Raw genomic sequence first — 268,601 nt, 5'->3', positions numbered from 1 at the left:
CAGAAAGCCAGAATCAGGGGATGAGACAGGGGCAGGCTTTCATGCCTGGTGTAAGCATCAGCCTGCCCCCTGTCTACAGGCCAACCACCTGCCTCTCATCTGCCACACCTTGATGTAATAATATTGATGTAATAAGTTAGGCAGGAGGCTGCCTATTATACACCCCAATATGGGGGGGGGGGGGGGCATCCATGGCTCCATTCCACCCCTACAGTGTGGCCCAAGCCTGACAGATGGCATCTCAGGCAGCTAACTCAGCCAGGTCCCTCACGTTAGGTTAGGTCTTAGCCTCCTGGCTGCATTCACAGATTGGGGTCCCTCATTCCCAGCTCAGGTGCTTCACAAAGCACACTTGACCATGCAGTGTCACTCATCCCAGCAGGCTCAGGCACAAGAAGCTTACCTGGCCTTACCTGAAATAGATGAAACATCTAACCCACCCAAAGGAGAGGGCTGGGGTTAAGGCACCCCTACTCACTTTTCACCAGGGTGGTAACTGCCCTGGCATTTCCTGGGGGCTCCTATGCCACTGGGAGTCCCACCAGGCCACGCACTCCTAACAGGGTGCAGTTTTAGGCCATGCCCAGGACCAGATCCTCCTGCTCCTACCTGAAAGCTGTTCCCATGCAGCAACTCAGCCAAACAACATTTCTTGTCAGACACTTAGCAGTAAGCTGCTCTTGTTTATATAGGCAGACAGAGTTCTAAAATGGCCACTGTAATCAAACACCTGCTGAGTGTTTGATCAAGCCCTTAAAGTGGCAGGCACCACTGGTGCCCTGCCACAGAGGACACCAAGAATTTTACCAGAACTAGAAGGGACAGTTAGACCCTAAAGTAAAAACCAGAGAACCAGCAAAGAAAGGCACACAATGCCAGGAACAAGAACTTTCAGCTTAGCTTAGACAAGGAAACTGCAAATTGGATCTGGCTTTTAAGGTCTCAAGTTGGTGGGGCCTGCTGCCTGTGGCATGAGGAGACTGGCTGCTCTGATTGTCTCATTCAGCCCAGCTGGGACCAGTGCACTGCTCTGGCTTTGCTACAGGTGGCTCCTGTTCAGGGGCTGAATTCCCCTGTTCTATTGATTGAGCCCAACTGGGTCTAGGATTCTGCTTTGGCTTTATTACACAGGGCAGTATGATGGGAGGGGGCTTGGTGAATTCATTGCCCACACAGCAAGGTGTTCTCTGCTCATGCAGTGGAGATCTTAGGAGTCCGCACAGTGTGTAATGGCTTGCGATATGTTGTCTGCATGGTGTGCTGGTAAACAGCCCTTGACTAGTATAGTGTGTCCTCCCAACCACTCGGAAGTTAGACAGTCCTGCTTTAGAGGACAGTTCTCTTCTGCTTTTCATGTTGTGGCTTCCTGCTGAAGTTCACTTCAGTTTCTGATGGTTTAGTTTCAGTAGGGCATCCTGCTTGATTATGTTTGGTAAGCATAAGTGAGCATGTGCACTGGGTGGGCCAGTCACAATATTCTACCCAGGCCATGGAGGAGGGAAGCAGGGTGGAGCTGGATGCTTCCTGCTGCCCTGTTTCCCTTCAGGGAAGCTGCACATGGAGGTGCAGAGCCCAGTCCAGGAGATACCGTGTTGCTCTGGGTCTATAAGCTACCAGCCAGCCAGGTACTCCTCCAAGGAGCTGGCTGGTGACTGAGGGAGCAAGGAGGTGTTGGTGAAAGACATGGAGTGCCCAGCTGGCAGCACATGGACTGTGAGTGGCATGCTATTGGCCCAACCAGGCTCCGCACCTCCATGTGCAGCTTCCCTGAAGAGCCAACACCACCTTTCCTGGTCCATGCGCCATCAGTCAGGCAGGCATTCCATGTGGGCCTCTCCCCAACACTTCCCAGCTCCCTCAGCCCCAGCCAGCTCCCCGCAGAAGTGCCTGCCCTCCAGCAACACGTGGACCCAAAGCAGCGCTATCGGCCCTTCAGGGAAGCCACAGATGGAGCCTGGTTGGGCTGGTAGACCTTGGTTTTTTCATGGGAAATGGAAAACCCGGATCCCTGCTTATAAGTCCCCTTCTGTGCTAATCTACAAAGGATCTAAGCTGTGCTGCCATCTGTTCTGAGCTCTACATATCCCCTGTTAAAGTCTATGTGTGCTTATCAAGAGGTGGGTATCAAACTGCACAGAAATGGCTTCTGTTTCCTTTCCTTTTCTGTTTATAATTATTTAACCTTCAGCACTTCCTTCCTAGCTGATGGTAAACACATGCACATCATGGAGGTAAATGCGATTTTAGATTATGTGACCAAATGGCACATACAGTCACATAACTTCCATTTTTGACACTTGCTCATAGGTTGTGATTCAGGGTTGGATGTGCAAGTATGTACACACCCACTGAGCATGCTCAGTAGGACTGCACTCTGACTGGGTAGGCACACAGAGACAGACAATTGTCCTGGTATACGACTGGGTAAATCCCAAAATTTTAGTCACAGAAAAAAACACAATTAGTAGGTGCTGGATGGAGAAGAGGCTTTCTATGCTGCAACCCAGTAGTCTAGTGGCTGGAACACTTGCCAGGGACATGAAGGACTTGGGTTCTAGGGCCCTTCTCCTAGAGGGGTTTGAACCGTCATCCAATTTCCTAGTACCATGTTATAGCTACCACACCACAGGTTGGATATTAGCCAGGTTTTTGCTTGGAAACTCATTGTACTTTGCACTTCGTACTCATTGGATAAAATGGACAAACAGCCCATGGAAACTTTCTGTCCCTTTGAAAACAGGCACCCAAAGCAGTATATACCCAAGGAATAATAATGTGCCCTGAGCAGCAGTAGCAGCACCTGTTATTTTTTTTGCATGCACACACCCAAGCTGGATTCCAGGGTTGCTGTCTTGGTCACCCCACTTCAGTTATGTTACTGGTATCCACCACACATCTTCTCTGGCTTGCTCTCTTCTTCCCACACTTTCCTATGCATGCACTTCAATGCACATTAACCTATTTTAATGTGCATTAAATCATCACCAAAAAAAGCCATGCTAATGCATGTTACAATGCATATTAAAATAGGCTAATGCACATTTTTCTAGTACCTTATAATGGAAGTACTAGATTTAATGTGCATTACCTAAAGCGCATTAATGAACATGTAGATGTGCCTATTGTGAGGTACTAGAAAAAGACGTATAAGCCTATTTTAATGCATGTTATTGAAAGTGCATGGTTTTTTGTGACACTTTAATGTGCATTAAAATAGGCTAATGCACATTAAAGCACATGTGTAGATGTGCCCCTAAACAACTACATAAGGTCACTGCCTGCAAAACTATACCTCAGGTCCCCGTGACAAATCTTAAACACTTTGCCTTATAAACAGATAGGTCAAATTATGTGTTTGAGGATGTCAGCTCTTTGCTCATTTAGCCACTGCATCACACTTTATTCATGTAGTCATGAATAGAAACCAGGAAACCTGATATTCACTATCCAGAGCCTAATGACTGTTTCATTAGGTGTGGCAGAGGTATATGTTGTGGATTTCTAGTTCCTAGATCATCTGACAGAGAAAAACCTTGTGAAGTCATGTAATGAATGTAATCCATATGCACAGTCAGGGCTGAATTGTAATTCTGTGGATAAACTTCATTCAGGTATTTTGAAACCTTTGAGGGCTTAGCCTTGTACGCTGGTATTCTTTTAACAAATGGTTTTAGTTTTACAGTATGTTTCTTTCTAGAGGACCCACTCCAAATTTAGCAGCTGTTGGGGGTCTGGATGCCTGAAGACACTGCTAACGGCTCACAGAGCCTTTCACTTCTAGGTGCCTAGCTTGAATCCAGCACAGCTAATGCTCAAAGTTATTCCTATCTAATGGATGATTTGGCACTTATGTACAGGTTGTGATTCTGTTACACTTCCACAGTGAATGCACAAGCACACATATATACAGACTGAGCACGCACAGTAGGCTATGAACTGGCTGGGCACATATATAAGCTGATTGTGAAAGGATGGTTGTGCCCAAGTCACAAAGAGGTAGAAGCCCAGGACCAACAGGTGTTAGATGCTGGAGGGGGACCCACACCACCCATATTTTAGCCAAGTGATACGTGCACATGTACAGGAAGGAGACCCAGGTTCTAAGCTCACCAGAAGGATTTGAACATGTATTTCTCTGACTTCCTGGCACTGTGCCCAAAACACCAAGCTACAGCTTAGGCATCATCTAAGCTTCTCCAGTGCTCCTTCTGAAGCTGGAAGCCTTTCAGCCTCTCAGGATGGAATCACCCAAGTCTCCTGCTCTCAGGCCCAGAACCAGGAGTGCTGCCTCATGCATACCTCCTGCAGGACTGCCTCATTTTATTTGAGCAGGCTTCATCTCACCAGTCATTCCCTATAAGCTGTGACATGGGCTTTATCTTCCATGACAGAACAGAAGGGACTCAACTGCTTTCCTCAGAAAGCGAATATTCTCCTGTGACCTACCCTGGTCCCCACTGCCCTTTAGTCCCCAAGTGAGCCTGTGTCTGAGGCCTGTTCTCTCCCACTAGAAGGAGTTTGGTTTTACCTCTGGGTAACTGATGGTAAAGACATGGAACTTCGGCACTTCAGTTTTACATTGTCGTTAACCCTAGGTAGGGGCATAGGGCTGGCCTTGCCTTGTTTCACCACATGGTACCTTATTTTCACAGTGTTTTATTCCAAGAGAGTTCACGTATCTTAGTTAACTTGATGTAAACAGGCTACTGTTAACAGTGGAGACAAGACCTAAATTTCTCAAGTGGAAGAGAGGTTCTGCAGCCCTGAGGAAATCCACTCCTATAGGGCTTAATCACTTTTGTAGCAGGCTTACCTTTTTGGAGTTGGATTGAGTCCCAGAATCGAGGGTCTGCTGTTTGATTGGTGGAGCCCGCCCACCAATCCGAAGGCAGCACAAGGAAAACAATGTCCCACCATTTTCTGAAGGGCAGGGGCAAGGAGCAGCTGGACCTGAATCAAAACTGCACCAGCCAGGTCTGGAGAACTTCAGGGGTGGGGCCCTGAAGAGTATAGAAGAGGAGCGTGCTCAGCAGGCTGGAGAGACAATGAGGGATGGCAAAGAGAGAGGAGCTCCAGAGATGGCCATCATCAGGACCCTGCTTGAGCTTCAGCAGTGCGTAAATCAGTACACGGGGATCAGGCGCTAGGAGCCGCTTGAGGTGGCTTAAGCCTGCAAACCCAGCAAGCAGCTGGGCAGTTGGTATGGAGGTGGACACATGGAGAGCTGGCCCTGGGAGCAGCTCGTGGCTACTTGGGCTCACCCACTGCGCAGGTTGGCGCACAGAGAACCACCTTGGAAGGATGGCGCATGGAGGAACCAGCTCATGACCCCTCACATCAGCCCTGGCCCTAGATCGAGTGACCAGAGCCCCACAGTGCGGCTCCACTTTTAACTAAAAGAGCCCCGGTGCCCAGAGCTGGGCCTGGAAAAGGGGAGAACCCTAGTGTGAGACCGGGTAGTCGGAGCTTGCAAGGGCTTGGGTCCCGCAAGAGAGAGAGAGCCCTGGGTGCCCAGTGCAGGGTGCCGGGCCATCGAGACGAGCCAAAGGTGCCACTGGGGAGAGGCTTGTGCAGAATCGGCCGCCAGGAAACAAGCCTTAACTTCTCCAGAGAGAAAGCGTGAGTTACCGGGGAAGCGCGCCCTGCAGAGGAGGCTGACATGGGCAAGGACGGTCTGCTACCTCCACCCTCCATTGTGGGAGGGGCATGTCCACATCCCAGGGCCCTAAAGGGGAGGGGCTTCAGGGAAACCCTTTGGGTAAGTGCTGAGTGCACTCCCTATTTTGAAGTTGTCGTATTAAGAGCTATATAGTTAGGGGTATTCTTTAAGGGGGCTTATACGGTTTATGTGTTTTAATATCTCAATGCGTATATTGGTATTGTTATTTGTAAAGGTTTAAAGAAATTTTATGGTTAAGTTACTATCCTTATGTGTTAATTGTGTTGTGTGGTTGTAAGTTATTTGGTTAATATTTGGTATTATATGTAAATTGTGGAATATTATATATAGTTTTATATGTTAAGCCTTGTATATATTCTATGTTTTATATTAAGAGTCTGTATTTGTTCTTGTAATAAATTGTACATAGTTAAGTATTTGGTTTTGGTCTAGCTCTATAGAGAGGGGAGGAAGCCCTCTAGTAGCTCACCTCTTCCTCAGCACCCTGCCTCACCACCACCACTGTCATTGGAGAACAGGGCACACACCCCCGGGTGTACCAACGCTATGCTTTGTTTTGTTCACTTCATCTGTGAATGTGGCAGGGCACTTGGAATGCCTGCCACTTTAAGAGGTCAGGCAGCCTGCAAAGCTACTAGCAGGTGTGACTCAGGGCTAATTGTGGGATCAGCTGACCCTGGGAGGTGGCAGTTATAATCTCAGGCCCTGAGAGAAGCTGATAGTAACGTCTGGGAGCCTGCTGAGAGAGTACCACCTAAGCAGGATGGCTGCAGCTCCAGAAAACCAGCTTGGAGATAATTCCTCCCCAAACCTCCAGACTGCTTTAGGTGCTAAGGGGAGAAGAAGGAGGTTCCTATGGACCCAGAGGCTGAGTGTGGGACCATCAAAGGTCCAGAGCCTAACAAGAGGCTGAGAGTGTGGCAACAGCGAGGGTCCAAGAACCCCAGAAGGAGACTTAAGTGAAATAAAACATCAATGAGAATGCCATCTGCAAGGCATGTGGCACGGTGGGGGGGAGGGAATTGAGCCATGCAATTAGCCCATAAACCAGAGATCGCATGCATCTGGTTGTCATTTGGAAGAACAACTTAAGTAGCCCTTGCACAACCTCCCTCATTAAAATAACAAACATCAAGTCATGGCAGGTGACTAGAAGGGGCAATTGCCCACAATGTGAGGGCTGCAGAGACTCCAAGGGCTCCACGGCCACCCGAGGCACAGTGAAGTCTCTTGGTACCTCAGATATATCTTCTCCATGGACAAGAGCTTCCAGATAGGTCTATCCAAGTGAATGATCTGCTGTAACAGCCTCTCCATTGACTGGGTGGTTGGATGAATTCTGTCTCATGGGCTGCAATAACTGGCCTGATGCCTGTATGTCCTTGGGGAAAAGACTGTTTCAGTTCTACAAGCACATAGGGTCCACATGTTTCTTTGTGACTACCATGAAAGCTTTCTCTATGTACAAACCCACACTTAAATCTAAGACTATAATCAGAACTTCAGTACATTTTCTTCTTAATAGAATTTGTCTTATCCTTTGCACAATTGAACACTGCTGTAGGTGCTTCAGCTGGAGGCTGTGCCCAGCAGATGGCAGACTATGCTCATCCTGTCAAAGAGCCTTTCCCATACAGAAATACAGCATTTGTAAACTGGATGAGCCAGAGGCTATCCTCCCATGTAGTCACTGCATTCAAAGACCCATTTGCAGGAATTCAGAGAGCAACAAATGAAGAAGTGAACTAAATAGCCTTGCCCCAGCCATAGTTATACAGTGTTGCCTTGTTCTATCCCTGGGACTACAGGAACAGGTCTGAGGAAAGGACAAGTATTGCCAGCCCCTAAAACCACTAAATCAGTGATTCTTAACAGTGCCAGGCCCAGGGTGCCACACCTTGATGGTATTTATAATTAATAGGGACAGTTGCAATGCGTAGGACATGCATGGGGGTGCAGAGTGCTGGGGCACCCCTGATAACCAGCAGTCCCTGATAGCCAGCATTCCTGGGCAGGGGGGGCAGGCAAGAATGCTGGTGCCTTCCCCCCCACCACCCGAGAGCGCCAGCCAAGGTGTGGGGTGCCAGGAGAAGTGATCCCTGTGGCCCCCCTGCAGCTGATCATGCTCACTCGGAAGTGCCAGTGGCATGCCCAGAAGTACCAGCAGCACACCGCTGCCACTTGTGGGTTGGCAGGATCGGCCGTGGGGGGACCCACCCCCCGGTCAGTGTGATTGGCCATAGGGGAGACACACTCCACGGTCCACAGTATCAGCCATGGGGGGGACCATACCAGTGACTGGCTACTGGGGGGGCAAGTGTCTCTCCTGACTCAGGAGGCACCAGTCACCCACAGACCTTTGCTAGGCCTCAGTCCCACTGATCCCAGGCCCCTGACTGGGTCTCTGTACTGTCAGGCCCCTGGCTGAGCCTCTGTACTCAGCTGTGTCCGGCACCCAAAGCCCCCTTCCACCCCACAAGGCACAAGGCATCTGGATCCTAAATTCAGAGCCAACAAGCAGTGCAGAGGACTTTCAGCTGGTTGTATCCTCTAGAGCAAGAACCAGAACAGCCAAAGGCTCCTTGAGGAGAACAGAGTTGCATTTATTCTAAAAGATCTGTTCTTCCCTGGTGCAGACTGTCCTAGGCAGTACTGAACCCCAACTGACCTGATGGAAATAGAGTGTATACAGCAGTGACAGGCCTTCCATGTACTAGGTGTGGATACACACTGCACATACAAATTTGCACCAAACCTTTCTATGTGCTGCATTTTAATTAAACCCTTTTGTCACCAACAAGGGGCGCTCACCATGAAGGTGTATTCTTGTCCCCCACTATGTTATTAGCACAGAAAATGATCCTATGAACACTTACAACTGAGATTAGTGCCAACTCCTATGTGGGCTCCTACTCACTCTGTCTGCACTGTGTTTATTTCTCCACTGGACAAGCAGTTTGCTGGCATGGTACTTGCTGCTCTCTAGAAATTGGCCAAAGCCCAAGGCCACTTCTCCCCAAGGTGGCTCTAAGAGACAGAATAGCCCAAAACCTCCCACCGCTCCAGCTTGCCCCCCAGGGAACATGCCCCAAGCCCACCTTCCTCCCTCCTTCTCTCCCTCTGGGACTGCCAGCTCAGGCGCTGGGCTGCTGGGGTGGGGGCTGCATGCCATGCCACTTACCATTGGCCACGCTTCCCACAGGAAAAGCACAGGGGGGTGTCACCTCCACTCTGGGTTGCTCAGCACTCGCCACTCTTGCTCTCCGGCTCTTGAACTTCGGTGGAGGATTGGATACGGCTCCCAGGGTGAGTAACTCTGGCCACCCCTGGCATAGGTCCTTGTCTACAACAGCTCTTGCCATTGCCATTGCTGTGGATCTCAGCTGATCAGAGCAGAAATTGTGGGGAAAAAAATGCCTATAAAAATACTAGGCACTATGTCAATGGAAGATAGGGGGAGGCCTGTGAAAGGAAGGGTGTAATTTATACCATTGTAGCTATCCACTACTTCCATATTTGCTGCTGCTCAGTGGCAATATATAGGGGGTGCACAGGGGTGCATGTGCACCCCCAGAGAGTGATGGTGCACCCCCTGACATGCCGCACTCCCCACTTAGGTGATGGGCAGTGGGGGCAGGTGGGAGCACCAGTGCCCCCTCTGCAAGTGCTGGCCAGGGAGTAGAAGCACTAGATGTAGTGGCCACTTCTGGGAGCACCGTGGCTGCTTCCCAGTCACTGACTTTTGCCACAGGGGGATTCCCCACCCCAGCCCCAGTCGGCGAAATTGAGCACAGGGGGACCACCTCCCCCCAGTTACTAACTGGTTGCTGAGGGGGGCATGTGCTCCCCCTGACTAAGGTGGCACCAGTTGCCCATGCTGCTGCTGTTTCTCATAAGCCAGAGCCCAGCTTGTCATTGGCCATTCTTATGACTCAAGGAGATGCATGCATCTGCCCCAATGTTTTAGAACCCAGTGTCATGTGGTACATAAAACTGCACAGGAAAAGGGCACACAAAGAAGGGATGAAGGCATCTTTTGAAGGAATCCCCAAGGAACCCATCCAAGGAAGTGGAAAAGAAAAGTCATCTTGTTCCAACAAATCAGTCATTCTTTAGCTAGATATTTTCCCAGCATTTCTACAGTTTTATACAGTTTCGAGGCCCAGTGTCTGCTGATTCTTCCCTGACATATCTCTAGTATGTTTCTGTTTGAGTCCCTCAGAGGCCTGAATAAATTAAACCTGCAAAAAGAAAAACAGTGGGTTTGCGCCATTTTATGTCTTTTGAAGATTAAGGAAGGCCTCAGAGGGCATGTCCACACATGCAAGCATGTGCACTTGCAGCAGCTCAAATAGAAGCGGTGCAAATTTAAGCTGGGGCTTTTTGCAAAGTGTGCCACTTGGGACAAAATAACCCTGCCTGGCTCCTCTCAGACCGGCAGCCAGGGGGAGCTAGAGCCCAGGGCCAGCACCTGTCCTGTCCTCAGCAGTATAAAAAGCTGCCCTGTCCTGGCCCCATCTGTACAAAAAGCTGCCATGGCAAGCTACTCGCTCTCAGGAGCTTCTGGGGCCCGGCCACTTGATACCTGGGGACACTACCCTGTGTGCCAGCTGGACTGCTGCAGCAGCATCCCAAATCCATTTTTAAAAATACCCCAAAATCCATGTTTTTCCACAATTAAAACAAAAGACCACTCTACACACACACACATTTATATATCTATAGAGAGACAGCGATCAGTTGGGCAATGCTTTATTGGTATATTTACACTGTTAAAGCAATGTGGAAGCCTACCAGAATCTCTATCATCATAATAAAATAAATTCCACACAGCACATGGAATGCCCCCCCACGCACACGGCCCCAGCTCCCCCCCGGAGGGCCACAACCCCTATCCCCCACAGGCCCCCAGGCCCCCCCACCCAGGGCCCCAGCTCCCCGCTAGAGGACCACAGTCCCCCCACCCAGGGTCCCAGCTTCTCTATAAGGATGGTTCTTCATGAAGATTCAACAGCTGACACACAAATAAGGGATTAAGGAAGTGCCCTCTTTTTTCTTCATCCAAGAAGTCTTCCAACAAAAGCAGGGATCAGACTTGCTCTGTTAAAGCGGGGGGGAGGAAAAAAAATTTTTTTTAATGAAAAACGCTGTGCTTCATTTATACATGAAAAAAGATGTACCAAATGACATTAATCCAGCTTTGTCCCTTTGGTAGGCCGCCTTTCAGAAATCATGGTCTGTACATTGTGTGTTGAATGCCCTATACTGTGCTTTACTGCACCAGAATTCTCTCAGTTTAGTGATGCTCTTCAGTTCTGTTTTGGCCCATCTTTACCATGGGTGTCTGGTGTCTGAGGGGGGCACATGCCCCCCCGACACCAGTCAGCGACTGAGGGGGGAGGGTCCCCCAGCGGCCGATCCTGCTGGCTGGGGAGGATGATCCTCCAGTGGTTGATCTCACTGAACATAAAAGCAGCCACACTGCTTCCAGAACTCCCACAGCCACTTCCACAAGCAACACAGCCACTTTGGCTGGAGGCCCCGCTCCCTGGCTGGTGCTCACAGGGGGGCACTGGCACTCCCACCTGACCCCCTGTCTGCCAGCTAAACAGGGAGTGTGGCCTAACAGGGGGTGCACTGGCACTCTCAAGGGGTGCACATGCACTCCTGTGCACCCCCTGTGCATCACCCCTGATCTTTACTATGGTTCTAATAATCAATATTGTTCTTTAAACAGGAGCAACTGATATAGGCCCTGGACACAACACATTAACACTGGTGCAACCTATTTTGAAAAATAAATGGACCCACAACTTACAGTTAATGGACCCACAACTTAGAGCTCTCCACCAGTGACTCATCTAAATATAGTGGAGATTATCCCCTCCCCCCCAAAAAACAGAGGTAAAACTCCAGTGGGATAAATTAAGCTGGTGGTGGTAGTGTCTGCCTTAGTTCAAATGTCCACTCTAGATTCTGGTGCAATTTAAAGGCAAGTACAGAGCTGATATAAATTTGTTTTGTAATGCTGTGTCCAGGCCTCTAGCGATCTCTGACACATTTGGTCTAAACCTTCCATTCCACAATGAAAAAAGGAACAGAACACACCAGTGCTATATTTTTAGGAAATGGTGAAAATTTGTATTAGGCAATTGGTCTTGAGTTGCTGGAAAGATTTAAATAAGAGTGATTCAAACAAATAACATAAGCATTGAAAATCTGACCCTTTTCTCTCTTTGGATTCTGTGCAACCATAACAAATTACCTTAAAGCATTACCTCAGCAGGAGTTTTGGAAACTGTGCTCCATTAAGGCCAAGGCTAAAGTTTACAGAATTGTGTGCATAAGTCTCTTTAAATCTGTACTCTGCATCATAGACAGCAGAAGGCGGAGTGTGCTAACCAGGCTCAACCCCCCCGAAATACAGGTAGATCCAGAAGGCAGCCTGGCCGCAGGATGCTGCAGCAGGGGGGCAGGGCACACACACTTGGATATCCTGCAGCACACAGCCAGGATCCCAGCTAGCCCAGCAAGCAGGTAAGGTTCTTTCTTTACCTGGGCTTGGGGTGGGGAGGAGGGGGCAGATCAAGATCCCAAGAAGTGCAGGAGGCAGTGGGGTGGTGGCAGGGGTGCATGATTCACCCCTGCCCCGCTCCCTGCTGCATGTGGAGATTGTCCCACAACCTGGCCCAGCTAGGGCTCCATTCACAGTGAATGGGGCCCCAGCCATAGCGGGTCGTGGGACAATCAGAGTCTAGTGGCTCCTCCAGAGGCATGGCGTGGCTCTGGGGAGGCACGGATGGGCATATGGCCCCCTGATCTTTGCACAGGGCAAGGCCATGCTGCGCCTACAAGCTGGGCTCTGCATGCTCTCTGCCTCCATGTCTCACTGCCGCTGCTTCGAGAGTGGCATGGCACAGCGCCACATGAGTCCCACCGCTGCAATGAGGCACATGGCACTACGCCATGCCGCTTTCTAAGCAGTAGCAGAAAGGTGCGGAGGCTGGGAGCAGCCAGATCCCATCTCACAGCTGCGGCCCGTCCTTACCCCATGCAAAGATTGGGGTGGGGGCACATGACCCCGCTTGGCTCCCTGTCACCGTGGTGCACCTCTGGAGGAGCCGCTGGGCTCTGACTCCCACAACCTGGCCCAGTCAGGGCCCCATTCACTGTGAATAGACACTGATTGGACACTCAGGGGCATGGCGTGGGGGAGCCAAGGGGGGCAGCATGCCCCCTCCCCAGCTCCCCTGTGGTGCATACAGTGGTGAGAGCTGCCTGCCCTTACCCCTGGAGGAGCCACTGGGATCCAATTGCCCCATGACCTGGGCCGGCCTCAGTGCAGCCCGGCACAGCCCCGGCTCCACTCCCCACAAAAGGTCCTTCCCCCTCCCCCTACAGACTTTCCCATGGGGAGGGGACATATGTGCATACATATGCACCCTCGGCCCCCCCCAAAAAATATTTTCTCCCTCACCTATGCTCTGCATCTACCTGCCCCTGCCTTTGGCTCCACTCCATTTCTCCAGAGCTTGTCAACCAAATGGATTTCTTTTGCAGGTTCTAAGAGCCACGTAGGAGGGACAGAGTGTCTGCTGGTCTGAGGAGAGTGAGGAAAGTCTTTGCAACAACACTATGCTGCTGATTACCCTTAGTTGCATCTGCCCCTCTGCCTCCTACCCAAACCCATGTCTCCCTGTCTCTTGGAAATAAAGCCAACTGCTGGTTGCAACCTTTGGAGACTGCAAATATTGTTCTCTTTGCATTCTCCTGAACCCAGTACACCTTGCTGCCATGCAGGGTTCCCATGCTGTGCCCAGTTCAGACTTCCACTTCACAAGAGACATCATAATTGGATATCACTGGTCATTGCACTGGCAATTACAACATCCCTGGAGTAACTATCCTAACCCATGCTATTGAACAGCAATAGCAGGGAAGGGCTAGAGCATGTTATTTAGTCATCTCTATTGCAACAATACTACCAGTTTAGCAATGTCTAGTTGCACAAAACAGTGTCCCTTGCAAATCATTTTTTTCTCACTGTTTCCTTTTCCTCTTCATTTCATCTTGCCTCCCTTTGTTCTGCTTCTCTCAGCTGAAATCAAAAAGGGGCCACAATCATGTGAGCAGTCAGCTGTTTGCACAAACCTTGGCTAGTGCCCTGCAAGCTCCAGCCTAAGAGCCACTGGTCTAATACTTCCTCCACCGCCTGATCCCAGAACTCTTGTGTAGCAATCTCCAGAGGACAGCTGCAAGAGATGTGTGCCACTGACGCATTGAGAGCATGAAGTGCCAGGAGAGAGAAGGGGCTCACAGGAAAAGCAGACAGGCAGCACCTACTAACCACCTTCCCTCCTCTCCCCGTGCTACACCACTCTTTCCAGTCTGTCAGAGCCCTGTCACTTCTAAATCAGCCACAGGAGTCAACACTGACCTCAGGGTTTTGTCACAGCTCCTTGATAATGCTCCTCCCAGGTCAGGAGGAGGAAGAGATCAGGAGAAGTCAGTCTCTACTGCACCATCTGGTTCCAATCAGTGTTTATGGCTTTAGCTAAGCCCCTTCCCGGCCAGTAGCCAAGTCACATGTTTCCCGCAGGATTCTAAACCCCTTGTTTTGCACACTCAAGCTATAAGGAGCTGCATCCATTAAATGGCCCTAAGCCCTCAGCTCTGTACATTTGTCCAGGTCTGGACATACACAGGTTTTATTTCCTAGTGACTCCAATACCACGGCTGCCCTGAGAACAGAGTTAAGAGCTTCACAGACATGTGCAACGGTGGGGTTCACACCCATCTACAGTGGAGCTTTGCAATGCTATAGTGCAATACTCGTTGAGTTCTCAGCAAAGTAAGCCTGCTACCAGCACAACTATGCAGTGTTCAATATTTTTACATATTTTCAGAAGGAAACTACTCACACCAGCTTTCCTTTTCTACTGTCCTCACTCAACTTCTACATATGGTCCGCTCAAGTTCCTGCAATTCATGTGTTCCTTATACGCTGAGTTTTGCAATTATCTGCTCCTGTAACTTTCCATTGTTGTTCAATGGCACCATGCTGATGCATAAAGCGGTTTGTTTCTCTGGAGGCCACCAAAATCACAGACACACACTCATTAGATGGCACAAAAGGTATATTTGCAAATAGGGTCAGAGCAGAGTCAAAAACTCAGATTACTCTGAACCCACCAAGGAATTTTGCAGGCTGTATTTATCTTTTTCCTCCTGGGCACGTGTGCAGAAACAGGAACTCTTACAACTCACTTCCGTTTCATATAAGCATACATGTGGTTACATCACTACATGCATCGCATGTATAGTATAATTAACTACTTAAGTATGCAGGGCGGAGAGGTAAATATGCATCAGCTAATTAAGCATGCTCAGACACTACTATAGGTCACCAAGAGTTCAACCCCCCCCCCTTTCAAGGACACAGTCAGTTGAATTCCAGCTTCTGTAATCTGTATGAGAAAGGCTAGGGAGAAGCTGGGGGAGAGTCTGCGATTTAGTATAAGAAAAGCTGTGGCAAGGCTAGGAAAGGAACAAAGTCCTTGGCAGTGTTTCTTTCTTATCAGGTGCAAGATGCAAGCTGTGCATTTCTGACAATACACCATTTCTAACAATATTCCATTTCTAACAATATTCCCCCCTCAAGATGCTTTCTGCTCCCCATTTTCATTTAGGCAGATCAAGATAATTACAAGGAATTTTTCTGAGTACCATGACTTTTGCTACAGTCTGCGCTTTGAGGGGGACTGCTGCAACTTGCATCCCTTCAACTGTGGTGGTTATCAATCTTTTTGAAGCAGGTGTCTTCATCATACGGGGATGATTGTGGAGTGGATAGGTTACATTTCATCCATGTGGAGTTTGGGAGCTTAACAGCAGTAGAATTCCATTGACCTGCATACTTACTGCAATTAACGGCATAACAGGTAGTGCATGTTCGGACCCATTTCAATGTCCATGTACACTGGCTATGTCCCAAACTCCTCCCTGTACCATTATTGCTAATACAGTACTCTCCTAATGCTACTTGGGAAAGATCCCAGCTGCGGTTCTCATCCCATTCTTGGCCAGTACTCTTAACATCCGCCTTATCACTTACCACCCATTTTGGGGCCAAAGGAAAAGCCCTCCAAGGCCACTGTTCTCCGGCCTCTTGGAGTCCCCCACAGGCCCAGCAGTTGGTGAGATTGAAGGTACCTGCAATTCTTTCCATCATGTCAACATACAAATTTGTCCCTGGGGGAGCAATTGGGGGAAGCGGGGATATAGGCTGGCGGCTAGGGCTGCTCAATCCTGTTTCTCTTACTACATAGATAACAACAAGGCATATTAAGATTCCCACCATATTCTCCCTTTCTTGAGATCAAATACAGCCTAAACTTTTTCTTTTTACTTTCTTGTCTAATTTTCTGAACTTTGATTAAGCCGTCTCAGGCGCACTTGGAGATCACCAGTAGGTTCACAGCTCCATTTGCTGGCTTTTTGTTCCGAGGACGACTCAGCTTCTGGAGTGAGTTCGTCCTGGGAGTTGGTGTCCTCTGACGCTCGTGGATGTCATTTCACACGGGTATGGTGTACCCAACAGTCATGGCCAGCAATCTTTACAACGGTGTGGGTTGTTAGAAGTACCTGGAAAGGGCCACTCCACCTCTCAGTCAAAGGTTCTTTTTTCCACCGCTGCACCAAGACCCAGTCTCCCGGGCAGAAGTCATGTACCGGTACGTCTAAAGGCAGACGCTGAAAGGAGGCTGCATACCTGTGAAGAGAAGACAAGACAGACTGCAAAGCAATAACGTACATATGAAGCTCGCTATTACCTAATTCAAAAGTTACATTTTCTCGCATCCCAGGGGGTAAGACTCGAGGGGGCTTGCCAAACATAATTTCATATGGGGTTAATTTAATGCCCCATCAGGGAGTGTTTCGAATGCAAGTAAGAGCTAGCGGCAATGCTTGAGGCCACTTAAGGCGTGCTTCAATACAGATTTTGGTGAGTAGAGTCTTTAAGGTCCTATTCATGCGTTCATCTTGTCCTGAACTCTGTGGTCTCCATGGTGTGTGTAGTTTCCAAGTGATCTTGAGAGCTTGTGCGACTTCTTGAACTACCTTTCCCACAAAGTGTTGTCCTTGATCCAACTCGATGGATTCAGGCAGAGAATACCGGGGAATGATCTCCTGCAACAAATACTTCACTACTGTAGCTGCAGTGGCAGTCCTGGTGGGCCATGCCTCGACCCAACCAGAGAGCTGGTCTACCATGACAAGTAAAAACCCATGATGTCCGGACCGTGGGAGCTCGGCAAAATCAATCTGCCATGCTTGTCCAGGGTATGCTGCCCAGGGTCTACCTCCCATTGGCACAGGGGGTTTCCTTCAAGGGTTTACTTTCTGGCATGTGATGCCCCTGGTAGCAATACGCTGAGCTTCTACATATAGCCCTGGAGCTACTGCTTGGCGGATCACTAGATCACCCATGGCCAAGCCTCCCATATGGGTTCTTGCATGAAGCTGATGCAGCACTTCCCGAAGCAATGGCCTGGGTATCATGACCTTTCCTCCCGGTACTATCCACCACCCCTGGGAGTTCTTTTTTGCACAAGCTTTCTGTGCAAATTTATCTTCTTCAGGGGAATACTGCGGGACTAAATCCCGGACGTATGGCCATATGGCATGGGACAAGGCCTGCCTGGATACCTCCTCCGCTTCTCCACCAATAAATGCGGCTTCTTTTGCTGCCGCATCAGCCTTCGCGTTTCCAAGCTTATGCTTTTCCTCAGCAGCCTTCCCATGGGCCCACACATGAATGACTGCTACCTCTTTAGGCTGGCGGAGTGCCTCTAGTAGCTTGATAATCTGAGGGCCGTTAGTAATTTTATTCCCAGAAGCCGTAATGAAACCCCTTTCTTTCCACAATAGTCCGTGCGCATGGACCATAGAAAAAGCATAGTGAGAATCAGTGTATACATTAACCTGCCGGCCTGTCCCCGGCTGTAATGCTCGGGTGAGCGCAATGAGTTCCACGGCCTGTGCCGACCATGAGCTCGGCAATGACTCCCTCCATACTACCTTATCCAAGGTTACCACTGCACATCCTGTTCGTCTTTTTCCATCGATGACAGAGCTGGAGCCGTCTACGAAGTATTCAGCATCTTGGTCTTCAATTGGGTCCTCAGCAAGATCAGGCCGCACCTGTGTGGTTTGATTCAGGACCTCAAGGCAGTCATGCGTCGGTTTCCCTGGCTCTGGCAGCAAGGTTGCAGGGTTCAAGGCTGTAGTATGTTTGAAAGTAAGTCCTGGATTAGAGAGCAAAAATATCTCATACCGTGATTGTCTGGAGGGGTTGAGAAACTTTCCTCCCTCAGTCCCTAGAATCTGGGGAACTCCATGAGGAGTGAGTATTTCCATATCTGCACCCATGACTATCTTCTGGGCTTCTTCAACAACCACCGCTGTGGCTGCCACAGCCCGAAGACAGGCTGGCCACCCGAGTGCAACTGGATCTAGAACCTTTGAGTAATATCCCACGGGTCTCCAGGTTGGGCCTGATGGCTGTGTCAGCACCCCTGATGCGACCCCTCGATTCTCATGAACATACAGTCGATATGGCTTTTTACTATTTGGGATGGCCAGGGCAGGGGGCTGGGTTAATGCTGCCTTAAGCAGATCAAAGGCATGCTGCATTTCTTTATTCCATTTCCATTTAGTGAGACTCTCCTTAGTCAGTGAGTCATACAGTGGTCTAGCCTTCCCACCATAAACTGGTATCCATAGTCGACAGAACCCAGTTAGCCCTAGGAATGCCCGCAGCTCCTTGGGTGACTTAGGTGAGGCTAGACCTTGGATTGCCTGTATGCAATCTGCACTCAGGGCTCTGACTCCTTTTGAGAGCTTATATCCCAAAAATGTAACTTGAGGCTGACATATTTGGGCTTTCTCTCTAGAGACTTTATATCCTTTTTCCCCCAGAGTGTTTAGCAGTGATCTGGTGGCTTCCTCGCAGAGTTGCAAGTTTGGGCTTGCAACTAGCAGGTCATCCACATACTGGAGGAGAGTCACTGCAGGGTGTGATCCCTTCCACTCCTCCAAGTCCTTCTGAAGGGCAAGTCCGAAAATATGGGGGGCTGCTATGAATCCTTGTGGAAGAACTGTCCACATGAGCTGGGCATTATGGAAAGTATCTGGATCCTCCCATTCAAAAGCAAACAATTTTTGACTCTCTCGGTGAAGGGGAATGGAGAAGAAAGCATCTTTCAAATCTAGCACTGAAAATATTTCAGCTTCCCCTGGTACTTGTGTCAAAATCATGTGTGGGTTCGGGACTACAGGATGGTCTGAAAGGACCTTCTTATTTACTGTTCGCAGGTCTTGGACCAGTCTGTATGAGACCCCATCTGCCTTCGGCACTCCAAGAAGGGGGGTATTATATGGTGAGGACCCTTCCACTAGCCATCCGCACCTCTTGTATTTCTCTATTAACGGCTTGAGTCCAGCTCTGGCCGCTCGGCTGAGTGGATACTGCTTTACCCGAACGGGCCCCTCCCCATCCTTGAGTATAATCCTTACCAGGGAGACCAACTTACCTCGTGCAGGGGTTCCATCAGCCCATACCGAAGGGTCTACTCCAGTCATGTGATCTTCAGAACTTACTACAGGGCGTCGGTCCTCCAGGAGAGCCATCTGATAGTTCGAGCTTTGCTTGACAGGTAGCTAGACCACCATCTGGTCGTCTCTGAAAAATATCTCAGCTTGCAATTTTGTGAGTAGGTCCCGCCCAAGTAGTGCAACCGGGCAACTTGGAGAATATACAAAGGAGTGCTCAAGCAAATGGTCCCCCACTTTGGTGAGAAGTGGCTTACAAATGGGGAGTCGGGATTGCGTTCCCTCAAGTCCTTCCACAAGTACATGCTGTTCACTAGTTGCTGCACAGGGGGCGTATTCTGGAATCATTGAAAATGTAGCCCCAGTATCCACCAAGGCTTCAAAGTTTTTGCCACTAACCCTAATGGTTACCATGGGATCTTCTCGGGCTCCAACCCGAAGGGTAGTGGTCTTAGATCCCCGTCCCCTTCATTCTGTGTCCTCACCCTTTTCCTCTGCCCGCATGAGGTGACCTCTTGGTTCACCCTCTCTCTTCTCCTTTAACTTTTTGCATCCCAGCCTTTCCAGGGTTACCTCCAGTTATAGCAGCTGCCAGCGCTGCCATCTGTCGCTGAGCCTTTTTATCCTCCTTGCACTCCTGCATATGCTTATGATTCCCATATACGTTATATGCAATTTCCACCAGCTCTGAAATCAGTTTCCCAGCACCTCCCTCAGTTTTCTGTAACTTCTTATGAATATCAGCAGCGGATTGACCAATAAACATAAGATTTACCATGCGTTGATTATCTGGGGCTTCTGGATCTAGGTCCGAAAACCTGCGGGACACCTCATACAGCCTCCCGAGGAAAGCTGAGGGATCCTCTTCTCTTCCCTGTCTCACTTCATACAATTTAGACAGATTAGTAACCCAAGGCACTGCCTTCCCCATTGCTTCCACTATAATCCCCAGATACCGTGCACTCAGCTCTCTTCCTTCTGCAGTATGATTATCCCATCTCAGTTCCTCAACAAGGCAGGTATGACACAAGGTACGACCAGCAGCTCCCTCCGCTTCTACCCTGGCTGCTGCAATGCGCTCTGCCATCCCCAACACTAATCTTCTCTCCTCCGGGGTCAGGAGGGTTTGAAGCATTATCTGGACATCAGCTCAAGTGGGTCGATGGGTTTGCCCAATAGATCGAAACAGGTCCCTCATCTTTTCAGGGTCTTCACGAAAAGAGGGGCTCTGATTCTTCCAGTTAAATAAATCTGAAGTACTAAATGGGGTGTAGACAAAAGTTGCATTGCCCCCCTCTCCGATAACCTCTCGCGTCGGGCAATTCAGCACCGGCTGTGATTCTACAGTCTTGCGCAAATAATAGCTCTTATTCCCTGATTCAGATGGGGCACTTGGCTGAGGCTCACGCTCTGAATCATTAGGTATGCTTTGATACGCCGGTGGTGGTTTCCCTGAGGGAGGGAGCGGTGGTGCAGAGGGACTGGATCCCGAGGAGGTGTCTGATTCATCCTTGCTAGCTGACAGGGTGACCGGAGAGCAGGTCCAATACTCAGCCAATTCAGAATTCCCCCCTCATTAGACTCAAGGAGTACAGGCGGTCCTCCTCGAGTCTTTCCTTTAACAACCATCACATGAGACTTTACTAAGCATTTCTTAATCCAAGGTGGCTGATTTTGAACTACCCACAACCAACAATCGATATAAGGAAATTGATTCTAATATCCGTTCTGCATAACTATTTCATGGATAGCTATCACTTCTTTTACTACAAAGGATCCTTTCGGGGTCCAGTGGAACCCAAATGTTGGCCACTCGAGTTGACAAAACTTAATTAAATCACCCTTTTTCATCTTCACTCCATAATCTGCCTGCTTTGCAAATTTACTGAAGTTTTGTAATATATAACTTAAAGGCATGTCCGAGTTTTCTACACGGGAGCGACCCGCACCCATATGCCCACAAAAGTGCGACCAACGCACACCAAATACCAAAAGATCCTAGTTACAAACGGTTCTCATATACCAGGCCGAAAATTTCCCAGTATTAAACCAAATCGAACGCGTCTTTGTTCCCGGATCCAGACCAAATTGGGCAAGGGAATTTGTATACTCACTCAGATACCCCAGAGATCTCAATCAGAATGCTGGAATGTGTGTCTGGCGTCCTCAGAAACCAAAAATTTTGCACAGGAGCCTTTAATCTCTCAGGTATCCCAACTCACGTCTCAAACCCCCTGGGCGAGCCCAAAAAGGCGGCTCGGTGCGCACTCCCCGTGGTGGCAGAGACGATCTTGTCACTGAGCCCCGAGGTGATCCAGAGACGTCCCATCTGCCGGTGCCAGATTGATGCATAAAGCGGTTCGTTTCTCTGGAGGCCACCAAAATCACAGACACACACTCATTAGATGGCACAAAAGGTGTATTTGCAAATAGGGTCAGAGCAGAGTCAATAACTCAGATTACTCTGAACCCACCAAGGAATTTTGCAGGCTGTATTTATCTTTTTCCTCCTGGGCATGTGTGCAGAAACAGGAACTCTTACAGCTCACTTCCGTTTCATACAAGCTTACATGTGGTTACATCACTACATACATCGCATGTATAGTATAATTAACTACTTAAGTATGCAGGGCGGAGAGGTAAATATGCATCAGCTAATTAAGCATGCTCAGCGACTACTATAAGTCACCAAGAGTTCAACCCCCCCCCTTTCAAGGACACAGTTAGTTGAATTCCAGCTTCTGTAATCTGTATGAGAAAGGCTAGGGAGAAGCTGGGGGAGAGTCTGCGATTTAGTATAAGAAAAGCTGTGGCAAGGCTAGGAAAGGAACAAAGTCCTTGGCAGTGTTTCTTTCTTATCGGGTGCAAGATGCAAGCTGTGCATTTCTAACAATACTCCATTTCTAACAATATTCCATTTCTAACAATGCAGTGATATAGTCATATTATGGCCACTAGCCCCTCCCTGCTAGATGCTGAAGAAAGTTATTTGCAGCCTTCACAGGCCCCATTGTGTGGGGTGCAGAATTAAGACAAAAGACAAACCCTGTGCCTCCGTTTACAGTCTAAGGAGCTTGGACACATTAATTTTAGGCAGCTTCTGGAGGTCTTAACCCCTGGATTGTCTGCACATTAACACCTGAAACTAGTTTTAGGGGTGTAGGTTGTAACTGTGTTGGTCTAACTTGAGGCAACTTGAAGTTATGCCACTCCAGGATAGGTTTATTTCTGATCCATATTACCCAGCTTATGTTCCATGAATGTCTGGTCACTCCCCAAAAATAAGCCTCTAAAGTTGCAGTCCTTTAGCATCCTAGGATGCAGCATCTTCACCCTCACTATCCTGTTCTATGTGGACTAGCTATCCATCCCCTGAACTCTGCTATCCAGTGGGCAGTTCTGGCACCAAGACAACTCCTCTTCCTGCCCCTGGGGGTGTGACCTTCCCACCCCCCAGGGTGCAACTTCATGCAAACAGACTGCAGAACACAAACGAGCTAGCCAGGTTGCAGGGCACAGATGAGTCCAAGAGTGGGGTCTAGGAGGGTGGGGGGGAACAGGGTAGAGGCCGGATTGGGTCCCCATGAGCTGGGACTTTATTCCTGGGGCAGAGCAGTAGCTCCCCCAAAAGTACCTTCCCTCACCACTTCTGCCTCCCAGCCTAGGAAACACAACCAGCACCCCCACACCCCAATCCCAAATCCCACATTATTAAAATGTGAGACTTTTTTCAATTTATTTCTTCATTATTTCTTTTTAAATTCTGTTTTTACTTCTTGGCAGACAAGGTGCTTTGAGTGAATATGATATCTTTTATTAGAGCAGCTTAAATAGTTGAAAAAAGATTTTATAGCAAGCTTTCAGGTTTCAAACCCCTTTGTCAGGCTGAGGAAGCCTCTGCAGTTGGTGTGCGCTCTTCCTGGGTGGAATGAATAGTGAAGAAGCCAGAGGCTGGGCTGGTCTGCATGCAAGACAGGCAGTCAGTGAAGATGTAAACTGAGGAGTCAGTGAGTGAGGGAGAGGCTGGGGTGGGGCAGGGGAAAGGGGGATGAATGTAGCAGTTAGATAGTGGAGAGATACCTGGGGAGTCAGATGTCAGGCAGGTTATAACGTGTCATAAATCCATTGTCTATATCTAGTCCATGATTTTTTGTATGGAGGTTGACCAAGTGAAGTCCATAGGTTCGTCTCTGGGAAATGTTTTATAAGTTTCCTTTGAGGATCAGGACTGAGAGATTGGAGAGAGAGTGGTTTTCTTGTGAGAAATGTGCCCCCACAGGTCATTGGCTATTACTGCCTTTGACAGATTTCCAGCATGCGTTCATGCTGGTGTGCAGATGTTGTCTGGTTTCTCTTACGTATTTTCCATGGGGGCATTTGATGCACTTTCTAGTATACTGAAAGAGATCTTCCCAGAACCACCCACCCTAGCCTTCAAACAAGCACCAAACCTCGCTAACTCATCACCAGAAGAAAACTTCCTCAGGCCGAGAACACACCGAATGGATCCAGACCATGCCATAACAAGAAATGCAAAACCTGCCAACACATTTCCACCACCCCCACGATTGTTACACCCCACAACAGAGCCATCAGCATTCCTGAATCTTACAGGTGCACCTCAGAAATGTAATATATCTCATCCAATACACCAAATGCCCCAATGAAAAATACTTAGGAGAGAGCAAACAACAACTGTGCACCAGAATGAACACACACAGGAAATCCATCAAAGACAGGAATACCTGTGGGGGCACATTTCTCACAAGAAAACCACTCTCTCTCCAATCTCTCAGTCCTGATCCTCAAAGGAAACTTACAAAACACTTCCCAGAGACGAGCCTATGAACTGCACTGCATCAATCTCCTGGATACAAAAAATCATGCACTAAATATAGACATTGGATTTATGACACATAACCTGCCCGACATGTGACTCCCCAGGTACCTCTCCACTATCTAACTGCTACATTCGTCCCCCTTCTCTCTCCCCCACCCCCAGCCTGTCTCTCACCCACTGACTCCTCAGTTTACATCTTCACTGACTGCCTGTCTTGCATACAAACCAGCCCAGCCTCTGGCTTCTTCACTATTCATTTCATCCAGGAAGAGCACACACCAACTGCTGAGACTTCCTCAGCCTGACAAAGGGGTTTTAAACCCGAAATCTTGCTATACATTTTTTTCCAAACTATTTAAGTTGTTCTAATAAAAGATATCATATTCACCCATAGATCCTTGTCTGCCTATGTCCTGCAACCAACAGGGCTACAGCCTACACCCCTCTTTTTACTTCTTTTTACTTTATCCTTCAGTAGCTGATGTCCTTCATTTCATGACCCTTCCCCCCACCCACCATTTCCTTTCCACCTCCCATTTTTTCATTACCCCCCAATCCCATTAACTCTTCTCCAACCAGCTTCATTTTCACACTGCCCCCACCCCGCAATCCATCTCTCACACCCCCACCTACAGCAGGGAAAGAAGCTTGTCCTGACTCACCAGCCCTATAGTGACAACTCATAGGTGTAGCTCCTGGTCAGGCCCCCACTTGCCAGCCCTCTAGTGGGAAGTCATAGCTGTGCAAGTGGGGGGCAGTCAGAGAAGGTTTTTAGCTTTAAGATGTGACTACTCTTGCTCTCATGTGCTGTGCACTCTGACATTTATGGCCCTGGATGAGTTATTATAAGTTTATCAGGGGTGACCACCAGGATCTGGGGGAACGTTTGTTCATCAGAGCGCCCCAAGGGATGACTAGGTCGAATGGTCATAAACTCCTGCAAGACCGTTTCAGGCTGGACATAAGGAAGAATTTCTTTACTGTCCGAGCCCCCAAGGTCTGGAACAGTCTGCCAGCGGAGGTGATTCAAGCACCTACATTGAACACCTTCAAGAGCAAACTGGATGCTTATCTTGCTGGGATCCTATGACCCCAGCTGACTTCCTGCCCTTTGAGCGGGGGGCTGGACTCGATGATCTCCCAAGGTCCCTTCCAGCCCTGATGTCTATGAAATCTATGATGTCTATGAAATTATCACTTGAGTGCAGCGCATATTCATGTGTACCTTATGTGGCAGAATACCATCTCTGTCTCTTGCCAAACTCTGCTATCTGACAATTTGGTTACCATGGTCACTGCAGAGGGCAGACTTCTCTGGTCCCATCTGCTTCAGGTAACCCTGAGTTGTAACCTGAGCTGGATACATTCCTGAAGGAGGGGGGAAACCTGCTCCCTCTCCCTACATGACTGGCATCACATACCTGGGTGGGGGGCTTAAGATCCTTATTGTTCTAAACAATGCCAACCTGACTAGGAGGGGGCTAAGAACCCTGCCAGTATACCCAGCAACCAGTGATGCATTTCAAATTGGTTGGCTGGCAGCCAACAGTTTTTGGCCTTCATTGAATCAGGTAAATGAGGTCATACAGGCTATATAAGTAAAGGACTGTCCAGGAGGAGGGGCAGTAGCCATGATGAAAATGCAGAGAGAGAAGCTGGACCATCTGAAACTCTATCTCTCTCTTGAAACTAATAGTCAATGAACTGCCTGCCTCCAGAGGGAATCTCCACCTGCCTCTGGATGATACTGGTGAGCAAGCTACCTGAGATCTAACTAGATATATAGCTTGCAGTAATTCAGTTGTGTGATCAAAGGCTACCATGCCACTGTTTTCTCTACACTATTTCTCTGATATTGCTCTACCCTGTACCTTATTCCAAACCTACTCCTTGTAACCAATTAAGTTCTCCTTTGCACCTAGCATGGGAAACTTATTGGGAGAGGGTCTCAATTATGCCTTGGGGTCCCCCTGGTTTGGCTGACTAAGGGAGACCACTATTTGTGCTTCAGACTGAGGGAAGCACCCCAAGTTCTTGAAGTGGGTCAAGTACCCTCAAGGACTTCTAGGCCTGTGTTTCCCAGAGGGCGCAGGTCCCAGATCAGTACAGACTCTGGGTGGTGGCATCATTACCCCCATGCTTGTGGGTGTCCTCCAGGAAGGGGGTCAGCTGGACATGAGGTGCCCCCAGGGAGGCACTCGGAACCTGGAAGGTGGTCCGGCACAGTAAGGTAAGTGGCTCAATGCAGGAGCACCCCCTACTGGCCTGCCACACCTTGTACACTTTTTCCCTGGCATGTTTTTTTGTCCACAGCTATTTCAAAGTTATATAGGGAATACGGATGCTGTCTTCTATATCCATATGAGCCTGGCCAGCTTCATTCACACTTTAATGGGCTCACCAGATTATTACATTACACTATTTATTTCACCTTGTAAAATTTTCCTGCACAAGACAAAATGAAAGCTGTATGGAGAACCCCCTGCATTTAAAAAATATTTAAAGCTACTAAGCAATGAGAACGTCACTGCAACATGTGATGGCTTTAATAGTCATCAAGCTGCAGAAGTTAGGTAATTTCCTGAACAATGCAGCTTTCATTAGACACAAATATTAGGGGTGCACCAATATATTGGTTGGTTATCGGATCAGCACCAATTAAAGTGGTAGTGACATTATCGCCTGTCAGCTTCTTTTGGTTGTTGTAGCCAATAATTATGGCTTTGTGCCTGAAGCACCCTGGTGAGTGTGATCCACTGCTAGCCCAAGCTCATGGCAGATTACAGGTCCTGGTGAGCAGTAGGACAGAGGGGGCACTCGGAAGCAGTCACAGGGTGCCACGCTCAGCAACAAAAGTACTGTTACTGGTTCCAGATGTTGCTGCTGCTGCCATGGCAATGCTGGACACACAGTAGAGGCTGAAGCACCAGAGCTGTCACAGAGACATTGGGCTGCATGTGAGCAGAGTAAGACACCACACAAGGGACATTCTGCTCTGCCAGGTACCAGGGACCTTTGCAAAAGTGGCTTCTCTCCAGCAGCCACAGGAGATCTGCTGCACAGGGCTCACCAGCACTGAGACAGTGGCATGCTCTGGGGATCCAAATGCACCCAGCACTGCTGTCCATGTGAGGGTTCACTCCACCCACCTGGGACAGCAGCACGGGCTGCACAGGGGGTGGAGCTGTGGGTAAGGGAGCAATGTATATGAGAATAAGGCTGTCACCGCCTTCCTCATTGAGGGCAGGAATAGGCAGGAGATGCATGTGTGCCTGTGTGTTATAAATGCAAAACAAACAAACAAATAAAAAAGGTTTATTTATATCAGTAGTTCAAAATGCTTTGCACTATTACTAAATACTGGTTATCAGATAGACATCGGCCTATATGGTTGGTTAATCATCATCTATTGATATTGGCCAAGAAAATCTTTATTGGTATACCCCTAATAAATATGCTTCAAGTGCTCCTAGACAGTAATGTAACTAAGGGAGGTGACGTATGTGACTGAGATACTAGGCGTAGGCACTGACTTAAAAGTGGGGCATGAAAAAAGGAGTTGCTGTCCTATGTATTGCCACTGTCCAGAGGGTGCAGAGCTGCCCACTTATGCCTCCATTCCTGGATGCAGAGAAAAGCTTGAAAATGGCACCAGGATGGAACCTGAAAACGTAGAAACCAGAAGGCAATGAACCCCAAAGTCAGTAGTGTAACTGGAATGGCGGGGTGGGGGGGCAGGCACTGTCTTTGGTAGGAGGGTACAAAAGTAGCCACCACCATGGCTACACCATCATTAAAAGTGCAGCAGCTAGCATTTATTGCCCAGTGTACCATTGCTCCCCAGGAGATGGAGCTGTCCTGCTATAACTCTGCACAAAGTTATCACAATTCTTTATGAAGACTCTGGCAGCCTGGGGAAGCACATAGCATGATCAGTGAAGAGTTGGAGTTGAATTCCTTTACAAACACAGGCACACCAAAGTAAGGAAATAAGTAAAAAAGAGCAATCTAAATCCTACTCTGCTAGTATAGGAAGCATAGTTACATCCTTCTCTAGTACAAAGAAATAGATATTTAACCACAGCACAACCTGAACTCTGACCCAGACTCTTACTGAGAGGGGCCTTTACATTTGGGGTGGGACCTTTAGCACAATTCCTGGTTCTCACTGTGCTCTCCAGCACCATCCCACTTCTTCACACAATCTAAGAACTCTGCAGACAACGAGGCAACTTTGTGGGACGCACCTCTACTACACCCATCCTTTTTTACACGGTGTTTCTGTGTGTGTGTCTACATATGTTGGTGAGTGTGTGCATCTATATGTGAGCATAATTTAGTTTAGATTTCTTACATTTCCCATATATATTTGTTTATTTATTTGGGATCTTTCTTACCTAAGAGGTACTAAAAGCCAGATCCTATTCCACCTATTTGGTAGCTAAGTGCTCTCCACTCTGCTCCGTTCTCTACAAAACAGATAATACAAAAGATGACTGCGTCCTCCTCCTCTCTGCTTGCTGTGATTTATTCTAAAAGCTAAAACAGAGGTGAGTTATAAAGGTAAAAGCATTAACATTTTTTTAAGGAATAGGCAGGGTAGAATAGTCAGTCAAGCCCCTAATCAGGTGTAAGTCCATAATAGGTATAATAATGTCTGCTCTCTAGCTGTTTCATTAAAAAATTGCCATCGTTTATAACTAACATTTCCTAGCTATTAAAGCAGATTTAAAACCAAAGAATCTTCCCAGTCCTGGCCTATGCTGGGGAACTGGGAGAAGAGCCTGGCTTAACACAGAAGGGGAAAGAAACCTTTTGCAAGACCATGAGAAAAATGTAAATTGGAAAAAACAACGCTAACCTGCCATCTTCCAGCTTGGATTCTATTGCAATAATTAGACCTGGGGACAATTTCAATCCTCAGTGGAGGGTTTGTGCTTTTTTAAGAAAAGAATGAATCATATCTCTGGTTCAAATAAAACTCCCACATGCATAAATAGGCATATTATACTTCTTTTTTTTTTTTTTTGGCAGAACCAGAAGTTAATACTGAGACCATGATGTTAGTTACGGAAGGAAGTGAACTTGAAATTTCTCCAAGGGTCAGTACAGTTTGTTCCTTTTAGCTAAACCTATAGACTCATTCTGATTACATCCAGATGGTCCCTAAGAGAAATACTGTTCACAAGCAGAGGATTACATACAGTCATAGAATTTTGCTGTGATGTCATGCAGAAAGTTAGTTTATATCAAAGCATAGCCTGGCAATCTCTCTCACATTTAAAGATGAAACGGGAAGCCAAATGCTTGGGTTCCCTTCTTAGCCCTGGCATTTATTTCCTGCATGATATTGGGCATTACTCTCTCCATGCCTCAGTGTTATCATCTGTAAAATGGAGATAATGCTACCTACCCCTCAAGGGACTTGTTCATTCATTAATGGTAAAAAGCGCTAGAAGACTTCTGGATGGGAAATTCTGGAAAAGTGCCCTATGATGTTTTATCCATTAGCTAACTTTTCTTATAAGGATATAACAGTGTGTTGTGGTAATGTGGCTAAGTCATATTTCTCCACTGACATGTTAAGTTTGCTCTCTCCATCTTAGAACTGAGAATTACACAGACAAGTGGAGACAACAGATTTGAAATCCTAATAGCTACCCGCAGATAGAAGATACAGGGATACAGCTATATGAAAACAATCATCGGGATAACTGTGGTGCTGAGACCAGCATTAACAGCCTCAGCATTGCAGAAATACCTCCTTCCAACTTGGAGCAGGTGGTGCAGGTCACAGATCTGCTACTGAGGCTGAGAACTAACTCACAGAGCAACTGCAGTGCCATCTGCATGGCACATGCATTGCTACATTGCGAAGCACCTTCATGTGCTGAGGGCAGGACACAGTGGCATCCTTGAGAGGCAGCAGTTCGTTGCAGAGAAAGCACCCATCCTGTATGCACTGAGGAGATGAACCTGTTGTTCTTATTTTTCATCATCTATGATGTCATCCTATACCAAGAATGTACATTTCTTTTTCTCAGTTGCATGGTGACACTCAAATCAAGCGTTAATCAGTGCAGCTGGACAGGAGAAGCTGAGCAATGCAATTTGCAATCTAAATAGCCTTCTGTGGTGGGTTGCACAGTGGGTCATGAATGGCCCGATTTCAGTACTTGGGGCCCCTCCAATGAGCAGCAGAGAGGACAACAACTATGCCAGAGCCTCGCAGTAGTGTCATGGGAAGACCAGGGCCCAAGCATATGGGTAACAAAGGGTACACTTTACCAGGGCTCAGAGATCCAGGGGGGACCGGCCCAGGCTGCAACCCTATTACCATGAGGAAAAAAATAAAGGCTAAATGGTAGGTCATTGTGAAGAAGTACTAACAAAAAACCAAATTGAAAAAACAGGAAAGGAGATCGAGCGGGGAGAACAGCGCTTCAGAAGCAGTTGTTCCCTGCAGATAAAATAGCCCAGGACAGGACGGCGAGGCATGGAGGAGGACACAGGAGTGAAAGAAGACTCTGAGAGTAAGAGCTGGGAGAAAACTATTGGGTCGGGGAGATCCCAGGGGTTGGTCCAGCATGCAGGAGAAGGCACGACTGGGGAAGGAAGCTGGGAGTCTTGGGAGTATGTAAATTGACCCTCCGATCGCTTGGGGGAAAGAGAGGTACAGGGTGGAGAGAAGCTGCGAGAAACAAAAGGACCCATGGATGCTCCTCAAAGGAAAAAAAAACAAAGCAAGTTGAGGTTACTTTGGTTTGCTTTTGTTTTTGTTTTACGTTGACGGGGACTAACTGTTCCTCAAAGTTGTTTGAAGGGAGAACGAGGAGAGAGCCGGAGTTGTGGCTACTTCCCCGCCCTAGAAGAAAGAATGTGGGAGTTGCCCAAAGGGATTAACAAGATAATATATTGCATAAGAAGAAAGAAAGGAAGAAACAGAAAGTAAAATTTTCTGTATAGTTAAAGAAACTGTTCCATAGTCAATGTTATATTGTTGTGTATTACTAAAGAAGAAATTTCATAAAAGGTGTTTACAAAAGACAATTAGAAAGAAAAAAAGCAACAGTTGGAAATAGCCACGATGCATATGTTTCTGAACTAGCTGTGAATGTAAAAGAAAAAGAAAAAGAAAGAAAATTGTTCAACTCAAATAAGACTGGGATTCGACTGATGATGTAAATCTGGGGCATCAGTCAAGAGAGCCATCAAATAGGTTGTACCACTGATAAGAACCTCGATAGATTGCCAGTGTCCTACTGCAGCAATAATACCTCCTGACATATAACATCAAAATTAATAAAGACATGGCAGGTGAGAGTTGGACTAGCCCACAAGAGGCCATAGACAAGGCAATCAGTGGGAACATCACAGTCATGCGTGAAGATATGTATGGAAAGTTATGTACTACCTATATGGGGTCTCCACTGTGAGATTTGCTGGAGCCAATCGGAAGCAGAACAAGCAACATCTGAACAGTGAGTTTCTGGCCAGCCCAGGGCCCTTCTGTAGAACAGAGAGAGTATGCTTGTGCAGTTAATTCTAGGACTTGTAGTCTGAGAGATTGAGGGATTTATGCTTCCCTGTGTGACTTGCTCTCTCAATAACTACAAGTCCCAGAGTCCCTTGTGCATATAGATGGAGAGGGGAGGGACAAAGCGCTGTATAACCAGGGACATTGATCCTGGGGGCAGTGGAAGCCACAGTGTTACTGGTAGAATTTACAGGCCCAAAGGTAAGTAATGAGTTAGGCCTGTTTGTCTAAACATTGCACAGAGAACTGAAACAGGGATAGGGTTAGTGTCTGGAAGCTATAAATGCAAATCAGGCAGCCAGAAACTTAAGGAGGTAAAACAAAGGGAACTAAAAGAAGCTAAAGGACACCAATCAATCCTCCAGTTTTTCAAAACAGACAATGTCTTTCTGCAGTCTGGCTCAGGCAATACACTAACTAGGGAAGTAGATGAACAAGAGCAAGATGGAAATTATTTTAATGTAGAGACTGCATCTGTGGCAACCAATGATGAAGAAAAGCTGCCAAATGCATCATGTGAGTCCAGTCTAATGCTTTCAAAAGATAGTTAGGTAATATCACTATTAGCATCACTATGTTCAGATGAAGGCTTACAACAAACAGGAGAGAGTAGTACTACACTATCTAATTCATGCTTTTTCAAAGACCCAGGCTTGTGGCCTAAACTGATAAAAGATTCTTTCCAGCAAAAAAATTGTTCTATCTGGTGTCCTGACTTTTGAAGAAATGTGGAAGCTAGCAGAGTCAGTTCCAAAAGATGTTGGTGGGCATTTGTTTCCTGAATTTCTTCTTATATGTAAGACTTCCGATGGAGAACAGCTACCAAGAGACAGGCTTACTTGGAGTTCAACCAATCAAGCTCTGTATTGTTTTCTATGTCACTTACTTTCTGAAGGGAGACAAAAACAACGCAGTACTCTGGCAAAAAGTGAAGGGTATTCACCAAATGTGAAAAAGTGGCAAAAGCTATATAATGGACTTCCTGAACATGACAAGAGCATAGAACATAAAACTAGCTACTGCCAGTGGAAGGAGTTACAGCAGTCACTGCCAGGTGGACATGGAGTGGGCAGTGAGGTTCAAAAACAAATAACAAATCAGAAGCAACAAGATGGAAAGAAATATTAGAAAGATTGTTGGTTGTTACCTCATATCTTGCTTTGAGAGGTTTAACATTCCAAGGAGATAATAATCTGATAGGTGACCCACACAATAGCAACTTTCTTGGAACTCCTGAGTTAATAGCTCATTATGACAACATCACTCATGACCATTGGGCCAAAGTCAAACATAAGCAAAGGGCAAAACGATACAAGGACAGGCTCATTATCACTCATGGGAGAGTCAGACTGAGTTTATTGAATTATGTGGTAAGAGTGTGCAAAAGACCATCCTTCCAGAGAGGGATAAGGCCACTTATTATTCTATCATATGTGATGCTACTCCTGATGTCTCTCACCAAGAACAACACATGTTGATTTTCCAATTTGTGTTTCACAGCAAAGATACTGATACATTTAATATTAAAAGAAGGTTTTTTGAGTTTATCAACTTTGATTTAAAAATGGATGTCCCAGGACGTGGGAATACTCACCGGCAACTAGGGAAACAGGGTGGAACACAGAACCCGCGCGGCTCGTCAGCCACTTGTTTATACAGCTGCAGCCGGCCAGTGACATCAGCGCCAAATGCCAGCCAGCTCAGCTAAAAATGGGGGCGCACGCCACAGAGCAGAGAGAAGGAGAGAGGGTGCTGCTGCTGGGGTCCCTGCAGCAGAGACAAGCAGGAGTACCGGACCTGAAGACCAGGAACGACCGGGACAGAAGCCAGGGGAAAGAAGAGAAGCAGCCCGATGATGCTGCGGATAAGGCGGCAGGAGGATGCCTGAATCACCATGGAGGGACGGCAGAAGGCACGCTGGAGAAGACCCAATCCAAGGGAGAAAGACAGTGAGGGAGAAGCATCGCTGGAGGAAACTTCGCCGCTGGACCAGGAGGTGCCTTAGAGTAGACAGGGAGCGGGATACCTATGGCGATAAGGCAGCCAGTGCCCCGGTGAAGTGCGGGGGGGGGGCAGTTAAAGGGGCAGTACGCCCGGTTTTTGTGTTTGGGTTTCCTTTTTCTTCTCTGTGATTTTTGGTTCTACCCCAGGCTCTGAGGGGTCTGGAGAGTAGCCAACTCCCATTGTAGGTCAGGTGGTGTCGGGAGGGACCCAAGCAGGACCTGGTTGAAGGTCGCAGGAACGAGACGCCAACCAACTTATGGCCGCTACACAGGAGGCATGAGGCCAGGGTGTAGGGGTGGTGGAGCCCCAAGAGTAACCACCAGGACGAACCTTGGGGCCAACGAGCATGCCCGATGACTGGTCCCAGACACTGAGGTCATCAAGTCATGGCAGGAGAGCACGGGGTCAAGGATTCAGGCGGAAGTCATCAGCTCAGGCAGAAGCGTGAACCCAAGAGGTGCACAACATCAGTCACCTGAGCAAGAGCAGCACGAGAGCGACTAGTCGAGTCCTGGTGGCACCAATGGAGAACAGTCAGAAATGCTAATTGCCAGCTTGAAGCATCATAACATTCCGCTTGATGACTGTAGAAGTCAAGGTTTTGATAATGGCTGTAATATGTCAGGGAAAATAAAAGGTATTCAGGCCTGCATTATGTCCAAAAATGAACTTGCTATGTATTCTCCTTGTGCTTCCCATTCACTAAATCTTGTATCAGTTTTTTGGTTGTGTGCAGCAACTTTTTGTGTGAGGTGGAAAATTGTAACAGATAAGATACACTGCTCACTCCACTCTGTCAGACCCACACTGGAGTGCACATGCTGATGCTATCCATCCACTCACAAAGCATCTTTCAGGTATTTTGGAAGCACTGGAATGTGCTCTTGAATTAAATTTGACACACAAAGCCCAATCACAACTAGAAGCACTGAAAAGGTACGTCAGCTCATTTTCATACCTTTTGTTGGCTAGACTCTGGTACAAGATTCTTTCAAGTATTGATGACAGAAACAAGATTTTACAAGCCAGGGGAATCGCTCTTGAATCAGAGGCAGCTCTCATTGCTGATATTATTGAAGAAGTAAAGCAACTTAGGGATCAGTGGCCCAAAATTCTAAAGGAAGCATATCTTGTAGCAGAAGGCATGGGGATTTTTTTGCACAATTACCAAAAAAGAGAGGCAAGAAGCAGAAAAGATTTTATGATGGCACAGCTGAGGAATCATGTTCTTTCATCTCTGAAAATGATCCAGAATCTTTATTCAGAAGGGAAGTTTTTGATGCAACTTTGGACAATGTTATCTATGGATTAGAGTTCAGATTCAAAGCAACCAATAACATTTGTTTTCCATTCCATGCAGTCCTAAAATATGTGCCACTAGAGCCTGAGGAACTGGACAAAGCTTCTAAATGTCTACTTCACAAGTATCTTACAGATCTTTCTGAGAATTTCCCTTGTGAAATGTTGCCTCTGAAAAAATGTTCAAATCTACTTTTGGAAAAGAGTATGAACTACCCCCCTTATCTTACTAAATGAAACAAGAAACAACTGCAACTAATTTTCAGTTAAGTGTGCATAGCTATACAGATCCTTTGCACACTGCCAGTGACTGTAGTAGAAGCTAAAAGAAGTTTCAGCAAGCTAGCACTCATCAAAAATGACAGCAAGCGCTTCAGCTGGTAGAGGGGCACAGAGAAAGTTGCCTGGAGAATATCAAGTCTAGCTCATCATTCTGGTGGTCTGTAATAAACCACCACTACCAAGTTCTTTTCCCCCGGACTGCCCTGTATCCTGACCCACAATGCCTCAGTATTTCCCTCCTCTACCCCCATCTTGATGATGGAAGATGTATCAATGCTCCCTGTTGTGTTGCCCTTGCCACTTCTGCAAAGCAGTGTTGGAACCCGGCTCGGCAGGGCACAGAAGGGGGCACAGAAAGCTGCCTGCTCCAGCTCCCCATTGCCCCAGCCACATTTCCCCTGCAGGTGGGGGCAGCAGCAGCAAGGGGCACAACCCTGTGCTGCTGCCCATGCTGCTCCCATGCACACAGGGGAAGTATGGCAGGGCAGCAGGGAGCTCAGAGCAGGCAGATTCCAGTGCTGCTTTGCAGAAGCAGTGAGGGCAGCACAGCAGGGAGCATTGCTGGTATGTGCTGCCTCCCTGGAGCCCGGGGCCGGGGCTGGGGCTGGGAGGCAGCTGGGGCTGGGGCTGGGGTGGAGAGGCAGCAGATGTTTGCCGCTGGCCCAGGTTCTGGGTAGCTGCTGACAGCCACAGAGCCCGGGCTGAGGGGCAGGGGTATTGGGTGGGAGGCAAGGGTCATGAGCAGGGCTGGGAGGCAGGGGCTTTGGGTGGGGGGCAAGGGGCACAAGCAGGGCATCCTGCCATGTACCCCCTGCCCTCATTTTGTTTTTCTGGTATGCCGGCACTCTGGCACCTTCCAAGCTAGGCATTGTGGGGGTTTTCGGCACTCTGGCCAAAAAACGTTGCCTACCCTGCTGTAGCCAGTTGCCTAGCCATCGCGCCATATGATGAGGCCAGATGAAGCCACAGTTCCCCAGCTTAACCATGAGGACATCATGGGGAACTGGTCAGAGTCTTTCTTGAAATCCAGATATATGACATCTACGTCATCTCCCTTGTCTAGGGCACGTGTTACCTGGTCATAGGAGATGAGGTTGTTCAGTCAAGACCTGCCAGTTACAAAGTCATGTTGGCTGGCATTCAGATGTTTGCCTTCTGTTAGTCTGGTGTTGATGGATCCCTTGACAATTTTCTCCAGGATTTTTCCAGGGATGGACATCAGACTGATTGGTCTATAGTTCCCTGGGTCATCCCTCCTCCCTTTCTCGAAGATAGGGACCACATTGGCTCTTTTCCAGTCATCCAGGACCTTGCCCAAGAGCCATGAATTTTCAAATATCTCTGCCAAAAGGGATGCAATGATATTGCCAGCTCCTTCAAGATTCTCAGGTGCATTCTGTCTGGGCTCGTGGGCTTATGAATGTCCAGTACTCAAGGTGTTCCCTCACCTGGTCCACATCGATTTGGGGCCTGTCGCCCGCTCCCGGAATGGTTTATGCCATTCCTGACAGTGTGATCATCCTGGGAGTTTGAAAGACCAATGAAAACAAGTCATTTAGGAGATTGGCCATTTCTTGGGCATCAGATGTCAGTTGCCCTGTTAGATCTTGAAGGGGCCCAATGATATCTTTTTCCAACTTCCCACGTATCTGAAGAAGGACTATATAGTGGGCCAGAGGACAAACCTCCCCAGCACCAGCATCATGACAGACCCCAAGGACCTCTCTGACTCTCTCTTTTCTACCCACTATGACATTTCCTCCCCTTGATGACATTTCCTCCTTGTATAGTTCTTTATAAAAGGATACCAATAGGTATAGCACGCATGATATTCTTGGGCATAACAGATAACAAGCTATCAGCATTATCCAGAAGATTTTTTATAAAGTAACTTTTACCACAGTTGCTAGGCCCTGCAAGATTTACAGAAAAGCAGTGCTTCCAGCACATATTCATATTCAAAAGCCGTGGTGGAGGGACTTAAAGTTTTCTGTGAGGACTCTTTTGTCATAAACAACTTTCTCCATTTTCTTAGTAGTCTTGTTTTCAATTGTCTACTGCCATTTGTTCCTGACAGTAGAGCTCTGCTGTACTGCAATGGTTTTAGGGGTGTCCCTGATGGGGATGGTTCCATAATCAAGAACAAAATCTCTCAAGCTCTCAAAATTGACTTTTTCCCAATTGGCCACATTCAGGGTAATTCCTCTGAATTCTAAGCAGATCTTTCCTCCCAACAGTTTGTACCCATAGGTTTTCTCATTTGTGAGCTCACCTAAATAATCACCTAGCAGGGGATTCCAGTCTCCCCTGGAGTTCACAAATATCACCGAGTATGTGTCATGGTATATAGGCACTGATTTTGCAAGCTGTCTAACAGCTCATACAGATCTAAGCATGCATACGCTGTGGTAAAACAGACTATAAAGATATTAGTGTTGCCTGAGAGCATGTAACGTTCTTTGGTGTGCTTCCGAGACATGCAGGCCATCTCATCATCGATAAAGTCACAGGAGGAAATGTCATGGGGGGAGAAAAGAGATAGACAAAGAGGTCCTCAGGTTCTCTCGTGATGGTAGTGTTGGGGAGGTTTGTCCTCTGGCCCACAAAGATTTGTCCTTCTTTGTGGGTTCGCTTTGGCTGGTTTGTTTCATAGATCCATAGTTTCATAGATGTTTGGGTCAGAAGGGACCTTAGCAGTAGGGCTGTGTGAAATTATGGCAGGTGTTTCACTTTGTTTCAGATTTGGGTGTTTTGGTGGCCGAAACACCGAATCTGAAATTAAATTCAAAGCTCTGAAGCAGCTCTGAAATGAAACAGGCCAAACTTTTTTGGAAATGTTTCAAAATGATTTGGATGTTTCAGAAATGTTTCAGATGTTTTGAGCTGATAAACTAAGAGAGGGAGGAGAGGTGGGATGGACTGCTCTGATATTGACGTCTGTAGCTGGCCAGTGACAATGATTTGTCCCTGAGGTCCCTTCCAATCCCAGTGCTCTGGGGGAGGGACAGAGAAGCAGCATAAAAGGCTGTTTGTGAACTGCTCTCTGCCATTTTGCAGCTGCATCTGTCTGTGTCTACAGCAGAAGCAGCAGAGACTGAGAGCAGCATCTGTAAGCTTGCAGCTTGGTAGCGCCTTGCTACCATGTTATAGCCATTGCCAATCCTTTCCTATTTATTTACCCTTGCCTACCCTTCCCCAAAAATCTTGTTATTTGTTCTTCTTATTTTTTTCCCAAAACAAAAAGAAAGCAGTGCTTTGTCTGGCAGAGACCCACCACAGTACACTGCAGGAAAGCAGTCGATACACATACATTTATTAAGCACACACTCACACAGACGCACATTTTTTCCCAGCACACAAAATATGAAGCGTGCTGAAAAGGTATTACTTTAAATTTCAATTGCCAAATCACAAGTGAGACCTTATAAAGGGGGATAAGGCACAATGCCGCGTTTATTGATTACGTTAATTAGACATAGCGTTTTGGACATACCACTTACATAGACACACACAAATCATCATGCACAAAACTTACATAGGCACACACAAACACAAAACAACCATTTCATTTAGACATTATAGCTACCAGCAGCAGTTGTTTGATAATAGCACTGGGTGGCTGGCCCAGGCCTTATTGAGAGAAGATACAGACATCAGGTAGGGTGGTTATTATGAGAGAAAGAACCTGTAGATAACAGCTTGAAGTGGAGTGAGACAGACGCGTTTGTGCTCCAAGGAAACAGCAGTTGAAAGAAAGGCTCACCCAATTTGACATTCTTAAAGTTCTCCTTTGTTTTAGTGCTTTGGGGTTTTTTTATACACAGCTTTTGTTTTTGTTGTTGTTTTTTCTGCCTTCAGCTTATCTTAGCCCAAGGTCAGTTTGGTTGTTAAAGTTGGTATCTCAGGCTTGGAGTATCCTTGCTGCCCATCTGGCAGGATGGGTGCATTCCTTCTCCTCGTTATCTTCGTTGTGCCCTAGGCCTGAAAGGGATTCTTTAGTCATTTATTTATTAGTTTACTGACTGGTAACTTACATTTGGTGCCTTGTTGCTTACATGAACAGTTTAATCTTTTTATCCCATTTCTATGTCATTCTCCCGCTATTCACCCTTTTACACACACTCATACATAAAGGCTATGCAGAGTTAATTTACTTATGTCAAGCAGAAAGAAACAAAATGGGGTTTTCAAGTTGCTTACAAAACAAGACTAACATGGTTACATTTTACTATTATTACACTACTCTATGTTATTATTACTCTATGTTAATATTATCTTCATTAGTTTAGTTTCTGCTACAAAGGCAGATGCCAGGTCTTCTGGCCATGAAGGGAAAGGATGCAGAGGGAGAGCTGTAAGTCCTCCCAACTCCTCAAATTTAGATGCAGCCTCTTCCCTAGCACTAGCAAGCAAGAGGCTTCTGGTGATAGTGGCAGCAAGGAGGTGACACCACTGCCTGCATCTGCACCCCCTCCAATAACACCAGCCATAATAATAACCCCCAGCACCACTAGCATGACAAGCAGCACCAGCATGACAGGCTCCTCCACCCCCATTTCAGTTCCCAGTCTGAGCCTTCCAGTGCCAAAGAAGGAGCTGGATCTGGAAGTAGGGGACCTCAGCACCCTAGCAAAAGAAATTCTGGGGACCGAGGAGGAATCTGAGTTTGTGCTCACTCCTCTCCAAGTTCCCCTAGAGCCAGGTCTCCTTCCCCAGAAGGCAGTTCAGCAGTGGTTGACATTGATCAATGATGGCATAGCCATCTAAAAAATATCCCCCACCTGAAATTCCTTACCCTGTAAGGCATGATGAATTTGAATACTTACTTTCTCAAATATGTACATCAGCCACTGGATAGACAGGGTCGAAAATCCCTTTGTCTGTCTCTGGGGGAAGTAGTGTTATGGTCTGATCTGTCAAAAACATGGCCATACAGACAGAAGCCAGTGTGATATATTGGAAAGGGTCTATGCAGAGATTTACCCATTTGAGTAGACCTTCCTTTTTCACCATCTCTATCCGCCATGTCATTTTCATAATTTCATTCCTGTAGAGGCAACAGACCTCCTTCAAAATTTTTACATCCAGCTGGCAATAATAGGCCAATTCCTTTTGCATGTCAAAGGTTTTATCAAAGGTTGTCCTGATGCCATTCTAGAAATTACTGTCTCTCACCAGGCACCATGCTTTCAACCCCATCGTACTCTGCTTCCAGGAGAGGTCCCACATAATTCTGGTTTTCCCACATGTTAAAAAAATGTGGTCAATGTCCTTTGTATTCTTCAAATCCCATCACCTGGGGGAGTTTGCTAAGTTTCACAGGTAACAAGTTTAAAGAATCTATGAAATGGATACCTAGGCTGATGATTTCTATGCATATGCATTTACTACCCTGGGTAATCAGTTTCACATCCATTTTTTTCCTTTAATCACTGGCTAACAATAAAGTATCTGTCACAGCCTTTGGTACTGTGAGCTACGAAGGTGTATCCCTGGTACTTTTTATCAATAAAGACCTTAATAATGTCAGGCAGACATTCTTCACCCTTAAATTCCCAAGTCTATTCCATCATTTGTGTCTTAGCCTCCCAAGGGGTTTCTAGGGCTAACTCCACTGTGAAAATGTAATTGGGTATGTGCATTCCTGCCTCCTGCATAGATTCAAAATCATAAAAAATGTAAGCCTCCCCTATTTCAGGTTTAGTAATCCATGGCATAAAGCACTGGTGCTTGTCTACATGCAAGATCTGCCCATAGCACTCTTTTGCATTGTCACCCTTTGCATTCGTGGTTTTTTGTCCACGTAAGATTTACACTTATAACACAAAGTTACAGACAGACAGTCAATCTTTTTTTCAGAAGCCAGAGCTGTGTGTCTGTCTAAGCACTCTATGGATTGACAGACCAGTTTACACTTAGGACACCTCTGTGCCTCACCCACATTATCTGCACAGTCTGGGCTCAGACAGAGCTGCACGTGTGGCTATGGCTGTACAATGCCTGATCACAATAATTTCTCAGGCCAAAAACCTTTTTCACGTCCAGAACACCATAATAATGTTCATCATGCAACAGAAAGAAACAGGTATTTGGGTACTGGGGTATGTTGTGTATTTTAAAGAAATCACACCCTGTTTTCCTCTTATGCATTACTATATGAATGTTAACCTTTACAAGGTCTTCAAACAAAGCTACATCCTTCAGCATAACCTGTTTTGAGCTGACTACCCCAACTTCTTGTGCAGCTGGTTTGTACCATATAGCAGTTCTGCATCTGTGGCTCCTCTAAGATTGGTCAGAACAAGCAGACTACTGGCAAAACAGAGCATATTATCAAAGGTGTTCAGATAGATTAAATGCCCTTTTTGGCAATGATTTGGGAATAGGGGATAGAACTTATCACTCTACAGCAGGGGTATCCAACCTATTTGAATGTGGGGCCGGATCACAAACTTTTTATCACCCAGTGGGCCAGCGAGCCATATTCAAAGACAACACAGGAAATGCTATCACATCAGGAAGTGATGTCACGTGACCTTTGACACCAATGAAGGAAATGACAATGAAACGGGTCTGGAAATGTGCCTAGGGAAGTTATGGTTTTCAGAAAGTATGTATGTTTGGTATGGCTTAGGACCAAGACATCATTTTTCTGTGCAGGGGGTTGGACTAAATTAGGGCTGCCCAGCTGACTACCTGCAGGCCACATGTGGCCCACAAAGGAGCCAGGATGTCACCCAGTCTACATGGGGTCTGCAAGCAGTTAAGTATATAGGTCATGGGCCTGGGCAGCCACCTCTCCCACTGCTGTGCAAGGGGGAAAGGCCTGTGGGGGTAGGGAAGAGTGGTCCATGTCCTGCAAATGTAGTCTGCATGGCTGAGGATGGGGTCTGCATGCTGCTGGAGCAGCCCGTGCAGTGAGGGAGTCCTAGGGGCCCACCCCCACAGCGTGCAGCCTGTGCAACACATGCTGGTGTCATCTGGGGCCCACAGCCTCCCCAGTTCTGAACAGCCCTGGACTAGCTTATCCTTGAAATCCTTTATTAACTTGATCATGGTCATTGAGGTTAATTAAATAGAAATTGTAAGCATATACTGCAGAGACGTGGAAGAGATCTCAAGGATAAGCTAGTCCAGGGCTGTTCAGAACTGGTGAGGCTGTGGGCCCCAGATGACACCAGCATGTGTTGCACAGGCTGCATGCTGTGGGGGTGGGCCCCTAGGACCTCCTCACTGCACGGGCTGCTCCAGCAGCATGCAGACCCCATCCTCAGCCATGCAGGCTACATTAGCAAAACCTGAACCGCCAAGGAGATAGCTAGACGTAGAGTGCCTCTGGGCCGGGCTCCTCCTGCCTCCCACCCAGCCCAGCTCCAGCAACCACGCACCCTGCAGCCCTGGCCCAGCCCTGGGGCGCCCCCAGCCCTGCGCGGGAACTTACCTTGTGCCTCCGTCCACCACGCTAGCAGGCAGGGCACAGGCCATGCTGCAGCTCCCCCAGCCACGTTCCAGGGGCAAGGGGCAAAGCCAGAGAAGAAGCTGCATGCGCTGTCCCCAGCTAGTCCAATCAGGTGCGGCTGGGGCATCCCCACGCCGCAAAGCCCTCAGGGCAGCAGCGGTGGGACCCGGCTCACTGATGAGCCCAGCCCTGCAGGGGTAAGCAGCTCCCCTCCCCTCACTGCCAGCTGGGGCCTGCAGGCCGGCCCTGCCCGCCTCGCCTGGCCGCCGCAAAGGCTCCACGCTTTGTGACAGCGGCTCCACCGCAGCAGCAGCTCCACTTGGCCACAGCGCCACGCTCCATGGCAGCTTTGCAGCAGCAGCTCCACAGTCCATGGCAGCGGCTCTGCGGTCCGCGGCAGCTTCATGGCAGTGGCTCCACACTCTGCAGCAGTGGCTCCATGCTCCACGGTGGCAGTGCTGCTGTGGGCCGCATAAAATGGTTTGGCAGGCCGAATGGCGGCCTGCAGGCTGTATGTTGGACAAGCCTGCTCTACAGGCACCACCAACCACAATCAGTCAGAATGGTGAATCAGACAGTATTTCTCTCTGACTTTGTAATAGCTTAGTGATACACTCTAAAAACAGGTCAGTGGACATGTCATTTAAATTAACAGTCGGTGAATATAAGCAGTTGTTCATACCATTTGCCTCAATATGGAGCTGGGCATAATCAGCAGGCGTGAATCTATTTGCTGCAATTTGTTCTACCCCTCTGCTTATGGCTTCAAAAGCCATGTGTACCAGCACAGGTTCCAGATTCCTAAAACAAAACTTCTGTATATACCACTGGGGTCCAAACCTAGCTATAGGCCACTCCCACCATCTCACCCATACCATTTCTACATCAGACAGGACATCCTCCGCAGGCTCAGGAGGGACTACATTTGTGGGACTCTCTGAGAAGTCTTCTAAATCACTTTTGCCACCCCTACTGTCTGATTCCACAGACCCAGGAGGAGAGGGGGACTTTGAGAAACCCTCTAGAGGGTCTTCTAATTCATTTTCACCAACACGGCTCTCTGACTCCACAGGCTGAGGAGACGAGGGAGATTTCAAGGGACCCTCTAGAGGGTCTTTAAATTCACATTCACCAGATCTGCCCTTTGGCTCCACAGGCTCAGGAAGGTTTGGGGTATTTGGGGCCCCCCTCACTAGGGGGTCCCTTATTCTTTCTCAATAGCCTTTTCCACTTTCAACTTTAAACAGGTCTTTACTTTTTGCCCCACAATCCACTTGTTTTCAGGTTTATCAGCGCCTCCCCTCTTATGATGCATACAGACCCCACCTCCCCGTACATCTGTCCTTTCGTTTGAATAACAATCATGATCTTTCAAGGCACTATGGACACCAACACCCCACAAAAATCTCTTTTTGTTTGAGCAATAATCATGATCTTTCAAATACAGAGAAGGAAACTCAGGTTTCTCTAAGGTGTGTGAGTAATCAGTCTTGTGTTTCTTATTCACAGACCCCAAAACAGCAGCTTTGGAACTGTGAATGTTTGTGTTTTCACACATGGCTCTCTCGGGGTTTGGTGGTGTGTTTTCCTCTGAGGAACCAGGAGGTCTTTTACTTTTTTTTTTACTGTGTTCTTCTGCTCTGGCTTTTGGGTATTCTGATCTATGGGCTTTCTAATCCTCAGGGTAAGTGTTTCTGTGGTTTTTAGTGCATGCTGCTAGAGACCTTCAAACTGGATCCTGTCCCTCTGGTGTTTCTGGAACATCATCAAAAAGCTTGATTTCAGAATATGTACCTTTCACCACAGGGTAAAGACATGAAAGGATATAATTTTCTGATTTTCCATTCGTGAAGAAGGGTTTTTGTTTGGGGACAAACTGTTACAAATGGTATAATGACTTAAGACTTACACAGTATTAACACACCCACTGATGACGCCTCCATTGTTAAATTAATTTTTACCTTTCTGGAGTCAAAGTACCTGTAGTATTTGTGGTTTTCCCACTAGATAGCTCCTCTGTAATGAAAACCAAAAGACACCAGTCAGCGAAGATAATGTGTGATCAACAACAAAAAGTTTGTATATATACGTATATAGTGAAAATAATGAATATATACCTGACTGTGTTCTGAAACAGATTGACCAGCAGAAGGAAATTATTTTCTTGAGAAAAATCAGTTATTTGCTGTTTTCCTAATAAACAGCCCCCCTCTATAATGAAGACCAAAAGAAGCAGTATGTAAAAGATAGTGTAATGAAACAGAAAGAGTGTCTATATGCACAGAGAGTAAAAATAATGGTTACTGTGCCAGGGTGGCTTACATACCTTGCCATCAGTACATGGGAAACAGTGAAGAAAGAAAAGACTTACCAGGGCAAACCCAGACAAAGCCGAAAAACGTAGTGAGCCTAGATAGGAGGAATGCCGCACCCAAGACAATCAAGAGAATCAGCTGGGGAAGCCAGAGCAGCCAGAAACAGTAAGGGAGATCAGCTGGGAGAGCTGGAGAGGCACAACGAACCCAGCTGCCCAGTGCAGGAAATTTAAGGGATGCCGACAAAACCATCAGCATTGATCCAAAAGAAAGAAGACTGAGGAAGAGTTGTGGAAAGTGCAAAGAGATGTCAGAGAAAGGGGATCAACCCTGGGACTCAAGGAAGAGTCCTAGCAGCACACTTACCTGAATATCGGAGGTGAAGCGACAATGTCATCCCAGCTGGTGAGTTCAGTCCGAGATGGTGCAGTAAACCACTCTGGGGACCTAGAAGAGGAGTAAGGTGAAGAAGGGATTAGAGGGAGATGAAACAATAACCCCAGACCCAGCCCTGAATAGCAAGGGAAGGATTTGAACCGGGAAGCAGCTGGTGCAGAGTAGCATGGGGCAAGTAGCCAGGGGAAGAGGCATCCCAAGGAATCTGGTGCCAGGTAACTGGGAAGCCAAAACTCTCAGAGATGAAGACTAGGAATAGCAAGTATATAAACACCTGGTGTGAACAGGACATGGGACAGGGATGGTGGAGTCCTCTGAAGAGGAGCCAGCATCCTGAGTCATTAACAGGTCTCTGTCTTTTAGGATTATTTCTATCCTTTCCTCCTTTTCATCAATGGTGTGGCAAACAAGTTCTAAAGGGAATACTCAATCCTAGTGAGAACAGACAACTCGACTCCAGGAAGACTTGGCATTGACTCTCAACATTGGTGCATTAGCTGGAAACTCTGAGGAGCCCAGATAGACAAAGAGCATTTGGTCAGAAGACTGGTCTAAGGAATGGAGGGTCCTTCCACCAGCTCTGGGGTACTGGCCCCGAGGGGCTGGCAGCATGCCCATTAAGTGGTGGCACAGATAATGCAGGCCCAGCAGGTACAACTAGAAGAATTAAGCTGGGTGAGGACTCACAAGGCTGAGGCCAGCGTGGCCATGCTCAGTCGGCAGCAAGAACACAGCGAAAAAATAGAAGCCCAACAAGCAGCCATGTTAGTCTTCATGACTGCAGAGAAGGTTGATTTGAAGGGGAAGAACGTCAGGCCAATGGGGACAGCGAGGAAGCCAGAGAGCAATAAGAACCCGCTCTGACCAGGGTAACCGCCTGTGGAATGCAGTGTGATATGTTTCAGGTGCAGGGGCTCCAGACACATAGCCCGACAGTGTCCCAAGCAGCTTGCTGAGCAACAACCCTGGGAACCGGAACCTGAGATGGAGAAGGGCAAGAACAGGGAGCCAGAACATTAGGAGCAGATGGACTGCAGTTTCAGTTATCTAAGCTGAGGAAGTTGAGTCCCAAAACCCATGGTTCAGGTCAGGATTGGCTCAGTGCTCATCCGTGCTCTCTTAGACTCAGGGTGTGCACAAACCATGATTTGTGAAGATGTAATTGATTCACAGGAATGCAAACCCGACACCAATATCAGTATGGTCTGTATACGTGGGGAAGCTTACACCTACCCCAGAAGGAGGTTAGTGCTAACGGTAATGAACAGATTGGAGGAGATACCAGTTGGCTTCACCCAGACCCTGCTATGTCTCATGCTCCTGGGGTGGGACTGGCCCTACTTCTAGGAGACACTGAACCAAGCCTGGGGACAGAGAGATAGAATGACCCAAGACCAGGGAGGGAAATGACCTGGAAGATGGCTTCCAAGGGGAAGAGGCCACAGACTCTGGGCAAGAGGACAGGTCCCAGCAGGAAGGGGTGATAGAAATAACAGACCTATTAACAACTTACCCCCACTTTGAGGTAAGAGCCTGTATCCTCTACTGAATCAACAAAGGGAAGGTGGCGGGGGAAGAGGTAATCCAGACATTAGTGCCCTGTTGATATCAGAGGGCCCTGACACAAATAGCACATGCATTACCATTGGGGGAACATTTGGGATATGACAAGACGGTTGTGTGGCTTACACTACAGACTTACTGACTGGGATTGCACAAGCAAGTGGAACAATTCTGCCGCTCCTGTCTGGATTGCCAATGGTACTCAGTCGGCCTACTCCCTCAGGCCCTGATGCGACTCCCCAGAAATAGTGACCTGGCCATTCGATAAAATAGCACTAGATTTAAGTGGCCCGCTCCCCAAGAGCATGGGAGGATATCAATTCATCCTCATCATAGTGAATTACGCTACCTGCTATCCAGACGTGGTACCCATTAAGGTAACGACAGCCTCCAAAGTGGCAGAGGAACTGATACAGTGGATCATGTGAGTAGGGATCCCTAGGGAGATACTCTCTGAGCAGGACACCAATTTTATGATGAGAATACTCAAGGGGGTGTGTATGACTTTTAAGATCTGACACCTGAGGATGTTGATGTATCATCCACAAACCAATGGTCTCATCAAGCATTTTAATCAGATCCTGAAGGCCATGATCAGGAAGTGTATCCAGGGGAATACTCTGTTCACCATCAGGGAGGTGTCCTAAGCCTCCCTAGGCTGTTCCGCCTTTGAGTTGACCTTTGGGCACAAACCATGAGGCCTGCTTGATATTGTCTGTGAGGGCTGGGAGGAGAATGAATCTGGAGGCAACAAGAACTCGCATCAGGTCTGAGAGCTTCAGGAACAATTGGAAAGGGTAAGATCGTATGGGATAACTTGAAAGAGAACCAAGCTAGCCAGAAGCAGAGATATGACCAGAGCACCTGAACAAGGGAATTAAGGGAGGGCGATATGGTTCTAGTTATTTTACCAGACCACACAAGCAAATTAGTATCCAGATGGCAAGGCCTCTTTAGGATAAGGAGGAAAGTGGTCCCCAAAAACTATGAAGTAGACCACCCAGGATCGCACAGGTACAAGAAAATCTATCACGTAAACCTGTTAAAGACAAGAGAAACATGTGAAAACTACTTGATGTGCCCCTGGGAGGTAGAAGAAGAGTGGGCCCCAGAGACTAGAAAGGGCCAGGATGAAGCCAGACCAACCCCAGTGATCGGGGAGCAAATACCCCGAGGGAGACAGGAACAGCTAAAACGATTGGCAAGCAGGTTTAAGGATGTATTTACCAAAGTGCTGGGCAGAGCCGAAGGGATATATCACTGGATCAGGAGCAAGCCCGGCCAGGTAGTAAGGGAACATTGGAGGAGGCTACCCCAAGCCCTATACATCCCAGTGCATAAGGAATTAGAGCAAACGTTAGCCCAAGGCATCGTCCAGGAGTCACAGAGTCCTCGGAGGAGCCCCTTGGTGGTGGTACTGAAACCCAGTGGGGCCATTTGGCTCTGCATCAACTTCAGAAAGGTGAATACTATTTCCTCCTTTGATGCCTTTCTGATACCCAATATTGAAGAGATGTTGGAAAAGATATGGTAGGCCAAGTATATTTTGACCTTAGATTTAACAAAGGGGTACTGGCAGATCCCCATGGCACCCAAGGACAAGGTGAAATCTGCCTTCGGTACACCCTGGGGCCTGTACCAGTTTATACATCTGCCCTTCGGGCTACATGGGACGGTCTCCTCTTTTCAAAGATAGGTGGTCAGGATCCTAGCAACCCACTGAGAATACGCTGTGGCATATATTGATGATATTGTTATCTTTCCAGGGACATGGGACCAGTATGTGTACCACATAGAGAATATCTTAGAAGAGTTAAGACACAACGGGCTGATAGCCAACCCAAAAAATGTGCCCTGGGGCAAACAGAAATTAAATACCTAGGGTTCAAGTTACGGCGGGGAGAATAGCCCCAGTAGCCAACAAAGTAGAGGCAATATAATCATACCAACAACCACAGATCAAGAAGCAGCTGAGAGCCTTCTTAGTGTTAGTAAACTACTACCGGAGGTTTATACTTTGGTTCTCAGAGTTAGCTGCCTCCTTAACCAGCATACTATAGAGGAAGGAAAGGGACTAAGTAGAATGGACCCAAGATACCCAGGAGGCATTTACAAAGGTAAAGACAGTGCAGTATAACACCCTGGCGCTGTATACGCCCAATTTTAAACAAACATTCTGGCTACACACAGATTCTCAGCTATCACCTTAGGGGCCATCCTATCACAAATCCAGGGAGACAAAAGGGCGATGGCCTTGGATAGTTTCTGGCTCATGAAGGCTAAGACCCAATATTCAACAATAGAATAGCAATAACAGAGTGCTTGGCAATAAAGAGGGGAGTCAAATTATTTCGGCACTATCTGTATGGGAGAAAATTCATTTTAATTATGGACCATGCACCACTTTGTCAAAAACAGATGTCAAAAACCCCAGTGTGACGAAGCAGCTTTAATGCTCTGTCACTTTAAGGGCCAAAGCAGACAATCACCAGGTGGCTGATGAGGGCAGCCATTTTAGAGCCCAGCTCTCCTGGCAAAGGGAGCAGTTTGTGATCAGCAGCCCTGGCAGTAACATTGCCCAGTGGAGCTCCTGCAAGCAAGCAGCTCAGAAGTAAGGGTGAGGCTTTGGGGAAGAAGGAGGCCTCATTGGCCCTGGGCATGACCTGAAACTGCATCCTGCCGGGGATAGGTGGTCTGGTGGGGCTGTTCATGGTGGGACAGTCCCCAAGGAATACCAAGACAGTAACCACCCCGGTGAAAGGCAGGTAGGGGCACTTGAACCCCATCCTCCACCTTAGGGTGGGTGAGTTATCTAGAGTGGAGGGCCAGGCATACCAAGTAGAGTGACACCTGAGCCTATGGGGATGTTTAACCCCATGCCTGAATAAGAGGGCAAAGTAGTGTGACCCTAGAGACAGGGCAGAGTTGAGAGGCCCTGAGAGAGAATGGTGTTGAGAGGCCCAGAGAGAAGGGAGAGGGTGGAACCCCAGAGTGGTAGGGGTGGAGTAGTGACCTGGTAAGGGGTGTGGGGGAAGTCAGCCCACAGTTCTGCGAATCACCCAGTGCCCATTCAAACGAGGGCCATGGGAGAGGTCCAGAAAGCTGCATGCCTGCTGGCCGAGGAGAGATAAGCCTGATGGCCCTCCAGGTACTCGAAGGGAGTAAGGGCAGAGTGCATGTGGCCCAACGGGGCAGTATAAGAGAGGCCCATGACAGGCAGTATGAGAGGCCTGGTGAGAGCAGGCCTCAGTAAGAGGAGGGTGGTATCCATGTGGCCCAGAATGGGGCAGGATGTAAGAGGCCTAAATGTATGTTGAGTTTGGTCTGGCCTCAAGACAAAGTAAATACTAATCGGAGTGTGTTATCTGCGAAGCATGGGACATGTAAAGGGATGGTCAAAACACATACATTTGGCCCTTGTCATCAGAGTGGTTGAAGGGCAGCCTCCCATTTATTTAACAACTGAAACAATCTACCAGGTCTGGCAGATGAACAAGGTGGATGGTTTGCCCAAGGACAAAGGAGCAGGCTGGTCCTGGGACTGGGCCTGGGAGTTGGCTCCTTTTGTCACACCCAGATTGATGAGAAGGGCCTTGGCCCTACAATCTTTTTGTTTTTCCATAGAACACCAGCCAGGCTGGCTAAACATCACGGCAAACTATCTCTCAAGACTGACAGGTGGCAAACAGCCAATGATGATGGAAATGAAGAAAGGGAACGACAACAGAGGAAAGACAGTGACTAGTATCTCACAGGTGAGACTTCCACTAAGAGGGGAGGTATGTGGCAGGGTAGCTTATATGCCCTGCCACAAGAAGTAGTAAACAAAGAAAAGACTAACTGAGGTGAACGTGAATGAAGCTGAAAGATACGGCAAGCCTGGCGGGAGGAATGCTGCACCTGGGATAATGAAGAGAATCAGCTGGAGAAGCCAGGGCAGTGAAAGATCAAAAACTGCCATGAGAAACACAGCTGAGCTGGGACAAACTCAGAGGGAGGAGAGATGCACGGCCAGCCTGGAGGAGAGAAAAGCCACACCAGAGACAGTAAGGGAGATCAGCTGGGAGAGCTGGGGAGGCAGTGAATCACAGGATGCCCAGCACAGGAACGAACCCAGCTGCCCAGCACAGGAAATTTAAGGGATGCCGACAAGGTCAGTGTCAATCCTGAAGAAAGAGGACCAAGCATGGGAAACTGGTGCCTCCTGAGTTGGGGGGACATTTGTCCCCCAGCAGCCAGTCAGCGACCAGGGGGTGGGGGAGTCCCCCCATGGCTGATCACACCGACTGGAGCAGGGGAATCCCCCTGTGGCTGATTACATCGACCCGGAGTACCACCGGCATGCCTGGAAGGTCCAGGGGTGTGCCCAGAAGTGCCAATGGCACTTCTCCTGGTTCCCCTACTCCCCAGCCAGTGCTCTCAGGGGGGGCACCAGCACTCCCGCCTACCCCCCCATCCATCGCCTAAGTGGGGAATGCTGGTTGTCAGGGGGTACACATGCACTCCCACGCACCCCCTACATGTCGCCACTGAGACTGAGGAAGAGTCAGGGATACCACAAAGAGATGCCAGAGAAAGGGGATTGAACCTGGGACTCGAGGAAGAATCCTGGCAACATGCTGACCTGAATACTAGAGGCAAAATGACTGTTGCACAAACTGCGGTTCGTTCCCTGGAGGCGCGCAGAGATCACAGACACACAGACATCAGTCGGCACTTAAGGGTTTATTTGCTTGCAAGCAAGGTCGGAGCGGAGACAAGTGCTCAAATCAGCTTCCGACGACTGATTGTGTTTGCAAGCGGCTTTTATGCTTCTCAAATCTCTTTGACGCGTGCGTAGATACAGAAGTTCTTGCAACTTACTTCTGTTTCATACAAACATACATGTAGTTGCATCATCACATACATTGCATGTATAGTATAATTAGTTATTTGAGTGGGGGGGGCGGAGACGTAAATATGTAACAGCTAATTAAGCATGCTCAGTACTATAAGAGTTCATTAAGAGTTCATTCTTTTAGGCTATGCAGTTAAATTCCAGTTTGAACTAGTTTCTGTAATCAGCATGTGAAAGTGTGAGGAGGAGAGAGATAGTCTCGGGCAGCGGCTTCCCTTATCAAGGACAAGATTCCAGCTGTGCAATTCTAACAGTGACAATGTGGTCTCAGCCAGTGAGTCCAGCCCAAGACGATGCACTAAACCACTCTGGGGACCTAGAAGAGGAGGAAGGTGAAGGAGGGTTTAGAGGGAAATGGCACAATAATCCCGGACCCATCCCTGAGTGTCAAGGGGTGGGATTTCAACAAGGAAGCAGCTGGTGCAGAGTAGAATGGGGCATGCAGCCAGGGAAAGAGGAGTCCCAAGGAATCTGGTGCCAGATACCCAGGAAGCCAAAACTTTCAGAGATGAAGACTAAGAATAGCAAGTATAGAACACCTGGTGTGAATAAGGCAGGGTGTGGAGAAGGTGGAGCCCTGTGAAGAGACACCAGCATCCTGAGTCATTAATGGCTATTTTATCTCCTGGGATTATTTCTGTCCTTTCCTCCTTTCATCAAAGTTGGGGCAGGCATGTTCTAAAGAGAATACTTGATCCTAGTGAGAACAGACAACTCGACTCCAGGAAGACTTGGCATCGACTCTCACAGTTACATACATAACTCCTGCCTTGCTCTGACTCTTCTGAGGTTTTTCTTATCTAAAGTTTGGCATCTTCTGGTGCCTGGATCTTTAATTCAGTAGATAGACTCTATATAATGAAGACCTGAAAGAAAAAAGTAAGTAAAGCATAAAAAGCATATAAAGATATATACAACATGGCACGGATCTTTGAGGGTTCTTGGCGCTCTGGTGCAGTACCTGATGATTGGAAGAAGGCCAATGTGGTGCCTATCTTCAAGAAAGGGAGGAAAGTAGATCTGGCAAACTACAGGCCCATCAGCCTGACCTCTATTCTGAGGAAGGTCTTGGAAAAGATTATCAAGGAGGCCAACCTTAACAGACTAGCTGAAGGCATATCCTGAGGGATACCCAGCATGGGTTTGTTGTGGGTAGGTCTTGCTTGACCAATCTCATTTCCTTTTATGACCAGGTGACTTATCACCTGGACAAAGGAGAAGAGATTGACGTCATATACCTCGACCTTAAAAAAGCCTTCGATCTGGTATCTCACGATCACCTCTTGGCTAAACTGGCTAACTGTGGCCTTGATGTCACCACGATCCGCTGGCTGGGGAACTGGCTCTGTGGTAGGACCCAGAGGGTGGTGGTCGATGGGAGTCAATCATCTTGGTGCGCTGTGACCAGTGGGGTCCCACAAGACTCTGTCCTAGGGCCTATATTGTTTAACATCTTCATCAGTGATGTGGACATTGGTGTCAGAAGTGGACTGGTCAAGTTCGCCAACGACATCAAACTCTGGGGTGAAGCATCCACACCTGAGGACAGAAGGGCGATCCAGGCACATCTTGACAGGCTCAGGAAATGGGCGGACAAGAACCTGATGGTGTTCAGCACTGAAAAATGCAAGGTTCTCCACCTTGGGAGGAAAAACCTCTAGCATCCTTATAGGCTTGGTAGTGTTACGCTGGTTAGCACTACAGATGAAAGGGACTTGGGGGGGTTATGGTTGACCACAAGATGAACATGAGCCTTCAGTGTGATGCTGTGGCTAGTAAAGCAAGCAAAACACTGGCTTGCATCCATAGATGCTTCTCAAGCAGATCCCGGGACGTCGTTCTCCCTCTGTACTCGGACTTGGTGAGGCCACAGCTGGAGTACTGCGTCCAGTTTTGGGCTCTGCAATTCAAAAAGGATGTGGAGAAGCTTGAGAGGGTGTAGAGGAGAGCCACGTGCATGATCAGAGGTCAGGAAAACAGACCTTATGATGAAAGGCTGAGAGCAATGGGGCTATTCAGTCTGGAAAAGCACAGGCTCAGGGGTGATCTGGTGGCCACCTATAAGTTTATCAGGGGTGGTCATCAGGATCTAGGGGAACGACTGTTCACCAGAGCCCCCCAAGGGATGACAAGATCGAACGGTCACAAACTCCACTGTGACTGGTTCAGGCTGGACATAAGAAAGAACTTCTTCACTGTCCAGGCCCCCAAGGTTTGGAACAGACTGCCACCTGAGGCAGTTCAAGCACCCACTTTGAACACCTTCAAAACACATCTGGATGTTTATCTTGCTGGGATCCTATGATCCCTGCTGACTTCCTGCCCCTGGGGCAAGGGGCTGGACTCGCTGATCCTCCGAGGCCCAAATGTCTGTGAAATCTATGAAACATATGACTACAGAGCTAGATCCTGTCTTGGAACAGTTCCAAGATCCTGAGAAAAGGGTTGCTTTCTGACCTTCTGAGGGGTTATATCTTGATGACTTCTGATTTTAATATTTCCTTGCTCTCTGCAACCTGCAGTGAACTGACGCCCCTCTGCCCCTCTCCAGGGCTGGAAATACCTTTGAGCAGCCTCTGTCCACCAATCCTGAGGGAGATGCTGCTCCGGAAATTGGGTGGGTATTTTCCTTCCTTTCCGGGCTGCAGCTGCAGCCCTGCCAGCCCTCCATGCTGTACGTTTGGTCTCACTCCTTCACAGGCAGGCCAGGGACTTCCAGCCTAGGTCCCACCCTCTATACTTGCCCTGAATGATTCAGCACTGTTCTCAGGGGAGGCGTTTCCCAGTCAAGGAGCAGAACTTCTGATGTCACAGGGGCATGTGATGGAAACAGAGTGTTCTGGGATGTAACATGATGGTCAAGATGGCCACAAACATGGTGGTTAGTAGAGAAGTATAAAGCAGGCCTGTGATGGGGCACCAAGTCCGCCCTGTCCCAGAACTCTGGGGGAGTGAAGGAAAACAGAAAACTTACCTTATCAATGTAAGGTCTGAGGAGAGAAAGGAGTGGGGATTACCCTTATGGAGGACAGAGGGACCCGGATGAAAACATAAGCAAAGGCATCGTGTGCTGAGGGAGAGAGGGGAGGATGCTGGCTGTGAGACAGGTAGCAGACAGCCAGAAGGATTTAAAGGGGAACGGAACCCAGAATTAGCTCTTGAAAAGAGAAGAAAGAAGCCCAGAAGAAATAGGGAGAGACTTCAAGAGACAGACAACAGACAGAAGGGAACGGAAGAAGGGTCCTGGAGAGAGACTTAACTGGGAAGTTGAAGTGAGGTAATGAAGGAGACCTCTGAGTTGGTGAGTCTGATACCTGAGGACATCAGGTAATGTCCCAGAGACTTAAAAAAGAGAAAGGAATGAGAGTGCATGAAGATTAACAAAGAGAAGAGAACGCTACATTTTGATATCCATAGAAAATACAAGGTGACATAGAATTGCCATTTGCTTGGGACCCATGTAGAGGAGAATGGGGCAAACAACCAAGAAATGGAGAGCTCTCAAAGAGAGAGAGAACTAAATATATCTAAGATGTTGGTTATCTAAGAAAGACATAATAACTGTGCAGAAGAGTTATTTTTGCTGAACCACAGACATGATATCTTCTTCATCTCTCAGGACTGTGTCTATTTCCTTACCTTATTACATCAAAATCACGGCAGGTGAGAAATAAAGGAAATTAACCAGTTCATATTAAAACAAGAGATTGTGATTTATTTTGCGGACGTAGCTTAACTCTCACAGGGCCCTAATCAATTTGGGTTTGCATTCAGCCCGAATCAGGGACAGTGATCCGATTTGTTGATTCAGATCACTGTCCGTGATTTGATTCGGCCAAACCCAAATCTGAATATTCGATGCTGATTCAGAGAATCAGTGATTCGGTCATAGACACAGCTTTAAAAGTTTTTCTACATACCTCAAGGTACAAGCACAGCTTGTGAAAGCTACAATGCTGGGGCACATAGCATCCCACAGGAGCATGGGGGGGGCCCTCCATGTACTCGGCAAGTAATTTGGGTCCACTTCTGGGTCCACCAGGGAGCATGCAGGGATCCTGCACACTCCCCAACTCGGTGATCGGTTGTGGGGAGACCCTGGGTGCCCCCCAGACCCAGAAGGCACCAGTTGCCAAGCCAAGAAGGCATAGGGAGACCCCCCAGCGCACTCCCCGGTGGGCTCAGAAGTGCTTCTGATCCACCTCTGGGTCTGCTCCCAAGGACACTGGGGAGCCTCCAGACACTCCATGCGCCCTAGCATTGCAGTGTTTACGAGCCACCTGCTACCTAGAGGTATGTAGGAAAAATGTTTAAAGCTGTGTCTATGTTCGAATCGCCAAATCTTTCTGAATTGATTCGAAGAGATTAAAGGATTTTCCAATTCAATTCGGATTGGGAGATTCAGCCACTGAATTGAGCCGAATCTCCGCCAGATTGAATCAGGAACTGAAGCTTCACACAGCCCTACTGACCATGGGTTTGGGCCTTATGAGGTCACAGACTATGTGATGGGAACAGGGTGTTCTGGGATGTAACATGGAGGTCCAAATGGCTGCCAACATGGTGACCAGGTGTTGGGCCTTCTGAGGTCACAGACCATGTGATGGGCATATGGTGGGCCAGCAGGGGGTGCTCCTGTGCTGAGCCACCCACCTCACTGCACCCAACCACCTCACAGGTTCCGAGTGCCTCCCTGGGGGTGCCTCATGTCGGGCCGACCCTCTTCCTGGAGCACACCCACTAGCCTGGGGGTAGAGCTGCCACTACCCAGGGATTAGCTTGATTCTGGCTCTGTGTCCCCTCGGAAACACAGGCCTAGTAGCCCTCGAGGGTACTTGACTCACTTCAAGAACTTGGGACACTTCCCGCAGTTAGAAGCACAAGTAGTGATCTCCCTTAGTCAGCCAAACCAAGGGGACCCCAAGGCATAATCTAGACCCACTTCAAATAAGTCTCCCATGCTAGGTACAAAGGAGAACTTTATTGGTAACAAGGAGTAGGGCTGGAATAGGGTACAGAGTTGAGTAGTATCAGAAAAATCCCATAAAGCAAATAGGGTGGCTGGAGTAGCCTTTGATCACGCATCTGAGTTACTGCAGGCTATATATCTAGTTAGATCTCAGGTAGCTTACTCATTCACAGCTGCCTCATCCAGAGGCAGGTGGAAATTTCCTCTGGAGGCAGGCAGTTCCTTGATCCTGAGTTTTGAGAGAGCAAGTTTCAGATGGTCCACCTCCTCTCTCTCTCTGAATTTTCCTCATGGCTGCTTCTCCCTCCTTGTGGGCAGTCCTTAACTTATATAGCCCTTATGACCTCATGTACCTGGTCCAATGGAGGCTAGCACCTGTTAGCTGTCAGCCAACCAATTTGAAATGCATCACTGGTTGCTGGGCAGACTGGCAGTCTCTAGCCTACCAGGGTGCCCAAGCCCCTCACCCAGGTATGTGATGTCAGTCACGTAGACAGAGGGAGCAGGTGTCCCCCCTCCCTCAGGAATGTATCCAGCTCAGGTTACCTAAAGAGATAGGGTAAGATGCGTATCCTCTGCTGGGCCCATCCTAACCAAATTGTCACAGAGCAGAGTTTTTGGGTAGAAACAGAGGTGGCCTTCTGCCACAGGGAACAGGGTGTTCTGGGAAATAATATGCCAGTCAGAATGGTCACCAACATGAACAGTGTTCTGTTTTGAATTTTGTTTCGATTTAAAACAGCTGTTCTGCTCTGTTCTATTCTGTCAAAACGGCAAAACCGTTTCGACATTTCACCCATAAGCTAAAATGGGGAAGGTCAAAACACCCTATAACTTTGTCATTTCTGGCCTGATTTGGATGAAACTTGCAGGAATGGTAGCCTCTTCTGAAGCCACACAGCCTGCTAAGTTTCAAGGAGATAGGTGCAGGGGATTCAGGGAAACTGTCACAGTCTGGACACCCTAGTTGTGAAGTAGTTTTTCCTAATGTTGAGCCTGAAACAAGCCTGAAACTATCTTCCAGGAGTTTGTGACCATTACTCCTAGTTTTCCCCAAGGGTGCCCTGGTGAACAGTTGTTCACTGAGCCCTAGATATACACTTCAGATGTAGCGGTAAGCTGCTACCAAGTCCCCTCTCAGCCTTCTTTTTCTGGCTGAAGAGTCCCAGGTCCCTCATCCTTTCTTCATATGGCTTGCTGTGCAAGTCTCTGATCATATGGATAGCCCTTCCCTGGACTCTCTCAAGCTTTACCATGTCCTTGTTAAAGTGCAGAGCCCAGAACTGGATGCAGTACTCCAGCTGCAGTCTCACCAATGCCAAGCAGATCAGGAGAATCACTTCTTTGTAATGGCTTTGCTGATTTTGCTGGAGATGTATCAATTGATGCATGCCAGGGTATTGTTGGTCCTGCTGGCTACAGCATCACACTGCTGGCTTATGTTCATACTGTGGTCAATTATTGCCCCCAGGTCTGTGGTGGCAAGTGATGGGGGATCTTCAGTCCTGCTGCCTGATGAGAGGCAGCAGTTGCACAAGCACCCATATCCCAAGTTTTGACTGTCAGCAGCCAGAGGTGCAGGGCCCCAGAGCACCCATCTCCTTAACAGCTGGCAGGCTTTGTGGCCTCAGCAGGGGCTAGCAGGCCTGCAGCTTTCACCCTGCTGTGCCTTAACACACACAGTGTCACCCATGTCACAAATTTTGCTTGTCTGCATCTTGAGGTAGTCTCCCCCAAACCCCTGCACCTATCTCCTTGAACCTTGGCAGGCTTTGTGGTCTCAGCAGGGACTAGCATGCCTGCAGTTTTGACCCCACTGTGGCTTAACACATACACATTACATGAGTTTTGCTTTCAAGACTTTGGGGTGCAGTTTCCCTGAACCCCCTGTACCTATCTCTGTGAAGCTTGGCACATTTTGTGCCCTCAGAAGGGACTACCATTTGTGAAAGTTTCATCCAAATCAGGCCATAAATTACAAAGTTATAGGCTGTTTCATCCTTCCCCATTATAGCCTATGGGTAAAACAGGGAAACAGCAAAACATTTCGACTAGCCTCATTTTGTTTCAAGGCTGTTTTGACTATACCTGTTTCATTTCAATTTTGCTGTTGCAACCTTGAAACAAGTTGAAACAAAACTGGTGGTGAAATTTCACACAGCCCTAGTGATAAACACTGTTTTCAACTGCCTCTGCTGCTGCTGGGGAAGGGAAAAACCCCTCCCTAATCAGAGCATCCTCCTGGGACCTGAGGCCTTCCCACACGCAGCTCAGTACTGTTAAAGGGAGGAAGGGCTACTCTAGCACCCCCAGCTTCTAACCTGAGCCTGCATTTCTGGAATGAAAAGGGATGTCTATCCATTTCCAAATCGGTTGAAGCTTTGCAGGTTAAACTAACCTGCAAAAGATTGAATCAATTCAGGCTTAGGCTTTTTGAATGTCTGTCTCTAGCCGTCGTGTCCACACTGCTCCTGCACATGTTCAGTAGCCTTTGCGTTGGCTGGGCAGGAACACAGCAATGTATGCACAGTCTGTGTATATACATATGTCTCAAAATTGTAGCCAGGCAAAAACCCACAGCTACCAGGCATTAGACACCAATGGAGAAGAGAAGGATCCCATGTATTAGTCCCAATAGCTGAGTGGTTAAAATGCTTGCCTATCTCTTGCTTCCTGGATCAGTGTCCTAATCACAGAGCTACTGGTGCTAAAAACATGGAACATGTCTCCAGGACTTATATTTAGGTATTCACATATGTAGATCATGTAGCTGCCTGGCCAGTACCTAACATATGGAACTGTGACAGGAGAGGGGCTCCTGCCCTGCTCTGGCTCCTCAGGTACCCTCCCTTTCTTTTCCTACCATGCCTTGATGGAGTTATTTGATTGTAAAAAGGATGCTCCAGGGACCCACAGCAAGCCCTCATCTGTTCTTCAGCCAGCAGGTCCCTCCTGGACCCAGCTGATCACAATCCTACCTCTCAAGCACTAAGTGGAGCCCTCCTGGCCCATCCATGCCCCAGGACATCCACTGCCTTAAAGGTTATTCATGGCCACCTCTTCCACTCTGGCCATGCTTATGCCTCGCAGAGTCTATATTCATACACCAGTTTGTACAGGCTTCATACCCCTTGGTTTTAGTCTGCTGGTTACTCTTTGCTGTAGACTGATAGCCATGTGTAAGGGCCAAAAATGCCACTTACAAAACTGGGGAACTACCATATACGGCACAAAGAGTAATAGAATCCTGCCCATGGTGACTTCATGGTAGCCTTGCCCCACTGGTGAAGGGCCCCAAACTGAGGAGAGAGGTTCCACCCCCAATTCTGTCACTGACCTGATACGTGACCTCACATACTTCCCGCCCTCTAAATATCTGGTTTCCATCTGCACCATGGAACTGAAAGAACTTTTTGAAGCAACTTAAGGAGTATGGATGGCACAGCCCTTTGCAAGTGCAAAGCATGCTTCCTTTTGGGCCGTCCTCTGGGGTCCATGATGCTGCCCTGAGTGGGAGCAGCATGCAGGTCACAAGGAGGTGGTTGTACTAATTCAGAACACATCAGAGAACTCCCGCCTGCTTTCATTCATGCTTATGCAGCAGCCTGGACAGCACATGAGGTATGAGCCCTCCTACCACTAACCTCTTTCCATGTGCTTCTTTCCAGCACTGAAGCACAGTAAAGGGCCTTGCTGCACACCTTTTCCCGCACTGCTCTGACTTAGGGAGAGGTTCATGGGACATCAGCAGGGAAAATCCCTTTCTCACAGAGCTGGCAGTGTTAATTCACCACCCTCCTGCTAAGTTTCATGTCAAGCACCAGGAACCTGGTACATTTGAGCCCATTGCAACTGCTATATTCTGATTTATGGCTTTCTCTCATGTTTTCCCCTCCTTTCCTTTTCCTCACCAGTGGAGATGCTGAAGGCTGCATGCTTTCCTTAGGAAAGAACAATTGCTTGTCTACTCCAAAAGCTAGGCCTAAAATCTGATTTTTTTTTTCTGTACCACATTTTGGATCTCAGAGTTTAAAGAATACAGAAGGTCTCTCATACTTTTTGGATAGTAAGCGCTCTTTGGCTTCCTGTGGGATTCCCAGCACAGCTTTCAGGGAACTGGGAGGAGGCAGAGGGAAGTCCAAGCAGACATTAGCATTTGCTGCCAATGGTCTTTAAAAAAAAAAAAAATGGCAAGAACAAAAGATCAAATAAAATTATGTTAAATTTAGCCCCTCTGAGGCAGGGACAAAGTTTCTCAAAATGCTTGCAGGGACACTGTCCACAAAACAGCACAGACCCAGAAACCAAACCATCTGCTCTCAAATGAAGCCTTACTAGAAGCTCCCTGCTAGGCCTGTGCAAAGTGGCTAGTATTCACTTCGGATTTGGCCGATTCAGGGGACAGTGATACGATTTTATTCGAATTACTGTCCCGAATCAATTCGGCTAAATCTGATTCAGAGATTTGGCTGCTGCTGAATCTCCAAATCTGCCAGGCCCATCCCCCCCAGCCCGGCTATGGCTGCCCCACCCACCCCAGCATTTTGGGAAAAAAAGCCAGAACTCACCAGATGCTGCCTGGCAGGGAGGTGATCCCCACTGCCTCACGCTGCATGAGGGGCTCTGCACATGCCCCCCTCCCCGTTGTCCCAGCCACCCCCTCCATGGCTGCCCTGCCCACTGCAGCTCAGATTCAATTCGGATTTGAAGATTCAGCCACCGAATTGGGCTGAATCTCCTCCAAATCGAATCACCACCCGAAGCTTTGCACAGCCTTACTCCCTGCTGCACAGATACAGCAAGAGTGAAAGGCAACCAAGGTACTAGCTGATCATCTTGGCCACTGCAAGCTGAATAAAGCCATGGGAGAAGTTCTAGGATCTGAGTCCAAACCTTGCCAGATCATAAATTTCAGTTTCACTTCAGCTTTAGCAATGCATTTGTTTGTTTCAATTTAAGATGCTATGTGCTACAACCTACTGCGCCTTCCAAAGCTAAGTGGTGTTGGGTAGGAATGGGAGATTCTTACAGGACTTAGTTCTTCAGAGCCATGTTACTGACTCAAGGCTCAAAGCCCTGTCTTCAGATGAGAAACTTGTGCATGATAATGGTAATGATAATACTCCTTTCTTAGAGACAAAGGGTTTTTTTAACTCCCAAATCTGAACTGGTTTCCAACTCTTGGGTCAAGCATTTTTCGGGTACATAATTCCTTTGCTTCCTGCATTATTCTGTGCTAGTAAAACGTTGCCCTGTTTCACCCAGAAAGTGGCTACATTTTCATAAAGCTTAAATAGATAAATGCATAAATAAATAAATGAGGGGGGTTTTGTACAGTTTGCAAAAGTTTGGGGATCCTTTGGGGGTGAAAACAACTTTAGAAATACAAGCTAATAGTTATTAATAAGCAAGACACATTTGCTTTGACCAATCAGACCTCTCAGCAACACACAGGAGGTCCCAAACATAAAATGAGATAGGCAGCATGGTTACTTTTGACAAGATAAAAAAAGTACTTTATATATTTTTAAATGAGCAGGGAAGGAAAACAGCTGAAAGGTCCATGGAGAGTTGTCTGTGGTGTAATCTGTAAATCCAGTTATTCAGGAAGCCTTTTTCCCTGTTTTCAGTTTGGGAAGCAGCCATCTTGTCCCTGGTGCTCATGGTTCAGTGCTGCTCAAAACTGCTTCCTCTATTATCAAAGGAACCTCCTTGTCAGGACAGGTGGGAAGGGTCTGGTGGGACCCTGATACCTTATGTGCAGCCGATGGTGAAGTCAGCACGGCACTCATCCAGGCTCAGGAAAGCCAAGGTTTTATGTCTCCACTTCAATGCTTTATAATCCCACGGTGGCAGCAGGTCAGGGAGGGTTTCAAACAGGGACATTTTTGCCACTGATCCAGTATAAATGTTTTCTTTAGCGTATGCCGGGGGGGGGGTTGGGCAGAGGACTGCAGCTGCTGAGGGCCAGGAGTACTCACACAAGAGGAATGCCAGAAGAATGCAAGCAAAACAGCTCAACATGTTTTCCCTGTCAAAGTCCCTGGAAATGAGCAGCCAGCCCCCTCAAAACTCCATGGCTTCCTGTCCCACTCTGCTCCCAGCCTCCACAGGGAAGAGGGCCAGGGATTCATAGGAAAGCAAGGCCTGTTCCACATAGACCATGCTAGATAAGGACAAGGAGGCAGGGCCCTCTCTATCGCAGCACGGCCAATACAGGGATTGCTACTGCTGTAGACTGCTGGTCAAGACTTCCTGTCACATTCACAACCCCTCTTCACTCCTGCTGATCACTGTCAGAAAAGAGAAAGGACTGAAGAACATCAGTAAAAACTTCCAGTTCATAGTCAGTCCCTAACACTGCCTGGATCCTGCATTGCAGTGAAATTACTAAACTATGGGCTACCTCTTGCTATTCCACACACTAAGACCCAGCTGTGCACCTCAATGCCTAGGCTATTGCAGGCAGGTTGTACATGGTCCTTGTTGTGCCTTTTTTCCAGAGGAAAGCAAATCCCATCTGCCTCAAAAGCAGAAAGTGAGATATGGGAAAGAACCACAAATTTCAGTTGCTGCTGCCAGCCTTGTTAAGGAAATGTGTGCTCAGTAGAGCTGCAGAGAATATGCTGTATACCACCCTGCTGGAGAGCTCTGTGGCCTCTACTTTGTGTTGGTTGTGTTACCACAGCCACAAACACTTCAACAGCTAGAGAAGAGCTTTCATTTAGAGCCTGACACATCCAGCCCAGTGCAAAAGGAAAAATGTTTCCCACTGACCCCTGGCAGGGGAGAATCATGTCACAAAGGCCCCCTCACCTTTACTTACTCAGTGCTTTGCATTTTCCAAGAGGCAGCACATTGTGAACTATGTGCACATAGAGATGAGGCGCAGAATCCTATTTTATTTACATGCCCAAAGAGGAATTTCACAGTGATAATAGCTGCCATTTTTGGCACTTAGCTTGCTGGGAACTCGTGATACAGGTTCAACTCCCCTTTGGTTGAGGGGGGCCACGGCCCTGGGTCTCCTCCTTGGGCAACTGCCAGTGGGTTAAAACACAAACCCCTCCTCTAGGTTTTTTCCAGAATTTTGAGACTTATGACCAGCTATGTGCGTGAAGCTGCATGCCCGCCCAGCCAGAGCATGGACAACTGTGCATGTTTAGCCACTGTGTGGACACCTTGCATGTCCACACTGCACACAGCTGTAGGACCACAAGGTGTGCAAAAGCACCGAAAGTGACAGTTATGCCGGGCATATGAAGTGAAATAGGATTCTGCCTGGGAACTGAGTCACAGCTCTAAAACCCTTCATCACGAAGATTCACACTTAAGCCTGCCAGCAACCCGCTGCTGCAGTCCTTGGAGCAGCCGTTAGAGGGAGGTATGATCATAGGCAACTAGGCAAGTGACTGACACTGGCACCGGCTGGGGTGGGTGCTTGACGCCTCACCCGTGGTCCACATCCCCCAGCCTGTTACTACTGCACACTGACTAAGCGCCCTGGAGCCCAGGCATTAGCTCACAACACCCCAGGCCCCCACTGTGTCTTTAAGTATGACGCGTGGCTGCCACATCCCAGCTTCCCAAAGGTGGACAGCAAGGCCGGGCTCAGCTCAGGACTCTTGAGGCCTTTTGCCGTCTCTCTTCTTCCCAGAGCGTCAGAGAGGGTGCAAGCAGGGAACCGGGCTGAACTCGTAATCACCTCATGGGATCTGATAAGACACTCTTAAGGGGAAGGGAAGAGTGGTCCCAGGAGGGAGCAGGGGGACCTGGCTCTGCCTAGTCGCAGAAAGCACGGGAGTCACCGCCGGGCGGATCCAGGGGAGTGCGCTGGGGCACTTGCCTCCAGCCTTTGGTTTCTGCTCCAGCCACAGTTGACAGCGCTCTGCATTTGCATTTGCAGCCAGGAGGCGCCGAGGGGGTCACTTGGTCTCACGGCTCCTCAGCCTGTACCGGGGCCTCCTCGGCTGCTGCCTCCGGGCGGGAGCCACCCCCGCCTTGCCCCGGCCCCGCGGCCGCCCCCGGGCAGCAGCACGGCGCTCCCAGCCCGCTCCTGGCTCCGCCGCCGCGCCCCCGGGGCTCGCTGCCGTCCCGAGCCAGGGCCGGCCGGGCTTGGCGCCCCCGCACAGCGCCCAGGCTCCGCCGCCGGGGGGGCGCCGGCCCCGCGCCGCCTGTTCCAGGCCCAGCCCCGGCCGCCGGGCAGGGGGCAGAGCGGGGCCGCGAGCCGCGCCGCGCCGCGCCCACGTCCCCGCCCCAGGTCCCGGCCGCGCGGCGGAGCCCAGCCGCAACAGGGGCGACTGCCGCCGCGAGGAAGTGAGGCCGCGCCCCGGCCCGGCCCGCACAACCTCGACGGCTGCGCCCCACCGCCCCTGCACCCCGGGCCCTCCGCCTTGTGGCCGAGCGCCCGGGCCGGAGCGCGCGTGGGGCGGGGCCCAGCCCGGCCCGGCCGCGGAAGCCACCCCCCACGGTCCCTAGCCCCGCGCCGCGGGCGGACCGGGACCGGGAGCGGGGCCGGGGCGGCGCGGCGATGCCGTTCTACAAGCGCACGGTGCTGCCCCGCCGCCTGCGCCCGGGCGCCGCCGCGCTGCCGCTGGCCGAGCTGCGCGATGTGTGTAGCCTGGCCGCGCTCACGCTGCTGCGCCAGCTCGCCGACCTGTGCGGCCACTCCCTGGCGCTGCTGGGCGACATCGAGGGGCACCTGCTGGCGCTGGGGCGCCGCGCCGGGAGCCTGCACCGCCGCCTCGGCCGCCTGCGGGCGCTGCTGCGCCGTCGCCCGCCGCCCCCCGCCCGCCCAGGTAAGGCGCCCCCGGCAAGCGCTGCGTGAGGGACTCGGGCACCTGCTGGCGCGGCCGGGCCCTCGGGTGGAGGCTGGTGGGGCTCAGGCCGCTTTCCAGCGCAAGAAGAGGCAGTGAGCCTGTGAGGGCGCTCAGGGCGGTCCCCCGCGCCTGGCTGGATGACGGCAGCGGCCAGACCCGGCCCAGCCCGAGCTGAGGGGCAGTTGCTGGCACCGCGCCGCCGGCCAGTCTGTCTGTCCGTGGGTGGAGGGTTCTGTCTAGTTGCCCGTGGCTGTGGTTTCTGGTGTTCACTGAAGAGCAGGAGGATGGTCCCTGGTGGGCTGCCAGGAATCCTTGGCACTTCTTTTTCCTAGCAAAACCCCTGTTGTGCCAGGAGCTCCTGCCTGGAGGAAGGAGAGGGGCTAGCTGCAAGGTGTCAGGGAACTGGGGTGGTTGTGGCTGGTAAAATTCCCCCTGGGTTAAATGGAAACCAGATGGGACTCTGTCTTCTCCCCTCCCTGTGAGGGAGATTGTGTGTTAAGCCTGAGTTCACCCCAAGCAGCTCCACAGAGGCCTTGACATGCAGCCTGGTGTTGCCTCCCTCGGGCACCTTGTGCCGGCAAAGCTGGGAGTGCCAGGGTTAGGTGCAGTCTTAGGCACAGAGCAGCGTTTATGCTCCTGCTGCTTGTGCTTGTGTGGCTCTCCTGGGCACTCAGCTGCCTGGAACACATCCCATTGCACATGCACTTGCCACTCTGTGGTTGACAAGAGACTCCTGGTGGTCTCTAGGACGTGCAGGTGTTGCAGAGTCATCATGGGTGGCACAGGCAGAAGGAGAAAATATTTGGGGAGGCTGAGTGCACACACATGTGTGCACATGCACTCCCCCCCCCACAGGTAAGTCTCTGGAGGGGAAGAGGCGGCGGGGGCAGACAGGCTGCCACAGCGAGGGAGGTAGTGTGGGGCAGGAGCAGGGGTGAATGGGCCTCCAGGCAGCTCATCCAGGGGCTCTCCTGCCTCTGCATGCACCCTGGCAGAGACCTGGGGGCACTTGCCCCCCCAGATCTGTGCACAAGGCAGGGGCAGGCTGCTGCTGAGGGCTGGGGCTCTGCACCCTGCTGCTGCTGCTGCCTCGAGAGCCACATGATGTCATGTGCATCCCGCTGCTGGGAAGGCAGGGGACATAGCGCAGCCCAGTGGTGGGACATGTATGGCATCACATGCAGCTCTGGAGGCAACAGCAGTGGGGTGCAGAGCCCAGCCCACAGCAGCAGCCCGCCTCCACCCTGCACACAGATCCGGGAGGCATGTGTCCCCCTTTCCTCCCAGGATGCACTCCGCGGCAGAGCGCCCCTGGATGAGCCGCTCAGGTTCCGAGCGTCTGAGAACCCGCCCGGGGTCCCATTCACCCCAGCCCCTGCCCCACTCCACTCCCTCACTGTGGGAGCCTCAATCTGCACCCCCCTACCCCTTCCTCACAGAGTAGACTGCGACTTGCCTGCCGCGCTGGGCACTGATCCATATGCCAGGCTGCGCCAGAGCAGCAATAGTTTTAGCTATGCCTTTCCTTTATTTTTGTCAGGACATTGGGCCTTTTCCAGGCTAGTGGCCAAGTGAATGTTTCACACTGCAACCCAGGTTACTGGGAGCTTCTTAAGTCAAGACTCTGTCACTAACAGTGAGGTGTAAATACTAGCCAGAAGATTTAACACTTGTGTCTGTGCAGCAATCCATGCAGCCCTGATTCAGTACCCAAAGCCCTGCACTGGACTTACTATAAAGCTTAACGTGAATCCAGTGGGACTGATTGTTCCAAAATGCTAGTGGCTAGTATGAAAGGGTCTCCAACAGGCAAAGCCCAGTTGGAAACATTTACTTCAAAGACTTCAAACTTTCCAGTGCAATCTTATTCTCTGTGGCTAGTGCTTTTTTTGCAGGTACATAGGTTGCTGCTTAAGATACTAAAATTGTATTCTGTTTTCCTCATCTAACTCTCTGGTTTCCACTGGGTCTGAACTGTACCAATGTGCTTTTAGGGAGCAGGGTTGTTTTTGTAGTGCTTTCATTTCCAGTATCAAACATGGCTTTGGCACAAACTTCTATCAGGTCAGAATTTGAAGCTGTGTTTTGAAGGAGTTTAAATACGCTAATTTAAGATTAAGCATTTCATTCAAGTACATTTCCTCTAAACTCTGAACTTTTGGCAGGCTGGGTCCCTTGCATTTTCCACAAACTCTCTTGTGTGTGCCATCTCTTGCTCAGTTTGAGCGCTCTGCATGGAGCCAGGGGAAATTGCTGCCAGGCTCCCACAGTTTGTTTCCTGTATTCTGGGAGCAAACCAAAGTTTTCAGACTTAGCCTTTCAGATGCATTTCTATTGCAGGCCGTGGTGCAACAACTGAAACCTAAACAGCATAAGCAGCATGAAAGGACAAGGTTTCCACATCTCAAGGCAATCACAGAAGCAAAGCCTGGCTAAAGTAATAGTTTTTTGAAGCAAGAAAGGACTGTTCTGGTCCTCTTGTCTGAGCACTTGCAGGACATGGGTCAAAGAATTTCACCGAGTAATTATTGTGTCAAAACTTGTGATAAATTGTATTGAATCTCCACATAATGTTGACTGGTATGACAGGTGTTTAGGGATGGCTATCCCAGGAGGTTGACATTTTACACTTCTTGGGCAACAAGGTTTTGTCTGACAAATTGCATACTCTTAGGATCATCTAATTTGTAGGTTTTCAGGCAAAGAGATTTTTTCTTTCTCTGTAAAAAGGGAACAAAAATAGAAAATAGACCCTTGCCTGGGAAGGGCCTTGCATATATCATCTCTGCCCTCAGCACACTGGTCTTCTAAGGCTGGTCACTTCCCACTGTGAAGAGGCAGTGTGCCAGGGGCACTGGGCAGGGAAGGAGGGCAGCTTTGCTGTTTCTAGAAACTGGGACTGGGTCAAGGTTCATTGGCAGAGCTGGTCCACATCCTGTCTTTGCTGCCAGGCACCTATTTCACCTTCCAGGCATAGACAGCTTTGAGAAGCCTTAGCGGCTGGGAGCATGGAGCTTGCTGCTCTAGTCGGGAAGTGAGAAAACTAGGCTTATTTATTGGGATTCAGGTAGGACTGGGGACAGCAAGGAAGAGAGAGAGAAGATGATAGCTATGTTTATGGGGCTCTTCCCCTGGCTGATTTTAAGGTTGAGTCCTGCCAGGGCTGGGGGTGGTGGAGCCATGGCCATATTGGGTTTGTTCTAGTCACCATCCTTGGCTTGTAAGTGTCTCTTCAGCTCTGGATAGCACAGTGCATCCATCCTAGTGCAAATCTTGTAAGCTTTCTTCTTGGCATTGTACTTGTGTGTATTGTGATGGGTCCACATCTGCTGGCAATTGCTCCCATGGTAGCAATGGGCAGGTCAGCTCAAGCCACTTACGTCTGGCCAAGAGGTTGTAGCCATTTCTCTTGGATGTGGGGGCCTAGTGGCTTGATTAGTGCCATGCATTTTGCATGCAGATAGACATTTATCCAGAAAACGTAGCACAGATGCAACTTCTGCTTGCAATGGCTGCAATGTTGTCGGTGCTCTGAAATTTGCACTTCCTGTCATTTTCTGGATGCTACAGGTTCTGCCCCATAAACAGCTTCAGGATAAAATAAGGCAGTGGCTCTCCACTGAGGGTCTGTGGCCCCCTGGGAAGCCACGAGCAGGTTTCAGGGCATCTACCCAGCCTGATATGGGGAGAAGCTGCCTTGCCCCACCAGTTCTGAGGCGAGTTCTGAGGAGGGAGTGGGCCTGCCCCACCCAGCCCCATAGCCTCCATCTTGCAGACAGATGGGCAAAGCTCCACACTGCTGCCGCTCAGGTGAGTGGGGCCCTGGGGCTCCCCACTGCTGAGCCTTGCCCACTGCACCCACAACTGTGTGGGTGAGGCTGGGAAGCTGGGCACTTGTTGTGGCACAGGTGGGCCATGGAGTTTTTATAACATGCTAGGGGAGGGGCCTCAGGAAGAAAAAGGTTGCAAACACCTGAACTAAAGCACTGTATAAAAAGTGTTACTGCCCTCCATTTGCTTGGATTACAAACATGCCCAGGTATCAGGGTTCTGATCACAGTGTAAGATCTTCCAACTTTAAAATGTACCTCTTGGTTTTTATGTTCCCTACTAGGAAATTGATGGGAAATAAAAGAGTCTTCTCAAAACAGTAAAAAGAAGATGCATCACCTACAGGGAGCACAGGAGAATTTTCCTGGGCCGGTTATAACTTGAGTAGCCACGTGGATTTCAATAGACTTTTTCGAGCAGCATCATGTGAATACTCCTTATCCAATTATTGTGAAGCATTTTGCAGCATCCATTATTGAGCAGCCCTTTGAGTGTACCCACTTTGAAGGCATGGAAGTCAGGGCACTGGTAACTTACTAGGTTTGCCCAATATCACAACAGTTAGTTAGTTGTGAATGACACCCAGGAGTCCTGGCTCCCAATCCTGTCCTTCAAAGCACTGGACATGTCTCAATAGGCACAACACAAGAAGTCAGGATTCATGACACTACATCCCAGCTCCAACCATCAGACAATAGAGGCTATTTGTTGGCTGGAGGAAGTTGTAAGGCAGAGACCACTGTTCACTGTACCATGCTGAAAAGCTGCTTTTTGACTGCTAAAAGATCAGTGTTGCAGCCAGAGCCTAGCCTTATCAGAGAAGCCCATGTCCTTAAACACTGAATAATTGCATTGACAGTTCCTGATTGGCTAAAGTTTTGGTTTTGTGCTGCCTGAAACATAGTCCTTTGGCACTGGCTGTGTAATATGAATCCTGCTGCAGAGCTTGCCACCCCTATCCTTCTTCAGCCCCAGCTCTCAGAGACACCAGAAATAAAAACCCCACCTCTTTGGTGCAGGCAGCAAAACAAACAGTAGGGGATGACTGCTGACTGCCCCAGACAGCTGATTTCAGCCTAAAGGCACCCCTCAAAGAGATATGAGGAGAGGCTCTTGGAAGCTGAGCCTAGTTTGCTCTGGCAGGGTTCAGCTGTTTACTGTTTTTGCTGAAAAATATGTGATGCAGCTGCCCCCTGGCCTCCCAGCCTGGGCCTGGAACCAGCCAGTTGGACACGGAGAGCAAAAATAAGGGGCCAGCTCCAGTGTCCAAAAAGGACCGGGGCATCTTCCTGCAGCTGTACTAGACAGCCTGTCTCTGGTGTTCAGGTCCTGGCTCCCCATGGGCATGGATAGCCAGGGGGCAGGAGGGGTTAGCACAGAAGTGGGCTCCTCTGGCTGCAATTGCTCTTTCATGTGCCTGCTTGGAAATGGGTTGCCACAGGTGTTCTCCCCCAAGCCTCGCCCCCCAGATATGGTCACTAGTTTTTCTCTGAAAAAGATATTAGGGTTATTGTAGCAAATAGACTGAATGATGTGCAATAATGACGGAGTCCAGTGTGCACAGCAAATACTGCATGAACTTCAACACACTACACCATGCCAGTCCACATCTTTCCCTGCTCTTTCAATCCTGGATCCCTCCCTCTCTAGCTCTGCTAGTGTCCCTTCAACCTGACTTTCAGCTTATCCATCTCATTTCATATTGTCCCTTCCATTTCCAGCTCTGCTGATACCCCTCAAATCCAAACCACAGCTTGCTCAGGCCATCCCCTGCCACCCAGTTCATTAGGTATGTGTCAGTCCTGACCTTACACTCTGCTGGAGTGACACCAGGACTCCTGGCTCACAGGCAGTGGCAGAGGTGCAGTGTTGATTAAATCCAGGCAGATTTTTTTTTCATTTTTCATTTCCTGGCTTCTACTAACCTTGAGAAATGCAAAACCCAACTACCTAATATCCTTGACACTGGGATATTGGCACTTGGGTGAGACTCTGGTAGGCCTGCAGTGTGCCATATGGGCAGGTGCTGGAGGGAAAAGCTCTGACTAGGGAAGGCTGTTGGCTCCTGCCCCGCCATGGAGAAATTGCTGCTTGTGTGTGCAGTCATGCTTTACGCCTAGAAAGTCATTAGTGAGGCTGCTCCAGGTTTACCCCTCTGCTCTTGCTTTCAAGCCCTTGGTCTCTGAGATACCTAAGAACACCTGTTGGGGACAAACCCAGAGCAGTTTTATTGGTGAAGTTCTGGGTCTGCAGCTCTGCTTGGCAGGATGGGCTTGAGCCTGAGCTCAGCTGGCTGTAGCAGCACTGTGGAGGGGTAAAGCCAGTGGTCCTGAGGTGGGAAGCTGAGCTCATACACCCACACACTGTAGCCAGGCAGCTTCCCTGTCTACAGGTTACCACCTCCTAGAAAGGGAGGGCACCATGGGGCATTGCCATATGGGGACCATTGCCTTCAGCACAGCCTCCACAGCTGTGGAAATGCTGCATGTGAGGTACACCCTGTAATAACTGTCCTGTGAGGTGGCTCCTATGGAAAGGAACGTATTTTCCTGGGGGACCGGTCAGGCAGGGCCCATGGAGCTGCCTGCAGCAATGAACTGCTCTTCTAGTTGCTTGTAAAGTTCTCCATGATATGGACTACTCAGGACTTTCTGTGGACTGTTAGGAACTCTCTGCACCCTGGCTAATCAGTCTTCCCTACCCTAATCAGTTCCCAGGAGCATCTTTTACTGCCTGAACTGGTTGGCTGCAGTCGGCAAAGCTGATACTCTGTTGCCCTGTAATGACTGGCTGCTTATTTCTGGAGGCCCTAGCAGGACAGTGGGGAAGGGGAACAATGGCTGATGGGGAGGGCTGGTCATGGGCACCGAGCACCCCTGGGGGACATATCGCTCAGGCTGGAATGTGAAGTACCTGCCTCTGCTAGGTGGGGAGAGAAGGGCAGAGCAGCCATTGAGTGACTGCAAAGGAGTCATGAAGCCAGGAGAGCCCTCGCTCCCTGCCTGGCACCAGCATTGACACGGATTCTCCCAGCCGTGCCAGCCCACCTCCCCTCTGATCCTGACACACTGGAGCAGCCTCCTTCCTGCTTGAACCTGGTCTGGACTCTGTCATCCCCTACCTCTGAAATGCAATGTGAATTAGACCTAGGTCTGGAGTGACAAACCCTTCTCTCCAATGACAGTTCCAGGGAAACCCTGGCTAGGTAGGGTGCAGATCCTGACTGGGAACACGGTTCAGTGCTTCTCCTGCACAACTCTGTTGGTCAGGCAGCCTCAAAAAATGTGAATGGGTGAAACCAAGCAGCCAGGAGAGTAGCGACAGCAACAGTAAGCTCCCTTCAGCACCAGGCACAAAGTAGCAAGGCTTGACTTGGGGCCAGCCACTCAGAAACATCCTGGCAAGCAGGAGACCAAAGAAAGGCCCTGCAGGTGGAGGCCCAAGGCTTCTCTGTGCAGGGGGCAGAGGAATGTTTGGCTGTTGCAGGGAGGAAGCTAGTCATGAATATGAGAAACAAAGTGTTTTTGTATTCTGGTCTTTGCAGGAAAGCGTGGCTTGTCTAATGGCTTGATAGACAGGTGGCAATATAGCTGAGAGTGGACAGGTTGCACCCATGGCACTGCTCACGCACTCACAGCTGCCCCAGGATTTTCGTTCCTGGCCTCCACTATGCTCTGCTGAGGTCCCTCAATAGCTCCCTCTCCCTTACTGTCCTCACACACAGCTCAACCCCTGTGATCCAAATTGTAGGCTTCATACTACAGCTCTGCAAAAGTCCTTCAGTCCCAACCCACAGCTTCCTTGCCATTCCAGCCAGACTCCTTGGCCCACAGCACTGCTGATGTCACCAATCCACAGGACAGACTAACGCTGATCCCATGTGGCCATTTTGTGACAGACAAATAAGGGCTGGGGAGTAGAATGAGATGCTCTCTAACTGAAATGTCCAGGTGACTTTGGAGTCATTGCACAGATCACTTTGCCCTGCAGTTCTCCATCTGTGTGCCTCCCTTTTTCCCATCTTTTGACTGTCTATGTTGCGAGCCATATGTGCTGACTTTGGCTTTTGCTGGAGGGTGCTTGCAGACATAAAAAAACCCCCAAAAACCCAAAATGGCACTTTACTTTAAACCTGGCATGTTCCCATGCCGAGCCCCACGTAAGCCCAGAAGAGGCAGCACATAACTTCAGCCCTGCTCTGCAGCGTCTGTAAAGATTGAGTCCTGTAGCGGGGCTTTTTTGGCACTTTTATCTTATAGCTGATTGAATCAGCTTTAGCTAAAAGCACCAAAGAGCCCTGCTGAACCTCCAGATCTATACAGACCCAGCGGAGCCAAGTTAAAGTAACATACTTCTCCTGGTAAAGCGCAGTTTTGTGTGGGGAGGGGGGTCATTTCTGAGGTTTCTGTAATGTCTGCAAACAGCCAAAATGGTCATGGCTTGTGAGTGCTGATCACCTGCTAATTTTTTGATGGGTGCTTGAGCCTCAGAGCACCCATAGAGGTGGCACCTATGTTGCGAGCACTTTGGGAGAAGGACTCTCCATACATGTCTATGTAGTACCCAGCTCAGCTGGGCCCCAACCTCATTATGCACATGGGGACAGGGTGACTGGTGCCTCCTGAGTCTGAGGGGACACAATTTGTGGGTGGGGCTGGGCAGGCCAAAAGACCTGCATCCACTCCTATACTTCTGTGCCACGGTTTAGTGCCCATTTCTTCCCGCAACACACTGCCGGCCCGTGCAGCAAAAAAACTGCCCCATCCTGAGCGGTGCCAAGTCAGGGGTCAATCTCAGTAGGGGGCATATGCCTCCCCACTCCATGCCGCTCCTACCAGCCACTTGTGCATGGGGAGCATAAGGGAAGGAGTCATAGTTTTATGGATCAGAGAAATGTATGATGTAGAGAAACAGGAAATGGTTTTGGCCATGGCTACAGTTGTGATTTCCACAATTCTAGTCATGCGAGTCCTTGCTAGGCCTTAAAAGATACAGTGATTAAAGACAATCATGATGATTAACTCCAACTTTTATTATTGAAGAAAGGAAGGGAAGGCAGACCAAAAAGAACAAACCACAAGCAGCAAGCAGTGGCTACTTTCTAGACAGCCTTTTCTGTAGCTCTTAGCTCTCTGCAGACATAATACCTTTTGGAGAGTGGGTTTGCTCTGACACAGGTGTATTTTTCTAGGGAAGAAAAGTGCAAAGTACATTGTTCTGCACATCAGCGGTATGTCCCATCTGTGTGTTCCTGAAGCAGTAGGTAGATGGGCAAAAGGGTCCTGTTTAAGGTTTGGTGAACCTGGTGTTATCTAAACTGTTTACAAATCACAAAGAAAGCTGTAGTAGCCAAGTATTATGAAATCAACAAAAATGTTTAACTGTTACTTTAAAGCCATTCATGGAGCCATCTTGAAACAGGCAAATGAGCAAATACTTACAGCCTGTCATTTGTAGAACATATTCAGTTTATAGTTCAAGACTTCCTATTGACAGCTCTGCACAATAAAAGAAAATGGCAAACACAGTTAAAGCAAAATAGAGGTCACAGCGGGTGCTTATACACGTGCTCTGGGAGGTGTGTGGGGAGGGGCACTTTAATTAGCGCAGCTCTGAGAGCCTTGCTAATTAAAAGCACCTGGAATGTCACCTGTATCCGGGCACTTTGAACTTAAGCTCTTTGAAGAAGCTTTAGTTTAAAGTGCCCCACCACCATTTTTCATTGCAGGGATGCCAATACGTGTGACGCATGTTAATTTCCATGCTCCAGCAGACTCAATTAATCAAGTCTGCTCCAACATGCTGGATTTCCAGCACACTGCAGAAGGCTCTCTGCACATGCATATGAGCCCAATGGTGCATCTCAGGGCCTGGGCAAATGTACTTGAGAGTAATGGACATGGCTTCGTGACTTAGGAGGTGTCATTCTCTTTGACACTTTAGATGGGCAGAAAGCAGAGACTTCCTAGAAATGTCCTTAATCACTCTGAATTTCATTTCAATTGAATTTCATTTCAATCACTTTCATTAAATAGGCAGTTGAAACCACAAGCATCATGGGGATAACAACGAGGACATAATTCTATTATTCTGCATACCAAAATGTCAGCTTTCCATGTTGTGTAAGAGTCTTTTGAAGCCTGACAGCCGTGAGAGAGTTGAAGGCCAAGTGAGCCTGTGAGAGATTAGCAGCTCTATGGGATTGGGTACTCCCTGGAAAGGAGCAAGTCTTGTGTTCTAGCTTGGCTTCTTGCTCCCAGTGCTGTGGAAACTTCACCACTGCTCTTCACCCATTTTATCTAATAACTAGTGAATGCACGGTGCAATGGCTTAGTTTCAAAAGGAGTGCTGGCAAACAGGCTAGAAAGTACCTAGCCTGTGGTGTGGTGGTTAGAGCAATGTGCTAGGAAATCTAAAGCAATGCAGGTTTAAACCCCTGGTGGGTGAGTGGGGCCTAGATCTGGTCTACTGCTTCCTGGCCAAGTGTCCTAAGCAAGTGCAATTGTGGGATCCTTCATCACATCCCATCATGTCATATTGTTGATGTAGGGCAATATGACCCCAATCCTGGGTTCCCCCTGCACTGGTAAGTAGTAGGCTTGTTTCTCTGTGCTCCCCCAGCTGGGAGCCCTGGTCAACTAATTGGAGCTCCCAGCTACAGGAGGAGTGCATCATGTGTTCCCCCAGCAGAGAACCCAGTCAGCTGTGGGGCTTCACCCTTGGAGAGTGCATGGTGCACTCCTTCAGTTGGGAGCTCTGAGCTGCTGACGGGCTCTGGAGCATACAGGAGTCTTGAAAGGCTCCTCTGCGTTCCAGAGGTTGGATACTAGCCACACATTCTATGAAATGAGTGATATGAACCAGCCACAAAGTTATTATACATATTTTGTGCAATAACTTTATGGTTTATTCCTGATTTTCACACCACTTACTGATTGAGCATGTGGGGTGTAACTGATTAAATCAGTTAATCACTTCCTAAGTGTAACATCTGTCAGGGGCCTCAGCTATTAGGACTAGAATGTGGGAGGGTTCCTCTGCCATTCATTTTCAGTGACTTGCTCTCAGATCTGTTTGTATGTAGCCACATAGCTGCCTGGTCAGTGTGTAGCTTACTGAACATGCACAATATAAACACACATGTTTATATGTCCATGCTACACAAGTAACAGAATCAACTGCATGAGCACCAGAAGTGCTGCTGACACAGCTAGGTAAGTGTCATTTAGGCACATGACAGGCAACAGAATTCTGCCATAACTGTATGGGATGGAATTGAGTGCATGCTTCATAAATTTATGGATTACACTAAGTTGGGTGAATTTGCAGACACTTTGGAGAGTACAGCCAGGTTTCAGAATGACCTGGATAGACTGGAGAAGTGGTCCAAAATAAATCAGATTAAATTCAACATGGATAAGTACAAAGCCTTGCACTTGCAATTATTCCATCCCATGCACAAATACAGACTGGGGAATTATTGGCAGGGCTGCAGTAATGCAGAGAAGGACCTGGAGGTTGTAATGAACCATAAGCTGTGTGGCAAAAAGCCACCTTGGTTTCTCCCCAAAATCAATGTGATTAGATGGGCCAGCACAAAGGATTCACACCTCAGCCTGTCTCTTTAGGTAACTTGAGCTGGCTGCATTCCTGAGGGAGGGGGGAAACCTGCTCCCTCTGCCTACGTGACTGGCATCAGCCACCTGGGTGAGGGGCATCTACCTGGTGGACTGGAATCTGCCCGGTAACTGGTGATGCATTTCAAATTGGTTGGCAGACAGCCAGCTGGAGCTGGCCTCCACTGGACCAGGTGAATGAGGTCACGGGGGCTATATAAGTTAGGATAGGCTAGGAGGCAGTCTCTTGGGCCATGAGGTGAAGCAGCAGCCATGTGGGTGACACAGAGAAGCCTTCCCATCTGAAACTAGCTCTCTCTCGCCCCAAAACTCATGAGCAAGGAACTGCCTGCCTCCAAAAGGAAACTTCACCTGCCTTTAAAAGATGCTTGTGAGTAAGCTACTCAATCTGATTAGATATTTAGCTGGCAGTAACACAGATGCGTAATCAAAAGGCTACCTCAGCCACACTGTTTGCTCTTTAGGATTTCTAAGATATTGCTCAATCCTGTACCCTAGTTTACCCTACCCCTTGTAATCAATAAAGTCCTCCTTTTTGACTGGTGTGGGAGACTTATTGAGGGGTGGGTCTAAATTATGCCTAAGAGACCCCCTAGGTCTGCGGACTAAGGGAGACTTTCCTTTTTGCCCCCTGGCTTGGGGAAGTGCCCCAAGTGCCTGTACTGGGTCGAGTACCAGTCGGACTATTAGGCCTATGTTTCCCTGAGGACACAGGGCCGAGACAGTCTGTTCTCAGGGTGGTGGTGGCGACGTTACCCCCAGACTAGCAAGTGTGCTCTGGGAGAGGGGTCGGCCGAGCATAAGGCGCCCTTAGGGAGGCATTCGGAGGCTGGAAGGTGGTGGGGCGCAGGGAGGTGGGTGGCTCAATGCAGCAGCACCCCCTACTGGCCCGCCACAAGCTGAATATGAGCTAATAGTGTGCTCTTGTTGCCCAAAAAAAGCCAAGAAGCATCCTGAGTTGTATTAACAGGCATATCTCTTTCAAATCAAGGAAAATGATTCTTCTACTGTATTCAGCATTGGTGAAGCCTCACCTGGAGTACTGTGTCCAGTTTTGGGCCCCGCCCTTCAAGACAGATGTGGACAGATTGGAAAGAGTCCAGCAGAGAGTGACTAAAATAATTAAAGGCCTGGCATGATTTATAAGGAAAGGCTGAAAGAGCTAGGATTATTTAGTCTGGGCTGAAGAAGACTGAGGAGGGATGTGGAAACAGTTTTCAAATACCTGAAGGGCAATTAGAGAGAGGATGGAGATGGGCTTTTTCTCTGGCTGTAGGAGACAGGACTAGAAGCAATGGCCTCAAACTTCAGCAGAAGAAATTTAAACTGAAGATTAGGAAGAATTTCCTGGCTATGAGGGCAGTCAAGCTTTGGGATAGGCTACCTAGAGAAACTGTGGAATCTCTAGCCCTGGAAGTTTCCAAAAGCAGATTAGACAGGCACTTGCCTCATGTGGTATAGGCAGGGTTGATCCTGACCTGAGCAGGAGACTGGACTAGATGAATTTATGAGGGCCCTTCTAGCCCTACTTTTCTGTGATCCAATGATCTCATAAAATTCAGTAACAGTGATTGATGTCAAGATTGTAATCATCTCTAGTTAGAATCACTGTATTTTATTAATAGTTATTTTTCCTGAATATTGAGATCTAATCACTACAAATAATAATACTTATCCCTCCACTTGGGCCCCAGCTGGCAGTATCATGTGGTATATTAGCAGTCTGAGATGAGAAACACTTGCCAAGTCCTCTCCAGGCTCTCTCTTTGCTAGTGCATAGTTCTGACTTTGAAAGACTGATGTGATGCCCTCTGCTAAGTTGGTAGGTAGGAAGACACACAGGAACTAGGATAGATATTTTTTTCATTCTGTGCTAGGAGTCATACCTTTTACTAGATTATTTTATATTAAATCCTTTATCAGAATTATCCATTTATGGAAGAGGAAGCAGATTAGGGAAATAGGGCATGTTTGGAGGGTTTTGGATAAAACTGTTGATGTGAAGCATCAGAAAATTCTGCAGAAGCTGAATTATTTTGGAAACTGTTTTACACACTGACATTTATTTTTGTCAAGATCTCCATTTTCAAATGGAAAGTGCTTCCCATTCCTTTGCCAGAGGATTGTTTGCCATTCCCTCAAACTACCAAGCCATGTCAGGGTTATTTTCCCTGCATTTCTAGTATGGAAGCACCAAAGCTTCTCCACCCCAGCGCTGTAATCACAAAGATTCATAGACTGGAGGGTGGGGCTGCTGCCTGGCTGGAGCTGCTCTGTATCCAGCCCAGTCCCTGATGAGATGAGTCACTGGAGGGCTGTGTGAGTTCAGAGTGTTGGGAGGAGAGGAGGAAACCTTGAGCGGAGCCCCTGTTGGCACCAGGCAGTGCAGCTGCGCTGCTGCCAAGCTACAGACAGAGGCCTGTGGAAGCAGATGGTACTGGGCCTGACCCTAAAAGGCTTTCTCTGTTAATAACTATCAATGAGTGTCCTTATGCAGTCCATCATGAGGGGACAGATCAGTGTCTGGCCCTGGGAAATCTCTCCCATGTGGGATCTTGCTCCTTCCATTGACAGCAGCACAAAGCAGTTCCCAAGCTGTATCTCTTCAATGACCACTGGCAGCCATGACATTCATGCGGAGTAAGTAACTCCTCAGCTGAACAGCAGCCATGCGAAGGGAGGTACCTGATTTCCCCCCCCCCCCCCATCCTTGGGAGGAGGAAGGTCTAAGTTAATTCTGTAGCACTTCAGACGCAGTGAGCCAGTCCCTAACCAGCCTGGAGAAGCTGCATGGATCCCCACAGGAGTTGTGCTCTCTGCGTGGCTCAGCTCATCCGTGCAGAGCAAAGGGCTCTGGAAAAGTATCAGCACTCTTGTTAAACAGAGCTTACCCAGACAAAGGCCAGGCCCTAATTGCAGCCCTTTGAGGTTCACAGGATGAAATCATTCCAGTCAGTGCTAAGGCCTGGTCCTCAAATCAGGGATTCATGCCAGTGTTGGGTGCCTTTGTGTGAGCCTCAAGTCCCAGGGCCACTCATGCCTCTGGGGAAACTAATGTAGCCAAGAGCAATGGTTGGTACTTGGGCAATGAGAGACAGGAAAAGTGAGTGCCCTTGTCCACCTCTCAATAGGGGATGCCATTAGTGTTGGTCTGACTTCAAGGCTGGCAAGGTGTTCATGCAGTCTGGCTGCCATTAACAACAGAGATTTGTGAAAGCTCAAACAGTGGAAGGAAAATCCAGTGCCCAACACCTGGCTGCATCACAGTACTCCCAGAGCTAGGGCTCCAGCTCACAGGGAGAAGGAAGGGCTCTGGACAGAAGAACATAGGGGTGTACTGAAGAGGCTAGAGGTGCAGTGTCAAGCCTGTGTAACATCTGGAGCTGCTTGAGTGCAGAAAAGCCATCCATCATGGATTGCGGGCAGAGGGCCCATGGCCAACTGCTGGAGAGGAAAAGAAACATGGAGAGAGCAGAGACCTTGAGTCCATGTCTGGGAAAGGCAGAGATGAGGGCAGGGAAAGGGGACTGCACATTGAGGAGACACTCTCTGTAAAGGAAGCAGACAAACTATGTGCTCTGAGTACACACTAGTTCTGTGCGAAATGGCTATGTTTTGTTTTGGATTCAGCCATTTTTGAGGACAGTGATTCATTTCAGTGTTTCAGATCACTGTTCTGTTTCATTTTGGCCAAATCTGCTTCAGAGTTTTGACACTGTTTTGGTGCTGATTTGGAGATTCGGATCAACCAGGGAGAGGCAAGGACAGTTGGGTGTCTGCAGCTTCTCCTGTGGCTCCTCCGGCTGTGCCTGCCTCTGCCCCAGCAGGGGGAGCTGCGGGAGAAGCCCCCACAGCTGCCCTCCCAGCCCCAGCCTCCGCACTTTAAAAAAAAAAAGCAAAAAAAAAAAGCCCTGCACTCATTGGATGTAGCAGCAGTGATCAGGGCCTTTGAGGGCTTGTGGCCCCCCATGCAGCGTGGGACAGTAAGGGGCAGTGGGAATTGCCCCTCCCCACCTGGCACCCACACAGCAGCTGCCCTGTGGCGCAGGTGCAGCACTGCGTGCTGTCTGGGAGCTGGCACCACTGGGGCTGAGTGTTGTGGGTGCCAAGTTGGGGGAAGGAAGGGGGTGGTGATCCCTGCTGCCTCCCACTGCCCCTGTGCGGGGAGGCTCTGCCATGAGCCCTCAGAGGCCCCAATTGCCGCTGCTACAGCTGGTGAGTGTGGGGCCTTTTTTTTTTTTTTTTTTTTTTTAAAGTGCCAGGAGGATGGGGCCAGATAGGCCAGCCATGGGGGCTTCTCCCATGGCTCCTCTGGCTGTGCCTGCCTCTGCCCAGTTGGGGCAGCCATGGGAGAAGCCCCTAGGGCTGCCCTACCGTGCCCTGCCCAGCCCCATCCCCCGCCCAGCCCCAGCCTCCCAACGCTTAAAAGGAGTGCTGTGCTGGACTATTCCTGGAGGGCACATCCAAAACATTTCTGAAACGTTTCGGATTATTTCATTTAGTTTCGGAGATGTTTTGGATTCGGTATTTTGGGTGCCAAAACAGCCAAAACACCTCCAAAATGAAACGGCTGCCAAAATTTCACACAGGTGAAGAACTCAGTAAAAAGCTCAGACCATGTGCTTACATCCCTGGTGAACACAGATCCCTGGGCTGCACCTAACCCATGGGCCTCAGCTCAGAGGAACAGAATGAGATGGCAGCCCAGCTGAGGGACGTCTTGGACGCCTCCTTGAGGTTCCAGAGCAGGCTGTGGTGCCCATTCTTGAGCTGTTTCCATTGAACATTCATGCTTGGATTCCAGAGCAGCACGTCTTGCTGTACAGGGACCCACAATGAGTTCCTTCCTGAGGTTTCTTGGCAAGTGTCAGCCCCTCCCCTCACTGTTTAGATTGTAAATAACTGTCCAAGATGGGGCAGGGAGCCAGGCATCTGTACAAGAGGCTGAGCCAGGCATTTTCCCTGATCCTCAGAACAGTTTGTGCAGGGTCAGGTTTTTCCAGCTTCACAGCAGCCCATTGCATAAAACTGATAATGGGGCGGAAGGAGTTTGGCCTGAAGACTTGCTGGCTTCTCACCATCTTGCTGGATGAGTCAGGGGCCTTGGTTGTCCCAGGTGCCTCCCATAATCAGGACAGTGAGGACCAGCCTGTCTGGGTCAGGTAGACAGCAAGGACTTCCTGATGCAATTCCTTTAAGGGGGACCTCCCTTCCTGGGAGTGTTGCCCCTGCAGCTACTTCAGTAGACAGGAAGCTTCTGGCTTACTGTGTGTGCAGGTCCACATGCACCTAGTAGACAACCCTGGACCTGTTTGATCTCAGATACACTGGTCTAAAACCTGGGTAACTGCATGGGATGGTCTTGGTGAGAGCTGATTCTGGCTGTGAGGCACTCTCACATCCGGACAGGCTCCAGCATAGTCTCCGACCCAGCTGCAGTGGATCTTGGTAATCCCCTTTCATGTACCTCTCATGTTCCAAAGAATTCTGCCAACATCAGTTAGTGTGGCCTACTGATGTGGCTCGGTGCCACTGTACCCACTATGCAGATTCATAGATGCTAGGGTCAGATGGGACCTCAACAGATCATCGAGTCTGACCCCCTGCTCTGGGCAGGAAAGAGTGCTGGGGTCAGATGACCCCAACCAGATGCCTATCCAGCCTTCTCTTAAAGACCCCCAAGGTAGGGGAGAGCACCACCTCCCTTGGAAGCCCATTCCAAATTCTAGCCACCCTTACTGTGAAGAAGTTCTTCCTGATGTCCAGCCTAAATCTGCTCTCAGTTTGTGATCATTGTTCCTTGTTACCCCAAGAGGCGCCCTGGTGAACAGAGTATCTCCAGTTCCTTGCTGCACCCAACTAATGAATTTGTAGGCAGCCACAATATCATCTCTCAGCCTTCTCTTGCACAGGCTGAAGAGATCCAGGTCCCTTCGTCTCTCCTCATAGGGCTTGGCCTGCAAACCCTTAACCATATGAGTGGCCCTCCTCTGGACCCTCTCAAGGTTATCCACAAAACTGGACACAGTACTCCAACCGCGGTCTGACCAACGCCACATAGATGGGAAGTATCACTTCCTTGGTTCTATTTGGTCCCCATTTCAGATGGGAAATCTGAGCCACAGAGAAAATAGGCTTTGTACCCAGGGCTGCAAAGCTGGGAAGAGATATTGGGGGTGCTTGTACATGTGATAGGATGATAGGAGTTTAGTCCTCAGAGTTTTATTCTATGCCTCCTAAATTGAAATGGTGAGTTTTTAATTGAAACGCCGCATTTCAAGTTTCTGTCACATTACAACAAGGGACCTGATCCTTTTTTTTTAATTTTCTTTTTGGTCGGAGCCAGAGCCTGCCTGCATCTGGGGGGCAAGCTACTGGCATGCCAAGTGGCCCCTGAACTGCAGGGGGAGCCCAGTCATTTCCTCCACAGCAGTGGTGTCCCGCAGAGCTGCCCCGGGTGGGCTCCTAGTGGACCGGGTGCTGCCCTAGCTCGGAGGCTGCACCTGGCCCAACCCAACTCTTCCCTAAGCCTGCCTGGGGAGCAGCACCTGGCAGGCTTCCAGCAGGCAGGCTCCAGGAAGAGTTGGATCAGGTTGAGTGCTGCCTCTAAGCTGGAACAACACCTGGCCTGCTAGCAGCCTGCCATGTGGCTCTGGGGGGCATTACCACTGTGGAGGGAAGGACCCGAGCCCCCCTCAGCTCAGGGGCCACTTGGCCCACTGGCAGCTCGCCCCCTGCCTGCAGAAGACACAGAAAGACTCTGCCAGAAAAAAAAAGGATTGGGTCCATCATGGCTTCCGCCTGCAGGCACCTGCTGAAGACAGAAGCAGGGGTTTTCAGCTTTTTTTAATAAGTGTATGTCCGGTGGCCCCCTTTTTGAATATGTGTACTCCCAGGGGTGGAGGGTGGCGAGCAGTCAGACATGGGGTGGGAGGGAGGCCAAATGCAGAGCAGGAGTGTGGTAGGTGGAGAAGCAGCGGCAGCACAGCATCTATACAACCTTGCTCTCACCCCACCCTGGCCTTGCTTCTGTGAGGCAACAGCGTGGGGTGGTAGCACTGTGTCCCCGCATACTCCTGGGACTTTTTGAAGTACCTCCAGGAGTATGCATACTCATGGTTGACAACCCTTGCTTTAGAACAAAAGGCTCAGCTAGTGCTGTTTTTTTTTTTTTTTTGCTATTGCAAAAGCATCAAAAACACCTACCATGGATCACATTTCCATTCTACCTTGTGTTGTAATTCCTACAGAAATATAGCCATTATTTTTAGTTACCAACAGTGATGGTCATTTTGGACAGAAGCTCTCTTCTGACTGCAGCGATAGGCAGGACATGTACACAAACATAATGTTACTCTTAAAAGGACACAGGCCAAAAAAAAAATCAGAGGATAATGTTTCCCCTTACAACCACGGAAAGAGACAAAAATTGGGGCTTTGGGGGATTGTCTCCTTTAAGAGGAAAAATGGATGCTAGCTATTTCTTTGATACAATCCTGTTTAGTTGCAAATAATGTACAAGGTCCTATTTCCGTGAATGCAGGAGGAATGGAACAAGACGTAGCTTCTTTGTTCTCAGTTCCAGGTCCCTCTTGGTCAGCGCTTAGCCCAAACATTAAGTTCTCTTCAAGGTCACACTGGTAGTGTTTCTCTCTCTCTCTCTCTCTCTGGTGCTCCCTTGCGGCTGCCTGTGTCTCCTGGAACATTTCTCCTCAGGGGTGACGTGTAGAGGGTGCACATGGGTGCGGTCCCACCACCACCATACCCCCCGCCACTGGGGGCACATGCCATTCATGTTTCTCCTGTTTCTCTCTCTCTCTCTCTCTCTCTCTCTCCCTGACTCTCTCTCGGTAAAACAATCCCCAGGAAAACCCTTCCACTCGTGGATAACATTTCTGAACAACCTCCCATGTGTCTGTTTGGTTGGAGGCCTCTGTTTCAGCTACTTGGTTCCGCCCATAAAGCAGCTTAACAGTTTCTTGCTGTGACCTCAAATGAAGCATAAGGGCCACGACCCCCAGCCTCAATGGATTCAATTTTGTTTGACAAAAAATGGTCTCCCTGTGGCACTGCAAGTAATGCTCAAGAGGATTAGCCTCATCAAGTACTTAAACAGCTCTTTTTCTTTTATTTAAATATATTTATATTGGGTTTTAAATTATTCAGAACTGTAATCTTACCAAGCATATAAACACTCAGCAAAACTGACAGTATGTTATCATTGCAGATCTGAAATCCATCTGTTACTATATCTGTGGCCCTGTCTCTTCAGTGCCTGAGTATGTTGCACATCCTCTGCAGTGGGGCTGTGTTGTTTTTTTCCATTGTAGTAATGGGAAAACTGAGGCTTGGAGAAAGTGCCCTGAATGGAGTCTGTGAGAGAGCCAGATACTGAACTTGAGTGGTTTGACTCAGGCTAGTCAGTCTTCCAGATTGTCCAAAGAGAACAAACCACAGTTCAGTCCAAAGGAGGAAGATTCAGTTTTGCTTCAGTAGGGGTCCCCTACCCTCTCACTATCCTCCATCTGGGACAGAGCCAGGCCAATGCCTTTGCTGAGACTGAGGCAAGATGCTTCACAGTGTACATAAGAGGGAGAAGCTGCAGTAGGGCTGCTTCAGGGTAAGCTGTACAGAAGCATCTATATTCCACCTGGAATCAGTTGCCCACTCGCTACCCACCAGATTCCTTTGTATCAGACAGCGTCACCTGTATAGCTACTGTCCTGTACCACTGCTTGGCAGAGAGGGAGAGCCCTACGAGGCAGACATGAGGCATAGCCCACAGACTTCTAAAGTTATGTTAGTGACCAATGGTCATTGCTGATAGAGAGCTTGCTTCAGGTGGCAAGACCTGCAGAGGACAGTGCTTTTGTATCAACCACACAGTGGAAGGATATGATGGAGCAGGTGAAGTGTCTCTGTGCATGTGATAGAGTCCAGATGGGCCAGGGGCCAATATTAATAACTACCCAGAATAGGGCAGCACCTGGGGCATCATTTGAGCTCAGTCCCCTGGTGCTGGTGCTGTTTGTGTCTATAGTGACTGACGGTATATGCAGGTGCGTGCACCACTCAGGCTGTGAGTATGGATGACAATGACTGCATGTGTGGAGGTTATAGCAGCAGTTTAGAGCATAGGCCCTAGGTCATGGGGTGACAAGGCAGGGAAGTGTCAGCCACAGGGAAGGGGCAGAACAAGGCAACCATGAGGGAGGTAGCAGGGAGGGTCCACTTTGTATGTCGGACCCTCCCAATAGGAGAATTGTGGGTGTCAGAGTGCACCTGGCTGCCATCTACAAGAGCTTGTACTAGGGCCAGAGGGAGAGGACCCAGCCTTCAATCTTACCCCTGTGGTCTCAGATTGAAGCTGAACCTCTGGGCTTGGGCATAGCATTCTGTCCTGTCACTGCTGGGTAAAGACAGGATGCTACAGCTCAGCAATATCTGATTGCATTGACCTCACTATGAACCCTCACAGCTGTGGCAAGCAAACAGAGCCCAGAAGGATTTGCCCACACAGGTGAGCTGTGGCTCCCAGGGAGGCCTTCCCTTCTCCTGTAGAGGCAGTTGCCCATTCTGCAGGGCTGTGTGGCACCTGGGTGAGAACCTCTGCAGCCTCTTGTAGCCAGGCACAGAGATGTTGTCAGGATGCAGCTGATCTGAAGTGGTGGGGAACCCTGATGCCAGCTTGCATTGTCTGAGGTGCATGGACATGCAGCAGGGGCACTTTGAGTTGCACAAAAAGGTGCAACTAGACAGAAGAGGGAGAAACAGCAGGAAGAGATGCAGGCTGCAGCCAGCACAAGCACCCTGCTAATGTAATCTGCCCATCTGCAGAGAGTGCTCCCTGCAGACAAAAGCCTGGCAATGAACCTAGGGACCCTTCCTGCCCTCACAAAGGTAATGATGCCCTGGGAGGTCCTTCTTCTCTGTAGCAGCCTGTAGAGGACATTCCCTTCCCTGTGCGGCATGAGTCTGGGCCCGTGGCACTGAGCACTATGCTGGATGGAAACAGTGAGCATCTGTCCCAGCAGGAGTGTGCACATGAGCCCAGAGCTGTCCAAGGTTGTCAGTTCTATTACTGATTTTAAAATAAAGCATTTGGTCATTCAGGGACAGGACTGTAACCTGGAGGGTACATCTACAGTACAGCAGGCTGCAGCACATTATTATAATTCTTTTTTTTTGCAAATTCTGATATTATAAAAGCCTAAGTCTGTCTGTCAGTCTGTCTGTAATGCTTTATTTGTGCTCTGATTGGCTGCCCTACACAGACAGGGACAGACAGCGGAGCATGGCCATGACAGTGGGGAGTGAGGGGCTGGAGGGGAGGGGAGGGGGGCCCCTACTCCTTGGAGGCAGAGGGGGATGAGGGGATGGAGTGGGGGTCTGCTCATTGGAGCCAGGGGCCAGCACCCCCGCAGCAACAGCAGGCAGGGAAGGGAGGCGGTAGGGAACAGGGGAGGGAGGGGAGCAGAAAGGGGAGGGGAGGTTACTGGTGGCTGTGCCCTGATGCGACCGCCAGTACAGTCGCAGGCCCCAGTCCCAGCCCAAAGTAGCAGGGGAACCAGGGGAATGGCCCATGCCCTGGCCTGAAGCGGGAGGGGAGATGCAGGCCTCTGTCCCTGCCTGCCCCTCCCTGCCCCCCCAAGTCATTCTTGATGGGCAGTTTTCTAGTATATATATAAAACTGTACCTCTAGCAAACCATCAAGTGGACACTGGTTCACTTGACAGGCCAAAACACACGTTGGCAGTTAAACTATTTCAGTACTGTTACAAAGTTCAGACTATGCCCTGTGCACCCATCACCATTCCAGTGTTTTCACTTCTTGTTGTCATCCTCACTGTTGTCTTCATTGTTCTCTTTGCAGAGTTTGCCTCTGAGAAGTCAATGCCAGTCCCCTCTCCACCCTCTGAGGTCCACCATCCCTTTCCTGTCTTCCATCTTCCTGTAGTACCACCAGTACACTTCACTCAGCCCCATTTTAATACAGTCCTCGACTGTGGGGTCTGAGTGCCTGTTTGTGAACGGGTTCCTGGCCTTCCATAGGGCATACCTGAAGCAGGTGAGGAAATGGTTGAAGGAGGCTGTCAGGGCCCCTTGCTGTTTGGTCAGGTGCCCATAGAGGACCACCTCACTGTTCTGAAACCTGTCACCACCAGGAGGAGTGCACGTACTTTCTTCCAAACCTCTCTGGCATATGAGCAGACCCAGAAGAAGTAGTCAGTTGTTTCTTAGCCTCCAGGCAGTTTGTTGGACCTCTTTGCCCTGCACTGTTTCTCCATGCCTGTACAGGGAGTGCCCAGTGGGCTGCTTGCCAGTTCAGGTTTTTTTGCTCTTTCTGCAGGTCCTTGTGGAAGATTTGCTCCCACACGGCCTGGCAACTGTCACCAGGTAGCAAGTCCATGGGTGGTATGGTGTCTCTTGCCCTTACAACCTCCCATATCTTGTGGTGGTTCACCAGGGTCACTAGGGTTGCATTGTGCAGCTTGTAGTTCTCCTGGAAGTGTTTAAGCCATGGGGACACCATGGCCCACAGGCTTCCATTGGTTGTTGTGTACACCTGCCACTGTCACAGCAGCTGCCTTGCAAAATACTTGATAGATTGGGCTGCTTTTGGATTCTGCCCCTGTTGCTGCAGCACATGAGGGCATGTCCCCAAGATTGGCCTTATAAGGCATGGAGCAGAGCTCAAGGATGGAGCAGGTACATCTGGAGGGAAAACAGGGTAGGACTTTGGAAGGAAGTTGAAGAAGTGGGCAGGAGGGCACTTGTGGGATGTGGGGATGGACACTTTGCCTGAGATGGGATGGCAATGCAAGCATCTGTTTTGGTGGACCTGAGCAGTGAGCGTGTGGGCAGACTAGAGCTGGAAGTGTCAGGAGCTGGACATGAGTCTGAGCACATGAACACACTGCTGCTATGTAATAAAAGGTGTGAACTTGCCCTAGGTGGGCTGCTCTGTGGTAGTGGCTAGTGTGCATGCTTTGAGCTTGAGGTGAATGCAGAGGTGCTCAGCTCTTGATAGAAATGGGGTTTGTGCCCAGAAACATCCCAAGAAATGGGGCCTTTCCTTACTGATCTGTGAAGGTCCACACAGGGCAGCTTAGCCAGGCTTCCATGCTCCCCACAGGGGCCAGCTCCTGTGCCTAGCCTAGCAGACTGCAGTGCCACCTCCCCTGGCTCCAAGCAGCTTCCTTGCAGGGAGTACTGGCAGCAGCAGGTTGCCATGGCACCAGCCTCCAAGCAACACGTGCCAGCACTGGGAGAGTAAACAAGGGAGAGGGGCTAGAATTTCTCCAGCACTGGAAGGGTGGGAAGGGGGCAGCTCCGGTGGGCAGGGATTCAGCAGTTCTGGGTCACTTGCCACATGCAACCCCTTACCAGATGGCACCACGAGGGTGGCAGTGCAGGGGAGAGTCACCACAGCCTGTTCAGTGGCTTTGTACAGGAAGCCAGAGGCGGTGGTGGTATTGACATCATCCCAGGGTGGGTAAGGACAGAGGTCAGGATCATAGGAATGGGAGGCAGGTAATGCTGAGTCTGGCAGGTGCAACATAACCAGCCCCACAGCTCTGCAGTACCCTTCAGACCCAGCCCCACAGCCTTGCAGTCCCCCTACAGCTCTGCTGGTGCTTCTCAGTATTGACCTGCTTTTCTCTGGTGTCCCAGCCCTTGGCTCCTTACTTCATAGTTTCATAGCTGGTAGGGTCGGATGAGACCTGAGCAGATCATCAAGTCCGACCCCTTGCCATGGGCAGGAACAAGTGCTGGGGTCAGATGATCCTGGCTAGGTGATCGTCTAGCCTCCTTTTGAAGACCCCCAGGGTAGGAGCGAGCACCACTTCCCTTGGAAGTTGGTTTCAGCTCCTAGCCACCCTGGCTGTGAAGTAGCGCCTCCTGATATCTATCCCGAATTTACTCTCAATTTGTGGCCAAAGCTGTGCAGGTGCTCCTCAGTCCCAAAATACAGCTCCCTTCTCTGTTCCAGTGCAAACACAGTTCTGCTAATATCCTTGGATCCTGACTTGCAGTGCCTTCACTGCCACAGCCCTCCAAAGCAGTCACATTTGATGGGTGTGTTTTGGTTTGGGGACACGGAGAACAGTCTCCAAGTCACAGTGAGCTCCCCAGATACATATCATTGGTGATGTCAGGTTTTGAGCTCAGCCACATTTGCCCTTCTTGGGCAAATCTGGGCATACAGGTACAGCCCCACACAGCCACTTCTGTCTGGGCTACAGTCACCAGCTGGGCTGGGCTGAACCCAAGCTGCACAGAGTAGTGCTTGTGGTCCAGCTCTCTGCAGTCACTGGCTGGATCTCCCCAGTTCAGAGAGACACCTCCCTGCCTACCACAATTCCCTCCCTCCCGGTCATGCAGCCAGTCCTGGCCAGAGGCAAATGTCCCTGGGCTGCTCAACTCCCTTACAGTACAGCTGAAATGCCTTGGTCCCTGAGCAATCTGTTTCTTTACCTACCGCTGCTTCCTACATCTCCTGTGGGTGTCTGCAGTTCCCATTGTGGAGTGCTGGGGAAACACAGCATGTATTTGTAAAGGGCTCCAGCAGCAGCATCCACCCCCACACCGCCCCTGGCCCTCCTGTCTCACCACCCCCTCGTCTCCTCTCGGCATACAGAGCTGGGCTGGCTTGTCTGTACTGTGAATAGAGACACAGAGCTGAGCCAGGCTGTTTCTTCTCCCTGCTGAGTTTAAGCAGCAACACAGAACAGGGGACTGGATCCATGCACTGCATCAAAGGTAATTCTGTGAGCGTGGGGATGGCCTCCAGGCTGGGGAGTCAGACTGGGAAGAACATGTGCCTTCTCTGGGCACTGCTGCTGCCTTCCCAGGCAGAGAGCTTCCTTGGAGCACTGTTTCTTGGCCAGTGTGTTTGTCAAGCAGTTATTGCCTCAGGCTCCCTCTATGCTGTTCTGTGTCTCATTTAGTGAGGTTCAGCAGTGAGCACTGGTGGAGGCAGAGCAGAGGCACATGTACTCTCGAAACAGGGTCCCAGTAAAGTTTTGGTGGAGCTGTAAGCACCAAGTGGTTCATCATTTGCCTGCCTCATGACAACACCCATCAGTGTCTTGCCTGCCTCTCAGTACCACTTGTGCCATGACTACCCAATGTGGGCCAGCCTCTTGCAGTAGAGCTGTGCACAGAGAGTCCAAGAGAGCCCCCATGCTCTTCCCTGCTGGGTGCAGGCCAAGCCCAGAGGGGCATCTCCAATGACTGTCACAGTGGTTGACTTGGGGCACTTGGTGTGCATTGTTTTTTAGTGAAGCAGGCTTTCTTTGACCCTAAGGCATGCATGTGGAACCAGCTGCTTACAGCTCTCCATAAACAGAGGTTTCTAATTGGCCGTGTAAATCAGGAAGTGCTAGAGTGACACTCAGTTACACCTAGGAAGGTGGAATTACAGTCAGCTCATGAACAGGTCCAGCTTTCTAAGGGAGAATCATGAACTATGGGGATCAAAGCATTACCTGGAAAACAGGTCGAATCATTTGCCTGTTGAGGTTTCCCAAGGTAATGAAGCAGCTTTGGCAGGTAAGCCTCTTTTGGCCTGGGAACTGGCTGGCAGGGAGCTTCTATTGTTCAGAGTCTGGGATGGCTCCATCCCTTCCTATAATGGGCACTGGAGCGTGGTGCCACATGCAAGTTCGCCTTGGAGCCAGTTGGACAGGAAATGGGAGGAAGTGACCACACTTCTCTGGCAGGGAAGGATAAATGCCTCCTAGGAAGGAGCATCTCCATCTTGGGGGAGAGAAGGGGAGGACTGGTCTCATTTGCAGGGGGACTAGATTGTGCTTGCCAGCAATCCTAGCAGTAAGGTGGGGGTCTCGCTGTCGTGAGACCAGCATATCTGTGTTAATAATTGGGGGCAGTACATGGTTCTTGTTCAGTTACCCCAGAGCATGCTTTCCCTGTGCCATTCACATAGCTCTAATGCCCAACAGCCTGTCTGTGTTGTATGTGCATTTGTATTTGCATGTATACTGCATGTGTGCATTGTACTCTCCCTTGAAGAGATCACCCCCACGTTGTTGATTTAACCAGGGGCAGCACCTAAAGGTCTTTCTCTGTGACAAGACCTCAGCTGGTGGCTGTGAAAGCAGGCAGTTTGTGGGAGCTGGGGGAGAATGTTGCCCTGGCCAGGCTGGTGAGCTGGGTATGGTCTCTGCAGTAGTGGATCCCCCAGTGGGCAGGGCTGCACCTTGTACCCTCCTTGCTGCTGGTGCCAAGTAACTCCAAAGTGCTGCCATGCCAGCACTCTTCACTTTCACACTGGAGTGCTTCGTGCCTGCTTCGCACAGGGCTCACAGTGATGCAGGATGCCAGCCAGTAAAGACCAGCCCCCAGGGCAGGGACAGTCAGGCCCATCCTGACCATCCTACTCCCCATGGGATAGGATCAGCTGGATGTTATGTTTTGGCCTTAGTTGCTTGGTGCAGGTTTTCCTTCAGTGACTAGCTGCTGCCAATGGGAACATGGGGGAAGGCTCCTGGCAGCAGCTGCATCCCCTGGTCGAATCTATGTCATCACCCGCCCACCAGAGCCTGCCTTTCACTTTGACATTTATAGAAAAAAAGAAGCCTGCTTGTTCCCTGCTCTCCAGACAGCCTTTGCTCCCTGGCCCCATCTTCTCTACCCCACCCCACCCCCTCCCCCCTACCACCACCCAGTGCTCACTGAAGCTAACAAAGGCAAAGAGGTCCTGTTTGCTCCAATCCCACTATTGTGAACTTTAGGGTTACCATATTTCCAACAGCAAAAAAAAGGACACCTGGGATGGGGGAAGGGTGGGGTGGGGTGGGGAGGAGAGGAGGGAGGGGCATATGATTGTGGGGAGGGCAGTGATATGTCTGCTCTGCCTCTGCTCCTCACTCCTAAGCCCCTGCTCCCCCAACCCTGCCAGCCCCCACTTACTCCTGACCCACAGCCCCTGTCCCCCACCCCCAGCTCTGCTGCCCAAGCAGCGCGCGCGCACACACTCACTCACTCACTCACTCACTCACTCAGACGTTTGCTGTTATTTTAAAAACCTGCCTGGATGCAGCACAAGGGGCCAAAAAAGAGGACATGTCCAGGAAAACCCACAGGTATGGTAATCCTAACAACTGTTGCTATACAATCAGTTGCTGCTTCTAACCCTGAAGGTGACTACATATCAGTCATACAGTGCAGAAGTTCAAGGCAAGCCCTTCCCCATGTAAAACTGTCTCCTTGAGGCATGGCCTGTTCTTTATCAAACCCTTGGGACAGACAGATAGTAACCAAGGGCACGATCTTTGTTTTACCTGAGCTTCACTACAGTGCTTAAAACATCCATGGTCCAAGTCACAAACCTCTTTGACTGTTCTGATGAGATACTGCCCTACAAACCTGTCACATTTGATACCGAGGGGGTGACACACCACTGTCAATATGCACTTAGAATCAAAGGACCAGAAGGGACTTGCAAGATCATCAAGTCTGGTCTCCTGTCATGGGCAGGAAGTTATTGGGCTCAAACGAGCTCAACAAGGTGCTTATCAAGGCTCATCTTGAATACCTCCAAGGATGGCGACTGCACCACCTCTGCTGGGAGTGTGTTCCAGATTCTGGTCAACCTTATGGAAGAAAAAGGTTTTTTTCTTATGTCCAGCCTAAATTTTCCCTCTATTAGCTCGTGCCCATTGGCCTCATCCTCCCTTGAGGTGCCTTCCTGAAGAGTTTCTTCCCTAGATCTTGATGCTCACCCCTAATGTATGCGGCTTGTAGGCAACTATTAAGTCACCTTTCAGTCTTCTGTTACTCAGACTGAACAGTTCCTGGAGTCACTCCTCATAGGGCCTATCCTCCAGGCCCCTAATCAGACGGGTGACCCTTCTTTGGACCCTCTTGAACTTATCCACATCCTTCCTGAAGTCTGGTGCCCAGAACTGAAAACAGTACTCCAGCTGTGGCCTCACCAACACTGAATAGAAAGGGAGAAGCACCTCCCTGGGTCTATTCGCAACACATCAGCTGATGCACGCCAGAGTTCTGTTTGCCTTGCTGGCAACCTCATCGCACTGTTGACTCATGATCATGTTTTGGTTGATTGTGACCCCCACGTCCCATTCAGCTGCTGTGCCAGCCAGTGTACCACCACCCATCATGTAGTTATGGTGAGGGTTCTTCCTACCCAGATGAAGAACCCTGCACTTCTCCCTGTTAAACCTCATCTGATTCCATTCTGCCCATAAAACCAGTCTGTCAAAGTCATCCTGGATCCTTACCCTAGCCTCTGATGTGCCTGCGTTTCTCCAGAGCTTAGTATCATCCACAAACTTAATCAATGAGCTTTCCACCCTCTCATCAAAGTCATTAATATGTTAAAGAACATGGGTCCAAGCACAGATCCCTGGGGGACACCACTGGAGACAGCTGTCCAGAATGAGACTATCCAATTGATTATAGCTCTCTGGGATCGGCCTCTAAGCCAGTTGTCCACCCACCTCCTTGTAGATTGGTCCAGCGCAGTACCCTCCAATTTCATAGTTTCATAGTTGGTAGGGTTGGAAGGGACCTGAGCAGATCATCAAGGACGACCCCCTGCCATGGCAGGAAAGAGTACTGGGGTCAAATGACCCTGGCAAGGTGTTCATTCAGCCTCCTCTTAAAGACCCCCAGGGTAGGAGCCACCACCACTTCGCTGGAAGTTGGTTCTAGATCCTAGCCGCCCTGACGGTGAAGTAGCGCTTCCTGATATCCAGTCTGAATCTACCCTCTGCCAGCTGGTGACTGTTATTTCTAGTCACTCCTGGTAGTGCTCAGGGGAGCTGCCTGCAGGGGGATCTCCTAGGTTCCCGCGTCACTCCCTGGAGGGGGAAAGGGTTAATCCCTCATCCTCTTTACCTGAGGTCCAGCACCTGGAGTCTATCCTTTGAGGGTAGGGTTCAGCTGCCCAGGGCACAACAGGCATGGGGTGTGCTGTGCGTCACCACCAGGGGCAGCTCAGAAGTGGCTGGATTTCAGTGCACTGGGCTCCATCTGGGTCCTGTGATTCTGTGCTGTGGGTTTTTGGTGTGAGCCAGCAAGGTATCTCCCCAGATGGCTGTGGAAATTCAACAGTGCCAGAGAAACAGGACAGATACAGGAAAGTCCTGGCTCAGCTAGGGGTTCTTTTCCTTGCCCCCCAGGCGGTCTCAAGATGCTATCTGTGCTTGGAGAAAGCAGACTGATATGGCTGTATGTGGAAAATTGGGGATTAGAGCTGTGAACTCCATGCATCATGTTCTGTAGTTGCAGCTGGGGAGCTTTTCCCAGCCCCCAACAGCCCCCACACAGACACCCTGTTAGAAGGTCACTGACTGACCCTTCCATGACAGCCCTGTCTTTTCTCAAATCCAGTGCACTGGCAGAGAGCTTGGTGCAGATTGAGGTGGGAGCCATGTGTCCTGTAGTGGGCAGCTCTAGCTAGATTAACTGTGAATGAGACACCCCTCCCCAGCATAATACAAATCAGAGCATTGGCGATGCGTAGGTAGTGCACACAGGTGCACATAGACCCCCTGCAAAAAGTGCCACTGACACAGTGGGAGGCATCTGCGGGTGGTATCCTATCGCCACTGGCCGCCACTGCCAACAGCAACTGCGGGTGGTCACTGACAACCAATCAGTGCTCGCCCTGTCCCTCCCCCCCCCCCCCCGACAGTGTTGTGGCTGCCTGCGGGAGCTTACCGCTCATCACCACCTGTGGGAGCTCACCGTGCCCTGCCTTCCACCCACTGCCCCCCCGCCAGCCTTTGGGGACACACGGCGTTCATGAATCAAAGGGATCTTCTGGTATCTCTGGCTGCAAATTTTCTCAGCTCTGGCTGGAGTTGGTGGCAGTTATTTGGGGTTTCCTCTAGCCTGTTGGGTGGTGCACTCTGGGACACGGACCAGGCACTACAGAGTGGCCAGGCTGGGATTGTTCAGTTCCAGGGCACAGTACCTCAGCCAATGTACATGCATGCATCAGACAGCTGGCCATGCCCTTCCTGCCCATCCCAGCAACCCTCTGCACACAGGAACCTGTACCACACAACCCAAGGTCAGCAACATGAGGAAGGGGAGAGAGCCTTGGGAGTAGGGCGTCTATATACCCAGCCTGTAGTGCTGAAGAAACCTTAGGGCAGGGGAAACAAAAGCAGGACTCCTCTTTGTGTTTGTCTGGTAGAAGGGTTTTGCCGACTGAATCCTAATTGTGCTCTAAACAACAGCCAGTGCTGCTGACTGCTCACTGTGTGCTGGGACCACTCTGGCAGGGTGGTCTCTCACACATGCATGCCCAATCTCTCTCTCTCATGCACACATACATACACATCCACCATTTATCTCTCCCTCCTCCTACCCCCCTTCCATTTAGCTCCTGGAGCAGAGTGGGGGGTGAAGAGGAGTCATTTGTCTGGATGTCAGTCCATAGAGCTGCAGCTTCACAGTCAGCTGTGCCAAAGGCTCAGTATCATAGAGAAGCAGGCAGCTGCCAAGGGCACAGAGGCAGCAGCAACTTATGGTTGTTGCATGATCACAATCATGAGCTCCATCAGCAGACGCTTTTTTCTGCACCTCTCCCCCAAGGCAGTGCCCCATTTGCCCCACTCTAGTCATGACACACCAAAAGCCTCATAGCATCTCCTGCTGAAACAGGGAGCAGGGGCTGGCTGGTGTCTGGGATGCTGAGGTATGGAGGAGAGGAGGTCTCCAACTAAGCAGAGGCTGTTCTGTGTCTGGGGAGTAGGGGAGAGGTGGTTTCCAGCAGAGCATGTGGTGCCGTGTTTATGGAACCATCTTATCTCTGCCTCTCAAGAAAGATCAGTAAGTCTGTGATGTCCATGCAAACTCTGCATGCGATTTCAGGGAAGGGGATAAGTGAAACGCCCTTCCCTACACCCCACTGAAATGCCTTGGTGGACCTGTGGGTGGTGGAGATCACCATGGGGACCTTCCGAGCCTGAGAAAGTGGTCACTAGGCACCTTACCTCTACTGGCCTGCACACTCACTGCAGTCTCTGAGGGGTGGCAAATCCTCTCACCATGTACAAGCTGGCTGGAGCCAGCCTATTCCCGCCTGCACTCCCAGGCAGGCAAGACAAAGACCAGGACAGCAAAACAGTCTGGTTTCCAGCAGTGCAACAGTGGAGGGCTCCATTTCTGTCAAGGCATGGCTGGGGAGAAGGGACCAATGGTTAGTAGCAAGAGAAGAGTGGTTGAGAGTTGGGCAGCACAAGGCTCCAGCCTGGGGGAGGGGTGGGGCAAGACTGTATAGCTGAGCTCTCCTGCCTACTTCACAGTGGCGCCAGGGGCTCCCTGTGGATAGTTGAAGCCAAATCCTATTCCACTGACTGGGTGTCTAGGCAGACTTATGCACCTGGCTGCTTATTCGGCCCTAATACAACCCTTGGGATGGATCCGGTCTGCCAGGCCATTCTATCCAGCCTGTGGGGCCCCTGAAAAATTTAGTAAATTAATATTTATTTGCTTCTGGCTGCCTGTCAAAGATGACAGGAGCCAGGGGCAGTAGGACACAGGGGGAGCTGTCAGGACTGAGCAGCCCAGCCACACTGCACCCCCAGACTGCATCACTGGACTGGGGAGCATGGGCTGCTCTGGTACCAAGGCCAGGAGCAGGAGGGGTGTGTGTGTAGGCAGGGGAAAGGGTTTGTATGTTCATAGGGTGAGTCCCACATGCACACCCCATCATACACATGTACCCACAGCCCCCCTCACACTGCCATACACACAAACCCCCACACCCCCTCACACTCCTCAGCCACTCTCCCCCACACACAAACCCCATACCCACCCACACCCCACACACCCACGTGCTCCCTTACCCCACACCCACACACCTATCCACCCCCACACACCCACAGCCCCCCACAAACCTATACTCACCCCCAAAACATACAAAAGTAAGACTTCATTTTAGCTATTGTACAATCACCTCTGTGCACACTACACAAATGCATGTAAATTGGGACAAAATATTTTTTAAATTAAATTAATGAATGTTGTAGATGTTTTCTTTTAGAATATAATTTGGTATTTTTCTGGTTCTAAGGTAGCAAAATCCCTTGCTGAAAGGAGTACTTCCAGGGTAAGGGAGGGGACTTCTAGTGGCAAAGGTCAGGGGTACAGGACTTTAAGTCGCAAGATGGTGACCAGGAGGTGGGCATCTGTTAAGGGGCAGAGCTACCCTTGCACCCCTCGACAGCTTGCCCAAACTCAGTAAGCGGCCCTCTGCCTGAAATTATTGCCCGCCCCTGCATTAACGCATCTGCTTTTGTAACATACTGTTGCAGGGCACTAGGGTGCCTGCTACTGGTAATGGTAACATGGGCTTAGCTGCCACTCAATAGGGCAGCACAGCTAAAGCAATTGATTGTGTCAGCTGACCGCTAGGGGGCAGGGCCTGGCCTTCATAAACAGAGAAGGGTGAGGCCAGAGGTAGTTACCCTCTGGCAGCCTAAGGAGCAAGAGCTCTGCTAGAGGGAGTAGGGCAATGTTGTGCACCAGCGTGTGGATACAGGGTGGGGAGGACCCTGATAGGGGTGAGAGAAGGTTAGCCAGGTTGGCTTAAGATTTACGTTGTAGCCAAGGGGCTTTGAGTTTCTGTTTCAGATTGTTGTGATTATTAGACCGGAGGACCAGGCGAGGCTGTAGGGGTGGAGGAGGCCTCATTAGGAGCTCCCCAGTAAAGTGGGGGTGTTCCTGGCACCACAGGAGGTGCCGTGTTTTGGGGGTGTCCCGACCCCAGCCCAGTGGGGGCAGCTTCGGGAAGAGCTCGGTAGGCAGAAGCCCCAGTGGGGCATAGGCCCGAAGAGGCGGGTTTGGGGGGCCAGGTGAGGCTAAGGCCACCTGAGCCCCAATCCTGAGAAGCCCGAGTCGGGCACAGGATCTGAAGAGGGATCTGGGGGCCAGGTAAGGCTAAGGCTGCCTGAGCCCCAATCCAGGGAAGCCCGAGTTGGGCATAGAGGGCCCCAGCGCGAGCAAGGGCCCCGGTGGGGGCAGGGGAGCATGTGAGGCATGAGTATATTGAGCAGGCCCCGGGAGAGGGCGTGTATATTGGACATTGGGCAGGCCCAGTGGGGCACTGCCTGTGAGGGGGAAGCCCCAGAAGGGGGCAAGCCCAGTGGAAGGCCCCAGAGAGAAGGGCGAGTCTACTAGGAAGCCCGAAGAGAGAGCGGGCTACTTAGAACAGTCGCAGAGACAGGCCGGCGAGGGCCGGCACAAGGAGTAGCCCCGGAATCGTGGTACAGCAAGACCGGCCCCATGCCAAGGGGGGCAAGAAGGCAGCCTCCCATTGATAATATAAGATCAAAGACGTGGCGGGTGAGATAGAGGGTACGTTCAGGACCCAGACTTGGCACTGTGGGCAAGGGCGCTAGGGGAGGTCACGGCACCCCTAGGGACTGTCCTGCCACACATACCACTCTCATCTGACCCTTACCAATAAGTCACCTAGCAGTAGAGAGCAGGAGAACCCACCCAGGTTTTGTATTTAGAGTTTTTCAGGGGCTCAAGCAGAATGAGGTAAGGTCATGCTTGGGCCTCAGAGGGCATTTACCTAGGTGGAATAGAAGCCGACTTCTAAACTAAAATCTTAACTCTGGTACCTGGCCTGCTCTCTCTCATCTTCTCCAGTGTCCCTGCTCTCAAGGAATCATCCAGGTGACAAATGGAGGAATCTGATAGGCTGGAGAAGACTCTGTCTATGCAGGTGTACTGTGTTGCTGCCTGACTCAGGCTTCCTTCTGATTGTAGCAGACACCATCCCTTGGGGTGCTGCCACCTGAGCTGAAAGCAGGCTGTGAGGGTGCAGCATCCCCAAGCACATGAGGCCCTTGCCCTGACTGCTCCTGTCCTCCCCACTTACCTTAAAGAACTTATATCCTTTGGGATTGTTAACCTTAGGGGGAGGTCCCTCTTAGCTTTGCTGGTGAAGCACTGTGCCTCCCTCCGCTGCTATGCATCCTGCTTTGATCACTGCAACACCACTGGGAACATGAAGTGACTCAGTTGACTTTAAGTGGCAGTAGGGTGCAGATCCTTTGGGAATAATCTGTGCTCATCACAGCTGGAGTAGAGTAACTCCCTCTCCCTGGTGAACTCCATGCTGGCTGAACCCCATGCAGCCAGGCCTGCTGCAGGAGACAGGCACTACAGGGACTATTTTCAGTAATGAAACCTCACCATTGTCTTAAATAATTGCGCTTTATCAACTTCCCACCCCTTAGCATTATTCCCAGCAGCCCCAGTCTCAAGGGGACCAACTTCATAATGACTCAATTCAAACTTTATTAATTCACTGTCCCTATTCTCTTTGCTGGTGTCCTGGAGCACAGACAGCCTCTCTGCAAAGTACCAAGTACAGCATGCCCGTTGGCACCAAGCCAGGTAGCAGACATGGCCTGTGTGAGCCCAGAGAGTGCTGGTGGCACAAAGTGTGAATTTAGTAGGAGCTGGCTGGCAGGCTTCCCCAGTAATAAGAAGCTGAATGGGCTGAGTATGCTCTCCAAAAGAATTAGCTCTTCTCCTGCATACAAGTGTGAGGCCATGTGTGTGAGTACATGCAGCAGTAGTATGCCAGGTCTGTGTCCCCTCCTCCAGTGCATCTCTGTGGGGGTTGAAGAAATGCTTGTCAAATGAACAGTCTAGCTGCTGGATACCTTGGTGCACCGAGGCACCACAGAGGGGGTGATGGAGAGGATGCCAGCCTGCACAGATCTGCCCGGCCTGCTCGAGAGCCACCAGGGCTGGGATGTCTTTGTCAGGAGAGCAGGTGGGCTGTTAGCACTCAGGCAGATCCTATACTGAAGGTACTTGTGTCAGTGCATGGTCTCCATGTGTTTGTGTAGGTCTGATTGGGTGCGTGCATGTGTGTCTGGGGCTCAGTGTGGGTAAATGAATGCTGAATGCATGCATGTATGGGTTCTTCACCAAGTGCATGCATGAGTTTATGCATGCATGTATGGGTTGAGTGTTCATGTGACAGTATGTATGTACATACATACAAGAGGGGTTCTGTGTGTGGGTGCATGCATGTGGTAGGGGTCTCTGCATACATTGATCTGTGTGTGCATGCACATATGTGCCCATGTGTATTTTTCAGAGGCTTTAACCTGAGAACCTGGTGCTAAAGACCAGTGTGATGTGTCACAGTGCTGATCTGCTGCTCTCAATGCTAGGTAGGTGCTTTAATGCTAGGTAGAAATGTGACCAGAGTTATGCTGAGGTCCAGTAACTCTTAGTGACTTCAGCAGAAGCAGGATATGTGGGGTTTCATAGATTCATAGATGTTTGGGTTGGAAGGGACCTCAGTAGATCATCAAGTCTGACCACCTGCCCTGGTCAGGAAAGAGCGCTAGGGTTAGATGACCCCAGCCAGGGGTGTGTCTAGTCTCCTCTTAAAGACCCCTAAGGTAGGGAAGAGCACCACCCTCCTTGAAAGCCCATTCCAGATTCTGGCAACCATTACCGTAAAGAAGTTCTTCCTGATGTGTAATCTGAATTTGCTCTCAGTCAGTTTGTGGCTGTTGTTCCTAGTTACTGCAAGGGGTGCCCTGGTAAACAGAGGATGTGACAAGCTAGGTGGTGGTGGTTTGGCCCAGGGGTTTTGAAAGGGTCAAAATGATTGGTAGAGGGGATTTCCTTTTCCTCACCAATCAGGCCCCTGGAGAGGGGAAAGGCTTGCCCCCCTCACCAGGGGCCAGGTAGAGAAACCGGACCTCAGTGAAGACTCACCCCTCGTGTCCCCTGATTGGCCCCACCGGCCACCTGGAGGGGGATAAAAGGGGTAGCGCAGCTGACTCAGGGAGTCCAGCAAGGGACGACAAAGAAGGGGCTTCAAAGAGCTGGCAGGAGTTGGGCCAGCGAGGCGGGAGCTGTTGCCCCAGAAGATCCCGAAGAAGCGGGATCACCGGTGATGGTTTGAACTCCAGCAGCGCAGCATGCAGCTGACACAGGGAGGCTCCCAGCTTGGTTCCCGGCTCCCTCCCTTCGCCCCCCACCCCTCCCCATGAGAGGCTGGGCAGCGCAGCGTGCAGCTGACAGGGGGGCTCTCAGCTCGGCTCCCGGATCCCTCAGCAGGAGGCTGGGCAGCATGGTGTGCAGCTGGCATGGGAGGCTCCCTGAAGGACAAAAGCCCGAACAGCAGTAATCGGTACAGGAGCTGATGTCTTAGTGGTAGATCTCTTGCCACAAATTCGACCCACCCCTTCCTTTAGTGCCACTCTGATCCCTTGCCCTTACCTAATCTCTGCTGAGCTTTGTGCACCCTGTCCTGTGCTCCCTAACCAAACTGCTGCTCTGCTTTCTGCCCTGTGCTCTCTTCCTGATCTACTCTGTTTTCTGTTCCCTCTCCAATCTCTCACATGTCACACCTGGAGGCTGGCTTTGCCACTTGTGGCATCCATGCTGCAAGTTGGCCACCCTGATCCAGTGGGTGCTTGAACACAGAGACCGGAGTATGTGATCTGCTGGGACTTAGCCACAGGCAGGTAGTGGCAACTCTTAAGGGGGACTGAAGGCTAGGAAATGACTTGTGTAAATTTTAATCCCCACTCCCACTTCCAAAAACATCTACAAAGGAAGGGATTTGTGAGCCATGGCTGTCCCTGGGGATTCTCCTCCTCTCCCTGCATCCAGGGTCACCATTCACACCTGGGCTGAACAAACACAAGGTATGACTGACAATAGGAGGGGAGCATTCAGCTTTGTCTAGTGCATGCAAGTGGAATGACTTGAGGAATAGCTGGGCTGATGCATGCAACTTATCTGTGCAGATTCTCAATTAAGTGTACATGTCTGCACATGCGCATAAGCCGTGTAGTACCTTGTGGGTGGGCTAGTAGCCATTCAGAAGATATAGCCCCCCCACCTAGCGCTTGGTGCCCCACAGCTTCCCCAAGATGCTTTACATACGCATTGCAGCAGGGTAGTGTGATGGCCATCCTGCATTTATCCATCTCTTCCCATTGTTGTGATTCAGTGACAGTGGGAAATAACATAGAGGGAGCTTGAAATATAACCTTAGAGTACAGTGAGCCCTAACAAAGGATTCCAGTATCATCTGATAAAGCAGTTGCTACATTGGCAGGATCCTGTGGCAATAGTAGGGTAGCAAATTGTGTGAAGGTGACATTACAGCATAGGAACTAATGTACAGTCCTGAACAGCAGCTCTTCCTCTCCTTTCAAGCAACTAACGTGTGTGTAGCCACATAGCATGGCACAGCCAGCATGACAAGGTGGAGGAGCTCTTCCCAGTGCATTGTCCTGTTCTGCCTCCCATTGCCATATTCCAGTAAAAGCCAGGGACAACACTTATGGCCCCCATTTTCCCTTGTGTGCTTCTCCACTGAGTGTTTGGAGCTGCATGCATCTCTGTCTCTAGATATGCTCTTCATATGTGAATGGGGGAGCAGGTTCCTTACAGTTACTTGAGAAGAAACAAGTCTTTGCATTGGTGCCTGTGCTCCTGGATGAAGGTGGGTTGGTGGGGTAGGACTGGAGAAAGGAGCAGCATGTATGGGGTTATGATCTGTATGGGCTGAGGGCAGTGGTGTGGTTTATATATGTGCATCCCCATGTACTCACGGGGCCCTGGGTACTGGGTTGTGGGGCACTGGGTGTGGTGGGGGCCACATGTTTCATAGTTGTGGTACACTGTGTTAGTGCTGTGTATGCAGCCTTTGTTCCCCTGCTGCCTTGCAAGCTCCCTTCATTCAAGCTGCCCAGCTGGGAAGCATGGCAGCGTGTGTGCAGCTGGCTGGCTATGCTCCAGCTCTGGTGAGGAGTGCTGAGCTGTGTTGCACCAGGTCACTCCATCAGTGCTTGTCCTGTTGTGGATGCAGCACATTCCACTGTGTACCACATCCTGAGCGGCCACCCCCTCTGCAGCTGTCTGGACGGAGCCTGGTTCCTTTCTGTGCCCAGCCCCTTCATTTCCCCTTTCTCATTCCCCATGGTATAGGCCAGGGACCCTCCCTTCAAGAGGGTGGTGGATGGACCAATGTGCATGTATGGAGGAGATTGTGCCTCAGCTCAGCTTCACCCCTGTGGACTGTGGGAGTCAATGTGTTTGTACCCCCTGGCTTGTGGGGAGCGTGGCTGGTATTTGGCCTGGTAGGAGAATTACTTCTCTAGGAAGTGGCATCTGTTCCATGGAGCCAGGGGAATGAGAGTCTTTTCCAGGCCATACCAGGTCTCTCCAGAGCTTCACAGATCTTGCCTCTTGGGGCAGACCTCATACGTTCCATGTGGCTTGGCCTTGGAGGGGGCAGTTTGTAGGGAGAAGCATTGCTTTGAGTTGTTGTTGCCTCACCTCGTGCAGGGAGTGCAGGCCTGCCAGACATCCCATCCTTTTAGGGGCTGGGAGTCCAGGAATCCTTAATGATCCTGTCAGCAAAGGATCCTTGGGCACCTGGCACTAGGGTGGGGCCTATGCACCTTGATGGTCAGTAGACCCTGGATCTCATCATTCTGTCTCTCCCAGTCTGTGGCAGGCTGTTTATTCAGTGCTAGCCCTAGGCTGGTGCATGATGACTGTGACTGTTAAAAGGGGGTTGTGTCAGGCCTAAGGTAGCCACAACATTTCAGTGATATCTAAAGTGATCATAGTGCTTTCCTAGCTGCCCAGGGTTCTTGTGGAGTAACAGGTCAGAGACAAAAAGTAGACAAAGGGGCAGGACCCACTGGGGATGGGCAGCTAAATGGGGAGAAGGTAGCTCATGCTGGCTAATGACCGCATCCCTAGACCAGCGCTCTAGGGCTGTGTCTGCAGTGATCAGCAGTCCCCTGCATGGCTGCACCCAATATATTCCCCCACCTGAGTCCCAGGGGCACTGAGACTGCAAGCATGGCACCAGGAGGGAGAGGCAGTCAGCAGGGTTAGTCTGAAGTCAGGCAGAAGACAGGGCAAGGTGGCTTCTTAGAGAATAACTGGCTCCATGCTGTCATAGGTAACAACTTTCTTCATCAGATGAGGAAGGAGAGTGTGCACACTTCCTGGTTGGGCTGGAGGGCCCCTCTCACTCAGGGAAGGATGTTGGGACCACCCGGCAGGGGTCACAAAACATGGAGAATGAATCAGTTTTTCCTTGCCAGCAAGGGAGTCGAGCCAAAGCTGGAGAAAACTCTGGAGGATGCCCAGGTGCACTGCAGGCCCACCCCCTTCCTAGTGAAAGGGAGCATGGCATAGGGCCATGCTTTTTCGCCCTCTCCAAAGGCCCCCATCTTTACTCAGGCCAAGGCTGTGCACTGACTATGATGAGGAATCACAAGAGGAATCAGCCAAATTCGCTGATGACACCAAATCTGGGGGCAAAGCATCCACACCAAAAGACAGGAGGGCGATCCAGGCTGACCTGGACAGGCTCAGCAAATGGACAGACAAGAACCTGATGGTATTTAACACTGAAAAATGCAAGTTTCTCCACCTTGGGAGGAAAAACCTGCAGCATCCTTATAGGCTCAATAGTGCTACGCTGGCTAGCACTACGGAAGAAAGAGACTGGGTGTCATCATTGACCACAAGATGAACATGATCCTACAATGTGATGCTGCGGCTAGTAAAGCAGCCAAAATGCTGGCTTGCATCCATAGATGCTTCTCAAGCAAATCCCAGGACATCATTCTCCCCTTGTACTCAGCCTTGGTAAGGTCACAGCTGGAGTACTGCGTCCAGTTTTGGGCTCCACAATTCAAAAAGGATGTGGAGAAGCTTGAGAGAGTCCAGAGAAGAGCCACATGCAGGATCAGAGGTCAGGAAAGCAGACCTTATGATGACAGGCTGAGAGCCATGGGGCTCTTTAGCCTGGAAAAATAAGATTTTTGCAAAAGAAAGACATTTTTTTGCAAAAATCTTGTTGGTCTAATAAAAGATATCATCTCTATCACGAGTCCTGATTGCTTTCACATTTCATGTCATTCAGGGCCACGTGCAATAAATTATCTTTCTCACATGGAGGAGGACAGGACACTGTGAAGTGAGGGCTACCATGGCACACTGTAGGGATACAGGGAAATGTCTGTGGCTACATGTACTGGGGCAGAAGGGAGAGGGAAGAAGAGCAGGGGAAATAACAGCTTCCAGTGTGTAAAGTCAGCCCTCCAATCCTACTGAATATTTATGCTGTGCAACTAGATTAGGCCCACAGCTGTTTCCCAGATGTACCTTGCTCCCACAAAGGTTAAGGAGGAGCTCTCGTGCCAAGGCTGGAGGTGGGCAGATTTTTCATACTCAAAGTCCCATCCAGGGATCTGTCAGTGGTCTTGCCATGATCACAACGCTCCCTCTGCCCTTCAGCTGACCCTGTACACAAACCAGCATCTTTAAGATCAAGGGGTATTCCAGGCCCATAATAACCCATAACCATTCCTAAGAAAAGCTTCTGCCTTGCCAGGCTGTCAAGATCCATGTTGAGCCCCAAGCAGGGTCTGGCTGAAGGAATGAGCCTGCCCCTGCCTGGCTCTCCACAGCAGGCTCCCAGTGCCAGGGATGATGGGGTGGCACAGCTCCTTATGCTCCCAGACCAGGAGGGGCCTGATTGCAGTTGTGCCGCAGTCAGGAGGGCCAACTTCTGTAAGCTAAGAAGGTTAGTAAGAGAGGCATTGGGGTCTCTGAGGTTCAATGAGATGGGAGTCCAAAACAGGTGGTTGTTCCTCAAGGAGACGATCCTCTGAGCTCAAAGGAAGTCACTCCCATTGTGCATCAAGGGGGGCAGGAGTGCTAGGAAGCCGCCATGGCTTACCAAAGGCATCCAGGGATGCCTGAGGACAAAAAAGGAGGCGTACAAACAGTGGAAGCAAGGGGCTGTCACCAAGGAGGATTACACCTCCGTTGCTCGTGACTGCAGGGAGGCTGTTAGGAAGACCATGGCAGAGATGGAGCTAGAATTAAGGATAACAAAAGTCCTTTTTCAAATACATAGGAAGTAAGAAGACGGGACCGGCTAATGTGGGGCCCCTATAGGATGGACTTGGCAATTCTGGTGATTGCGGCAAACGAAAAAGTTGACCTCTAACGAATTCTTTGCCTCCATATTCCTGAACAGGGACCAGGACAGCTCCCCTGCTAGAACTGTGGATGGACCCAGGGGAGGCACCTCCATGCCTAGGGTCAGGGACGACCTAGTTAGGGAACTTTTGGAGGGTCTGGACGTGTTTAAATCAGCTGGTCCAGATGCTATTCACCCGAGAGTACTGAGGGAATTGGTGGGGATCATAGCGGGGCCCCTGGCATGGCTCTGCGTGCTCGTGGGGCACTGGTCAGGTACCAGGGAATTGGAAAAGGGCCGGTGTGGTCCCCATTTACAAGAAGGGAGAAAGGAGGACCCCCTCAAGTATAGGCCAGTCAGTCATACCTCCGTCCTTGAGAAGACCTTTAAGAAAATTATCAAGGAGCACATCTGCTAGGGCCCAGCAGGGGAGGTAATGCACAGGGGCAACCAACATGGGTTCATTAAGGGCAGGTCCTGCCTGACTAACCTGGTTTCCTTTTATGACCAGGTCACGAAGTCCCTAAATGAGGGTCGGGGTGGATGTCATCTTCCTGGACTTTAAGAAGGCTTTTGACATGGTTTCCCACCACATTCTCTTAAAAAAACTAGGTGACTGCAGCATTGATGCCTATACAGTCATGTGGGTGGCAAATTGGCTAAATGGTCGTACCCAGAGAGTGGTGGTGGACAGGTCGTTTTTGACCTGGAGGGATGTGAGCAATAGAGTCCCCAGGGCTCGGTTCTGGGGTCTGTACTGTTCAACATCTTTATCAGTGATCTGGATGTGGGTGTGGAAAGCACGCTGCACAAATTCACTGATGACACCAAGTTGTGGGCATACTGGAGGGGAGGGACAAAATCCAGCTAGATCTAGACAAATTACAGAGGTCGGCACATGAGAATAGGATGGAATTCAATCCAGACAAGTGCAAGGTGCTGCATCTAGGGAGAAGGAACCAGCAACACTCCTATAGGTTGGGGAACGCCCTTCTTGTCAACACGGTGGCAGAAAGGGATCTAGGAGTCATTGTTGAGTATGAACATGGGCCACAGATGTGAGGAAGCGGTCAGTAAGGCTAACCGCACCTTGTCATATATCCACAGATGCATCACAGGCAGGTCCAGGGAGGTGATCCTTCCCCTCTATGTGGCACTGGTCAGGCCACAGTTGGAGTACTGTGTCCAATTCTGGGTGCCGCACTTCAAGAGGGATGTGGCTACAATTGAGAGGGTCCAGAGGAGAGCCACTTGCATGGTCAAGGGGCAGTGGGGCAGGCCCTACAAAGAACCTGAACCTATTCAGCCTCCACAAGAAAAGGCTGAGAGGGGATCTGGTGGCCATTTACAAACTCACCAGGGGCAACCGGTGGGAATTGGGGAAAGCACTGTTCCCCTGGGCACCACTCAGGGTTACTAGGAATAACAGCCACAAATTGTTAGAGAGAAGGTTCAGGCTGGACATCAGGACACATTGCTTTGCAGTTAGGGCTGCCAGGCTCTGAAATGGGCTCCCAAGGGAGTTGGTGCTCTCTCCTACCTTGGGGTCTTCAAGAGGAGGCTGGACAGGTATTTGGCTGTGGTGATATGATCCCAGCACCCATTCCTGCCTGGGGCAGGAGGTCGGACCTGATGATCTGTTTAGGTCCCTTCCGACCCTAAGCACTATGATACTATGACATGCAGGAAAGACACAGGGTAGGATGTGTTCTCATATGGAGTGCCTTGCTGATGGCCGCACTCCCCCAGTGTCAAGGCTGGGGCAGGTACCTCAGTCTTCAGCGCACAAAGGAACCAGAGGGCAGATGTTAGCCCCTTCTTCCTGTCCAGCAGGACTATCTACAGCCCAGACATCCCTCTGTGCCTCCCCTTCCACCTGCCAAAGGCCTTCAGAGAAGGCAGAAGCAGAGATCTGCCTTGGGCCTTCATACCTTCAGCAAACCCTGCTGGTCATTGCAGCACAGGTTTAGGTGAGGGCCAACCCCAGGCTGCAGCTTTTTAGCTCCTTCAGGGAGACATCCTTAGTAATACAGTTTATAGGAGCACCAGCTGAGAGAGAAAAGAGGTCTGCCAGGAGTGGGCCAAGCACATGTGGGACAATTTCACACACTGCAGTCAGGCCTGCCCCTTGGTGTTTGCTGTCTCACATGTGCCTACCTGCTGCTGCACAGCTCTCCTGACTGCCATGGCATGGAGTGTCGCTAGCAGGTATTGCTAGTTTGGGAAATCTCATGCCTGCTCCCTTGTCCCAGTGTCTGGGCTCTTGTAATGAACAGACCCTGCTGTGTCCTGCTGGCTTGACAGCTGCTTCTCTCTGGGCTGCACCTGGGCTTCAAGTCTCCTGCATTTGGGGAGAATCTGGCCCCTGATTGTGTGGGGAGAATCTGCTTTAGCCCTGCATGTGTGTCTGTGGTGAGGTGAGCAATGTGACAGTTCAGTGCCAGAATGTGGACCATTCTGAAGGAGGCATCTGTTCAAGAACAATCCACTTGAATTTTTGTCTAGGCTTGCCAAGGAGCCTCCAGGAAATGAGGAGGCTCCAGGAACCTGACTCATGCCTTCTACACACAGGCAAGCCAGGAGCATGAGGGCAGCTCCTGGGCTCAGCTGCAGGAGGTAAATTGTCTCCTTGCCATGCCCCTCTGAGTGGGAACAGTACTGGCAGGGGGAGTGTCAGGATGGAAGCCCAGCCCAGCTCACACCCTGAGGCACTGTGAGTGTCACAAAGCCACAGCCAGCTCCTGCGTTCACTGAGGCAGTGAATACTAGCAGGGAAAGGTGAGCTGCACGTGTCTATACAACATGCAGAGCAAGAATGCTGCTAGTTGCAAGGTAAAGTGAGAGTCCTGACAGGATGCAAAGGGCTTAAGGGGGTGTCATGGAGCTGACTGCCCCAGGGAAGGAAACCTGACTCCTACGGTAGTGAGAATCTGCTGCAGAACCAGAATGGGCTGAAGAAGCCCAGTGAGATTTGAGGAGTTAGCTAAAAAGGCCTGGAAAAGCTTAAAGAACCTGTCAGTTAGCACAAGAAGGGGTGGCTTGCATGTTGATATCAACATGGTATTCACAGGATGATGGCCTGGTGCTGACATCTCCATCACACAGCAATGGGCTCAGACTGGGCCAAGCCACTCAGTGAGGGGAAGTAAATGCTCTGGGACAGCTACAGAGCTGGTGTCCCAGTTCTTGACAGAGAGATGCAGCCATGTCCCTCAGTACTCCTTCAGCTGTGGCCTCACACTTTGTACCTGCTTTCCTGCTGCACACAGGATGGATCAAAACATACAGTCTGTTGGTTGTCCACACTCAGACCATGTGCTGTCCTGCTATGCTGAGAGCCAAGCCTGCGCTCAGGACAGCATCTCTGCAGGCAAAGATAGAGGAGATGGCAGTGAGAGCTGGGCAGGCCTTCTGTGGGTCTGAGTGTCCCTTCCACTAGAAGCCTCTTGTCTGAAGCCAGCTCCCTGCTCCCCAGCCTGTTGCAAAAGCAGTCCCCAGGGCCATGCCAGCAGGGAAAGTTCAGTTATGTGCCTAGGCATGGTGGACTTGGGGACATGGAAGGTAGAGCAGCTGATGCGACCTGGACTTCCAGGCCCCACTTAAGCCCCTGCGCTCCCTCTGGAGGCAGAAACTCAGGTGGGGGGCTGATCCATCAAACTGTTTGGGCTTGACTGGCCAGGAGCAGGAAGGCATTGGAGGCCTTTCTGGAAGAAAAGCTGTAGAGGGTAGTGCAAGCTAAGGCAGAGATGGACTCTGCTAATGAACTTGAGGGATGAGGGCGACTGGCTGACCCAGATGGAAAAGGACACAGGAGCCTACAGATTGCCCCATCAGCTGACGTTGTGGGAGAGGCTGCATAACTCCCTTTCCCCATGATGCTCTGACTCTGGCACCAGGTGCCTCAGACACTGGCAGCCTTTGTACTCTACCCTAGGCAGTGCTTTCTGTGCCTGCCTGCCTTGCTGCTGCAATGGCTTGGGAAGCTGGACCCCAGGTCAGGTCAGGTGCAGCACAGGAAATCTGTGCTGAAGGGAGAATAAGACCCCAAAGGAAACAGGATTCCTTCTCATGTATGTGTGGTGTTTTTGAGGGCTGCTGTGGCAACCTAAACAAGGCTTTGGGTGGGAAAACAAGCCAAAGACCAGCAGCAGGTCATGGCAGCTGGCAGCCAGAGCCACAAGCTGTGTGAATGCTGAGAGGACATGGCTAGGTATGGAAGTTATTGAACTTAGATTTGTGCATGCACCTAGTGAAAGCAAGGCTCTGCTCCCCCAGAACCACCACCCAGAGGGAGGGAGAATCAAGCAGGTATGGCCAGGTGAGCTGCCTGCACAATGCATCAATTATGCCAGAAGCCTCTAGCCCAGGGGTGGACAAAATAAGGCCTACAGGGCAGATCCAACCCACCTAGAGTTTGACCTACGGCAGGTCCCTCCGTCCTGCCCGGCCCAGGCATGGGGTGCAGCTCAGGCTATGGCACATGTGGCTGGTCCTGCTGCCCCTGGATGTAGAGGTCCCACCTAGTGCAAAGCGCAGCCCACCCTATCCCTGCATGCAGTTCTCAGGCACACCGGGAGCTGTAGCTGACAAGACCAGGTGCCTGGTGTAGAGTCAGAGGCACACTGGCCAGACTCAGCTTCCAGGTAGCTCGCATGGTAGCAGATCATTCTTGCCCTCACACTCTGGCTGTCACAGCCAGTGGGTCTGCCACAGGCACCGGGCCCTGGCCTACTGCCCAAGCATCCCAGCCTATCCACCCAACACCCACCAGTGGGGGCACCAACGGAACGAGTGGGAGGGCAGGCAGGGTGTCCATGGAGACTGACCCAGCATCCCCCTGGATGGGGCACACTCATCTAGGTGGATGGGATGGTGACATGGGTGGGCATGGCCTCATTCTATCCACCCAGCCAAGCATGCTCTGCTTGCAAGGGTCTTGGGCCAATCTCCATGAAGACCCCACCTTCTTACTCCCTCAGGCGCCCCCGGCAATAGGTGCAGGACGGACGGAGCCAGATAGAATCAATTGGCATCTTCCTGCCCCGCCATGGATTCATAGATGTTAGGGTTGGAAGGGACCTCAGTAGGTCATTGAGTCCGACCCCCTGTCCTGTGCAGGAAAGAGCTCTGGGGTCAGACGACCCCAGATCAGTGCTTGTCCAGCCTCCTCTTGAAGACCCTCAAGGTAGGGGAGAGCACCACCTCCCCTGGAAGCCCATTTTAGATTCTGGCAACCCTTACTGTGAAGAAGTTCCCCTACCCCACTGCACCAGGCCATGTAAACAGTCATGACTTAGGGCTGGGGCCAGGTCAGCACTCCCCTGCTCTGCCCTCAGCTCACCAGAAATTAAGTGACCCTGTAGCCCAAATAATTGCCCACCCCTGCTCTAGTCCACACCAGGCCTGACAAGACAGCTAAACCTGATGAAGGGCCTTGGGGACCAAGTAGCCTGTGCCTAAGACTACCAGGTGGCAAGCCAGCAGAGAGACTCAGAGTGTGAGTTTGGATCAGAGCAGCAGGCTGAGTAGGCAGGTTTTCTCTGTAGCCCTGAGAGCCAGCAGCCATCCTTCAGGCTGCTGGGCTGGATGACCTTACTGCTGTCCTGGCCCATGTGGCCAAGACATCATGGTCAGCTACTGCCACCTTCAGGAGAGGCTGGGAAGTGCAACAGTGGACACCAGCCCTTGTGTGCCTGGCACAGCTCTGCCCCTGGAGTCATGGTGGGGGCGGTGGGTGATGCTGCTAGAGCTGAACAGGCAGGGAAGCATGCTGGCTGCAGAGTATTAGATGCACACTCATGCCTGGACAGTGCCTGCTCCAACAGGGAGACTAAGCCCAGGCAGCCTCTGAGCCCAGAGGCCTGGAGGCATAAGGTGCCACCTCTGGGCCTCAGGAATCAGTGCTGCCAGTCTGGGCTGGCCAGGGATCTCCACATCAGCATGGATGTGCTTCAGGATACTAGGAGCTGCCTAATTTCTGGGAGGTGGGGTATAGAGATGCCAATCTCTGTGTCTACCCTGCCTGGGAAGTCAGAAGGGAGTTGGCAGCACCATTCTCCAGTGGAAGGGTCGGGGGTAGGGGGCATACTGTGCCTTGGAACAGTAAAGCTGCCCCTGTTGTCAGTTTGCACAGCCTGGGGCTCTCCCTGTCCATAGATGACTGGTACATGCTGGCCTGTTGCTTGACTTCTATTTATAAGTGCAGGGAGGGGGTCAGATACTTGGCTTGCACAGAGGCCCATAGGCACTCAATGCAATGGAAACAGGCCTGGTTTCTTCCCTGCTCATGGCAGGGTTTATTTAGCATCTTTTAAATGAAAGGCTTTACAGCATCCCCAGACAGCTGGCAGGCAAAAGACACCTATGCCAGAGTGCTGGGCGGTTGTCTGCAACCCACAGAAATCAGTAGGGTCTTCTCATCTCTGTACTGGGCTTGGGATCAAGCCCTTGGCTTAGCTAGAACCCAATTTCCCATTTAGCTGTGATAAGGTGGTAATCCCCACAAGGGGAGGGGGGTGCTTTGCTCCCAAGCTGAGTAGCAGCTTGTCCTGCACCGATCCTGCTCAGCCCAGATGGGCGAGCACAGGGCATGTGGGGTCAGGGCTGCGTGCACTCATCCCCACCTGTACAGTGGGGCTGGGGAGTGGGGACTGGGACTGAGCGGGCACATGGAAGCCAGTGACAGCAGGATGGGAGCACAGGGCCCGTGCCAGTGTCCCGGGTCCACCGTCAGCCCAGACGGGGCCCAGAGCAGGGTGGCAGGGGCTCTATGTCCCCTCTCTCCCTGCTGGCTCAGCCCAGCCTGGCTCCAGAGCCCTGCCAGCCCATGCCTCGCACTCCTGTCCCCTGCTCCAGGTCCCACTGGCACTGGCCCCAGGATACCAGTGCAGGCCCCATTCTCCCACACACCCACTCATTTCCACTCCTACCCCCGCTTCCCCATTTTCCTGCACACCTGCTGGCCACTTTGCACCATGTGGCTCCCATACCCACATCCATACCCACAATACCATACACACACATTCCACAAAAACACCTACATCTCGCCACAAACCCCACAGTTACCCATACCCCCGACACCCCTGCACACCCCACACAATATACAAAAGTAATACTGCATTTTGAGCTATGCAATCACTTCTCCATATACAGCACAAACACACACAAATCAGGACAAAAATATTTTTGTAATTAAATTAAAATATATTAGTATGGGTGTTTGATTTTTAGTATATAATTTGTTTTTTTCCCCTAAAATGGCAAACCCTCTTTCCCAAAGGAGTACTTCCGGGGGCAAGGGGAGGGATGTCCTATGGCAAAGGTGAGGGGTGGGACTTCCTGTCCAAAGATGGCAATCTGGGGGTGGGGCTATGGCCCTCTACAGCTTGCTAAAACTCAGTAAGCGGCCCTCCGCACAAAATAATTGCCTGCCCCTGTCCTAAACAGACAGTAAGCTCAGGCTGCAGCTGGGGTGGGAATGCAGATACCCAGATCTCCACCTCCTCATGCACCTAGCTTATGCTGCCTCCTCAGCTGGTGTCTCAGCACAGGATCTGGGCCTGACCGGCTGCTGCTGAGCTCTCCCATGGCTAAGGAAGACCACAAGGGGGCACTTGGCTGACACATTCTGGTGCTGGAAGCCAGGACTGATGTTATCGGGAGGCAGAGCCCCTTAGGGACTGGCAAACCCTGCTCTCTGCTCCAGAGGGGCCCTTGTGCTGTCTTTCCTTTCCTGGAACAGGACGCTTCCAAGCTATATGTGAACACAGGCGACATCCCTGAGGGATGAGCTGCCCTCACTGCCTCTCCAGCCCAGTGTGAGCAGGGAGGTTGGAGAGGCACACTGGAAGGTCCTTGCTTTGCCACAGGACTCTTGGGTACACAAGCAGCTGCACTCCTGCCTGGGGCCCTGAATTCTCCCCGAGTGCTCCCCTCCTCCCACCTTCCCCTGCCCAGACCAGTGCCTGACAGTCTCTTCTGCTTTCAAGAGGAGCCTTTTGCCAAGGCCTGGCCCAGCCTCATGAACATTTGGTGACAGGGAGATTTATGGGGATTATCCATTAGGACATATGTGGGGCAGCATGTCCCCTTCCCTCTGTGGCCCTACTATGTCCAGTAACCTCCAAGGAGGGTGGAGGCCCCCGTCAATTGCTTTTTCTAGGTGGTGAATGACCAGCTCAGTCCTGACCGGGGCAGATTGCCACAGTCCTTGGATCTGAACTACTGGACAGCAACCGAAGCCTTACTCCAGTGGGCAGAGGTGCAGCAAGTGCTGGCAGAAAGGTGGGCTCCATTGCCCTGGGGACCTTGAAGCGTGAGCTGGATTTCTGCCAGCAAAATGTTGTAGTGTAGACTAGGGCTGGCACAGGCAGATGCTGTGGATGGTTGATGCCAGTGCTGCTTTGAGAAGCCGTCGCTTGGCTTCCCCCATGCATACCCAGCTTTCCCTGGCCAGGCATGAGGGGAGAAGACCTACAAAGTCCCAGGCACTCAGGGTGAAAGTTGGTAACAGACCAACGTGTGCAGGAAGTGCCTTTTACACGGGAACCACAAGGTGCTTTTACTCTCAGGAAATGCACTTGTACTGTTGCTAGGCAGAGGAGGCAGACACATAATATCTGAGACCACTCTGGGCACTCCATGGGGTGCCAGCAGTTGGGGACTTTGGGCATCATTGGGCAACGAGGGTTCCTGACCAGGGGCAGACTGGGTACTGCCTGCAGGTCTGAGCTTTGTATCTCCATCTTCCTCTAATAACGACTTCTACCATGAGGGTTCCTGAGAGGTTTAGAGCTCACTGTACCACTGAAGTGCACCTACCTCTGGGCTGGCCACTTCTGTTTAAAAATACATGGCAGCAGTCTGCAATGGCTCTGGCCTGAGAGTGCAGGGGCACAACACTGAGTCTTGAGCTTGGCCAGGATGCTGGAGCCACTGCCCAGGTTTTGGGGAAAGTGCTGTGACTGGTCTGACCTTGGATTTAGGCTTTGAAGGCTGGTATTGGGGTCTGGTAGAACGGGGCAAGTGGTTCCATCTCCCTCCCCCCCCCCCCCGGTCTACCTCCACAGTGTGAGGGGACTAGCCTGAGGTTGGCAAGGGAGGTGCGGGCACTGCTCTCGGAGAGAGCCTTGAATGTTCAGAGCAAGTGAGCAGCCTTTGCCTGGAGACTGTGTGGGGAACACAGGGGCTCACGTGAAAGGCCACGGCAGGGGCTGCTGAACAGCCTGGGGGTGTGCTCTGAGGAAACTACTTTGAAGCCGGGTTGACTGAAGTTGGTGGAGGCTAGATGCAGGGGGAAGCAGCATGGCTCAAAATGAGCTTCTACTCTTCTCTGGGTCCAAGGCTGCCTGTCTCTGTGGGAGAACTGATGCCTTCAAGTTTGTGGGTCATGCTGACAGCGTGAAACAGCTGTGACTCAGGAAGGCAGAGGATGAGGGATCTCAATAACCATGGCCCTCTGGGCCTCCTTCATCTCCCATGATGCCCTGCTTCTCCATATGCCACCATCGTGTTGGTTTCTTTTTCTTGTTCTGTACCCTGGGTTCCTCTTACTCTTCCACTGACATGTCCCATACTCAGCACCAGGATCTCGCTTCATTGTCAAGGCTCTAGTCCAGTCACCATATTAGGGGGCACAAGGGTCGGCCCCTAGGAACATAATCTTCCCTTGGAAGGCTGGTTTCCTGGGACCACCAGGGCAAGTGTATGGAGCACAGGACTGCAGCCATCTGGAGAGCCCTGAACATCCTGGCTAGGCCTAGTACTAAGCCCAGCTGGATTCTTCTGTATTTGACAGTGGAAGGAGAGGCTGAAGCCCCCTGGCCTTTCCATTCACTTGGCTTAGTTCGAACAGCATTTCCTCTTTCTGGTAGAGAACAGTCTGCCAGGATCTCTGTGCGGGCCCTCCTGTCAAAGAGGCTGTAGATGGGCCAACGTGTCCACCTGTGAGGGGCTGTTTATATGGGACCAGTTATAGCTCTGTGTGCATTGGGAGGCCAGCCAAACTTGTGAATACATCTGGCACTGCGTGATGTAAATGGCTCAGCCTTGTGATATGATGTGGTTACGCTGTAAAGTTTTGGAGAAGAGAGTGCAGCGGGCTAGAGGAGCCAGGGGAACACTATAGCTGGTGCAGGAGGCCCCTGTCAGTTCTGCCAGGCCAAGTTGCTGTACTAGTGACCTTGCAAAAGCACTGAGGGCTCCGTGCCTGTGAACATCCCCCTGCAAGCAGAATGTAGCCATTCGTCCCTGGATAAGACAGAACCTTTGAGGCCTCAGCAGTCAGCCACATGCTGTAAACCCCTCTGCTGAACCAGGCTTTCCCAGCGTTATTGGAAGGAGAGACAGACTACTTCTAATGGTTTTTTCCTGGCTAGTGGGGTGGGGCAGGGACATTCTAGCCAAACAAGTAGTGGCAGGGAGGCATCAGAGGGTCACCCTCTGCCCAGCTGCATCTTCATACAGCCTCTGAACCCAGAGATGCATTGGTAGCCAAGGCATCCCTCTGTGCCTGATCTTGAGCCCCCAGTACCTGGCAGTCATGGTTGAAAGTAGCTGCTGGGGACGCCCCCTGAGCACCTTCATTTGCCTACTTCTGGTTCAGAGCAGCTAGGAGGAGGTGGGGTGCACTCAGGGCTGGCTTTGGCAGGGCATGCTGCTGCCACAGTGTAGATGTGCCCATAGATCCCCTGGCCCATAGATGCATTGGTAGCCAAGGCATCCCTCTGTGCCTGATCTTGAGCCCCCAGTACCTGGCAGTCATGGTTGAAAGTAGCTAATGGGGACGCCCCCTGAGCACCTTCATTTGCCTACTTCTGGTTCAGAGCAGCTAGGAGGAGGTGGGGTGCACTCAGGGCTGGCTTTGGCAGGGCATGCTGCTGCCACAGTGTAGATGTGCCCATAGATCCCCTGGCCCATAGATCTGGACCAACTCTGCTCCTACCACTTTGAGTGGAGGAAGCAAGGCATTGTGCTCTCTGTATCCCATAGTCAGAGCATATCTCAGTTTTCACAGCATAGGATCATATCTGGAGAACAAAACGTTTAGAGTCAAAGGCTCAGGACCTTGTGCAAACAATGTGAGTGCAAAGCCTCCTTGTAAAATGTTTCTATTGCTCAGACATCAAGACAGTTGTCCATGCAAGAAGGGTGCAGTTTCTGCTGCCCTTTTTATGTACAACCTACCCTTGTACTTCTAAAAATAACATTACTAGCCACATCTTGCACCAGCATCCCACTGACTTCCAGTCAGGTCTACCTTCCATTGCATTTTCGTTGGGCTCTTCTATCTAGTACATAAACATGTCCTGTCTTAATTGTATTATGGTTTTCCATAGCTAGCAATGGAAATGTCTAGTGAAATCTGCCCAATGTGGTCCAACAGAATTTGTATTTGATGTGGACAGTTTGGACTGGATTAAAAGGATAAGTCAAGCAATGACTGAATTAAAAAGAAACCACAGCAAAGTGATGGGTAAGGAATAAAATGCAGCTTAGGTGCAAGGCAGGCAGGATCTGGAGGCTGTTAATGAAACCACCAGCATATTGTAATTCAAAAATGTCCACGGCCCAGTTTAGCATGTGTGCATCTGGGACTTTATTTAGTCCCATTGGGACTTTTCATGCTCACTCATAAATTACAAATACAGAGGTGTTCTCTCTGCCAACCTTCCCCCCCCTCCAATGCTGGGAGTTTGTCAGCCAGTCGTATTTGAGGGTTGGGGTAAAACGTCCTTCGGGCTGGAGTTGTCATGAGGAAACCCATTGCAGACTGGAGAGGAGGCTCTTCCCTCACAGAGGTCAGGGAAGTTTAATACGTGCATTAAAAATAACTGAAAAGACAAAACATTTATTTAGAATCTCCCCATCTGTTCCCTCTCTTCTTTCTCACTGAAAGACTGCTTTTGTGTCAGAGCCAAATTCATGTGTTTGGGAAATAACTTGCAAACACTGCTGTCACTGGCCTTTACTGAGTGGTCTTTCTAGAGGAAAGGGGACAGGCAGTTAGTCACAGATTGACAAACAGGGCTGCACAGTGAAAATGGGGGCATCTCAGAAACCCCCTGCCTACACTAAGAAATTCTATGTTGCTTGCTAAAGCAAACAGCTAACGGGATGAGCTTCTGTCTGAACCTGGCCACCCAGGTTCTTGTGCTACCTTTCTTCTCACCACACGATAAACATAGGACTGCAGACATCAGCCTCAGGCCCCCTAAATTCAACTCAGCTAGTGCAACTGCAGGAGACAGACTCACAGCCCACTTCAGCCAGTGCTGCCAGCTCTTGCAGCAGGGACATCCTAGCTGTGGCCATCCTAGCTGTGGCCTGTGAGCTGCCCCCAAGGCTAACACTGAAGAGCAGCCTTCCTCACTGCAAGGCCCAGCAGTGCTTCATCTCATGACAAGACGCCACCAGCTGTGAATGTGTGCATTGCATGCTAGGGTCTGTAGTTTCCACAGATTGTGCATGTGTATTAAAGAGGGGCATCAAATATCCAGCCTGCGATGTCCGGTGGGCATTTAGGGGAAAAGTAAGCATGGTGGGATCTGCTGCCGAAGTCCAGGGTACAGATCTCTGTTGGGGCCATGTTTTGGGGGTGGCAGGGTGAGTGATGATGGCGTTAATCCCTGCAGCTTCCCAACCACTGGAAGTGGGACTGGATCCAGTTTACAAGGAGCTCATGGTCTGAATCTACTCCAAGAGGACCAAGTGAGTTTGACAGCCCAGTATTTAGGAGCAGAGATGGATGTGGCATGTTCCATTCTGTGCAACTGAAGGTGGTTTTCATGTTGCAGCCAGAGAATAACCTTTGAGCTATTCTGCACAGAGCAGGCACAGCCTGGTTATCAGTATCTGTGTGAAGTGAGTGTCTTATCTCCTGATGGGAAGAGATGTATGTTTTACTTCATGGAAATAAGGGATAATAACAGGTGCCCACCTGAAAGAGCAGTCTTGATCATTTGTTTTAAAGGGAGAGAGATGAGGAGCAGGCTGTGGTCTGACTACTCAAGTGTTAGCTTCCCTTCTCCCCTGCCCTGGCAATAGCTGTGTGCCACATGAAACTGAGATCTCTCCTGATAGGGCCAGCCTGGAGCCATTCTGACTGTGTGAACACTCGTGGCAGTGGACTCTGTAGCTCTCTGTTACCCAGTTCATTACTGTTTTGATGGGTTGGGAAGCAAATACAACACTTCTGTGCCTGGAAATTGCTTGTTTCCTGTTTACATGGGGCCCTTGGATCCCAGCACAGCTGCTGGGGCTGTTCTGAAAGTCTTGAACATGTTGGAATGGGGAGCATTCCTTCTGAAGTGTGTTCAGTGTTAATGAAAAGTGCCTCATGGCTGGTGACCTCTATCCCCAGACCAGGCAAAGCACATCCTTCCAGCCCAGACCCCGAGGGGCCTTTTGGAGTGAGAAGGCAGGACATTCTGTAGGAGCCGTGTAGTCCTTTGTGTTCCTGGAGACACTGCCAGCAAGGGAGTACACCCTGAAACAGAATCACCCACTGTGCAGCCATCTCCCAAGGCCTCATCTCTGCCAACAAGGCAAGCCTGTTCAAGCCCGATGCCTGGTGCTGTTTGAATTCAGTGGGGGCTACCATGTGCCAGAGTTTGTTAGGAGGCTGTTAGGGAAACTCAGTGGTCTATGTCTCCACTCAGCCTCAGGAATGGCTGTTCTGAAGCAATTTGGTCTCTTCTCCACTGACCTGCTTTTCTAAGTTAGAGCCTTCCTAAGCAGTGTGGAGCAGAAAGCTGTGTTTAAGGCTGATTTGCACTGGACAGGGAGCCATCCATGGGTACTACAGGTAAGCTAACTGTTAGTGAATGTAATGTATCCCATAGCTGTTCCTGAGAGCTGTTGCCCACTTCCTTTGTGCTCACCTGCCATGCTTTGATGTAAAACAAATAGAGGGGAATCTGAGTGCTGAAAAAAAAGGGAGACGGAGCTCTCTCACCAGGGAGTGTGTCGTCTTCACAGGGCTCCACCTCCTCTACGCTCTGTCCTCACCACACCTGCCAGGATAATACTATGGTCTTTTCAGTGTAGCCGAGTCTCTTGACTGGTAGCTCACCCTGTTGCCAACACTTCCTACACCCTTCCAAGTCAGGAGTTCATTGCAGCTCAGGTAATCCTTAATTAAGCCCCTTTTATTGATGCTCATGCTTTGTGAGTCCAGCACCAGTCCCTGGGTCCTTACATACTGTTGATGGATGGATTTTCCCACCAATCAATTACTTCTTTACTCAGGCCTCATTGGTTTCATATTCAACATTGTTAACCTTATCAAAACTGCAAGTCTTCCAGGACCTAGTTTTGTTGCACTCCCAGACTCTTCCTCTGTGCCTTCACACAGAACTCCACTACTCTCCTCCAGGAGACCATGCATTCCCCTCTCCAGGGGTAAAGTGCCTGTCTTTTTTGGGGGGGCCTGCTGGGCCTCTCAGGGGCCAATCACACCTGGCTCCCCAGACACATAATTGCCAGCAGCTGGGACTTGCTGGCACTTCCAGGGTTATTCCTGGACAGACTCACTGTCAACAGTGGAACCCTTGCACAACTTCCAGGTAAGTCAAGCAGTGACCCCAGTTGCACTCAGGGTCCCATTTGTAACAGGAGCCAGGGGATGGCTTCCTGTTACATTAACCTTCCCACAGCACAGTTGTGCTGTCACATGTGTTGCTGGGTGCAGAGCTGGCTGGGATCTTCTCAGAATAACCACTGTAGCAGAATTGCTGGTAGAAACAAAAGTGAAGTTTGGATGCCTGATTTAGATTCTAGGCTTGTGTTTCCTCTGGGAGGTGAGGGGCTCAGCATCTTTGGAAATCACGTCACTTCTTTAAGTGTCTAACTATGGATACAGGGCCTAATGGCCTGCTGAAGTTATGTGCACAGTGTCCATGCCTGTGTGCTTACGACTGTGCACGTACAGATTATGTTTCAGATGCGTTCAGAATCACAACCCTGTTACAATCCACATGTGAATGGGCCTGTGGTTACATTGGTGATAAGGAATAGAGTGAGACAATGAATAAACATGCATCCCTTGGGCTTACAACTAAGAGATAAAGGCTATCAGTTACCACGGTACTAGCTGAGGTTCACTCTGATAACCCAGGTTTGATCCTCCTCCCCAGCCTACACCCTGTGTTACTGCTTTCAGCTGTGTAAACTGGTTGGCACATGCAGCCTCCAGGTGAGTGGGAGACACTGCTATGATGGGATTTTCCCTTCACTACATGCTGATGCAGGGATAGCCCTTGGGCCAGCCACTATCACCAGCAGTGAACTGGCTGATAAAAGGAAGCAAAGGATTTCCTCTCCCCGTTCCAACTGCCTGCTGCAGGCAGGTCTGGATCCTGTCAGCCACTTTCCCTTGCTCTGGGCTGCAACTGACTCTGACCAAGCAACATGTGCCCACTGAGTGCAGGCACTTGCTCTCAGTATTGGGAGAAGCAGGTGTTGGGAACTGTATAGAGGGCTAAGATTCGCTGGCTTCTGCTACCCTGACTTTTAGTATCATCTCCAGGCAGAACATGGGGGTGAGAGAAGCAGGCCTGGCCGGGGAAAGGGGATGCTCTGTGAGCTAGGCAGTGTGGGATAGCTGGAGGCGCTAGCTGGGAGAGTTTCTTCCTGTTGTGCAAATCTCCTCTCTGGTCCCATTTACATTACCTGGTGTGGGGCTTGTGGCCTGTTAGTTCTCTCCCCACCATGCAGGGCAGAGCTGAAGAGCAGACAGTTTTCACCAAGATGCCCCCGCCACTGGTTGTAGTAACAAGCACCAGACAGAGGCCCAAGCAAATACTTGGATCCTGCTGCCTGATCCAAGTTTATTAAAAGAAATGGGGGAGGGCAGCCCAGCTTTGCCTAGGGCATGTATTCAGGAAGGCACCACTCAGGCTGGCATGGCACAGCCAGACTCCTTGTGCCCTTCTGTTCACATCGCCTTGGACTGGCCAGTATGCTCACAGCCAGCGGCCATCTGCAAGCAGCCCTACCCATCTGTCCTCTGCTCACCAGCAATTCAAGCTTATAGGAAGGGATATAATGTTAAATCATTTACCACTTTTGCCAATAGCCCTCAGCTCTCCAGATGGGTTGTATCCCCTGCACCCAGCCATGCCTAGAGTTTCTGTAATTGATTGTGATTGCTGCAGCTCATGTATACATACCTGAGCTAGCATCTTACTAGCAGCTTGGGTACTGGTAATAGCAAAGCTGGCATGACACAAGCTTTGGCTGCTGAGCACATATGGAGAAGCCCAGGCAGGCTTCACAGGGAGGGGAGGCCCTACCTGTGCTGTACTGCTTCTTCCCCTGCTCTCCAGGGTTGGTGAACCTTGCCCCCCTCCTCCTGGAAGCTCCTTTCATCACCTCCAGCCCTCTTCTCTGGAGCACTGGGCAAGTGGAGGTCACAAGCTCAGCTGGTGCAGAAAGAGGAGGTCATTCACACAGGCAGACACTGTGATGGTTGTTTATGCCTTGAAAACAGATTTCCCTTGGACTGAGCCAGCTCACGGCATAGGTGAGGCTCACCCTCACAAAGGGCAAAAGCAGGGCTGAGGCTGGCTGAGCCCAGGTTTGCTGGTGGGCTTGCAGAAATGGTATACAGAGCTGTGTCCAAGGAAGTCCTTCCTCACCTCATTCCGTGTACCTTAGCCACAGGGGCTTTTACCTGGGGATTGCCTTGACTCTTGTTTTCCTGCAGACCAAACAAACCCTAGTTCTAAGGTCTGTGCATCCCTCCTTGCTGGGACACAGGAGTACTGGGCACAAATATTTACAGATTTGGACTGTGGCTGTCTAGGGTGCTGTCCGTAAGGGGTGCCACAGGGCCCTGCAAGAGGAAATGGGCAAATTCTGCCTGCAGCCCTGCCAGCGGAGCCAGCCCCAAATCTAGTTGTCTCGGAAAACTGCCTGTCGGGCTCTGGATGTGCCTTTCCCAGGGCTGCCTGTATGTACTCATTCAGAAAGCATGGGAGAAGCCCAGGCCTGTTGCCATGGTGTGTGGAGGGGACAGTCTTGGCACAGCAGTCCCTTAGCACTGCCTCTGTTGGCTTTTCTGGGGCTTGCCTTGTTAAGGGAAATGCAGAAGCTATGTCTTTAAGAAGGGCCTGGGTGAGGGTGAGGAGGAGGGAATCAATTTCATGCAGCTTTCCTCAAAGCAAATCTGGATTGAGTTTAGGAAGTTAGGAGCAAAGGGGTTAGCAGAGCTCCAGCCCACCCCACACCCAGTGTGCTTAGCAGACAGCTCTGGTTGTTTAAGGGCCTGCACATGGCTCAAATGGTAGGTTACATGAAGCAGTGAGTGCTGGATAGCCTATGCCCCTGCTGTTCCTCACTGCCTGAGTTGTGTCTCCAGAAGGGAAGGAGCTGCGACTCTTGGGTACGTACAAGTTTTCTCTCCCTCCCCCCCAATCCACCCCATTAGATTTAATCATCCATATCTGGGAAGGCATATTACAGTCTGGACAGTTGCCAGATCTGTGGTGCTAATGCAGGCATGGGGTGGGATTGCTGTGCTCACACAGGGGGAGATGAGTGGGAGCTAGCAGCCTGAGCCTCCTAAGAAAGGAGCACTGAGCCCTGGCTTTCTGGCTGCCCTGGTGCTTTCTCTGCAGGGGATAGGAGCTGTCAGACCCTCTTCCTTGGGTTTCTTGTGTGTTTCCTGTGTGCTAACCATAGTGCTTGGGAGGAAGTGGTGAGTGTGTGTGCGCACACATGAGAGAGAGAGCTGAGCAACCTGGACAATGTAACTCCCGGGGGGTAAGGAAGCTTGCTCGGGACACAGGCTCTTGCTTCTTGGAGGTATGGGAGGGGGAGGTTTGTGCAGGATTCAGGCAGTCTCAGGGGCCATCTGGGCACTGCAGGGATTCCCCAGGGCAGAGGATAGCCCTTCCCTACAGGTTTTGGTCTCAGGAGGGGCAGGGGTTTCACATGGTTCTGTGCAGCATTGACTGGCATCTTAGTAGCACGGAGGCTCGGAGGCTAGTGACTATGTGAGGCTGTGTTTGAGGGTGAGGCAATAACCAGTAAACAGTTGGATAAACAAACCCTGGTACCTGTCTCAGAGGAGTCAGATCCAGTTTCATAGATGTCATAGATTTCATAGACATTAGAGCTGGAAGGGACCTTATAAGATCATCAGGTCCTGCCCAAGGGGCAGGAAGTCAACTAAGGTCAAAGGATCCCAGCAACATAAATGACCAAATGTTTCTTGAAAGAGTGCAGAGTAGGTGCTCTGTGGAGAGTTTGTTCCAGGCCTTGGGGGCTTGGACAGTAAAGAAATTGTTCCTTATGTCTAGTCTAAAACAGTGTTGCAGGAGTTTGTGACTGTTGGACCTCGTCATCCCCTGGGGTGCTGTGGTGAACAGATGTTCCTCCTGATCCTGATAAACTCCCCTTATGTACGTATAGGCTGCCACCAAGTCACCCCTGAGCCTGCGCTTCTCCAGGCTGAAGAGTCCCATAGCTCACTTCATAAGGCCTGTTCTCATGCCCTCTGATCATGCATGTGGCTCTCCTTTGGACTCTTTCAAGCTTTTCCACATCCTTCCTAAATTCTGGAGCCCAGAATTGGATACAGCCTCACCAAGGCCAAGTACATCAGGAGGATGACATCCGGGGTCTTACTCGAGATGCATCAGTAGATGCAAGCCAGAGTTTTGTTCGCTTTGCCAGCTGTGGTATTACATTAGTGGCTCATTCATCCTGTGGTCAGTCATGACCCCCAAGTTTCTTTCAGTCATGGTGTTAGCAAGAGTAGCATTGCTAAGCCTATAAGTGTGATGTGGGTTTTTATTCCTGAGGTGGAGCACATTGCATCTTGTCCATTCTGTGGCTGTGTTGGGCAAGGCAGGTGGTGGCACATGCAGGTTGTGTGTGAGAGCGGCCCCCAAGGCCACATGCCTCCCTGGGGACAGCCTCATGCCAGTGCCCAGTATGTACTCCACTGATTCCACTGCAGGGGCTCAGTGCCAACATTCCCATTCTACAGAGGTGACTCCTAAGTACTTGCCCAAGATCAAGGAAAAGTCCTCAGCAGTGCTGGGAATGGAAACTAGGTCCTGAGTTGCAGGCCCCCAGTCCAGCCAGTAGGCTGCACTTCCAAGCCAGGATGTGGAGGGGGTCTCTGTTCCAATGGACTTTTCGGTATAATAAATTCTTCTGGCAACTCCTGGCAGCCTTCAGCCAGTAAAAAAGTAGTGCTGTGGCTTGCACACACAGCTCTGCAAGAAAGAACTCAGGAACTCTGTGGGACTGTAGGGCCAACTGTGTCCTGGGTGCACTCTCCACTCCCCCCCACACATTCTTTTTCTGGATGGTGGGGTGGGTAGGGACCTCTTTCTCTATCATCTCCCAAGAGGGGACACTCCTCAGTGACATGGAGATCCTGCTCCTCTTCCCCTGCAGTCCTGGAGTGCAACGCTAACTTCTGGCAAGTGTCCCCCATGTTTCCAAATGCTCATCATTTGGGCCTTTGAGTTGAATTGAGTTTCCACCAAGCATTCAGTATGTTCCTATATTTATTTCATTGCTGCAAGGAAATTTTCAGGGGGCCTGTGCATGCTCTGATCTTTGTGTTAAATTAATTTTGGGGGCTCAGGCACTAACACCACATCCAGAAGTGACATGCTCTGGCCTTATCTTGACACTCATGTCACAGTATCTAACTTCTGCCCTCTAGTCAGGGCAGACACCCATTGGCATCATGGGGGAGCTTGTCCTGACTGTGCCTCTTTCTCTGTGCTCTCATCACAGTTGCAAAAAAAGTCCTGATTTCTTCACCTTGCCTGGGATTTCAGTGCTGGAAGAGGGTCACCTGAGGAAAAAAGCACCATCAAATGCAGTAGGTAGAAATCTTTGGGGAGTACCCTGCGTGACTGTTTATTGTGTGGCCCATAGAAACGTGAGTTCCTTGTGATTCACATTGCCATTCCCAGTGCCAGCCTTTATCACCATGCTGCAAATCCTGTGGGTGAAACAACCTGGAGCAGCTGTCACTGCCATCAAAATGAGCTGAGATTCCAATTAGCTTTGTTCCTTGCAACAGCTGGCTGTGGTCTATCCCACGCCCACACCCCTGACAAATCTGTAAATACAACACAGTTCTGTGGCTGCCAGTGATGCTTATCCCATGACAAGCCCATAAATCACAGCCTAACTAGTGATTATGTTCCGGTAAGTGGTGGTCATCTGGCTTCATAATTATTTTATTGTGTGTCTGATTTCACAGTATATTCATTTTTCCCAGGCAAGAGGCAGATTCAGCTGAATGGTTATGTCAGACACAGAATTATTAGCAACTTGAGATAACAGAAAGTAACAGCTCAGCTTGCACCTAGTCTTACCTATCCCTCACTGGCACAGATAAGGATGGCATCTTCAGGGACATTAGCTAACGTACAGATGACAAGAGCTCAATTACCTTACACTCCAAGGTGTTCATGATCCCTAGCCACTAGGATGATGACATCAGCCTTCTTTAGACACAGGTGTGAGTAACTTCTTTTTGAAATGTAGAGAGCATCAATAAAGTCTACACAAGAAAGCACAGCATGTGCATTTCCTCTGGCACAGTGGGGAGAACAGGAAACTGAGTGGCAGTGGCTGGCTGCATGTTGGCACAGATAGCAGAGGCTCTGCCATTTCAAAAGTTCTGGGAAAACACCAGTTCCAGAATTAGTCTTCGTGGTATGGGGAGCTGATAGCATGCTGTGAGCTGATAGTACAGACAGGACAAGAAGGACCTGAGGTCTGGGCTGAGCTGTTGTAAGCTCTTTTCATTCCCTTCACACCAGAGAAGCAGTGGGATAACTGCAAGGTGGGCCTGCAAAGAACTGAATCACCTGGAAAACAAGCTTTCAGGAAGCTCCAGTCATGGCTCAGAAACAAACCAGACATGCACATGATCAGCACGGTCATTTGGTCCCAGTCAGAGGTACAAAGGGTGGAAGCTCCAACCCCAGCTCCTCCTGGCATGAAGTCCAGAGGGCAAAACCACAAGCAAGTTGAGCCAGGGCCAGTCCCTGCACAGGGACTCTGCACAGTGATTCTGACTGGGACCTTTGGGCACTGCCATAATGTAAATCCTGTAATAGTGGAATCCCAGTACCCATGTCAGCTGGGTCAGGAGCTCCATAGGCAAGAAATGGGCTTGGGGCCGTGCCATCACTCCCACACTGTTGCCAGACATTTCCCATATCATGAACTCATTGTTGGGTGATGATGAGTTAGTTACTCTGGTGCTGGGATGACCCCAGCCTGTAGCCATGCTTCTCTCCTCTTGCTTGGATCTTGTTGTGTAGTAAAAACTAAAACAAATCAGTAAGAGCTGCAGTTTGCCAGTTCCTCCAGAGATGCTTGAAACAGGAGTGGTGCTGGGGTGAGAGGCAAAGCCAGTGGAGAAGGGGTCTCCCACAAGTAAGCTCAAGCCCTGTCTCAGATCACACAAAAAATGAGTTGGCAGTCTGGGGGGAGTGGCATCCCTGTTGCTTACCCAAAGTGCCATATGGCATATTTAGAGTTCTCCACTCAATTGAGACCTCACGCTGCTCATAGATGTAGTCAGGATTGTGGGGTGTCAGCAGAGCTGTGATGAGGGGAACCCAGAGTGGAATGGGGCTATGAACTGGCCTGGCAGCACTTCTGCACACATTGTGGGGCAGAGTAGGGAGTGCGCTGCCCATGCTGGCCCATGCAGTGCTTTCACGTACACCAGGTTCCTAAGCTTTCTCTTGCCGTACTCTGATCAGCATGAGCCAGGGCCATTCCTGAGGCACACTGATTAGGCCACTTAGGGGCAGCTGCAGCTCCCTGGAAGGAATCTGCTTAAGTTGCAGACCCCACACTCCCATGACTGTTCAGCGTGCTTTGTAGCTTGCTTATTGCTAACTCTGGTGGCCTGGGGTCCCTTAGGTTCTCCTTGGAGGTGGGTGATGTCCCAGAATGCAGGGAACACAAGGTGGCATCACAGCCTCTGCATTGGCATGTAGCATTGAGTCAGCTCTAAGCCTGCTCCCTGATGTAAAGGGTGGGTGGACATCTTTGTCTGGAGTGCATTCTTGCTGCACATGGAGGTCCCTGTCAAGAAATAGGGAGTGGGAGGCCAGGGTGGGGCTACACCGGAGCAGAAGGAACCCTGAGTTCATGTGAAAGTTCTGCGGTGGATTCATGTTCTGATCCTGGGCAAGACCCTTCCCTTCCTTCTGCTTCCTTTTCCTCCTCCATGACAGAGCATGAAGGCTGAGGTGGGCAGAGCCTGGCTTAGCCCTGAAGGAGGTGGGAAGAGTCAAACACAGCCCTGGGGAAGGCCTGCTCTGTGGGTAGTGTGGCAGAATGCAGCCAGTGGGATGGCGGGGTGGATTCACGGGTGCAGTGCTGTAAAGATGGGATCTGATTGAGGATGGGCCCACAACACTGGGAGGGAGGGCTCTGAGCAGGAAGCAGAGAACAGCTATCAAGAAGAGGGGCACTGGCAGGCATGGGACATGGTCTTGTTCCCATACAGCTCCCCAGATATTTTGTCGGGCTTGCGGCTCTGAATCTGTCTGGTAGCAGGAGCAGATACTTTGTGGTGACCCCAATAGACTGAACACAGTGTCCTGTTACACTGCACACAGTGTGTCCCCCCGGGGGGATGCACATCTCGGCCATCACTCAACAGTCTACATTACCGTGTCTGTATTCCTATGTGAACCTTGGCCCCAAGGGTCCTGGGAGCTCTCTGGAAGCAGCCCTTTCCCTTTCAGGAACATGTGTTGAATGTTGCTCTCCAGGTTCCTTTCTCTCCAGTACTTGGCTCACACCCCAGCCCATTGTTCTTGGAATGAGCTCATTTTAATCACTACTTATTATTTTTTTAACTTAAGCAGATTTTTTTGTCCAAGCAGTTATCCACTGTATTTATGACTTCTTCAAAGATGCTGCTTCCCCCATTGCCAAGGCAGGGTAGATGTTAGGTAGTTGAAGAAATTCTGTGCATAGTGACATGCAGAGTTTGACACCTTCCCTCTCTCAACTGCTCTTGGCTTATCATTCTCCCTACTGGTCTTGTAGAGCCACTGCCTCCAGGAGAGAGGGGCATTAAGCATTGGCGTGAGCTAGCATTTGGGTGTGGCTGAGGAAATTATACCTGTGTTAATCACAGCAGGGGGGATGCATAGGGGGTGCACACAGATAGAAGATAGAAGAAGGTATATTATACACACACAACCATTTTCCAGCACAGCAAACATTATGAAGTGTGCTGGGAAGGCAGATGCCAGGTTTTCAGGCAGGGGAGCGAGAGGGGCCAGAGGGGGTAGGGGAAGAGCTGCAAGTTTCCCCCTGCCCCCCTACAAAGTTAGATGCATCCTCTTCCCTAGCAGCCATGAGACTTCTGCTGCTAGTGGCAGCAAGGAGGTGGGAGCAGCATCTGCACCTGCCCCACCTCTACTAACACCAGCAATAATAATAACCCCCAGCACCAACAGCACAACAGTCTCCTTCACCCCAATTTCAGTTCCCAGCATAAGCCTTTCAGTGCTAGAGGAGGAGCTGAATCTGGAACCAGGCGCGCTCAGTGCCATAGCCAGGGAAATTCTGGGGAAGGAGGGAGAATCTGAGTATGTGGCTCCACACCCCTCAAAGTTCCCCTAGAACCAGGTCTTCTTCTCTGGAAGGCACTTCAGAGGAGATTGAGATTGTGGAGGCAAGTGGCTCAGCTGAGTCAGCTCCCCCTGTTGTTGTGCATCTGCCTGTGAGGAGGGGGATAAGGCAGGATCCCCAACCACACCCCAGAAGCGAGGGGGTAGTGTGGTGTGGGATCATTTTGAGGTGGAAAATGATCCAAAGTATGCTATCTGCCTGCACTGCTGATGCAAGACCAGCCAGGGCAAGAACGAGAAACATCTCAGCACCACGGGGATGCTGATGCATACCAGGAGGCACCACCCCCTTACCCTTGCTCTTCCTCAGCCTAGCACCAGTGGGAGCATGCCCAAAGGGAAGTCCCCCATCCCACAGAAGCAGAGGCAGGCCACCCTGGACCAGTGGGGGAAAGGTGGGGACAAAGTGGGGGGGTGTTCCCAAAGCAAGCGAAGCCAGAACATTGGGGATATATCTGCTCTAGATGGCCAGCCCTTCTCCTTAGTTGAGCGGCCGATCCTCAGGCGGCTCATAGTGCTCATGGCCCCATCATACCACGTGCCTGCACGCACCACCTTCAGTAGGATAGTGGTGCCCTCCCTGTATAAGGCATGCAGGGAGTACTTGAGGAAGGAGCTGCCCAAGGCAGGTCCGCAGGTGGCCTTACACTTCACCTCAGACATCTGGAGCAGCCAGGGTGGAGATCATGCATACCTCTCCCTCACAGGGCACTGGTGTCATCAGTCAGGCCATCGGTGGGCTCTCCTTCAAGCAGAGGTGATGGATGAGTCCCACATGGTAATAGAGATCATGGGGGGGGCATGAACTGCGTGGTGTAGGGGTGGCTCGTTGGGCAGAATGAGCTCACTTGTGGATTCATGGTCACCAACAATGGGGCCAATATGGTCAAAGTGGTGCATGATGCCAACTTTGTTGGCATCCGCTGTGTGGCACACAAATTCCACCTCATAGTCAGGGATGCCTTGGAGGGGGACAGGGCTCCTGGTAAGGGTGCCATCACAACCAGCCAGCTCCTTTCAAAATGCAGGAAGATGGCAGGCTACTTCCACGACAGCATCAATTGGGCAAGATGCTGTGGGACAAACAAGCAGAGCTAACATCCCGCAGAACAAAATCATGCAGGACATGGAGACTTGGTGGAACTCCACATATCTGATGCCCAAAAGGCTGGTTGAGCAACAGAAAGACCATCCATGAGATGGCCTTGCTCGAGGAGATTGGGATCAGCAACCCCCTTAAAACAGAGTGGGATACCATCTCCCAGATCTTGGTGGTCCTCAAGCCATTCCTTGAGGCCAAGAGCCTCAGCACTAGCAATGCCCTCCTTAGCCAGGCAATCAGCACAGTGAGGGAGCTTCCGAAACAAATGGAGAAGTTCTAGGGGATCGATATTTCTGGCTGGGGCAAGCCGCTGTCACCAGAGGTACAGGCACTGGTGAAGCAGGTAAAGGAGGGCATCAAGAAACAGTTAGATCTGTTGCGGTCTAATAGGGTCCACATGCTGGTGGCCATGTGTGATACAAGGGTGAAGGGGAGCGTGTGTGCCAGCAAAACCCTGGATCATTGGACGGAGGTGCTGATGAGCAGAGTCAGGGAGGCAGAAGCAGGGGGATGTGGAAGAGGGGGAACCACTGTCCCATGCCAGCACTCCATCCACCAGCCAGTCTCCTCCACCACAGGCACTGCCAATGTGGTCCAAGGACATAGCTTCCATGTTAGGGTCCAGAGGCACCAGACGCCAGCATCTGACAGGTAGCGTTGAGGCCTTGGTGATTACCTATCTTAATGAGGACATGGACCCGCTGCTCTGTGACCCCTTGACCTACTGGGCAAGCCACAGCCAGATGAAGTGAAGTTCGAAGGCTTGTCTGTGAAAAATGATTTGTAAATTCGCTTTGAGGATCAGGCTAGAGAGTGGAGACAGAGAGGCTTTCTAGTGGGAAATGTGCCAGGGAGTCGGGTATTTTTGTTTGTAATAGATTTCCAGTGTGCATTCATTTTGGTGTTCAGTTGTTTCATAGATTTCATAGACATTAGGGCTGGAAGGGACTTCGGAAGATCATCGAGTTCAGCCCCCCGCCCAAAAGACAGGAAGTCAGCTGCGGTCATAGGATCCCAACAAGATAAGCATCCAATTTGCTCTTGAAGGTGTTCAACGTAGGTGCTTGAACCACTACCGATGGCAGGCTGTTCCAGACCTTGGGGGCTCGGACAGTAAAGAAATTTTTCCTTATGTCCAAACTGAAACAATCTTGCAGGAGTTTATAACCGTTCGACCTCATCATCCTTTGGGGCACTCTGGTGAACAAGCTTTCCCCAAGGTCCTGGTGGTCACCCCAGTAAACTTATAGGTGGCCATTAGGTCACCCCTGAGCCTGCTATTTTCCAGGCTAAAGAGCCCCATGGCTCTGAGCCTGTCATCATAAGGTCTGTTTTCCTGACCTCTGATCATGTGCGTGGCTCTTCTCTGGACTCTCTCAAGCTTCTCCACTTCCTTTTTGAATTGCGGAGCCCAAAACTGGATGCAACGCTCCAGCTGCGGCCTCACCAAGGCCGAGTACAAGGGGAGAATGACGTCCCGGGATTTGTTTAAGAAGCATCTATGAATGCAAGCCAACATTTTGGTCACTTTACTAGCCGCAGCATCACACTGTAGGCTCATGTTCATCTTGTGGTCAATGATGACCCCCAAGTCTTGTTCTTCCATAGCGCTAGCCAGCGCAGCACTGCTGAGCCTATAATGATGCTGCAGGTTTTTCCTCCCAAGGTGGAAAACCTTGCATTTTTCAGTGCTAAACACCATCAGGTTCTCATCCGTCCATTTGCTGAGCCTGTCCAGGTCAGCCTGGATTGCCCGCCTGTCTTCAGGTGTTGATGCTTTGCCCCAGAGTTTGGTGTCTTTGGCGAACTTGGCCAGTCTGCTTCTGACTCCAGCGTCCACATCATTAATGAAGATGTTGAACAATATGGGTCCAAGGACAGAGCCTTGGGGGACTCCACTGGTCACAGGGCACCATGACAATTGACTTCTGTCAATTACTACCCTCTGGGTTCAGCCATGGAGCCAATTTCCCAGCCAGTGGATCATGGTGGACCCAAGGACACAATTGGCCAGTTTTGCCAAGAAGTGATCATGGGATACCAGATCAAAGGCTTTTTTGAAGTCAAGATAGATCAATCTCTTCTCCCTTGTCCAGATGATAGGTCACCTGGTCGTAGAAGGAAATGAGATTGGTCAAGCAAGACCTACCCGCAACAAACCCGTGCTGGCTATCCCTCAGGATGTTGGTATTGGCCAGTCCATTAAGGATGGCCTCTTTAATAAACTTTTCTAAGATCTTCCCCGGGATAGAAGTCAGGCTGACAGGCCTATAGTTAGCTGGATCCACTTTCCTTCCTGTCTTGAAGATAGGTACCACGTTGGCCTTCTTCCAGTCTTCGGGCACTTCACCAGAGCACCAGGAGTTTTCAAAGGTCTGTGCCAGGGGCTGGGCTATGATGCTCGCCAGCTCCTTGAGTACCCTGGGGTGTAGATTGTCAGGGCCGGCTGACTTGAAGATATCCAGCCTCTCAAGGTGTTCCTTCACGAGGTCAGCATTGATGGAGGGTAGGGGATCTCCTTCAGCCGGACTACCCTGTCCCGTGGCGGGCATGGGCGTCCCACGGGACTGAGGAAAGACCAATGGAAAGTACCCATTTAATAGGTTTGCTTTTTCCTGGGCGTCAGTTGTCAGCTGTCCCATCTGGTTCAGCAGGTGTCTAATGTTGCCCTTGCTTTTCCTCCGGCTCCCCACATATCTGAAAAGGGACTTTTTATTGTCCTTGATGCTTGAAGCTAGTTGGAGTTCAGTTGCAGCCTTGGCTTTCCTGGTTTGCTCCCTGCAGGACAAACCCAGTGCAGAATAATCCTCCTTGGATCATCCTTCATCCTTTGTAGGCCTTTCTTTTTAGTCTTAGGAGGTCTGCTAGATCCCTGAAGGGCTGCTGTGCCCTCTTGCTGCCTTTCCTCCAAGACGGAATAGACTTAGCTTGTGCATTGAGGATCGCTCCCTTGAGGAGCAACCACTCTTCTTGGACTCCCCTCTCCCTGGGGTCATGGTCTCTTAGGACCTGACTGATAAGCCTCCTGAGCTTGTCAAAGTCGGGTTTCCTAAAGTCAGTGACTTCCGTGTTGCTGACTGACTTGCCAGCTTTACGGTGGATGGTGAAGGTGATCAGCTCATGGTCACTGTCACCCAGCTTCCCATTGATCACTAAGTCGTCGATTAGGTCATCCCCAGTAGCCAGTACCAGGTCGAGCAGCACTTTGCCTCTCGTTGGCCGGTAGACTTCTTGAGTCAGGTAGAAGTCATCCACACACAATAGGAAGCTTTGCGACTGCTCAGATTTTGCTGAGTGATCCTCCCACGAGATGTCTGGGTAATTGAAGTCACCCATGACAACCGTGGTCCTGGAGCACGTGGGCTCAGCCAGTCCCTGGGCGAACTCCTGGTCAAGCTCTTGACTTTGCATGGGAGATGTGTAGTAGACTCCCACCGTTGTGTCCCCTGTGCCGTGTTCCCCACAGATTTTAACCCAGAGGGTCTCCAGTCATCCACCCCAGTTGTCAACATCAGCGTGCAGGGACGCTGTAGCTCTCCTTAACATAGAGAACTACACTCCCGCCCCTTTTATCTACACAGTCCCTCCCGCACAGGGTATAGCCATCTACACCCGTGGTCCAGTCATGGGTGGAGTCCCACCAGGTCTCTGTTATTCCTATGACATCATAATTATTTGCATTAAGCAGGAGGACGAGCTCTTCCTGCTTATTCCCCAAGCTCCTGGCATTTGTGTATAGACACGCAAGTGTCCCCTTGGGGGCTCTTGCTTTGCCCACAGATTGTACCAGGGCTGGGGCAGGGGAGGGCTCCCTTAAGTGCCTTGGCCTGCTGGCTTTGCAAGGGTTGCTCAGCAGGCCAACAGTGGCGGTAGTTCCCCCATGCCCCAGTGGGCTTAATTGTTGCTTGGTGTCTCCTATGTATTTTCCGTCAGGGGATGTGGTGCTGGATGAGATCTAGAAAGTTTCTGGAGGTGCAGCTGCAAGATCCATGAGTGGTGATGGTTCTGTTGTGGGGTGTAATAATTGTGGGGGAACTGGAGATATGTTGACAGGTTTTGCATTTCTTGTTATCACATGGTCTGGATCCATTCAGTGTGTTTTGGGCTGTAGGAAGTTTGCTTCTGGTGATGAGGTTAGTGAGGTTCTGTGCTTGTTTGAATTTATGACCCACTTTTCACAGACAAGCCTATGAACTTCACTTCATCAGCTTCCTGGATACAAAAACTCATGGACTCGATATAGACATTGAATTTATGATACACTATAACCTGCCTGACATCTGACTCCCCTGGTACCTCTCCACTTTTACCTTCAACACCCCCTCCCTCCCAGTCTGTCCGCCACCCCTTACACTGCAATTTACATTTTCACTGACTGGCTTTCTTGCATGCATACCAGCCTCTGGCTTCTTCACTATTCATTCCATCCAGCAAGAGCGCACACACACCAACTGCAGATGCTTCCTCAGCCTGACAAAGGGTTTTTAAACCCGAAAGCTTGCTAAGATACATTTCTCCAACTATTTGGTTTGTCTGACAAAAGATATCAGAGGAACCCTCGACTGGTCCATGCTGGGGCCAGGACCCAAAGCAGGGTCAAAGGGCCAGGGGCCCACCGCGAGGAATGCCCAGAGCAAGAGGCTTGGGATTCTGATTGGCCTGAAAGCAGGGCCAGGGCCTAAGATCCCAGAGAGTAGACCACAGCTGGAGTGGGTGAAGGATGCAATCTGCGTGGCATGGGCCACAGTGTAGGGTAGGTATGGAGCTGCGGAATGGATGTCACCCCAAGACACCTAACTGGGCAGCCTCCTGCCTGGGAAGCATCTAAATCAGTTTTCCATCAAGGCATGGCAAGTAAAAGAGGGGCAGGCGGTTGGCCCAGAAACAGGTGGGTGGGCAGAGATCTAACCTGTTACAGGCTACCATCCCTGCTGGTTTCATCCCACTGCGCCTTAACATACACACAAGGTCACACATCACGAGTTTTGCTTTGAACAGTTTGAGGTGCAGTTTCACAGAAACCCCTGCACCTATCTCTTTAAAACTTGGCAGGCTTCATACCCTCAGAAGGAGCTACTATCTCTGCTGTTTTCATCTGAATCAGGCAAGAAATGACAAAATTATAGGCCCATTATAGCCTATGGCCAAATCACCAAAACAGTGTCGAAATTCCAAAATAGATTCAGCCAAATCAAAATGGAACAGTGATCCAAAACATCAAAATGAATCACTGTCCTCCAAAACAGCCAAATCCAAAACCAAACCAAAACATAGCTGTTTCTCACAGCCTTAGCAAATACTGATGACAGTCCTAGTAAATACTGATGTATTATTAGGTCTAGCTACACTCTGGAGCTCAGCATGAAAGTGGTGGTGAAGTGGACTTCCTCTGCCAAACACAAACCCATGTTCTCCCTGCTGCTTCTAGGACCCAGGTATATATGGAGTTAACCTTACCTCCCTACTAGGGACCACTTTCCAAGCACCAACAAAGCCACAGTCCCAAGGAACCATTCTGTGTAATCCTCTTGCAGAAATAGGAAGCAGGTCCAAAAAGGTGGAGTGATGCAGCTATGGCTAAGAGTCCCTGGAAAAACTGAGATTGGAGCACATCTCCTGTCTCCCAAAGAGCATCTAGAATGTGGTTCCAGGCTCCTGTCTTGTAACAGAGGACACTATGTAGGAGCTTTGCTGCCAGTCCCTAGGCTGGTTGCCTGGAATTGGCTATGGAACCTTTAGAGAATCCTTCTCCTCTTGCTCCATAAAAAAATGGATTGTGTGGTTTAGGTCATAGGGTGAGGAGCATCTGTTTATCAAGGCTTGTAGCCAAAGTGTGACATAGGTAAACACCTTCCTGGGCTTGTGTTTTGCCCATGCATTTTGTCACTTGAATTCTCACACAGGTGCAATGCATCTCACCATTTGGAGGCACCCCAGGCACAGGGAGTAGTGAGGAAGACTGGGCTGAGATCCATTTCCACTCTCTGATCTCTGAGTTACATGGTCTGAGGGGCCTAGGAGCTTGTCTAGGATGAGCAATAGCATGTGGCTGAAATGCCCTGAAGGGCTGTATCTACCAGGTTCAGGCAGCAGTGAGGACAAGGAGGCTCAGTGCTATACAAGACAGAGTCTGGATTAAATAATGTTTTTATTGCTAGGGATGGTGTTTGAGATTCAGTTAGCCAGCTCAGCTGTCTGCCCGGGAAGGACTTGCCATTGTAATTTGAGCACATCTGATCAAAAGTCACTGAGAGACAATAAAATAGGAAGCCACAGCAATGCCATCTAGAGAGGTTTTTTTCAGCAGGAAAAGAGCCTCCCCAGGCTGCTGCCAGCTGGTCCAGAGTTGCCTGCCTCCTGTCTTATTATGGAGAGAAATAGGAGGAAGTATTTTCCAGGTTGCTGTTAAAAGTGAGCTATTCCAGACTCATCTCAACTACATGTCCTCCTGAAGACATTGCAGAAATCAGGAGCAAGCCCTCAGTTCTAATGAGGAATCAATTTTTAGTCCTCAGGGCACAAATGGACCCTGCTGTGCCCACAGAGACTCAGCATCTCCAGCCCAGAAATTAAAACATGCAGCCAGCAAGGATTGTGCTGTTCTGTGCAGAGTGCTGCTATTAAGATCCTGTGTGGTAGAAGCAAAGGCACCCTTCCTCTCCATCTAGTCATGGCCAGGTAAAGTCCTCCAAGGAAATGCTTCTTTCACCAAGGTCTGATCATTCACAAACCCTGAAGGATTAGGAGAGATGGGCTGGGAGCTTAGGCCTGGTGCTGGGCTTCTTCCCCAAAGTGTGGAATTTCCCCCAGACTTCTAATTCTCTTTAAATCTAGCTGTGAGTCAATGCACTGAAGTGTTTCATATGTACAGTGGACTGGTGCAGCACTTCTGTGGCAGGGACAGTTCTGCCCACAGCTGGGCACCAAGTTCCTATGCACAGCTGCAGCAGGCGCACCCACCTGCATCCACATCAGTCAGAGAAGACATTTCTTTTTCCAAGTGCTGCTAAGTACTGATCCAATTTGTGCCTGTTTCCATAACAACCTCCTAGTGCTTTCTGGTTCTTTCTGTCATTACACAGATGCTGAGATTTGGTGCCTAAGTGATGCACAAAATGCTTCACCATTTGGAATGGTCAGCAGAGTTCAATTTGGAAAACTAAGCCCCAAGCACTATGGGCTATAAAGAGCCTTGTCCTCCTGCTTAGCTGCCTGGGAGGCCATAACATGTTCAGATCACTCACTCTTACCTCCTGCTCTACCACCTACCTGAAAAGAATTATGCTTTTTTTTCTTCCCTTTAAATATCTAAGCAGATCCAGTGAGTTTTAGCATATGTGAAAAGGGGGAACAGGATCTTAATGAATATATTCCAGGAAGGTTTAAGTCCACAGAAGTTTGTGTGGGCCTCATCATTTAACCAGCATGGGTGTGTGTCTAGCCATGAAGCCAGGCTGTGGAGACTACCCTCAAATACCAGCATCAGGCAAACTGTATTCCCCAAGAGAGGCAAGACCATTTTGGGGTCTCAGGGTGGAAGGACTGACTGCTCCACATACCTCCTCTGTGTACTGATCTGCACAGGCTGCCATCTCCTCACCAGGAACATGCTAAATGTTTAGTTTTGATGTGATGTCCTGACCTATTGGGATATGTGTCTGTCTGACTACCCTGTGGCACAAACAACTGATGCCATTGGCTGGGCATCCTCAGTGCCTTTGGGCAGGCTGAATGGGAGCTGCTTGGCCCAGCTGGCCCGCATCCTTTGACTGTGTTCCACATGTTCCATGGATCTGTTGCCAGGGCTCTGACCCCAGCACTGGAAGCCCATGGGGCACGTTGCTTTGAGTTCTGGCAGTCATAGGTACTTGCTTCTACAGGGACATCCTGGATATTTCCTGGTGGGGATAATATTGAAGGAAGTTTCACCTGAAATGAATTGCTGCCTCCCCACACCACATAGCACTCCTCATGCACATACCATTGGGCACCAAGAGTCTTGAAATTATAATGATCCAGCTACAATGCCCTTATTAAATCCAAAGGTCAGTAGCAATTGTACACTTCAAACCATGTTCTAAAATACTGTTAACAGAATACTAACCATACATTAGATAACAGTGTTACAATACTTATTAATGACCACACCCACGCAGTGATAACAGTTACAAGCAGGTGATCAGAACACTTAAAACTGGGCGATCCTAGCTGCCCATTGCTGCCTGGCTCCAGCAGATCACCTCACGCTGGCAAAGAATCTGTCTTTTCTGCCTCTCTCATCCCTGAGATTTCTCATTCCATCATATTTTTCTGAGTTCTAGAAACTGGTCAGAACTGGTCCAAACTTCCATGCAGATTTATCACGTAATCCCCAATACACAACACCTTCTTACTTTCTTTGTTCATTCTTGGTGGGTCTCCCTCCTGGAGACATCCTCCTTGACACTTTGGCTACCAATCCCCTTCCACTTTTTCTCCTACATTAGCACATCTGTGGGTCATCATCACACTTCATCCTCCTACCATTAGCATTTTGGCTATCTCTGAGTCTTTCAGATCATGGATTTCTGGCATTGTCATGCTTGCACCCAGCATACTGAAACATCCCAAGACCTACTGCACAGTTACAATAGAACCAGGTCCCCTACAGACACCCCCCGCACTGAGAGGAACTTTCACAGCCTGGGAGTAGGAGGAGAAGGGCTTTGATTTTTCACTCACAGGAGGAGGAAAGCTGCCCTTTATCACCCACAGAATGGCAGACCACAGCTTGTCCCTTAATGAGATGTTTTTAAACCTAGTGTTTCTCACCCCTGACTTTTCCCTAACAGAGAAGTACCCAAGCAGGGCTTCCTCAGAGAGAAGCCGGTGCTCGTCCAGAAAGAGAAGATCCCAGGAGGCTGGAGGGTGGCTGCTCTATGGCTTCTACCTTTGCCTCACCCCCTCTATAGCAGTTCTCATTGTGCTTTCCAGGCATGTGTGTTAAAGCCTCCAACACTGAATCGGGATAGAAAGTGAGGCACAGGCTAGCAAGCAACTGGGCCAAGATCATTACATGTCTGTGGCAGAACTCAGGTGTCCAGCTCTCAGCTTGCCCAGGCTGGACTAACACCACCTCACAGGGTTGGAGATTAGCATGGGGGCGGGGGTGCAGTCCAGCATGGGGCCCAAGGGAGCACTCCTCCTCCGGCTGAGCAGTCACAAGGCGCTGGGCCGAGAGATCCAGCCCCTCGGCTGGGCTGCACCGGCTACAGGGAGGAGCCGGCAGTGGATGCAGACTCGGCAGGTAGCGAAGCTCCAACCTCCCCCCTACTCCCAAGAAGAGAATTAAGGCAGTGGGGACTGAGCCGGGCCTCAGCCCAACCCTGGCGGCCTAGCACGGGGCTTGACAGCTCCCAGGTGGAAGACTGGGGCCCTTGCGGTCCCACTGCCCTTCCCGGGAGGCCCTTGACGTGGGCTCAGGGGCTGGGCTGGGCCTGCCTCTAGCTGGCCAAGCCCCTTCCCCCTGGCAGCCGCTTCTCCCCGTAGCGCGGCTCCCTCGCGCCGCGAGCGGCCCCCAGGACCAGGGCCGGAGCACCCCCGGGGCGCGGGGCGGGCTGCAGTGCGGCCGCGGCTCCCGCCGCCAGGTCCGGTCCCGTCCCGCGAGGTAGAGGCGGCGGCTGGGCGCGCAGGGGCCGCGCTCCCCCGGGCCGGGCAGGACGGCATGCGGGCCGGCCGCGCCGCTCCTCCTCCTCCTCCTCTTCCTCCCCTCCCCGCGCCCCGCCGCGCAGCGCGCCCCGCGCCCCCCGCCGCCGCCGCCGCCTCCAGCGCTAGCCCCGGCGGAGCCGCCAGCAGCAGCAGCCGCCGCCGCAGGCCGGGCCGGGCTGGCGCCGGGGCGATGCGGCGCGGCGGGGCGGCGGCGCGGTGAGCAGCGGGCAGCGGTCGGCGGCGCGGAGGATGGGCAACTCCCAGCGCAAGGCGCCCCGGGGCCCGCGGCGCCGCAGGATGCGCGAGGCAACAGGTACCGGCGGGGGGCGGCCCCGGCCCCGGGGTGGCCAGCGCCGGCTCCGTGTGTCCGCCCCGCCCTGGCGCACGCTCGGCCGCGGTGCCCCGATGCTCCCCTCCCCGTGTGTGTGCGTGCGTGTGGCGGGGGCAGTTCCGGGCTGCAGCCCCCCAGCCGGGCCCCCTGGGCAGTGGGTTGGAGCTGCCTGGCGTCTCCGTGGCGTGCCCTCCTGTCCCCAGCTCGGCATGACCCCAAGCTCCTGCCTGCGGCTCCCGGTCACACTCGCACCCTTTCCCCAGGCCAAGCAGCCCAGAAGTTGTCCCTGCCCAGCGGGACAGGTGGGGGCGCTGCCTGCCCGAGCTGCAAGGAGTAACTGCAGGTGCTCAGGGCTCTCTATAGCAACAGGAATTAAGCGTGGCTGAGCTCACCCCAGCATTTACCAGCTCCCCCAGGGACCTTCCGTTCTCACGGACTGTCCAGCCACCTCTGGGCTGGGATTGTGCCTTCCCAACACAGTCTGTTGCTGTAGCCACATCATGTTGGCATGGTGTGGAGAAAGGCGAGTTGGTGGCAGGCCCACAGGTCTTCGCTTTGACTAGAATGTGTTACCTTGGATCCAGGTTGCTAGGGTACGTGTGCAGGCGTTTGTGTGTCCCCAGCTGTGTGAATGCTACCGCTGCGGTGTGTTCAACCTCTGTTGTTCCTCTTAACTAGCCCTACTTTGCTGGTCAGGAAAATGGAGGGAGGCCTGTGTTTTTGCATCTGGAAGCCAAGCTTCTCTTGGTGTCTCACTATAATGTAATGACTGTGTCTGTATGAGTGAGTGACTGACTTCTCGTGCCCTCTGGTGTCTCAGCAGTACTAACGATAAGGGCTCTGCTACTGGCCAGGAGGCATTCCTGTATGTTTTGGAGCCAACTGAACAGGACCTTCTCTCCCAGTTTGTCAGGAAAGAGATTTGTTGCATGTACAGTGTGATTTTTGGGGTCTATATCTCTACATCTACCGGTCTGAGCACAGAAGTATGAGTGTGAACCCCAGCAGAAAGGGTAGGGTCCATTCTCTCCACTGAGCATTGGGTATAATTCTTGTAGGGGCTTGTGAGGTTGAATCTAGCACCCTGTAGCATGCGTAACAGGCAGCTGTGTAATTGAGGGGGTGGGGGGAACATGTGGGCATGTTAGGTTCCTCTGCTTTACCTGTGTCAGGTTAGGATGTTAGGTCTGTGTTGCATCAGGGTTGATGGTAATATCATGGAAAGTTTAGATTATGGATTGTATAGGATGGTTTGGATTGGGATGTTCCTGCCTCAGGCAGGGGGTTGGACTAGATGACCTCTGGAGGTCCCTTCCAGCCCTACTTCATCCAGCCCCAGCAGTGACAGAACAGTGCATTTTATTAGAGGAGTGCTCCATCTTCAGTTTACATGGTCTAGCCCAGACCTTCATGCTCCGTACAGAATCACAGACACGAGGAAGGTCTGTCCATTCAGTTATCTGAGGTGGCCTTTGCAGTTTAGTAGCTTCTCTTGACACTTGGGAATCCTGAATCCTGACTCTGGGGGACAGAAGGACCAGCTCTGCGCACATGCAAATCATGCAGGTTCCTCAGTTCTTGGGCTAATGTTACAAGGTTTCTTCCTAGCACCCCAGAATGCTTACCGTTCAGTTCAGCCAGGCTACCACTCTCCAAATGCTGTCCTTTCTCTTACAGACATCTTAAGAATGGCAACTGTACGCCATGCCTAGGAAGTCATGTCCTCAGTGCAGCAGCTTTTCCTTCCCTGCTGCTGCACAGCAAGGTCACAAGAGGTCTTTTAAGAAGGCCTGCAAGGAAGACTAATTAGAAGCTATGTTAAAACTGAGAAGCAATTGCCATACAGCCTCGGTAGCTGTTACAGCTTAATAATTAGTGGGCAGAGTGAGTGGTGACAAAGAAAGAGCTCTGGGTGATTAATGGCTCTGGTGATAGCAACTGCCACAGTGAACCAGAATAAGTAAATAAAACCTCATGCTCCAAGGTCTTTCCTTGTAACTCATGGGGTCACAAAGTAACTCCCCTCCCAAACAAAACTGTTTGATAAATCAGGGATGGGGTGTATTCTTGTTGCTGTCTTCTGAACCATTGGCCAGGAGCCAGTGCTGGACTGGGTGAGCCAGTGGTCTGATCAAGCCCAGCAGGCAGAAGGGCTAAGGTGGCCATGTCCTCTGGCAGGCCTGTAAGGGGACCTTTTGTAGGGAACCTTTTCCACCCAGCACTGTGCTTGGTTCTTCTCACTGCATGTGCATCAATAGTTTTACCTCAGCAGCTGTAACAGTACATTTGCTGGAGAACTTTCAAACTTATCTCATACAGGAAGTGGAGAAAACCTCAGCTCTCCCCATCCTGTTGGTGCTAAGAGGGTCTTGAGAGTCTTATGACTCAGAAATTCCTGAGGAGCTAGACAGATTTAGTACCTTATAACCCAAGTTGGAGCCTTATCTGCTGAGCAAAAGCCACTTTTGGGGGATCCCGGACAGGTCAGAACTTGAGAAGGCAGAAGATGGATGATGGCAACACCCCAGGTCTGAGGGGAGGGTGGGGGGGGGCAGCTGCTACAGGACACCTCCAATAGGCTGGAAGAGCACATGAGGCTGCAGTTGTGGGGGGGTGGAAAGTGGCTCCCCCCTCTGTCTCCTCCTACCAGGAGGGGTTTCTCCACCAGTGTGGGCAAAGCTGTAACCCAGCTCCCTGGGAGCAGAGGATCCATGTTGGAGCAGCAGGGGAGGATGCATTGCTGGTGAGTCAGACCTGCAGCTGATCACTACCCAGGGTAACTCCTGAGGGAGGCTGTTAGGAAATGCTTTCCCTGATCTCAGACAGGGCTGGCATCCTCCATGAGAAGAGGAGAGCTCATACAGGCAGCCTGTGCTGTGTCCTGTGTTCTCTCCTCAGTGCTTTAATTAAATGCCTCTTTGTTCTTATCCAATATGGATTGGTTCTGACTATTTTGTCTAAGACTCTGCACAGCTCCCAAGGAGCCTGTCATTTACCTGCCTCCCTTCCAATGGAGAAGGGGAGAGAGTGCCAGGGCCAGCTGGCAAAGTGGGCCTCAGAGCACTGCCTGCAAGGTACTGTGCTAGTCTGGGTTCTGACCCCAGGGGCAACAGCAAACACTTGGCCTGACCCAGTGTGGACTGAGCTAGCTACAGGTCTGGCTGAGCTTGGGGTCTGACTCCGTGTGGAATTTCTTTGTCCCTGTGAGGAAAGAACAACTGGCAACCAACCGCAGATTTCCAAGGGCTCCAGTAAGCAGGTCTGTTGCTATGTAACTACTCATAACAATGTTACAGTGGGAGTCACTCTCAAAGTCTTTGGAAGTCTGGCAAAATGCAGCCCCTGTTGCTAAGGAGTGACCTCCCATTATGCACCCCGTCATAAAGTACTGGGAATTATTGGTTGTGCTTGCTTTCTCATGTGTTGTTTTAGTGGTTAATTAACTTTGGTGACATCCAGTGGTGTAGATCTGCCCTCAGTCACTGATGAGGTCACAAAAAGGACAGCAACAACTAGTATTGTACTGTGGTGCCTGTACTCTCAGCATCACAATGTTCACTGGGATAGTAGTGTGCTTCAGGTGCACTGGCAGCAGGTTCTGGCACCCATGCCCCATCACAGTTTTCCCATTCCAGGGATACTGGCATCAGATTTCAGCATCCAAACACTGGGTTGCCCCATACCAGAATGTTTATCTGGAAGTGTTTCGCTGTCTTGATGTCCCCGAAATGAAAGAGACTTACGGAGACTGGGGCTCTCCCACAGATTTTAGTACAGGCCTTAAGGCCAGGGGCCCTCCACTTATTTTGGGTGGAGGGCCACTTGCTGAGTTTTGGCAAGCCATCGAGGGTCACATGACAGGCAGTTGGGGCAGATAAATATTAATTTCTATATTTTTTAGGGGCCCCGCAAGCTGGATAGAATTGCCCGCAGGCTGCATTTTGCCCACCCCTGCCTTAGGATCTGGTCCTGGGTAGGTGAGTCAAATAGAGCCTTTGGTTGTGATGATGCCATTTAATGGAGGCTGGATCACTGCTTTGAGGAGTCTTGAGCAGGCTAGAGGGTACTGAACTGGAAGCAAATGGGGCTGGCTGTTTGACTGGAAAACAGGCCCTGAATCAAAACTGCACTTCTGTAGTCACTGGGGTTCTGCTAGCAGAGCTGAGCATAGAATCCAGCCGTTTTGGGACCTAGCAGCAGCCTAACCCCTAAGCCATAAATTTGGAATCTATTAACTGAGTGGAGATGCACAAGAGTGTCCTCAAAGAGCTTGCTGGGCTTGGTGCATGTGCTTCTGCCTAGGAGGAAGGGCCGCACAGGAAGGAGTCTTTGCTATTGCTGCATTTGTTTAAAATACCAGTAGCTTCTTCCCCAGTGTAATGGCTGGTTGCAGCCCAGGATATGCTGTCAGGTGAAAACCTCATCAAAGTGGAGTTGATATAAATGCAGATCAGAGATAAAGCAAAGGCTTTAAGGGAATGATGAGATGTTTAAAAACATAAATAGGAAAGATGGTGCTTTCCAAGTTAGGGCAACACTTTAAAGGTTCTGGAAAGCCACTGTGGAAAACAGTGTCCTTTTCCTCTTCATTCTCTACTTCCTGGTGCACCCTCAGTGTCTAAGAAGCATCGCAAGGTGATTCTTAGTCATTAGTTTCTAAAGCAAGGGGACCCCCTACATTTCTGAAATGTGAATGATGAAGAAGTGTCCTTAGAAAGAGTTTGCTATGAATGGGTGCAGTGAGTGAAGTGTGTAGGTGGTACGTGACCTGTCAGAAGACCCCTTATAGCAGGGGTGGGCAATTATTTTGGGCGGAGGGCTGCTTACCGAGTTTTGACAAGCTGTCGAGGGCCACATGGGTAGCTCTGCCCCCTGGTTGCCATCTTGGGACCAGAAGTCCCACCCCTAACCTCTGACCTTTGCAACCATATGTCCCGCCCCCGGGAGTACTCCCTTGGGGAAGAGCATTTGCCATCTTAGGGGGGGGGAAAACCAAATTATATACTAAAAATCAAACACCCATAATAATATATTTTAATTTAATTTTTTTTAATTGCCCTGATTTGTGTAGAAGTGATTGCATAATGGCACGAAATGCAGTCTTACTCTTGTATATTGTGTGGGGTGTGCAGGGGTGTAGGGGGTATGGGTGGGTAGGTGGGTGAGTGTGGGGTTTGTGGGGAGCTGTGTGTGTGTGGGTATGGTATTGCCTGACCGTATGCACTCTGTGCTCACCCATTTGGGCTGAGCAGCAGCACAGGACAAACTGGTGCTCTTTTTTTTTTTCTGTTTTTTTGCACCGGTTCTGGAAGCACGTAATACCAGGTCAATGCATGGAGTGGATGGACTCCAGTTCCACCACCCAACACCAAAAAGAATCTGCTCAATATAGACCTCCGATGGAGGACATATCAGAGACAATCACCTGCCCTGGGGAGCCCACCTACATGGTCACGTGTCTCATGTAGATGCGTCCAGTGTTGCTCAGCATGAGAGAAAAGCACCCCCCTCCCCCGGGGCAGTGTTTGCTGCTGCCGCCTGGAGCTCATGCTGCGCTAGGTTGTGATGCAGCTCCTTCGCCGCCGCTTGTGAGCTGCCCAGTGCAGCTGCTCTACGTGGTCACTGCTGCCATGTTGGGCAGCTCACAAGTGGTGGTGAAGGAGCCTCACCGCAGCCTGGCATGGCACAGGCTCTGGGGGGCTGCAGCAAACACTGCCCAGCAATGGCAAAGGGAGAGGCGGGGTGCATTTTTCTTTCTCCTGTGCTGAGCAACAGTTTGTCCTGCGCTACTGCTGCTCAGCCCAGGCAGACAAACATAGGGCATATGGAGTCAGGGCTGCACGTGCTTGTCCCTGCCTGTATTGCGGAGCTGGGTCAGGAGGGACTGGGAGCAACAGCCAGATGGGAGTGCAGGGTCTGTGCCTGTGTCCCGGGTCCAGCACTGGCGGGTCCCAGAGCAGGGTGGCAGGAGTGCGGGGTCCCGGTCTGCAGGGGCTCTATAGAACTGAGCCAGCTCCCCAGTCTGCCGGCTGGTGCAGCCCAGCCTGGCTCCACAGCCTCCTGCCAGCCTGCGTTCCTGCTGCCCCACTCTGGGCCCCACCAGCGCTAGGCCTGGGACACCAGCACAAGCCCCACGCTCCTGTATGCCTGCTTGCTTCCACTCCTCCCACCCCCACTTTCTCCACTTCAGTGCTTGCCCGCTGGCCGCTCTGTACCACGTGGCTCCTGGCTGCATGGCCAGACCATGGGACTCAGCAGGAGTCGGCCTGGCTCTGAGGACTGGGGTGATGGCCCATGGCCCTCCCCTGACTCCCTGCCCTCCCCCTCCACCCTCATTCCTCATTCTTACCTGAATTTCCCTCTTCTGCGCAGGGAGGCATAAACAGCCCCAAGTTCCCAGGCCAGAAACCCCTGCTAGGCAGGGGCTTCCGGTGGGGTGGGCCGGGGCCCTGCCCTTGCTGTAGCAGGAGACTGTCGTGGTTTCCCATGGGTCCTACTGCCATTTTCTCCTTTCATCTTTGACAGGCAGCCAGGGGCTGATAAATATTTTCTAAATTTTTAGGGGCCCCATGGGCCAGATAGTATAGCCCGGCAGGCCGAATCCAGCCCACAGGCTGTATTTTGCCCGCCCCTGTCTTATAGGGCTCATCTGCTCTACAGGAACCTCCCATCTGAGCTCCTCACACCAACCTCTTGTCATGTGACAAATGCTCTCTTCCCACTCCACACTTCCCACCCTGGATGCCCTGTCCAGTGCCAGCATACGCAGGCAGAGTGCTTGCAGATGAGAATGGGGGGTGCACTGTGCCCATGAGGCATTATAGAGCTCTTGGAGCTTTTCCCAAGCCAAATCAAACCATGTTAGTGCACCATAGTGCTCTTCTGAGCTCTGTGGAATCGCCTTTGCTCAGAGTCCAGATTGAATCTGGCATCCTGGTTCTGTTGCTAATGTGTGTGCATATTATCTATGAACATAGCAGTGCTCGGAGAGGCTGATTACGGAAAGTTTGCCAGAATGACAGCCATTTGCAGTGAGCACATTAATGAGCAAAAAGCTTTTCGTTCGCTGATTACATAGGACTGGAAGGGACTTCCTGGGTCACTGAGTCCCGTGCCCTGCTCTTGCAGGGAACCATGTGACATAATCCCCAGACAAGCTTGGATTGTTTGGAGGAATCTGTACATTGATGAACGGCATGTGCAAAGCTGTTTCAGCCTATAGAATGTTTCCGAACTGTTCCCAGTCACCAGTGCTGCGAGTGTCTGTGCAGTGAGATTGGGAGAATCAGAAGACGTTGTTTCCATTTCCTAAATTGAGGATTGCCAGGCCCTCAAAGAGTTTTTGAGCTAGTGGTCTGAACACTCCCACTTGCAAACACACTCCTATGCAAGTGTTCACAATGCTTTCCTTTTCCCCAGACATTCTGGAGAACAAAATGTTAGCAGCACAGTAAGTGAGCAAGGAGGGTGCTGAGTCGGGGGCGGTGTTCTGTGGGCTGTCTGAGTTTGTGCAGATCCTCTGCAGCATTTGCCTACTGCCTTCGCATAGGACACTCCATTCTGGGAGTATGATTGCAAAGGTAAACAATGCAGCTGCTGAGAGGAGATCTCAGGTATTAGTGGTGCAGTTCTGCTGTTGAGATCTACAACCCTGTTCAGAAATCACATCTGGGAAGCTCTGTCCCTTCTGCTCCCCATTTAATTCATTTTCACATTTTGCCTGCTAAATTAGTTGGTCCAGAGAAGACCAGTAACAAAGCATCAACCTTCCTGATTCCCCTCTGTTCTTGCTCTGTAGCTGCTTGGAGAGCTGGGCCTGCTTAACCAGTGCAGGGAAGCTGGGGAAGGAGCTGACATGGAGTAGAGGGTTTGGTGTGACACCAAGTCAGCAGCAAGCAGGGGACTGCACTGAGAGTCTGTTAAAGGTGAGCAAAGGAAGCCAATTCCATATCTTAGTCTAATTCCAGCTCCCTGGCCTTTCCATGCCACAGTGTTCTACACCAGTGCAGATCCTGCTAGCTGAACCATTTGATCTGTGATCGTCACATGGCCACCATTAGCTGCTGGATTACCTGTGCCCATGTAACATGGGTTCTGCAGGCATTTCCCCACCCCACAGCCACCACATGTTGTTGTTGTGTTGACTGGGGCCCTGTGCAAGGCACTGTACAATAACAGAACAAAAAATACTCCCTGCCTCACAGAGTTTATAGTTGAAGAACTGTATGACAGGGCAACAATAGGATACAAACAGACAGATGTATGACAGAAGTATGACAAGATAATATTGGTCTGCATGATAGAGATTCTAGTGCACCAGCAGCCTCCACATTGTCATGTTTATGGTAGACTTCATTGCAGAAAGATAACAAGGTAGCTTTGTGAATATTTACAGGGAGTTCTTCCCAGGTCAGAGGAGTAGCATAAGAGAAAGATATTGGCAAATAAAATCACTGGGCAATAGGAGCTGACACCATGGCCTGCTCAGATGCAGGAGTTGAAGTCTCAGTACTGAAAGAAAGCCCTGGGTAGAAGATGACACCCAAGATATGGGCCTTGATGACAAGCAGTATAGTAGAGGTCTTCTTGACACCTAGACATCCATGAAATGACAGAGAGAGAAAGGCTGAGATTTTAGCTTGACCAGGAGGAGACGGGTCTGGAGTCAAGAGATGGATCTACTAGAGATCACTGTACAAATGGTGCTTTTTCCTTTAAATTCCAACTGTATCTGGGTGACAGTAATGCTGCAACTTCTCCTCTGTTCTTCATTGTAAGGAAATGCTTGTTCATGTTTAGGGTTACAGCTGACTTTCCTTTAGAGAAATAATTCTGGTTCCCTTCTGAAGTCCACAGATTAAGGAGTTTTGGGGACAATTTTCAGAAGTGCCAACGAAACTTAGAATCCTAAATCCCATTTCCAAAATGGATTTTCACTTAAAAAACAACATCTCATTGATTTTAATAGAATTTAGGTTCTAACGACAATGAGATTTGGGATTCTAAGTTAGGTACTTTACATATAAATTTTACCCATTGGCCCCACAGTTAGTAAGGTAAGGCTATGGCTAATGTAGGTTCTTTCTAAACTGAGCTGGATGAAGGGTTTATGGATTATGATACCCAAAAGTAGAGTTATTAGCCAAAGTGCAAAGCTGCTTCTTGTGAATTTTTTGCCACTTTGTAACAAAAAACCTTCAAAAAGTAGAACAAGGAAGTGGTTCAACAGAGTGGAACCTAGTTCCTGGTTCAGGGCTTGGTGGATTTAGCACTTGTCTACAAAGTAGTATTGTATTGACCTAGGTGAGAGGAGCAGATGTGTCAGGGTTGGCAGCCCCAGAGTCCTTGGTGGGAAGCAGAGGCTGGCCGGGGAGATTGGTGGACTGCATTGGTATAATGTTTAGTAGTTAACAAAGGGAAAGGCCTGTTCAGTTCCTGTCCCTGCAGATTCAGGAGCCTTCCCTCCTATGCAGAGGGTTGCAGTGTCCCTCTCAGTATCTCCTCCAATGGGGATCCTGCATTTCCCTTTGTGCAGTTTCACACTATGCCCCTCATTTTACCCTCCTCACCCACCTAAAATAATTGTGCACCAGTCCCTCTGCTGACCGCCCCCATCTGAGCTGTCAGTCAGCCAGGTGTGGCATTTACGTGCACACATGGAGCTCAGTAAAGGCTGCTAGCTTCACAGGATCAGCTAAAAAAAGAACAAATACTAAGTGTCCTTGGGGATAGCGGAGTGGGCAACTGAAGCCCTCTGGGCAGGCTATCACACTGACTTCCTCAGCACTGGGACAGTGTACAAAGACAGAGTCAGAGGTCAGTGTGCAGCTTTGCTCAAAGTTCCTTGGATTGCCCTTATAAGACCTTCAGGCTGGTTCTTTCTTCTCAGCTATGAAAGTGGTCAGTGCACATATCAATGGGAGAATGCAGGCCTCTTACTGCCTACTGTCCAGAATAGCCCAGGAGAAAGAATGCCCCAAATGGTGGGGAGAGGGAGGGAGTCTTGTTTATTTGATCCCAAACTGAGACCTGAGTTTTGTCTTTCTGTAAAGGGCTGAAATGAAAACTTCAGTGGGAGGCCCTGAGGCATAGGTTTGAGTTTGTATCCTCCTGCAGTGAAGGGGCATGGCTGGAGTTCACTGGTTCAGGTCCAGTCCTAGCTGTCATTAAAGGTAGCTGTTAAACTTGCTGGGGGTGGGACAGGGATTCCCCAGCCAGAGGGTTACCAAGCCTGTCCCAGACACAGTGTAGAGGTTGTAGAAGAAAGAGATGCACAGTATGGCTTCCAGACATAGAGGTAAGGGATGGGCATGGGCTTAGGAGCCTCTAACTCGCAGTCCTGGACATTCCTGCTCTGAAGTCTACTCTGTGTCAAATGAGCAGGAGGAGCCTAGGCCAGCTGCTTGTCCACACCACAGACCCTTCATATTTGGCATTATTTAGCCTCTTCAGGAGCTACATCAGTAGAGAGAGACCACAAATAAAATGGGCCCTTGTGACAGCTCCCTCCCCAGCTGGGTGCTGAGATGGTGGGGGGAATGTGTTCCTGCACATGTGTATGTGTGGTACATGTGCATATAGGTGTGTGCAGGAAGCTGCCGTGAGCTCTCCTGTCCTATCTCTTCTTTGGGATACAGAAGCCTATATAGCCGAGGGCTCTCTCTGTGGCCTTCTCACGTAGGCTAATCGTACATTGGCCTCTAGCCATTCTCTGAGGAAGGTGCCTGCTGGAGGTGTACCTTGAGGGGAGTGCTTGCAGGGAGGCAGGAGCCAGACTGCTCAAAGTGGTGGATGGGCAATCCACTGTAAGGTTAATGGGGTGTCTGGGCTGATCCTCACTCTGCAAAGCTCTGAGTACTCACCTTTGGGAACTGTACAGTGCATCACCCCCTGCTGTACTAGACTTGGGGCAAGGTAATGTCATCCCTTCCTGCTGTCTGTGCTTCGTGTTTTTCTGTTTGCAGCTGCCTGGATGACAGGACAGGGTGCTAGGGCTGCCTCCTGTGGTGCAGGAGAGGATGGCCTTCAGAGGCCGTGGATGTCGGACCAGTCATTGGCAGCCGGAGTGCTGGGGTCACAGCCTCCCCAGCCGCTCCTCTTCTAGACAGGTGCTTCAGATGAGGGCAGAGAGCCTCACCAGGGAAGTGCTCCACACTTGTACAGAAAAGCCCCCTTGCTGTCAGCGGTGGTGCCTGTCCTTGCCTCTGAGCCTTTGCAGTGCATCTTTCTCACCCTCTAGGGGCTAAGAAACACAGTCCAAAGGAGCAGAGCCCAGAGACAGCTTTGTCTTATGAGGATGCTGTGTAGCCTGTGGTCCATCAAGTGCCATACGCAGCCAGGATAGAGGTCAGACACACCAGGGGATGGCAGTGCCTGGGCAGTACAGGACAGGCAGTGTTCCCTTGGGAGCTGAAGGATTGGAAAGGAAAGGGGGAGTTTGGGCTGAGGCTGGGATGTGGGGCCCAGATGCAGCACAGAGAGACTCCCCATCTTACTGTGCTGCTAAGAGGAGCCCCAGAAACCTCTGTATTTCTTATACTAGGCCTTGATCAGGCAACATGCACCTTGCACACACATGCCCACATGTCCACTCAGATGCATGTAAACATGCATGTTCATGGAGCTGGGGGTCCTTTGCTCTCACTGGCTTCTGTGCCTAAGGGAGCATATTGCCTAGCAGCATCCAGCCCCTCCTAAGGCACTGGTCACAGGAATGGAGAAGGAGTCCTGGGAGTGTGTGAATAGGTGCCAGTTCTGAATGCTGGCACTGACCTGGTGTGGCACAGAGTAGAGGTTGCGAGCTGGCTTGTAACTGATGATGGGCTCCTCGGGAGGATGAAACATGCTGGTTGGGAAGCATTGTCAAGATGACCAGTTTTTGGCAGGGAAGTTACTCTGTGGGACTGTGGCTAGACCATGTGTCTTAAAAATATCTAATTCCCTGTGTTCTTATTCCCCTAACCTGAGCTACACAGTAACACAGGCCAGCAGCCAGAGCCTACCCTGTGAGCCAGAGAGGTGCAGAGTGTTTGCCCTTCATCCCAGGACACCTCCTCCAGGTTCTTAGAGATTCCCAGAGTTACAAAGACTCAGACTTGCTTGAAGTCAAAGGGCAGAGGAAGACGGGGCAGTTTCCTGGGTGTGAGGAGACCTGGGTCCAAGCCCAGTTCTGCTTTTGTGGCCTTGGGAATGTCCCTTTCCCCCCAGTAAATGGAGAGAACAATAGTGGCCTCATCCTAGGCACCGTGCTGCTAGAGTTAGGGCTGCTGGTGATACAGGTAAGACCCTGTGCTGAAGCAGCACCTCAGCCTGGAGCACTGCAGAGAAGATGTGACATGTCCTGGTTTATTGCATAGCCATCCTGGGAGTGACAACGCCCTTGTAGCTGCTCTGAAAGAAGTGGCTTGGTTTGTTTATAGAAGTATTTCAAGGAGCAGATGAAGGCATCAATACTGAGAAATGGGTCCTCAGCTGGTGCCCAGCAGGGCAGCTTCACTGGCTTTGGTGGAGCTTTGCCAGTTTATATTGGCTGAGCATGAGGCCCTTGCCACCAGAGGACAGCCCCAGCCTCCCATAGGGTTTCATTGCAACTCTAGGAATGCTGGGTACAGAAATGTTGCCCAGGAAGGAAGAGCCCAAACCACATTCCTGCCATGCCAAAAGGAATGGCTGTGTGGGACAGAGAAAAAGAGACTGGAAAAACAAGCCTCCTCTCCATCCGCCTCCCCCCTCCACAAGCCAGTGCACAAGGGAAGGAAGAGGGAATGGACCATGACAATGGGCTGTAGGGAGCTGACTCAAACAGCCAGTTCCTGGTCATTTCCTCTCCCTGTCGGGCTGGAGAAGGCTTGGGGGTGGGGTAGCCAGGAGCTGTTCACCCTTTGGTGTGTTTACAAGACAGGATCCACTGGGCAGCAAAAAGCAAGCTCTCCACAGCCTGCAACAGAGCAGAGCCCTTGGACAGCAGGGTTAACCTCCAGCAAAGGTGCCATTGCTGCTCCAGAATGGTCTGTGAACATCCTCCTCCTGGCTGCTGCTGGCTGGGGTGAGCCGTACCGCATGGAAGCAGGGTTGACTCTGCAGGGCGTTCCACTGCACAGTGGGCACAGCCTGGGGCGATCTTCAGAACAGACTTTTCTGTCACACAGGCAGATATTCCAGTAGCCCCTCTTTGCCACTCTCGCTGGCCGCAGCACTTCGTCTGGAGCCGTGGGCTTCTGCCGGGTAGCCATGGACAGGTCGGAGTCTCTGCTCCTTTCCCGGCGCAGGGGAGGTAAGGCAGACGGGAGTGTGTGCAGGCTCTGTTTTGAGGGGTGGAGGCAGCTGGCTGCTTTGTGGAATGCTAGAGATTTCCTAGGGCTGGGAGCAAGGTGATGATGGTGATATATCTTGGCAGTAGCCATGAGCTCAGCATTATATGTGGCAAACAAGGGCATCTTGCTCCCCAGTGGATAATTGTGGCATTGGACCCTCCCCAAAGATTCTGGGCTAAACCCTGAAGCCTAAAGTGGGGCTTGCAGGGGAAACGTGAGTATTACCTCTCTGTTGGGCACAGAGGCAGAGAGCCCCCCCCTCCCCCTCCCACCAGGAGGTTTTTGTATGGGGACCAGTTTCAAAGACCCCAGCTTCGTGCTGAGAGGAAGGGAAGAGGGCATCCAGGAGCAGGTATCCCTTGTCTCCCTTCCAGGGACCCTTTGCATTATGTGACACTGGTTCTAATGGGGAATATCCATGTGTTTGTTCAGCAGCCCTTCAGGTGAGGGGGGTATTGGCACATGAAACCAGTCCCTTTCCACAAGAAGACTATTTATCAGTGTGCTAAGGACAGCAGCCACTTCAGCAACCACTATAGGCCTGCTGGGCAGGCAGTGCAGTAAGGTCTTTTGTCTTTGACATTGCTTCATCTGAGCTTGTTAGAGGAGGCAGGCAAGGCTTAGGGCTGAGGTGTGGAGAGTGAGTGCCCTCTAGTTCTGTCTCTTACCATGGATCTTGCCTAGCAGTTCTGCCAAAATGCCTGACTGCTTCTGAAAGCCACTCTTCACTACTGCTGCAGCCAGGGCCAGCATGCCCGGCTGCTCTAAGCCTTGCTTGCCTTCCTCTCCCTGCAGGGTCCACGTCCAGATTGGCCTTTATGCCAGAAGCATTCCAGAGTGCTAGGTGCCAACTGTTCTGGATATTGTGGTTGATCGTCCAGTCTCCAGTGTAGGTCACTGCAGGATGCAGATGGGTCTGGGGTCTAGTCGACTGACACAGGAAGCATGTTTCACCTGTGGTCTGATTTGAGATATGGTGGGATTTGACTCCCATGCTGTGGGTGGGGATGCCCATGCAGTGCAGGATCATGTGTAAGTAGTAATCTGTTCACCTAGTGCAGCTGCTGTGCTGTGGCTTTCGGATCATCACATGGATTGCCTGTTTATGCCCTGTACTGCATTGGCATGGGTGAATGGAGTTGGGCCCTCCAGATGTATTGTAACTCTTGTGCTGGTGGAGCTGTCGTGGAGCCAGTACCTGTGCTCATGCTGGCTGTGCTTTGTCACCGTGGCACTCCAGGTCCATGTCACATTCCCCTGCTTCAGGCCAGGTTGAGAGAGGCAGGATTTTCCTTCTCCAAGTGCGTGCTGTTGTTTCCCAGCCATGTGGGATGTAATTCCTCTGTTGGCATCTGAGACAGTGCCATGGAGCCTTGCAGGGAGATGACCTGGGGGAGCAAACTATTCCCTGACCCTGACCATTGGTTTTGGCAGCCTCCTATGACAAACTAACGTTTATGGGCTGGAACAGGAGTGCAGCCTGCCACCGTCATCATTTCCATTGTCATCTATCAGGGAGATACTGCAGTGCTTTAGTTGAGCTGTAAACAGAGAGCCAGAGCTCTGAGCACCTCTGTAGATTTGTGGGCACATTTCACTGAAACAGTGCTGCCTCTGCCCCATATCACATCGTACCTCCCTGTGTTTTCCTTCCCAAGCGTGGGCAATAAAGTGTCTTCTTCCTTTCCTGTGCTGCTGTGGAAAATGGCTGTGCACTGAGGATGGCTGCTGCCCTTCCTCCTGGGGTAGCTGCATATCAGTGGTTGGGGTCATGCTTTGTTTCACATCCCTTTTGCAATACAAGGTGTCTTAAAAATCAGTGGATGACATTATTACAGCCACTGTGTGAGAAGCTAGGCATCCGCTGTCCTGGGTATGGAGGTACCTTTGTTGTGTCTGAGCTCATGTTGCAGGTCCTTTGTCCCCATGCATGGCCTCATTGCACTAGCTGGCAGCTTTCTTACATTGTACTGGGGGCTGACAGGCACAAATGGCAAAAAGGTGCAAGGGGAAGCACCATTTTCCTGGGGGCTTCTGTTCCCAGGAAATGCATTAGCATCCAGGGGCTGATGCTCCCTCAGATGGCACCAGCCTGCATCTGCTGGGGTGAAAGTCAGGTGCTCTTACTGCCATAGCCCCTCTCTGGGGGGAGAACTCTGGCAGGAAGACACTGCATGGATTGGGTCCCCTGATGGCCCCAGGGGAGCAGCTCCCACTTGATGTGGGGAGACTCTGGTGCCTACACTGTGCCAGCATGCCTCGGGTGACTGAGCACCTTTTAGGCAGAAGGAAAAGGAATTTAGCCTCTGCCAAGATGAGCAAAGCAGATGCTGGTGTGTTTGTGTTATGGAGGTCTAGGAACTTGTCTTGAGATCTCTCAAGACTGGGAACTGATGGGTTAAGTAGCTAAAAAGATCCTGGGTGTTACAGTGGACAGTAAGCTACATATGAACCAACAGTGTGCCCTTGTTGTGAAAAAAGCTAACAGCATACTAGGCTGTATTAGTAGGAGCATTGCCAGCAAATTGAGGGAAGTGATTATTCCCCTCTGTTCAGCCATATCCGGAATACAGTGTCCACTTTTGAGCCCTCCACTACAGAAAGGATGTGGACAAATTAAAGCAAATCTAGCAGAGGGCAGTGAAAATGGTTAGAGGGCTGGGGAGCATGGCATAAAGAGAGGCTGAGAGAACTGGACTTATTTAGTCTGGAGAAGAGAAGACTGAGGGGGGATTAAATAACAGCCTTCAACTACCTGAAGGGTGGTTGTGAAGAGGATGGAGCTAGGCTGTTCTCAGTGGTGACAGATACCAGAACAAGGAGTAGTGGTCTCAAGTTGCAGCAAGGGAAGTTTAGATTGGATATTAAGAAAAACTTTCTTGTGAGGAGGTTAGTAAAGTACTGAAACGGGCTACCCAGAGAAGTTGTAGAGTCTCCATCCCTGGAGGTTTTTAAGACCCAGCTAGACAAAGCCTTGGCTGGGATGATCTAGTTGGGGATGGTCCTGCTTTGAGCAGGGGGTTGGACTAGATGACCTCCTGAGGTCCCTGCCAACCTTAATTTTCTGTGATTGTAACCCACATAATGCAGACCACTGAGCCGCTAACCCATTTGGGCTGCAAGCCCATGACTGTCTCTGTGTCCCAGGCCAAGTCTTGTACTAGCAAAGGCTCTAAGATGATCTTGTTTTAATAATGGGGAATATGCATCCCTTATTGAATCCTCTGGGGAATGAGCCTTGGTCTCCAGCATGGTCAGCTCTCTGGCCAGTTTGAAACAGACATGATGGTTCATGCTTCATTTAGTAAGTGGGAAAACTGGCCTGCTGGTAGCACACAAAACACATCCTCCCTCTACCCTGGCTGTCCTTCCCATCTGTCTCCCACAGAAGATCTAACAATGGGGCTGTCTGCTGCTCCCTCCTCACCATTGTGGCTGCAGTTTCCTGTGCACAAACAAGCTTTAAAGCGCTCCTGCTGCCATTTTTCAGTGCAGGGATGCTGATACACGACACTGGAATCTGATGGAGCAGTTTTTACCACGCTCCAGCACACTTGATTAATTGAGTCTGCTCTGACAAGCTGTAATTACAGTGCATTGGAGCAGCCTCGCTGCAGATGTATAAATGCGTGTAATGGCTGTCTTTGCACCAGTTTCACTATAAATTGGTTTCTAAAGGAAGGAATCAAGTTGAGTAAAAGCTGCATGCTCCAGCTTTGAATTGCAAAGACCTTCAGTGGACTGTACAGTCAGGCTGCAGTCACACCAAGGGTAGCAATGATCTGCCTTAGCACATGCTTCGGATCTCCCTAGAGGCTGGGCCCTAGAGGGCTTTAGCAGCCTGACCCATCTAACAAGGTCTCATTGAAGTAATGATCAAAGCCAAAGGGGCAGCTGCTGCTATGTCAGGCTCTGTCCCGGCGCTGATGGCCACAGAATTGTTATGTTTGGGCCTCAAGTTTTGGTTGTGGTCCATTTTAAGAAATTCCCTGGGGGTGGGGGAAGTTGCTGTGAAATCCACTGTCATTAGTTAATGTATCTGCTTTGGCAGCACACATGGAACCATTTAAGATTAGGGTCCTGCTATATGGGGTTCTGTAAGTACTTTTGCAGGTGTAGGTAGTCCCTGCGTTGAAGCTCTTAGACTAACATGACACTGACAGCTCTTCTCAATGACAGAGTCAGGGGTTGGAGCAGCTTGGTGAGGACCCAGAAAAGGAAGAGGCGGTGGTCTGGTTGATTTCCGGAAAAAATGACATCCCCAAAGATACAGCTGGGATGTGATGTGACAACACCAGTGAGCACATGAACTAGACCCATTCCATGATCAGAACAGACTGTTACATGTCAAGTGTTGGTCTTGATGGCAGGTTACAGTTGTCCAGCAACTTGGAGGAGCTTACCCTTTCAGAGAGAGTTTTGTTTAGGGATGTTGTATGGTCCCTAGTATAGCTGCCCACTTAGTGAAGATCTGGTTGGCTAACATTGTAAGTCCTCTCATGCAATTGGTGTGGATGTGTGACCCTGCTTTGTTGCTCCCTCTGTACCCCATGGGCTTACTAGGTCTTGCTTGCTCTGACTTGCAGGCAGTGCTGACACTGATTTTCCCTGAGCTGTAGGCCTCAGGAAAAATTGAGCTGGACACATTGGAGCTCAGCATCTTTACTGGCAGGTGGGCCACCTGTGCCTCTGCCTCACTTGGCATGAAGCGTTTGGCAGAGAGCTCTGTCAGTCATGCCAGGAGCTGCAGAGAGGTGTAAAGAGCAGAACCATTCCTGCAGATAGGCATTAGTCCAGATCAGAATCCCTCTCCCTCAGAAAATCTGGGTTTTGTCAGCAGATTGCAGGCCTCCCACCTCAACTCTGAGTTGAGGCTGTATCCCATATAGCTGTAGAAAAACTCTGAGTTCTACTGCCCATGGCCCTGGGAAGACATTTCCCTTTCACTTCCCCTGCTAGATTGCATTCCAAGAGCTGCAAAGCAGCAAGCTATTTGTTGATAGCAACTTAATTTTCCAAACCATCCCTCAAGGAGTCCAACTGCAGGAGAACAATGGGATGTGCCTTTTTATTGTGTGTGTAAAAGCCTGACAAAGTGGGTTTTCAGAAGGAGAAATATTGGATGTGTCCAGCCTTGTCTTCCCTGTTTTTGCTTGGGGAAAACTATGGGATGAGTTGTCTCAGCCCTTCGCAGGATAGGGGTGTTAGAATCTTTTCAGCTTGTCTCCCTCAGTAGTCAGTGCTCACTCCTCTATGGTTTTCTTTCCCTGCCTATTCAGTCATACACTGTCTTCACAGCAAGGACCTAAGTTCTTTAATGTAAGAGTCAACTTCAAAGAAATGCTGAAATCTTGAAAGAAAAGGGAAGGGCACAGATCTGTTACTTTTAAACACATCTGTGTCTGGAGAGGATCGAGGGGATCTGTGGCTTGTTTTGGCTTTCCTTTCCAGTGTGTGGCAGCAATTGATAGTTGACTAGGGTGCAGGATTTTATAACAATCTTAAGGACAATGCAGTGGGAGTTTCCTGTCTATGCAGCCCTCCGTCATGGTCTGTGATGAGCTCATTCAGAACTACTGTAGGCAGGGCCTGTTAATATGCTGTGTACAGCTCTGTCCTGTCCTGTCCAGTGGCGCCCTCTGAGCTTTGTACCTGGCCGGGCTGCGGCTGGGCTTGTGACAGAACCAGGCCACATTCTTGTAGCTCTTGGACGTTACACTGCTGCAGAGCTGGCAGGTTAAATTGATTGATGACTGTGGTATTAGTTGGGGCCATGCTGAGGGCACAGCCACAGTCAGCATGCTGCTTCTACTCTGTACAGCAACAGTATAAGATATGCTGGGCCTGAGTCTAGGCTCACTCAGATACAGGTTTACAGGCTGACACCCCAGCTAAGGCAAATCGGAGTCAGTGCACTGGCTTTGAGGGACCTGGACTGATGTGCCTCAGTTCAGGATCTAACTTTCTCATCTCCACACCTAAATAAGTCAGCTGTGTCATTTTAATGAACTAAACTTGTTCTGCATACAAACAGCATCAACAAGAATAAAACAAGAAACTACAAAAGGCTAGTACAGGATGGTGTTCCCAAACTGCATCCAGCCCACTCTGTGCCTCGCTCAGCCTTCCCACCAGCTCCAACTGCCATTGTTTCCAGCTGCTAAGTGCCTTGTACTTGGCACCCACAATGTTCCTTTTTAAAGGTGCAGTAAGCAGATGCATAGCCCAGAATGGTCTAAACAGCACAGTCCAGGGGCACAGTGCTGCCCTATCCTTGCAGCAGGCCGGAGGCTGCATCCCTTTCACCATGTATAAATGTACACTATGTGCCCACGGGGTGGTTTGCTCATAATGTAGGAGGGCAACAGTAAGCTCCTACCTGCAAGCATCAGGGTTATGGTTTGGGGTGGTTTGACTCTTACAAAGATCGATAGACATGCGGAAGAGACCTTCCAGGCCAGCCCTTCCTGCTCTGAGGCAGGGTCAAGTAAACTGAGATTATCTATGACATCAGGACAGAAGACATCTGCCCCTAAAACCCACCAGTGAAGGAGATGCCATGACTTCACTAGGCATCGCATTCCAGTATTCCGTTTGCTTGGAAAGATTTTGTAATACTGAGAAGTTTAAATCTGTTTTGCTGAAAATTAAGCCAGTTTCTTCTTGCCATATCCCCAGTGCTTATGGTGGATTGATCACTGTCATCTTATAACAGCCTTTTACAAATTGGAAGACTGTCATGACCTCCTTGTTAGACTTCTCCTGTGTAGACTAAACAAACCAAATTCCTTCAATCTTTCCTCCCAGGTCATGTTCTTATCATTCTTGTTGCTCTTTTCTGGACTTTCTCCAATTTTATCCTCATCTTTTGTGAAGTATGATGCTTAGAACTGGACATAGTACTCCATCAGAGGCTTCACCAATGCTGAAGAAAGTAAAATAATTACCTCCTGCATTTTACATGCAGCCTCCTGTTCTATCCCAGAATTAGATTTCAAGTGTTTTACAGTAGCATCGCAGGGCCTCTTATTGAGTTAGTGCTCCATTATAAGCCCCAGATACTTTTCTGACTTGCTGCTATCTAATAGTATTCCCTGTTTTGTATTTGTGCATTTAACTTGTTCCAAAGAGTAGCATCTTGCTTTTGTCTTAATTGAACTTCATCTCCCTGGTTGCAAACCCTCTAGTTCTCCAAAGTGCATGCAATCTCTGCCACATTGGAGTTACGCTTAGATTTTACAAGTGTATTCTATATTCCATTGTCCAAGTCATTAATGAAAATATTGACTAGAACTGGGCCCTTGTATGATCCAACCTGAAATGCCATCCCCTGGTAAAATGGTTATTAGTAGGGGCTGAGCCTCAACTTAAAATTTTGTGGGTTTTAAAGCTGGTGTTTTGCTTTGAACTGGTCTGTTAGCGTGAGGGAAATGCCCAATATGGACAGAACCTCCAGTTCCTAAAACAAGTAGGAACCAAGGTGCTTATCTGCATACCAGCCTCAAGAGCACCAGTTGAGCTCATGAACTGTTTTCTGCCATCATGGTGCATTATCTCTTGGAGTTGGTTGGGATGTAAGGGTGCATACTGAGAAGGCAGGCTGGGGTGCACTAAATTGTTTCCTACCCTGCACTTTTAGTAGGCAAACATTAGAGAATTGCTTTTGAAGTTAAGATACAGGAGTTTATACTCCTGGTTTCCTGACTCTGATCTTGATCTGCTGCACAGCCTTGGGAAGGCATTTCCCCTCTCTGCCTCAGTTTCTCAACAAGTGAAATGTAGAATTTGCTGAACAATGTCTCTGGTGTGGTTAGAGGTCCATCCTGCCTACCAGGAAGCATCAGGATGGTGCAGTTCAGAGCACCATTAATGTGCCTATCAATTAAAAAAAAGTTTTCCTGTGCCCTGGCCACTAGATCCTTCCTCAAATGAGCAGTGTGTCTAGCACTTTGTGTTGCCTCCTGAACTTGTAGAGTTGACCTCTGGTATCTGCCATGCCTGATGTATGAATGGAATCCAGAGCTACATTTCCACTGCTCTCCAGACAGGAGGGTGGGTGTGAGAAAGTGCATGACTTTACCTCACTTCTTTTCCCAAGGGACCTGAGGGGGAGCTGCAGGAGACAGGGCTGGACGACATCAGAGAATGCAGTTATCTGACTCAGGTTCCGGAGCCCCACCATGCATACTAATTGCCATACGGACAGTCCTGGGACTTACAACACAATTGGTTCCTGAAAACTGTGCCTTAAGTTGAAATGTTATAACTCAGAACCAATTTTCTCACAAGAAAGAAACAATGTTATAAATGGGGGATTGGTTCCTGAACCAAGGCCCAGTACCCTATTTTTACCAAAAATACCCCAGAATTTTCTACTCGATCAATTATAGATGCGTAATGTATAGCTACATTAATGTATATATATTGTAAATAGCAATCATATTGATTTGGAAGGACTTCTTTGAGATGACTGCTGGACTTTTTGAAGGGTTCTTGGCTGCAGTCTTCTCAGGAGTCTTCTCTGCAGGTTTTTCTGGACCCTTGTCTGCTTTCTTAAAGAAAGTGTCCAAGGAAATTTGAACAGATGTTCTCCAGGGAGATGTGCAACACAGCGAACTTGTTCTCTGGCATGGCGTTGCATCATATCAAGCGCTGTAAAGTCGAAACCGATATCAGAAAGTTGAAACAGGGTGACAATTTATAAAATGCAAGCTGTTGTTACTTGAAACATTGTAAGTCAAGGACTGCCTGTACTACCTAATCAGACTGCAGAGCAGACTGTGTGCTCCTGGCTACGAGCCAGGGCCCCAGTAAGTACAAGGGTCTTTGCTAGTCCACACAGAACCTGTTCAGTTTGTGGACTGGTACTTTTGACTTCCTTCCTTTCTTTTTTAAGTGCCTTGTTTGGCTAGCGAGAATGATCTGATTTCCTGCTTCCGGCTTGGGCTCTGCTGTACAGACTATTTTGAGGCTTGTGCCATGCCAGGGGTGAGAAGCAGGGCCCATGGGAAGGGCTTACTCTCAGAAAGAGTACCATGGGGAGAGTCTTTGCCTAGTTTGTCTTTATTTTCTAATTTCCACACAGAACTGAATTAATCTTCCTGGCTCAGCAAGAGAGGGTGGTGATGCCACCATCATCCTCCAGGTGGGGTTTGAGGCACACCGAGGGAAAGAAACTCATCCAAGCTACCTAGTTAAGCCAGAAACAAAATCTGGACTTCCTACTTCATTCATCCCTGCTGTATCCAATAGACACCACTTCCCTCCCATAGCCAGGAGACCTGACTTCAACAACCTTGTTTAATTACTAGACCAGGGATAAGCAATGTTTTTTGGCTGGAGTGCCGAAAACCCCCCACAATGCCTACCTTGGAAGGTGCCGGAGTGCTGGCGTGCAAGAAATATGGGATCAGTCCCCACATTCCCTTTACGATAACCATCTCCCCGTACCACAGCATCTCTCTAGGATTGTATCGCTGCAGGCTCTGATGCTCCCAGGTAGTTGACTAACAGCAACTATTTTCCTATCATTATTTCAGTCTTTTAAAGCTGTTCTGTCTCCAAGTATGATATTGCTTCCAGTGCCATGGAACATGGCCTAAATACCAGAGCTGAGGAGAGTCCAGGGCACCCCATCCCTCCTGACAGAGCTCTGAAGAGGAGGGGCAGAGTTAGCACAGGGCCACCCCATCTGGAGCCTGATTGTTGGGCACAGGGAAATGGTCATCCAGGTGGCATGGGGCACTTAGGGCAGCAAAGGAGCCTTTCCTGGTAAAGTTACTGTTTTTCCAACCCAGGGCCATTTCCCAGTGAAGGAGGCACTCCCTGGACAAGGCCCATGTTAGCCCCATATTGCCAGTTCAGCACAGGGGCTGGGGAAAGAATGGACCTTGAAGACTAAACCCCTTCTCAGCATGAAGGAAGGAGCCTTGGGCTGGGTTGAACTGAGGTTTGGAGTTAGTAGAGGAAGGACAACACTGGTGTCCCTAGTCTGTGAATACATACAGACTTCCCACCCAGTTACCTACCCATCACCTTCTCCTAGCTGTTCAGCTAAAGTTTCATAAATGAAATATTGCATTTCTAGGACAAACTGGATCTTGAAAATGTGAGCAAGTCTGTATTTATAAATCTCATGGTTCCCAGTGTTTAGAAGTTACAGCAGAATGAGCCAAGGGGTTGCATGTGTGTAGGAATTACTGCGGGAGAGCTACCCTGAAGAATACAAATTTAGGGCTTAGTTCTGAAAGTGTTTAGCTAAGTGAAAACACTTGTTTCACCTTTCTGAGACTGCAGACTGCTTGGAGCTCTAAGAGGACTGGACTGCCCAAATCATTTCATTGGGCTGTTAACTCTGATCCCTACCAGTAATTGTGTCGGTGCTGAGATTGTTAATTCCTTCATTGATGATAATTTTATCTGAAACTGCTAGTCATGTGTTTACCCACAATCCTAATTTGTTGCTGAGTTACTAAATGCCCCAACTGTCCCTTACTCAGGTGGCAAAACCTCTCATTCCTCCTGCTAAGAGCTTTTACAATGCAGCTACCACCTGGTAGGGGGTCAGCACAAAAATCAGCTATACGGTAAACAGTGCAAACAAAGGGAATGGCAAAAAGTTAAATTTAATAGCAGGAAAACTATTGTAGAGCCTGTTCCCTACATAGGTGGCCAGACTGGATGATCACAATGACTTCTTCTGGCCTTGCAATCTCGGAATCAGTATATGTTGTTTTCTTTAGGCAAAAAAATTTGCAGCTCTTTCCTTGAGAAGCTCTAGTGCCCCATGCTCTCCCTAGCGGAACTGGGGGTGGGGGGTGGAACGGGGCAAGCAGCCCCAGATGCTGCCTTTGTGGGAGGGCACACAAATAGTGGCCACCACAGTGGTTCATCATGCTGGTGTGACTGGCACCATAGCAGCTGTACTCTCTGGAGCAAAGACTTCAGGTTGAGAAGGAGTTGTCCTTGTGTCAAGGACGGGCCATGAAAATCACTCGGGTTTTGCTACAGTTTGAGCCTTTGGAAAATGTGTTTGTTTGGTAGCTGAGTCCTCTGCCCTCCATGTGCTCCATCCCTTAAGTCTAACAGCTCCTCTGGTTGACTGGATCATGCAGACTGGATAACCAGGTAACAACAGGCTTCAGCCCAGAGCTGTTAAAGCCAGAAGCAGGACTCAACCTGCAATTGCTATTCTGGGCTACTTGGTGGCCAGGCACTTGAACTAAGAGTGAGGGGAGACTCTCTCTTCTGCACTCCCTGCTTCCACTCCTGATTCCCAGGCCATGCAAGGGGGAGGGGAAGGAAGTAACAATTTAACTGAATTTGAATGTGGAAGAATGAGAAATAGAAGGAGCAGATAAGAGGTAGGAGGATGGGAGATGGGGAGCCTGAATGAGAGTGGAATTAAGAGCAGTAGCAGAAGGGAGCAGAAATTGACCGAGGCCAAAAAAATAGGTGGGGAAAGGCAAAAGGATAGTGGGGATGAGCAGGGAATGTACTTATAGGAGTATAGGAAGTAGGGATGGTTCATGGGAGGGTACAGAAGGGCAGGGGAGAAATGCAGGAGTTGGGTATGGGGGTAAGCAGGAGTCAGGAGGGTAACAGCAGGACAGAGGACAAGGCAGGGCATGGTGAAGGAGGGAAGGGCAGAATGGGTCAGGAAAAGAGATTGCAATGGTGATAGGATACTTCCGTAGGGAGCAGTGAGAGCTAAACACAAGGTTCATTTCTCTTCTGTCAGTCCCGACAGTGAAAGCCAGTGTATCTCATTCCTCTCTAGCAACAGAGGACAGCTGTAGGAAGTTTCTCACAGTTAAGGCTGCTGAGAACTTGTCTGGAGAACTGAATTCTATCCCTGCCTCTGCCACAGAGTTCCTGTATGATACTAGGCAAGACACTTAATGCAGATTTCTAACAGGTAGCCGTTAGGTGTTCCCCATTTTCTGGGGATCTGGGATCTTTGGAATTATATTGACGTCACTGAGGATGTGCTCTGAGCATGTACCATGCTAAACAGCTAAGCACAACTTAAATTGGATGCCCAAAATTAGCAGACATTTTTAACCTTCATCTCTCTGTGCAATGCAAGCTGTAAAATATAAGACCCTTGCCTCACCAGGATGATGTGAGGATCAATTTATTAGCGTTTCTGAGATATTCCAGTGATGAGCACCAGAGAGAAGCCCATCAGGAATTACTGATTGTCTTCAGAGTGGGACTTAAATAGCACCCAGTAAATAAGGCCCAGAGCACTGAACAATGAGGAGAAATGAAATATTGATAGCTGGTGCTCATTAAGCAGGCACCTCCACCCTGTGCACAGAGTGAGGCAGGAGTCTAATGGAAAAATAATATGTGATCATGCACAGGCACAAGTGGGGAGTGAATTAAGGTTGCACAGGCAGGCTTGCTCCTAGAATTTCCTAATCGTTTGAGTGCTTGACTTTGCAATCATAATATTCTTTTAAAATAACATTGTGGATGGGATTTGGATCCTATGTGGCATGCAGTGCAGGGGAGGAAGGGGGGGGCTGGCCTCAGCATTAAGGGTTATAGATCTGGCATTTTTGAATGTTATTTGGCATTTCAGTAAGGCAGCTCATCCAGCCTGTGCATGAATTTAGCTCATCCAGCCTGTGCGTGAATTCAGCATGAAGCAAGTTTGGGACAGGAAATACTTTATGCAATTTCTGCCAAGTCCCATTGTTTCTTATTTTCTGCTATTCTCTGATTGCTTGCTGTCCAACATACGTTTTAACTGGTACTGCAGTGAACATTGCCTAGCTCCTCTTATGCTACAGTAAACTGAGATGGAAAGTGGGGGACAGTAAAGAAGTGAGCATTAGCTTTTACTGTGGCAGGGCACCTGTGGTGCCTGCCGCTCAAAGGGCCTGAGTAGGCAGCACTGAAGCCTGCAGGTGACTTCTGGGCCAATCAAGAGTCACATGGCTGGCAGGAGGCTACCTGATTGGAGGAGGGGCCTAGCTTCTTGTACATAAGACCTGGCCTTGAGTAGCAAAGCAGCAGTTGCTGCAAGCAGCCAGAGATAGAATGTCTCCCATATGGAGCTGTAGCTCAGAAACATGCGGAGGACAGAGTAGGAACTATGGAGATGGCAGGAAGTTCCTGGTCCTGGGGCATGACCTAAAATTATACCCTGCTGGGGCTGCTTCTGGCATGGTATGGTAGGGCTGCTTCTGGCAGGGCAGCTTCCAGGAAATGCCACACCTGTGCCTCCCCAGTGAAGGGCAAGTATGGGGCACCAGAAAGCCTCAGCCCCTGCTGCCTTGCGGGTGATCCTGTGGTGGGGAAAGGTAGGGGAGCACACCCTGCCAGAAAAGCACAGGGGCCCAGGCCCACTGTGTGGGACCTGAGGCAGGGCCCAGACCCATTGCGTGGGGCCTTGGGTCAGAGCATCCTAGCAAGGGGCCAGGGGAGTGATAGTGGAATTTGGATGCCATTTGCGAGGAATGGGACATGGTATAAGGGGAGGTTCAGAGATGTGTAATACGCCCTTGGCATCAGGCTTTAAAATGAGCAGCCTCCCACCTTAAAAAAATATATATATATTGTTTACATCAAGGCATGGCAGTCGAGTGTAGGCGGGAAGACTGCCTAGACAGGGAGGTGGGCCAGCATGATGACCAGCCCCAATAGTTACCCTGTTACACTTACCATTGTGGCACCATTCATTTACATTGATGAAATTTAGACTGTGATCAGATTCCGTTATGTGGTGATCTGTAACCATCCTCCAACTGCTTTGAAAGTTTGCAGTTTCATAGTTTCATAGTTTCATAGTAGCTAGAGTCGGAAGGGACCTAGGTAGATCATCTAGACCGACCCCCTGCCTTGGCAGGAAAGAGCACCGGGGTCAGATGACCCCGGCAAGGTGCTCATCTAACTTCCTTTTAAAAATCCCCAGGCTAGGAGCCTGCACCACTTCCCCTGGAAGCTGGTTCCAGGCCCTAGCCGCCCTGACTGTGAAGTAGCGCCTCCTAATATCTAATCTAAACTTACCCTCCGCCAGCTTGTGACCGTTATTCCTGGTCACTCCTGGCAGCACACGGGGGAACAGGGACTCCCCCAATACCTGCTGATCCCCCCTGACCAGTTTGTAGCAGGCCACAAGGTCCCCCCTTAACCTTCTCTTGTGGAGGCTAAACAGGTTCAGGTCCCGTAGCCTCTCCTCATAAGGCCTGCCCTGCTGACCCCTGATCATACGAGTGGCCCTCCTCTGGACTCTTTCCATATCGTCCACGTCCCTCTTGAAGTGTGGTGCCCAGAACTGGATGCAGTACTCCAGCTGCGGCCTGACCAGTGCCGCATACAGGCAGTTGTTCTACCATGTTGCATTGCCACTACACCACTACCTATTGCCACTGCTTTGTTGTGTTACTGGTGAGCCACTGGCTGTTATAAGTCTACTGTTGTTCATGCTACTACACCAGTGAGATTGTTGCAATGACCTTGTCTGTGGTTTCTACTGCATCACCAGAAAGAACCAAAGTGGCAAAATCTGCATTGCTGTTTCTTAATATTTGCTTAGAGATTGTTTATTAAGGAAAGTTTTAATGGTGGTATGGGTATTCACATTCTCTGTGCCCTCTGCTGTTTTCTTTTTGTTTTCTACCCACATGACGGGTGTGCGTGTGTGCGTGTACAGAGAAGACACCTAACATCAATGCCATCCAGAATTAAAATGATGTTTGAGGGTTCTGCTTAACTGTTCTGTATGGATTTGGGATGCTCAAGCCTTTGGGAGCGGCCCAATAAATTTGGTGTGGAGATAATCCGTAAAGCTACCCTCAAGGATACTGACATACTCTTTCAGGATTGAGAGGGTCACACAGGGTTCACATTTGTATCCCAAGAATATCATCCCAGCCCCAACACTCAGTTCCCAGGATCTCTCATTCAGACATTATGTCTATTCAGAGCCCAAGGCAAAGCAAACTTCCCTGCAGCCCACACAGCTCCACTGCCCAGCAATTTGCATAACCCAAATTTAACAGCACTGTGGCATATCTTTCCAAGACTCAACATGTGCTCAGGCTCTAAAATACTTTGGAAGAGTATACATATGTAACAGTGCCACCTGGTGACACTGCCATGTCAGTATTAAGTGAAGCTGTACCGCAGCTTCCTGGGAGCCTTATAACCTATTGAAGTGCCAACTTCAGTGGAAAGCCCCTTGGTTTTAAACTTGTGGTTGGTAAATGTAGTGTGGCCTTTTGCTTAGCACTGTACCTGTGTCTGTACACAAAAAAAAAAACCATCTTGGTGCTCACATATTGAGTCACCTCTGAAGATGTCTCAGGATGTCATCTATAATGGATTTAACTATGCGGAACCAAATTCAGCTGTGGTGTACGCTAAAATGGTACCCAGTATGGAGGCAAAACAAATATAAATTATGTGCTCCAGGGATCCAGGGACAGCTGTAGCAGGAGAAACAAAACTGCTCCAGTGAATGAGGTGGAGATTCTGTTAGTGGCTTCTCCTGTTGTGCACATGTACATATATACACAATCCTGAAGTGTGTAAATCACCTGTCATTTTGCACATCACAGATCACTGAAGTAGTACTCCTACTGTCTGACCCACTGAAACTCAGCAGGTAACGTGTATCCTGGTATCTGCTGCAAATTCGGCAGTGTATTGCACATTAATTCCAGCTGCTGTAGCAAATTCGGCAGCATAATGCACTTTAAATGACTTTGAGGAGCAGCAGATGACTTAGGGATGCAGCAAACTAAAACACCTCTGAGGAGTTTTAGTTTGTTACCTTACAGCTGCAGAAGGAAGCACCAGGCTGTGTGCGGCTCAGGGGCTGTGCAGGCAACCCATGCAGGCATCCTGGCAGCAGCCCGGGAAGGCAGGCTCCACAGAAGGATAAACAAACAAAAAAGTGGCTAGCCTGAATTTTTATTTCCCTGGATCCTGCCAGCCTGCCTGAGGTAAGCAGGGGCCTGATGCTTCAGTCCACAGCTGCAGTGCCCCCTGGGACCGCCCAAGCGAGGTGCCTGTGGGCAGGCGCTGCCTGGAGTGGGTACTGCCACGGAGGGAAGCATCAGCCCTGCCACACAGCTCAGGGACCACTTGGCCTGCTGGCAGCTTGCTCTCCCCTCCCCACCACCAGAGAGGCAGGTAAGCACATGGGTGTACGCAACGTGGGGGTTTACTTCACCCTAAATTGAAGCAGTGTTTTTAAAAAACCACAACTTCAGTTTAGCGAGCATTAAACCCCTGTGTTGTCTACAAATGCCATGAGTGCTCAACTCAGCCAGCCCTGTAGTGCTAGAGCCATGCACATGTGGGCCAGCATGCCTAAAAAACCTAAATATTCAGTGCCATAGCCAGCCCTGCTGCTTCCAGAGCGGGACATAAATAGTCCCAGTCATGGTTCCTTTGTTGATGACAGCTGGCTTCCTTGCCACAGCAGAGTCCTTGAGGAAAAGCACAAGAGCTAGACTGAGATCATGTCACCCTCACTTCCATTCTTGGGAGCAAAGGAAAACATTTTATCCCCAGTCAGTGTGTCCCTGGCCAGTATTAGGGCTTAGGCTCTGTTTTACACTGGGGAGGCTGTTTGGTTTGGGTCCCAGGAGCCAGCTGTTCCTTTGTCAGAGGATCTGCTCCCTTGAGTTCCATGTTAACAGCAGCCCTGTAAACGTCTGCAACAAAGTGCTTTACAGACAGTAATGGGTTAGATTTCACAGTCCCCTGCATGATAAATATTACTTATGTCCCTGATGGTGAAATAAGGGCACTGAGAGACAAAATGACTTGCTCAAGATCACAGGGTGACAGAGCTGCCAATAGTTCTGACTCTTAGACTCTGGGATTTTCCATTACACACACACACTCCTTCACTTTGGGGAGAAGGGGTAAGGCCAGCTAGCACTGGCCACTCTCTGGGCTGCTGCCCAGACTTGCTGTTGCCTATTAAGCCTTTTACTGAAGTGGCAGGGACCTGAAATTGGGGGCCTGGGCTGTGTGAGTGTGGCTAAGACCTTCTGCCAGTCAGTGCCTCCTCCGTTCCATCCCTTGGTAACATGAGAACATCAGACTTAGTGAATGAATATTTGCTGGTGCTCCCGAGTGCCAGGAGCAGAGATAGGCAGGGGGCTGCGCATCCCCTAGAATTCCTAAGCTGTAGTGCCTGGGCTGTCTGGCCAGGCACTTAGCATCACTTCCTGATAAAGGGTCTCCTGGCCTGTTTGATGTGGAGGCAAGCAAAGGCAAAGGCTCTTGGTAAGCAGCTGGCTTATTTTGAGCCAATAGGTCACCAATAAGATCAGCAACTCTTCAGAGGGAGAGGCCCAGGTTTCTTAATGTTACTTTCTGCAGCTGGAAGTAACAACCCTGCTGCTGTCAGTCTAGCACCGATTTAAAAACCACCCATCCCTGCTGAGGTGACCAGTGTGATTCTCTGGCCTGTACTTGGAGCACCAGCAGGCCTAGTTCTCTGGTAACACTGGTCTGACCCCACTGACGTCTGGGAGCTGGCTAATACCCGCTGTGCGCTGGTTGGTCCAGTGGTGTGCTCCTTGTAATGCAGCCAGTCTCCCTCATGGTGGTAGGTCTTGGTGTTAACTCTCTCCTGTCCCTGACCCTTTTCATCCAAGAATAATGAAATGCCTTGCACACATTAGTGAGCCTCACCTTGCTGGGTGCTGTCATTGTCCCATGGGGACACTGAGACAAGAAGGGCAGTAGCAGGAGCAGGAGTGTTGGTCAGGAGTCTGATTCTTTTACTGTTGCATTGAAGCACATTAATTTCTTCCATGAAAGAAGCATATTATAGCATGGTGGGATATGGAACAGCCATCACCTGATTGGGAAGGGTCTCCTCCCAGTCTCCAGTGCATGACAAGGAAAAAGAGTCACCGTGAGAAATTTTGGGGACACTGAGACAAGGAGGGCAGCAGCAGGAGCTTCAAATCATTGCTGGTCATCAATATCTGTCACCCCTATGCTTGCTGTAAGAACACTGCGTCCCTGCCCTGGGAAAGGGCTGTTGTTTGTACACATCACTAGGGCATGAAAAAGTCTTCAGCCCATGTGCACCCCCAGAGGCCCTGGGTTTTCTCACTTTCTGCTTTGTACATCTGACTTTCATATCCCCTTCCTCTTAGAGTTGTGTTGGGTAGTATGGTTTGGGATAAGCAGTTCTTCTTGGGCTGACCATACTGACAGGGTTCACAGCCTCAACAGACACCTGACTGTTATTCCCAGCCAGGGTGGTCACCCAGGGTCGGGGCTGAAGTCAGGGTTAGAGTGGCTGGTAGTGCCTCTGAACCGTAGTTAGTGGAACTGTTTCCTCTCCACTGCTGGCTGACTGAGCTCCTTGGCCTCTGGCTGGGATGAAGGATGAAGTGAACTGTGCTGGATTGCCATCAGAGCATTTGGGAGGATCTCTGACCAGAGCTGCTATGTGTCTGAGGGTTTATAGTACATTACTATAATGAGCCAGTGTTAGTACATTAACCCAAGAAGCTCTCCCTACCTTCTCCCTGCAGATACTTGAATGGTGCTGCATAAATACTGGCATCTTTATCCTCTAAGAGGCTTACCTGTGTGCAGTGTGGATCCTGAATACTAGGATCCATCAGCTGTAGCCTTCCCCTCTTTATTAAAGAGGGCAGCTGCAGCCTGTTTCCTTGTGTGCCAGCAGTGTGTAAGCTCCTAAACAGATGCCAGGCTATCCACTGGCTGGAAAAGGAATGGACCATTTTGCGGGGTCCAGTTTGGGATTATGAGTCCCATTCTTCTATCCCTAGAAATGTCCCTATTTCTGCCAGTTTGTGGGGTCTGATTCTGTGGGATGTAATCCAGGCTGGCCTAGTGAGCCCTGTCTCTGCAGGTGACCCTGGCTTCCTGAGAGATTGATGAATCTGGTAAAGCCTTTGAGACTGAGACCTGGCTGTCTTGTGGAGGCAGTGGACACATCTACACTGCAAATGCTCTGGGTTAGGTTTATTCTAGAGTAATTTACCCAAGAGTAACCCACCCCGGGCAGGTGTCTACAGGTGTGGGGAAGTGGGGACAGATTTGTTGCTCATGGCAGCAATCTGCCTGCTCCCAATGGTCCTGCACCGGCCCCCTACAGCAGCCAGGGGGAGTTCTAGGCTTGCTTTGGGCACTAGCCCAGGGGCTGGTAGGGAGCACTGGGCCAGGAAACAGCTATCTCCTGGTGAGGCCTGGGACATTACTCCCTGCCCCCACGAGCTGCCTGCTGCCTGGAAGAGGGGTTTCATCACTGGAGCCTGGACAGGGACAATGTCCCCCTCCCCCAGCAGCAGGGAGGTCCCAGCCGAGCTCCTCGATCATGATTGCAAAGCAGGGGCTGGGAGCTCCCTGCTGCCAAGGGAGGGGGGCATTGTTTCTGCCTGGGCTCCGGTGGCAAAGCCCACTGTGGCAGCAGGCAGGTCCCAGGGGAAGGCTGCACCTCCCGCTCCCTGCTGCCTGGTTCACTGGGAGCACGTTTGTTTCCAGTCAGCCATTTAAACATGCACTACTGTATGGTAAGTCATTGGGAGTAAATTTGCTACTTGTATTTACAGGTAGCAGATTTACTCATGATTAGAGCAAATTACTGCGCAGTAAGCATAAACAATGCCAACTAGTGATCTGGTGGGCCGTGGGAATAACGCTGCCGGATCGCTAGTTGGCATTGTTTATGGTCAAAACTACAATGGTATCTGCTCGTCTTTGAACCTCCGACTTTCGTTCTTGACTAATGAAAACATTCTTGGCAAATGCTTTCGCTTTGGTTCGTCTTGCGCCGGTCCAAGAATTTCACCTCTAGCGGCACAATACAAATGCCCCCGGCCGTCCCTCTTAATCATGGCCCCAGTTCCAAAAACCAACAAAATAGAACCGGAGTGCTATTCCATTATTCCTAGCTGGAGTATTCTGGCGACCAGCCTGCTTTGAACACTCTAATTTTTTCAAAGTAAACGCTTCGGACCCCCAGGACACTCACTTAAGAACATCAAGGGAGCGCCGAGAGGCAGGGGCTGGAACAGGCGGTAGCTTGTCTCATGGCGGACCGCCAGCTCGATCCCAAGATCCAACTACGGCTTTCTAAGTGCAGCAACTTTAATATACGCTATTGGAGCTGGAATTACTGCAGCTGCTGGCACCAGACTTGCCCTCTAATAGATCCTCATTAAAGGGTTTAAAGTGTACTCATTCCAATTACAGGACCTTGAAAGAGTCCTGTATTGTTATTTTTCGTCACTACCTCCCCGGGTCGGGAGTGGGTAATTTGCGCGCCTGCTGCCTTCCTTGGATGTGGTAGTTGTTTCTCAGGCTCCCTCTCCAGAATTGAACCCTGATTCCCCATTACCCATGGTCACCATGGTAGGCACAGAAAGTACCATCAGAAGTTGATACGGCAGACATTTGAATGCGTTGTCGCCGCCACGGGAGCGTGCGATCGGCCCGAGGTTATCTAGGGTCACCAAAGCAGCCGGGCGAGCCCAGGTTGGTTTTGGTCTGATAAATACATGCATCCCCGGAGGTCAGCGCTTGTCGGCATGTATTAGCTCTAGAATTACCACAGTTATCCAAGTAATGGTTGGAGCGACCAAAGGAACCATAACTGATTTAATGAGCCATTCACAGTTTCACTGTACCGGCCGTGTGTACTTAGGTATGCATGGCTTAATCTTTGAGACAAGCATATGCTACTGGCAGGATCAACCAGGTAGTTGCGCTCCTCAGGTGAGGGAGAGTGGGGCAGGGGAGCCTCACAGACGGGCGCCCACTGGCCCAGGAGGGCCAGCAACTTTCCAGCCCGCAGCTCCCCGCCCCTCGGCGGCCCTGCAGGGGCTCTTCCCAAGGGTGGGGAAGGCGTGGGGACTGCAGCGCAGTGGCACAGGGAAGGACAGTGGGGAGGGAAGGGCGGGTGCCAGGCTGCAGCCTGAGCACCCTCTTCCCACCTGCTTTCCCCAGGGGCACCACGGCAGACGCCTTGGTGGCATCTGCCCACGCAGCGACTGCTAGGGAAGACAGTGTCCATGAGACAGAGCGGAGGGGGAGGGCAGGGACCCACGTGGGGCTCCCCCAGCCAGACCTGCCGACTCTCACCAGCATTTCTCGGCATGGTCAGACCTCTGGGAGGGCTCCCAGGGCAGCTCGGTCTCACTTGGCACAGGTTCGGCCGAACCTCGTATGGAGAGCGGGAAGAGCCTCATCTCCAACAGAGGGGGTCACACAGGTAGGGGAGGTAGCGGCTTTGCCTGAACACCAGGGGGGGACCGCCAGCCGCTAATGGCCCTCCCTAACATGACTCCAGTTGCCTCATCAATTGGTAGAGAGGAGAAGAAAAGGGGGGGGGGGCGAGGTAACCACTTTGCCTGAACACCAGCAGGGGGACTGCCAGCCCGCAAAGTGCCCTCCCCCAAAGAGAGTTTGCCACATCAATTGGAGAAAGCACAGGAGCGGAGTCCAGGGCGTGGCCCGGTCCCACAGGAGCCATGGCCTGGGGGGGTCAGGCCAGGTATGACAACCGGACTTGGACTGGGAGCTCACGTGCCAAAGTGTCTGCCATCCCCCTCTTAGCAGTGGGGCACAAAACTTGGGTTTGGCCCTTGGGTGCAGCATGGTTCTGCCCCGGAATGTTTTCTGACTGTCCTTCTGGACCTAAAGAATAGGCATTTAGGGTCCTGAAAACCATGTTCCTGAAAATCTCCATAAACGTTTCCTAAGAGTTCTGTGAATGTGGCACCCAGCCCCGCCACCCGGGTGAGGCAGCAAAAGTGTCCACCCACCTGGATCGAACAGTTCGGCAATGTGCTCACAGCAACCCCTTATGGACTTCTGAGCCACACTGGGGAGCCCATGTCAACCGCTTGCAACACAAGAGCACGCTGGGCAAAACTTTTCTATGTCCCAACAGCAGACACCAGGTCAACCCGGTTCTCTCATAGGAGAGTAAGCATCTTTACATATAGAAAGTGCTCAATAATTTGTATTAGTGTAATTTGTCTAATCTTGAGTAAAACATCTCACCTACACGTGGCCAGTATAGACTTCAGTGCTAATGCCAGAGGTCCCAGGGTTGGTTTCTGCTCTTTACAGCTCATGAAATGGGAGGATGAGAACCTGATGGTGTTTAACATCGAAAAATGTGAGGTTCTCCATCTTGGATGGAAAAACCTGCAGCATGCTTATAGCCTTAGCAGTGCTATGCTGGTTAGCACTACAGACGAAAGGGACTCGGGGGTCATGATTGACCGCAAGATGAACATGAGCCTTCAATGCGATGCTGCAGCTAGTAAAGCAAGTAAAACGCTGGCTTGCATCCATAGATGGTTCTCAAGCAAATCCCAGGACGTCATTCTCCCCTTATACTTGGCCTTGGTGAGGCCGCAGCTGGACTACTGCGTCCAGTTTTGGGCTCCATAATTCAAAAACAATGAGAAGCTTGAGAGTCCAGAGAAGAGCCATGCGCATGATCAGAGGTCAGGAAAACAGACCTTACAATGACTGGCTGAGAGCCATGGGGCTCTTCAGCCTGGAAAAGTGCAGGCTCAGGAATGATCTGGTGGCCACCTACAGAATTATCAGGGGTGATCACCAGGATCTGGGGGAACGTTTATTTACCAGAGCACCCCAAGGGATGACAAGGTCAGACGGTCACAAACTCCTTCATGACCGTTTCAGGCTGGACATAAGGAAGAACTTCTTTACTGTCTGAGCCCCCAAGGTTTGGAATAGACTGCTGCTGGAGGTGGTTCAAGCACCTTCAAGAGACATTTGGATGTTTTTCTTGCTGGGATCCTATGATCCCTGCTGACTTCCTGCCCCTGAGGCAGGGGGCTGGACTCGACGATCCTCCAGGGTCACTTCCGGCCCTAAAGTCTATGAAATCTATGGTTTCCTGTTAAATTCCCTCACTGACCTCAAGTCCAGGAGAGAAGCTGAGCCTTTCCTCCAGAGTAGCTGTGCAGGAGGTAGGATCATTTTCCTTCCTTGCCCCCTGGAATGCAGCCTTCTCTGCCTTAATCTGGGATAAGTTTTGACTCTCTAATCATGGTAGTACTAAAGGGCCTATCTTACAGCTCTAAGCACTAGGGCTGTGTGAAGCTTTGGGTGCTGATTTGATTTGGAGGAGATTTGGCCTGATTTGGCAGCTGAATCTGAATCAAATTAGGAGACCAGTAAAAAGGTCCAAATTGATTCAGAAAAGATTCGGAGAGCTTCAGAGATTTGGGCAGTCCCTGCTTGCCACCCCAGGGAGCTGGACCTAGACTCCGTGCTGGTAAGTAAGGAGCAGAGGAGAGGGGAGGGGACCATGGGGGGACTGATTTGCCAGTGGCCGAATCGCCAAATCAAATAGAGCTGAATCAATTTGGGACAGTGATTCGAATCACCGAATCAAATTACTGTTCCCTAATTCTGAATCCAAAGCAAATACTAGCCACTTTGCGCAGGCCTACTAAGCACCTCTCCATACCAAGGGCAGAGGCTAACAATGCTGCTCTACTATTTCCCTCAGCAAGAGGAGGATGGGGATAAGATAGCACCCCCCGCCCCCGGGTTGGCTGCTGCCCTGCCTGTTTTCATAGATGAGCGGCTATAGGGCCCGTTCATTCTGGGATCTCCTGAGCTGAGGTAGCAGAAATTACACCCCCCCCCCCCGCACTTTGTGTTTCACTAATATAGATCTTACTGGGATCTATATTCTCACAGCAACCACAGAACTGGAACTAATATTGCAAACTTGTTCTTGGAATGAGAGTGCTGAGGTGGTCCCTGAAATAACCCAGCTCTGGTGAGGTGATGGGGTGGGAGTGAAGTGACTTTATCAATCCCACTGCAGTGGCCTGTTGGAAGGAGAAAAGAGCAGGGGCTCCCTAGTGCCACATGTGGGGACACTTGGGGTGTGTCCCCATGAGCACATGCATAAGGGAGACTGGGGCCAACATCTGTGCTGGCCCCAGCAGCCTTACTTGGGGTCCTGGGTGCCTCCTGGGGTGGAAGCAGCAGCACCGACCCAACAGCCAGAGCATGGCTCTGGCTGGCCAGCCTCTGGTTTCTGGTGGCACCACTTTTTTTAACAGCGGGGTTTGTTTTTACACCACTACTTCCTGGTGTCAAAAAACCCCACCCTGCTGCAAATCAGCAGTGCGGTAAAGAGTGAACTGAGTGTGGTTTGTGGCACGTTACTGACAAGTCACATCTCAGCCCCAGCCCTGTTGGTGTCCCTCACTCCCAAACAGCAGTCCCCCTTGCTGGTGCCCCTCACTCTAGACCCACAGCCTCCTGCCCCCCTGCCCTGACAGTGCCCGTCACTCCCAACCCTCAGCCCCCTGCCTCCCCCCTCCCCAGCCCTGCTGCCCAGCCCAAGCAACTCCCACATTGCACGCATGCCGGCTTTCTCATGTGCATGCCCGCACCTGCATGGGGAGCACATGACCCCTGACAGCCAATTAGCTTGCGTGCCGCTCCCAGCCCAGAGCAGCCAGACCTGGACAGCAGAAAACCTGGACATTTCCTCTTATTTTAAAAACCGGCCAGGATGCAGTGCAGGGGTCCAAAAAAAGGACATGTCCGGGAAAACCCAGAAGTACGGCAACCGTAACTTAAGTAAGAGTCTTGAGCCTCTCTGGGCCTCTAGTGGTCTCTTGCCTTGGCTTTGCTCTGTTTCATAGTTAGTAGGGTTGGAAGGGACCTGAGTAGATCTAGTCTGACCCCCTGTCGTGGCAGGAAAGAGTACTGGGGTCAAACGACCCCAGAAACGTGTACATCTAACCTCCTCTTAAAGACCCCCAGGGTAGGAGCCAGCAGCACTTCTCTTGGAAGTTGGTTCCAGATCCTAGCTGCCCTGACTGTGAAGTAGCGGCTCCTGATATCTAGCCTGTTAATGCATGGCCTCCCTCACCAAGGAGTCTCCCCTGTCCTGAATGTTGTGGGATCTCCTGATCCCAGCAGGTGGACCTGGCTTCACCTGCACAAGCAGAGTAGGCAGGAGGGGTCTTGTCCCTTGCAGTCACAGTTGCGTGTAGGTGTGGGGTTCTGTATTGCTTGGCCCTAATTCCAGCTATCTCCTCTCAGTGTTTTTGCCCCTTTCCCTGCCAGCCAGGCTTCTTCCCGTTGGGCCTGTGAGCTTGGGCAGGGAGGCTGCCTGAACCAAAGGAGAGGAAGTGATAGAGCTACCCCCACCGCAGGGGGAAGCTCTGCTACACAACATGTAGCCTGCCTGGGGTGGGGGAGGGCAGCAGGGAGGGGTGCTGAAGAAAGTACAACTGCAGATCCCCATGCCTCCTTGCATCTGACACAAGGCTACACTTCCCCTATCAGATTCTCTTGTACAAGAAGGGCTGTGGTTTCAGCTCTGTGGTTTGTGTGCATGACTTTAGCCGTTGAGTGGGTCAGACTAAGGGCAGAGTGGAGGGACTGCGCTACAGTGCAACTGCTGCTCCAGAGTGGTTTGAACTCAGCACAGAGACCAAGACTGAACAAAAACACAAATCAATGGACACGTAAGCAAACCACCTGGTTTTCTAACCACCTGGCTCCTCTGCTCTTGTCATCCTTGAAGACAGCGATAGATTTATGTCCTCCTCTTGGCAAAACCCTTATGGCAGTGGGGTTTCACCAAGAGGAGACTCCCATGCCTGGCTTCTGCCGAGCTGTTTGATGGTGCTGGGGAGTCCCGAAAGGGTGCATAGGGTGGGGAGGATGTGACAGTGCCACCTTGCCAGGAGCTCTAGGGAGACAAGCAGCAAAAAGCCAAGTGCCCCTTGCAACTCTCAGTCAGAAAGAGGTTAGTGTTCTGGAGTTACTATTTGCTTTGCTGTCCATACACTTGTATGGCCAGGACCACAGCCTAGAGGAGGGTGCTGCTAATTTGGGCTCTGCATCTTGCTCTAGCACCAGTAATGCCTCTGACAGCAGAAGGTAAGAAGTGTAGGTGCACTGGAGGGTGCAGCCGGTGGGGGAAGGCAGCCTGTGCCAGGAATGAAATTTCACAGTTCCTTCATCAGGGATCCCCTTGCGTGTTCCCATCACAGGCCCTATTATATTCAGCCGGGGGGGCAGGGGGACTCCCCGCCTGACCCCTGCACAGTCCCCATTACCCCCAGGCCTGGGGCAGCCCCTTCCTTGATCCCAGCCCTAAGCCCATTACCTGCAGCCTGGGAGAACCCCCTTCCCACCTAACCCTGGTATGGACACCATTACTCTCAGCCCAAGTGAGGCCCCTTTCTACTGATGTTATTATAGAGTCCATTAACCCTAGTGTGTGGGAGCCCCCAGCCTGTCTCCAGCAGTGACCTAACTTTACAGTCTGAATGTCCAGCCTCTAGAGAAGGAAGCTCAAGAACTATTGTGAACCTCTTTAATAACCTGCTAAAATACCCTTGATGTGGTGCTCTAAGACTAAATGCTGAGGAAAGTAGCTGTGAGCAGATGAGAGGCAATGTGCATTGCTGGACGAATGTACAGTGTACCACTGTCTCTGTAAGTTCCCAGTGTAGCATTGGTTCACTAAGAGCTCTTTGTCCTCAGTGGAGGGGGAGTGAGCCAGCAAATGCTGCTGTGCTTCGACTGTCTGAGGAGGAAGCACAAGGTAGAGAAGACCCTGTGTGACCTGGGTATGGGACAGACTGGTGCATGCAGGGTAGATGATTTCACTTAGGATCATATCTAGAGTGTTTGCTGTCCTGCCAAACAGGGGTCTGAAGTTTTGAGCTTCCACTGCTGAAGACTTTTATGTAAATTATAGTCAAAGATGTGCTCAGAAAGTGATTAACAGTGAAAGAGGAGGTGGCGTGGGAAAGGAGGGGTGAGACCAGAGACCGCAGAGTGGGGAGTGAGAGGGTGATGACACTATTTGTGCTGCAGCATGTCCTTAGGAACATCACTCCTAGACTGGAGCCCAAGCATGAAACAAAGGAAGCCTGTAAAATAACATGATAACGAGATGTGCCCCAGTCCAGAATTTGAATCTGGATCCATCCTTTCCTGTAGTTGGGGAAAGTTGGGGTCCAGGAGATCCAGGATTTAGATTGGCCCTAATGAAGTTATTAGTGCTTCCCTCTAGGCAGGTGGGTCACAGCAAACACAGGGGAGGGGTGATGGAGCTGAAAGCCCTGTCAGCATATCTGAAACCATTGAAGATTGGAATCTTGGGAAAGATTCTGTTGCAGCAATTCTCAAAAACCACTTAATTTTAATAGAAAACTGCCACATCTTCTCACCCTCAAAACCTAAAATGTTTTCAGTTTTAGATGTGTTAATTGCTGAGAGGTTCAGTCTTCAGCCCAGCTCCATTCCCTCCGGGTCCTAAGCCACACTGCTAAACTTCTACCAAGTTCACAGCTTCAGAACTCACAGAATCTGACGTGGCTCTAATGACTAGAAACCACAAGTCCTAATGAGATCCATAGTAGATAATCACTCCAGCTCTTATGGACCCTACAGGGTAGCTTTAACCCTTTTACTCAGCATGTACTTTCCTTGATGTACATGAAAGCCATGCAGTGTGTGACCTGAGGTGGGCTAGGTGCGTACATATCATAGACCCAGCCTATCTGCTGATGCCCCCTTCCTTGTCTCCCAGGCAGTCAAGTGGGATCAACTGATGCTTTGGAGAGGAAGGCCTGATGTACCTCTCATTCCCCAGCTCCCCTCTCTGTCCCACTGTGGCCTCACTTGCTCCGCACTTGGCTCTAGGTAGGGGGGAAGCACAGGGAGAAACAAATTGGTCTGATACATGTGTGGAAATGGCTGTGAATTGGCCAAAACTCCAGATTGGCAGGTGATCAAATAATTACTAAGGCAGCCACTTACAGACTCCTCCTGAGCAGCATGAGCACAGGCCTACTTGTGTGCTGATACAAGCACCGTGCAGCATAAGCCTGGCTATTCTCTCCAAGGGGGTGGCTGGGTTTCATAAGGATAAGCAGGGAAGTGCAAGGGCTCAGTACCTAGCAGGTACATTCTTGGCCCCATTTTCAGAGTCACTCCTGTACCAGCCCAGGTTTCTCCCATAGTGATGGGACCCCAGCCCAGCAGTTACTTGGTGCCCTGGTTCACCATTCAGAGCCCCCTGCACCAGTCTGGGGGTCACTCAATTTTCCCAAACACACTATTTTGGTTCACTGGCCAACAGCTGGCCCTGCACCAGGACACTCCCTCAAAAAATGAAGATATGAGGAAAATCTTGCTCTTGGGCGTTGCCAAACAAAAGCAGTTACCATAGAATTATCTGGCCAAATCCAAGCCCGTTCCCTTCACAGCCCTCCTGGCCACAAGTGTAGCCTACACCACAAACGATGGACCTGAAAAACAAAGCATGTGCTTTCGTCAGCAGAGCTAACCAGGAATATAGCATGCAAGCTGATTACAGGGGCTTTCTTGTTGTCACTTAGACACACAGAAGATTGAGAACTGTGTACAGACATATTACCTATAGAGGCCTGAGGCCAGTACCCAGCCCTGTCAACCCCTGCCCCCAAGTCGCAGCCCTCTGCCTCTCCAGATAAAGGAGTCTGCTCTTGATTAAAAGCAACTTGGCCTTTTTAGGCTCAGTTGTAAGATGGAAAACTGCTGTTCGGCATGTGCACAGTGAACCAGGTAAAGTAGGAATTTAACTCGTCGTAGACCATGAAGCCATGTTCCCCAAGTGGAAAACTATGATTCCTATTCACCAAGAACAAGTAAAAATTCTTCCCTTTTCTCCTGTTTCACCACCCAACCTGCCAATCCTCAGGACATCAAACCCTGTCACACCATGTGAGAGATCCTGGGCATGCCTGTGGCAACTAGGCTTATCAGCTCAGGCATGTCCTCTTAGATGTGATCTAGCTGGAAAAGGGCAAAGATTGGTGTTTTGTGTGCGCTCACACACAGACTTACCTCTGTTGATATGGAAACGATTCCAATTATTTAAAGAATAAAAAGTCTTCTGTTAAGTCATGTTGTTATGGTAACATGAATTATAAAAGTAAAGAGGCTGAGGAGATGGCATGTCGCTCTTGGATCCTGAGCTTTATTGCAAACTTTATCAGTCAGATAGATAAACCTGCAGCAGTGGGGGAGGGGAGAGGGCAGCCCGGTGGAGAAGAAAGGGTGTTGGTACAGTCAAGGACAGTACTTTCTGACTTGATGTTCTGTGTTACACTGTGGTGCCTTGGGAGCCATGGCTTCTACTGGGGACACTATGCATGGTTTTGGTCCATGGGGAAGTAGGTATAGAGCACAACCATTCCGCTGACATGCCTGGGCTTTTACCAACAGTCACAGATGATAGGCCTGACCCTGCTGCCATGACCCCGCACCAGCCAGGGAGAGCTGGCTCAGGCCTTTTTTGAGGTCAGATTCCTTGAGAGCTACAGAGGATGAAATGCCTGGGAACATGGTGAGATAACAAATCTGTAGGTGTGCATGTAAGGTTAGGCCCGTGTATTTCTCTGCCTTTATGTGCCCCCTGTGCCTTGGTGTGTGTCTGTGTATATGGACAAGCATTTGAATGTCTCATGTCTCTGCACAGAGATGAAGACCAGACAAGCCAAATGGCACTTCCAAGATCCTCCCACTAAGCAGGAGCTCAGACATGAGGTTGGATAGGTTCTTTGGCACTCCTTCCCCATGGCCATGGAAAGCAGGTGTTTACACGCATGTTCTTCCCTAATCCTTCCTGTCTACTGAAGGACCGGGGCTGTCAGCTCTGAAAGAGCTGGGCAACATATAGCCTTCTTATACTCTAGCAGTGTGTGACCTTTGGATGGAAGGAAAATAATGGGGCAATGCTGAGGCAAGTTAGGAGGCTATGCGCCCATTATGGAAGCAGGGTCCAGCTCTTTCAGGGATATTTGGGAGGAACCCCATATGCATGGAGCTGACGCATGGTGGGGGAAGAAGGAATAGGCAGATGACCTTAATGAAATGGTATTGTTCCAACTGACTTAACTGTTGCTGCGTCCAGCAGGCATTCCATCTGCCCAGCGCCATGTGGCTCTGCAGTGCCTCTGTTCGGGCAACATCCATCCCAGTTGGGTGGCAATTCCCTTGGCAGGACAATAACACCAAGCACCTTTCTCTGAACTGCATCCACAGAGTGAGTTCTTTCTCCCTGCAACTCTCCCTACATTCCCAAGTAGGACTTTCTTCACTGACTCTCCTGAATTTCAAATGGTGCGTGCTATCAAGCATCTGCTACATTCTACCCCGGAGGTGGCTGCTACAGGGGTGTAGTGAAATGGTCATCATGTCTGTCCGAACAAGTCTGTAATACTCTCACCCACTGTAGTGCAGAGGCACCACACCAATCAGGAGATAGGAATGATAACAGGAGACCGCTCTGTCCTCTGTCATCAGTCACTGCCACTAAGATCAGGCACACTGATAGGGAAGGGCTTCCTGCTATCATTACAAGCAAGTAGGACAAACACTTATTTTTGCAGTCAGATGGAAACATCTGCACTCACTTATCTGGGGTTAGGAAATCTGATAAATAGCAATCTGCAAAGAACTGGAGTTGATGGTCCTGTTGTGTTAACTGGGCCCAAATGTGCCTGCCAGGGTCAAAGGAAGGATGAAAAGTTTTGTCCTCCTCAAGCCATACTCAGACATTTCCATCTCCCTGCTGCTGTGTGCCTGCATCTCTAACACTGCTGTTACAAAGTCCTTGTGAGCACAATGGTGGGGATGGCCCTTTATCTACTTGGGATGCAGTTCCTGTGGCCCTAACTATCCTCTCCCTCCTAAATGTGGAACCCATGTGTGCTTTTATTTGGAGAGATTTATGCCTCAGCAACTTAAAGAAGCTGGAGCCACCTTTAAATCTGCTCATTTTGTCTTATTTAAGTACTTTGTCTGCTGCCACAGCTGAGTAATATGATTCATATGAAGGCGTAATGCTGAGTACTAGCAAAGAGCTTTCTTTTTCTTTAGGGAGGGGTTGCCAGCATTAGCAATGAGCAAACTTCAGCCCCTTGAGAAATGTGGGTCCTGTTCCTGCATCTCTTGTGCACCCAACGTCCCACTGACTTCACTGTGACTTCTGGGGTGGTAAAAAATGAGAGATCAGGCTCTGGGTTTGGATGAAGCCCCATTTCAGGTGCTGATCCAAACTCTGGAACTGTGTATAAACAGGCTGGAAATGCAAGCTAGATCCTGACAGGTATCAGATGCTTCCCCCGGAAGACTTGCATGTCCTCAACTCCCACTGAATTCTTTGGTAAGTGAGGCTGCTCAGTACCTCTCAGGATCAGGCCATCTGTTTGGCACAGGCTTTCCTGTACTGTTCTCCATATGTACTGTAAAGGTGCTAGAGCCTTTCGCTTTCTCTGAGTGTTAGAAACTTGCCCTTGATAATGCAAGCCAATATTCTGGCCAGATCACAGAATCTCAGGAGCTGGGGCTTTAACAAAAGAGCAAATATTATAAGATGTATGATAAAATTGTGAGAGTGGGCAACTCTGTCAAGCTGAGGAGCCAAACTCTTCAAGGGACATGGACAGTTGGATCCAGACTTTTGTTCGGATGTTAGGCCAGATCCAGGATTGGAAATTAAGGTTGGTTTCGGGTCAGAACTTCCCCAGAGTTTGATCATGATCGTTTCTGGCATTTAGGCTTGGGCCTCTCTAATATTATAAAAACCTTAGTCTGTCTATCTGTCCATAATGCATTATTCACACTCTGATTGGGGGACTGAAACAACCAATCAGAGTGCTACAAGAACGTTGGGGCAGGGGACAGGAGACAGCGCAGCGGAGTGCCGCCACGATGGTGGGGACATGGGATGGGGGGAGGGAACCAGGCCAGCACAGCTGGTATGCCCATCCTCCCTGCTCCCTGCAGGTGGTGGCGACAGAGCGGGGCAAGGGGGGGAGTGGGCCTGTTCCCCCACTCCCCTGACCGGATGAGACCTGGGGCCGGGGCTGGATGCAGGGGGACGCAGAGCCACTGGGCCCCAACAAAAGCTGGCAGGGAGGGGGCGAGGAGGAGGGAAAGGAGCAAGGGGGGGGCACAGGGGCTGTGCCCCGCTTATGCTGCGCCCCAACAACAGCCCTAAAGTGGGGGGGAATGGGCCTGGCCCCAAAGCAGCAGGGGCGAGGGTGGGGGGTGCTGCCCCACCACTACTTGTACCTGAGAAAAGCTGGGATGCAAGGAGGGGAGCGGAGGGGGAGTGGGGGCATGGTGACGGCGCCCCACCACTGGGCCCTGCCAGCAGCTGGGAAGGAGCAGGGAGGGGACGAAGGTGAGCGCAGGCCATGCAGAGTGCGGGGATGGGGAGTAACAGGCCTGGACCAGAAGTGGCAGGGGAGGGGAGGGGAGAGAAAGAGGCCGGGACTCATGGTGGGGGAGGGGGGAAAGGAGGCAGGAAAGCAGGGCCAGACCCGGAGCGGGGTGGGGCAGACATGGGCCTCTGTCCCTGCCCTGCCCCCCCATCATTGATGGGCAGTTGGCTACTCTATAATCTTATCGCCAACAATAAATGCATTCTGCTTTAGCAAGACAGAGCTGTGATCTAAAGAAAGGCATTGTAGGTTCTTCCCGCTCCTGGCCCAGTCGGCTTCCCCTGTGCCCTAGGCTGTGAGCACAAGGTTGTTCCACTGGTTCAGGTTTCATTTCATGAGCACTGAGATCAGGTCCATTACTGTAACAGAATCCTCGTCCAGCACCAGAGCAAGAGCTGTGATCACCAGGACTTGATTCCTCATCTCTTTACCAAGATGCAGCCTAGTGGTCTAGCAGAGAGTGGGAGGTATTAAGAATCAAAACTTGTAGCAAAGATGATATCTTTTATTAAACCAACTAAATATTTGCAAGAATATTTATTTATTTGCAAACTTTCCCTGAAACATGGAAGATATCTAATTTAGTCATTTTTCAAAATGAAAACTTCATAATTTTACAAGAACCCAAAAGCTTGCAAATAAAGAAAAAAAATTGCAAATATTTAATTGGTCTAATAAAAGATATTACCTGTGCTACAAGTTCTGATTCCTTTTGCCTGTAGACCAATATGGCTACAACCTGTATCCCAGACGTATTAAGGGACACTCCTGCCATTTGCTGTGAGGAACTGTAGGGGATGCCTCCGCTCTGCATGTAGGATGAAAATTGCCAGGGACACAATACAGTGTCTGGCTACGTGTGTTGTCCTGACTGACTAATGGCTATTTGCTTTTTCCCCTGCTCGCCTCTAGTGGTTTGTGAGCTGTTTGGAGAAGCAATGCCTGCACATGGCTTCCAGCCAGCAACCTGTCTGTTGTTGATACTTTCTGGGCTATGGGACCCTGGCCAATGGGAATTATGATTGTTTAGGCCAGATAGTGTGGCCTAGGATGCAGGGGTGATTGGGGCAGTGTATGGAGCCAGTCCTGTAGGATCTGATCTAGCCTATGGGGCTCTGGAAATTTGGCAGCAAGGGAGCAGCAATCAGCAGAGCCAAAAGGTTGAGCCCTGCTGGTATAAGCCTTTGTCAGTACTGAAGATCTGGGGACTTCTAATTCCCTATGGGCACAATTACCCTTAAGCTTCCCTTGGATCTCTTGAGACTAACAGGGCAGATGCACTCCAGGGGTGAGAAGGTCTGGATAAGCTGAGGCAATACAACAGCTCCATAGAAAAAGCTAAGTCTAAGAGACTCGATCCTGAGAGATACTTACAAATAAAAAAAGCCTGTGTGTGCTGTTGTGCCTGTGTTTCCTGTGTGCCTATATGTGTGCACATCTTGGAGTATGCATGTCATGCAGTGTGCATGTATTTGGATATATGTATGTGGATGTGCACAAGTATGCTCACAGGCATATAGGTGTCTATATGCAAAGGGACACGTGGGTGCCTTCCTACAATCCAAAAAGAGGGGTGCTTTGCCTCTGGAGCTGTGTGGGGGCACAGTGCTGACTGCATACCATCACCTGCAGTAATCTATTTCAAATCCTGCGCAAAGACTGATGCTTTGCCACCCACATGGCACAAGAGCTAAGTCTTGTGAGGTCCGAGTCCCCAGTTGCCACTGCAGTCAGAGAAGGCTGCACGTGCTCAACTGTACTTCATGGGTTGGGTCACCAGAACAGACACAAGAGCAGGGCAGTGCTCAGAAGGGACACCTGTGACCCTCAGGTCCCCAGGAGAAAGAAAGGAGGGCATGTTCACCCCTGCAAAGTGGCAGTGCCTTACCAGGCTGGAGTGAGAACAGCAAATTCCTTAGGAATCAGCCTCCTGTCCCCTTGGCAAAGCCCAGGAAGACATGAAAGGAAGGAGATTCTCCTGGTCCTGCCAACATTCCTCAAGCCCTTGTGCCCAGGTAAAGCATGGTGCCCAGTGGATAGGAACAGTTTCCCCTTCGTAAGAGCAATTTGCCAGACAGTACAAACTGGCATCCTGTGAACCGTGCCCTAGGCTGCTGTAAACATGTCCCTTCTGGGCAGTGTTTTGGGGCCTTGTGCAATGCATTGTGTGGCTCAATGTCTGTCACCAGGCCCTTCAGGCTGAGAAAATTAGAAAAGTAGGGCAGGGCAGCCCACTGCTGGGCTTTCTGATAAGGCAGAGGGATAAGAAACACTTAATGGTCACTCTTCTGTCTGTGCAACACTGCTGCCTTCTCAGAGGACAGGGGCAGGGCTGGGATTTTGCACTCCTCAGAGCCTCCTCTCCAAAGGGCAGAAGTTGTGACAAGCTGTCACTAAGCTGCCACTTGAGGGGATCAGCACCCTGAGGCTGGGCTAGGCCAAGCTGGACTAGAAGCAGCGTCCCCGCTTCCAGGTTCATCTCACTATGTTCCCCAAGATGTTGAGACCAGGGTTGAGGAACACAGGGCAGTCACAAAGTCTGGCCATGGATCTTGCTGGCCAGAAATGCAGGGAAGTGCTCCAGGCTCTGATAGGGAGAGGGGTTGGCCTTTCAGGGGCAGGCCTACCCCACTCTGGGCTTTTGGCTTCCCATTTGGGCATGTCTCCACTGAACCATGTTTATCTTCCTGCAGCTGGCACCTGTTGCTGCCAATTAGCTGGGCTGACTCCTATGCAAAAGTGAGGGATATAAACAAGTGAAGGAGAAGACCTCCACCCTTTTGGGTTAGCCCTGATCAGCAGGAACCTGCCAGCCCAGGGCTCTTTTGTGGGTTGACTCTAAGTGAAAGTGCCCTCACAACCTTTCCAATCAGGGCAGAGGTCAGTGGGGTAGAAGTGGGCTGCCTCAGGCAGGGCATGGCAGTCTCTTGCTGCATGATGGTGAGGGTCCCTGGTCAGTCAGTCTTGCTTGGAAAATGGTTCTGGGCCATGCTAGTTTAAGAGCCACATATCCAGAGAGGCTCCAATGTGTATACTTGCCTGAGTGTGCAGGTGGCTGTCTGCACATGCTTGGAGAAGGATGAAGGAAAGAAGGGAGTATTGGAGGTGGAAGGTCAGTTGAAGCTGATTGTAGTGGCAGTAGGTGAGTCAGGATCACTTCTCAAGCTCCCTGACTCTCTGCTACCCCAGTCCTGCCTGGTAGGGCCTGGAGTTCTCACGCTTTTCTTGTACAGCTCCCCTGACCTCCCATGGACTGGGGTCAAGGGCAGCTCTGTCAGCCCTGCTCACATGCGAGCTGGAGGGATTAGGATGTTCCAGCAGCTCTCTTGCTGTGGTTCTGTGGTATGTCAGAGCTCTGGCTGTTGTTTCTGTTTCTACCCTAACCTGAGCACTCTAGACCCGGCCTGCCTTTGCATGAGTCTAAACAGTAGGACACAAAGGCTGCACCTTCCACCCTAACATTATGACTGCACTGCTACCTTTCTTCAAACCTGCCTTGCTTCACAGATCTCTGAAACCTAAAAGTGCTGGCCAGTCTGAAGTCTGTATGAGCTATGGATGCAGAAATTCTGCAGTTACTAATTAGCAATTTCTCTTAATATCCAAAGAGTTCATATTTCAAGTTATGCTGGCAGAACTGTGATTGAATCTTCCCTTAACACTGCATTTCCTGACTTCTGAGTGGTTTACATCTTGGTGAGATATATTTTACATGCAAATCCTGTCTGTTATAAGCAGGGATTCTGGTTTTCCCCAATAAAAAATTGCAAATTCTCTGATAAACTCCCCCAAATCCATTATTAAAATGAAAGGCCCCACACAGGCACCCTGGCCCTGCTGGTACCCTTCACTTCCCACCCCCAGCCCTCTGGCCCTGCTCATGCCCCTCACTCCCCCCCACAGCCACGCTTATGCTCTTCAGCATAACCCCCAGCCCTGCTGGTGCCCCTTGCCCCCCACCCACAGCCCCTGCCCCACAAGCCCTACCAGCAGAGGCTTCCAGCTGCCAGGGCTATGGAGCCTAGGACCGGGGTCTGCAGCCCCTTGCCCCAGGCAGGAGGCATTGGCTGATGCAATGGAGCAAAGCTCAGCTCCCCCTCCACTGCCTGCTGCTTGCTTGCTGCGAACGGGGTGGGGGCAGGGGAAACCTACACCCCCAGATCTGTGCACAGGGCAGGGGCTGTGCACTTCCTGCTGCAAGCTCGGGCTTCCACCCTGCTGCCCTCCCTGGGGCCTCTGCAGCCCAGCATGTGCACTGCGAAGAACAGTGGGGCCATGCAAATAGGGGGGGGCATGGGTCCCCCCTGCCCCCCAGGAGTGCATGCCATGGTGGGGAAAAGCCCCGCCCCTGCCCAACCCTGCAGCAGGTAGCCCACCCCACCCCTGCCCCACGCACAGGTTGGGGGGGAGGGGTGTCTCCCCTGTCCCCCCAGGAGTGCATGCAGCAGCAAGGAGCCAGCCCCACCCCCACTGCTTCCCAGACGAGCTGCCCGCAGCCCTATCCCACCCCCTGCTGGGGTCCTGCGGCCATGCATTGAAGCCCTGGTCCCCAAGCCCTATGCACTGTCCAGCTGTGCAGCAGCCTCAGCCCCTGCTCAGCTCAACTCCCTCCCACCCTCCGTATGGCGGCCTCAACTGCCCCCCCCACTTACCTGCAGGAGCTGCTCTCCAGGCTACCTGGGGCCATTTGCATGTACCGCCATCCTCCCACTCCCTCCCAACCCCCTGCAGGCTGGAACTCTGCCATCCTGCAGAAAGCTTGTTGCAAAACTGCAAAATCTGTGGGTTTCTCCAGTAAAATGAGAAATCTGCATTTGCCTCCAGTAAAAGGTATAATACATGGTTTTCTCCATTTTTCCATGGGAAACGGAAAACCTGGGTCCCTGGTTATAAGCATGCTGGGATCTAGAAGCTCTGTTTAGGACTATTCTGGACACGGGATCTCACAGACCAGCAAAAGAAAACTAGGAAATGGCTCTCTAGGTGAAGTGCTGGATCTTGCTTTTGGGTCCCAGTGGGTTGGGGTCGTGAGCCCTTGCTCAGGCACTCTATAATGGGTGTGTCAGCCCTAGGAGAGAGTTTCAGGCTCAGTTGAACTAGACTGAAAGGGCATTTTTACATATGTAAGCACCGCAGCGCCAGCTTTGAGAAGCAATGCTTGCAGTTGTATAAATGGCAAAAATGTATGGCAGTGCTGAGAAAATGGTAGTAGTGCACTTTTGAACTGTAATACATCTGAGGTGCTTAGTCCAAAAGTGCACCGCCGCCATTTTCTGTGCGCTGACACACATTTCACCGTTTATACAACTGCATGTAGCACAGCGCAATTTGCCTCAGCTTGTGCGTGGAGCAGATTCAATTAATTGAGTCTGTGCCGAAGCAGCGGATCTCCGGCGTGTCATGGGACAGAAGAGTATATGTGTAAATGCCCTCAGGGCCTAGAAGCCTCTTAGCCCTCACCCCAGAGAAATCCTTCTGCTGTTCACATTGTCAGAAAACCACATTTATGGCAGGAAAGCCACTTCCCCTTTTGTTGAGAGGTTCCTTTAGAGAAGGACAGGGAAACTTGGGCTTTGGGTCTCCTCTCTTCCAGCTGCATGTCTGTGTTTGCTACAATACCACTCCGCTCCCTAAGCAAGTCAGCTTCCTAGGGGCTGAGCCATATCCTGGGGTCACTTCCTGGGTGGGAAGGAGGGGAGAACTTTATCCATGAAGCCTGAGGACCAATGGCTGGGACTGCTGCCCTGTCCCAGTGGAGTGAGTATGGCTGTGATGCTCACACCACCATGGACTTGCTGTGTGACCAGGGGTGCAGCCTTCTCCCTGTGTCAGTTCCCGTGCAGGGGCTAACTGCACTGTCTCCTGGAATCTAGCACAACCTAGGATTCAGAGTCCCAGAATCCTGCTGCTGTGATGTGGGGAACCAGGCTCTCACCTCACTTTCCTCTGGAGAACATGGGGGACAAGTAATGAAAATTACCTACAGCCTGTGGAAGACAGTATACTCCAGGGTGTATATGGGCATACACATGCGCTATATCAGTTCCACTCCTGACTTGGTGACATTCCTGTGTACCACTTACCATGGCATGGGAGGGAAATCCAGTACCCTCCATCTTAGCCTGGGCTCCCTATTCCTACCCTGACACACTCCTGTGAAGGATCGGGTTGCCTGGCCTCTGTCCTCACTGCAGGCCCAGCCTAGTTCTGTCAAGCGGACACCATCTCTAGGTATGATTCAGGCCTCCATCCCATGCCCCTGTTTCAAGAACAGGCTGAGTCCTGTGGCTGTAGCCAGCAGCCCATGGTCCCCAGGGCTCTCCTTTGGTTTGGCTTGGGACTGGGACTGGCCTGTTCTGCTGTTGAAAAATGCAGTGAGCGCTGACACTGCCTCTGCTAGTCATTGCAGGTGCTGGGCCAACCCGAAGCAGGCATACTGTCCTGGAGCAGTTGGTTGCTTCACTTCCTACCCCCTGTGTTTCATCCTCTTAGCAGCAGCCACAAATGTGCAATTCATCTGCGGGTTGTAGCTTCCTTCCTTCCCCCACTCACCTCCCCCTGCCCCCCCCCATGGGAATGATGCAGGCAGTGAGAAAGCTGGGCTGTTGTTGCCCAGAGGAGAACAGATAGAGGTATTGGTGGTGATATGGATGTGGGGGGAAGGGAGAAGGCTGTGTCATTAAATACATCTCTTGATTAGACTCTTGTCCACAGACTCAGTCCCTCCATCTGGTGAATCACTAGAACACCTCTGCACACAAGGAGGTGAGAGCAGCTCCTGTATCCTTTACTGAAGCAGCTTCCCCCACATTTCTTTCATTGAAGGCTCCCCAGTTGCTGAGGCTAGACTACTGGTGAGGGGAAGATAGTCTGAGGCTGGTTGGCTGTGTCAATGGAGAACCTTTGGTCCTAGCTAGAGGGGCTGGGCACATCAGGGACAAGTGCTGACTAAATGTCTGTATTTATATTATATAACTGCGCATTGCAAATATGGGGCCAATGGCACCAATGAGTGCAGGCAGACTGTATGAGCTTCATGGACACAGAATCACAGATGCCCTTGAGTCCTGACCCAAAACAAAGTGGTTCACAGGTATTCTTCAATCCCAAATTGCTGCTCTACCAGTCCCCACAGTCCTGACTTGCAGTGCCCAGCTACCCCATTCTCTTCCTGAGCAGAACCTTCTCCCTGTGATGAACTGGCTGGTGATTTTATGCCAGGGCCAGGCAATTATTTCGGTCAGAGGGCCACTTACCAAGTTTGGGCAAGCTGTCAAGGACCTCGTGGATAACCCCGCCCCCTGGTTGCCATCTTGTGACTGGAAGTCCCACCCCCTAATCCCTGGCCTTTGCTACCAAAAGTCCCTCTGCTTGCCCCTGAAAGTACTCCTTTCAGCAAGAGGTTTTGCCATCTTGGAACCAAAAAAATACCAATATGGGTCATTTTCGACCAGGAGAGATGTGGGCAGTGGGGTCCTCCAGGGCTTGGTCCTCAGGCCTGCACTGTTCAACATCTTCATCAGTGACTTGGACGAGGGGGTAAAAAGCATCCTGTTCAAATTTGCTGATGATACTAAGATGTGGAGGAAAGTGGGCACACTAGAAGGGAGGAATAGGCTGCAATGAGACCTGGACAGGTTACAGGGGTGGGCGGATGAGAATAGGATGGGATTCAACACTGACAAGTGCAAGGTGCTGCACCTGGGGAGGAAGAACCAGCAGCATACCTACAGGCTGGGGAACTCCCTTCTCGTCAGTGCAGAGGCAGAAAAGGATCTTGGAGTCATCATTGATGCCAAGATGAACATGGGCCGGCAGTGTGGGGATGCAGTCAGGAAGGCCAACCGCACCTTGTCATGCATCCACAGGTGCATCTCAAGCAGATCCAGGAAAGTGATCCTCCCCCTCTATGCAACACTGGTCAGGCTGCAGCTGGAGTACTGCATCCAGTTCTGGGCGCTGCACTTCATGAGGGATGTGGACAACATGGAGAGGGTCCAGAGGAGGCCACTCACATGATCACGGGTCAGCAGGGCAGGCCCTACGAGGAGAGGCTACGGGACCTGAACCTGTTCAGCCTCCACAAGAGAAGGCTGAGGGGGGATCTAGTGGCCTGTTACAAACTAGTCAGAGGGGACCAGCAGGCATTGGGGGAGTCCCTGTTCTCCCAAGCACTACCAGGAGCGACTAGGAATAACAGTCACAAGCTGGCAGAGGGTAGATTTAGGCTAGATATCAGGAGGCGCTACTTCACAGTCAGGGTGGCTAGGATCTAGAACCAACTTCCAAGAGAAGTGGTGCTGGCTCCTACTTTGGGGGTCTTTAAGAAGAGGCAAAATGAACACCTTGCTGGGGTCGTTTGACCCCAGTACTCTTTCCCACCATGGCAGGGGGTCAGACTCGATGATCTGCTCAGGTCCCTTCCAACCCTACAAACTATGAAACCAAATTATATTCTAAAAGAAAACATCTACAACATTCATTACTTTGATGTCAGAAATATTTTTGTCTTGATTTACATCTGTTTGTATAGTGTACATAGAGGTGATTGCACAATAGCTTAAAATGAAGTCTTACTCTTGTATATTGTGGTGGGTGTATATAGGTTTGTGGGGGCCTGTGGATATGTGGGGTGTGGGGGAGGGCATGGGTGTGTCTGTGGGGGTGGACAGGTGTGGGGGTGTGGGATGAGAGAGCAGGTGTGTGTGGATATGTGGGGTGTGGGTGGATATAAGGTTTGTGGGAGGCAGGGTGGCTGGGGTGTGTGAGGGGATGTCGGGGTGGGGGTCTGTGTGTATGGCAGTGCGGGGGGGGTGTGGGTACATGTGTATGGTGGGGTGTGCATGTGGGACTCACCCTACGAACACACACACACACCCTCTGCCCCTGTGTACAGACACACCCCTTCTGCTCCTGGCCCCAGGTGCCAGCATGACCTGTGCTCCCCAGTCCAGCAGTTCACCCCCTGGGCCATGTATTGCTGGAGCAGTGCAGGGGACAAAGACAGGGAAATGACTGGGGTGGGATGAGACTGGGGTCCTCAGTCCTGCTGACTCCTCCTGGGTCCTACTGCTCCTGGCTCATGTTATCTTTGACAGGCAGCCAGGAGCAAATAAATATTAATTTACTAAATTTTTTAGGCACTCCATGAGCCACATAGAATGGCCTGGTCAGCCAGATCTAGCCTGCAGGCCATATTTTTCACGCACCTGTTTTATGCCGTATTTTTATTGTGTTCTCAGTCTGTTGCATTACATTGGAAAGCAGCTGGGGATGCCCTGTCACTTGAGTCATGGCATAAGTCAGCCTTCCTTTGACCCATATTCACTTAGCATACTGTAGATGTCTTCTACTGCCACCCTTGGATTGCTGCGGTTTAGCCTTCTCTGAGGCAGGAGGGTAGAAAATATATTATTTTTAATATAGTGACCTTGATCTCATTGTTTTTTCTAAACAGCTGGTTCATGTTTCAGGACCTGACAGTGTTACAGATAACAGCTTTCAGCACTGCCCCTCCCTGATCCCTCAGCACTTTACAGAGGGATCATGATCATCACCACTTTGTAGAGAGGGTTAAACTAAGGCTAAGAGAGGAAAGGACTGATTCATGGCCACCTGATATGCCAGTGGCAGAACAGGAATAGTCCCCTGGTCTCCTGACTCACAGTGTCATTTGGCCCAGCCACCTAAAACATGCCAGCAACTCCAGAGCAGAGCTCGGGCAGTTTTACCACTCATACACCCCCTGCCAAGGCAGCACACTGCTGCCCTTGCTCCCTGTAGTCCCTCTCCTCAGGCATGGACTGCACTCTCATGCTCCAGACTCAGAGGCATAGCATGACAGCACTGACTGCTGCACTGGCATTGGTGGCAGTAGCTATTTTTGCTGTGCATTTCTTCCCCAAAGGTGGTGCTAGGACTGGTGTCCCAGTCACCCTCTAGTTACACTACTCCCCCGGATGCATACCTGGTGGTGAGGTGATTCAGGGTTGGCTGCTACGTGCCCCCTTCAGGTGCCAGCAGCTACCACCACCTAGTGGCTGCCCAGCCTCTGCTCTCCTGCTTTCCTTGTTTACTCTCTTCCTGGGTCCTGGGACCCAGGAAGGGTCTGGCTGGAAACACAGCTGTTCCAGGGGTGCTTGGCATGACTGAGATAACAGGCAGCACTGGTCCCCTGGCAGTTCATGTGCCTGTTGGGTTGGGTGGGGAGAGGGGAATTGAGCCTGTCTGTCTGTCCTGAGACTGGGGCTGGGCTGATGCAGCCCCATTCCCCAGGCCCAGCTTCAGTGCTGTCTGCAGGAAGGGAGAGGGGAGGGGAGCTGCAGGCTGGGGTTTACCTGGCCTGAACTGAAAGAGGCTAGTAGTGGGGGCTATGAGGTGGGCGTGCTCCAATCCACCCATCTCCCCTCTGGCTCAGGCTGGGCGAACCCCAGCCTGAAGTTCCCTCCCCCTCCCTTCTCCCCACTCCCTTTCTGCAGACAGCATTAGGGACAGGACTGGGCTGCATCAGCCTAGCCCCAATTGCACTGATAAACTGACTCTAAGAAACAGAAGTTCCCTAAGGTGCTCCATGCTGGAGCATCTTCATCTGATCCCTCATTTGATGAGGGTTAATTTGTTGTGTGGTCAGCCACTTTCAAAGCACTCTGCAGCCTTACGCTTCTGTCACGGCACAGCTGTAGAGTGCTTTTAGGGGGCTGATCGTGCAACAGATGTCACTTCTGTCAGCACCCAATGAGCTGTGAGACTGCCCCAATCCAGTCTCCTCTTCCTCCCTGAGTGAATGGAAGTGTGGTGGGTGGCAGGTCTGGTCTGCAGCAATCTACTGCCATCTAGGGGTCATACATGGAACAGCAGGCAGGAAAAGCCTAAAAGAAAATTGATGGGTGTGTGGCATAAAATCTGAACAGGGGGTTGGTTGCCTGGCTTTTGGAGGTGGGAGAGGGACCGCACTTTCTTTCCTCCGCTCTTGCTCAGGTAAAGTCCATAAAGGGGCCTTTCAGCACATTCTAACTGGTATGATCACCTCACTTCCTTCACGTCTCCTTTCTGTGTGATATAGGGCTCCTGCAGAAAGCAAGGGAGGCACTGAGAATTCCATCCTTACGAGTCCTAACACCTTACACAGCCATTACAGTTCTCATTCCCCATATCACACTGATCTCAGGAACTGCCAAAGAGAATCCAGAGAGTACAGCTGGAACCAAGTCAACTTTCCGGTCTCTAGTGTTGATAAATTCAAAATAATTCCCGTGAGCAAGAAGTGCCCAGAACAGACACACAGTGATAGGCTCTACATTAGCTTTTACTTCTCAAGAAAGAAATCTTGCAGTCATTGTGGAAAATTCTCTGAAAACATCAGCCCAGTGCTAGCAGCAGTCCAAAAGGCAAATAGGATGCTAGAAATCATTAAGAGATTGAAAACATAACAGAAAATGTCATTATTCCCTTGTATAAATCCATAGTACACTCACACCTTGAATATTGTGTGCAGTTCTGGTCCCCCCCCACCTCCAAAGTGTTGTAATAGAATGAGAGAAGGTTCTGATAAAGAGAAAAAAGGATTATCTGGGGCATGGGTGACTGGTGCTTCCTGAGACTGGGGGAGAACAGTTTCTGGGCAGTGTTAGCAGCGGGGTGGCGAGCAACGACCACCTGCAGAAGCCAGCAGTGAGGGGGAGGGGCCCAGGAGTGAGGGGGAGGGGGTGGCAAGTGGCAACCACCTGCAAAAGCCAGTGGTGGCATCAGCAATGGCAATCTCAAGAGGGGCATATGCCCCCCCCCCTCCCCCCAGTCATCTACAGTCAGGGGCATGGAGAGGCTGCTATACAAGGAAAAACTGCATAGGCCAGGACTTTTCAGCTTAAAGAAAAGATTGGTGAGTGAGGAAATGAGAGAGGTTTATAAAATAATGAATGGTTTTGTGAAAGTAAAGAGGGATTTATTATTTACTACCTCTCACAAAATCAGATCTGAAGGACGCGCAAGGAAATGATTAGGAAATAGGTGTAACATTAACAGGTGGAAGCTCTTTTTCACACCTCTTGTAATTAGCTTATGAAACGCATTGGCACAAGATGTTATAAAAGTCAACAATTTAACTGTTCTAAAGAAGATTAGATAGGTCTGCCAGTAGGTGGTAAACATTATAGTTCTGGATAAAACCTCCAAATTAGAACTTCCAGGCCTTTCAATGCCAGAATTTGTAGGGGAAGAGGGGCAGGTCAGCCCGCATAAATACACTCTCCTTAACATCCTTTCTCTGTCCCTCTGAGACACAGGCCTATTTGCTTTAAAGGCAGGGTAGATCTAGACCCACCAGAAAACTACAAGCTCCCCTCAATGGTTAGGGGGGCCACTAAGCACATAATTAAATTATTGGAACAGTGGGTGAAAAAACAGGAATCAGAGTGCAGATCATAGCTTAATAACTTGGTTTCCAAGGTGGGGACACTGAGCAGAAAACTCCAGCTAGCACTCACTGCCCCTTGAAGGTACCTAAGGAGCCTGTGGAGGCTGCCCAGTGGAACTCTGTCTGAAAGTGTGGCTTGATCAATGAAAGGGAGACAGTTCCAGAGTTGCTCAGGTTGCCTCTCAGCCAGCACCTCCTTCCTGGTCTGGTAGATAGACAGCTCAGCCAGAGCCAAGAGGAGATAGACCCGAAAGTCCTGGGATTTAGTGAAGTTACTTATGCAATGTGCATAGAATAAAGGATGTAGGGAAAAAGGCAGCAAAAACCTCCACAGGAGATTCCTGAGTAGGTGGTAGAGGGGCTGCAGCCTGGTACATTCAAGGATACTGGGCTAGATGGACCTGTGCTCTCACCCAGTCTGGCATCTCTTACATTCTTAAGTCCCAGCCAGCCTAGCTCCCTGGATGTAGGGCAGGTGTGTGTCAATGCACAGGGAACAGAGGCCTCTGGAGGGAAAGCACACAATGCTAGCAAGGGCAAGGGATGAATAGGCATTGCTCCCAGCTGTGCCATGCCTTCTGTACATTGTATTTGTGTATGTATTAATTCAATCTGTAATCCACCCTACCCAGGAAGGCTGAGGATGGCTTTACATTGATCGACAAATTGCCCCATAAGATGTGAAACAACAGTGCAGTCCCAGGCCACCCCCCAGAACATTAAAACTCCACCTCATCTCACCCATTGTCACTTCCCTGCCTATAACCCAAGACAGCAAACCCTCCAGCCCCTCCCCACTATGCTTCCCAACCCCCATTCACATCTTGGTATAGAAAGCCTGTCCTCATCCCTGTGCCCACTGACTCCCGATCCCCATCTCTCATGAGGGAGCTCTCTCCATCCCACAAAAACACCCTTTTCTCCCCAGCAAACCATCATTAAATTATAAGAACCACAAAAGAGAAATAAGGAAAGTCTCTCCATCTCTGTCTCTGTCACCGCTGAAGGGGAATGCCAAAGGGCACCCTTCAGCAGCACCCTTCAGCAGCATCCCAAGACAGTGACAGCCCAAAGGCATCTGCCCTGGGGACCCAACCTGGGAAGGCTTGTCAGCTCTGGAGGGCTGCAGGCTGGGCAGATCCTCCCTCAGTTCAGGCAACCAAAATGGTACCTGGACTGGGTCCTGGCTCTCCCTCCCCTTAGGATGCCAGATGATCTTGGGCAATTGCTGTCCCTCTTTGCTTTGGTTTGCCCCCTATTCTTTGCAACCAACAATACTCACCCACTTGCCAGCTTCACTGGCCCTTGTCTGAAGGGGCTCTATCCAGTGTGTGCACATCAGGACCCTCAGCCTCAGGACCTATATCCAAGCTCTTCACTGGCAGGGGTGAAAAGGGTATCAAGGGGATCCTGTGAGGCTGCTGCCTGTTTCTCACCCTCTCCTCTTCTCTTCTCTCTGCAGTCACCTCTAACTTGGACCTGGAGAACAAGAAAACTGCCCACTCTAAATTGTCATGGCAACAGCCAGTGAATGTATTCCTGACCTCAGGCCGGCCACCATGCATGGAGGAGCTGCACCAGGAGGCCCAGCTCAATCTTCAGAGCTTGCTGCAAGGTAACAGGATGAGGGAAGTCTGGGGAGGAGCGCAAGGTCCCCAGGCATAGACCCAGGAGCAGCAGCATTTCCAGGCAATCTGTGTATTACAGAAACATTTAGATGTAGCCTGGATAGGCTGGTGCCTACATGGGTGGGTGGTCTTCCTTCAGGTGATTGATTTTGTCCCCATGGGTCTTTAGACAGGCAGGCAGGTGGTAGAGACCAGAAAGCAAATATGCAAGAAGCAAAGGGGATGGGATTCATGCAATCATAAACTGCGGGGCCCTGAGGGGTGAATGTGATTCTCCACTCTGACACAGGCCATGGGGATGCCAAGGATTGCCATCTTCTGTAGCAGGGAGCATGGCCTTCTTCCTTGGGTCCTTTGAATTTATTCAACAATGCTTGTAGTTGCAGGACATTGACAGTGTCTTTGTCCCTCCACTTTACCTGTGTCAGGCTAGGGTGTTCTTGGTGTTTTGAGGCAATGTTCTTCATAATTGTGTGAGAGAGTTGTTTGTATGGTTTTGGAATAGGTTAGACAAGGACTTGTATAGGATGGTTTGGATAGGGATGTTTCTGCTTTGAGCAGGAGGTTGGACTAGATGACTTCCTGAGGTCCCTTCCAGCCCTACTTTCCTGGGATTCAATTCTGTTTGAACAAGAGCAGAACTTTTACAAAAGCATCGTGATTATAAAATTGCCAGTGATGGTGACTCCTCCATAGCCCCTGGACAGTTAGTCCAGTGGTTAATTACGGCACTCAGAAATATTTATATCTTGTTTCTGTTTGCTGGGCTTTAACTTCCAGGCAAAGCTTGTTATACCTTTGTTTCCCAGACTGAAGAACCTTCTATTATGCAATTGACTTTCCTCATGCATAGAATATTAGAAAATGTATTCAAGACACCCCTGAGCTGTTTTAAGCTAAACAGGTTGAGCTCCTGGCATCTCTCACTACACAATGTTTTCCAATCCTTGAAACATTTTTGCAGCTCTTCTCTGAACCCTCTGCAATTTATCAACATCCTTCTTGAACTGTGGACACTAGAACTGGCTGTTTTATTGATAGTGTATGCTTCAGTGAGAGATACTGAGATAAAATTAGTGGCTTACTCTAACAAAAGAATCCCTTCTGTGTGCATCAAATGATGTATTAGGCATTTTGGCCACAGCATCACACAGGGAGATCCTTTACACTTTGCATTTAGCTGGCCTAAAATGCATATTGTTTACTTGTACCAAGTTTACTAAACAATGCAGTCTGCTCTGAGGCAGTGATCTGTCCTCCCCACTGTTTACCACTTGCCCAAATGTTTTGACACCTGCAAACTTTATCTTTGACTACTTTAAATTATGATAAACACATAGGGATAAGCATCAATCTTTGTGGAACACCACTAGAAACACATCCACTTAGACAATTTTTTTATTACAGTTACATTCTGAGAGTTATCGAATAGTTAGTCTTTACTCCATTTAATGTGGATTTTGTATTCTTATTCTCCAAAAAAATGTCATGTAGTAGCAAACCAGTCATCTTACAGGAATCTATTATATCAAGACTGTTTCTGAGATCAGCTTGTGCATGTCAAGGTGAGATTTGAGATAGAGACTCTTGTGTTGAATTGAACAATTTTGGAGTTAAGAAATAGTTGCCTACACCAGTGGTATTATTCATCTGGCCCCATGCCTTGCATGCCCGATGCAGCAGCCGCTCCAGCCACTCTAGAACTGTGCTGCCTCTCTCTTCCATTCAGCAGTTTCAGAGATAATTTCCTCAGTTTCCAAGATGAGAGCTTGGTAACTTCTAACTCTGTGGAATTGCTCCTGGTCCTCCTCTTTCTGATGCTGACAACCTGTCTAGCCATCTGCATACAGCTGCCCTGTCCTTTTGCTTATGAACTGTCACACCTCCCTTCTGGATCCCTCTCTGACTATTCCTTTAGTAGCCAGTTCTCTTCTTCCTTGAACCTGGGCAATAATACTTCCTTGAATCTGGCTCTCCAAGGACTCATCACCCCCCTGCTGTTCTGCATTATCTATGCTTGTCCTTCTAATCCCAGAATCCTTTCTGCAGCACAGCCACTGGCTCGCTCTTCTAGCTGCAGGTAGAGAAGATACCAGTGCCAGAAGCTGCTTCCCTGCTCTGTGTTCACGTGGAATCCACCCTGGCCTGTTTCCATATGGGGTCCACTTCCCTATGGGGCAGGTGTGACTGGTGAACTCAGACTGGTGGAGCAGTGGAGCATCCCACGGGAGTTGGGGGGAAGGGGTTGCAGCTGGCCGGCAGCAGGGGGAGGGGAGGTTTGCAGCTGGCTGGCAGTGGGGGGTTGCAGCCTCCCCACTACCAGCCAGAGTGCCCAGCTGGCTGCAAACCCCACCCTACCTCCCCGCCTGGCTGCGAAACCCACCCCTCCCATGGGACACTCCACTGCCCCACCAATCTGAGTTCACCAGCCACACCTGCTATGGGTTTCTCTCTACATGGGATCCCCTAATTTTACCATGCTTATTGATGGCCAGTACCATTCTGCCCATGTGGTAGAGGCTTTCTGACTATGGATGGTGGACTACAAGAAGGGGCAGCAACACTGTCTGTTAGGTAGGGTGATTCTTAGGGAAAAGAAGGTACAAGGCACAAAGATAATCAGATGATACTAGTAAGATCCATATGGAATGTGAGAGTGATATAGGTTGATATAGGACCTAACAGCAGTATTGGGTGCAAGGCCGTTAGCTCTGACCATAGATCACAGGGAACCTTGACCTCTGAATTACAGGTCACCAGGAAGTCAGGCATCATTTTCAGCTGATTTCTGCCTGTTTTCAATGATAATGTTTACAAACATGGATGTCTCCATGAGCTGAACTGTGGAAGGGCTCTCTGTGTAAAGAACTGGAGGTGCCTGAGCTATCTGGTGTTGTGTGTCAAACAGTAGCCAGTATAATTGTCACAACTTAGTGGGTGAGTCTGGGGTGCTGGAATTCCTAGCCTCCCCACACAGATGTGAGGCTTTTGCCAACACCTTTTCTGAATGCAGGTTGGTTCATCCCCTCCTGGCATCTCAGAATCCTTCACGGCATTGCTGGATTTTTTTTGTCCATGAAGCATACTGACCCTGGGTTCCAGCTTTGGTTGCCTCAATAGTAGTGTGCCAACTCAAGAGCCCCAGGACCTGACTCACATTGGTGCTGAGCACCTGTGGTTCCCATGGCTAAGAGCTGGAGGTGTGAAAAGGTCCCAGCACTCTCAAACTGGGCCTCCAGAAATGGAGGCAGCTAATGCAGAGGCCTCTTGGCAAGTGTTGACCATACAGTTTCTGGGTTATGGGCCTCTGTAGCAGGCTCGAGGCATCCACTTTGTGTCCAATACACCTGGCAGTCAGACCAACCTGCTTATGCTCCCTGGTTTCCTTTTTCTGCTTCCTATCTCTCACTTGCCATGACTTGATCTTTAGGGTTTTTACTTAGGGAGGCTGCCACCAGAGACTGGGTAGCCTCTTCCTAGGTGTCTTTTGTCAGGGTACAATCCTTCAAGCTTCTCTGCCCCAAATTCTGCAGGGCAAATTCTGGGGTAGGCTTCTCCTTTAAGACAATCCTAGTTGAGTCTTAAGGGCAATAACCTTGACCTCCAGCCACCCCCATAGTCACGCCCATGCCTCACAGATGTTATCAGTTATAACTCTTAGGAGGCACCTGGCCTCAATATAAGGCCTGGCCTACTCAGGCCTCCAAGCCATTGTCAGGGTCTCAGCCTTCCCAGCTTCTGCCCCATTCCTTTAGCTGAGTTCCTTTATCCTAGGCCCACAGCAACGAGTCCAAGCTTATGAGCTCCAGCCCTGCTCAAATTCTGGGCCCCTTGCCCTGGTTTCATTCCTCTTGGGCTATGGCCCCTGACCCTCTGGACCCCAGGCCATCTCTGACTTAGATCCTGCCCTGGCAGGGTCCTAAGCCTTGGTCCTAAGTCCTACCCTGCACACCCCACTCCCCCAGCTATGGAAATACCCTGGCTGTTTGTCTTACAGAAGAGTATGAGGAGCAGTACACAGATACCAGAGTCACTGGTCAGACCTTCCGTTGTTCTAGCCACCAACCTTCAGACACACCCCCTGAGCCGTCCCCCAGACCACCACCTGCCAAGCGCCTGGAGTTTGTGTTCATGGTGAGTCTCCCCAGCTGCCCCAGGTTGGGGGTGGGTCTGTCACTTTTGCTGCCAGCCCAGAAATGCTCCTGCAGGCCAGCTCTTGGGCCTGCCTCTACCTTGCTGTAAGGCAGCTGAAAGGCTGATGCTGCAAAGAGACAGAGGAACCATCCTGATGGAGGGGAAGAGCTTCTTTCAACAGGGCTTGCATTGTCCCCTATCCCCAAGGCAGTTCACTTCAGCTGCCCTCCTGAGCCCATGGTGAGGGGAAAGAAGGGTCAGCACTGCTCGTGAATTATCCAGGGATGTGGTTGCAGATCAGTAGGCAGGGGGGCTGCAGGTTAGGAGTGAGGGGCAGGGGCAGAGCAGGACAGGAGGGACCTGGATTAGGATTGTGGGGCATCAAGGAAGAGAGTGGAGTCCTGACCTGAGCTGTCATTTCCAGTCCCTTGTTCCCCTCACACTTGCTGACAGTCACTCCCTCCTTCCCCAGTACCTTCCCCTCTTTTGTGTGTCTCATCTGCACATGGGACCTTCCTACCATGACACAGTCTTCTTGGCTTCATTTCCATTTTTTCTACAGCCCACAAATCGGCAAGAGAATGAAGACGAGAATGCTACTGCAGGCGTGAGGCCCCCCAAGTCCTCCCTAAGCCTGCCCACCACCCCAGACAGGCCAACAGGCTGGGCTAAACCCTTTCCCCTGCCTGTCGTGGAAGAGAAGAGATGGCATCAGTCGTGTTCCACCCAGGCCAACATTGTCCCCATCAACATCTCAGGTAGGGATGGGCCTCCTCCAGGGCCCCTCTGGAAGAGGGGTAAGACTATGGGGTCAAGAAATTAAAACACTTCAGCCAATCCACAGCAGTAGGATTGGATGCTGTTGTAAAGAAGGGGTGCAGTTGTGAGCCCAGAAGGGCTGTTGGATCCCAGGCCTGTGCAGCATGTAGCTGCATCCAGGGGAATGCAAAGCTATTAGACCCAAGCAGAGTGATTGTGTGAGGAGGGAGGTGGTGCCAGGCCTGGGGAGGTAGGACCAGTTGGCAGCAACACTCTTGGCCGTCGTAGGCTGTGATTGACATTGCCAACAGCTGATCAAACCAACTATCCACACTGGTACTACAGATTGGATATCTGTAGGGCTGTTTCTCTGTGCTTTGTTTTACCATCCATAAAGTCATTCTTAATTTTTGACCATCTTATTAAATTAGCCATCTCATTACATTAATCTGGTCTTATCTGCACCATATCCTGAGTTTCTGGGCTATCTTTTTTCCTTTAGTTAACCAGTCAGCCTGTTCTGTTGTCACCTTGGTTCTTGTAGTGCTTGGTCCAGCCTATCCATCTGTCCATGCTGCAAGGCTCATGTGATTGGCAGGAAGGGCTGCAGCTCTTCTCACCAGGGGGACTTTGACAGCACCAACCTGCTTAGGTCCTGCAGGATATTCACTCCCCCATTGACCCCAACACTCCCAACTCCACACTCCTCCACATCTCCCTGCCAGAAAGTGGCATTCCTTCCCCAGTTCTAGGGGTGCTTGTACACATGACCCCATTACTATATACACATAACGAAAATGTCACTTTGTGTGGCTTAAGGGTATCGCACTGTACATGTGGAAGAGTTTTGCGGGTTTTAAATGAGTTTGCATTGTTGCAAACTAAACTACATTGGAAGGTTCTGGGCTATCTTTTACGTTGCAGCTATTAATCAGCTCACATCCCAGTTGCGGGAGAGGCAGGCAGGCTCCACAGGAAAAAATAGCTCCTCATTTCTTCTGCCTTCAGCAGGCACCTGCTAATGGTAGAAGCAGCAAGGGGCTCCGTTCTTTTTTTTTCCGGCAGAGCCTGCTCACCTCTCCTCCAGCTGGGGGGCAAGCTGCCAGCAGGCCAGGCAGCCCCAGGGCTGCAGGGGGCCCTGGTCCTTCTCTCCACGGCAGAGCCCATCTGGACAGTCTGTTAGTAATCCAGGTGCTGCCCCAGCTCGGGGTCAGGAAAGAGTTGGATCAGGCCAGGTGCTGCCTCCAAGCTGGGGAGCACCCAGCCCATTAGCAGCCCTCCCAGGCAGCCCCGGTGGATACCACTGCCACAGGGGGAAGGACTGGGGCCCCCTGCAGCTCAGGGGCTGCTCGGCCTGCTGGCAGCTTGCCCCCAAGTTGTGAGCAGGCTCTGCCAGAAAAAAAAGGATCAGGCCCCTGGCCGTAACAGTGATGGAAAACTAGAACCCCTAAATTGAAATGGTGGACTTCAGTTGAAAACTCACTGTTTCAATTTAGGGGAGAATGCAACCCCGAGAACTAAACCCCTGTCGCATGTACAAGCACCCTAGTTGAGAAGGGGCCTCTCAGGCTAAGCTGGCTCATGTCTTGAGAAACTAGAAGGCCTTTTGTTCAGTGCCAGGTAAATAAGCAGGGGACACTCCTCCGGCATGTGGTCCATTGTGGTTGGGGAGTGGTGCAGAAACCAGTGCACAGGGTGAAGTGGCCTCTGTCCTGCAGCAGCAGTAGTGCCTGCTCCTCTTAAGCACCTGCTGGAGCTTAGGACTTGAAATGTATATGGACTGTACAGAGGCTCAGAAAGACCCAGCCTCTCTGGGCCCTTCAGCCATGACTCTGTATTCCCCACTTACACCACTCCCTCCCCCACACACTCCAGTGCCATGTTAGTGCTCTCCTGTGGGGTTTACTGTTGCCAAAACCTCAGCCTCTGATCTCAGGCCACTCCAAGCCCCGTGGCTGGATCCCCTCATTAGGAAAGCTCTCGCTGAACCCTTGTCATTCTTGACCCTGTACCTTCATGCTGCTGCCAAGCCCAACTGCCCATACACAAGCTGCAGTGGTCTCAGTGACTTGTGATACTTTGTGTCTCCATGGGCAGGTCTCATCCAGTCCATCATCTCCATGTTCCGAAGGCTGGGAGTCATTCATCCACCTTTGCTCTAGCTGTGTGGGGCTGGGTCTCACTGCTAACTACTCATTCCTCATCTTGCTTGTCATAGTGCTCCCCTGACCTACTGCTGCTGACTTAAATGGCAGGGAGAGGAATTCAGACTGCATGCCAGGAAAAAGAAACCCTGCTTTCTCACGAGACAAAGGTCATGGGGATAATTAACCCTTTTGCAGCCAAAGCCTGCTCTCTGGCTGTTCTGGTCCTGCTGATAAGGAACTTCCTAATAAAGCTGATGAAGAATGAATGTCCAAATTACCCTCCCTTCCTTGAAAAATTTTCTGTCACCAGCCAGAAGGTATGGCTCATAGAACAGTATGAGTTCCCTTGCCTCACTCACTTCTCTCCATGGATGAGCTTGATTGGCCTATCTGCATGGCAGGTGCGACTTGAAGCAGGCAGGGCTCCCACCTCACCAGCACTGCCTCACACTCTCAGTGACTCTCACCACAAGAGATGATGGAGGGGGTGAATGGCCACATGCTGGTCCTGGAAAGATGCTAAGACTGACTCCCACTGATGCAGAGAGGATTGCCTTCCTGTCAGCACTTCCACATTCCCCAGGATCACACACATGCACATCCCTTGCCATGTACCAGTGCCCTGTAGCAACCGGCCAGCCTACTGGTGGAAGCCAGGTACCTCTGGCCACTAATACAGCTGGGCAGAGTTGTGTAGGAATCAGCACCCCTCTACAAGCAGCCTGCTACTGCCTCTGCAACCAGTCTGTCCCTGGTGCACACACTTCATTGTTTGTTGTGACATCCAACACTCAGCCCCATTGCTGGCCCTACACAGCCTGTACTGAGGGCCCTGTGCACGTAAGCACAACTATTTGAGCTCACATGGGATGATGGAAAACTGAGGCTTTAGCTGTGGAGAAAAGAAGGAGCTTGTGTTATCAGCTCAAGGCACTGAGTTCACCCCAGCATGGCAGCATGGCTTTGCCTAAATCAGTGGAGTGGGGCATTAAACTAAAAATCATATAGTCCAAGGGTTTTGAGCAACTCTTGCTTGGCAGAGCCCTGTGGCCTAGATCAAGGGCAGCAGTGTAACTACAGGGAGGTGACTGAGGCACCAGCCCCAGGTGCTTACTTGAGGGAGGCACAGAAAGAGCAACTCTGCACTGCTGGCCTGACTGCCACTGGCAGGCCCACTGCAACTACCACCCCTGTTACTCAAGTGCAGAGCAGCCCAGCTATGCCTTTGATCAGGAGGGTGGGCCTGCAGGTGGCGGGAGTAGGGGGCGGAAGCACTGACGCTTGTCATCTATGCAGTCCTGCTGCCCACCCTCCCCTCCTGTCCTGTGCTGCCATGTACAGTGTGTTTATTTTGGCTACAGGAGAGCACTTTGCTAGGCACGCGAGTGCACGTCACTCCTTGTTTAACACAGAGACTGCGATGAACCCCAAGTCCACCCTGCGGCGCAGACGGACCATTATCGGATTCCCTAACCTTTCGCTGCGAGACCAAGGTGACAACAATGACTGCACAGTTCCTTTCCTTGCCCCCCTGGCCCCAGACTAGAGAGTGCCCAGACACTGGCTGGACACACATCCAGAGCCTGCCAGAGCCACCCTCGCTGGTAGTAGAGTTTTACCATTGTCAGAGGCAAGGCCCAGATGCTGTAAACTTTGAGATTATTCATAGCAGCACCCAGCTTCAGGCTTACCTAGGACTTTCCTATGGCACCTGCCTGTCTGCAGTAGGACAGGCTCTGAGACCTGCCAGTCCTTTACCATCTCTGATGGTACTCATCCTAACCCCCCCTTCTTAGGGAAATATCCTTCATTAGCACAGCCAACCCTGCCCAGAAGGGTTCCAGAAGTCAAATCCTGACATCCTGACTTGGCTCTCACTAACTTAAGGAGCAGGATAGGCAGGTAGATAAAGAATGGGAGGGGGTGCCAGGATTTGCTGTCTTTCATTACTTAGCATAATTCTGAGTGCCTCAAATTTGGGTCCCCAATGCTTTTCGGACATGCTAAGCACCTACCACTGCTGCTGATACCACAACGAGTTGTGGATGCACAACTCATCTCAGGGTCTCACCCAGTCAGAACATGGGGCTCAGTAAGGAGCCCCACACTGGCCTGTTCTAGGTAACTCACTTTCTGCAGAAAGAAGCCACATGGATTGTTAGAGCAATAGTCTGTGAGTGCAAGAGGCCCCATTTCCAGGATGCACGTGCTTTTTTTCTACAGCCCAGCCTTTTGACAGCTAATCTGTTAAACAATGCCATTTGACAAGCGACTAGTCTGCAATTTGCAGCTTATTCATGCTGTTACTTGTAACAAAAAAGGAGGGTAAGATGACAGCAATAGTTCTCTGGGAACACAGGTTACCTCCCCCTCCCAAGAGTCACCATGCATCCCAGAGTCTGGTTCTGAAATGTGCTTGCTGAGGCTCAGCCCTTTCTACTCCAGACCAGGATGGAAGAACACCCTTAGTGGTGACATGAAGTGGCACTGGCTGTGAGCTGGAGAGCCCCGGGATCCTCTGTCTCCATCAGTTTCCCTACAGAATCACTTTACTCCAATTCTGGCTCTTCTGTGCCACATGATATATTGTCTACTGGACAGGCTGGGGATGGGGTCTGGCTTGTATGCCTCAGCTGTAAGAGTATTCCTCTGGAAGGAAAATGAGCTCCCTATCTCATATTTATTCAAGCTTTAAATAAAGAGAGACCTTCAGTACTGTCCTCCTGAAATGTCAAGTGATGAGCTCAGACAGTGGGACAGCCTGGTCTGCCCCTGACAGTCAGAAAAGATCTCTTGCCACTCTCTTGTGAACCCCTTAGGCTCACGCACAGGTGACATAGGCATGTTAGTCTCTCCTAGACCAAAGTGAAAGTCAGGGATGATGTAGCCAGGATCACCATATGCTGGACACCCCACCCTGTCCCCCACCAAGAAAACAACGAGCTAACAGTGTCCCATCTGTGCATGGCTATGTGGTTACCAGAGAGGGCACTGCCCAGGAAGGGCCTTGCCAAGTGGAAATGTACAGCTTTGATTACAGATCTCTCTGGAACCCCGTCCCTGCTCCCTGTCCCTCACCCCTTCTGGCATGCATAGCTTGTGAGAGAGGAATAGGGGCTGGAGCATAAAGCTGGCTTATTGACATGGCCTGGGAGATAGCGCCCAGTTTGAGGCTGATACTGCAGTCCCAAACTTTCCATATTCTGGAGCAGCGGTAGAGGCTGTTTCAATTCTCCCCTGATGTTCTGGTTCCAAATCCAGACAGGGCCTGTTCCCCAGAAGCAGTGTGGATTTGGTCAGAATCCAGTGAGAATAGCTTGGCAGACTTCAACCCAATCTAATCCAAACCAAACTCTGAACCTGGCCCATGTCACTGTGACCCTGGACACAGTCTCCACGTTGTAGACTTGGCCCAGATGACAGAGAACAGGAGGCCCCTGCCCCACATGATCAATCTCTATAAAGAAGTTGAACAGAGAAAACCTGAACTCCATCACTGTAAGTATTAGAACTAAGTAACCTGACCTGAAAAGATGGTGAAATCACTGTTGGTACTTGGTATTGAAAACTCTCTGCATGAGGTCTAGCATGGCTGTAACTGGCCACAGTCCAGCTTAGCTCCACAGCAAAGTACCTAGTTTATCACCTTGTAAAGGCAGCTGTTAGAGTGCAGTACTTCCCAGAAGCTATGATCCAGCCCAGAGAGGTGATGCCCTTCATTAGTCTTATAATCTCTGGCTCTGAGTTGGTTCTGCAGAAAAGGCCCCTGCCCTGATTTAGTGCACTTTGGTCAGAGCTATCTCCCACTGATGTAGCATCCAGTATCACTGGGTCTAGCATAGGGAGTCTGGATGAATTGGTTATGGTTGTCATTGTGGTGAGTGACCATGTGCCATTCTTAACTGGACACTCAAGTGGACCCACACAGGTAACTTGGTTGTGCTGGGAGTAACACTGCTGTGCACAGAGAATTCCAACCCATGGGCCAGGAGCACTCTTCCACAGCCAGGAAAATCCCAGGGGAAGAGACCTCTACAGGGAATGCTCCACGCTCTCCTGTTGCAAAGGGCACCAACATTTTCAGTGTACCCCAGTAGTCATGGGTTTCAGTGGCCAGAGGTATCTACACATATACCTTGTGCTTTCACATGACAGTGGTCCTCTGTGGAAGTGCACTACCCCAGCCAAGGTTTCCTCCCTCCTCGTAAGAGAGAGGACTAGCATATGGTGCCATAAGCACATCCCCAGGACATGTCCTATGAAGCCAAAATTCAGTGATAGTATGTATCTGACCTGAACCAAGCTTACCTATTGCCCCCAGCTTGCCCCATTGTCCTTTTCATGATGAACCCTCAGTTCTGGGCCTGGGGGCAGAGATGGTGTCACATAGATGGCTGAGATCCCATGCACCAGCAGGAGGAAGTGGTTGTTGAGAGGGTCCCCCCACATCCAGGGAGGGCTCTGATTCCTCACCTACATGTATCAGAGGTCAGGAATCTCAGCAGTGCATTAGCATCCTGTTGTGGTCAGTTAGAGGTGAAGGAACGAGTATAGCCAAAGTTTTAGGTATGGCTCCTGGGTGAACAGGATCCTTGGGATAGTTCCCAACCAGGGGATTTGCCAGCGCTTAAGAATACAGTCAGGTGTGAGGTGCTATTAAATGGTGCTGTGGCTACAAAGAGATCCCTCTTATAGTTCCTAGGCCGAGACTCTGCTATGTTATATTTGTGTTGGTGCCTGGCCCTGCACACCCACAAGGATTCACTTGTGTTTGTGTCTGTTCCTCCAGGCAATAGCAATGGCCCAACATTCAGTCCACATGCAACCATAGTGGAGTCTGCATCATGCAGCTTTGTTCCTGAGGTTGGTAATGGGAGATACTCAACACATGAGGCTGGCACCCCACGGCCTCTGCCAGCTCCACTGAGGAAGACATTCAGTGATCTAGGGGAGACCCTGCAAGCACATTGCTGCCAGGCCCCTCCAAAGATGGAGAGCATAGGCACAACCTACACCAGTCCTTCTTGCAACAGACCAAAGGACTCTACTTTCTCCCCGTCTTGGAATGCAAGTTCCTTCAACTATATGAGCCCATCAAGTCCAGTCGCAAGCCAGAGCAAACAAGCCAATGAAAACATGTGTTCTTCACCATGCAGTTCCAAGGTGTCTCCAGACATAGGCTCACCTGTGACCAGTGACAGCACAACCTCCTTCTTCATTGGTAAAGACAACCCCATAGGAAGCAACGGGTCCAGCTCATTCTGCAGTGCTCCTGAGTCATCCATGAATGCTGTAGGCAGCCAGAAGCCAGAGGGGAAAGAAGCCAAGGTGAACTTCTTGCCTAGCAGTGCAGAAGATGCAGAGCCCTCCCAGGTGGAAATGGACAGAAGTGCCTGTAGGTTCCGTGAGCGGTCATTGTCCGTGCCTACAGATTCAGGTTCTCTTTGTTCTGTGGATATCATGTACACTGAGAACCGTCGAGGCAGCGCCAATTATGCACTGAGCTACCCCAGTGCCAGCTCTGAAGGCAGTACAAGTACAGATAATATCTCCTTAGGTTTGGAGCAGGATGACCAGCAGAGGCGACGCTCCAAAAGCATCTCTCTCAAAAAGGCTAAGAAGAAGCCCTCCCCACCTACACGTAGTGTCTCTTTAATTAAAGATGGTCAGGTCATCAAAGCAGAATCTGGTTCAGTGTTGCCAAAGGACCAGAGACCCAAGAGCCTTTGCATCCCATTAGATCACCAGGGACATAACTTTGTGCACACAGATGCCCAGGGTAACACAGCAGTGCCTCCCACAAGGGACCAGGACAATATGCATTTTTCTCATCAGTGGTATCTCATGGACTGGAAGTCCAGTGAACCTTATCGGTCTCTGTCCAGTTCCAGTACTGCCACAGGTACCACTGTGATCGAATGTGTTAAGGTGCAGGGCAGCTCTGAGTCCCTTATCTCCCCCTCCATTTCCAGAGCCACCACACCTTCCCAGCTCTCCACTGAGGTGGACATGAAAACCTCCTCACCAGGGAGACCCACTGGGCTGATGTCCCCCTCCAGCGGCTACTCCAGCCAGTCAGAAACCCCAACACCAACCGTCCCCACATCAGCCATTCTCGGACACTCTCCACACCAGACCAGCAGGGTGAGGCCACTGGTCCCTGAAAGAAAGTCATCACTGCCCCCAGTATCGCCTATGGAGAGGAGCCCTAAGTCTAGACTATCCTTTGACTTACCAATTAATCCACCAACACACCTGGACCTTTCAGGGCTAAAGATCTCTCTTAAGGGTAAGACCAAAGTGAGCAGGCATCATTCTGACTCCACATTTGGAACCAAGCTTAGCCAGAAGACAAGCACCATCCAGCCCATCATGCCTGTGGTCACACAGTCAGACCTGAGGTCAGTTCGTTTGCGCTCTGTCAGCAAGTCAGAACCAGAGGACAATAATGATAGCCCGGACCATGCTGAGGAGCAGAGAGAAGATGCTTTCTCCCCTCCTGAGAGGAAAGTGAAGCCCCCAGTACCAGAGAAGCCACCATTAGCCAGGAGACCCCCAAACATCCTTCACAAGCAACCACCTTTACAGGAGGAGTCCCCCCTAGCATCCCCAACCTCCCCTCTGACTCCACCAGGTGCCACTGCCAGAGAGAAGGCACTGTCACAAGACATGTACGTAGCCATCCGGAAACCCAAGCCGAAGATTTCTGATGATAGGAGCCCTGGGGAGCCCCCTTTGCCCCTGGCAGCTGCACTACCATCCCTCCAGGGCTCTCAGGGGATGTTTTTCTCAGGAACACAGAGACTGTCTCAGAGCAGCCTGGAAGAGGAGCTGCAACTGGCACCAGAGAGGAGCAATGCCCCCAGTGGTCATGATGGGGAGAAGAGGAAAGCCAAGATCCCTCCCCCGGTTCCAAAGAAGCCCAGTGTGCTCTACCTGCCACTCATCACTCCCTTGTCCCCACAGGGGCCCAGTCAGGGAGAGCAGAGGTTAACGCCTAGCCCTATCATCACGCTGGATGAAGACAACAGCTACTGTGACCCAACCATGAGTGACCTGCTGCCACCCGCAGCACAGGAGAAGACAGTGAACTCTCCAGCTGTTGATGTGTCTGGGGAGATTCCTTCAGGTCAGTGTGACAGTGGCCCTGCTGCCTTCCCCCCTGTCACTCCAGAGTAGCACTGTCCCAGGTTGTCTTGATTTGCTGGAGGGAGGGTAGTAGATATGGGGGGAGTAGTAGATATGCTGAAGGGTAGGACTAGGATTCAGAAGTATCTAGACGAATTGGAGGGTTGGGCCAAAATGAATCTTTTGAAGTTCAACAAGGACAAGTGCAAAGTTCTGCACTTAGGACAGAACAATCCCATGCACCAGTACAGGCTGGGGGCTAAGCAGCAGCTCTGCAGAAAAGATCCTGGGGGTTACAGTGGACAATAAGCTGAATATGAGCTAATCATGTGCCCTTATTGCCAAGAAGGCGAATGGCATACTGGGCTGCATTGGTAGGTGTGTTGCCAGTAGATCAAGGGAAGTGATTATTCCCTTCTATTCGGCACTGGTGAGGTCACGTGTGGAATACTGTGTTCAGTTGTGGGTCCCCCACTACAGAAAGGATGTGGACAAATTGGAGAGAGTACAGTGGAGGGTGACAAAAATGGTCAGGGAGCTAGGGGACATTACTTATAAGGAAAGACTGAGGGAATTGGGCTTATTTAGTCTAGAGAAGAGAAGACTGAGAGGAGACTTAATAGCAGCCTTCAACTAGTTGAACAGGATTTGAAGGAGGATGGAGCTGGGCTGTTCTCAGTGATGGCGGATGACAGAACAAGGAGCAATGGTCTCAAGTTGCAGCGAGGGAAGTTTAGGTGAAATATTAGGAAGAATTTTCTTACTAGGAGGGTAAAACACTGTAACAGGTTACACAGAGCGGTGGTGGAAGCTCCATCCTTGGAAGTTTTCAAAACCCAGCTAGACAAAGCTTTGGCTGGGATGATCTAATTGGGGATGGTCCTGTTTTGAGCAGAAGGTTGGACTAGATGACCTCCTGAGGTTCCTTCCAACCCTAACATTGTATGATTCTATGATTTTTAACAAATGGCATAGTAAGGACCACTTTTTTGGAGGTGGGTTTCCATAGGAAAGGATCAGATACCTGGAAGGAAAACAAGAGTGTTTGGGAGCCAGGTGCAAGGAGAAAAGCATAAGAGGGGCAGGTGCGGGATTAAGGTGATGGGAAGAGACTGCAAGGGATAGGGAGAACCTGAGCAAACAGCTTCTCAACACTGGGTAGAGATTGGCCAGTCCAAGTCACAGGAGGTTCCAGGAAGGTCTGGAGTTACCAGTTTAGCTTCTTCTGCCCTTGCTAGCTGAACATCTACCTAGCTTTTCTCTTCAGTTCTTCCCAAGGCTTATAGGCAGTGAGATGTGATGTGATGATGTGCAGTACTCAGCAGCATTGTTATGCAGTTACCCGAGATGGATGGACTGGGACCTGGAGGGTGACACCCCTACAAAGGGAACCCTGAGTTCTTTCATAACCTAAGGCTCTGTCCTACAGAACTGACCTGGAAATCAGGGAGAGTTGCCCATCCAAGGGCTGACCTACTTAAGAGTGGCACTGGCTTCTGGCATGTCCCTGCCACTGTATTCTCCAACATCATATGTTATTACAGGGGCAACTGGAGCAAAGGGCAGAAAGTCCCTTCTTCCTTGCTAGATTTCACCTCCCATTCAGTAGGAGCTCCCTTGTGCCATACAGCAGATGTGTACTGCTGACGCTAATTCTTGTTGTTCTGAATGACCGTGTTTTGCTCCAGCTGATCTTCAGTAACAGGCTGTGGGCACTGGCACAATGGCTTGGCTCCATGGTGTGGTATATGCTGTTCATATTTTTGGATGGTGGCTATCTTCAGCTTGAACCTATACAAGCCCAGGGCTGACTCATTCATTTCATGCCCAGTTTTCTTCTTTCTCTTTAGAGAATTCAATGGAGTTTGGTGCTGAAGAGAAGAGTTTTGTAAGTGATAAAACAGCAGAGTCAATAGTAGAGGAGGATGATGATGTGTTTGTGACATCCCGCACGACAGAGGATTTATTCACTGTGATCCACAGGTACATGCTTGTTTTCTTCATGGAAAAGCCAGGTCTCTGCCAAGGTGTCATTACCATTAGCATTTTGGAGTCTCCAGCACAGTAGCTAGTAAGTGGCATCTTTGCCAGCTGGCAGCACAGCCAAGACCTGAACTTCCCCCTTTCCAGGGAGGGCATGTTGGCAGGAAAAGTGATGCCTACCTTGCTCAGGCTGACTGCTTCAGGCAACAAATAGACAGGGCTGTCTAATTCATTTTACCAACACCAGCACACTAGTAGGCTGGGGGCACATATAGCTGAGTCTTCTCCAGAAAGCCTCCTTGGTGATGAGTGATCCCCTCCTGTGGTCATGGTGCCCATGTTTCACAAAGTAGAGTTGGCTCCAAAACCTGGGAAATATTCTTTCCTGAATCAGGGTATCTTTATGAGTCCAGGGACATGAGTGCCTGCAGTTGCCTTAAGTAGGTCACCCATGTGACTTCAAATCCAAAGAAAATGCCCCCAAGCTTGTGTTCCAAACCCTGGGATTTCAACAGCAGCCTCAGTGCTTTGTGCCTTTGTGGGGGGGGGTTTTGTCATGCTGGGCCTTTAAGGGGTGGTAGTCCATCTTTCCTGGGGATACTTGCCAAGTACTGCATGGTGCTACAACCCATGAAGTATGTTTCAGCCCAGTTTGCCTTATCACAAAACCATTGATGACTTTTCTGGATGGAATGGATAGTTCTAGGGAACCACCTACCGGTTTTGAAATGCAAGGGACTACAGATCATTACCAGCTACTGGTTGCTCTTGGAAATGAACTGGGGGGAGGAGGGTGGTGTTCAGTGAAGTTCCTGGAATACAACAGTCCACAGTATGTGTCCTGTTCCCATCCGCATCCCCAATCAGTATGAGCACTGAGTATGCTCATATGCTGGATAATAGTCCTGTGTGAATCATTTCAGAGTCAGAGTGAGAGCAAAGTCACTGGTCTCACAATCACAGACACGCTTGGCTTGAAGGTAAATCACTGTGACTGGGCAATGTCCAGTCAACAAGCAGGGTTCATAAAATAAGAGTATTCCCTGGGGTTCTGTTAAAGGTACCTCTGAGGGTTCCTTCTCCTGTAGGAAACAGTACATATAATGTGTACCTTCCTGTCTATCCCAAACAAGAGTTTCCTTTGTGTTTAGGTCAAAGAGGAAGCTGCTTGGGTGGAAGGAGCCAGGTGACTCCTTTGGCAGCAGACCAAATTCTCACTCACCAGTCAAGAACACATCAGGGTCCCCAACCAGCGAATCTCCCACAGCAACTGTTGTTATTGGGAAAACTTCAAGCAGGAATGAAGACTTTAAGGCCCTGCTACAGAAGAAAGGCAACAAGACCAGTCCTGGGACTCGCACCTCTGCAGCTGAACTGCTCAAGACCACAAACCCTTTGGCTCGGAGAGTCATGACAGAGTTTGCTTCAGAGTTGGATAATATAAGTGGACCCAAAAGCCAGCCCTAACCACAGTTAATTCTTCTTGACCAAGACACGTTTGAGCAGGTTGGAAGAGCACACACTGGTGGATGGTAGTTTTATGCTAACTCTTAACCCAGTTACAGCTCATGGGGGTTGCTCCATTACTAGTTAACAGCATGGATGCATCCTGTCCTGCTAGGATTTTTATCTTTCTTTTCGTTTCTTTATTGGCAATTGTGAATCATTTTTTGTTTCTCCTTGGGGAGAAGATAAATGTTTTAATGAAAGAGCACACACCCCTCCTACGTACACAGCTTCATGTCAGCATTTCTGGTGGAGATACAGCAATTACATTTTAGAGTGGAAAGAGATGGATGTGAAGTGGAGGGGATGGATGATCATTGCCATTGGAGGCATCGTCAGATGATGCTGGCCTTCCTGTTTGTTCCTACCCTTTTCCAGGTTCTGATGAGGAGGGCTGAATTGTTCCCTGCTCTTTTGGGAATTACAAGGAGACTCCATTTCAGCCCCACTTGTAATTCATCATCCACAATGAAACTAGCTTGAGACTGTTCCATCACTTTGGCATGTGGTACTTTAAATGGCTTTTATAATGCAAAATTGTGATAATGCTTATTTCTCTTTCATTTGACCTTGTAATTTGAGTTTTCCATGTAAAGGTCATGGTGTTGAGTTCAGTTGGACAGATGGAATTTCTCACTGGAAGGAGCCAGTTAGAATGTGTAGGTTGCTTTGGAAGAACAAGATTCTTCAAGGTGGTTTCCATTGTTCATTCGAAGCAACCCTTACTGACTCAACTGCAAGGTACTAATATGTCCGTGACTCCTTTCACCAGTGATGTTAGCTCTTGATACCAAAATCTAGGTAATCAGCTGAAAGCCCCTGACAGTGCTGCATTTCAGAGAACCAGTTCTGTTCTCAGACCCAAAGGTAGTAACATCCAAAAAAGCATTAGAGTATTTACACTCAGAGTAGCGATCACAATCATTCTAAGCCCCCAATCCTGCCCTGAGCTCCACATGCACAGGCCTCAGCACCTGTGCTAAGCCCAGCAGGAATCCACATGCTGCTGGGAAAACACAATCTGCTCTTCACAGAACTGGAGCCACTGGGATAAGCAGGTGTAGCTCTGTTTATCATCAAAGGAAATGTGGAAGCAGAAGTAATCAGGTGAAAATCTCAAGGGTCATTTTAAACTGAGGCATGTGAGCGTCATTTCTAAATCTGCATATCTCCTCCACAGGGTCTGTGTATTTCCTAAGATGGAAGTGCATTGTGAAGAGGCTCTGAACTTGGCATCACTAGGAACCTCCATTGCCTTCTAGAGAGAGCTGTGAACTTCAAAAATACTGCTGAGAAAGGCCAGGAGGCTGGACTAGATAAAGCATAGCCTGTCTCTCCCTGTCTGAGCATTTGAGGGACTGGCCCAATATGCTGTATCCAAATAATGTTTCATTTAGCTCCATAATTCAAGAAATGACTTTACCATCTGGAACTACTCCATTCCAGTGAAATTAATATTGTGCATATCTCAGGAGTACTGGGCATGTATTATGTTCCTTCATAAGAGCAAACATGCTTATCTTCCTCTCATCTGATCTACCTGCCTCCCTTCTTCCCCACCTTACCTATAGGATTGCTAAGGTGTCTGTACCTTAGTAACTAAGTGCACTTTACCTTTGTGGGGATCTGCTCCTCATAAATGTACAGGATGCAATTCCTTGGAGTTACACCTGGGATGACCTAGGCCCTCAGCCTTTCAATTCATGTGTGTTGTGGGCACCACATGGGCATCCTGTTCTGCTCATGTTTGTCAGACAAGCATTTGGTTTGATGAAAAGGCACAAGTTGCAGCTGAGTTTTATACAGGTTGCCCAAGAGAAGCAACTTCTCTTGAACGCGGAGACAATCACTGAGGCAGCCCTGGTTTCATTCCCTGCCCAGCTCCATTACATGCTGTCAGGCTGTTCCAGGCATGTTCCTTTGTTTGGCTTTATTGCATGCTGCTCAAGAGCTGGCATGGTGGGCATGGTAGGTCCCAAAGATCACCAGGGTGGCCAGTATGGTAGAGTCTGTCAGCATGTGCTCCCCACTGGCATACACACTGCAATCCCTTAGGCCTGCCAGACTTCCAGCCTCCCTGTGGCTATGGGTTTTGCTAGCAGGAGTCCCAAGTTCTTAGCCTGGATCTCAGAGTTGAGGAGCTTTGGGAATGAGCTTTGCTCTAATCCTCATCCAGCCCTTGCTGTAAAATAATCACCGCCCGCCCCCATTATCTCCCTACCACTGTGCAGGCAACCTCCATACTCTGATGATTAGGCGCCAAATGCAAGTGGCTTTTAAACGAAAGCTGCTTAGATGTTATCCACACCAAGATGAGCTCTTTTCATTCCTGAATCAAGGCCCAATCACGTAGACTACAGAGGGCCCACAGCCTTGGGCTGACTTCCTCCCACTTGCTGTCTTGACACAATGAACATTCAGTTCCACCTCCCCGAGAGTTCCTGCAGGAATATCTGAAAATAAAAAATGAATGGGAAACACTTCCACAGTGACTTGCATTACTGCAGTGAGCACCTTTTACTTAGGAATGCAGTGCTCAAGGAGGGACCCTTACAGCAGAGCATGATTGGTGGCAGTCTTGTTGCACTGACATGGTTGGCTGACAAGGACATGGTCTTGTGGCACTGCCTCCTACAGGTGGTTTGGCACAAAGCACCAAAACTGGAGGATGCTACAATAAGCTGCAGGATCTTCACAAGGGAAAGGACTGAGTTGGAGTTGCTGTTTTTGGTTGCTGTTTTTGGTTGTGTTATTCACAGGTCGTAAGGATTTGGGCCTCTGGGATATATGCAAGGCTTCATGAGCTTTAAAAGAAAGATTATTTGTCTGAATATTTGCACATCTGAAGAAGTCATGTTGTTTGTGGTTTAGATTCTTCTGTTTTAAACATTCCGAAAGCCCAGTCGGAGAGTAGAAGTGACCTGGATGACTTTACTGATAAGTCACACTGCACACACCCTGGCTAGTGAAGAGTCAAAGAGAACAGCCACCAAACCAACTGCAGAAAAAATCAGTGAATCTTTCATGAACTGGTGAATTCTGGAAAATAAAAACATTTGTAGATAGTTAGGAACAGCTTGTGTACAAGAAAAAACTAGCTGAGCTTACCATGCAGCAGCTGACCACCTCTATGTGTCAACTCCCCCAGGGTCCTGTTACAATCAAGCCCAAGTAGATCACTTCCTGTAATTTCTCAGGATGCCAGGCAAGGAGTAGGCAGGGTCTGAGTACTTTCCTCCAGGATCCTGGAAGCTGCACTCAGTTCTGTTCTGAAAACCCCAAGGGATTGCTTGATGACAGCAAGCAGCCTTCTCCAGTCAGTTCAGGAAAGCATGACAAATGAGACCTTGCCATGTCCCCACGTCAGGCTTCTGGTAGTCTACCATGGTAGTTTTCCAAAGGACACTTTGGAAGTGACTGCATTTGGCAATGCTGTCAACCTACCCATGCACAACAAGTCATATGACATACATGTTGCCCTTCCTTGCTGTCTTGGACATGATCAGAAAAGTTTTTCATGCAAGATACTTGTTCTCTTCCTTGTACGTCAGCCCCTGCAACCACACTCTGCCCACGTACATTGCTTCTGCTTTATTTATTGGACACAATAGATGTGGGCTCCTGCTGTTATTGAAAGGTACTGGTGCCTCCTGGATGTTTTTTTGGAAATAGATCCCTCTTTTGAAAGACACGGTGCTGCCCTCAGAACTCTGCTCCTTCCTCCCAGGTGAAGCTGGGGGTTTACTTTGCTAAAGCAAACCAACCAGCATGTCCCAACCAGGAGCTCTCCTTCCAGAATGTATGTTCCATGGCAAAGACTTTGGATCTGATGAGCCTGTGGGGTGTATGGATGGATACCTTTGAAATTATGGGCATATTTCTGCCCTTTCAGTATGTTTGCACCTGGCTTTATCCTGATGCAGGTGTGGAGAATTAGGCTTTGCATCACCCTGTCTCAGAAGAAAAGGGTCAGGCCATATGCAGTGGGGGGCTTTCTGTTCTGCAAAGGCATGCCTGTCTGGGAAAAGTGGCAAAGCAGCATGCCCTGAGCACTGGCTGGGTTTGATAGTGTGGGACGATGCAAATGGGGCTGTGCTGTGCTGGAAGGGCTTGCATTACTCATCTCTCAGGTGAATGGTCTCCACCATCAAAGCCAGTACCAGTTGGATACCAGTCTAGAGTTCTGAGCTCCAGCCTCATCACAGCCACAGGGCCAGCCAGAGAGCCAAGCTGTCCATGAGCAGGGAAGTCAGTGCAGCATGGTGTTGTCAGCCAGTGGGAATGGGGCAAGAGCATGCATGCTGTGCTTGAGGGTAAGTGCAGGCAGAGGAGTCTTGCCTGCCTGATCATCCTGAGAAAGAGTATAAGACAAGTAACTGGCTAAAATAAATATGAAGTGAACCCAGGTTGTTCCTGGCACAGTGTGCCCCTTTCCTTTCTGAGACCAGGCAAACCCGTTTGGGAGCTGGGATCTTGTGCAGCATAGTTTCCGCCTAGCTTCAAGTTGGCATTAGAGGCCAGCACAGCATCAGAGATTATCCACACTGCCTGGGAGACCATCCCATGGACCAGAATTAGACCTTTAGTTCCACACAGGGACCCTTTGCTGCAGCATTTGGCTCTTCTAGGGAAGGTGGGACATCCAAGAGCTGAGCCTGGCAGTGAGTCTCAGCAAACACCTTTGTTTATCCATGTCCTGTGAGTAGAACTCCAGACCCCACCCCACTGGTAAGCTCTGACCTTACCCCCTAGGAAACACTACCTGCCTGTTTTACTGAGCTGGTTTTGTACTTTGTTCAGATGAGTCTCTCCACACTGTCAGTTCTTTTCTTTATAATTACACACTACTTCTGCTGTCATCATGGATTTGCAGAATTAAGCCTATAATTAACAACCAGGCTAAAACTCAGGAAACAGAAATCATAAAAATGCCTGGGCTTTATTGGCTGTTTCTCTACCTGCTGCTTCTGCTGTCAGGCCTCCATCTCCTCTAGGAATGCTTCAACAGCAGCAAGGGCAGAAATATGCTTCCAGCAACACAAAGCACCCTCACTTTGCCAGCAGATCAGGTGTCTGCCCCTGCAGCAAAATGCTATGACCAATTAGAATGTAGTCCAAGGTCACAAGACATTCTTTCTTAAGTCTAGCACCTGGGTTGATTAGTAGTTGCTAAAATCAGACCCCCTTGAGCTTTGATCCATGAAATACTAGACCAGTAGGAGCAGAGCTGTTTCCTGAAGAGGCTTATAGAGGAGAGCATTTCCCTTAAGCTTTACTTCATGATTGCATTAGACCGAGAAGAAATCCAAGCCTCAGTAGAATGTGTCATGAGTGAAGAGCTGCATGTCACAGGCTAAAGTTCTGAACATTCAGTATGCCAATAACATTTTTAGTTGAATCCAAGAGATGTTACTACTAGAAGTTATGACCAAGGAGAAAAAATGCTAATATCTATGTATAGTATTGCACATGACTGCTCAGGAAAAAAGGATGCCACATGTGGAAGTTAACATTGGCTTTGTATGGCTTGACAGAGATTCAATTTTAGTGCTCAGATCACAATATCCTACTAGTAAGGACAAGTGCTTCTTATGGAAAACATTACTTCAGAAGAATAATCCTCCTTTTATTTCTTTTATTATCAATATAATTTAAAAATAAAAAATAAAAGGTTCAGATCTCCATAAACTGTCCTGAAAAACTAGCAGGTAAAATCTTGTCCCTGCTGAAGTCCAAGGGAATTCTGCTGGTGATTTCAGTTAGGTCAGAACTTGAACCAACAACCCTGTAATACAGGACATAGGCATTTCTTTTGCCAAGTTAACTTCTGTACTGAGGAAGTTACACTTTCTTCGCAGATCTGAAGAGCTCCAGGATAAAAATTATATTTCTAGAGATTTCTATATTTCATCCTACATTCAACTGGATTTAGTCAAAACCTCCTGGACAATTTTGTGCAGCAAAAAATGAATTAAACCGTGTGTGTGTGTGTGTGTGTGTGTAAATTGGCATATACGCACACACACACACACACCTATACATACATACATACATATGTGTGTGTATTTGTACTTGGTTATCCTGACATGAGATGAAATAATTTTGACTATTTTTGTGTGTGTTTTCCAAACAGTCCCCGCGGGAAAGTGGCCTCTTTTGCAATGTTAGTCCAAACCTTGTCCCTGTACAGCACTCGGAGGTGATCCAAGCAACATTTTTTATATTTCTGAATGTTGTACTTTTTAACTATTGCAAGCTTGGTAAATTCTAATAACTGTCAGACCTCCTGGCTGCATGTGTCCTGGTTCTTCCCCAGAGCTGTGCAAAACTTTTGACTTTGATTGCAGATATGTCAGAGGGAAAGTGTGAACAAGCTGGTGGGGGGGAAGGGTGCTCAGACATTCTAAACACAGTGGAAATATTTGGAAGGTGACTTGAGTGTAACATTACATCACAGGTTTGTCAGGTATGTTCACATGAATTTTAAACTGCACCCTGGTTATGGAAGGTGGGGCACAGTTATAATGAGCACAGCTATGTGCTCTCATATAGCACATTCCAGCCATAGACCTCATGGTGCTTTGTAGAGTTGTCCAACACTATTTACAGAGTACCTGAAAGCTAGCAAGGTGCCATAACATGCCCAAGAGCAGAAAATGACTGTTCCCTCTTTGCCCTACAGCAGGGGTCAGCAACCCCCGGCACGCATGCCAACCATGGCACACAAGGCCATTTTGCTTGGCACATCACTGCCAGCCTGGGCTCTAGGCAGCTGCTGTGAGCCACAGAGCCTGAGCTGCTCCCAGCAGGCAGTTGGGAAGCTGCAAGCCCTGCTGCAAGCAGCCCAGGCACCATGGCTGGCAGCAGCTACCCCAGAGCCTGGGCCGGCTGCAGCCGGAAGGCTACAAACAGCTGCTGCCTCCCGGCCCCAGCCCCAGCCCCAGCTGCCTCCCAGCCCTGGGCTCTGGGGAGGCAGCAGGTACCAGTGATGCTCCCCGCCACGCTGCCCTCCCCCACCACCTCTGCAGAGTAGTGCGTGGAACTCAGGATGGCACAGCACAGCACAGTGGGGAGGTGCACAAAAGCTGCCTGCTGCTCCGAGCTCCCCACTGCCCTGGCCACACTTCCACTGCAGGCAGAGGCAGGAGTGAGGGGTACAACCCTGCACAGCTGCCTACGCTGACCCCATGCATACAGGGGAAGTGTGACCAGCGCAGCAACAGGCAGCTTCCCTGTGCAGCCCCTCTGTGTGCTGCTGCTCTGGGTCACACACACATTTATGATTATTAACTATACTAATATGCAGTGCATCCTGCCATGTATCCCCTGCCCTTGTTTTGTTTTTCTGGCATGCCAGCACTCTGGCACCTTCCAAGATAGACGTGGTTTTTTGGCACTCCAGCAAAAAAATGTTGCCTACCCAGCCCTACAGTCTCTTATGGAGACGCACCATAAAATATTGGCTTTGCTCTTCAGCTCATGGTGGGGAGCATTCACCTACCCAGACATACCTCCTGTCCTGCTTGAGCATGTCTGCCATAAGATGGCAGCTCAAGGCTCCATAACACTGGCACTCAAATGGTTCCTTCTCAAGTTACATGTCTTACTCTTTAAGTCCAAGAAGGAATAAATAAAGGACTCAATTAAGGCAGCCTCCTCTGGGACCACCTACAGAAAGTGTCCTGCTGCTTCTGGGCCCAGGGGACAAGCGCTCGCTGGTGGGAACAGATGGTCCCAAGGATCTGGGATAATGAGCAATAAGCAGCTGCCTTGCTCGAGCACCGTTGTGAGCTGGCCCTGTTGCTTGAAACTCAAGCCATCAGCATGAGGGCACTCATGAGTACAGAGAAGTGAGTGATAATTGCCATCTGGAAACTGGCATCTGCAATAGCCTCCAGTCTGTCACCAACCACTTCAGCACACCTACAGATCGTGGCTGGATCTAAACGTAAGGGCTTTCTGAACTGCATTGGGACCATTGATAGAATGCACATTCCCATTCTGTGCCCAGTGCACTATAGCCCAGAGTACAAGTAAAAGGGGTATGTCTCCCCTGCTGAAAGGCATCATGGACCAGTGAGGATAGCTCATATATGTTACCACTAGGTGGTCAGGCAAGATCACAATGTCAGGGGCTTCAGGAACTCCAGCCTGGGGCCCCTGATGACAGAGGAAGTGTTTCCCCGTGGTGTTCCCAGGATAGAGCTAGAAAGTGACTATTCCTCCCTGCTACTCAAGGACCTAACCTACTTGCCCCTCCTGTGGCTCATGAAGCCCTACATCAGACACTGGCATCAACGGCACATGCCCCCAGCCGCTGGGGGGGGCACAGTGGCGGCAGAAGCATGGCAGTGGGGGCAGCAGTAAGCAGGGGAGCTCCCACAGACACTACCAGCACTGGCGGCGAGTGGGGGGCATCAGTCAGTGGGAATCACAGACCACCCCCTACACATTGCCCCGGACACTGGTGATGCCAGGAAAACCCCCTCCAACTACTGGCTGAGCAGCTGCCAGACAACTATGGCATGCCCCTTCGGGGGCCACAAAGCACAGCAGAGGGTCCTGGGGTTGCACCTGGATGCAAGCAAGTGCTTCCTGAAGGCCTGGTTACTAGAGATCTAGTAGTTGCTACTAAACCCAAGACTGAACCTCTGGGGCACCACCACTTTCAGGGTAGGCTTTGTGGGGGCAGTCCTGGCAAACTAATTCTAACAGTGCCTGGTGATGGGGTGGAAGAAGGGCGGGGCTTGTAAAGTCCAACCAATGTAAAGGACAGCTTGTTTGTCTGAAAAAACATGGGTGAGAATTATTAAACGCTACAAATATTGAAACATCACTGGGTGCTGAGCCCTTTGACCAAACTGCTCTGCGGCTTGGGCACAGGATGTGTTGTGAACTCAACAGAGGGAGGCACCAGGCATTACCAAGCTCACACTGTTATCATGGGGGGGACTAAGGGGGAAAGGAACAGGGACAGGATCTCAAGGGTTGAGTGACAAGGCTGCATCTTCCCACACTGCAGAGGGATTGAAGGCACTTGAGTCCCCTCCCTCTTACTGTTTGAACTGCAAGGTTGAGGGGAGCAATTATTGACCTCACATCCCTCGGCCTCTGAGAATGACTGTCTCAGAGTTCGCACTCAAGCTGGAGCAGAGGCTCTGGGGCCTTACAGAAGGGAAGACCAGCTGAAAGACAGTAGGGAAGGTTGGGACTGTGCTCAATGTGGCATGGCTGGGATAACAGTAGGAAGGTTTGGGCATAGGAAACAGCGTCTGGGACTGGAAGACATTTCTGAAGGGTGCTTTTCCAAGACTAGAGAAAACAGCTCTGCCCCACAGCCTTGCTTCCTGGACAGGCCCAGTGAGTTCCAGGGGCACTGCAGCCAGAAAGGGGAGGCCTTTCCATGTCAGAGCAAGGCTGTATGAGGTCTCCCCTGAGAAGGTTCCAGTATGCTGCCCCAGGAAACAGGGTGAAAGCTCTGCTTAGCCCTTTTGGCCCATAGAATGACAAGTTCATGTGTCCCATGTGGACTGTCTCCTCAGCTCCTGACTGCTCCAATGACAGTTCATTATTTGCCAGCCCCAGTACCTGGACACACCCCTGCAAGCTCTCCTGAAGCTTGCCCTCAACTGCTCTCTGAAAATCATCCTGTGTGGCCCCATCTCAGACCTAGGACTGAAGACTGGATGTTTGCACCCTGCACCCCGGTACCATTAGTAGAGCTCCAGAAACCCTCCTGTCTGTCCTGCTCAAGCTGCAGCCTACACAAATTCTGACACATTCACAACTGTTAACAGTTAGGGGCTGAAAGCCTGAGGGGACAGCACAGATGTTAACCGTGGTGATTCATTACTGGCCTCTCTTGCATCAGCCTCCAGCTGTCTGCGGAATCAGTGAAGGGTGGGGAGGGGACAACATCTGCAATCCTGTGGAGATGCTGTTTGGCTTGCTTGCCTTTTTGTAATTTCTTTCACAGTTTATCTTTGTGAAGCAGACAGAAGATAACCTAACATGAGCTAGGTAGCATGGCTACAAGTTTATCCTCACCTTAAGGTAGCATAACCTCGAGATGCTCAGAGGACACACCAGTTAACAAGCTTTAACGTGCAGATGCTTGCATTTTAAGTGCTATTAGTAATGACCTAAATGTAACATGCCTAATCTAACTTGAGGGGGAAGCTGCATGCTCAACCTCCAGCCTGTGAGCCAAAGGTGGCCTGTGGAGGCTTGGCATCCAGCCCATGGGACTCCCCACAGGTGGGGAAATTTGGCAGGAGAAGTGTCAGCTAGTACTGTCACCCCTCCCTGCTGCCAAATTCCCAAGGATTGGAGCTGGACCATACTCCTCCACCCACAGGGCCAGATCATCAGGGCTGGGCCACAGCCCCTTCTCCCTGTCCCACTGCAGGGCCAGGTCGACCTAGGCCAAGTGCCTTTCCACTGCACAGCTGGATTGGGGACAGGCTGCTCTGATCCTTGCGTGCAGGCCCGGGAGCAGCGGCGCTGGACCCGCGCATGCGTCAACGCTGCAGGCCGCCCTGCTTAGGCCCCGCTCTGAAGGCCTGCGCTAAGGTGGCACGTGAGCTGCTCTGTGCAGCAGCAAGCGAGCGGCGCGGCCGCCTGACGTGACGTGGCGGGCTGGGCCCGGCGGAGATGCTCCACCCGCCAAAGCAGCTCTACCTCTCTCGCACGAGGGCGGGCGCGGAGCACCCCGCCCAGCACCAACCCCCCAGGCGGGGGCGCGCGCCTAGGTGTGGTGAGGTGTCCAAACGCTGCCTGACAGGCCGCGGCCGCCCCGGCCCGTCAGGCGCGAGACGGGCAGTCTGGTCCCGCTGCTGGTGCGCGGCGGGGGCTTGAGCGGGTCCGCCGCGGCGCAGTGACGTCTGGAGGAAGTGGCCGCTGGCTCCGAAGATGCCCCCAAAGGGGAAAGGCGGCAGCAAAGCGGGAAAGGGTGCGGGTGAGCGGGGGTGGGGCGAGCGGGCTGGGGGGGCGAGTGGGGCGGGCCGCCTGCTCACGCTCCCACTCGGGTGGTGTCTCAGCAGGAGGCGCCTGTGGCGGCGGCGGCGGCGCGGAGCCTAAGACGCAGGGTCCGAAGGGCGGCGGCAGCACCGTGAAGGTGAGTCCTGGGGCAGGCGGCGCATCTGACGGTGCTGGGACCCCCGCGTCTCGGGCCGGCCCAGGCTCCTTGGGCCTTGGCGGCAGAGCTCCAAGCCTATCCCGCTCCCTCCCGCAAAGGCCCCGGCGGCCTGCGCGGGGGAGGCGGCCCTCCTGGCAGCCCGGCGATGCCTCGCCAAGATCAACTCCCCCGCCCAGCTTGGCTTCACAGCGATTCCTGCGGGCTCGACCCCACACTGCATGAGGTACCACTGCAGAGGGGCAGGGCCTGTGGCACAGCTGTGCACCAGGGTCACTGAGTTGCGTGGGCTGAGAAGGAATGGCCTGGACCGGCGATGTTCACTGCTTCCTTAGCATTCATTTGCATTGCTTGGCAAAGTGATCATTCAGATGCAGCTGCAGCCACACAGTGCAACAGTAACCTCAGAAGGGAGCTGATAAACAGCCTGTCTGCAGGACTTATGCCTGAGGGAACAGTGGTGGTATCATGAGTCTAGTACTGAGGGCTTATGGTAAATCTCAAGTACAGCTGCTAACCACAGCATGTGTCTTTGAGATGTGCTGTTAAACTTGTTACCTGAAGAGATGATGGGTTATTTATAGACTTCTAGACAAATCAGACTGGAAGGGACTTTCAGAGGTCATTTAGTCCAACCCCCTGCCAGAGGCAGAATCAGCCAGGCTGTGGCAGCCAGAGCAGAATGTGGAGAAGAGACCATTGCTTTGCTCTGCATTGGCTGTTCTGTGGGATGGCAACAGAAGCTGCAAGCCTTTATGATAGCAGCAGCTTTCAAATCCCATAAAAGGAGCATAAGGAAATGAGACTTTATATATCCCCCCCCCAAGTAATTTTCCTCTTGTTTTTGTATTTTAGGTCAGGCACATTCTGTGTGAAAAGCACAGCAAAATTATGGGTGCCATGGAGAAGCTGAAGTCTGGAGCACGTTTCAGTGATGTAGCTTCACAATTCAGTGAAGATAAAGCCAGACAAGGGGTATATATTGAAAGCACTCTTAGGTTGCCTGCCTAATAATAGACAGCAAGGTTTAGTGCAGGGGTTCTCAGTCAGGGTGCTGTGAGACCTTTTCAAGGGTGCTGTACCACTACAGTCAGGCGGGAGTGCCATGGGAATCTGTTTGCATGAAATGCTGTGCAGGGCTGCACTGGGGAACAGCTGTGGAAGAAGGAGGGCATGTTAGTGAAGCCCAGCCTGCCTGAAGGTCCCAGTGGCATACCTGGGAGGAATAGGAGGGCACAAGCCCCAGGTGCTGAGTAAGTGGAGGTGCCTCCCAGGTTCCCTCTGGCTACTTGTGCCCAGGGCCAGCATTTCCCAAACCTGGTAGATACTCTTGTGCCTCGCCTTCTACCTTTTGTTTGCTCCATGCAGCTCACTAACCACTGCTGTTGTCTAAGGGAATCTGTAGCAAGGGTAAGCAATAGCTGTAGTAGGGACTGTAAAAGTAATACTGGGTACATCAGGAGCTGAGGAGGCAGCAAGCAGCTTGCATGTTGTGGAGGGCTTGAAAAGAAAGGCATAAAACAGGGCAGAGGAGAACACGATAGGGCCAACTGAACCACAGCTGGTAGAGGAGGACCCACGGGGGGGAGTTAGATGCACACTAGGTTTGAGAAACTGTCCCAGGGCACAAGCCCTACTAGTGAGGTCTCTGGAAAGTCAGCATACTGTAAAAGTAATACTGGGCACATCAGCAGCTGAGGAGGCATCAAGAAGCTTGGATGTTGTGGAGGGCTTGAAAAGAAAGGCATAAAGCTTCTGGGCTCAACTGGGGAAAATGGTGCTGCTCCAGACTGGGGGCTGGGCTCCAACCTTTTCCCAGGGTGCTGTGGGCTGCCTGGTAGGCAAGGACCATTGGGAAACAGAGTTTGGACACCTCCAGAGCAGCAAGCACTGGCTGAGGCCACATGAACCCCATTTCCTTGCTTGCTGCCAAAGCAGCCTTCACCTTGCCTGTGCCATCTTCCCATCACTTAAGAATCCCATGGTACCCTCAAGGCTAAATCTTGAGCCCCCAGACAGGTCTGGTGAAGGAGGTACCTGCTGCCTTCTGTTCTTGCAGTGTGTTAGGGCAGGGGCTGTCTCTCTCCATGGCTCTGTCTACAGCTGACATAATGGATGCCAGATATATGTATGCAAGCATTTACACACTGTAATAAATACATTTCTTTTTTGAAATGGGGTGCCATTAAATGCAGAACAGTTACAGAGGTAGCCTTTAGTCTAAAAAAGTTAAGAACTTTGCCATTAATATTGGGGCTGTGTTTTGGGAGAGCTTGCTGTAGCAGACCTGTTGCTGTTGGGAGGGAAGTATTCCTTAAGAGCCCTTGGAAAGGTCCATTGTGCATTCAAATGATGCGTAACTGCTCTGGAACTAACAATCTCCATTGCAAGAGGACAGTTGCTTTCAAAGGAGCAGTTGTGTACTGTTAGAGGGGAAGGGAAGGTGATAATTGATTTACACCCAGTTCTTTCTTAATATGAAAAATAGGGTAAGATAGTTTCCCTAGCATAGTGGGGGGCCAACCTTTTTGGCAGGCTAATCCAAGCCCCACCCCCAAGTGCCTTTTCCCCATCTGATTTGTTACCCCACTTTCTGTTCCTCTGCTGCCATGTTCCTTGCTCCCTCTCTGGTCTGCTATGTCCTGCACAAAGGCTGCCCATGCCACAGGTTGGCCACACCTGCCCCAGCACATCATCCCCATATTTCATTCACTTTGCTGCAGTGATGAACAGCAGCTGAGTTTGAAGTTGCAAACACTAAACAGAAGGGCCTGTCTGAGGAAGTGGAGGGGGAGGAGGATACCTGCTGACTACACTGCAGCTCTGTTGGTAGGTTTTGAAATTAGATTCTCTAACTTTGACATCTTGATTCCCTCTTTTAGGGAGACTTGGGTTGGATGACAAGAGGCTCCATGGTGGGGCCTTTTCAGGAAGCAGCATTTGCCTTGCCAGTCAGCAGTATGGACAAACCTATGTACACAGACCCTCCTGTCAAAACAAAATTTGGATACCATATCATCATGGTTGAAGGGAGAAAATAAATCCTGCAAAGCACTAAACAGTTCTGAAACCTACTGGTTTAGACACTTAACAGGAACTTTCCAGGTGAATTAGTCTTGCCCAGCCTTGGGAACAGGCAACATATATATTTACACACGGTGGGAGAGTCTATTTAAACTACTTTTTTACAGTTTCACCTCAAATGACAGGTCATAGTGTTAGCAGGGATAGGGCCCAACAGCACATCCTAGATAAAGGTCAGGTGAAGGTCTTTACCTAATTGTTGAACTCTGCTTAGTCATGTGATAGACATGAGATTCCTGCCCTGTGGGAAGGCAGAAATGGATCAGGTCCATTTGGGTGCAGAGGACCAGAAGTTCCAATTTCCTGCAAGTTATTGGGCTCCCAAAGTGCAACACAATCAGTCTAGAACAAAATTATTTTAGAAGAATAGTTAATAACAGAAAATAGTGCTGGAATGGAAGGGACCTCAGGACTTCATATAGTCTAACCCTCTGTTCAGGGCAGACTTATTCCTGTCTAAACCATCCCAGCTAAGCTAATTAAACAGAGATGGAGAAAAACACAGTTGCATTGACTTTGAAACAAAGGGACTTTCATCTGCATTGAACAGCACATGGGATATTCATTATGAGATATTTCTTCTGAGGGGAGATGTTATATGGCAGAACATGCCAATAACACCTCCTTGCATATGGAGGGAGTTAAAAAGGAGCCTTTCTGCAGCTCCTACTCTCTTCTCCATAAAATAACAGAAGGTTACATAGTGAGTTAAGAGGTACAGGTGCTGGTTTCTAAGGAGCCTATGCCATTGCTGAAGCTGTTGCAGGTTCTCTTGCCAGTTGGGAGTAGCTGCCAGCAAACAAACAGCAAGGTTTTCTTGGAAAGTGTTCTAGTAAGGGAGCTGGGTAAAACTGGTGAAGCTAAAAGCATTGGTCCTTATACACATGACATAAAGGTGTTCCAATTGGCTGTCTAATGACTTGTGTTAACAGGAGTTGTAACACCTCAGGTATAAGCATTTGCAGGTTTATCTTAGCCTCTGACTGAGGATGCCTGGAAACAGCAATCATGATGCCTTTCATTCAGCTCGGTAGCAACTGGTCAGTTAGGCAATACCTTTGGAAACCACATCTAAACATTCAAAACATCAATAAAAGCTAGGTACTAAATGGCAGAGTCTTATGAATTCCGAGGAAAGGCCTCAGCACTCAGAGGAATGGGATGTATGTGAGGCCCCTTGTAGCTGCCTACACAGAACAGGCAGCAGTTATTGAGAGCTGCAGTTTGTTGTAAGGCAAGCTTTACACCCAGCTAGGCTCTCTGCTCTAACAATGACTAGCTCCTTTCCCCATTACAGTCAATCCTTAGCTGTGCCTGTACTCAAGCTTGCCTCACAAAGCTTCCATTTTAAATTAAAATTGGATGTAACACATGATCTTGGCCTCCCTGAGTAATGCAGCCCTTTTATACCGCATAAACCTTTCCACCCAAACCTCCCTCACCCCAATTGGAGTGGTTTAAGTGGGGGAACTGATTTTTTTTGCCAAGAATAGAAGCACACCATTTTGATTCCTGTATGCAGCAGACATGGCATTTCTATTCAGGCATTTCTATTCAGGGAGTCAGATGATTTAATGGCTTCCTTTTAGGAACTGTGATGTGAATAACAATCACCTCTCCCTTTTTTAATGGTCTTGATGTTGCACTAATCAAGCTAACCTTCCTTCAGGCAATTGTATTGTCTTGCAGCTATTCCTGCTCGCTCTCTTATTTCATAGGCTTGCAGGCTGTTTTTTGTGCTCTTTTCAAAATTGTAGATCCACTCATGGAGACCAGTTTTCAGCAGTAGCTAGCATTATCAGCTTTTGGTTAAGCAGGAATGGGAGGTTGATTAAGCTGAAAGTTAGGTTCCGTCCTTGCTCTACACAGCCGTAACTTTGGAAAAATGGGTTTTTTTGGTCTGCCTTCCCCAAAACAAGATGTGTGTATTATATGCAAGAGAAGATGGTAGCAACAACTTTTTTTTTTTTTTATGCACTTTCTGTCTTTGACTCTAAACTAGCATTTATTTCTGTATGCCTTCCCTTGCTCAGTTTAAGTTTTAGATACTTTATTGGTCAGAAGAGACGCTGAGCTCAAGCAAGACAAATAGAAGAGAGTTTAGTTAACTGGCTTTCTTTTCAAATAAATAGAAAACTTGGGTATTTAAACATGAGATGTCAAATGGAATGGACACAGTCTTTCCAGATTACGAGTGGCAAAATAAGTGAAAGTTTGCAGCCATTTTGGTTCTCTATCCCAAACCTCCTCAGGGGAACAATGAGCCAAGTATATTATCAGCATTGCTCTCAACATTGTGAGCTGGAAGCAAGAGAGAGAGTAGTCTGCATTCTGAGAGATCCATGTGATGCATGAAAAGCCATGGCATGATATCTTATCAGGCAGTTTTCAAGAGACTTTGTTGTGTGCTTCAAAATAGGCAGACTGGCTCAATGGGTATCTTTCAGACAGCTACTTGGAAGAGCTATGTGTATCCCTGACAGGCCTGATCCAGAACACACTTAGCACACCAACTATATCGATTCAACGTAAAGCACAACTACTTCCACTCAGAAATACAGCCAGAGGATGAGACGGTGGCATCTTTTAATTGCACTGTAGTTAGAATACTTGCCCACAAAATGGAAAGCCTGGACTCAGCTAAGGAGGGGCAGGGGGGTCAAATCCACAATTCCCATTTCACAACAGAGCGGCCTGACCAACGTAGCATCATAGCAATGATTTTCAACCTGTGGTCTGTAGACTCTGTGCAAGGGATCTGTGAAATGACTACAGTTAAAAAAAAAAAAAAAAGTGAATACCCATACTTACAACTCAAAGTGGTCTGCATCTCTATTTGAAATTTAGGAGCCCACAAATGAAAATATATATTAAAAACCACTGCACTAATCAGCTAGACTGGGTTTGAGAGCACTCACCATCCCTCCTAGTGAACCTGGGCCACAGTGTAGAAAAAGCAGGCAAAATCCATGGGGCCAGAGAGAGGAAGTGAGAAGAAATCTGACCCTAGCCTACAATCCTGGCCACTTTAGTCCCTGCTCCCAGCATAACTAATCCAATTTGCATTAGCCTCACTACATAAAATGCATAAATGTTGTTGGACTAGAACAACAAACCCCCTCTATCCCCAGGCAGGAAATACTCTCCCTCAGTGGGTGACAGGCTCACTCTACCATTCTTTTTTTTGCATTGTAGCTCAGTTTTAACTGGAGAGAGAAGTGCTCTCATTCCAGCTGGTTGTATGGATGAGCACTCTCCTTGGAGATGAGAGGGAGGCAAATTAGAACCTCATCAGGCTCTAGATGACCTTGAGCTCAAGCCTGCCATTTCCTGGACAACCACTCTTAAGTGTTAGGCATTATATGAAGCTATGTAGGCAGCACCACTTCATTCTCTATCACAGTTTTAGAAAAGTGAACAAATCATCCCCATCCAAAGGAATAGTTTAGGCACTGAAATGCAGGAGGGGGATTGAGACTATGAACCCCAGTTTCACATTGGTGGTTCAACTCATGGGCAGCAGGTAACCAGATCCAGGAATTCAGCATCCCTCTCCCTAAGCAGTTCTCTTGGCTGCCTCTTCACCCCTCCACCACACTAGGTGTTATGAATTCCATTCAGACCCAGAAGTTTGGGCATCTAATTGATCATGTGAATTCTAATGATCAATCAGGTGGTTTTCCCAGGGTAATTGTCTCTGATATGTCCTCCATAGGAGGTCTATATTGAGCAGATTCTTTTTGGTATTGGGTGGTGGAACCGGAGCGTGCTCCATCCACTCCATGCATTGACCTGGTATTGCAGTGCTTCTAGGACCAGTGCAAAAAAACAGGAAGAAAAAAAAAAAGTGAATTCTAACCTTGGGACTAGCTACCATGCTTAAGCAAAGCCACAAAGGAATCTAGATATAAGAAGGATGGATTACTTAATATGCTAGTTCAAGGGCTCTGAAATGAGTGCAAGTGTATAGGCCAACAACAGAACAGCTGCCACATATTTCCAGCACCATTTTCCCCGTGACTAAGAAGTCCCCTTGAGCCCAAATGAACGGAAAATAAGATGCCCAAGCAAAAGCTTGAAGACAAGAGCCTGAAGCCCAGAGATTCAAGTTAGTTTTATTTTTCAACATATTTACACAGGAAGGGAGAGAATGTCATTCCCTCCCCCTTTAAACAGTCTTTTGAAGACTCAACTATCACCAGCTACCTTTCATTTTAAATAGCTGCTTAAGTGTCTGGGAAGGAAAAAAAAGAAGTGGGAAAGGGAGCCAATTAGATAATGGTGGAAAGGAATTGGAACAATTTGAAAATAAAGTTGCAGAATGGATATACACTCAGACTTTAAGAGCTTGTTTCAAGAACTAATTAGTTAAAAGGAACAGTTAAAAGCTCATTTCTGTGAGAGCTGTTTATACAGATTTAAAGTGGTGAGCATGATTTCAAGATCTCCTTTTTTTATGTCAAGAGCTTGCAGAAAACAGTTCAGTGCATCCTGTAGTTTTCCATCTTCTTTTAGTTTCTTTCCACATTCTACTAGGGTATCATAATTGTCTGAGGCAGAAAGGACATTCAGTTTACTCTGAATCTTCTCTTTCTGGGATGCACTTCCATGTGAGAAACAGTCCAATTGCTCACCAGACAGAAGTTCAGGGTCATCTGTAGATTCCTCTTGTGATTCTTCCTCTCCATCATCCAAATAGTCAATGCTATCCTCTGTATTGAGCGTTTCCCCTGCAGGTTCATCTTCCATTTCCAAAGACTGCATGCTGTGCTCTTCAGCTTCTTCCAACACATACCCTTCTTTTTCATCAGAATCCTCTGCATCATCGCTACTTCCCATAGTTTCTTCAACATCTTCCACCTGATCCAGCACCATGTTAAGAAGGGATCCTTTAGAAGCTGTAGACTTGTTCCCACTACCAGTAATTCTTGGGGAGAAAAGAGCATCTGCTAAAGATACCCCAAGTTTAGGAGTAGATGCACTGATTACTTGAGAGGAACATAAAGAGTTGTTTATGGGAAAGTATGTGTTTGGAGGCATATTTTCATCCAGTATTTCAACTGAATTATTTTCATCCTCACTCTCAGAAGACAGCCTCCTAGCATGCTTCTTCTTGACAATAGCAATGCTATTATCACTTTCTACAGAAGCTTCACCCCCCAGAGAATAATTCAGATTGTCTTCAGTTATATTATAGGAAGTCCCATTATAACATTCTTTTTCTTGAAAATTTGTTACAAAATTGTGACCGCTTTTTACTTCGTATTGAGAGCCTGTATTTTCTGTGTTGTCTGGCACTTCTCCTGAAGCATCCTGCTGTCCATGTTCAGACTCTTCCAGAACAAGATTAAAGTCAACCTGATTCTGGAAAGATGCAACAGACATACCCTGCAAACTGATTTCACTTACATGAGATTGCTGGAGTCTATTAGGGGGTTCTGCACTGGCAACCAAAAAACTATCAGATGCCATACTAAGAACTAGCTTAGGAGTTTCACTCCTGTCAGCAAGAAGATCGAGAGACTTTTCTCTCTCTCTCTCTTTTTTACAGTCAAAGACCGATTCATGTAATGACTGCTGTGAGTGTAATGAAGATGTCATTTGAACATCATTTAAGCAGTCTAAGTTTGTAAATGAAGTAGAAAAACATTCTCTTGATTTAAAACTAGCACTTTCTTTGTCAGCAAGATACGATACAAAACTTGGATCAGATTTTTGTTCAGATGATTCTTGCACACATGATTGTTCCACTACGTTACTGCTAGTAAGCACCTCATTAATAACTATACTAGATACCTCCTGTGCCAGTTTATCTTCACTCAAGTCTTCAGTAGCCAAACTTGTCCTTCGAGAGTTATTAGCAGCTTCATCTTCTGTAAGATCAATATGATCTGGAGGGTCAACTAATACTGGTGGTGGTATGAAGCAATTTTTGTTGTTCAACTCTGGTGAATTTTTTCGTGGTTTGGAAGAAAGTTCTGGTAGTCTTGACCATGCGTTTTCAATATTGGTGTCAAGTCTCCCTATTCGGTCTTTGAGCTGAGATTCTGACTGGACCAGCTCTTGAGCTTTTTGTACTCTTTCCTGAATATACTGATAAGCTTCTTGATTCTCAGCGTGGTCTTCATGAGCTGTCTCTTGTGTATACATCAAGTCATGATCCGAAATACCAAATATTTCTAGGGAGTACAGATAAGCAATATGTTCATCCAGATTCAAGTCACTCTTTCTCTGATTGGCATGCAAGGACTGTAGTTGAACCTGTGTTGCAGAGATTCTGGTATTTTCCAATGTAAAAAGTTCCCTTAACTCCTGTTTAGTGAAATATCTAAAAGGGTTCTTTGTGTCACCAGTAGTTTGTCTTATTAAAGAGTCCTTGAAAACTTGCCGCCTATATATTTTCTCTTCTACAGTGCTGCAAGTAATCAACCTGTAGATTACTACATTTTCCTTTTGTCCAATCCTGTAAACTCTGTCCACAGCTTGGGCATCTGTAGCTGGATTCCAACTGGGATCAAAGATCACCACTCTGTTTGCTGCTGTTAAGGTTATGCCAACACCACCTACTTGGGTGGTAAGTAAAAAAACAGAATAGTCTTTATTACTTTGAAACATGCTAATCCTCTTCTCCCGTTCTGCTGCATGGGATACTGTCCCATCAAGGCGCATGATCTTGAAACGCTTTTGAGTTAAAATACACTCTATGATATCCAGCATTTTTCTTGATTGGGAAAATACCAGTGTTTTGTGCCCCTCCTTTCGCAGTCTTTCCAAGAGCCCTATGAGGAACACCAATTTCCCAGACTCTTGGATCAGAGCCTCAGTGGAAACATGATTAATTTTATTACCTCCTGAAAATATGCCTTCTTCATTCTCATCATCCTGCTCAGAATAATGGTCTCCTAACCCAAGCTGAGTACATGCTCGTGCAGGCAATAGCCTAGGATGATCACATAGCTTCTTTAACACTGTCAGCTCAGATAAGGGTGACCGGGTTGTCAATAATAGTTCCTTCAGTTGATCCAAAGAGAGAAAGTTCCTATATATTTCTTCCTGCACTGGTGCCAAATACACCCATACAACGAAGTCATTTTTCCTGGAGAGAGAGGGCATTACAGGAGCTACGTTCTCACTTTTCTGTTCAGGAAAATGGATTTCTTGTTGGTCAGACTCGTGCTTCTTCTGTATCTCTTCTTTAGTCCTCCGGAGAAAATATGGTTTTATAAGGGACATAAGATTTTCAGATATTTTAAGTCCAAGAGCTTTTTCTCCTGGCGTCGCATCTTTCTCCCTTGCTCTTGTGATAGGATTCTCATATTCCATTTTAAAGGTCTTTACTGTTCCTAGGAGAGAGCCCTGACATGCAAAGTCAAAGAGGGACCACATCTCACGCAGATTATTTTGCACTGGCGTCCCTGTGAGGAGGATGCGATTTTTCGCAGGAATAAGGTGAACACATTTTGTGGTTTTAGTAGATGGGGTCTTAATCTTATGTGCTTCATCAAGAATCACATAGTCCCAGACCAGGCTGTTGTCAGCAGTACACAGCTGCTGCCAGTTGTTAATCAGCATCATATAGGTGGTGATGAGGACACCCGTCTTTCTCCGGATTCTCTCCAAGTTTCTCATCCGCTCTGTCTTGCTGATTCCGTGAAACTCTTTCACCCTCATCCCTGGAGTCCACCTGGCAAACTCCTTCAGCCAACTGCTGATCAGGGTGGTGGGCACCACCAGCAGCACGAACTGGATGAGCTCAGAGTCAAACATACCAGAAAGGAAAGCAATGATCTGCATGGTTTTGCCCAGGCCCATGTCGTCAGCCAGGATACCCCCCTGCCGGCCCTCATGGTACAGGCGGTAGAGGAAGGCCACACCCTGGCGCTGGTGCACAAACAGCTTGTCGTGCAGCTCCCCAAACAGCAGGAGGCCGCTGCCGCACACATCCACAAACCGCTCCTCCTCCTCTGGTTCCTGTGCGGGGGCCAGCGCCAGCTCTGCCACCGCCTCCTCCAGCCTCTGTATCCGGGCCCGCAGCCTGTCGCTGGGGTGCAGCTCGTGGGCGCAGCTGAAGAGCTTCAGGGAGGCCTCCAGGTTCCCGCCGCGCGCCGCCTCCTTGGCTCGACTCACCAACCTGCCGCACACACACGGTCTCAGCAGGGCCGCCGCGGCGCGCCCCGCCCCGCCCCCGCCCCGTTGTCGCCCGAGCGCGACCTCACCTGCGGTACCGCTCTTCCACCTCCGGCTCCGCAGCCGCCATCTTCCGCCCTGAGCAGCAGTACCCGCCGTTCAAATCCGCGCCGCGTCCCAGCATGCCCCGCGCGCTCCAATCGATCGGCAGCATCCCGAAATCCCACTGCCGGCGCCAGCCAATCGGTGCGGCCCGAGGGGCTGGGGGGCGGGAGCCTGGGCAGTCGCGGCGGTCACGTGGCCGGGGGCGGGACGCTGCCGCCTGGGGCTCTGTTGCCCGCCCTGCGCGCAGCGCGTGTGCCGCTGTCTTAGTGTCCACGGAGTAACGGGGAGGGACGTTGTAACCGCTTCCTCTTTCTGCTGCGCAGTCCTACCAGTGCAACTCCGCACCCACCTCGCAAGCCCTGTGCTAGCTACTGCAGGAAGCTTGCAGGCGCTTATGGAGTGACTCCGAGAAGGAAACAGCCCTGCTCGCCTTGAAGGAGGGGAAAGCTTTACCAGGAAGGAAGGTTTCTTCAGTAATACGGTCGCCCCCGAAGTTCAGTCCACTGAGCACCGCAGGAACTGGCAGCCTGCAATTGCACTTGTCACTCCTCGGCCCCCTGCCAGGCAGTTAGGTGCTGAAACGGGAGCTCCCCTCCCCACCCGATTGCTCTGCAGGGCAGAGAAGAGCCCCAGCACAAGGGCTGGGGCAGGAAAAGCTGCACTGTAGCTGTCCATGCTGCCCCTTCCTTTGGAGCACGGTGGTCCAAGGTGGGAGACTAGTGCCTCTCCCTAGGACATGAAAGGGGAATTCAAGGCAAGACAAATTTCAGCCAGCCACCAAGTGTGGAGGAAAGTCTATCACAGGCACATTTGGGAAAGTTCCCAGAAATGCCTGCCATGGCCCTTGCTGCCCAGACACACCTCTGCCAGTGGAGTTGCTAGCAATGTAGAGATGCATTTTCCCGTTACCTGGCAGGGGAGACACCATGATCAATCAGGTGGTTTTCCCAGGGTAATTGTCTCTGATACGTCCTCCATAGGAGGTCTATGTTGAGCAGATTCTTTTTGGTATTGGGTGGTGGAACTGGAGCGTGCTCCATCCACTCCATGCATTGACCTGGTATAACAGCGCTTCCAGGACCGGTGCAAAAAAACAGAAAAAAAAAAAAAATTCCCCTCCTGAGCACAGAACTAGCTGAGTGGTTTTTAGAAAAGTAACACAGGCATTTCACAGGTTCAGTAACCTCAACTACATGATGATGCTGGAAGAGAGAGCACATCCCCTGTTGTTTACCACTCCAGATTTATACCTTCAGCTTATCCCATCTGTCCTGCACTGGTGTTCAGTCGTTTGTGGGTTAAGTCCACTGTACCTTGCCCAGCCAATCATCTTTTTTGTTGTGTCTCCAATCCAACCGTTCAATATGGTCTGTTCCCAAAGTTCTGCACAGGCCACCGCTTCTGGTGTTGGTGTTGCCAGATCTTGTGGGGTGCTTTGTGGTGCTACAGGGCACCTCAGAAGATGATCCAGGGTTTGCTTGGCTTGACAAACACATTGGTCAGTTGCATAGAGGCCCCATGATTTCATGAGAAAGTTGCATCTTCTGATACCCACTCTCAATCTTTACCCACTCTAATGTTTAGGCCCTGCCATGTATGTTATTTGTAGATGAAGCAAGATGCTAACTCCTCATTGTGGGTAATTTCTTGCTGGCTCTATTCAGTAGCTTTGTTGCCTAGTTTATCCCATTCTTTTTACCAGAGCGTAGCTCTGACTGATTCTAGGGATGTGGCCAATGAGAACAAAAAGCTACTTATCGATGAGAGATGCCAATGCATTGGTTGATGTCTATATAGCAGGTGGTAGTTGCCTGACTTTTACCTGCCAGTTAATGTCACCTGCTACTTTCCTTCTAATATAAAGGGACACTATGCCAGATAGCTTGTATAGGCAGGGAACTGGGGTGGGTTTTAAGCGGCCTCTTATAATTCTGCATGCATCATTTAAGACAGTGTCAATATGTTTACTGTGACTTGAGTCTCCCCAGGTGGTGCAAGTATATCCAGCCACAGAGAAACAAAGTGCTAAGGCAGTAATGCACAGGATGGATGGATGTGCTCCCCACTTGGAATTTGCAAGCTTACACAGAATATTATTTCATGTGTTGACCTTGGCTTTGGTATGTGCTTTAATATGTGCTTTTTGTAAGTAAGTATACAGTCCAGTGTTACCCCTAAGTAGACCAGGTGTTTCTGATGTTCAAAACACCAGCCCAGCCAATAAAGGCACTGTTCACATGTGCTTCTTGTGCTGGACTAATTAGGTGCAGTCACAATAACACAATAATAAACCTGTTTTTGTGCTTTCAGCTGCATCTTAATCTGCATGAGAAGAGAAGCCTAGGGCCTGTTACTGCCTGGGAAAAAACGCTCCCTCCATTTGCACCCCGCCTTATCTTTGGAATGTGTGTATGAACAACTCCTGTCAGGTTTCCATGGGAAATCTTTCCAACGCTGGTGATGTCATCTTTCTGGGCCTTGCTAGAACAAGCAAGCACTTAGCTATACTTATGTCAAACAGTAGTAATCTGTGTTAACTATATATGTATATATTCTAATTAACTAAAATACAATATGTTAACTACATATATGTGTACTAAAGAATAAATAACAGGTCTCAACACAAAATTTAGCCAACAATACCAGCCAGGATCTCTGTCCTGCTGCATTGGCCAATCAGCTGGAATGCCCTGCCTCACACTTCTCTAGAAACCATTTCTCTGATTCAGCCTTCTCCAGACATAGCAATTCACTGATGTCCTCCTAGCCCAGCCTAGCACTGGCTCATTAGAGAATGAAGGTAGGTGAGCTGAAGGAATATCTTGTATCAGACTAATTTATTTTATTGGGAGAGAAAGTAAATAATCTTTTGGTTTCAAGCACCATTCATCCAAACTGAGAAAGAAGTAATCTCCATCTAAGCTATGTAAAAGTTGAATAACTGCTCTCATTTTGAGCCAGAGATGTCACAGATACGACCTGTGGGCTGGATCTGGCCTGCGGAACCACACCACCTGGCTCCCAGAGCTGCCCGTGTGCCACACTTGGCACATGCCAGCCCAGCCCTGCAGGCAGGGTGCAGGACATGCATCACATGATCTCTGTGAAACACACCGTCCTGGGCTGCGAAAGCCAGATGCGCCAAGACATCATCATCACGAACAAGGAGACCAAGAAGATTGTGATCGTGGATGTCACTGTCCACTTTGAGAACTGGCACCAAGCCTTCAATGACACCCTGGCTTGCAAGCAGTAGAAGTACGCCCCACTAGCCAACATGAGGGGCCATGGCTACAATGTAACGAACGGTCAATGTGCTCGTTGTGGGAATGCTTGGAGCCTGGGACCGCAACAGTGAGAGCATCCTGCATGCCTGCTGTGTCTCCTGCCACTATGCCAAGCTGATGCACTGCCTCATGGTGTCCAACACCATCTGTTGGTCCCGTGACATCTACATCGAACATGTCACAGGCCACTGCCAGTACATCGACCTGAAGAGGACCCCCACGATAAGACACTATAGACTGAGAAACTTTCTTCAACCTACCCTCTCCACCATTGCAGACCATTGTATGGGTTTGTGTGCATCTATCTTCTTTCTCTCTCAGCATCACAACCACTCTCCCTCCCCCCTCTCCCTATCCCCACCCAGGCTTAGTTGGCTACCATTGTATTTTCTGTAACGTAGTTGCGTTCCCCTCACCCCCATCCCTCCTATGCGAGTCCCTCGCTCAGGCACTCTGCATTTCCCTTCAGGCTTTGTCATCTTTTTAGTTCATGATTCTTAACATCTACTAACAAAATCCAATCTATTCTAGCTGCTCTGTGATCCATGCAGCACTCAATGCACGCTGCAGCTGGTCTGTGACCTGCCCTACACATGGTACCCATAGCACCACATGCAGCATGGGCCCTAGACTGGCTGGAATGGGCACTGCATGCAGTGTGTGGCCTGGATCAGCCAGAAGAGATGTTGCATGTGGAGGGGCAAAGGGAAGGTGGGGTCTGTGGGCTTGATCTGGCCTGTGGGCTGGCCTTACATCACTCATTGGCCAGGTGAGTTTGACACCCTTGCTTTAAGCTAATGATATCATTTGGACCACTTGAAAGGGAAATGGACAGTTATCACTGTGGAATGAAGGGGAGTTGGCAGAGGAAGTTAAGTTAAATGGGTCATAAACCTGATGTTAAGTACATGGTTTCTGCTGTCTATAAAGACCTGGCTTAAACCCTGCAAGGAGGCTGTCCCAGGGAAAAGGCAAGAATGGGATCCCAAAAGGTCAAGGAGAACCCCCAGGAGCCGGCACACCCCAGGGGAAACACAGAGGAGGGGAGAATAAACAAAAGCTCCTCACCGGCAGCAGGAACGACGGCGGGACTGGAAGCTGTGGCGGGACCCATGTGGCTCGTCAGCTGCGTCTTTTTAAAAGTTCGGCCAGCTGATGATAAGGGGGAGGAGCCTCAACACAGTGAAATAAGAAGAATGGCTGGTGAGGCGAGAGGGCACAGGGGATTGAGGAGGAGCACGGGGGAAGAGTCCCCAGGACCCCTCTCGGAGGAGGGGATGGTCAAACTTACCTTGCACCGAATAGGAGGCTCCCCTGAAGACCTTCAAGAGAGGGATGCTGTTACCAGACCTAGGGGGAAAGAGATAGCCACGCTGCGTATTAAGGCCCCAGGAGGAGGCTCCAGAGACTCAGCAAACAAGTAAGGTACCTCGTTGGTATATACCCGAAGAAAAGAGGGATCCACGGGATGCGAGGCACCGGACCAAGAGGGACCCTTAAAGACATTGGCTCGGTCCTAAGGATTTTCCCATGAGGAAGAAAAAAAGGGTCATGGCAGCAGTTGATGCGGCTGGGAAGAATGAACGACCCCTCAGAGAAAATTTAATGGTCCACGCCGGGAGGGACGTTGAGGGTCGGTTTTATCTTGTTTGATACTAGAAAAAAAAGGAGAAGGGGAAAAGGTGGCACAGAGGGGATGGCTGGTGGTGGGACCACCTGATAGGGAAGCACGCTGACACTAAGCTGCCCGTGAATAACAATCAGAGGAATACTATAGTGATAGATAACTTTTGTTGTCAGATTCAGTTGTTTATTCATTGATGTTATCGCTTTGAGGAACAGAACAAGACATAGGATAACCGAAAGCCACAGGCTTCCGGTGTTAGGAAGGCCCCTGTTACGTAGGGGACTTGGACAGGCACGTAGGCTCCTTACGGGTACTTTGGGGACCAAGGAAGACTGAAGAGAAAATCCTGTATAGAGAGAGTAAGACACAAAGAAAACCGGTACTCCGTCGTGGCTGGGTTCAGGGCCAGGTACAGCGGAGGTTGGAGCCTCGCGGAAGATCACTGCCCTGAGGCCTTGGATAAGCATGCCCTGGTGGTAAGAGCCCTCCACTGAAGTGATCATCAAAGTCATGGCAGGTGGGACTGGGGCAAAGACCACCCAGTGGGAAGACACCAACACCTTGAGACCGTAGGGACGGATCGAAGGACCACCCTACAGATCCATAGCTGAACAGCGCGGGACCGAATGATCGAGGCCCGACGGGTGCAGAGGCCCTTTTACTGCACAACAGGACTAAAAACAGGGATCAAGTATACAAAATGAGAGCACTCACTCAGGTCGTGTGTGTCCAGCCCCACTTAATATGTGTTCCCCAGACAGACCCCCGTTATAGATTTTCAGCAAGACACTAACCAGTCAACTAACCTCACTCATCCCTAAGGACTGGGGATTTACTTTTTTCATTCCAGCCCTACCCCTGCCACCCCTCAGATGCTTGAGAAATCCAAGTAAGATGGCCTTGTTCCCCCTCCCTCTGCTACACAGAAAGACAAAAATTCCTACAGTTCATACCAATATGACTTCATGCTAAAATCCCTTCCTGACCCCCCAGTGCAGTGACTGTCTGAGCCTGACTAGAGGGGAAAGACCCTCTAGCCAGGAACTTCAGGTTTAAGTCTCAGTAGGAGCATTGGCACATTACAGTAAATATCCCCCGTCTTGGCTGCAGCCAACACCAATGCCCCTCAAACCCCGCCCCCTCCACAAAAACAAAAGGAACTAAAACAAAACAAAGAAACAAAAAAACTCTGACAGATGTAACAATATAACAACAATCCTGTCACATAAATACAAAGTTTTATAGTTTCATAGTTTCTAGGGTTGGAAGGGACCTGAGCAGATCATCTAGTCTGACCCCCTGCCATGGCAGGAAAGAGTACTGGGCTCAAATGACCCCAGCAAGGTGTTCATCTAGCCTCCTCTTAAACACCCCCAGGGTAGGAGCCAGCACCACTTCGCTTGGAAGTTGGTTCCAGACCCTAGCCGCCCTGACCGTGAAGTAGCGCCTCCTGATATCTAACCTAAACCTACCCTCTGCCAGCTTGTGACCGTTATTCCTGGTCGCTCCTGGCGGTGCTCGGGGGAACAGGGACTCCCCCAATGCCCGCTGGTCCCTCTCTCACTAGTTTCTAACAGGCCACTAGATCCCCCCTCAGCCTTCTCTTGTGGAGGCTGAACAGGTTCAGGTCCCGTAGCCTCTCCTCATAGGGCCTGCCCTGTTGTCCCCGATCATGCGAGTGGCCTTCCTCTGGACCCTCTCCATGCTGTCCACATCCCTCCTGAAGGGCAGCACCCAGAACTGGATGCAGTACTCCAGCTGCAGCTTGACCAGTGTTGCATAGAGGGGGAGGATCACCTCCTTGCACCTGCTCGAGATGCATCTGTGGATGCATGCCAGGGTACGGCTGGCCTTCCTGACTGCCTTCCCACACTGCCGGCCCATGTTCATCTTGGAGTCAATGATGACTCCAAGATCCTTTTCCACCTCCATGCTGACAAGAGGGGAGTTCCCCAACCTGTAGGTATGGTGCCGGTTGTTCCTCCTGAGGTGCATCACCTTGCACTTGTCTGTGTTGAAACCCATCCTATTCTCGTCCGTCCACCCCTGTAACCTGTCTAGGTCCGATTGTAGCCTATTCCTCCCTTCTAGCGTGCCCACATCCCCCCACATCTTAGTGTCATCAGCAAATTTGAACAGGGTGCCTTTTACCCCCTTGTCCAAGTCACTGATGAAGATGTTGAACAGTGCAGACACATACACACTCTATTCCTGCCCCCTCTTCCCCCATCACTTTCTCTGAATTTCCTGCCCTGCAAGAATTGCTTTCCTCAGGTCCAAAACCTGGTAAATCTGTACCGGGAAAGGGCTTCTTCCCCAAACACAAATGCCTGGTGTGTGGGCCTGGGCTTGGTAAACAAGGCCCAGTGTGTTTTACCATCTGGGGTGGTGGGCAAGCTTCCCTTGTTGAGGCACTCAGTATGGATTTCTTAATGTGCCAAATATTAAAAAAGGAAGGGTTATTCTTATCACCTGAGGGCTTCCCACGTCAAAAACTGCCTGTTTCCATGTTTCCTCACCATCCAGGTAAATCAAAACTACATAAAAAAAACCAAGAAAATAATTTTTGTTTCTCTACTTAAAGTTTTGTAAGTAGTCTATGTTAGTTTTGACTAACTATAAGCTTTACAGTTATGCACATGGCACTGTAGAACAAAGTTGGTGTGGCCTCCCTGCTTATTGTCAGTGTTGGAAAACATTGCAGCTTGCCAGTGTGCCTATGGAAGAAAATACCCAATTCAGGAACTGCGTGTATTTCTACACTGTGTACAGGCAGTCCTCAACTTATAACGTTTTGAGTTACAACATTTCGCACTTACAAGGTTTATAAATTGACACCGTTTCAACTTTCTGACATCAGTTTCAACTTTACAATGCTTGATCCAACGCCATTCCACACCAGCAAACAAGTTCATTGCGTTGCCCATCTCCCTGGAGAACATCTGTCCAAACTTCCTTGGATACCTTCTTTAAGTAAGCAAACGAGACTTCAGAAAAACCTGCAGCCAAAACTCCAGCCAAGAGCCCTTCAAAAAGTCTAGCAAAGTCACCTCACAGAAGTCCTTCCAAATCAATGTGATTGCTACTTACAATATAAATACATTATGTTTTACATTACATTAATGTAGCTGCAATACTTATCTATAATTGATTGAATATAAAATTCTGGGTTATTTTTGGTGAAAATAGGGTATCAGGCCTTGGTTCAGGAACCAATCCCCCATTTATAACACTGTTTCCTATTGGAAAATTGGTTCCGAGTGACAACGTTTCAATTTAAGCAGAAGTTTTCAGGAACCAATTGTGTGGTAAGTCCAAGGGCTGCCTGTATTTCAACACTAAAATGGTTTATGTAAAAAATGTTATGTAAAAAAATGTTTAAAAAGTAACTGTCAATGCTTGTACTTAGTAACTCGCTCATGGTTTTGCTAAAGCTTGAATGGAAATATTACTACAGCAATTTTTATGTAAAACAGAAAGAATCCTGTGCCATCAGTTATTTCTATCCTTTCAAAAAGCAGGACTTTTTCCAAAGCTGAGAACCAGCATGGGCAGTGGTGGGCTGGGGTTGTTATTGGGGTTTATTAAGATTGCTTAGGTACTGGGGATCCCCTTGCACAGGACAGCTGCCCCCAAAGCACTGTTGAGGGAGCTGTGATTAGCCTATTCCAATCCTCACCCCCATGGCAAGCACAGTGGCCAGCTAATATCCCCATCGCCACCCCCCCACAGCAAGGGGATGGTGTGGTTGAGGTGACAAAAGAAACAGTCCAGGCTTAATGAGAGAATTTTCTTATCAGTTACTCTATTTGCATGTCAATCTTTTCACTGCTGCATTGGCAGATCATCACCTGGAGTCATATCCCCCCATAGGTTTTCCTCCTGCTTTCTTCTTAAGCCACATGCCAACCAAAAACAACTCAGAGCCCTCCCCCTTTCCCCCCAAACACTGCACCCCATACTCTACATCCTGCATGCAGCATTCCCTCTTCACAACAGATACCTCCCTGAGAGCCTCTTATGAATCCAGTATCAAAGAAAACTTTGTCTCAGAAAGACTTTATTTAAGGACAAAGTAATAGGAAATGCAAGATGAAATATAAACATGATCAATTCACACAGCAACAGAGCACATTCCCACTCGTGAGTAGCCATGATGTGTGCTACCAGGCGATTCCTAATGACAACTCCTCTGCTGCTATTTCCTTGTATATCTAACCCTGCTCCTTGCCCTCCTGCTCTCCATGTACGTCTTGCAGCCTCTCTGGCTTGGCTTAAATGTTCTCTCCAAGCCTCACTGAAAACCTCGCCCCTTGTCTCACAGATATTATGCAGCACTAGAGATGCATTGATACATCGGTCTGATATCAGATTGGTACTGATATAAAGAAAATTGTCTACATCAGATATCAGCCCTATGGAGCCAATAATTTGGCTGATAAATGGCTGTGCTGCATGCAGCTGCAGCGCAGCACGAGCGGAGCCGGCAGCATGGAGAACTGCCTCCAGCTGGTAAGCCAGAAGGGGAGGGGGGCGGGAAGGGGTGTGGGGGGCAGATAAATGCCTCCTTGCAGTGAGGGAGGGGGCAGGGGCAGGTGCTGCCCAGCCGGAGTGTGGGGGCACAGGACAGAGGCGCAGCTCATGGGGGTGACAGTTTCCATTGTATCTTGCACCACAGGAGGGCAGAGGGGTGCATGTGCCCCTGGATCTGCATGGTGCAGGGCAGGGTGCAGCTGCGCCTGGTCTCAGAGAAGGCTCTGGCAGCGCTGAGAGGAGGCTGTAGGCCCCCCCCCCCCAATTTTGCTGCAGCTCTGCTCCCAGCCCCATACTGCCACTCGGTGGAGGCCTGGCTTTTCCCAGAGCTTGGATGGAGGTGGAGGGCTTAGCCAGCTCCAGCTCCACCCCGCAGCTGCTGCCTGCCCCGTGTCACACAGATCTGGGGGCACATGCCCCCTTTCCCCACCCTCTCAGGATGCAAGCAGCGGCAGGAGCTGCCCACACCATGAGCTGCACCTCTGTCCCGTGGTCCCCCCGCCCCAGCTGAGCAGCGCCTGCCCCTGCCCGCTCCTTCACTGCAGGGGGCTTTGATCTTCCCCAAAGTCCCTTCCCTCCCCCCTCCCCTTCCACCACAACAGACTGACCAGCTGATGGCAGCTGTATCAAATATCAGATTGGTATCGGCTAGTATGCCTCTTTAAATATCGGCTATCAGTATCGGTCCCCAAAATCTATATGGTGCACCTCTATGCAGCACACATGCTGCCACTATGAAAGGGGTGATGTTCTCAGCATTGACCTCTAGCCTGTAGTTGAGTGATCTCCAATGGACTTTCAAGCACCCAAATGCACACTCTACGCTCATGCAGCACTTGCTTAGCTGATTGTTGGAACAGTAATTTCTGTGGGTCACTCGCTTGTTGTAGGGCTTCATGAGCCAGGGCAGGAACAGGAAAGCACCAGTAATTATTGGGCAGGGGGAGGCACTGAAGCACTCTGGATGACAACCCCCTCCAGTCCTGGGGCATCCGAGGTAGCAGTGAGTTTTGAAACATACATGCATCACGGGCGCTTCTTGCCCATCCCATGTAAATATATGTAAATCTGCCTCAGTGATCCATGACAACTTGCAGAATCACCGAAGGAAATCCCTTTCTGTTTATGAATAAGCGGTTGTCCTGTGAGTGGTTTAGGATGGGAATGTGTGTGCTGTCAAGTGCTCCCACACAGTCTGGGAAGCCCATTGCCTGGTGTTCTTCCACCACCTCCCGGGAGATTACTTAGGCATATGAATTTGTTTTCTGCCAGTTCCTGCAGCAGGTGGCATACCTTGCTGATCACCCTCCCAGCAGTGCAGGGAGCCATGCTGAACTGATTTTTTACATGGCACAGGTTGGTTGGAGAGGCCAGTTTCATCATGCCCATGGCAACATGCTTCTCTAGGCTGGTGGGCTTCCGCATGACAGTTCTCTGATGTCTGTATTTTTGCTCATTCTTAATGTTTCCAGCCACTGGTCATCATTGCATGTTGACATAACTATTCTTTGCCACCAATCTGAGCTGCTTTCATGTGCCCATATCTGGTGAGGTTTGCCCTTAATGTATGGCCAGGAAGCCACCATAGTTTTTTTAAACCAAGTTTTTTGTTTGTTGCAACACGAGAGCAGTTTTCACAGTTCAATTAAGAGCATTTTCTTCATGACAAACATACAAAGGTGGCTCTTCAGGACTTTTACAAGACAAGACCACAGGTGCATCAGGTTGTTGACAGACAAGGATCTTTGGGTGAATCTGATATCTTTTATTAGACCAACTTAAATAGTTAGAAAAAAAAACTATTAAGCAAGCTTTTGGGTTCAAAAACCCTTTGTCAGGCTAAGGAAGTTTCAGCAGTTGGTGTGTGCTCTTCCTGGATGGAATGAAAAGTAAAGAAGGCAGAGGCTGGGCTACTATGTATATAGGACAGGTATTCAGTGAAAATGTAGATTGAGGAGTCAATGGGTGAGAGACAGGCTGGGTGTGGGGAGCGAGGAAAGAGAAGGGGGATGAATAGTGGAGAGATACCAGGGGAGTCAGATGTCAGGCAAGTTATAATGTAGCATAAATCCAATGTCTATATTTAGTCCATGATTTTTAGTATCCAGGAGGTTGATGAAGTCTAGTTCATAGGCTCATCTCTGAGAAGTGTTTTGCAAGTTTCTTTTGAGAATCAGGACTGAGAGGTTTGAGAGAGAGTGTTTTTCTTGTGAGAAACGTGCCCCCACAGGTAACTGGGTATTCCTGTCTTTGATAGATTTCTGGTGTGCATTCATTCTGGTGTGCAGTTCTTGTTTGGTCTCTTCTACATATTTTCCATCAGGGCATTTGGTGCATTGGATGAGATATCTTACATTTCTGGAGGTGCAGCTGTAAGATCCGGGAATGCTGATGGCTCTGTTGTGGGGTGTAGTGATTGTGGGGGGTGCTGCAGATGTGTTGGCAGATTTTGCATTTCTTGTTATGGCATGGTCTGGATTCATTTGGTGTGGAGGCCTGAGGAAGTTTGCTTCTGGCGATGAGGTTAGCAAGGTTTGGTGCTTGTTTGAAGGCTAGGATGGGTGGTTCTGGGAAGATCTCTTTAAGAATAGGGTCTCTTTCTGGTATGGGTTGCAATTGTTTGAGGATTTTCCCTATGGGTTCAAGGGCTGTCATAACCAGCGGTGTGCAATTTGTGGGGGGTTTTCTTCTGTACTGCAGCAGTTCTTCACATGGTATCCGGGTGGCTCTTTCAAATGTGCGATCTCTCTCTCTGGAGGAGTGTCCTTGTTGGGTGAAAGCCTTTTTAAGATTGATAAGGTGGCAATTCCAGGCGTTCTCTTCCATGCAAATTTGGTGGTATCTGAGGGCTTGGCTCTATATCACAGCTTTTTTGGTGTGTTTAGGGTGATTGCTGCTTATGTGCAGATATGTATGTTGGTATGTGGGTTTCTTGTATAACATGGTCTGTATTTTATCATTCTGGATACTGATCATCATGTCTAAAAAGGAGACGTTGGTCCTGGAGTAGTCTAGAGAAAGTTGGATGGAGGGATGGTGATTGCTGAATTTCTGATGGAACTCAATCAGAGATTGTAGGTTTTCAGTCCAAATGATGAAAATGTCATTGATATATATCTTAAGTATAGCAAGGGTTTGATGGTGCAGTTCTTGAGGAAGTCTTCCAGGTGGCTCATACAAAGGTTGGCATACTGTAGGGCCATTTTGGTGCCCATCGTCTGGAGGAAGTGTTGGTTATTAAAAGTGAAACTGTTGTGTGTGAGGATGATGAAACACATCAGTAGAACCATACGTCTGCAATGTGAATGTTTGACAGCCTTCAAGATTAGCCTCTGCTTTCTGCTTAGTCCATCAGGATTCGTGGACGACATTTTCTTTGATCAACACGGAAAACAACTGGCTGAAAACATTGTGTGGCCTGCTTGCTACAGCCTGCTACAGGCAGTCTTGTGTTAGCATGAAACCATTTTTCATTTACATGTCAATAGCTACACAAACCACATGTTCCCTGCAACTGCATCTTTCCAGTTTTTGTTGAAAAGAGCTGAAATGTTACCACATTCCTACTAACCCCCAATCTTTCCTAAGCTTCCAGCATTTCTCATTTGATGTGAGAAACACACCCTCCCCCTACAACAGGTAAGCTACTCTTGTCTGTCTCTGGTGAGAAATTGCTTGTTGTCTGCTTGAACACTCTACCAAACCATGCAGCATCCACACATTCCTTTGGTTTTGTCCCAATAATTTACCATTCTTTTGAACACAGGGCTGAGGCTTCAGGCTTCCCTGATGTTGTTTTTAAGCTGAAGGTCAGGGCTGCCCAAGCAAATTTTTTTAAATGGTTGTGGATGGTCTCCCCAGGAGAGAGAGCTTCTCAGTTCCCCAACTCAAGTTATGGATGAGTGCAGTCTGCCAATGTCTTTGCACAAAAGAATTATTTCCATTCCATTCCACAGTTTACCCTCAAGCATGTGGAATATTCAACTTCTATGCTCTGCACCTAAAAAAGAGATTATGGAGCACCAACAACACTGCACCCCTCCCACACTGTAAAAACCCTGATCATCCTGTAGAAACTGCTCATACAGAATTTGTTTTTGCCTTCATATCTAATGAAAATGTGTTTCATTGATCCATTCTAACACATTCGCATTTTCCCACCTGAAGTGATCACCCAACATTTTCAACAATTTCTAGCTCAATAGTTGTGTGAGTATGAATGCCAGTGGCTGGACTATCAAAAGTGAAGAACTGCCACAAATGTCTGGAGATTGCACAAATCACACCTTTGTTTTGCCTCTCTTCATAAAAGGTTCACAGGTCTTTGAACATATATCCAAGACAAGGTCATAGCAGGTTGTACACTGTATCATCTGCTATGCTATACATTTTGTTGGGGATGGAGGGGAGCAAGGAAGGCCAAATTCTGGAAGATATGATGGATCTTTCTCAAGGCCATGGACCAAACTCGACTCATGCGGAAGCTGAGGCACTGATTGATATTTGGGGTGAACGGAAAGTGTTGACACAGCTGGAAAACTGCAGAAATAAACCTGTGTATGTCTCTATTGTGGAACAAGTAGAACAACATGGTATCAAATGTGACTGGGAACAGTGTTGCAGTAAGATGAAGTCCTTAAATTGTGCCTTCCATTGCATAAAGGACAATAATTCTCAGTCTGGTGCCTCACATTCTATGAGAAGCTGTGTACCATCCTGAAAAGAGATGCTTCAGAGGCTTATGTGAATGATTTTGGCACAAAAGTTTTGGTGGATGATGAACCAGAAACACCCCAGCGCCAAAATACATGGCAAGCCACAGCTACTTTGCAAGTTCCACACAATTGGCCTCCTCCTCAAGAACAGAATCAGTCACAGACCAACAACCTCAGTTGGGACTGCTCTTCAGCACACAGCCAGAAATGAGTTCCCCCTCTACTTTGGTTAACCCACGTATTGTGGTACATGACACCCCGCATGATGAGCAGCTGCAGAACAGAAATGACTCTCCTGTTCATGACTCTGACTCAACCAATACTGATTCCCAATCAAGTGCTGTTTCGGAGAACCAACAACAGAGTCCTGAGACGGAGATACCTCAAGCCTTGCAAACGGTGACTTGTAAAGTAAAAGCAGTGGTATTAGGCATGCGTGTAAAATATTACTGTGGTGGGGGTGGGTCCTTAGTCTCCCAGGGTGACAGGTCCCTCCCTTACACAAATCTAACCTACTCCCTGCTGGGTGGATGGAGGGGTACCTGATACAGGCAGGTGAGGGACAGGATGCCTTGAGACCGGGCAGAATATTATTGGGGGCGCAGCCTTAATACAACAGCATGAGCCAGTCAAGGTTATTCTGGGTAAATTACTGGGCTGCTTGCCCTCACTCTCCCATCCAGGTCTGCCTTCTTGGGCTCCTCTAAACACAGCTCACTTGATCACTATGGCCAGCCTATGTGCAGTCCTAAAGACCCACCCATGCAGACCCTACCCTATGCAACCCACATGCAGTCCTTCAGGCCTGACCATGTGGACCCTATGATATGCAAACCAATCACTCTCACACTTCTTCACCAGGGCTACTAGACCTTACACCCCTTGGGCCTCAGGCCTGTCTCATCTCTGGGGTTACCCACCAGATTGTGAGGGTTGAAGCTGTGCAGTACCCCACACTCGCCTTTCATTAGGGAAGTGCTGGTCCGGCATTTCCTGGGGACCACCCCACCATAGGCAGACCTACCACACCATCCAGGCCTAGCAGGGTGTAGTTTTAGGTCATTCCAGAGGACCAGGAGCCTCCCTCCTCCCCACAGTTCCTACCCTTAACCACCAGGTGTTCTGGGAACAGCAGCTCTCCAGCTACATGATATTTCTCCAGCAGCATCCTTACAGCAACTGCCCACTCAGCTCTGAGGGCCTCGGTTTATACTGAAGCTGCCCAGCCCCATTCTCCAATCCAGGAGCCCTCTTACAGTCATGTGACTTCCTCGTTAGGCCACACCACACTTGCCAGCTGCTCCACAGCCTGCTTAGGCCTCTTAAAGTGGCAGGCACCACAGGTGCCCTGCCACAAAAGGGCTAGAATTCAGAGTGACTTAGACAAATTGGAGGATTGGGCCAAAAGAAATATCATGGGTTTCAATAAGGACATGTGCAAAGTCCTGCATTTAGGACAGAACAATCCCATGCACCAGTACAGGCTTGGGACCAAATGGTTGGGCAGCAGCTCTGCAGAAAAGAACCTGGGGGTTACAGTAGATAATAAGCTGGATATGGGCCAACAGTATGCCATTATTGCCAAGAAAGCTAACAGCAGATTGGGATGCATTAGTAGGCACATAGCCAGCAGATCAAGGGAAATAATTATTCCTCTCTATTCTTTACTGGTGAGGCCACATCTGGAGTACTGTGTCCAATTTTGGGCCCACCACTATAGAAAGGATGCAGACATGTTGGACAAGAAAAATGGTTAGGGGGCTGGGGTACGTGACTTCTGAGAAGAGGCTGGGGGAACTGGGCTTATTTAATCTGTAGAATAAAAGAAGGGGGGGTGGGAATTTGACAGCATCCTTTAACTACCAGAAGGGAGGTTCCAAAGAAGATAGAGTTAGACTGTTCTCAATGATGGCAGATAACAGAATAAGGAGCAATGGTCTCAAGTTGTAGCAAGGGAGGTTTAGGTTAGATATTAGGAAAACCTCTCTCACTAGGAGGGTGATAAAGCACTGGAACAGGTTATTTACAGAGGTCATGGAATCTCCATCCTTGGGGGTCTTTGAGGTCTGGCTTAATAAAGCCTTGGTTGGAATGATCTAGTTGGGGATGGTTCTGCTCTGAGCAGGGTGTTGGACTAGATGACCTCATGAGGTCCCTGCCAACCCTAATTTTCTATGATTCTGTGATTCTATAACCATCTGAACGAAGGTGTAGCTCTCCAGGGAAGGAGACCTCAGAGCTGGGGTAAAGAATAATCCTGCATGCACTGGGCTTCCATTGACTTCACGAAACTGTAACACTTATAGTCAGAAATGTTGGCCCTTTAGGTAGCAGCTGCTTTGGTTCTTGCTGTGAGGAAGCCAATCCCAGGTTTCCATCCTTCATTGATTGGTGCTAGTCTCGGTCCCCAGCAATCCAGTGCTCCTGCTTTCTAAGGAGTATGTCTGTATTGTGAATCTGTGAGCCCCAGGTCCCTGGCAGTTGAGGGGTGTTACCTGTCAGCTCTGTGTTCTTGGGGAACCCTGGCACAGGACATAACCTGTCTGACTCACAAAGGACTCCCCTCCATACCCCCCCCAACAAGAACTGATTAGAGGCAAGACTTACAAAAGACAATGAAGATGCAGTGGGAGACGCACCTAAATCCCTTCAGACAGGGGTGATAGGAGTGATTCAGTTCCCTTAGTCTCATTTACATCGGAGATGGAAACCAGGTGACAACTCATTACATAAGAGATGCACCTTCATTAGCATTCAAGATGGAGAACAGAGAGTCCAAGGCAAGGACCGGACTGAATTCTGGGACCAGAGAAGCAGGGGAGCACTGCATGAAAGGGGATCCCTCCTCCAAATGCTAATCAACCCACATCTGCACATACCCAGATCAGCAGTTATCAGATCAATCCTAGTCATGACTCCTTTATTGGTACCCAAAACACTGAATCTGCCTGCCTATGAACTGCACTTCATCAACCTCCTAGGTACAGAAACTCGTGGACTCAATATGAACATTGGAATTATGACACACTACAACCTGACGGACATCTGACTCCCCAGGTACCTCTTCACTTTTATCTGTGCTGCTACATCCCCCTCCCCCACTTCTGCCCCGCCACCCCAGCCTGCCCCTCATCCCTTGACACCTCCATTTCCATTTTCACTGACTGGCTTTCTTGCCTGCATTGCATGCCAGCCTCTGACTTCTTTACTATTCCTTCTATCAAGGAAAAGCACACACACCAACTGCAGGTGCTTCCTTAGCCTGATGAAGGGTTTTTCAACCCAAAAGCTGGTATCCCATACAGCTAAGCTGAGCTCACCTGGAGCCTCACAACTCCACTGCAGCTAGCAAGCTTCAGGCCTGTCAAAGACGTGACGGGTCTGGGCTTTCCCCAGCCAGGACTGTGTGTGCATGTAGTGGCTGGAGGTTATGGCACCTCCTATATGCCTTTCACCAGGGGGATCCTGGTCCTGGCATTTCCCAGGGCTGCTGCACTTCTGGCAGTTCCACCAGGCCTCCCAACCCTGGCAGGGTGCAGTTTTAGTGGTCATGCCCACGACCTGGGGCCTCCTCCTTCCCCATAACCCCTGCCTATATGTCCAAGTTCATCCTGGCACAGGAGATCAGCAGGGACATGTTCTACAAGCAGCAAGGAGGAGGGTGGCACTCACTCCATCTGCACCTGAAGCTTGGGGAACCCCAGCAGTGGGAGGTTCACCTTGAGGAACATCAGCTGCTCCACCAAACCAAGATCCAAGGAGGTGTGTTGGGGTGCCACTACGTCCCCAGCAATGCTGAACACCCTCTTGCTTGGAACACTGGTTGGTGGACAGGACAGGTGTTCCTGGGCAACTGTGGCCAGATCCGGCCACAACTGGCTGCAGCTTGCCCAGTAGGCCAAGGGGTCACACAGCAGCAGCTCCATGCAGCCACCAAGGCCTGAGCACGACCTGCCTGATGGTGTGGTCTGATGCCTCTGGACCCCACCATGGAAGTCATGCTCTTGGCCCACATTGGCAGTGCCTGTCGTGGAAGAGGAGACTGGCTTATGGATGATGTGCTGGCACAGGACAGTGGATCCTCCTCTTCCATGTCCCCCTGCCTCCCTGACTCTCTTCACCAGCACTTCCATCCACTGATCCAAGGTTTTGCTGCCACATATGCTGACACTCCCCTTCACCCTTGGGTCACACATGGTGGCCAGCATGAGGACTGTACTAGACTGCAAGGGATCAAGCCATTTCCTTATGCCCTCTTTAAGCTGCCTCACCAGTGCCTGCACACCTGGTGACAGTGGCCTGCCCCAGCCAGGAACATTTATCGCTTGGAACTTCTCCATTTGGTTCTGAAGTTCCCTCACTACAGGGATCACCTGGCTAAGGAGGGCATCTCCAATGCTGAGGCTCTTGGTGTCCTTGAGGAAAGGCTTGAGGACCACCAAGATCTGGGAGATGGTATCCCACTCAGCTCTGTTAAGCAAAGCCATCTCATGGGTGGCCTTCTGTTGCTCCACTAGCCTCTCAAACATCAGGTGTGTGGAGTTCCACCGGGTCTCCACATCCTGCATGATTTTGTGCTGTGGGATGTTCAGCTCTGCCTGTTTGTCCTGCAGCATCTTGCCCTGCTTAATGCTCTGGTGAAAGTAGGATGCCACCTTCCTGCATTTGGAAATGAGCTTGCTGGTGGTGCTGGCGCCTTCACCAGCAGCCCTATCCCCCTCCAAAACGTCCCTGACAATGAGGTGCAACTTGCGTGCCACACAGCCAATGCCAACAAAGTTGACATCACAGACTGCCTTGACCATATTGGCCCCATTGTCGGTGACCATGAACCCGCAGGTGAGCTCACCCTGCCCAACAAGTCACCCCTGCACCAAGTGGTTCATGGCCCACATGAGATCAGTTGGCATGTGGGACTCATCCATCACCTCGGCTTGAAGGAGAGCCCAATGACAGCCTGACTGGTTGCACCAGTGCCCTGTGAGGGAGAGGTAGACATGATCTCCACCCCAGCTGCTCCAGATGTCTGAGGTGAAATGTAAAGCCATGTGCAGACCTGCCTTGGGCAGCTCCTCCCTCAAGTACTCCCTGCATGCCTCATACAGGGAGGGCACCACCATCCTGCTGAAGGTGGTGCGTGCGGGCACTTGGCACGATGGGCCCACAAGTGCCATGAGCTGCCTGAACCCTAGCTGCTCAACTAAGGAAAAGGACTGGCCATCCAGAACAAGCATCTCCCCAGTGCTCTGGGTGATCTTGCTTGCCTTTGCAACACCCCTCTTTTTCTGTCCACCTCTCCCCATCTGTTCCAGGGTGGCCTGCCTCTGGTTCGGGGGTGTGGGAGCTTTGGAGCAAAAGGGGGACTGCTTTTTCGGCATGCTCCCAACTGGTGCCAGGCTGAGGAGGAGCAAGGGCAAGGAAGTGGTGCATGCAGAGATGTATCAGCATCCCTGTGGTGCTCATGTTTTTCATTCCCTTGCTCCAGCTGGTTTTGGTTGGGCAGTGCAGGCAGATAGCATATGTGGGATCATCTGCCAGTTCAAAATAATCCCAGACCACACTACCTGCTCACTTCTGGGGTGCAGATGCATGTACGGATGCTGCAATTTCCCCCTCCTCAGCAGGCAGAGGCATAGGAGGAGTAGCAGATTCAGCTGAGCCACTTGCCTCCATAACCTCTACCTCATCCAAAGTGCCTTCTGGGGAAGAAGATGTGGTTCTAGGGGAAACTTGAGGGGTGTGGAGCACAAACTCAGATGATTCCCCCTCCTTCCCCAAAATTTCCCTTGTTATGGCACTCAGATCCAGATCCAACTCCAGCTCTTCCTCTGGCACTGGAGGGCTCAGCATGGGAAGTGAAATGGGGATGAAGGAGACTGTCATGCTGGTGGTGCTTGTTGTCATGGTGGTGGGGGTGGGTTATGGCTGGTGCTCTTGAAGGGGATGCACTGCTCCCCTCTCCTTGTTGCTTGTAGCACTGGAAGCCACATGCCTGCTAGATGTAAGAAAGAGGCTGTGTCTCAGTTTGGGGGGGCAGGGGCAACGCATAGGGGGTGCATGAGAGTGCATGTGCACTCTGAGAGCACTGGTGCACCCTGTCAGGTCACACTCTCTGTTTAGCCGGCAGGCAGGGGGATAGGGGGCAGTACCAATGTCCCCCCTCTTCCCTCTTCTCACAAGCGCTGGCTGGGGAGCGGGGCCACCAGCAAAAGTGGCTGTGCTCCTTCCAGAAGTGGCTGCCAAGGGGATTCTGGGAGACCCCCCCCACCAGTCAGTGGGATCGGCTGTTGGGGGACCTCCTGCCCAGTTGCTGACTGGTGTCAGGGGACGGCACATCCCCCCCCTCCAACTCAAGAGGCACTAGGTACCCATGGGGGGGAACTTATAGTTCTCCCTCTACCCCCTCTTCTGCCCTTCCCTGAAGGCTTACCAGTCTTTCCAGCACGCTTCATAGTGTGTTTCATAGTGTGTTTGTCTTGATGAGCTGGAAAATCTGTGTGTTCTTCTGTAATGTAATCTGTATTTATGTAATATATGTAGATAATTGTATGCATGTGTATTTATGTAATGTATGTATGTATTTATGTATTTTACAGAGGCACGTAATAAATAAAATATATAAATGTATGTAATATGTGTTCATCTATAGATTCTATGTTATAATATGCACTATATACTGTGCTTCCCTGCACAGTGAATGGAATGCACACTGTGAGAAAAAGCACAGATTTCTTTTCTGGTGGAAAAGACTCAAAATAGGAGTAACAAAAAAAAAAGAAGATTTTGGGGGTGGAATAAACTGAAAGGAATGAATGAATATAATAATAAAAGAGTACAGAAAGCAAAAGGTATTGAATTCCACTTGCTAGTAAAAGGCTAGCAAGTAGGAAGTGATAGCCTTTCTCTGATGCTGCTGAGCTGCTGGAAGACACAGCTCAGTAACTGGCCCCAAGGAAGAAAGCTCAGTTCAAACAATGCTGCTTTTTATGCTGTTTTTCCATCCCTCCCCCAGAGCACTGGGATTGGAAGGGACCTCAGGGAAGGATCACAGTCACCGGCCAGCTACACATGTCAATATCAGAGCAGTCCTTCCCTGCTCTTCCTCCTCTCTCCCCTTAGTTTCTGTTTTCCTGAAAGCAAGCCCAGCTTCAAAACTCAAAACATTTTGAAACTTTTGAAACCTTTGAACTGCCCTCGTTTCATTTTGAAGCTGTTTTGAAGCCTTTCATTTTGTTTCGATTTTGCTGTTTTGAGCTTGAAATGAGTCGAAACAGCGTTGAAACAAAACATCCAGCGAAATTTCGCACAGCTCTATTGGTCAGTTTTATGACATGACACAGCAGCATCCTCTGAATACCATAAAAAATCTCTATGGCCATTGTGTAGAGAAAACAAGAGGCGTATGTGCACAACACTTTAAAGCAGGCAAATGCTTTTGTACCGCTTTAATGGTGTCAGTGTTTGCGTGCCTCAGCGGTGTATTGCGCATTGTAATTCCAGCTGGTGTAGGAAATTCAGCAGTGTGATGCTCCTTGCAGCAAACTAAAACTCCTTTGAGGAGTTTTAGATTGCTGCCCCTACAGCCATGGAGTGAAGCACCGGGCTCTGTGCAGCTCAGGGGCTCTGCAGAAAGTCCTGCAGGCAGCCTGGCAACAGCCTGGGAAAGCAGGCTCCACCCAAGAAAAGCGGTGAGAACCTGATCTTTCCCCCTATCTCCACCCCCCCACACACACCTTTCCTGCCTGCCTGAGCTGCCTGGGAGTCCAGTGCTTCTCTCCATGGCTATGATGCCCCCCCGGACTGCCTGAGCTGGGTGCCTACAGGCAGGTGCTGCTGGGGTGCGGGGGGGGCACTGCTGCCATGGAGGGAAGCACCAGTTCCACTGCAGCCCAGAGTCCACTCCACCCACTAGCAGCTTGCCCTCCCCTCCCTGCCAGAGAGGCAGGTAAGTCAGCAGGGTGTGTGCATGACATGGGGGTTTAATCAGCCCTAATTAAAGCAGTGTTTTTTAAAACCCGCCGCTTCAATTTAGGGCCCCCGTTTCATGTACACATGCCCTACGACTACTGGCCTGACAGCTGATTATCCAAAGTAATTAGCTACTGATCAGTAACAATCTGGGATGGCGAACTTCCAGAACATGACTGCAGCGTACTGCCATATGTGGGCACCATTTGTGTTAATGCTCTCTCATTACGGTTCCAGACTGACTTCTGCATAGAACGTTAGGATAGGAAAGGCCTTTGTTATTCTGAAGTTTAGTTACTGCCAGTCATCCCACATCTTTGCTGCACCATAAAATGTTGCCCATGAACCAAACCAAGAAGCAGCTCTTTGCCAAATGGAGCTGCCCTGGATAAATATCCTATGGAAGTTACTGCACTATTGAATCCTCCTATTCCTCCTCTACCTATATCAATATATTGCCAGGACTCAAAGCCAGAAAGCCAAATACTTCTGCCTACATGACTCCTAATACATGTGCCTCATTCTACTCAGCTTAATAAATGTCACAATCCCTGTGCTCAGCAGCATGTCCTCTATGCTGGCTGACAGCACACTGAGAATTGGCAGCAACAGAATGTGAACAAGTTATAGGATGCCAAGAGAGGAATCCCAGTATCAAATATATATATATATATATATATATGCAGGAAGAAAGCAGTGCAAGGCATGCTCCTAGAGTGTGCCCAGAGGCAACCAGAGGCTGGGTCCTCTGAGAAGATGCTCTGGCACCTGGCCAGAGCATCTCTGTGGCTGCCCTGTGCCCCTGCTGCCCATGCTGGAACAAGTACAAGAAGGCCAAGGCTGCAGCTCCAACCCAGGCAAGCAGGAACATGGGAGTGGAGAAGACTGTGTGGGTAGAGAGAGTGCATGGGGGTGGGGGAGACTGCTCAGGAGGTGTGGGTGCCCCATCTGCCACCCCACCATGTGGCGCACAGCCCCCTCCCCACCCCCAGCAGCATTGGCAGCAGCAGCAGCAGCAGCTGTCAGGGCACTCATGCCTGCTCCTGGCAGAGACCCCTGGTGGCTGTACATGCTGCAGGTGTGGCCCTGGCCCAGGCTGTGCACCCTTGGGCAGAACTGGGTCACTCTTGCTGTCACCTGGGGTCCCAGTACAGCATACAGAAGCCACGTGCCTTTGGGCTGGGCTGGGTCCTGCCCCCATGGAGCTGGCCCAGCCTGATGGTGCATGGGGCACGTGAAGGCAGGACTCGACCCAGCCTGAGGGGACACAGCTTCTGTGTGTGGTGCTGGCACCCTGGATGACAGCAAGAGCCGGCCCAGTTTTGTCCAAGGGTGTGCACCAGTGGGCTAGGCCCAAGCCCTGAGGCATGTACAGCCATTACTGTGGTTCTCTGCAGCTACACCACTGCAGGTCTCTGCCAAGAGCGGGCATGGACACCCCAATGGCTGCTGCTGCTGCTGGGGGGTGGAGGTGGAGGACTCACCCCCCTGAGCAGTCCTTCATCCCCACACAGTTCCCCCCTCTTCCACACAGTCCCTCCACACCCACAAACTCCCCACAGACCCCACAGCCACAAACTACAGCCACAAACCCCACACCACCCCAAAGCCTGGTACAAACCTCACACTACCCCCACAGACCTCAACCCCACAAACCGTACACCCACCCACAAACACCCCCAGTCCCTCCACAAACCCCACACCCATCCTGTAACAGAGCACAAGTTGTGCTCTGTTACTGATAGGAGTGGGGGCAAGCAGTAGAGCAGGCTGCAGGTGACTGCACTCCCAATCTGGCACAACTGCCTGATTGGGAACAGGGCCCAGCTGCTTGTGATAAAAGCAGGCCCTGAGCCAAGGAGCCAGCAGTTTTCTGCTAAAAGCCAAGGGGAGAACATTGCCTGGCTGGAGTTGCTGCTCATAACATCTTGGAGGTATAGAGCAGGAGCTCTGAGGAAGGTGGAGGCTCCTGGTCCTGGAGCATGACCTAAAACTACACCCTGCTGGGGCTGGATAATGTGGTGGAACTGCCAGTGGTGGGACAGTATCCAGGAAATGCCACACCTGTGTCTCCCCAGTGAAGGGTGAGTGTGGGGTGCCAGAAAGCCTCAGTTCCACCACCTTGCAGGTTACCCTGTGGAGGGGAAAGGCTAGGGGAGCACACCCCAAAGACAAAGCAAGGGCCCAGGTTAACTGTGGAGCCTGAGGTGGGGCCCAGGTCATGAAGGGGCCTGAGATGGCCCAGGTCCACAGTGAGGCCTGAGGCATATAAAGGACCCTGGTATGAGGCTCCAGGGTGGTAGAATTCTGAGCCCCAAAAAGTAGCTGGGTGTGAAGCTTCAGAGGCAGGAGGAATTGAGGCCCAGTGTTGGGCATGGGATTAGAGCCCAGTGTGAGTGGACAAAGAAGGTGCAGAGCTGGGCACGGAGCCTGAGGAAAAAGGGATGGGCTAAGAGCCCCGAGTGAGTGAGATTGAGGGAACTGGTGTGTTAGTCTAGACAAGAGAAGACTGAGGGGGGATTTAATAGCACATGAAGGGGGGTTCGAAAGAGGATGAAGCTAGACTGTTCTCAGTGGTGGCAGGTGACAGAACAAAGAGCAATGGTCTCAAATCACAGAGAGGGCAGTTTAGGATGAATATTAGGAAGAATTTTCTCACTAGGAGGGTAGTAAAACACTGGAATAGGTTACCCAGAGAGGTGATGGAAGCTCCATCCTTGGAGGTTTTCAGAACCTGGCTAGACCAAGCTTTGGCTGGGATGATCTAGTTGGGGATGGTCCTGCTTTGAGCAAGGGGTTGGACTAGATGACCTCCTGAGGTCCCTTCAAGCCCTAACTTTCAATGATTCTAAGGCTGGAGGTAGCAGCAGGGGGGTGTGTGTGTGAGATAGATGGGAATTAGGGATGGGGGAGACAGGCCTCCAGAGCTGGGTTTAGAGCCCCCCTCCCTCTCTAGAGCAGGTTGTGCAAGGGGAGGCCAGCCTGGAAGGGAAAGGTTGTTACCTCTCAGCTCTGTGTTCTTGGGAAACCCTGACACAGGACGCAGCCTGTCTGACTCGCAAAGAATTTTCCCCTCCTCTACCTGAACAAGAACTGATTACAAAAGACATAATGAAGATGCAGTGGGAGAGCACCTAAAGCCCTCCAGATAAGGGAGCAACTCCCCTGGTCTCATTTGCATCTGAGATGGAACCAGATGACAATTCATTTACATGGGAGATGGAGGACAGAAAGCATTCCAGTGAAGCAAAGACCGCACTGAATTCTGGGATCAGAAAAGCAGAGGAGCACTGCATGATGGGGAATCTGTGCTCCAAATGCTAGTCAACCCACATTTACACACACCAGCTCAGCATTTATCAGACCAATTCTAATCTGGATTTACAAAGGACTCCTCCCCCCCCCACCCCCAACACACACACACACCCTCATCTAACCAGAACTAAGCAGAAGTAAAGTTTACTAGGCATCGCGGGCCGTACATTCCCTGGTCCCACTATGGGAGGCCTATTTAAACTTGATTGACTAAAACTCGGTTGCCGGGTTAGGGAATGCTGAGGCAAAGAGACTGAGTCAGAGGGGGTATGGGCAACATTTGAACAATGGTTAAAGGGTTCATCACAGCGTCCAGCCCATTGGAGCCCTGACAACAAATGTTGTCATACTTTTCCCAGGACGACTGGTGGAAGTCCTCCTCACAAAGTTTATGAACACTCCAATAATCCCCTTAAGTCTGTTAAAAGACTACAGTAAGATCTGGAAAAGTCATGCTAAGCTGAGGCTTATTCACAACAGGTAAAAATACAAAACCCTGATGCTGCAAGCTATCTATTGTTTCTGAAGAAACAATGAGGTATCCCATCCAGTATATCTGCTATCCATAAGAATTTCAAGCTGGCTCCTAAGTGTCTGGTTACTCCTTAAAAACTTATGTTTTTCCTGGTTGTTAATCAGTTTCTTGAGATGTTCCAAACCAGATAACCCCTTGTCAATAGAAAAGACAATTATTTACACAATTAAAAGAATGCTTTGAAGAAGCTGAACTGAGGGTAACAATCTGTAAAAGCAGCAAAGTTGTGCTTCAAGAAAGAAATCTCTCTGACACCATCTGCTGTTGTTCCCGAGAAGCTGGAAGAAACAGATCATCTCCCTTCAAGGATTGTGCTAAGAACTTTACCTGTCAGCATTGGAACCCGAGTGCCTTGGACTGGTGAGATCTCAGCTCTCGCGCTCTCTCTCTTTTCTCTTTTCTCTCTAGGCATAGATTTCTGAACCTGAATTGTGTTAGTTAAACTTGAGCTAAGTTTCCCCAAATACTTAGTGAAACCAGGGTAGTATTGTAATTGTTTGTGTTTGTTTTCCTTTGCATGTCTATTACTACTACCATTATATATTTCATATACTCAGCAATAAATAACTTTTATAGTCAAACTGGTAGTAACTGGGTGTATGTTTCCTTCTCTACTTTCCTTCCCCACTTGCTCTGCAGCAACACTTCTTTTACCTAAGCTAAAGATCCCTGTGAAGCCCAGAAATACTGTGGGGTCTGCTCATCAAGGGGCTACCACTACTAGGACAGTTAGGGCAAAAGATCGGGACGTGCTGAGTTTGAAACACATAAGGGGATCAGCTTGTACAGGCTGATTGACCCAGTTTGGCTCAGATGTGCCCTTATGAACTGAATGCTGGCCCATGAGGGTGTCAGCTGGACACCCAGCCTGATTCAGAGGTATTCTGTTCACCTGTGTGCTTGTGTCTGACTGCATTTTATTGTTACCTTAATGAACTGATTTTGGCATATGAGGGTGTCAGCCTGTCCATGCT

General features: G+C 50.0%; 3 protein-coding genes and 3 pseudogenes across 15 annotated transcripts; 4 read left to right on the top strand and 2 right to left on the bottom strand.

The window, feature by feature from the left end:
• The first annotated feature begins 65,241 nt into the window (after positions 1 to 65,241).
• NHSL2 (NHS like 2) lies at positions 65,242 to 225,484 on the top strand. 10 transcript variants are annotated; one of them, XM_090061381.1, is made up of 9 exons: positions 124,374 to 124,541; positions 126,917 to 127,004; positions 201,375 to 201,527; positions 205,538 to 205,674; positions 206,237 to 206,432; positions 209,942 to 210,073; positions 213,370 to 215,709; positions 217,559 to 217,691; positions 218,843 to 225,484. In XM_090061381.1, exons 3-9 carry the CDS (start codon positions 201,476 to 201,478, stop codon positions 219,156 to 219,158), a joined length of 3,306 nt encoding a protein of 1,101 aa, XP_089917507.1. In that variant the 5' UTR covers positions 124,374 to 124,541; positions 126,917 to 127,004; positions 201,375 to 201,475; the 3' UTR covers positions 219,159 to 225,484. The 10 variants fall into 10 exon arrangements, with proteins under 10 accessions (XP_089917503.1, XP_089917502.1, XP_089917504.1 ...); XM_090061383.1 differs by having other exon boundaries at positions 126,917 to 127,008; XM_090061377.1 differs by lacking the exons at positions 124,374 to 124,541; positions 126,917 to 127,004 and adding an exon at positions 65,242 to 65,653 and having other exon boundaries at positions 209,993 to 210,073.
• Positions 174,818 to 175,955, bottom strand: LOC149858341 (18S ribosomal RNA; annotated as a pseudogene).
• Positions 225,485 to 229,739: 4,255 nt separating the features above from the next.
• Positions 229,740 to 237,358, top strand: PIN4 (peptidylprolyl cis/trans isomerase, NIMA-interacting 4). 4 transcript variants are annotated; one of them, XM_090061389.1, is made up of 4 exons: positions 229,740 to 230,148; positions 230,237 to 230,313; positions 231,187 to 231,306; positions 233,214 to 237,358. In XM_090061389.1, exons 1-4 carry the CDS (start codon positions 230,109 to 230,111, stop codon positions 233,370 to 233,372), a joined length of 396 nt encoding a protein of 131 aa, XP_089917515.1. In that variant the 5' UTR covers positions 229,740 to 230,108; the 3' UTR covers positions 233,373 to 237,358. The 4 variants fall into 4 exon arrangements, with proteins under 4 accessions (XP_089917515.1, XP_089917516.1, XP_089917513.1 ...); XM_090061390.1 differs by having other exon boundaries at positions 229,741 to 230,148; positions 230,240 to 230,313; XM_090061387.1 differs by having other exon boundaries at positions 229,741 to 230,154.
• On the top strand, positions 237,027 to 237,244 carry LOC149858339 (U2 spliceosomal RNA; annotated as a pseudogene).
• A 152-nt stretch (positions 237,359 to 237,510) lies between the features above and the next one.
• On the bottom strand, positions 237,511 to 249,984 carry ERCC6L (ERCC excision repair 6 like DNA helicase). Its single transcript, XM_090061375.1, has 2 exons — positions 241,632 to 249,984; positions 237,511 to 241,546 (listed from the first exon to the last, which is right to left on the bottom strand). Exons 1-2 carry the CDS (start codon positions 241,754 to 241,756, stop codon positions 237,805 to 237,807), a joined length of 3,867 nt encoding a protein of 1,288 aa, XP_089917501.1. The 5' UTR covers positions 241,757 to 249,984; the 3' UTR covers positions 237,511 to 237,804.
• Positions 242,569 to 242,741, top strand: LOC149858337 (U2 spliceosomal RNA; annotated as a pseudogene).
• Positions 249,985 to 268,601: the final 18,617 nt, after the last annotated feature.

This window comes from Crocodylus siamensis, chromosome 8 (genome assembly GCF_052110815.1).
Source record: "Crocodylus siamensis isolate JL-2025a chromosome 8, ASM5211081v1, whole genome shotgun sequence".
In the NCBI taxonomy this organism is placed as follows: Eukaryota; Metazoa; Chordata; order Crocodylia; family Crocodylidae; genus Crocodylus; species Crocodylus siamensis.
Note: the sequence above shows the minus strand (reverse complement) of the source record. Positions and strands in the feature narration are given on the sequence as shown.

Excerpts from the sequence above, each read along its gene's own strand:
- NHSL2 (XM_090061376.1), top strand. The coding sequence starts at position 65,386 with ATGCCGTTCTACAAGCGCACGGTGCTGCCCCGCCGCCTGCGCCCGGGC. Across the intron at positions 206,433-209,941 it reads TGTCCCCATCAACATCTCAG|GAGAGCACTTTGCTAGGCAC; the intron begins GTAGGGATGGGC and ends TTTTGGCTACAG. Across the intron at positions 210,074-213,369 it reads CCTTTCGCTGCGAGACCAAG|GCAATAGCAATGGCCCAACA; the intron begins GTGACAACAATG and ends CTGTTCCTCCAG.
- PIN4 (XM_090061387.1), top strand. The coding sequence starts at position 230,109 with ATGCCCCCAAAGGGGAAAGGCGGCAGCAAAGCGGGAAAGGGTGCGG. Across the intron at positions 230,314-231,186 it reads GCGGCGGCAGCACCGTGAAG|GTCAGGCACATTCTGTGTGA; the intron begins GTGAGTCCTGGG and ends TTTGTATTTTAG. Across the intron at positions 231,307-233,213 it reads AAGATAAAGCCAGACAAGGG|GGAGACTTGGGTTGGATGAC; the intron begins GTATATATTGAA and ends TCCCTCTTTTAG.
- ERCC6L (XM_090061375.1), bottom strand. The coding sequence starts at position 241,756 with ATGCTGCCGATCGATTGGAGCGCGCGGGGCATGCTGGGACGCGGCGCG. Across the intron at positions 241,547-241,631 it reads GTGGAAGAGCGGTACCGCAG|GTTGGTGAGTCGAGCCAAGG; the intron begins GTGAGGTCGCGC and ends TGTGTGCGGCAG.